Source organism: Sturnira hondurensis, unplaced genomic scaffold, assembly GCF_014824575.4.
Source record: "Sturnira hondurensis isolate 20B ecotype Veracruz unplaced genomic scaffold, ASM1482457v3 Scaffold0024152, whole genome shotgun sequence".
NCBI lineage: Eukaryota > Metazoa > Chordata > Mammalia > Chiroptera > Phyllostomidae > Sturnira > Sturnira hondurensis.
In genome coordinates, this window is record NW_028096783.1 from 5,165,073 (window position 1) to 5,452,459 (window position 287,387).

A 287,387-nucleotide genomic window follows, 5' to 3' on the forward strand; every position below is an offset into this window, starting at 1 on the left:
CGTCTGCAGCCCCCTGATCCGGACACGCCCCGCTCCCCCGCCCTTACAGGGTATTTTTCAGATTCCTTTGGGTACCGCCCTCTTTTTTGGTTCTGTAAAATGGTTTTACAGAATTAAAAAAACAGGATAAAGTTTTCCCGGTCTTGGCTGGGTAACCGAAGGCCCTCCCCCGAATGAGGGGAAGGGTAAATGAGGCAGTTTCCTCCTCTACCGACCCCAGCTCCGGGCGCGCCCCTCTCCAGCCCCGAGCCGGCTTCGCCCTTGCTTCGCCGCGGTACTCGGCGATGTTTTACACGCTTTTGACCTCTGTTCCTTAGGCCTTATTCTTCCCCCTCCTTCCCAAGACTCTAGCCAGATTTAGCTGTCTCCCATGGAGACCAGTGGCGCAAGGACCACGTGTGACCTTAAACCCAGGTTCTCTTTCCTGCTTTATAGGAAAAGATCGTGTTTCTTGGGGGGGTTAAGATCGCTAGCAAGAGAACTGCTTCTCTGTGCCTTTTTGCTCCACCGCATTTCCCCCTTCAACTGGGAACAGGTTCTGCTGCCCCTTTTCACTCCTGGCACACCCTCCCCACGGCTTCGTTTTCTTTCAATACCTGTGTGGTTTATAACCCACCCTCTGAAGAGTCCTTGTTAGTTCCTTTAGGTTAAACCAAATAAAGAAGAGCAGGGTCTCTATCCCAGAAAACAGTAAAAAGGAAGAGACAGTGTCCATAAATTAAATAGTGTGGAGCAATGAGAACACTGGATTTTCCAGCCTTATTGCTGACATGCACAGTTCGTGGTGGTTAAACAGGCTCTGCCCCATTCCCCAAACACAACCCATACCTTTCCAGTATAGCTCTCCCTAGGCCTGCAATGTCCACTCTCCAACCTTTACCTGTAGAAAGCATTTGCATTCTTCCTCAGCTCGGTTGGATGTGTCATCATCACCTCTTGTCTCCCCAGAGTGCTGTTTCCCATTATAGCTCTTCCTTGCTCCCTTAGTTATTTCCACTACTTGTCTTACCACTGGTAAGATTTCAGTAAGTCATATACTACAAGATCCCCTCACAGTGGAGACCTCGGCACGTTTTAGGGACGGGAATCCCCAATTTGGGGTGCAGTGAAAAAGGAAACAGTTTCAGCGCAAAAGAGCTCAATGGTGATACAGCAGGGCTGTGAAAACAGCACCACTGTGAGGCAGCTCTGGGGCCAGGTCGGTCTTGAGCTAGGCAGCTCTGCTCCAGTTCCCTGCTGCTGTGTTCCAAACTGCTCTAGCAGGATGACAGTCTCTAGTGCAAAGGGTAAGTGTGTTCCCAGAGCCACAGGGGAGGTGACTTTGTAGACAGAGGTCCTTACCCCTATTTCCATCCTCATGCAAATGAGGACTCTAAGTCCTTGAGGTTTGACTGGTTCAAAGTCAAGGCACTGTCCTGACTGGTCAGAATAGAGGCACTTTGATTGGTCGAAGCTGCACAGCTTTGGGGGGAAAGCCTCAGTACTATTGGTTGAAATAGGATCCCATCCTTTATAAGGGCTGGCTCAGATGGCAGAAACACAGTGCAGGCAGGCAGTTCAGCACAGAGGCAAGTAGTTTAGTGCAGGATTCTCTGTGCACAATGCAGTTTGTGTGAGAAATCAGGTGTAGAAATGGCTGTTAGGCTCTGTTTTGTTTTTGTTCTTTAAATTCAAGCCCAGTGAAACACCAGGAGCCCTTTAGGTATCTTCTTTCTCAGGTGCTCACACTGACACCAGCTATGCTGGCTGGGTTCTGGTCCTAGTATTGTTGCTCTGAACTTGAGAGTGTCTGTCCCAAAGTTCATGCATGTTGAAGCCCTAACTCCACTGTGATGATGGTGTTTGGAGATAAGGTCTTTGGGAGGTCATTAGAATTAGATACAGTCCTGTGGGTAGGGCCCTCATGATGGCATTGGTGTAAGAAGAGACCAGAGAGCTTGCTTTTTCCTCTCACCCTTCCTGGTACCCTCTTCCACGTGAAGACACTGAGAGAAGATCAGGAAAAGAGCTTTCATCAATGAACCGTGATCTTGGACTTCCCAGTCTGCAGAACTGTGGGAAATAAATTCCTGTGGTTTAAGCCATCCACTCAGTAGTAATTTATTATGGCAACCAGAGCAGACTAGTACAGCTGCATAGCTTTGGGCAAGCCAAGCCCTTCATCATTTGGAATGTCCTCCTCTGTCAAGTACGAATATTAAAAACCTGTCTCACTTCACCCACTTGTGTAATTCCATGAAAAATGAATGTACAATAGTGGAAATCATGAAAATACTAAGGGGTGAAAGAAGGGTGAAGCAACATGCTACCAAGTACAAGTGTTCCTATGAAAGTATGTGTGGAACCCTGACCAGTGTGACTCAGTTGATTGGGTATTGTCCAGCAAAGTGAGAGGTCACCGGTTCAGTTCCCAGTTGGGGCACATGTCTGGGTTGTGAGCTGGTCCAATTGCTGGTTTTCTCCCTCCTTTCCCCTCTCTCTAAGAATAAATAAATAAAATCTTTAAAAAAAAGAAAAGAAAAGTCTTTGTGGAAACAGTATCAAGTGACCACCCATGGCATTGTTCTGTGGAAATATACTCATGTCAGCCTGGGGTGAGTCTTGTAAGTTCCTCTAGGACCTATTTCCCTGCCCACAATATTGAGGACTTGAACTCAGGGATCTCTGAATTCCTATGAATCTAAATGCTGAGAGAAAAAAAGAAAGTGAAATTATCTGAGTTCTGAGCAGTTTCCCAATATATTCATACTTTTGGCCCTGGCTGGCATAGCTCACTGAGAACCAGAGGATCGTGGTTCGATCCCCAGTCAGGGCACATGCCTGGGTTGCAGGCCAGTTCCCAGCAGGGGATGAATGAGAGGCAACCATACATTGATATTTCTCTCCCTTTCTCCTTCCCTTCCCCTCTAAAGGTAAATAAGTAAATAAATCTAAAAAATACATTCAAACTTTCGGCACTGTCTATTCAACACTGAGCTCCAATATTGTGGGATGGGACAAGGAAATATGGAAAATGCTGTAAGGAGGTTTCTATCTAAAATTAGGTCCTAGAAGAAGTTTTATGCATTTTTAGTTTACTAAAGGATCATTAATAAGACTTTATTGCCTGATTTTTTAATGTTCTTGATTTTTAAATGTTACCCTCTTATTATTAAATCACACTGAGAGGCCCGTACCTGGTCTTGCAATTCTCAAACAAAAATTTTTCATGCTAAATATACTCATGTCAGCTACCAAGTCATTTGAAGAGTACTGTGTTTTCATTTCATCACCCTTCGTGCATGAAACTAAAAAGTCCTAAAATAACTTCCTGTTTTTCTCTGTTTTCTTAGAAATCAGACTTTCTCCTAAGAGTTCTCTTCCATGTACACTTAAGATTGTTGGGGGAAAGAGTAAAGTTTATCTCCCTAAATGTGTACTTATATGAGCAGCACTCATTCACTCCTTTTTTTAAAAGATTTTATTTAGATTTTTTTAGCACTCATTCACTCCTTTTTTTTTTTAGATTGTATTTTTAGAGAGGGGAAGGGAGGAAAAAAGAGAGGTAGAGAAACATCAATGTGTGGTTGCCTCTCAAGCCCCACCCCCTGCTCTGGGGACCTGGCCCACAACCCAGGCATGTGCTCTGATTGGGAATTGAACCTGTGACCCTTTGGTTTGCAGGCTGGTGCTCAATCCACTGAGCCACACTAGCCAGAGCTCATTTACTCCTTTGACACTTGGTTATCCAACACCTATTCGGGTGAGGTAAACCATGCTAGAGTGGTTGTTCCCAAATCAGGATGCTTTTCCAAATTAACTGAGAAGTTTTGTAAAACGGCAAACTCCTAAGCTCCTACCTCAAAAATTCCAAATCACTAAGACTAAAGTGATATAAAGGAATCGGGTTTTTTTTTAAGCTCCCCAGGGAATTCCTATTCACTAATACTTTTAAGAGTTTGATTCTTGAATATCATAAACCAGTAAGAACAACAAAGTGTCTTACTCATAGTTGCTAATTTTAAATTAGGCTTTCCAAATGAAATATTAAATTAAGACACAACTGTATATTATCACTATTGTTTCATAAAGAAAGATAACAAAAATTAAGTAAGGTCATGATTTTATTTTTTCGAAAAGATCCTTCTCCAGTAAAGGCCAGTGGGGTTTTTTTGGTTTTTTGGTTTGTTTCTTTGTTTGAAGATTTTATTTATTTATTTTTAGAGAGGGGGAAGAGAGGGAGAGAGAGATCACTCTGTGGTTGTCTCTCTAGAGCCCCCTACCAGGGACCTGACCCACAACCCAGGCATGTGCCCTGACTGGGAATCGAACAGGCAACCCTTTGGTTCGCACTCTGGTGCTCAATCCACTGAGCTGCACCAGCCAGGTAAAGTCATGATTTCAAAACTTAAAAATTGGATACAACATGATTTATTTTGACAACTCACTACATTGCCTTTGTTTTTCTCATTACAAATCAGAATGGTGAACACTTTCTAATGGAACAGTCCTGGTCTAAGACAGGTGTTGAAACATTGCCGTATGGGCAATACACAGAAATGGTTATAGGACTTGGCCAGGACCTACAAGTGGTAGTTTTTAGCTATGCCATACCCAGAATGCATCCTCCCCTCTCCAAACCCGCCGTCCCATCCACAACTGGCTCAGTACTCAAGACTGGGCTCAAGTATCACCTGCTCATGTACGTTTTCTGATCTTTTTCGTCTGTAAGACTGAGCTGGTGTGTCTCTTTGTGATCCCCAAAGCATTCTGTGCTCACCTCTCACACACTATTTGTAAAATAAATATTAGTCATTTCTTTACCGTCTCCCTAATTACACCATGCGTCCCTTGAGGGGAGGAGCCATGGGTTGTTTTGGGTTTTTTTTTCCATTTCTGTCTCTTCAAAGTCTGGTATAGTGGTTGTACTTAATAGGCATTAAAAATATTTACTGAATGAATGCATAACTAAATGAGCTTTACAGTCTGGCAGAGAAGATAAAACTTGTACATGCATAAGTATAGTACTAGGTGGAAAGTCACAAATGGCCTAAGAGGAGAACTGCCGACATTTTTTATTGAATTAGTGGGGTGACATTGGTTAATAAGAACTGCCTACATTTTTAGGAGGGAGTTGGGTACACCTGGCGGAGGACATCAGGCGAGGACGTGAAAGGAGATTGTAGTGGAGGTCTCCCGGGAATGTACACAGGACGTGCACGCACAGCACCAGGAGAGGACAAGAAGCAGGGCGGGAGGATGTCAGCAACGGCACAGCGCTAGAAACACATGAGGCCCAAAGAGAAAAGGTGGGTATTTCACTTAACTGGAGCACAGTTCTATAAATAGCAGAAGGTAGAATGGTAGGTAGTATCGCTGCCTGAAAGGTACTGTGGAGCCATAGAAATCTTTGGACAAAGATATAACTAAAATTACTTTGCAGTGTGACAAAAATTAATTGAATGTGACAGCCATATGAGGAATAAAGTAGAGCCTAGAGGCAAGGAGGCAAACCAGGAGCCTTCTGTGATATTGGGGAAGTAAATATGGGTAGAACTAAGAGAGGTACAGCAGGGACTGGAAAGGAGACACATGCAAAAGGCAAGTCATCCGCCCCAGGAGTCAATGAAAGAGAAGGGGGTGGGGAACAAAAAAGACTTCACGTGCTCAGACACGGTGCCTGGGAGAACGTGATGATGACAGGCCTTTGGCAGAAATGAGAAGACTATGGGGATGGGAGGAGAGCTGAGACAATGAAATGCCAGCAATGTTTCCAGCATGAGAGGCATAGTAATTACTTTGGAAAAAACTCAGAGAGGTTGAAATTCAAACTTGGGGCATTACCTACACAAAAATTATTTGTTAAATCCATGAGATAGCCAATAGGGCAGCAACAAGAGGGCTAGAAAGAAACCGAAGGGTATTTAAGTAATGTTTATCACCATAGCACCAAAAGGCTAGAAAAGACCAAATTGGATGAGGACTGAGGAAGGAGCACTGAACTTGGAGACCATAGAACTTGGTCATTGGTCATGTTTCTTTCTAAGGATAAAAGTTACTTGTAGAAAGTAAAGGCGCGGGGAAGAGCTAACACAAACAGTCCTCTTTTCCAAGAGGTTTCCTGTTGAAAGAACAAACTGGTAGAGTCGCTCTGTGGGGTGTGAGTAGAGAGTTTTGTTGCTGTAGCCGTTTGTCATTGATAAGAAGACCCTGGGGGCAAGGTAGAAACTGAAAAGGTAAGAGACCACTGAGATTTCTAAGATGAGGTTTATCTTCATTTTGCAGATGAGGACACTGAGGCTCAGTCAGGTTAAATAATTTGCCCACAGCCAAAGCCCAGGAACTAGCAGAGAAGGAAATGGAATTGTGGTTTGTGTAACTCAGAGACTTAAGATCTTTCTGCTCACATCATGCTAACCAGCTCCCTACCGGATATCAGAAATATTAACCCAAATAAGCCCTCGGTGGTGGAGACATGGAAAAGGTATCCATGACTGGCCATTTCTATTGCTCTCATTTTAATGTAGCCTTGTGATATTCTTTAAAATCACACTTCCATTAATAAACAGGGAAGCCACTCTATAGAAATGTGACTAAGGAGCTAGAAAGCTACCTGGCTGCCCCACCCTGCCTAGGAGGCTTCTGTTTCCCTATCTGCGATGTTGAATAGCTAAAATCACTTGTCAGAGGGATGGTGTACTTGAAGCAGAACAGGTTTAACCTACTTTTTGATTTATATCTTTACCGCAAGACAAGGCTATTAGAATTTCAATATTTTAATGTATAAAGTCTTTTTTCACCCTCCCACTGGTCTAGATAGACTAAAGCAAGGATCTGGTTTGCAAAAAGTCAAGTAGACAAAAAGATCAACTACTTAAAATCAAGACAGAGCACCCAAATGCAGTAATGCTAGAGCAGGGTCTCGACGTTGGAGCGAAGTGGCCCTAGAGTGTAATATCTTTTGTTTACAAAGATCGTGTTGATTGAACTGATTACAGTCTGGGTTTGTAGCTGTGTCTGAAATACAAGGCTTGAGAAACAACTTTTTTAAAAAAGGATTTTATTTATTTTTAGAGAGAGGGAAAGGGAAGGAGAAAGAAAGAGAGAAAAACATCAATGTGTGGTTGCTTCTCACACGCCCCCCGACTCGGGAGTTGGCCTGCAACCCAGGCATGTGCCCTGACTGGGAATCAAACCAGCGATCCTCTGATTTGCAGGCCCGTGCTCAATCCACCTAGCTACACCAGCCAGGGCTTGAGAAACAATTTTAAACACGCTACGCATATGTTAAGTTTTGTTTTGCTGGTGAACTGGTTACAGGCTTAGAGCAAACAAGGCTTGTAAGGCCTAATATACACTCCTGATGCCCTCGTAAGGTTGTTAGGGTCTCTACCAGCAGCGTTGGAGGGGACTGGGGTGAGAGGGGCCCCAAATCATAATCTTTGTTAGCTCTGAGGAAAGCTGCCCCTAGCTGCAAATCACTTTTGGAGGAGTTGTTATTGCATGGAACCCTGTCTACTTACCTACATTCATGAGTTGTTGTCCCAGAGTCTGTATTTGAAAGAAACCATCCCATCCCTTGTACTTGGTCGGTTCTGCTTCTAGGCTATTTTCTCACCTGCCCAGAATGATGCCACATTTTTTTAGTGCTCTCATTTGGTGTTTCAGATAATTTATTGGTATGGTTTATTTTGCCTTCTCTGTAAAAAAAATACAAAATGATGATTAATAAACCTTTATCATACTGGGTGTAGGTCCCCAGATGGTATGGCTCAGTGGACTGAGTGCCGGACTGGGAAGCAAAAGGTTGCCAGTTCAATTCCCAGTCAGGGCACATGCCTGGGTTGCAGGCTAGATCCCCAGTAGGGAGCACATGAGGGGCAGCCACATACTGATATTTCCCTCCCTCTATTTCTCTCTCCCTTCCCCTCTCTCTAAAAGTAAATAAATAAAACCTTTTTAAAAAAGCTTTAGTGTGGGGAACTCCTTGCATTAAAATATTAGAACATCTTATTGTTGGTGATTTTGTAACCGAAAGCAGGTCTGCGAAAGCCAATACTCAAGAGGCAGGTTCTGACGTAAAGGAAAGTGGTTTATTTTCAGGTTCCAGCCACCTGGAAGATGGGGACTCACATCTCAAAGCCCATCTCCACCTCTAAGTGGGGGCAGAGGTTTTGATGAGGAGGGAGCGGGGAACAAAGAGGTGAAGGGAGAGGGCTGTAAAGTTCTCTACGTGCAGACACGCACAGTGCATTCCGATATGCAAGTGATGGTTCAGTGAGCATCATCCTGGTTTAGTCATCCTGGCTTCGCATCATCCTGGCTTTACGTCAGCCTGGTTTTACATCATCCTGACTCCATGGATGAAGGTCAGCAAATCTCCCTGAGCTGAGATGCCTGAAGGTCAGAGTCAGTATCTTTTGAAGCTAGTTCCTAGGATTTTTACACAAACACGCTGTTTTTCTAGAAGCTACATATGAGTCAGAGTCTGCACTTACAGAAACAAGGTCAAAAGAATGGCAGTATGGATTAGAATTCCCCACTGTTACAAGTTTCCACTGTCATAATTGCACATGGTACTTGCTTTTCAAAAAAGCTGATGTGAAATTACTCAGCTTGAGAAGCCCCAAATCAAAAAGTTTGAAGACATTTGGGTCATCCTTCTACTCTGTGCAGATGTTCTTTCTGTGATAACCCCAATGGAAGGCTGGAGAAACAGCTCCGTGGTTAGAAATTCTGTTCTTTTATTGAGCTGATCTTCACCACGTATTTGCAGATGCCTGTCATATCCCATTCTGCCCCCTCCCCATTCTCAAAGTCTTTTCTTAAATGTAAACACACTCATTTCTGTAATCATTTTTCTCATCCCATTGTTTCTAGATTTTCTATGTGCCTCTGTATACATTTCAATTTATCAGTCAGCCTCTGAAAGTGTGGACTCCAAAACTGAGCACATGACTTCACATGCTGTATGAAGTACATAATGGTCTTTTTCTGGACAGTGTGTGTTTTGTTAATACAACCTAACATTCCCTGATGAGACATCAATGCTGAAGTCACATAATTCATTCAACATAATTCATTCATTCATATTTATTTAGCACCTACAGCATGCCGTGTGTTTTACTTGAGGTATAAAGTGAAATAAGATATGCTTCTTGTTCTCAATTTGCTTAATAAATAAAGGCTCTTTGCTCAACGTTAAAAATGTCATGATAACAGGGAACACTTCCTGAAGGAGCAGATAGTTTATGTGAGTTTGACAATAGAGGGGTCGCATGTGCACAGCAGGTGGCTGTGGTTACCAGGTGTCAGCCCAGCAGAGATATCAGGCTCTGTATGCACAGGACAGCACAAAGTGCCATGAACCCACATGGAAATGACTGAGAAAAGAAAACATGGGAAACAAGAAAAGCATGGGAAACAAGGGTGCTCAGCTACGAGTTTTGAACTTCATCTTGACAGCTATGGGGAAGCACTACATAATGGTCAGGTTTGCATTTTAGGAAGCTCCGCTGTGTTGTCAGGAGGACAGAGCAGGGATGGGCCAGACCAGGAGACTACTGAAACACTAAGTGAGAGCCTGAAATGGGGCAGAGGAAGAAGAGACGCAGAGGAGGGTGACATAGGTAAGGGTTAGAAACTGCCCCACTCAATGACCTGAGGGACACGGAAGAAATAAATGCACACAGGGAGAAGGCAGGGCATGGTAGCAGACAACACAGTGGTTAAAGGGAGGCTTCAACACCAGCCAGTGTGGCTCAGTGGGTTGGGTGTTAGTCCCACAAAGCAAAAGGTTACCAGTTTGATTCCCAACCAGGGAATGTTCCTGGGTCATGCATAAGAGAGGCAAATGATTCATGTTTCTCTTCTTCTCTTTTTCCCTCCCTACCCTCCTTTCTAAAAACAAATAAATAAATTTTCCTTTTAAAAAAAGGCATGGGCCCTGGCTGGTGCAGCTCAGTGGATTGGGCGTGGGCCTGTGAACTAAGGGATTGTGGTTCGATTCCCAGTCAGGGCACATGCCTGGGTTGCAGGCCAGTTCCAGTGGGCAATACACAAGAGGCAATCATACATTGATATTTCTATCCGTCTCTCCTTCCCTTCCCCTCTAAAGATAAATGAATAAAAATATTTTTAAAAAATGGTCCACATTTAAAAAATAAATAAAAATAAAAAATAAAATCTAAAAAGGCATGGATTTCAGATTTTGATGGATTTCAGACTCCGGATACCTGCTCTAAAATTTCTGGTTGTGTGACTTTAAATGATCTAATTTCATCAAACATCAGCATTCTCCTTGCAAAATAAGTTATCTCCTTCTTAGCGAGATCTTATACAGACTAAATGGAACAACAGATAAAACTCTTACATGTTTTGCCCAGTGTGTAGCACCTAAGTACTTGATACAGGGCAGTAGGTAATTGTGGTTGGTTGTTTATGGTACTGGTGAGCATACTGGTGCAATTCAGCAAAAGAGAGAATTCAGGGAGAGAAGCAAGTTTGGGGAAGAGATGATATTACAACAAGAGCTCATAATTGTATAGTGCTTTCCAATTTTCAAATTTCTTTTGTACCTGTCATCTCATTTCACGTCCAGAAGAACCCTATAACTTTCACTCATTTCATTTCTAGGACTCTATTCTAGGAAAATAATCTAAGATGTGAATAAATAATGAAAAATGCCTATGAGATTTGGTAAATTTTTAAAAAGCAAAATGCAAAATTGTTCATATAAAATAACTTGAATTGCACACTAAAAGCAGACTTGGTGGAGAAAGTCAACATATGGATCTTTTTTCTGGATAGTTGGATTATAAATAATTATTTTATTCTTCTAAATATATTTCTGTATTTTTCAAACTTTCTAAAACACATATGTATGACTTTCAAAATGGAGGGAGGAATGGTACACTTCTCTCTCATGTTTTGTCTTATTAACAATGCCTTGTTAAATAGAGAAGTTAGTCATTATTATCTCCATGTTATAATATTCATACTGGCACTTCCATTGATAATTATAACTAACACTTACATAGTACTCACTATGCTTGGTACTACATAAGTGCTATGCATGGTAAGTACTCACTGTGCATGGTAAGTACCAAGCATTGTTTCAAGCATCTTAATAGATACTCAGTTTAGATATGAGTTTAGAATTTATTAAATTGTCTTATTTTTATGTATTTGGCTATAAGTAACAGAAACGTCTACTCAAACTGGCTTAAACGAACGTAGTATTTATCGGGTTCTGTAACGGGAAAAATCTAGAGGTGAAGGGGAAGAGAAGCGGGCCTGGTTCCTGGAGGAGCTGAGCCCAGGGCTCTGGGATTCTCTTTGCCCTGCTCGAGTGGCAGCTGCGTCCACAGGCTGACGATGAGTCATCTGAAACCGGTTTCTGGGCCTGTGCTACATCAGCACAGGAAATTGTCCCAAAGAAAAGACAGCTCCTGTCCCAGCCTTCCAACCAGGAGTCCTGAGATTCTCTGAACAACTTAGGTCACATACACACTGCTGAGTCAACAACTGGGATGTGGTGTGGGAGGAGGGGCAAAAATATGACCTCCTGAGGGCACCGAGGTAGCAGCAGCGCTGGAGGAGGGGTGGTAAGCAAATGAGATCAAATGGGAAGGAAGAATTGGGAAAAGGATAATAGGTAGAAAATAGTCAATATCAACGACTGTATTTCTCAACATTCAGTTTAGTTTGGATCTTGTTGCCAGGTTAGCCACAAATTTCATCTCTCCTCCTTCCCAGATGTCTTTCCTGGGATCCTTATTTTGGTTCTCTGTTAATCATTAGATGTATGTTGATTAGGTAGTCTATGAAACCACTGGGATTGAAGAACCTTTGAGCTGAAGATAAGATGTAGAACAAGTTAATAGGCCATATTCTTCTTCTTTGACTTATATTGACAATGCCATTCATTTGTTTGTTGTTTCAGTTAAGAAATGTCAGAATGGGTGGAGCTGAGTAAGAAGGGCTTCATCCGACCCCAAGGCCTAATTTCTGGTTTTTTGTTTGCTGTTGTTTTGTTCTTGGTTTTTTAAAAAATATAACAGTTTTATTTAGATGTAGTTTGCATACCATACAATTCACTGATTTAAAGTGTACAACTCAACCATTTTTAGCATATTCACAGAGTTGTGCAACTATTATCACAGTCATCTTGAGAACATTTTCATTTCATCAGAAAGATACCCCAACTCCATCAGTAGTCACTCCTCATTACCCCAGCGCCCCTCCCCCAAGCCTTGGGCAACCAGGGCTTACCAAACTTCCGGTAAGCAAACTTTGGTTTGCTTTGGTAAACTTTGGTTTGCTTTTGGTAAACTTTGGTTACCAAACTTACGGTAACCAATCTCAAAAGAGTTTGCCACATAAAACTAAAAGATAACACACCAATTGCCAACTGGTGGGTTACAGATTTCAGGAGACCAGATACTCATTTTAGCTATTTGGGGAACCGTTTTCCATTTCAAGGTATATGAGAAACTAAAAATTATTTCATTTTAATTTAATACTAACAATAACTCTCTGAGGCTTAAAGAGATCAGATTATTTGTTCCATATTACATAGAAATTAGGCGCTAGACTAGATGCATACTGCCTAAGCACCACCAAAAGTTTCACCGTCCATTTGTTGGAAATAAGGATTTCCCATATTTTCCCCCACAACACTATTCCTTCTGCAGGGGACTAATTGAAGTAAATGTATGCTAACTCTCAGAAGCCTTACTCTCAGAAGGTGACCTGGTATATAAATTCTAGAGGCACTTTAATGTGGTTCTCTTTTGATGAGAAGTTGCTCCTGATCACATTTTCTGGCACGCCTCCGGAAAAGCAGTCAGCAGCATTCAAAGAGGCTCCTGGCCGCCTGCCCTACAGGGACGTTTGATGGCGTCTGTACTATTCCGAGATAAAAAGAGCTCTGCGTCCAGCAGTCCAGAAACATATTCTAAATCGGCTTTTAAATCCCCTGCTGCATTTTACATGGGGAAAGCTGCTGAAGACTTGAGTCGTTTCCAGATATGCCGTAGTAAGCCCGGTCCGCTCCTTTTTTGGATGGGCTGCAGATCAGACAAGGAGCTATTCGCTGAGTGGTGACTAACTCCACCGCCAGGCCTTCCGACGTTGCTAATCCTGGTACGACCAGATTTGCTCCAGAGCTTTTCAGAAAACCAGGCTTGTGCCATCTGTGCTTCTCTGGTAGTCACACACTAAATTACATAGCCGTGCTAAAATATAATGGAATGAAGACTCATTTGAGTTTTGTTAAATTCGATAGATGTGACAAGGGTATTGAGGTTAATGTGAGAAATATTTTTCCCTTTGAAATGCATGCTAAAAAGTATCCAGAAACTGAAGAATAAGTGGTTGTCCCTAAATGAAAAACCTGTAGAAAGCAGACAGAATTGAATGCTGTACTTGATACGGGTATCGTTGACCTTTGAACAGCAGAGGGGTTAGGGACACCAATCCCCACGCAGTTCAAAATCTACATGGAAACTTTGACTTCCTAGGAACTTAACTGCTGATAGCTTACTATTGACCAGAAGCCTTGCTGGTAACACAAGCAGTAGATGAACACATATTTTGTGTGCTATATGTATTATATACTGTATTCTCACAATAAAGTATGCTAGACAAAACATTATTAAGAAAATTGTAAGAAAAAGAAAATACATTTATAGTGTTTATTGGAAAAATCCACATCTAAGTGGATGCATGCAGTCCAAAACTGTTTTGCTCAGCGGCCAACTGAGTTTGACCGTGTGTGCTGTCTTTCAGATCTGTGGGTCATGTTTACACTCAAGGGCACACAGCATAGTGAGGATAAATGTATCAACTGACATGTTTGGTGAGGGTATGTGATACTTGAAAACTAGAAAATCAAGTAACATCACCAAATAAAAAGGTCGTAACGGGTTCAAGTTGTAAAGCTGATCTATGAAGCAATAACCGTCCTTGCAAGAAGAGTGCTATTCTTATGGTGATTGTTTTTCATCTTTTGCTCTTGGTTGCTGTCCTAGATAGATTAAGGTTGAAGCTTTCAGGATCTATGAGATTGAATTATCAGCGATAAAGGATGCAGATAAGTCTAAGGAATCATGCCTCAACAATAGGTTTTCTAGCCCTGGCTGGTGTGGCTCAGTGGGTTGGGCGTTATCCTGCACATTGAAAGGTCATTGGTTGGATTCCCGGTCAGGGCACATGCCTACATTGCAGGCCAGATTCCGGGTTGCCATGTGCAAGAGGCAACCATTCAGTGTTTTTCTCCCTCCCTCCCTCCCCATCTCTAAAAATAAATAAATAAAATATTTTTAAAAAATGATGGGTTTTCTATATAATTCTTCATTGTGTCATTTTGCTTAGTTTTTATGAAAAATTTTGGGGTGTTCAGTCTTGAGTTCTGCTTTTTCTATCACTCAGTTATGTCATAAGTCAATTCTGATTTGAGTTCAGAGGTGTCTGATGAAAACCAAGCAAGGTGAGCTCTCAACCATCCACCTCTTGCATGTCATCCAGAACCTCCTAGATCCCCAAACTGCTGACCCCCCTTTTAGCCATTCCCTTGAGGAAATGCAAGGACATTTTTTTTAAAGATTTTATTTATTTATTTATCTTTAGAGGGGAAGGAGAGAGGGGGAGAAACATCAATGTATGGTTGCCTTTTGTGCGACCCCTGCTGGTAGTTAGCCTGCAAGGAACCGGCCTGCAACCCAGGCATGTGCCCTGACTGGGAATCGAACCGTGATCCTCTGGTTCGCAGGCCTGCAAGGACATTTTTTTTAAGTCAATTTATCTCTGCTTGAGAAATTCTGCCAAAAGGAGATTGGAGAGTGAGAAAAGGAAAGAAATGGAAGGTAACATGTAGGGAAAATCATGATGAGACAATTTGTTTTTTGTTTTTGTTTTTGTTTGTTTGTTTTGTTTGTTTGTTTAAGATTTTATTTATTTATTTTTAGAGGGAAAGGGAAGGAGAGAGGGAGAGAGAAATGTCAATGTATGGTTGCTTCTCGTGGGTCCCCTGCTGGGAACTGGCCTACAACCCAGGCATGTGCCCTGACGGGGAATCGAACTACGATCGTGTGGTTTGCAGGCCCACGCTCAACCCACTGAGCTACACCAGCCAGGGCTGACAATTTGTTAAAATAAACTTTTGGAGTTGTCTATGGCTTTCCATTACTTAAGTTCCATTTCTTACCAAAAACTGATGTCATTTTTTAAAATATTTTATTCATTTACTTTTAGAGAGAGGGGAAGAGAGGGAGAAAGAGAGAAAAAGAGACACCACTGTGTGGTTGCCTCTTGGTCTGCAAGCCAGGCGTGTACCCTGACCGGGAATCGAACCAGAGACCCTTTGGTTGGCAGGCAGGCACTCAATCCACTGAGACACACTAGCCAGGGTAAAAAAAAAACTGATGTCATTTTTTTAAGTTAAAAAAAAAAACTGATGTAGTACCATTTGGATTGTGTATGCTTCGTAAATACCTCAAAATTTCCTTCGAGTTAGAAGCTATTTCTGTCTGTCTATTTCTGTATTTCTGTATTTCTTTCTGCTGTCACTTTGAATCATTGAGTATTATTAACATTAAGGGAATCTGGACATTCTCAGGCAATTGCCAACACCTTAAACACAAATGGGCTATAGCTACCAAATTCCTGGGCTAATGGTATTTCATATTTGCATGTTGACTGTATTTTCTGAAGCTAAAATTGAGACATATAATCAGATAATGAGATGAAATATTTTATTCATTTATTTATTTTTAAATTTTCACCCAGGGACACGCTTATGAATTTTACAGAGAGGGGAAGGGAAAGAGAGAAACAGAGGAGGAAATATTCACGTGAGAGAGAAACATCAGTCTGCTCCCCCTACGCACCTCCAAGTAACAAACCCTGACGGGGCACCGAACCCGCAACCTAGTTTTGTACCCTGATCTGGAATTGAACCTGCAAACTTTCAGCTTACAGAATGACTCTCCAACAAACTGAGCCACACCAGCCAGGGCTGAGCCAAAATACTTTGAATCGGAACTTTTAGCCTCCATATGTACTTGACAATTAAAATTTTATTTTCCCATTCTACCCCCTGTTCATACTGCTTCCCTTTCTTGTATGTGCCACCTTGTCTGTAATCAAAGCTTCCCATTAGCACAACAATGCAAACAAAGAAGACATGTTACAGAGGGGAATGTGTGAGAATAAAGAGCAGTAATATAACTGGAAACTATGGCGCTTTGCTATTCCACACTCTTCAGTAATGTTAGGTCATTACTTATTAATAAGTTTTATTTTGTAGAACAGTTGTTAGGCCATTTTTAAAAACTGGTTTACAATTTTGGCAGATCTGATTTGCAAGAACAAAAGAGTGAAAAACAATCCTGTTATATTCAGCACTGGGGAGATTATTTTTAGGTATTGTGGACAATTTTGGTTTCTCTGATTGAAGAGAGTTGTGCATGACTTGGAAATAGTCCCCAAAAAATCAACAAAAACACTCAGAAGCTAGAAAATGAGCCATATGGAATTTATGTTCCAGATATACTCACAAATGGGAAATAATGAATGTGCAAATTTATTCATTACAACATTCTTTATAATGACAAAAGATTGGAATGCACCTAGAAGTTCATTAAGATGATACTGATTCAATGAATAAAAGACAGCTATGCAATGGAATTTACTAAAGCTCTAAAAAAGGTTGAAGAAACTCTTTTTTATGTTAGGTTAGGGAAAGATCTCCAAGATATATTGTTAAGTGCAACAAGTTCAGAGTAGTATATGGAGTATGCTCCCATCATGTTAAAAAGCAGAAGGAATGATAATATATACTTATATCTGCTTGTGTATTCGTAAAAAATCATCTCTGGAAGTACACACAAGAACTCAGTGAGGGTGATTACTTATAAAAAGTAGGTGGGAAATGGGTGATGGAGAAGCAAAGAGACTTTTTATATTATAGCTTTTTATACTTTTTTGATTCTTGCAGATGTGTTACTTATTTAAAACCTGAAATAGATAATTTAATGCAAATAGCAAAAATGAAGATACCTGGCTGGGTAGCTCAGTTGGTTAGAGCATCATCTTGATATGCCAAGGTTGTGAGTTCAATCCCCAGTCAGGGCAAATACAAGAATTAACCAAGGAATTTATAAATAAGTGGAACAACAAAACAATGTTTCCTTCTCTCTCTCTTTCTCTCTCCCTCCCCCACTTCTCTCTCTCTTCTTTCTTGTCTCTCTAAAAAAAATCAGTAAATAAAAAAATTTCAAAAAATGAAAAGAAACAATATGAAGAATCATGAGAGGAATAAGGTATCTACATTTATGAAGAAATGCATCTTATCTAAATGTCTTGATAATCATCGTAAATTGCCACAGTTAATTCTATTGCAAAGACAAACAAGCAATAAATCGATTGAACCATGATATAGTTCAGTCATGGTTCAAAGACATGCTCCTAATTTACAGAAGAGAAGATTGAATTAGTAACTGAGTTTTTCAAAATGACAAAGAGTAGTCAAAGAATAATACAATTCACTATTCTCCAGACCCTGGAATGTTGGTAATGCACTTTCTAGTTTGCAAACTGCTTTTACAGATATCATCTGATTTGATCCATTTTTACAAAAACTTTATGTGGTATATAGGACAGAAACTTCTATTTTCCACTTCCCAAATACAAATGAGAATGAGAAGAAGTGAAGATGAACATGTGCAGATGGTCTCAGCCAGGAGGGATGGACACCGAAAAGGGGAACAAGCTCGGGGAGTGAGGAACACACGAACACTGGGCTTGTTGGCACCGGCCCCTCAGAAGTACTTACGGCTTTCAAATTCATCTACTTCTGCTTTTTGCCCAGTTTTTTTCAATTAATAGTTTTTTCGTTCTGGTTCAGAGATTCGGCTGAATTTCTGACTCATCTTATTCTTCATAATAAAAGGCATGGAAAATCTTGTTATCCGCTATCCATTCCATCTTAAATTTTAGTGTAAGAATCATGAACAAGAACTTGTTAGAATGCAGATTCCTGGCACTCTCTCCAAAGGTTTGAGCCATTTGAGTCTTAGGCAGAGCCTAGGAAAAGGCTTTTCCGTAAGTATGTGGCGATACAGTACACAGGTGGTCTGAGCATTGACTAAATAACACACTGAACAGCAAGTGGGATTACTTAACACTAGTAACTCTGTTGCTGATGAAAACCTCAGATCCTCTTTCCAAGCTCCTTACTGCTACTGCAAAGAGGCAAAGGCAGGGAGTGGGGAAGTGAGGATTAGCCTCCAGGGAGCTGAAGTGAAGGCAGTGGAGACAACGTAACACACAGTGCTCATCCTGGCCTAGCACTCGGGGAAAGACTCACATAATTAAATGAAAACTCATTGGATTCATTTCCTTTGCTTCCGAAAATCCAAAAGTAGGAGGCTGAATTTATCTTAGAGATCCGAACTAACTGCCATTTGTTTCTAAGGGAAATTCTAAGTGTTGACCATGTCTAGTAAAGACCTAAGTGGTTTGAGACTTGGTTGCCCTAGCGACCACCTCCCCACCTGTGCACAGCACTGTGAGACCTGGTAGGTCTTACCGGCCCCAAATCCACCTGGGAAAGGGGGGAATGAAGACAACAGAAGCTCCCTGTGGAGGACACTTGTGTACGTAACTTCCTCCCACTCTGTCTTGGTGAAGCCTCTAGCTTGCCTTCCTTCCGAGTCTGGACCAACATCTATCATTCTTCCGCTGGCCTCTCCAGGAGAGAGAATTTTGTGAAATCTGCTTTAAAATGATTTAAAGTGGCTTGATGCCTACAGTGTGTCATTGGCTGAAGGCTTTTATAGTTTTAAATAACTTCCTGAGTGTTTTTAACTTTATACATGCTCCAGGGTAATTATTGCAAAGGACATACTTTTATTTGTTGAATAATAAATACGCTATAGGCGTTCTAATAAAATCTGGTGATTTGAAGTTCAAATGGTATATTGACTCATTCTAAAATAACCATAGAGCGTACTTCCGTAAAAGCCAAATGGAAAAATGCAGTGGGAGAATAAACCCAGTGAAAAATTAAATAACAGAATATGCAGGGGGAGATTAAGAATGGTATAGGGAATGAAGAAGCCAAAGAACTTAATATGTACAACCCATGGACATGAACTAAAGCGGGGAAAGGCAGGAGGGTGTTGGGAACCCCCCTGCCTGGTTTCAGAAACTGTAACCCCCATGGATAAGGCTAAATAAAGAGACCTTGAGACCATAAGCCACTAAGGAGACAAAGCTTATCTTTCAGGTAGGGGTGCTGCTTCTGCCCCCTTTTACTTCACCCTGCTTGGCCCCTGGCAGATGACTGGTTAGCCAGTGACTGGTGAGATTCCTCAAGGGAGGGACAACCCAAGACAGGCATGGTTGTGATTGGGGCCCTCAGGGAAGGACTATAGAAAAAGGGGATGATGGACCCTCGCCCCTCAGCTTTGACATAGCCTGGGTCCTCATTCCGTCTGCAAGAAGTCTCCTAATCTCTTGGCTGCCTTACTTTCCCTGCCTGATTTAAACCTGAGAGACTATGCCCTAAGCCTGAAACTATGCAGGAGGTGGGTGCAGCCCTGTGCTAGAAAGGGTGGGTTGCCCAGGGCAATCAGGCCTAAGAAAGAATGCATAAAATCCTGTGAAACCTGCTTTGCTAATAACGTCAATTTAAATGATAAGGGTCCACGCATAGGACAAGTTGATTTCCCCAAAGTTTTATGGTCCTTTAGCTAACTGACCCTGACTCAGAATAAGCCCTCATACTTCTTTGAGTATTATCTATTGTTTGATCATTACTGCCTGACAATGACTGATGAGCTTTACCTACATTCGTGTGCAAATTGAACCAAATAAAAGCCCATTGAGGAACAGGCTCCTGGTCCTTCTCCTTTGAGACATCAGTACCTTTTCTCCTCAAGCAGATCATGTCTTGGTAGACTTATTCCCATCCATGGTGGATGGGGGGACTCTGTGGATGGAGCACCCCCACAGGTGGGAGGCAGTATACACGGCAGAAGGAAGTTAAGGGGGGGAGTGGGACAACTGTAATAGTATAATCAATAAAATATATTTTTTAAAAAGAAAAATCAAATAATGGTGCACTAGGTGAGATCACAGAAACACCAGAGAGAATTGTAAGAAAAATCTTGTAAATTTTTGGAAAGACAGACTCATCAGGAATTTGATTTGCTAACTACTTTTCTTTTATTTAAAGATGACCAGGTATTAGCTTATCTTGTCACCCTATCTGCTGGTAGAGCATGTCCTTGGTCTTCTGAGTTATGACCACTTATTGACCTTTTGGAGTCATTGAATGTGCCTTGGTCACTTTCTCCATACTCTGCATCTATTGGTCTGATTTCCAAAAAGAGAATAAATGGATGCAGTGACTAAAAGTTTGTCTAAGAATGAAAGTGGATTGCCTCTTAAATTTGCTTCATATCCTTTTAAACTCTTCCACAAATAAAATAACAAGGAGCCTTGGAGGGGTGAATCTACTTCTGACTCTTTTTTTTTAAGATTTTATTTATTTATCTTTAGAGAGGAAGGGAAGGAGAGAAGGAGAGAAATACCAATGTATGGTTGCCTGTCATGAGTCCCCTGATGGGAACTGGCCTGCAACCCAGGCATGTGCTCTGCCTGGGAATCAAACCACGATCGTGTGGTTCTCAGGCCCGCGCTCAAGCCACTGAGCTACACCAGCCAGGGCTACTTCTGACTCTTGGTTTTTTAAAATACAAAATGTGTTTATTGGGATGGTTCCCCACTCATCTTGATTCAGGGTACTTTTAGTGTTGCTTCCTTCTGAAAGACCATCCTTCTGTAAGCCTTGCTTTTCCTTCTGTAGGCTGACAGAGGACAGTGGAGCGGCCAACACACAAAATCACCATTTGTGCATGGCTAAAGACGGTGGTGATTTTATAGCATCCTGGGCATTGCACATCCATGAAGTAGGAGCTGGGGCTCTGCAGCAGGCATTTCTTCTTGTGTTGCCTCTTCTCCTCTTCTGGAGAGGGATGAAGGAGATCCTTTGTGAGAGGCCTGTTGTCTTGGGGAGGTCGTTGCCGCCAGATGAAAATCTTATAAGAGCCCAAAGATGTAGGCCAGGACAGAAGCCCAAGATGCATAGCAGGAACAGCCGTCTCCAGGGAAGAATGGAGAGGGCTCTCACCAGCTTTGTCTTCCGCACTCACGTATTACTCACAGTTTCCTCATCCAGACTGGTACCTGCAGGAGGTTTTCAAAGTTTGGAAGATGACAGTGGACAATCTGGCAAGTGCAGGGAATGACCATGGCTCCTGCCATGTGACTCCAGACCAGCACTATCGACAGCTCTTTCTGAGATATGGCTGAGTTCTAGATCCGTGCTGTCCCACGCAGGCAGAAGCCATGGGTGACCACCGAGCCCTTGGAAATGTGCCTAGTGGGAGCAAGGAGCCACATTGTAAATTTTGTTTAGTTTAATAAATTTAAACTTCTCCACAGGTAGCTGGTGGCTACTATACTGGACAGTGTGATCTCATTTTATCTTTTATTCTTGTTGAGGACATTTTTTCATTGGTTTTTAGAGGGAGGAAGAAGAGAGAGGGAGGGAGGGAGGGAGAAAGAAAGAGAGAAAGAGAAAGAAATATCAATGTGAGAAAGAATACCAATTGATTGCCTTCTCGTACATGCCCCCACTGAGGATCAAACCAGCAACCTGGGTATGTGCCCTGACTGGGGATGTTGCACACGACCCTACAGACTGGGGCACGGTGCTCCAATCCACCGAGCCACACCAGCCAGAGCTTGGGCTCAGCAATTTTAGACTTTTGGTTGGCTTTTCCAGATACTAGAGGCCAAATCCAGATTTCTTTTTTTTTTAAATATTTTATTTATTTATTTATCTTTAGAGGGGAAGGAGAGAGGAAGAGAAACATCAATGTATGGTTGCCTTTTGTGCGTCCCCTGCTGGGAGTTGGCCTGCAGGGAACTGGACTACAACCCAGGCATGTGCCCTGACTGAGAATCGAACAGCGATCCTCTGGTTCGCAGGCCCGCGCTCAATCCACTGAGCTACACCAGCCAGGGCCAAATCCAGATTTCTTGACTGGTTGAAAATTGAAACCTTAACCTTAACCAACTCCTGAACTTGAACCCAAACTGAAAGTAGTAGGTGGTTGAAAAGTGAAAGACTGGAGAGAAAAAAATATATCCTTATTGATTCAGGTGAGAGAACACATATAAAATTAATTTAAAACCAAGTAGGTAGTTCACAGGAACAAGTATAAAGGACACATGGACAATAACTCAGGTGGGGGATGGAAATGGGAGGGAGGTGGGGAGCACTGGGGGGGGGTCGGCAGGGCTGGGAATATAAGACAGAAAACTGTACTTGAACAATAATTAAATTTAAAAAAAACACCAACTAAGTAGAAAAATTTAGTTAAGCACCTAAACATTTGGTATAACTACAACGCCAAAAAATGATTTTGCTTTCTCCCCGCTAAACTTAATGGAGCAAATGGGCAGATGAATTGGGCATTAGGTCACACAATGAAATATAAATGAAAAACAAACACCAGACAGGCTTGAGTGGATGTGGATTAAATTAAATATTTACACTCTACACAACAGAGCTTTTGTAAAGGGCAATTTTATAAACCAGAAACCTCAATAAGAAAAGAGTGGTGGAAATGGTTTTATTTGTATAAGGCCCACTGTTGACACCTGGGCCCAGAGCAATCCAACCCATCCTCCAGCAGGTGCCTTAGGTTTCACAAAACAAAATGACCCAGCTGTGTTTGCCTGCATTTGTGTCTGTAAGTGCATAAAATAGACGGGCAGAACTTACGCCAATCAGTGTTGATAGTAGTTATTTTAGTTAGGTTTTGTGGTTGTCATTGCCTTTATCCTTTTCTGTTTTCTCCAGATGATAAATATTGAGCTAAAACACGTTTTTAAGAATTTTTTTTCAACTGGGAGAAAATATTCGCCAATGACACATCTGATTAGGAGTTACTATCCAAAATTTGTAAAGAACGCATACAACTTAACACCAAAATAAACAATCCAATTTTAAAATGGGTAAAAGACCCGAATAGACATTTCACCAAAGAGGACGTACAGATGGCCAATAAACATATGAAAAGATGCTCAAAGTCACTAATCATCAGAGATAGGCAAATTAAAACTGCAATGAGATTCGCCTCACACTTGTCAGAATGGAAAACAATAAATCGACACACAAGCGTTGGGGAGGATGCGGAATGGCGAACCCTCGTGCTCTGTAGGTGGGATTGCAATTTGGCGCAGCCACTGTGGAAAATTGTAGGGAGTTTCCTCAAAAAGGTAAAAACAGAATTACCATATGATCCAGCAATTCCACTTCTAGATATTTATACAGAAAAATCAAAACACTAATTTGAAAAGATACATGTGCCACTCTGTTCAATGCAGTATTATTTACAACAGCTAAGATATGGAAGCAGCCTAAGTGCCAAGGGATGGAAAACTGGATAAAGAAGAGGTGGTACATATATACAATGAAATGTTATCTGGTCATAAAAAAGAATGAAATGCAACCATTTGTGACTACATGAAGAGGCCCAGAGGGCACTATGCTAAGCGAAATAAGTCAGACAAAGAAAGAAGGACAAACACCATGTGATATCACTTATACGTAGGATCTAAATAACAAAATAAACAAAACAGAAACAGACTCATAAATATGAGGAAAAAATTGATGGGTGCCAGACGGGAGGGAGCTGCGGGGCTGGGTGGAAACAGTGAAGGGATTGAGACGCACTGATTGGTAGTTACAGAACAGTCACAGGGACGCCAGATACAGTACAGAAAGTATAGTCAGCAATACAGTAATAGAGGCCTGGCTGGTGCGGCTCAGTGGACTGAGCACCAGCCCTGATTCCCAGTCGGGGCACAGGCCTGGGTTGTGGGCCAGGTCCCCAGTGCGGGGGCGCGGGAAGCAACCACACACCAATGTTTCTCTCCCTCTCTTTCTATCTCTCTAAAAATAAATAAATAAATAAACAAAGTCTTTAAAAAATAATATAGTAATAATTAGGTACAGTGCCAGGTGGGTGCTCACAACATCAAGGGGAACATTTTGTAAATTGTATGATTGTCTAAACACTATGCGGTACACCTGAAACTAATATAAAATAATATTGAATGGCAGCTGTCATTGAAAAATTAAAAACGTTAAGAACTAAAAAATTTTAAAAAACAAAAATTTTTTCAAAAGAGAAAAGCATAGAGGATAGCACAGTAAACATTCATGTGCCTACCACCCAGATGGAACAATCATTATAAGTTTTTATATTTGCTTTGAATATTTCTCTCTCTGTCTTCTTTCAAAGAAATGAAACCCTATGACTCCACCAGAAGCGCTCGTGCACCCTTCCTCAGTCCTATGGCCCCCTTTTCCCTGGAGCATCCGGTGGCATGAATTTAATGTACTTTCCCACACATTTGAAGTACTTTTCCTACATGTGTATATATATTCATGAACAACATACAGCATTGTTTCATGTGTTCAAAATTCACAACGTTTTCCAAAGAAGACACACAAAAGGCCAAAAGGTCCATGAAAAGATGCTCAACATCGCTAGTCAACAGGAAAATGCAAATCAAAGCCACACTGAGATGTCACCTCACATCTATTAGAAAGGCTGCTATCAAAAGGACAAAAGATAACAGGTGTCAATGAGGCTGTGGAAAAAAGAGCATCCTTATACACTATTGCTGGGAATACAAATTGGTGCAGCTACTGCGGAAAACAGTATGGAGTTTCCTTAAAGAGTTAAAAATAGAACAATCACAGGATCCAACAATTCCACTTTGGGGTATCTAAGGAAATGAGAGACTTCCGCCAAGATGGAGGCATAGGTGGAAACATTGTGCCTTCTTCCACAACCAAGTTTGAATATAACAAAGGTTTAATAAACCAAGACGCAGCCAAAGAACAGAAAATTGAACTATACGGAAGTCCAAAAACAAGGAACCGTTCAACCGGGACCGGTAAGAGGGGCGGAACCAGCAGCGTAGCAGGGTCGGGCAGGAAGGATCCCCTGACACTGGCACGCAGGCAGCCAGGGTAGGAGCGAGGACCCAGTGAGGGTTCGGAACAGGGTGGCCTTGGTAAACCAGCAGAGGAGTGAGCAGTGAGACGGATTGCGCAGGCCCCAGCGGGTGAACCCAGCGAGTGCTCAAGGTGGCAGGATGACCAAGGTCGCACTTTCGCGCGCAGTGGGACAGACCACGCGGCCCTGGCAGCAGGAGGCGGCAGAGGGGACCACCATTGCTTCCCTTTGACCCCGCCCCCACATACAGTGTCACAACCCAGCAACTGAGTTACCCACCCTGGTGAACACCTAGGGCTCTACTCCTCATACTTAACAGGCACAAACAGTCCACAATATGGCTCAAGAAGAACTCAAAGCCCCAGAGCCGATAACTCTAAGCGAAAAAGAAATAGCCAACCTCTCAGATGCACAGTTCAAAACACTGGTGATCAGGATGCTCACAGAACTGGTTGATTTTAGTCACAAATTAGAGGAACAAATGAAGGCTAAACTAATTGAAATTAAGGGAAATGCACAGGAAACCCATAGTGATGGAAAGGAAACTGGGACTCAAATCAATGGAGTGGACCAGAAAAAAGAACGAAACATCCAACCAGAAAAGAATGAAGAAATAAGAATTCAAAAAATGAGGAGAGGCTTAGGAACCTCCAGGACATCTTTAAACGTTCCAACATCCAAATTATAGGGGTGCCAGAAGGGGAAAAGAAACAGCCATGAGTGGAAAACTTACTTGAACAAATAATAAAGGAGAACTTCCCCAGTCTGGCAAAGGAAATAGACTTTCAGGAAATCCAGGAAGCTCAGAGAGTCCCAAAGAAGTTGCACCCAAGAAGGAACACACCAAGGCACATCATCATTACATTAGCCAAGATTAAAATGAAGGAGAAAATCCTAGAAGCAGCAAGAGATAAGGGGACAGTCACCTACAAAGGAGTTCCCATCAGACTGTCAGCGGATTTCTCAAGAGAGACTTTCCAGGCAAGAAGGGGCTGGAAAGAAGTATTCCAAGTCAGGAAATCCAAAGATCTACAGCCAAGATTGCTTTATCCAGCAAAACTTTCATTTAGAATGGAAGGACAGATAAAGTGCTTCTCAAATAAGATCAAATTCAAGGAGTTCATCATCACCAAGCCCTTATTATATGAAATGTTAAAGGGACTTATCTAAGAAAATGAAGATGAAAAATATGAACAGTGAAAGGACAGCAAACTCACAGTTATTAACAACCACACCTAAAACAAAAGCAAACCAAGAGGACAGCTAGATCGGGAGTGGAACCATAGAAATGAAGAATACATGGAGGGTTAGCAACAGGGGAATGGGAGGAGGAGAAGGGGGGAGAAGGTACAGAAAATAGCATAGACAGTAGGTAGAAAATAGATAGGGGGAGGGCAAGAATAGTAGGGGAAATATAGAATCTAAAGAACTTGAGACACATGGTCATAAACTAAAGGGGGGAATGGCGGGGAGGGGGTGTGCAGGGTGGAGGGGATTGAAGGGGGGGAATGGAACAACTATAATGGTACAATCAATAAAATATAAAAAAATAAAAAATAAATAAATAAATCCCGGGGGGCGGGGGGCGGGAGAAAGAACAACTGTAACAGTATCAATAAAATACAGTTGTAACAACTGTATCAATAAAATGTATATTAAAAAAAAGGAAATGAAATCTCTGTCTCTAAGAGGCACCTTCACTCCCATATTCATTGTAGCATATTCGAAATAGCCAAGATATGGAAGCAACTGAAGTGTCAGATAAATAGATCTAGAAAATGTGATCTATACATAACTATTATTCAGCCACAAAAGAGAAGGAAATCCTGCCTCAAAAGAATGAGTAGAAGATGAGGCACTGTATTAAGTGAAATAAGTCAGACAGATGAGGACAAATACTGATGATCTCACGTGTACGTGGAATCTGGAAAAGCCGACTCAGAAACAGAGGGTAGAGTGGTGGTTTCCGGGGCTGGGCGTGGGGGAAGTGAGACGCCGGTGAAAGAGCACAGACGTCCCGCTCTGAGTCTTGTGTGCCACAGGGTGACTACAGTTAACAACACTGTGTTGTTTTGTACTTGGAAGTTGATAAAAGAGTAGATCATAAATGTTCTCACTACAACAAAGAAATGGTAATTCCAAGGTGACAGAGGTGTTAACTAACCCTACTGTAGAAGTATATATTTCACAAGATATGTGTATCAAATCATCACATTCTGCACCTTAAACTCACACAGTGTTATATGTCCACATTATTTCAATAAAACTGGGAAAATAAAAATCCTCATTGAATTACATTGTGTATGTTTCTAGAAATTATTCTTGTCTTTCAATTTTGCATTTCTGAGAGATGTTGAAGCATACATACATGCCTCAATTGGACAAATGACTTTTTAAAATTTATTTATTTATTTATTTTAAAGATTTTATTTACTTTTTATACCGAGGGGAAGGGAGGGAGAAAGAGAGAGGGAAACATCAATGTGTGGTTGCCTTTTGCACGCCCCCTACTGGGGACCTGGCCTGCAACCCAGGCAGGTGCCCTAATCTGGGAATTGAACCTGCTACCCTTTGGTTCACAGGCCTGCACTCAATCCACTGAGCCACACCAGCAATGGGGACGAATTACTTTTTAAAGGTGCACCTTTAAAAACTGCCACCACGATAATAAAAAGTAACATTTATAGAATTGTATGCTGTGTATTCTCATGTCACCTCATTTGAGCTTCACAACAACCTGAGTGGCAGATATTATAATTCATCCCATTTAACAGATAAAGAAGTATGGTTCAAAAAGTTCAAGGACTTGTCCAAGGCTCCATAGATACCAAGAAGCAGAATCTGAACTCAAACTCTGGCCATTGTGGGCAGGAGTTTCTGTACCCCAACATTTTCCCTCCCATGGTGCCTTGGGAAACTCAAGCCCCGGATCCTCCTTCAGCCCAGTGGCGGGTGGCAGGCGGAGTTCACCCTCGCTGACCAAGGAGAGGCAAGAACGGAGAAATCAGTAAGGGACAAGAAACACAGAGCAGCTGAGAGAAATGGCCCTTTCATGGAGGCATGCAGGTTACTAAATTTTGCCCTGATGCCCATCACTCGGAAGAGACCCGAGTTTGTGGATGGAGACTGAGCGGAGCGGTGACTCAGTTATCATCGTAGCACATGTTGGCAGCGCTGGGGTTGGAGTGTGGGGGTTGAAGGCATCTAACTCTTCACCTCCCAAAACTGTAGGAGGTTCACAGATAATTTAGTTGTTTCCGTATAAGCATTAGTTGAATGGCACAGTGTGAAAGTGAGGTCTTTTTAAGTTGTTTTAATCCTTCTCTACCCAGTATTAAACAGTCTAAATCAAGTGGAGGACAAACATGAAATGTTTACTTATTTCCCTCTCCTACGCTCAATTGAATCTTTTTTCCCATTATTTTGGGAAAGAAGGGAAAGGGAGAAAACATTTCCTTCCAACGGATGGCTGACCTCTCTAGGCCGCGTTGCCTCTGCTCCCTGGCCGCAGGCATCCAAATTCGGTTCTCACAGTGGTGTGAGCCCGAGTCTTTCAGGGCACCCGCTTGGCTGCCTTACCTCCGAGTCCCACGGCTTCCATTCCAGGGATCTCCACTAGGGGCGCACCCGGGCTCCTCCGAGGCCTCTGTCTCCACACCCCAAGCTGGGGCAGCAGCTCTAGGCCTGGAGACGGATGTCAACCTCCGCTGAGGAGGGGAGACCCAACTCCCTCCTCACGGGGGCTGGTCCCTGTGAATGATTCTCTCAGGCCTCTCACTGCCCCAGGCCAAGGCACACTACCTCACACCTGGCCAGGCCTGATGATTTCCCAGCCGCTCTCCAGGCTTCTCCTTTTATGGACTTGCAGGGGCCTAATGATAAAGGAACAGGAGCAGGCTCAGCTGCCTCCTGACAAGCCCTGGGAAGTTATCTGACCTCAACCGTTTTCAACTCCGCATAGACAGTGAGGGCACAAAAACCCTTCTTTGTTCTCAGTCTGGAATCCTAATCTCCGGGTCTGATTCCATCAGAGAGAAATGCTTACGTCATCTCTCTAACATTTTTTAAAAATTGTTTTTGTTGAATTGGGGTAACAGTGATTAATAAAATTGTATAGTTTTCAGATGTACGATTCTTTTTTCTTTCTTTATCCTCACCTGAGGACATGTTTTCATTGCGTTTAGAGAGTAAGGGAGAGAGAGAAGCATCGATCGATTGCCTCCCATACACGTCCAGACCGAGGATCGAACTTACACCCTAGGTATGTACCCTGACGGTGAACCAACCCTTCAATTCTTCAGCCACAGGATGACATTCCAACCAACAGAGCCATACTGGACAGGGCGTGGACAGTCCTGTACTACGTCATCTGTATGTTGTATTGTGACCCCCACCCCAAGCCAAGTCTCCTTGAACCTCTACTCATCCCCCCTTCACCCTCTTTCCTAGCATTTTCAGCGTCCTTTTGCAAGCAGACAGAGTGAGACTGCTTTAGGAAAAACCGTCTGCCCCCAAACTAGGATCGTTTGGCTTTTCTCATGTTTATTTTCACAGTATATTTTATTCATAACAAATGATACTAGTTTTCTATTTACCATAAGGATACAAGGTTTTATATTTACATAAATTATGTACGTTTTTAAAGTAATTTTGTTTAAAGAAAGATTTTCAGTTGATAATTGCGCACATGGTAAGTGGATATGGAAAAAGGTATTTGAAAATGGAAGTTGATGATATTTAGAAATGTGCCTTCGAAATCAGAGTTACGCTGATGCTCTGACCAGTGGGGTTCAGTGGGTCTGGTGTCATTCCTCAGAATGAAGGGTCACCCATTCTATTCCTGGTCAGGGCACATCCCTGGGCGACGAGTTTGGTTCTCATTGGAGCACACCTGAGAGGCAACTATTGGTGTTTCTGCCTCACATCAATGTTTCTCTTTCTCTCTCCTTCCCTTCCCCTCTCTCTAAAAATAAGTAAATAAAATCTTTAAAAAAATGTGAACTTGAGCTAAGACATGTAATGTGACTAAAGTCACTCACCAATAAATGCTAATTAAATGTTGGTGATTCACTGTAGTATTGAGTATCTACTACATGTCTGGTAGGTTTTAAGAAGCAGCTTATTGACTTATAATTTATATACCATAAACTTCTATCAGTTTAAGTTTATAGTCAGTGACTGTTAGTAAGTTTAGAGTTATGCCTCCATAGCCACAATCTAATTTAGAGTATTTCTATCACCCCCAAAAGACCCCTCAGGCCCATTTGAAGTCACTCCCCCTCCCCCCCAGCCTCCCTCAGCCCCAGGCAACTGTAACCGACTTTAAGATTTAGCTTCTGGATTTGCTCTTCTTCATGTAAACTGCCTTACACAATATGTGAGTGTTTTTTTTTAATCTGGCTTCTTTCACTTAGCATAATGTTTTTGTGGTTTGTGCAAGAAGGCTGTTGCTAGGGACATCCACACACAAGTCTTTGTGTGAACATATGTTTTTATTTCTCTTGGGTGTCTGCCTAGGAGTAGAATTGCTGAGCTGTATGGTAAGTTTATGTCTAACTTTTAAAGAAACTGCCAAACCGTTTTCCAAAGAGGCGGCACCATTGGACATTTCCACCAGCAAAAGTGCGAGAGTGGCAGGTGTTACACAGACATTCTTTTGTGTAGATATGTGCGGTCGAGTCATAACCACTATTTCACTGGTGAGAAACCTGCAGCTGAAAGAGGTTAACTGACTTGCAGGTGGTCACACTGCCTTGACAATGGCCCTATTCAACCTTATCTGACTCTGAATCCCATTCTTCCCTATCTGGGCTGGGTGTTCTGTTTCCTTAAGAGAGGTGAGGGAGAGCGCTGCGGTAGCTTTTGTTTGGGCTCCAGGGCCCGAGCTGGAGCCCCACCAGAGCCCAGGTGAGTAATGGAGCCTTGGGCGAGGGAAGGCGGTCTGGTCTTTTTGGCACCTGGCCCCGGATGCCAAGCCCTGGAAATGATTTACCCAGCTCACTGATTCAAGTTTAGTAGGAGACTCCAGTCCTGCCTCAGGATGACACAGCAAATGAGCAAGCTGGGCAGTAGAAAGAGGTTCCCCATCACTGTGGACTCTGACAGTCTTGTAACAGCCAGACTGGCCAGAGAATGGAAAGGGGAGATTTTCGTTTTTTTCTGTCGTTGCTGAGTCAGAGAGTCCTTAGTTACTGAGATCACATCCGCTAACAAGTCCAGGCAACTGCTGACAGCTTTGTTCCTGTTGCCTCGTGTTTTGTACTTGGTCAAAACACAAACAGCTGGGTGTGTAAATCGATTACATAAAGACATGGGAGACAACAGAGTCAAACTGAAAATATCAAGCAAGAATTATTGCTTTCAATAAACAACGAATGTTGGAGAGGGTTTGGGGAAAAGGTGACTCTGGTCCATTGTTGGTGGGATTGCAGACTGGTACAACCATTATGGAAAACAGTATGGAATTTTTCTCAGAAAACTAAAATTGGACTTGCCTTTTGACCCAGCAATTCCACTGCTAAGATTGTATCCTAAGAACCCTAAAACACCAATCCCAAAGAACACATGCACCCCAATGTTCATAGCAGCACAATTTACAATAGCCAAGAGTTGGAAGCAACCTAGGTGCCCGTCAGTAAATGAATGGCTCAAAAAACTATGGTACATATACATAACAGAATTTTATGCTGCAGAAAGAAAGAAGGAGCTCCTACCTTTTGCAGCATCATGGATGGAACTGGAAAGCATTATGCTGAATGAAATAAGCCAGGTGTTGAAGGACAAATACCATATGATCTCACCTTTAACAGGAAGCTAAACAACAAAACAAACAAGCAAGCAAAATATAACCAAAGACACTGAAATAGAGAACAGGCTGACAGTGACCAGAGGGGAGAAGGGAGGGAATTTCAGGGGAAATAGGGGAGGGATTTAGAGGAACCTATATAAAGGATACATGGACAACAACTGAGAAGGGTGGAAATGGGAGGGAGGGGGGAGCACGGGGGTGGGATGGGATGGGAGTAATAGACAGAAAACTGTACTTGAAAAATAATTTTTAAAAAATGGAAAAAAATAAAAAGACAACCCAACTGAAAAATGAAAAATAAGTAAATTAATTAAAAATAAATTACAAAATAATAAAAAAGGGCGACCCAGCTATATGCTACCTATAAGAAACTTGCTTTAAATATAAAAACAAAATAAGTTGAAGGTAAAGGTAAAAGATTGTAAAAGATATATTATTATAAAACTAATAAAAATAAAGCTGAGGTGGCTGTAAAAAAAAAGAATTATTGCTTTCTGTAATTTTGACCTTCGGCAGGATTTTAATGAAAGTCTTTTATTCATACGTTTTTATATCACCATCTCCAGAGGCACCGTGTTAGAGTAAATAAGCATGCAGTCTGACATTTTCATTCATTCATCTTTCATGCAGGGGCCATGTCTTGTTAGGCTCTGTGTTCCCTGCAGTGCTTAGCATGGCGTCTTACAACATTAGACCTTCATCATGTCTCACCTGGATTGTTTGATCAGTCTCCCAGTGGCCACCTCCATCCATATTTCCTCCGTGCAGTCCATTTTCCACACTGTCTCCTGAATCATCTTTCTAAAACACATTTTTTTGCAAAGGGAAAGGACCACATTGTACTATTTAATTAGATTCATGGTATTGCAAATATGGCAAAAGTAGCCCTGTACATACCTGTGCGTTTACAGGTGCCCACTGATTTTTGGCATTGATACAGGGTACAGCCAAGGGTGGGGGGAGGGGGCAAAAAAAAGATTTGGAATGGTGTCCAGAACTCAAAGTGTATAGGAATATGGGAGAGACATAGAAGGTGTCCTCACCTCCCCACCCCAGCCCCCAGGTTCCAGTTAGGGGAAGGGACAAATGGAGCAGGGTCATTGAGAGCTGTTTTGCATAGCAACAGTTTTGCAGCTAACCTCTACAATGGTCATTTAACATATGTATAACCTTTAACTGGTTTCATAGATATGTTAAATAGCTGTGACCAAGTTCTGGGCCAGGGAGAAGTGAGTGGCTGGTACCCAGGCTGGAACTGGGGGGCTGATCCTCTAGGACAGGGCCTGCGAGAGAGCCATGTGGCTTTAGCAGAGTGAGGACACCCTCTTGGCCAGGTGAGGGGGAGAGCCACGCAGTTTCAGCAGAGTTAAGACCCCTCCTCTTCTAGTCATGAAAGAGAGAGCCATGTAGTTTTTGCCAGAGTTAGGACCCCCTCTTTCCCAGACAGAAAAGGGAAAACCATGCAGCTTTGCCAGAATGAAGATCCCTGCGGCCAGGTGAAGAAGAAAGACGCGCTTTTGTTGGAGTGCGGCTTTGGTAGAATAGGCTTACGCGCCTTTGGGGTGCTCCCTTTGGCCAAGTGGCCTGGAAAGCAGGAGAGACTTTGACTGGAACTTGGTACAAAAAACTCTTGCCAGTGGAAGGTGCCACATGACTTTGGATTAGTGGGAGATCCTGCCTAGACAGGCGACACAGCCCACAGTGCCAGCGACCTGAAAAACGGACGTGTACTCTTTTCCTCATTTATGGTACCTGGAGTTGGGATAGTGGGAGAAGGGAGCGCTGTGTGTGTGTGTGTGTGTGTGTGTGTAGGTGTATACCCTTAAAGACTTTGAAGCCATTAGGCCTAAATAGCATTAAATAAACATTTTGTTTCCTTTTCACACATCTCTGGCATTGAGAGATGTCTTTCCAATTGGCGCGGACAGAAGAGCCCAATAGATATTAGTATATCGTTCTTGGGAGGGGCCTCTGTTTTCTGAAGCAGTTTTTGGCATCCCTGGGTGGGCCAAGTATTGCCCCCCCCACCCCCTTGTTCGGTAACAGCATGACCAAAAGAAAACAAATACCTGAAGGTGGCCAATCGCTATGGGAAAAATTCCATAATATTTAGCAGGTTATGAAAGACCATTTTAATCTGGTCCAACAACCTGCATTTTGATTTCTCACTGTTCTCTCCCCTGCTCTGCTCTATCTAAAAAGGCCACCTACTCACTTTCCTTACATTTCCTAGCACCTGTGGCAGGCCTGAACCTCCAGCAGTGTCCAATAAATACCTTTTGGTAGATCGATAGTTGTTTTGACCTGTTAAGAGTTATATTAATTCTATAAGGTTCTAAGGAGACGTCTACTAATTCCCAGGACTTTCTTCGTAACAGAGGATGTATAAGATAAGTAAGTAAAGGACACTATTTTTCTTCTTCTCAGAGTGGAAGCACTGATTCATTCAATCTATGCCTTAAAATTTTTTAAAGGTCAAATTTTTATTTTAAACTTGCGGAAGCATCACCCTGACTGAGCAGTTCCGCTATTGAGAGCGTTGGCCCAGCACACCAAGGTTGCAGGTTCGATCCCCAGTCAGGGCACATGCAAGAAGCAAGCAATTAATGTATACATGAGCGGAACAACAAATCAATGTTAATCTTCCACCTGCCACCCAAACTTCTCTTTCTCTAAAAAAAAAAAAATCGATTAAAATTGTTTTTCAAATTTCAAAAGTGTTCACTCCTCAAAGTAGAAGACATTCATAAACAGTAAAAGTGCTAATTTTCTAACATTAGACAAGTTTAGTGAAATGTAATATGACAGGCTTTAATGGTCATTTAAACTTGAGCTGCTAATTATTTTCTTAGGGGAAACTAAAAATAAATGAATAAATAAGGAAAGAAAACATAAATAAAAGTCTCTGTAGGCTATTAAGGTAGCTTACACTTTACAAACTACATGAAGTCAACATATAACAGTTTTGGAAATGCTATTCCGGGAAATGAATGAGTTAAAACCACTAAAAGAGTTTAAAATTTAACCAGTTTCAGAGTAGCATATACATTTGTAAATTTTATGATATAGTAATGATTTTACCATCAAAATGTCTTACTCTATTCTGCAATAGCCCACCCACATGAACAAGTTCATATTATAATAGATTTAATTATTAAACCTTTTATTTATATACTTATAGGCATTATTTTAAAACTAAATCATGTGTAGCTCAGTGGATTGAGCACAGGCCTGTGAACCAGAGGATCGCGGTTCGATTCCCAGTCAGGGCACATGCCTGGGTTGCAGGCCGGTTCCCTGCAGGCCAACTCCCAGCAGGGGACGCACAAGAGGCAACCATACATTGATGTTTCTCTCCCTCTCCCCTTCCCCTCTAAAGGTAAATAAATAAATACAAAAAAAATAAAATAAAATAAAACTAAATCATGTACCAAAAAAAAAACCCACAAGCAAATCTCAAAAATATGTGTAGCAAACTTGACAACAAATCAATATATAGTTATATAATAAAACTATTAAGATGAGATAAATCTCCCACAGTCTTAATGGGTAAAGGGTTTCAGAATGCATTTTCCCAAAATGTGCCACTTTGGTATATGGACTATTTTGAGCTGAAGGCAATAAAGATGCAGCAGATTCAAGAAAACTTTCACCTCTCCACTAACTACCTAAAAAAATTTAGGTAGAGTGGGGAATGGGGCCTGGTTCAGAGAGAAAACTGTGACCAGAGATAAGTTTTTATCTGAATGACCTACCTGTGTGGCAGGGCAAACATCTACTGAACATCCCCCAAATGTAAGAATATGGTGCTGTGAACTCCCCTCTGCCCCTGGAAGCCTCAGGCCCTACCTCATTCCTTAGTTCCGAGGCCATATAGGCCTCAACTGCTTGACTTCCCCAGGGGGCTCATTTTTATGGGGCCCCATACATACATAAGTAATTAAATTTGTTTTATTCCTGTTAATATGTCTTACATTAATTTGATTATTAGACCAGCCAAAGAAACTAGAAGGGCAAAAGGAGAATTTTTCCACTCCTACATGGTCAAAAGCCATAAAAGACAGATCGTGAAGAAGGTAATATAATTAATAGATAATAAGGAAAATGCTTCGATTTCAACTTCACCAGCCCTGGCTGGTGTGGCTCAGTGGCTTGAGTGTTGGCCTGCAAAATGAAAGGTTGCTGGTTTGATTCCCAGTCAGGGCACATGCCTGGGTTGTGGCCCACATCCCCTGTTGGTAGCGTGCGAGAGGCAACCGATTGAGGGTTCTCTTTTTCTCTTTCTCCCTCCCTCCCCTCTCTCTACAAGGAAATAAAATCTTCAAGTTCAACTTCACCAGAAATCAAAATACCACCTTTTGCTGATCAAGCCTTCCAAAGTTAAGGAAAGAATTAATACTATCATCCATGAATAGCCAGTATATGATAAAACAGGGAGTAATATATTTCTGGTGGCAATATAAAATTGGTATAATCCTTTTGGAAAGCTATATGGCAATATGTATCAAGGATCTTAAAAAATGTTCACGCTTTTTGATAATTTCACTTCTGGGATCTATGTAAGAGAATAATTCTACATGATAAAAAAATAATATGCAGAAAAATATTTGTCAGAACATTATATATACTGTTGCAAAGCACCTAAATACTCAACATTAAAACACAAGAGACATTATTGTATGTTCATTTGATGAAACATCACATAGCAAATATGAATTGACATAAGTGACTCCCAAAAACATAATATTGAGAAGAAAATAAAAGTAAGTTGTAGAATATACACTGTATGATACTAATTATATAGAGTTTGAAAGATGCAAGTAAGACTACATATTTCTTGGTTACATACATATGTGATAGAAATATAGATAAATGCAGACTGAATAGTCACCACACATGGCAGAGAAGGAAGGAGATGCAAACGAGATTACCCAGAAAGAATCAATCGAAATGTTGATGATGTTTTTTTAAACTTCATAAGGATTTATGAGTTTTCACTTCACTATTCCATATATCTTTTTATTTATTTATTTATTTATTTTTTAAAAAGATTTCATTTATTTATCTTAGAGGGGAAGGAAAGGAGAGAGAAAGAGAGAGAAACACCAATGTGTGGTTGCCTCTTGTGCGTCCCCTGCCGGGAACCGGGAACTGGCCTGCAACCCAGGCATGTGCCCTGACCCGGAATTGAACCGCGATCGTGTGGTTCGCAGGCCTGTGCTCAATCCACAGAGCTACACCAGCCAGGGCTCCATATATCTTTTTATATGTCTTAAATATATCATGATAAATTTAAAATATATAACTATCAAAAAGTTACACATAAATCCAATATAATAGCATGGAAAATATTTGTGCTATAATATCAGGTTAAACAAATTGAATATTCAAAATGATTACAACTGTGTAAAAGCCATACAAAAATTGGGAAAGGACTACCCCTCAAACTTAACACCATTCCCCTCATATGGTGGTGTTGCTTCCTTATTCTTTTAAAATATTTTGTCTATTTTCTTTTATGTTTGACATTGTGCTATAATTCAAAAATAATAAACCTATTTTAAAAAACAAATGTGATGTACTTATGAAGCCATTTGTACTATTATATTGCATTTGATTTACAAGCTGATGCTCTGTCTGGCTTAGAATTGAGCCTCCTGTATGAGATGCAGAATGAAGAAAGCAAACTGGAGGGAAGTGAAGTTGATAGGGAGCCAAGCTGGTTGACAAAGGAGTGGGAAACTAGGTGGAACAAGGACTGTGCAATAAATTCACAAAGTTTATGAGGAAGATTATTCCGATGATTATGGATAATTGAGGTTGGCTTCTAGTCAGACTTGAGGTAGCAGCAAGTTTCTGCATATGCAAAGTGCACAATATAAATTAACTCTGTAGAAAGAAAAAATAATGGAAGTGTAAGTTTGTGTCAAATATTGAAATTGAGGCTCTCACTCAAGCTTGGGTATTAGAGTATTTTTGAGAGACTCTTAGAATGCTCACAGTTCTTTTCTGAAGATTTTATTTTTTTACCTTTAGAGAGGGGAAGGGAGACAGAGAGGGAAGAAACATCAATATGTGGTTGCCTCTCATGTGCCCCCTCCTGGGGACCTGGCCTGAAATCCAGGCATATCCCAGGCATGTTGATGCCGAGTGGGAATTGAACCAGTGACCCTTTGGTTCATAAGCCAGCACGCAGTCCACCGAGCCACAGCTGGCCAGGGGCAGTCACAGTTCTTTGAGAGCATCTGCTTTAACTTCCTCGTGTTATCATTGAGCAAACTAAATCTAGCCAGGTAAGCCAAAGCATCAAACATTTTGACTTTTTTCATTGTATTCAATATTAGTTCCTGTGTCAAAACAAGAACAAACAATGCCTTAAAGTTTTCATAGGAAAATATACCACAAATTTTTTGTCCTACTCCTTTGCCCGTCATAGAAAACTCTTGACAACCTGTTTCTGACCTATCTTTCTATCTTATCTTCCACTAATCCTCCAGAAAATCTGTTTCTGTAATACTCTGCTCTCCTACCTCCTGACCTGTGTTGACACCCTTTCCCCCCTCATCCCTTCTCTCTAGAAAATTTTCATGTTTCAAGGTACAACTAAGACACTTGTTGGGACAACTATAACCTGTATGTAGTATACTGAGTGCCTTGATTTGACCAACGGTGTGGAAACCAAGCAGAATGTAAGAAGCTTGTGCTTGAGATGGGGAAGAATGCAGGAGCTGTGGAGAATACTAGTAATAATAATGACAACGATGACCCCTGAAACCGATTGCATGATCACTAGTACTAGATCCTATGTTAATTTACTATCACACTTAATAGTATTCTCAGTACCTCCGCAAAATAGCGTATCAGTTAGGATTGTATTAGATGTAATAGAAGAACCTACTGCAAGAACTTAAAGAAGTCAGGATACTGTTTTCTTCTTCCGCTTAATAAGGAGCCTGGTCTAGTTCTACGTGTAACTCAGTGAGGTCACCAAGATTTCAACTTCATTCTGTCTTCTCACTTCACTGTGGTTAGCAAATAAATGTCTTTCATTTTCATGGTCATAATATGACTGTTAATTCTCGACATTGAATCTTCCAGCAAGAGAGAAAGGACAACAGGTATCTCTTCTCAAGGACTTCCATCAACATATTTTTGGTCAGAATTATGTTTCTTGGTCATATGTTTCTTGGTCATTTGCAAGGGAGGTTGCAAGATCACCAAATAAATTTTTAAAGGTTTTATTTATTTATCTTTAGAGGGGAAGGGAAGGAAAGGGGAAGAGAAATGTCAATGTATGGTTGCCTCTTGCGTCCCCTGCTGGGAACTGGCCTGCAACCCAGGCGTGTGCCCTGACTGGGAATTGAACCGTGATCCTCTGGTTCACAGGCCCACACTCAATCCACTGAGCTACACCAGCCAGGGCATCAAGTAAATTTTTGTCAATAAAGAAGAAGGAGGAGGCCTGAGCAATGTGATTCAGTTGACTGAGCATTGTCCTGCAAAGCAAAATGTTGCCAGTTCAGTGTTTCTCTCTCACACTGATGCTTCTCTCCCTCTATTTTTCCCTCCCTTCCCCTCTCTCTGAAAATAAAGAAATAAAATCTTTAAAAAAAAAGAGAAAGGAGGAATGGATAATTTGGTAGATAACCCTTAAATATTATCCTCATTTTATTTTTATTTTATCATTATTTTTAATATATTTTATTGATTATACCATTACAGTTGTTCTAGTCCCCCCTTCATTCCCCTCCACCCTGCACAGCCCCTTCTCCACCATTCGCCCCCATTAGTTTATGACTACATGTCTCAAGTTCTTTAGATTCTTTATTTTCCCTACTATTCTTGCCCTCCCCCTATCTATTTTTTACCTACCGTCTATGCTACTTATTATCTGTATCTTCTCCCCCCTTCTCCTCCTCCCACTCCCCTGTTGCTAACCCTCCATGTGTTCTTCATTTCTATGGTTCCACTCCTGATCTAGCTGTCCTCTTGGTTTGCTTTTGTTTTAGGTGTGGTTGTTAATAACTGTGAGTTTGCTGTCCTTTCACTGTTCCTATTTTTCATCTTCTTTTCCTTATATAAGTCCCTTCAGCATTTCATATAATAAGGGCTTGGTGAGGATGAACTCCTTGAACTTGACCTTATCTGAGAAGCACTTTATCTGTCCTTCCATTCTAAATGAAAGTTTTGCTGGATAAAGCAATCTTGGCTGTAGGTCTTTGGATTTCATGACTTGGTATACTTCTTTCCAGCCCCTTCTTGCCTGTAAGGTCTCTTTTGAGAAATCCGCTGACAGTCTGATGGGTACTCCTTTGTAGGTGACTGTCCCCTTATCCCTTGCTGCTTCTAGGATTCTCTCCTTCATTTTAATCTTGGCTAATGTAATTATGATGTGCCTTGGTGTGTTCCTTCTTGGGTCCAACTTCTTTGGGACTCTCTGAGCTTCCTGGATTTCCTGGAAGTCTATTTCCTTTGCCAGACTGGGGAAGTTCTCCTTTATTATTTGTTCAAATAAGTTTTCCACTCATGGCTGTTTCTTTTCCCCTTCTGGTACCCTATAATTTGGATGTTGGAACGTTTAAAGATGTCCTGGAGGTTCCTAAGCCTCTCCTCATTTTTTGAATTCTTGTTTCTTCATTCTTTTCTGTTTTGTTGTTTCTTCCTTCCTTCTGGTCCACTCCATCGATATGAGTCCCAGTTTCCTTTCCATCACTGTTGGTTTCCTGTGCATTTCCCTTCATTTCAATTAGTTTAGCCTTCATATGTTCCTCTAATTTGTGACTATAATCAACCAGTTCTGTGAGCATCCTGATCACCAGTGTTTTGAAGTGTGCATCTGAGAGGTTGGCTATTTCTTTTTTGCTTAGAGTTATCGGCTCTGGGGCTTTGAGTTCTTCTTGAGCCATATTTTGGACTGTTTGTGCCTGTTACGTGTGAGGAGTGGAGCCCTAGGTGTTCCCCAGAGTGGGGCAACCCAGTGGCTGGGTTGTGATGCTGTATGTGGGGGTGGGGTCGAAGGAAAGTAATGGTGCCCACCTCTGCCACCTCCCGCTGCCAGGGCCGCGTGGTCCGTCCCAATGTGCGCGAATGTGTGACCTCGGACAGCCTGCCACCTTGCCAACTTACTGGGTTCACCCGCAGGACCTGTGCAGTTCGTCTCACTGCTCATTCCTCTGCTGGTTTATCTGTGCGCGAATGTGTGACCGGGGTCAGCCTGCCCCGCACCCTCACTGGGTCTTCGATGCTACCCCGGCTGCCTGCATGCCTGGGTCGGGGGATCTTTCCTGCTCAACCCGCTCCACTGCTGACTCCACTCCTCTTACCGGTCCATTTGAACGGTTTGTTGTTCTCAGACTTCTGTATAGTTCAATTTTCTGTTCTTTGGCTGCATCTTTGTTTACTAAACCTTTGTTGCATTCAAACTTGGTTGTGGGAGAAGGCACAGTGTTCCCACCTACGCCTCCATCTTGGCAGAAGTCTATTATCCTCATTTTATAGGTGAGGGAAATAAGACAAAAGAATGTTAATGAATAGTACTGGAAGTAAGTCTGACAGCAGAGCCCAGGCTATTAACCATTTACATTATATTGCATTAGTATTTTTAAGTATATTTTATTGATTATGCTGTGACAGTTTTCCCAATTTCTTCCCCTTTAGCTCCTCTCTGCCTTGCACCCCCCCACTCTACAGCATCCCCCCCCCTTAGTTCATGTCCATGGGTTGTACGTATAAGTTCTTTGAGTTCTCTCTTTCCTATACCATTTTTTACCTCTCCCCATCTATTTTATGCCTACTAATTATGCTTCTTCTTCCTTGTACCTTCCTTCCTATTCCTCCCCCTTCCCCCTGAAATGTCTCTATGTGATCTCCATTTGTCTGATTCTGTTCCTGTTCTAGTTTTTTGCTTAGTTTTGTTTTCATTGTTTTCCTTTTTCTTTTTAGGTTCATTTGTTGATAGTTGTGAGTTTGTTGTCATTTTACTGTCCATATTTTTGATCTTCTTTTTCTTAGATAAGTCCTCTTAATATTCATATAATAATGGCTTGGTGATGATGAACTCCTTTAACTTGACTTTATCTGGGAAGCACTTTATTTGCCCTTTCATTCTAAATGAAACCTATGCTGGATAGAGCAATCTTGGATGTAGGTCCTTGCCTTTCATGACTTCAAACACTTTTTTCCAGCCTTTTCTTGCCTGCAAGTTTTCTTTTAAGAAATCAGCTGACAGTCTTATGCTACCTCCTTTGTAGGTAACTCTCTTCTTTCCTCTTGCTGCTTTTAGAATACTCTATCTTTAATCTTGGGTAACTTAATGATGATGAGCCTTAGTGTGTTCCTCTTTGGGTACAACTTCTTTGGGACTCCCTGGGCTTCCTGGAAGTCTATTTCCTTCACCAGATTAGGGAAGTTTTTCTTCATTATTTGTTCAAATAAATTTTCTTTGTGTTATTCTTCTCCTTCTGGCACCCCTATAATTCAGATATTGGAACATTTCAGGTTGTCCCAGAGATTCCTCAGTTTTTCTTCATTTTTTTTTTTGAATTCTTGGTTCTTCATTCTGTTCCAGTTGGATGTTTACTTCTTCCTTTTGTTCCAAATTGTTGCTTTGAGTTCTGGTTTCCTTCCCATCACTGTTGGTTCCCTAAATATTATGCTTTATTCCATTTTGGGTATCTTTCATTTGTTTTTCATTTTTGACCAAGCTCACTCAGTTCTGTGAGAATTTTGATCACTGGGGCTTTAAATTCTCCATCAGATAGGTTAGCTCTCTCCTCATCACTTAGCTCTCTTTCTGAAGCTGTGCTGTTCTTTCATTTGGGCCATAGTTCTTTGTTTCGGTGCACCTGTCTGGCTGTTCTGTTTGGCTGTTTCTTTAATTCCTTGGTTGTTGGATCTCCATGCAGATTGATCTTCTGGTGCGTCTGGGTTTTTACTGATTTTAGATTGGTTGTTATCCTCCTTCTGGTTGTGCAAGGAAGCAAAGAGTTTCTACCTATACCTCCATCTTGTCCAGAACCCAGCATTAGTATTATTATTTTTAATCCTCTCCCAAGAATATGTCTTTATTGATTTTTAGAGATAGGAAGGGAGAGAGAGAGAAACGTCAACATGAAAGAGAAACATCAATCAGTTGCCTCCCATACAGGCTCTGACCAGGGATCACATCTGCGATTTAGGTATGTGTACCGACTGGGAATTGAACTTGAAACCCTTTGGTGCAGGGAACAATGCTCCCACCAACTAAGCCACCTGGCCAAGGCTATATTGGCATTATTTTAAAGTGGCTTTGGTCCTCCTCTCCAGTTAAGAGGGGTTGTGAACAGTACCAGAATACACTTGTACCACCTTTCCCTTCTTCAGTAGCTCCTCTTCCTCTTTGCTTCTATTTTTCCCCTCAGTTTCAGAGGGGAGGCTGCACCATTTGGTTAGGGTTAGGGGGAAGAAAACTGATGTACTTCCATATTCTTTTTCTCATTTTAAATCCTAATCACTATAGGAATCAATAAAGAGCATGATATCATAGAACTTGGAATGATTAAACTTGGAGCTTGACAGAGTCAGGCAAAATCTTAAAGTTTTTATCACAAAGTTGATGAGTCATGGATGATTCATATTAGTAAGTAAGAAGAATTGTTAGTTTAATTTTTGATGTTAAGTTTCAGATATTGGCAAAACTTTTAGGTAGGTACTGATGATTTTGAGTAAATCAATCGTAATAAGCAGATGAGAAGAAAAATAAGGTGAATGAATAAAAAAGAGATGGTTCTGTCCCAATGATGCAGGATGGTGGGAAGCTGCGACAATTCCTTGGCAATTGTAATGAGGAAACTGAGGCAGAGATCTAAACAGGTGGCCAAGCAATTTACAGCCAGCTAATAAACTGTACGTTCTTCCCTAACCAAGGACACGTAGAAGCAAATGGTTTACCCATTCCAGACTATTCTGGGGTAGACACATCTCGTTGCTGGTCCCTCTGCAGTGGTATTGTGTGAAGGTGAAACGGACCAAAGAATGACCCTGACCCCTCTATACACTCATTCTGATGCATCAGCATATTAAAGGACACACTTGGAAAGCTGATGAATACTCCCCTGAGACCCCTCCTAAAAGTCCTATCTCAGAAAACAGATAAAAACCCTTAAGACAAAGGACTCAGTACATGTTCTTCCTTGGGCACACCCACACCTCACCTCCTCTCCTTCCTCAGGTGTGCCTCTGCTTTCTTTCTAAGCTCTAAAGCTTCCCCGGAGACTTGCATCCAGGGAAACTGCAGGCAACGGCAGCTCATTGAGGGCTCTCCTTTTGCCTCCAGAGTCCACATGGCCCAGCGGGCTCACTTCTGCCTCTGACTTTGTCCCTAAAGGGCCAAGCAGCTCTCTGCCTGTGCTCACTCGGGTTGCCATGATCTTGCCTTTTCTATTTTAAGCCCTCCCTTTGTGTCACTGCCAGCTTTAATAAGTATTATCTCAAAATCACCTGGACTTGAATTGTGAAATCCTTCCTGCGCGAAGTCAGGAACCCACACATTCCTGGTCTCTTTCCTGTGACACCCATTGGAATAATAATAGAATGCATTTGTTTTGCCTATTTCTAAACCTGTTTATAACACGATTTATATGCCTGAGGATGAAAAAGAGAGAGCAGCATTTCACAGTCTTGAAGATAATAAAATCATGACTTTTTTTAATGACCAGGAGCATCATCAGTTTATATCACTTAGAGAACAGACAGCATGTTATTAAACTGTTTCTGTGGAACCAATTGGAACCAGTATGGATTGGGGGAAGGGGATGGAAGTGATAAGAAAATCATTCTGAAATGTTCTTTTAAATTACATTGCAGTGGCCAGAGGGAAAAAGAGAACTGTTAGTCTGTTAATGGCTATGAGCCAACTAACAAAAGCCTTCTCACATTCTCGTTCTGCTTGTTGGAATTTCAGATTCATTTCCAGGTGGCTGTTTCCGCGGATTGTTTCAGCACCACTGAGCTCCAGGAGCCTTTGCCTGTGCGCTCGCTAGTGGGCTTTCGAGACTGCTGCCCACAGCCACCTCATAGGAGCAGACATTTCTTTGCGCAGACCCTGCTCTCCCAGAGCTGGCCTTGCCACACCGGCTCCCAACCCTTTCCCTGTAGCTCTTGTAAATGCGTTCAGACTGCCTCTTTCCTCTGCCTTGCCCCTACTTGGTGGATAAAAGTGCTTGCAAAATTCTGGGACAACAGACATACTGGGTTTTTTTCCTACCTGGCCATGCCGCTGGTATTTAGACTTTATGCTCCAAGATCAGTTTTTGGCTAACATTTTGGGCTCAGTGCAACCCTATAGAAAAAGATTTCAGTCATGGAAGTCAAAGATTTTTAAGTTTAACAAAAGAAACACAAAAATAGGAAATTCAATCAGAGAGCTTCCTTGATTTATAAAATCTGCAAAAAATCAGTTTCAGACCTTCTAAATAGTGGGGCATGGTGTAACTTTCCTCTCACAAATATGATCTTTATTCTGTTGAAGAGAAAGCCACAGGCCCAAAATGGCATTACTCATGCTAAAAGCCCATGATACCTAGATTTAATATCTGATCTAATGGTAGTTTCAACCTCTCCTAGAAACACAATCTTTTTTTTTAAGATTTTATTTATTTATCTTTAGAGGGGAAAGGAAGGAGAGAAGGAGGGAAATATGAATGTATGGTTGCCTCTCGTGAGTCCCCCACCGGGAACTGGCCCACACCCCAGGCATGTGCCCTGACTGGGAATCAAACCGCGATCGTGTGGCCCGCAGGCCTGCGCTCAATCCACTGAGCCACACCAGCCAGGGCTAGAAACACAATCTTAATCAACCAGTCTGGAATTTTGTGGTCAAGCACCAGTAAGGAAACTGTCAGAGGAGCCCTCTCTATCCACCATAGAAAGGAAAGGTAAAATCTTCATGATTAAAAAACATTAAAGAAAAAAAACCCTTCTGCTCTATTCTCCCAAAGAAAAGATTTCCTGGTTCCAAATTAATTTGTTCTTTTACTGATAGTCCCTTGATCCACCCTTCCTATAAAAACCCTTCTAGTTGCTAGATGGGATGTTGCCCAATTCATGAATCACTTAATAAAGCCAATTAGGTTCTTCAAGCTTACCTGGTTAACTTTTGTTTTTGTAACAATTCCGATTATGGCAAAAGTAATGCTGCTAAGTGTCTATTCTCTTCTCCTCATTGGACATTGGGGCAAATTGACAAAAACAGTGCAGTGTCAGAATCTTCTGAGTAGGTGACACTTTCTGGACTCTGCATGGGGCTCTCTTCAGGTGTGTTATATCTTTTACTATCACTCAAAGTGCGTCCCATTGACCAACATCAACAGAATCCCCTTGCAATTTGTTAGGAATGCAGAATCTCATTCTGGCTGGTGTGGCCCAGTGGGTTGAGTGCCGGCCTGGAAACCAAGGAGCTGCTGGTCCATTTGATTCCCAGTCTAGGGCTTGCGCCTGGGTTGCAGGCAGGGTCCCGAGTAGGGGGAGTGCAAGAGGCAATCATGCTGCGATATTTCTCTCCCTCTCTTTCTCCCTCCCTTCTCCTCTCTAAAAATAAATAAATAAAATCTTTTTTTAAACAAAGTGCAGAATCTCATACCTTACCCCAGACCTTCTGAATTACAACCCGCATTTTAAACAGGATCCCCATATGATTTGTGTGTGAATTAAAATTCAGGAAGTACTGATGTAGCTAGTTAGAAAGCCTATGGAATTCAATATAAAAATCCCTTGTTTTCAATAATAATACAAGGTAGTGGTTTTAAGTCTTTATGGAATCTTGGGCTCCTTGGAATGTGCTAAGTACCAAAGTTGCTCCCTGGAAGAAATACACCTATGAACCTGAACATGGCATTTTGCATAAAAAGTTTAGAGGAATTCATAGTGTCAAGGTTAAAGCTAGGATTTGAATTTTCTTCTTTAACCTGGGGAAACACTTTTTAACAGTTTGTGTATGAATAGATTGAATGACTAGAATATGAACAGAACCTGAGAGATGTTTGCCTGTGTAGGTTACTTTTGTGTGAAGAAACAAACAAAATAGCTAAAAAGTTCTTTTTTTTCTAGGAACCTAGTCATCAGCAATAATTGCATTTGTAGGTATTGGCAAATAATGTTTCTTCCTTGTGAGGAAAAAAATGTGACTTAAGTATTTTGATTTTTGCTCCGGCTAGTGTGACTCGTTGGTTGGAGTGTCATCCCATATACCAAAAGGTTGTGAGTTGGATACCCAGGCAGGGCACGTACATAATTCACAGTTTGGTCCTGGGAGGGGAGCATCTGGGAGGCAACCAATCAATGTCTCTCTCTTTCTCTCTCTCTTTCCCCCTCCCACCCTCTCTCCCTCTCTATCTAGAATCAATAAATATATTAATTTTTTTTGTCCTGACTAAAATAAAAAGAAATTGGATACCACACTAGAATTTGAAAGGAAGCCTGGAGGGGGATAATTTCTGCTTAATTTTCAAGCTCTCTGTTGTATTTTAACAGGATGAGGAAGAAGAGTTAAGAGAGTATTTACATCCACGACCATAGGAGCAGAGTAAATAAACACTTAAGAAGGCAAAAATGTCCTAGTTGAATTTAAATCTGTGCAATACCCATCTCTTGTCAATGTTCGCTGAGAAGGAGTAAAAGAATCAAGCAACTTAAAATCCAAGTGTGAAGTATCATGGTAGACATTTATGGTACGACTGGAGGTTTCCTCTCATTTCTCAGTCTCCTACTTTTGATCATCAGAGAAATGTGGTCCTCACTAACAGAGCCTTATTTCTCTAACAATGGCCCTTCGTTTCCTCTCAGTTTTTAAAATAATGCATCCATGGCCCTGGTGCCGATATCACTGTGTTTTTCTCTTCTTGATTGCCATATGTGCTGGGAAAATCCATCTAAATTCTTTTCATCTGATTTGCATCAGCAATATCTATTTCTGAGGATTATTCATGGATTACCCATAAATATTCAGAACAATGCTTCTGTGGATTGTAATCTTTGCCATATTTGGCTTAGGATTTTGTTTTCTAAATAATTTTCCATTTCCTTTTTCCCATTTAGCATAAGACTTCTCTGATTTACTGTTTGGTCTGCTATTACATTTGTAATCTCATTTAGATCCAGTGGGGCCACCCGTATGAAAGGCCTGGTCAGCAAGCTGCAGAAATGACACAAATAGAGGGGTTTAAACTCAAAACAGAATTTTCCTGTCATTGATTATTTTTTAATTAAGAGTTTAAAAATAAAATATTTAAAAGAAATTATTTTCCTTCAAAATTGAGATTTTTATTAATTGCTTTGACGATAAGTCCACAGACATTCCATTTTGTACGCAATTCTTAACATATGTACCAAAACCCAGAAAAGTCATGTAGTTATGATTCTTTTCTAAACGGTTATTCCAGTGAATTTCTAATGGGGCAACTCAAGAGCTGAAAAAATTTTAGCTTTAAGTTATGACTAATAAGCTTAGTAGTTAATGTGTCAGGAACCGGGATGTAAGACCAGACCCCACCCGACTCCAGGAGACCCACAAGCAGTTCAACCTTTGTTCCCCAGGAGGACCTCGAGGGATCAGGATGGCATCTGAGCCATTCTGCCCCAGGGAGAAAAATTCCAATGCCCACGACGCAGCTCGAGAATCACGGGTCAGCAGAGGAAAGGATGCTAGAAAAGTTGCTGGACTGTAGCTTTCATCTGATTAACCTTTTTCATGAATTCCAAACCCCTTGCCTACTTTTTTTCCTGGATTCCAAACTCCTTACCTACACTTTTCTTCTCTTTATAAAAAAGGTCAGCTTGAGATAACATGCTGAGACTCTCTCTTAGGGTCCGTAACCTGCCAGCTGCCTTCTCAGGCTGCTGGCCATCTGAATAAAGCTCCCGTAAAGACTCACTCCTCGTCCCTACTTAATGGTTCTGGTAGTGACAGGCAGCTCCAATGCCAACCTTTCCGGTTTCATTTCCAGCTTGAAATGTGGAGGCTAATTGTCCTTAATAGCGTATCAAGTACCAATATCTTCAAATGTTGATATGTTTTTTCATCAAAGTCCTACTAATTCATAATTTGATGTCATATATACTACATAATCAAATTTTCAGTCTTTCACAATGCACTAACAAAATTACTAGGAAAATTGGAGTACCTCACCAAAGATGGTACAGAGTGTGCAAAATTATGACAGGGAGAGAGCCAAGATCAAAGAGTGGTATTCTTTAGGAAACAATTCTACTAAACACAAGAGACTAGAAGCTAATGTAAGCCCTGGGTGGTGTGGCTCTGCGAGTGCAGGCTTGCAAACCAAAAGTTCACCAGTTTGATTCCTGATCAGGACACATGCCTGGGTTGTAGGCCAGTCCGCAGTTGGGCAGGTGTGAGAGGCAAACTAATTAATGTTTCTCTCCCTCTTTCTTCCTTCTCCTCTCTCTAAAAATAAATTAAAAAATATTTTTAAAAACTTTAAAAAGTAATTTTAAATGGTCAAGGCATTAAATGCACAACTTATTCCAGATTGCCATTTAGTGTGTCTTGTATTATGGAATATAAAAACTACCACATCTACAGAGTGTTAAACAGACATTCATAGCAATTAAATCCTCCCATATTCAATATCCCACTATTTTCTGATTGTACAAAAAAAATAAACATCCTGCAAGTGATTTCACCTCTTTAAAAACAAACATTTACATTTTGAAAAAACGGGATAGGGTGGAATTCCCGCCTTCTGGAACTACTAAGTCACTTGCCTTTATGAGAGACAGGGACCACTGCTCAGCCATACCATATGGTAGTCATGAGACTCGGCTTCTTCTTCTCCTGCTTCATCTTCAGTCTCTCCATTTTCTGTGGTGGATCTTTAAGTTCTTGGTGGGCCACTTGGGTCTCTTTCACCTTTGCTCCCCATTTCCCCTTTTGTTTGCACTTCTTTTGTCTGTGGATTTATCCTTTCTTGCCGCTTTGTCTGGCTTCGTTTTCACATCTGCAGAAGAGAGAAACTGATTGATGTTTCTCTTTCACGCTGATACTTCTCTCTCTCCCTTCCCCTCTCTCTCAATTGAGAATAAAATAATAATAATAATCTCTTAAACAAAGAAATAAATGTAAGATGACTCAGTTACTAGGAAAGACTTTCTGAAGTTCCAAGAGTCCTCTGCCTCCTGCATGTGCTCCAACTGGGGATCGAACCCACAACCTAGGCATGTGCCTTGACTGGGAATTGAACCAGTGACCTGTTGGTGTATGGGATGATACTCTAACCAACTGAGGCACACAGGCCAGGGCTCACACGTCTTATTTCTTAAAGGACAAAGCTAAATGCTTAATAGACTTTTCATACTTACACATTTTTCTGTGGTGTTTCCTATTATAATTGTTACTATTTAAGAAAACATTTATTTGTATTTAATTATTTTGTGCCTGGTCCCCATTTCAAACTCTTTACAGACTCAGTCATATTTCAACATATCTTTGGATTTCTGCACATAACAGTGATTTTGTTTTGCCTTTCCAATAATTATTACTTTTGTTTTATATTTTTTCGCATTGCTTCAAATTTCCAGGGCAGTATTAAACAATTACAATAAATGTGGAATAGTTGTTAACTCCGTTTTATAGAAATGCTTCCTCTGATTATAAGCTGGATACTGTAGTGGGTTTCATTGTGTTCTCCTCAAAAATCTGTTAAAATCTTAACCTTTGGCGCTTGTGAATGTGCTCTCATTTGGGAATAGGGTCTTAGCAGATGTAGTCAAGTTAAGGTGAGGTCTTACTGGGTTCGGGTGGGCCTTAAACCCAGTGACCGTTGTCCTTCGAAAGAGAGAGAGACTTGGAGTCACATAAATGCAGAGAGAAAAGATGGCTGTGTGAAGGAAGCTGACGGCCAAAAGTGCAGGGATGACCCAGAAGCCAGGGGAAGCCAAGGGTTTTATGCCGCCACCAGTGTGACCTGAGAACCAGATCAAAATGGTCCCATCCTGTGAAACAAGATCCTAAGCTGTTTTTCAGAGACCACAGACCAAAGTTGCAAGTCATGCATTGAAGCATATGCAAAGGAGAGAACTTTGACCTTTAGGTGCACCTGGAACAAAAGTCACACCCTGCAACCCCCACCACCACCCATGCAACCGAAGGACTGGTGAGCCTGTACCGGGACTCGGGCTGGTGATGAAACAAGACTGGATGGCTGGGAAGGTGAGTTAAGACCAGGTGGCTAAGAGGCATGGAAACCACTGTTCCTCGTGCTCAGTTTCTCAAGGTTTGGCTACTACACAATCTTCCTGGGATAACCGTAAGGAGCAACACGGCCATCTTGTTGTCATGGGCAAGACAGTTGTCAAGCAACCCGAGAAAAGGAGGAAGTAACCCCACCCTGACTGGGAAAATTCCCCTCCCAGAACCCTTCACAAGCCTGCCTTTTTGCATAAGTCGGCTTTGTCTCCAGTTTATGAAAGTATCCAAGCAGGGCCCCTCCCCAAGCCATTCAGAGGATCTTCCTTTCCTCTCTGCTGCCTCCCTTTCGGCTCAACTATAAGCTTAATAAAATGTCTGGAAATTCCTGTAGGGTTTCCTCTCAATTTCTATCTTGTGAAAATCAAGAACCACAAGGCAGGTAACTTTGGGACATCACTGGAACTTCAACCCTGGAAACCTTTCTAAAGTGAAGGGTCTGTTGTTCAGGAAGATTCAGTGCTAATGCCCCTTAGCATTAATAACAAGCTCCAAGGTCCTCCATGTAAACCTTGCCCCACCAACACGTCTGCATGTCTATTCCCTCCTAAACCCTGAAAACCCCACCCAAATCCTGGATTGGGGGGGTCTAGCTTTTGAGCATTAGCTTCTTCTTCTCCTACGGGGGACTGTTCATCATAAAATAGCCAATCTTTCTCCAGTGCAATTCTCTGTGTTTAGTGGTTGGTGGTCCTATCGCCAGGTGGTAATACTACTGGGAGCTGGTAAGAGGAAAGAAAGGACTCTCCCAGAGCCTTCAGAGGGAACATGGCCCTGCCAATACCCTGATTTAGAATATCTAGCCTCCTATCTTTTAAGCTATTTCTAGAAAATGAATGCGTATATTGTTGGTGCTTCAAAAGAGATGTTTAACAAGAACACGTTCATTTTTATTTTATTGTGATTGTTAAAAAACAAAATTCCACTAAGTCAACTTGAAGATCTAATTGGCTTTATTAAGCGATTCATGAATTGGGCATCGTCCCACCTAGCAACTAGAAGGGCGCTCTGAAAGGTTGTACAAAATGGAGGGGTTTTATAGGAAGAAAAGATTGTTGGGGGACTCAGATGTCTTTTCTTGGGGGGAATAGAACCGAATGTTTTTTATCTGCACATTGCCTCTTCTTTTCCTTGGGGGATGGAGAGGGCCCATATTCGAGATCACCTTACCAGTGCTTGACCATGAAATCCCAGACTGGTTGATGAGGCTTATGCTTCTGGGAGGGGCTGAAACTGCAGTTAGATCAGACATTAAACCTTCGTTTGCTACCCGGGCTTCTGGCATGAGTGGCGCCATTGGGGCTTGTGGTTTTCTCTTAACATGATGTTTTTAGAAAATCACAAGCAATGAATACCTTTTTATCCAATGAATACTTGCTAAATATTTAGATTTTAAATATCTTTGTATATTTATATTCACATAAGTAGTTTTAATATAAATCTATAAACATGATAATAGGTATATATCCTGGATTTCATGTTTTTTTATATTGCAGTCTTTTTTTTTCCTTCTTTTTTCGCTTGGCACTGTTCTCCCCTCCTGCTGCTGGTCCATCTCCGTCACCCTGCCCCACACAGCCTGGTAACTGGTTGATGTTTTTCTCTCCTTACTCCCCCACGTGTGCAGCTCATAGGTGCTATACATGTATTTACAAATATAAAGGTAATTGCACAACATATTCACACACACATAAATGTACAGGGATTTTTTCTTCTTTTGTTTTTGAGAAATGAAATATACATGTGATGGTCAGTTGTATGTGCCAATGTGTTTTACCCTATCAAATACTAATACAGGTGTTGTGAGGACATGCTGTACATGTGGTTAAAATCCATAATCAGTAGCTTTATAAGTAATATCCTAGATAATCTAAGAGGGTGTGGCCTTATGTAATCAGTTGAAAGGCTTTAAAAGCAGAACTGGTACTTCAGGAAAAAGAAGAAATTCTGCCTGTGAACTGGAGCTGCAGCCTGAGCCAGAGATTTCAGGGCTGCCCTTCCTGACGGGCGGCCCTACCAAGTATGTGCTGGCCTCGCCAGCCTCCACAATCCCTGAGCCAACTCCCACCGTAAATCTCCTGATACGTGTTCCCACTGATTCTGTTTCTGTAGTTGAGTCCTGACTGATGCAACACACTTTTTTTTTTTTGTCATTTTGCCTGTTTTATACAACAATAGTTCTTGAAAATAGCCCATGGATACAGCTACGGTTCCTTTTCTTTCTTTAATCGCTGCACATCATTCTGTGGTGTGGATGTACCATTATGTTTTAATTTTTGTCAGCTTTATGCCATCCTGAAAAATGCTGCATTAAAGACCTGATATTGGTGTTTTTTTTCCTTTTAGATAGAATCGCAGAAAGGAGACTGCTGAGTTAAACCACTACTTAAGTGTTTCCTAAAATTGAATGCATATGCATCCATGTTTATACATATATATGTATCCATACTTAATTTTAATGGACATTACTACCTTGCCTTCAGAAAAGACTGCAACAATTCATAATGCCACTAGCATTATATGAAAGTGATCTAACAATAGATGTGTTGCATCCACCAACCACAAGAACAAATGTTGGAGACTTTCAGGGTTCCAAAGATGTTACTTTATTGGCCAAGTTTAACCTGCGCAGGGGCGAACTCTCAAAGTGTCCGGAGACAACGGTGCCCACAGGGGCTGCAAATGAGAGTCGCTCCCAGCGCTTACAGCTAAGTCCTTATATAGGGGCAAGCAAGCAAGCGTTGCACAGAAGCAGATGTGGCGGTTAGCTATTGGCTTACAGAGCCCGCACTCGGGAACAGGGTGGGGTCTGAGAGGAAAATTTTGAAACTAAACAGAGGGCAATCAACTTACAGGATGGGGTCTGAGAGGAAAATTTTGAAACTAAACAGAGGGCAATCAACTTACAGGATGTTTGCTAGGGACACAGGCTCCTTGGGGCTGAGACTATTTTTCTTGTTCCCAACAGATGCTACTTTTTAAAAACTTTTTTTCTGATGAATATAAAGTAATATCTAATCATTACTTTAATTTCTGTTTACTTGAAGCTTAAATTTGCAAATCTTTTAATATGGTTTTTAAAACATTTTTAGATTTTATTTACTTATTGTAGAGAGAGGGGAAGAGAGGGAGAAAGAGAAGGGGAGTAACATCAATGTGAGAAAGAAACATTCATCACTTGTGTCTCGTATACACCCTGACTGGGGAACTAACCCACAGCCCAGGCATGTGCCCTGACTGGGAATCGAACTGGTGACCTTTTGTTTTGTGGAGCAACGCCCAAACCACTGAGACACACTTGCTAGGGCTTTGGTGTGCTTTCGGGCATTTGGGTTTGCTCTTCCCTGTCATTTTATTAATGCCCTTTGTCTATTTTACCACTGGGTTGTTTGCTTCTTTTTAAAACTTTATAGGAAATTACTTTTTGTTCTCTGTACAGCAGAAATGTTGATGTATTGTTTATGGACTTTGTTTACAGTCTATATATCTGTAGTTTTTATCGACATGTAATTAAAATATACCTATTGCTTCCATTAGAGCTTCTTGGCTTCAAATCATGGTGAACAAGCTCACCAATGTCTCTAGAAGTGGCAGTACACAGCACATCCTAGATTGTTTTAGAAGATTTTTATTGTCCTATGTTATATTTTAGTCTTTAGTATTTTTGTTTACATTATGTTTATCTAAAAAAACCTAAGAGACTTTGGTAAATCTTTTTTTAAAAGATTTTATTTATTCATTTTTAGAGAGAGGTGAAGAGAAGGAGAATGAGAGGGAGAGGATCATCAATGTGTGGTTGCCTCTCCTGGTCCCTCAACCAGGGACCTGGCCTGCAACCCAGGCATGTGCCCCGACTGGGAATCGAACTGGCGATCTCTTGGTTCGCAGTCCACACTCAATCCACTGAGCTACACCAGCCAGGGTGAGACTTTGGTAAATCTTAATTATATAATAAACAAATCGAGATTAAATTCTCCTTTTCAAATTCTTAACCAATTTTAAAACTTTCTTGACCTAAAATTGTCAGAAGTCCTAAAAACAATATTAACAGCTTCATTGAGGCATAACTGATACCCATTAAACTACACATGTTTAAAGTGGGCAATTTAATGACCTCTGAACTACTTGTATGTGCACGTCCATGAATCTGTCACCACAATCAAAAAGAGGACACAGTCATCATTTTCAAAAGTTTTGTTTTTGACCTTTGTAATTCCTCCCCACACCCACCTACCAGGTAATCATTGATCTGCTTCCTAGTACTACTGATTAGTTTGCATTTCCTAGAATTTTACATAATGGAATCATGAAGTGGGTGCTCTTTTTTTCTTTTGGTCTGGCTTAGTTTACTCAGCATAATTATTTTGAGATTAATTTATGGTGTTGCATGTGCTGATAGTTTATTTCTTTTTATCGCTCCACTGTATGGCTGTAACAGGATGTATTTACCTATTCACCTGTTAATGGACATTCCATTCAGTGTTGGTTCTCATAGATCAGTGTCTGAACACGGAGACTTGGTTTTTCCACACTCTTTGCATTCATGTTTATTACCTGTATGGGTTCTTGGGTGTACAGTAAGCAGCGTGATTGAAGAGAAGGCTTTTCTACCCTTGTATGTTCATAGATTGCCTCTCCTATCTAAATGTTGTAATATTTAATAAGGTATATCTTCTGCCTGGAGATTTTTGCACATTCACTGTATTTATAGGGTATCTCTCAAATATGAATTTCTATTTGCCATCGAATGCTTTCACACCTTCCTTACATGCATAGGGTTTAGTTTCAATATGACTTCCCTGGTGTCTAACAAAGCTTGATGTATGAATAAAAGCTTTCTCATATTTATTACAGTCACAAGATTTCACTCTTGTATGGACTATCTGATAAATAATGAGGGTTTTTCCTTTGGGCTGAAGATTCTCTACATTCATTACATTCCTAGAGTTTCCACTCCCCCACCCCAGTATGAACATTTTTATCTTTAATAAGGTATTGCTTCTATCTAAAGATGCTTTCACATTGATTTCATTCAGGAGTTTCTTTCCATATGAATTTTCTCATGATCTGTGAGATCTGATTTGTTACTGAAGGCCTTCCCATATTCTTTGCATGCACAGGATTTCTCCCCAGCATGTCTTCCATGGTGTCTACTGAGTCTTGACATTTGAATAGAAAGTTTCCCACATTCATAAGTTTTTCTTAGAATGCTGAGTATGAAGTTTTTCTATTATAGCTGAAGGCTTTTTCACATTTAGCACTTTTACATGATTTCTAATCTATATGCATTGTTAAATGTAGAGTGAGGGATGAGATTCAAGAGAACACTGGGCCCTTACCGGTGTGGCTCAGTCGGTTGGGTATCGTTCAGCAAAAGGAAAGGTCACTGGTTTGATTCCTGGTCAGGGCACATGCCTGGGTTGCTGGCCAATCCTGGTTGGGGTGAGTGCTGGAGGAAACTGATCAATCATTCACCCTCCCTTTACCTCACTCTAAAAATAAATAAAACCTTTAAAAATTATATATGTATATAAAAAAGAGACCTGGCTGGTGTAGCTCAGTGGATTGAGCATGGGTTGTGAACAAAAGGGTTGCCGGTTTGATTACCAGTCAGGGCACATGCCTGGGTCCCAGGCCAGGTTCCCAGTGTGGGCCATGTAAGAGGCAACCACACACTGATGTTTCTCTCCCTCTTTCTCCCTCTCTTCCTTTCTCTTAAAAAAAAAAAAAAAAAAAAGCACACTTAGGGAGAGAGAGGGAGAGAGAAAACACTTGACTATATTTATCACTCGCATGAATACACATTTTCCATTATGTATTTTCTCATGATCTCTGACGTATTGCTTCAGGTTAAAGGTTTGTCCACATTCATTATATTCATAAATTTTTCTCCAGTATGATTTCTTTTAACGTTTGAGGAGATGTGATTTGGCTGGAGGCTCTCTAACATCCTTACATGTCATAGTTTCTCTCTTTTATTAATTTGCTGGTATATGTTGACACTGTATTTCTAAGAGAAAACTTCTCACAATGATTACTTTTCTCTTTTATGTATTGACTTTTAGAGAGCGGGGGGAAGGAGAGAAGGAGAGAGAGAGGGACAAACAGACATTGATTTGCTGCTCCACCCCTGTATGCACTCATTGGTTGTTTCTCGCATGTACCCTGCCAGAGATTGAACTGGCAACCTTGGCCCAGAACTTTGGCACATAGGGTTGACACTGTAACCAACTAAGCTACCTGGCCAGCGCACAATGATTACTCTTAAATGAGATTCTACAAATGAGAGGAACCACAATGTACTCATATCCATAATAATCCTTGCTTGCAGAGAAACATTTTTGGTGGCTTCCCATTTGCACCCCAATTGGGGATGGAACCTTCAACCAAAATACGTGCCCTGACCGAGAATAGAACCCACAACGTTTTGGTGTAGGCTTCAACCAACTGAACTACCCTGCCAGGGATTTAAAAAAATTAAAATCCATTTTTTAATTGGATTGCTTGTTTGGTGTTGAGTTGTGTAAGTTCTTTACATATTTTGAATGTTAACCCCTTTTTAGAGCTGTTGTTTGCAAATATCTTCTCCCATTCTGTTGGTTGGCTTTTTGTTCTGTTGACGGTTTCTTTTGCTGAGCAGAAGCTTTTCATTTTGACACACTCCTGCTTATTTATTTTTGTCTTTACTTCTCTTGCCTTTGGGGTCAAATTAATAAAATGTTCTCTGTGACCAAGAAAAAATAATAATTCTTGCTTGCACAGCTTCGCTCATAATGACATTTAAATTATGGTTTAAAATTTCAAACCAAATCATATTCATAAAGATGTTTTCTTTTTTCTTAAATTCTTTTAATTTATTGATTTGAGAAGGATGGAAAAAGGTAGAGAGGGAGGAGAGAGAGACAGACCCATCAATTTTTGTTGTTCCACTTATTTATGCATTCCCTGGTTGATTCTTCTGTGTGTCCCATTGGGGACTGAACTTGCAACCTTGGCATATCAAGATGATGCTCTAACCAACTGAGCTACCCAGCCAGGGCCACAAGGGTGTTTTCTTAAAGTAACCACGTGTGATGGAATATACTTTTCCATTTCATGCATTTTCTTTTTCCTTGACTGTATTTCATGGAGAAACAACTTGATTTAAAGCCCTTATGTGGCTTCTCTCTCTTCTTATGAACTCCCCAGGCTTCTTCTGAATAGCACCTCCTTTACAATCCCTTCTCTGGCATCCATGACTGCAGCTGTTTGAACTGAAAGTCATATGCAGTTTCGTGACTTAAGATCTTTTGGAGTCTGGGCCACAAACAAAAGCAGATACCCCATCATGGCGAATTCTTTTGAAAGCCCCTTATTAGTTTAAAATGCATTTTATTTTCAGACAACCTATATGACATATTTTTCTTGAAAACAATGCCTCTGCTCCAAATAAACGCAGGTTAAAATAAATGAAGCGTTCACGGTAACATCAGTCCCATTTATCCTAACCCTGGTGTGTGGATGAAAAACAGAGGCCAGTTATCATGACAGGTGATAGATCCAAATTGCCCAATTTGTTCACATTGTCCCAGTCCTAAACCATCCTTAAAGAAAATCGATGTGCGGTCACACCGTCCTCTGCTGGTTCAACAGATCAGTCATACCATCTGGATTCACATTTTTTTGCCATGAAGGACCTGCGGGTTTCGAAATTATCGAGGCTGTGCTCGATTTGCTCCACAGCCCCTGTCATCAATGGCTTTACTATTTCTGGACTCTGTTCTTCAGTTTCCCTTTGATTGATCTGAAGTTGTCTTTGATGCACTGCTTATAGGCTTGTGCCCTGACCAGGAACCGAACAGGCAACCTGCCGCTTTGCAGGAGGACACCTAACCAACTGAGCCACACCAGTCAGGGCCATTGATAATTCTTGCCTGAAAAAACATTAAGAGTTGTTACAGTTGCTGCCAAATATTTTTTTTCTTCTGAGAATTTCTTTTATCAGTGTGCTTTCCTCTGTAATGACCAACTTTCTATGTTACTCACTGACTTTTTTAAACCTTTGTAGATTCCTCACTCTGTTACACAATTTTTAAAAAGTCTTTTAAAAATAGCACACACAACATTCTAGTTGTTTCTATTGACCTACCTTATCTGCTACACATTGGCAACACCTGGTATTCTTCACCTCTCACTCTTTCTTTCGGTAACTCCTGAGTTTCCTAACGCTCCCCTGAAGCTGCTTCCACCTCCATTTTTCCAGATCCACAGGTTATCTTTTTTTTTTTAAATTGATGAGAGAGAGAGATTGATTGTTGTCCCACTTATTGATGCATTCATTGGTTGCTTCTTGTACGTGCCCTGACCAGGGATCCAACCTACGGCCTTGGCATATGGAGCCAATGCTCCAGCCAATTGACCTACCTGGCCAGGACACAGGTTATCTGTCTTTATCTTTCTTAACCCTCAGCAACATCAGCTGCAGCTGGCTACTACATTTTCTCCCCTTGGCTTCTAAGACACCATCCTCTTCTCTTCTTCTAGTTTATTGGCCGTCAGTGTCTCTTTTTGGCTCCTTCCTGTGTCTCATCTCTAAATTCAGCTGTTTCCATGAGCTTTGTCCTAGACTTTCTTGTCTACATGCTATCTCCCTCATTTAATCCTCATGATGACCTTAACTAGTTAGACTTCATGTAATCCCATGTAAATACAATTTACTGTCTGATGAGTTCTAAAATTACACTGTAGCCCAGATCTCTCCTTGAGTTCTAATTGCCCTATGTGTCCAGCTGGATTTCTAAAAGATATTTGAAACTTAACACGACTATGACAGAATTCTTACTGATCCAGCCATTTCTCAGTTAAGGCTTCAATAGTTACTTAGTCACTCAAGTCTCAACTTTATCACTCCATTGTCATCACTAGAAATCTACACTCTGTCCCATTAGCTCATCCATTAGAACTAGCTTCACAAGTTCTGTGGCTTTTCTTCCAAAGTATATCTGTTCCTACACTCGTTCCCATTTACACTGTTTTACTCCCCATTTTAGTCAAGATTACGAAAAAGATTATTTCTTGCTTAGAGCATGACGCATTCCTTACTACCCACCTTGTCTTTGTTTTTATCCCCTCCTCAAATATAGAGCAGCCAGAGTTTTTTTTTTTTTAAGTGGCATCATAGCCCTGCTAAAAACCACCAATTACTTTAAATTGCACTTAGAATACAATAACAACTCTAATATTACAGCTTTCAAAGCCTTATAAGATTTGGTCCTTGCCTATTTCCCCAACTTTTCTTTTTCTTTAAAGATTTTATTTATTCATTTTTAGAGAGAGAGGAAGAGAAGGAGAGAGAGGAAGAGAAATATCAATGTATGGTTGCCTCTTATGCACCCCCTGCTGGGAACTGGCCTGCAACCCAGGCATGTGCCCTGACTGGGAATCGAACCGCGGTTGTTTGGTTCGCAGGCCCGCGCTCAATCTACTGAGCTATACCAGCCAGGGCTCCCCAACTTTTCTTGTAGTATGATACTCCTCTTCTTGTGTTCCAGCAAATCTGGCCTTCTTACTATTTTTCAGTGTGTTAGAGCAAAAGATCCTTAAAGGCAGGGATTTTTAATGTGTTGTGTTTTCCCTAAGCACCTATGACAGTGCCTGGCATCATTCAATGGAAGAAGGAATTAATACGTGCATGCGAGGATTTTTTTCCCCTTCATGCCTTTACATGTGCATTCAATCAGACTGGAATGCTCTCCAAGATCTTAACATGGGTGGCTTGTGTGCATCACCCAAGTCTTAGCTCAGATGTTAGTATAATTAAATTAAAAAATATTTAAGAAAAGATAAAATAATAAAAATAATATGTAGTAATGTTTTATATAGTACTTATAGTAAGATAGATGATTCGATGAAAAAGTCCAAGATTTAAAAGAAAAAAAAAGAAAGGACTTCTTTGACATCCTATTCAAATTGCCAGTGTTCCCTTCCTTTTTGCATTTTCTAGCTTTATTTTCTTCATGGCACCAACCATCACTTGGAATTATCTTATTTATTTTCTTCTGTTGCCTCCAGTAGAATGTAAGGTCTAAGAGAGCAGGGACTTTTTGGAGGAAGTGTCCCCATTCTATCCTCATTGTTTAGAACAGTGACTGGACATAGTGCATAGTCAGTGATTACTAGTACACTGAAAGGGGTGAATTTTACTCTGTATAAACTTAAAAATTATTTAAAATTTTTATATAACATGCAGATTCCTGTGTTTTATTTTTTAAGATTTTATTTATTTGTTTTTAGAGGGGAAAGGGAGGAGAGAGAGAGAAATTCAATGTATGGTTGCCTCTGGTGTGTTCCCTGCCAGGAACTGGCCTGCAACCCAGGCATGTGCCCTGACTGGGAATCAAACCGCTATCCTGTGGTTTGCAGGCCTGCACTCAAACCACTGAGCTACACCAGCCAGGGCCAGAGTCCTGTGTTTTAAAACAGACCTTCTGAATAAAATAAATCTCTGGGGTGGGACCTATCTGTAGTATTTGTGCATTCTGAAGTTTTAGACCATTTCCCCAATCCATGAGGGTGAGCCGGTCCTCCAGTCCATATATCCTCATTTCCTTATGGCAAATTTCCCTTCTGGGTTCCTTGGTGTCATTTTTGGTCCAGTTCATCAGAGAGGATGTAATGTCAAATCTCAGGATGGGGGAAGCTCTCTCTAGAGGCTAAGGGGTAGAAGAGTGGACTTGCCAGACCTCTGGCATTATCTACCCCCACACTAAAGGGGAACATTAGAGTGACTCTTAACTGACAGTCTTCCCTAAGGCATCTGACTTTCAGATCCATTTAAGAGCTGGATAATAGTATCTAGCTGGATAAGAGCTGAACAATAATAGCATCTCTTACAATGAATGCTAAGCTCTGGCTTATCAGGCCCCAATTCACACTTCTTTGCAATTAAATTCCCCATGTGTTTACTGATAGTCTTTATTCCACGTCAAGTGCTGCATGCACATGAGTCTGTGGAGGAACAAGATATGGCGTAGTTGCAAAATTGGTTACAAAGTAGTCAACTATCTTGAAGTTTTAAAAACATCACGTTCTCCCATTCTTCCAACTTTGTTTCCAGTTAAAAAAAATAAAACAGGAAAGAGGATATTGTTGAGTGAATTTTATGATCTCCTCCCCCACCCAGATATTTTCTACTTTTTTCTTGGCTAGCCATAATTTAGTAATTTGATGTATTACCGTAATTTAAGTTCTAATGTGCTATTTTACACTGGAATCTCATTTAATCTTCATAATAACGTAGCCACGTAGATGTTACGGACGGGCATGCTTCCTGAAGGTAGAAGTTTCCCGGTCTCTCCAGTTGCCATTCACATTAGGGTAATACAGCTGGGTTTCTTGCTCCAAAGCTTGAGCTTATTTCTATGCACTCGGTGGCCCTTTGAGAAGGCAATATTAAGGGACGGTAGTATATGGAATCCTGAGGTTAATAAAGTAGTTAAATCACTGGTTGGCCAGTGTCGAATAATACTTCACATTTCCGAAAAAATCATTTTCTTTTTCGGAACATATGGGGAAAGATGCAGTGAGGCGCTCCAGGGTTTGGCGGGGACTGAACAGAATCAGCGGGTCAGAGATGAAAGCGTGGAGAGCCCCAGGAGCGCTGGGCCCCCGCGCACACCCCAGCAACCCTAGAGCCCGAGGCTAGGAAGTGGGCTTCCGCGCGGAGCACCAGGACACCGGGCCTCTCGGGTGAGGAGGGCTCGCTTGAAACCCCGACCTGCAGTCCAACCTCTCCAGCCGGAGCCGGGAGGCCGGCCGTTTACCGGTCCCGGAGCCCGCGGGACGCTCAAAGACCGGGCGACTCTGAACCTTAGGAGTCAGCTTTTCTGATTGGCTTAGAGTATGAACGCAGACGAACGCTGCCTGAGACTCGCTCTTTGATTGGGTTTTAAAGGAACAGCAGAGCACGAAATAAAGAGGCCTTCACTCATTGGGCCATTGTGCGAATCTCCTTTTGGTTTCTCTGCCGACTGAATTAGCGTCTCGGGATCTTCGTCACGAGTCTTAAATCTGGGCCTGTCAGTTCGCCCCAGCATTATTCGTCTCTAGGCCAGGCAAGGGGTTTACAGAGTCAGCCAATCACATAACGCCGAGATCAGGTTGCTAGGCAGATTATGGTAATAACGCCCCGCCTTTTATGCTGCTCCCACTCTGCGGCGGGAAGAACCACCTGGAGGTGGCGGGGGGGGATTGATTTCCATCACCCCTAGGGAGAGAGGATCGGGGACCCGCTGATCTTCCAGCTCCCCTCACCCAACCTCGTGTAAGTACCTACAGGATTAAGGGAACCGGATAAGCCGGCGTCCAGAGTACCCCATCGACTGGGAGGGTGTTTCGTCTTTGCTTAGTCCCACCCAAAATGGCGCCAAGCTCTTTCCGCGTCTCAGAGCCCGGCCGGGGCCAACCGACCGCGGACCCGGGTGGGGGGGGATTGATGGTGGTGGTGGTGGGGGGGAGAAATCCCGGCGGCACCGCCCGATGGTACAGTCCAGCCAGGGCTGGGACGCGGCACCTCACTCGGGGTGGGGGGGGTCAAACATCTGCACCTTCTAAGGGGAAAGGGGCAAACCCCCCTAGAGGAGTCCCTCCTGGCGCTGCGTTCCGCGATGGCCTCGGCGCCGCTTCGCCCCTGCCTTCTCCACGCGCAGCCTCCTCCTTGCGACCCTGGAGTGGCTCGCATGCTCCACTGGCCGCGCGCACCTCTCCTCCCCTACCCGCATTGGTTGGGCCGGGACGGCAGTTGGGCGCTCAGCGCGCTCCTGCGGCGGCGGTTGGGCGGGCGCTCGGGGTGCTGCGGGGCGTCTCCCGCGGCCAAGGCCCGGGGACGACGCGTGGGTGGCGGCCCGGCACCGGTCTTCGGGGCTGGTGGGCAGGGAACCCATTCCTTGAAGGGCTCCACGGAAGGGGCTCCCTGCTTTGTCTTATAAGGCCGCGCCGCCACCTGCCATTGATTGCTGGTGTCCCATTCCTTATTTACAATTTTGCGTCACCAAGACCGGGGAGGCCCCGCTTGGAGGAGCTTGGAGGTGGCCCGTTGGGGTCAGGCTCGGGAAACTGTGGCCCGGGGTGGGCTGGGCGGAGCTGAGGTTCACCTGCGCGTCTGTCGAGTGCAAAGGCGGGAGTCATAGGCCTTTGGGGAGCCGCTTAATGTTACAGTTTCCAGCCGATCGCCAACTTTCATTAAGCACTTGTTAGTCCGTAGCCAGGTATTAGGTATTGTGTCTCTTAAGTGAACGCACAGCTGTTGCATTTCATGTGCGTGCGTGTTTAGCCTGGCTTGGATTTGCTGGGTTTCAGTCGATTTTCGGTCGATATTTGTGTACGTTTAAGCACAAGGAGGTTTGGTTGGGGTGCTGTCATCCAGGATTAAATGTATGCTGACTTCCACCCAGCTCAGTCCTGTCTAATTCGCCTGTTCAAATCTTGCTCGGCTGGCTCATCACCCCTCAAAGTTCTTTCAAACTCCACAGCGTTTACCTTTACTAAAAACAAAGTCACTCGGAATTATTTTGTGGCCTCTCTGACCCGTTCCATTATTGCTTTAAACTCATCGAAGTCAGGAAGGTATATTGTATCTTTTTAGTACTCTGCTCTCCACTCCACCCCCGCACCCCCTCTCCCCGAGCACCACCATGGCTTCTATATACCTCGATTAACAATACTTACATGTTGCTGTGAGAAACAAAAACAAGGTTGGTTGGAGCAAAGCCAGGTTTAAAGCAGTATGGATTCAAACTGGTGTATTTGGGAAGTAATTTATAGGTTTACTCTTTTCATAAATTGAGCTGAAGTTGTCGTAAAATGAACTATTTTAAAGTGTAAAATTTAGGAGTAGATTTACATTTTTAAAATTTGGACCAAGACATTTTCTCCACCTCGTGACTCCTATTACACATTTATTCCTTGAGCACCCACCCTTGGCTCTGCTCTGTTTTGCAAGGGTGCTAAACAGCTGTTTTTCTAAATGAGCCATTTTTGGTTTAATGTTCTGTAGCGCGCTCCACTGCATATTAATTTATGCATTGTATACGTATGGTGCATGTGAATGTGATCAAGAATGTATCATAAATAAGGCAAAGTCCGTGTCTTTGAAGGGCCCTACAGGCTTTTTGCTTAGAGATTATGGTGATACAAGGGAGCACAGATCAATCCAACATAATCATAAATTGGTGCTGCTTCAATTTCTACTTGTATAAATTTTTCTGATCATTGTAGAAAACATAGAAAATAGAGAAAAAATTACCTGAAGTACAATTACCAAAGATAATCCCTGCTGGTCCTTTGCTGTGCTTCAAATCTCATGTGTGCATAAAAACATTTTCACAAACTTGTCCTTATGGTACATGGTTTTTGTATCTATTTTTTTTAAAAAAGTAGATAGATACCTTATGACTTCAGTGATAATTTGCCACTTTCAGTAGTTTCCTCCATTAGTTGAAGGGGTATCATGAAGTTCTTTGAATTAAAAGAATTATAATAGTTGATTCCTTTTACCATTTACATGCATAACCCACTGGGATAGGTTTCTGAGCAACAAGCAGAATTGTTCAAAGAGTTGAGAAATGAGCCATAATTTTGATTTCCTTAAAAATTTTACAGTGCAAGTACTGGTAAACTACATAATTTCATTTGGTAAAAATAGTGAACTATTAAACATCTTGTCATTTCAGTGTTTGTTCTGTTTAGTCAGACCTTGTTTTAAAATAGAAGGTTGATGTACTTTGACCTATTATCACTACAATACATGGTTTTCCCCACCCCACCTCCTTTTGAAAATGTGTAGACACACCCTGTCCAGCAATTTGTATGTTTTTTCACAAGCAGAATTTATTAACTACTGTTTAAATCTATTGTAGGTACTTTTATAAATTTCCTTTACATTTATCATAGCAAATGAGAATTTGGTCTGGTGTAGCAACAGTAGTGAGTTGAGGAAAAAAAAACCATATGTTTGGTACAACCACATCTTTGCAGAATGGTTCTGCTCAAATTCTGCTGAAGTACTGGGGTAAGGGCAGGGAGGTGACTTTTTCTGACTTTATTATTTGGGTCACTCTCTGTTGAAGCCTTCGTCTCCCTCTTCTGATGTTATGCTATTTACATGATTTGGTTGAATCATTACTAAAGGATATCTGGACTCTGCCCTTTTATTATCAGTGTGGTAACCCTAGTTCCAGACTTAATGTGTAACATTCTGAACTGGTGCCTTTCCAATTTATTTCCGACAGCTCCTTTGTGACATTGATGCTTCATGGTTAGTGCTGAAACATTATTTCCAATCCTTTTGCAAAATCCTGCAAGAGCTTTCTATTGCCCATACCTGTGTTTCAAGTTTGTTCCGATTGTGGAAAGCACCTGGACGTAGGTGTTTTTTGATGACTTTGAAGTAATTTAGAGAATTGGAAAGGGGAGAGAAAATGGAAAGGGAGGAGGGAGGTTACAGATAATCCTAAATCACAACTATAGCAAGGGCAGTTACAATTTGGTGAAAACAATCATTATAAAGTTAATACTGCTAAAATGATATATTGTTTGTTACTCATTTCTTAGTTGCACCGTTATTTTAACATGAGACTATCAGAGTTAAATACTCCGTTTTTTTTAACCCATGCCCTTGACTTTCAGTGTCTGGTTACCGTCCATAGCCTCTTTCCTGCTGTGATCTTCAGAGTATCTGTTCCGTAGATCTGAGCTGTCCAGTATGGTCTGTGGAGCACTTGAAACATGGCTAGTGCTGTGAATGTGAATTCACATGCCCAATTTGAGATTTAGTGTGAGAAAACTCCAATACTTCTATTTCTAAAATATTGATTGTATGTTGAAATAGTATATTGCATGTATTAAATAAAATATAATATAATGCACTTAGCCATTTTTTAAAAAGATTTTATTTATTTATTTTTAGAGGGGAAGGGAGAGAGAAAAAGAGGGAGAGAAACATCAGTGCATGGTTGCCTCTCGTACACCCTCCACTGGGCACCATGCCTGCAACCCAGGCATGTGCCCTGACCGGGAATGGAACCAGTGACCCCTTGCTTCTCAGGCTGGCACTCTCAATCCACTAAGCCACGCCAGCCACGCCTAATTTAGCCTGTTTTTTACTTTAAAAAAATTTACTGGTACACGTGGCTTGCATGTGTGTTTGTATGTTTCTTTTGAACAGTGTGGCATTGGACAGTCTGGTAGGGGTGAGTGTTCCCAAGTAGCACTGTCATTATACATTTTTTTATGTGTTTTTTTGTATGTGTTTACCTTTTTGTTTCTTTAGTTTCTACTAAAAGGTGTATCTGCTTATTTTAGGGCTTATGTTAGCTCTCACAGAAGCATTATCATTCATTTGAAGAACACCTTAATGTTAAAACTACTTCCAGATAATTGAGTTAACTGTTACTGAATTAATGTATTCAATTCATAATTCATTTGAACTTAAGATAATAAAATGACAACTGTTGAGTGCATAATCTATCAACAAAAAAGTTGAGCTAAGCATAAGCAACTGAATTTTCCCAAATTTGGCCTGTTACTTACTCATTGACTTAAAAGTTTTTTTAAAAATTGATTCGGGAGAGAGAGAGAAGGAGAAACATCCATTTGTTGTTCCTTTTGGTGATGGACTCATTGGTTGGTGCTTACATGCCCCCTGATCAGGGGTCAAACCCACAACCTTGGCTGTCAGGACGATGAGCTAACCTACTGAGCTCCCTGGCCAGGGCCTGATTTTTGTCATCTACCATTTTTCAAAGGTTTGAGATAGGTTTCTGGGAGAAACTTAAAGTTGAGAAAATCAAGCTCATAAGTGTTTCTCCCTGCAATTTAGGAAAAGGCCATAACTGCCCTGGCTGGTGTGGCTCAGTGGATTGGCCTGTGAACCAAGGGGTCACCCATTGAATTTCCAGTCAGGGCACATGCCTGGGTTGCAGGCCAGGTCCCTAGTTGGAGGCACATGAGAGGTAACCATACATTGATATTTCTCTCCCTCTCTTTCTCATTCCCTTCACCTCTCTCTGACAAATAAAATCTTTTTTAAAGAAATTTTTAAATTTATCTTTAGGGGGGAAAGAGAGAGGGAGAGAAATATCAATGTATGGTTGCCTCTCATGCATCCCCTGCTGGGAACTGGCCTACAACCCAGACATGTGTCCTGACTTGGAATCGAACCGCAGTCCTCTGGTTTGCAGGCCCGCGCTCAATCCACTGAGCTACACCAGCCAGGTAAATAAGTAAAATCTTTAAAAAAACCCACCAAACTGTGCTAAAAAAAAAGAGAAAAGGCCATAATAGTTTCATCCTAAGTGTGGAACTCTTGGGACCAGCTTGTAGGATAACTGTCCTTTTTTTAGAAAATTATTATTATATTTTTAATATTTTTATTTTTTAAAAGATTGTATATATTTTTCATTAGAGGGGAAGGGAAGGAGAGAGGGAGAGAAATACCAATGTATGGTTGGTTGCCTCTCGTGTGTCCCCTTTTGGGAACTGGCCTGCAACCCAGGCATGTGCCCTGATAGATCCTTTGATTCACAGGCTTGTGCTCAATCCATTGAGCTACGCCAGCCAGGGCTGGATAACTGTCCTTGTATACGCAGTTAAAGAATCATGGCCTACACCCGCGAACTAGAGGATTGCGGTTCAATTCCCAGTCAGGGCACACGCCTGGGTTGCAGGCTGGTTCCCTGCAGGCCAACTCCTAGCAGGGGATGCACGAAAGGCAACCATACATTGATGTTTCTCTCCCTCTCCTTCCCCTCTAAAGGTAAATAAATAAATAAAATAAAATAAAAAATCTTAAAAAAAAAAGAATCATGGCCTACAGATAAAAATTGTATTCTTTTACACCTGTGTTCGAGAGCACTGAGAGTTTTGCCCTAACTGACCTCTGTAGAGGTTTTCCCTTCCCTTCATGGAGATTTGCTACGCTGCAGCACTAACAGCATGGGGACAAAGGAACCTGTTCATAGCTCGCTCAGCTCAGTGGCCTGGCCGTGGCTTTGGGCCCATTACTTCTATAAGCCTTAGTTTATCAAATCATTCATTAGTTTCCTTATTAATGGGGATAATAATAGTACCAATCTCACAGACTAGCTAGGAGAATTCTTGTTACTATACACCATAACAGTGAAAATGGCTCAGTAACATTTACTGAGTTTTGGACCCTCTGCTTTGGCCAAATTGGTCTTCCCATTGTTGTACAACGGTCACAAGCTCTCCTTCATGTTTGTACTCCTTCACTTCTTGAGTGGATGGAATGTTTATCTTCTCTGCCCGCTCCTTTCTCCTCCCCCAGTTCTGCCCACTAAAATCCTATCCATCCTTCTAGAGCAGGGGTTGGTAAACTTTTTTTTATAAAGAACCAGGGAGTAAATATTTGTGGCCTGTGGTCCCTGTCGCAACTACTGACCTCCACCCCTGCAGGGAGAATGCGCGGCTGTATTCCAATTCAGTGTCACCTTGAAGTAATAGGACTTTCACATGCCACGAAATATTCTTCTTCTGAGGTTTTTCAACTATTTTATTTTATTTATTTTTATTTTTTATTTTTAATATATTTTATTGATTATACCATTACAGTTGTTCTAGTCCCCCCCTCATTCCCCTCCACCCACACACTCCCTCCCCAACCATTCTCCCCACCTTAGTTTATAACTACGTGTCTCAAGTTCTTTAGATTCTATATTTCCCCCACTATTCTTGCCCTCCCCCCTATCTATTTTCTACCTACTGTCTATGCTATTTTCTGTGCCTTCTCCCTCCTTCTCCTCCTCCCACTCCCCTGTTGCTAACCCTCCATGTGTTCTTCATTTCTGTGGCTCCACTCCCAATCTAGCTGTCCTCTTGGTTTGCTTTTGTTTTAGGTGTGGTTGTTAATAACTGTGAGTTTGCTGTCCTTTCACTGTTCATATTTTTCATCTTCTTTTTCTTATATAAGTCCCTTTAGCATTTCATATAATAAGGGCTTGGTGATGATGAACTCCTTGAACTTGACCTTATCTGAGAAGCACTTTATCTGTCCTTCCATTCTAAATGAAAGTTTTGCTGGATAAAGCAATCTTGGCTGTAGGTCTTTGGATTTCATGACTTGGAATACTTCTTTCCAGCCCCTTCTTGCCTGTAAGGTCTCTTTTGAGAAATCCGCTGACAGTCTGATGGGTACTCCTTTGTAGGTGACTGTCCCCTTATCCCTTGCTGCTTCTAGGATTCTCTCCTTCATTTTAGTCTTGGCTAATGTAATTATGATGTGCCTTGGTGTGTTCCTTCTTGGGTCCAACTTCTTTGGCACTCTCTGAGCTTCCTGGATTTCCTGGAAGTCTATTTCCTTTGCCAGACTGGGGAAGTTCTCCTTTATTATTTGTTCAAATAAGTTTTCCACTCGTGGCTGTTTCTTTCCCCCTTCTGGTACCCCTATAATCCGGATGTTGGAACGTTTAAAGATGTCCTGGAGGTTCCTAAGCCTCTCCTCATTTTTTTGAATTCTCATTTCTTCATTCCTTTCTGGTGGGATGTTTTGTTCTTCCTTCTGGTCCATTCCATTGATTTGAGTCCCAGTTTCCTTTCCATCACTATTGGTTTCCTGTGCATCTCCCTTCATTTCAATTAGTTTAGCCTTCATATGTTCCTCTAATTTGTGACTATAATCAACCAGTTCTGTGAGCATCCTGATAAACAGTGTCTTGAACTGTGCTTCTGAGAGGCTGGCAATCTCTTGGTCACTTAGAGTTATTGGCTCTGGGACTTTGAGTTTTTGCGCCATCTTTTGGGCTGTTTGTGCCTGTTACGTAGCAGGATCGGAGCCCTAGGTCTTCACTAGAGCAGGGCAACTCAGTCGCTGTGTTGTGACGTTGTATGTGGGGGCGGGGTCAAAGAGGAACAATGGCGTCCTGTCTCCTGCCTCCTGCCACGGTCCCCACAGGTGCCGCACCTGCCACCGTCACCGGGGCCTGCGAGTTTCATCCCACTGCATGTGAGTGTGCCACCACCATTAGCCCTCCACCACTCCGTTTGCTCCCTGGGGCCTGCGTGGTCCGTCTCACTGTGCGCGAATGTGCGACCTCAGTCAGTCTGCCCCACACCCTGACTGGGTCCGGGCTACTTGCACGCCTAGGTCTGGGGATCTTTCCTGCCCGACCCTGCTCCGCTGCTGGCTCCGCCCCTCTTACCGTCCTGGTAGAACGGTTTGTTGTTGGACTTCCGTATAATTCAATTTTCTGTTCTTTGGCTGTGTCTTTGTTCTTCAAACCTTTGTTGTAGTCAAACTTGGTTGTGGGAGAAGGCACAGTGTTTCCACCTATGCCTCCATCTTGGCGGAAGTCTCAACTATTTTATTTTTAAAAATTGTTTAGTATCTACTTTCTTTTCTTGTATTTTTTTCCATTGCCATTTATTCCCTTTACACCTCCTCTGCCCACAGTCATCACACTGTTGTCTATGTCCAAGAGTGCTTTTTCCTTTTTGCTCTATCCCTCCACCTCCTACCCCTGCCCCCACTCAGCCCAGGGCAGTCAGTCTGCTCTCTATGAGTCTCTCTCTATTTTGCATGTTCAGTTCATTCATTAGATTCCACAGAGAAGTGAAATCATATGGTATTTATCTTTCTCTGACTGGCTTAGTGCACTTAGTTTCGAATAATGTTCTCCAGGTTCATCTATGGTTTTGCCAAATACTACTTGGCCATAAAAGAGAAGAAAATTTTCTATTGTTTTAAAATGTAAAAACCAAGTCTTAGCTCACAGGCCACACCAAAACAGGTGTCCCATGGCCCATGGGCCAGTCCCTGAACTAGAGCTAATTAAAAGCACATATTCTTCCCTGCTGACCATCATACTTGAAAGTGATTTTTGTGGTCTGTAAATGTCCTGCAGCATTTTTGTTCTGCTTTGTTGTAATAATAACATTTTTCGAGTATTTAATTTGTATCTTATGTGCTTACTTCTTGCTTCCTAAACACATTATAAATTCCTCAGAGCTATGGCTGTTTTTTAGCCACCCTCATGTACAATGCCTTTCACTTAAAAGTCTAATAAAAGGTTTGGAGGAATAAAGAAGTGAGTACAATTAACTTAAGACATTCAAAGTGATTACTGAAGCTTTCTTCCTTTTCTTCAAAATTCTCATTTTTGTACGTTTACCCCATCTACCACCCTTTTCCTGGCATTGTTCGAGATTTTGAGGCCAGTCTGGGGGGTTATTTTCAGTCCTGCCACAGACCTTACAATGCATGTTCTGTGGGGTAGTAGGATAGCTGTAAGTATTGCTTCGTGTTGGCCTCACTTTTTGTGTTCTTCCTAAGGCACCTGTTTTTGTTTCCTTCTTCAAGTGTGGCCTTGACAGAGCACGTGTAGTCACTACCTCTTGGATGAGACGAAGGAGACAGAAGTGTAGTGAATCACATGTGGGGTGGAAGCTTCCATAGGGGCAAGGTGTGAGTGTTTCTCGGTCTCGGGAGACGGGCTGTGTGTTGCCAGGATTCCAGTCTCCTGCTCATCCTTTATCCATCTTCTCTTTCATTCTTCTCCTCTTGAATCCGATGACATTACTCTGGATTTTATGTACTTCATGATTTGTTTAGTATAAGGGCCTGCGACTAGTATGTGTTTAGGACATTTGTTGTGTGACGTGTAAGTTTTCTCAGGTATGTTGAACCTGTTGAAATGACATGACATAACCACAAAACAGTAGCCCTAGATTTAAGTTAATTGTGCTTTGATGAACTTTGCTTCATTTAAACATTTTAAGAAAGTACGTATTTATATTTATACATACTTGTTTTATGTATTCATACGCTAGATATTTTGTCAAATATATTTTTATATATTTTAAAAATAATATCTTTTTTCAGATTGATGGATTTTCAACTGTTGCAAGCTGTAAGAGATGTATTTTAAGCTTAGCAAAGTATGTATAAGACCTTCACAGAAAAAATTCTAAAGCTTTTTTGAGTAAGTTTAAACAAAATGAATGAATGGAAAGACATACTGGTCTGAGGATTGGCAGGTCCCATATTACAAGGTGTCAGTTGCTTGGACACTTGACTTACAGATTTACTATTCCAGCAACTTTTCAAAAACTAGACAAGCTGACACTAAAATTTTTGTCAGGGCCCAATAAGTGGAAAGATACTCTTGAACAAGAAAAAGAAATTGGGAAAACTGCTCTGCTAGACATGCAGAAGAGCTCCAGTAATTAAAACAGTGTGGTGTGGGCGTTGGGATGGGCTAACAGGCCGATGGAACACCATGGGGGGTCCAGAAACAACTTCACACACGTTCAGACATTGATCTGTGGCCCAGGAGGCATGGCAGATTAAATGAAAACAATAAACCTTTATTTTTTATTGTTTAGTCTGTTATAGTTGTCCCATTTTTTTCTCACTTTGCCTACTTCCAATCAGCTCGCCCCTCCCTCCCTCCGTCAGTCAAGCCCCGCTCTGTTGTTCATGCCTGTGGGTCATTCATCCGTTTTTGGTTTTTTTTGGAATTTTTTTTTAATTAGAAATTTTATCTTTTTAAAAATTTTTTTAGATTTTTTTATCTTTAGAGGGGAAGGAGAGAGGGAGAGAAACATCAATGTATGGTTGCCTTTTGTGCATCCCCTGCTGGGAGTTGGCCTGCAGGGAACCAGCCTGCAACCCAGGCATGTGCCCTGACTGGGAATAGAACCGCGATCCTCTGGTTCGCAGGCCTGTGCTCAATCCACTGAGCTACGCCAGCCAGGTCTCATCCATATTCTTTGGCTAGTCCCTTTTCTGTTCTTCTGCCATTTCTCCCCTCTTACTGCTGTCTCCATTCCATGTTCCATGTCTCTGGTTCTGTTGTGCTTATAAGTTCATTAGATTTATTTTGTTCATTAGATTCCAGTTATAAGTGTCATCATATGGTGTTTGTCTTTTACCAATTGGCTTATTTTACTTAGCATAATGCTCTCTAATTCCATCCAAGCTGTTGCAAAAGGTAAGAATTCTTTCTTTCTGCTTCATAGTATTCCATTGTGCAAATGTACCACAGTTTTTTAATTCCCTTGTCTACTGATGGGCACTTAGGCTGTTTCCAACACCGGGCTAAAACAAACCATTTAGAAGTTAATATAGGAGAATTTATTCATGACTCAGTGTAGAGAAGGGTTTCTTAAATAAGATGTTACTTGTACTCAGAATACTAGACAAGAATCTCCAACAGCAATTTCAGAAAAGGAGAAATCTGAATGTCCGATAAATACATACAAAGTTGTTCAGTCTCATTAAGGACACAGGAAACGCGACTGCAGGCAGAATGCCAGCCTCCTGCACACCCACCGTAAAGCTGAGGGTACCAGATCCTGAAGTTGCTGAGCGAGAGGAATGTTCATGCTGGGCTGGAACGGAAATGGCTCTGACTCTTTTGGAAAATGATGAGGCATCGCCTAGAAAGTCAAAGATATGAAGACTCTAAAACCCAGCAATTCCACCCGAGAGCAATGCATGCACCGGAGAGAGCCAGAAGAGTATTCAGAGTGACCACTCTGCCTGGAACGAACTGACTTAGTTAACATGTGAGGGCTGCTGTGTTCTGTTTGGTTTGGTTCCCATTTGGTTTTTTCCCCCACAACAGTAAATAAATGTTATTTATATTTTTTCTCTCTGATGAACATTTTAATATTCAATCTGTTTTTCAGTTTCTAAAACTGCTTGGTACAGAATAGGCATTTAATAAATATTGCGTTTTTTAAAAATTACTTGAATTTTTTTAACAACTGGTAGTCAATTTATTAAAAAGATTGACTTAGGCGTCTGCAGTGGTGACTTCAATCTCAACTCCTGGTCCAATACTGATGGAAGGAATCTGCTTAACAGTCTCAGAAGGGCTGTGCAAGTCAAAGAGTCGATTGTGCATCCTCATCTGAAATCGGTGGTCCCAAGTCTTAGAACCCGCCCCGCAGGGAGTTTTTGTGATTCTCGGAGTCTTGGTAGGCATCCGAACTGGTCCTTTCACTTTGAGATTCTCTTCCTTTGAGCCTCTGATCAAATTAGCACACTTGTTCTCCAAAGACTTTGCGTTCGGGCTGGTCAGAGTAATTCTAACTCGGTGCATCGCCACCTCTGGTTCCACGGGTGTCTTTCCGATGTCTTTAAAAGCCATCGCTGCGCGCGGCTTCCTGACCGTCTTGTTCCTCCGCCAGGAGCAGGAGAGGGCTGAGCGGCGGTGAGTTGCAGCTGCAACTGCAACTTCCTAAAAAAGGGGGAAAATTATTTGAATTTTTATAATGGGTAACCTTCACTCTAAGTTTGTAGTTACCTCAACTCTGGCTGTTGACTGATTCAGTCTGTGTGTGGGCTGATAAATTATAACCTCTCCTGGTTCCTTTGAGATCAAGCCTAGCCTAGCGATTGCATCATCTGGTGGGAGACCAGGGGATTAGCAGCAGGTCCGAGCCACGCTCGGGTGTTGGCAGCCTTGCCTGGGAGGAGAGCTGTGCAGCAGAGAAGGGGAAAGACGGTTAAGGTCTGTAATAAAGAGCATTTGGGTTCAAATCACACTTACCAGCGCTCCGACCTTGGACAAATCACAATTTTGGGTCGTTGTAGCGAAACCGGAAGAACAATCCCTGCATTTGTGCCACCTGTCGCACACCGAACCCAATAAGCACAGACAGGGATGAATCGTTATGAGCGTTTTATTCAGATGGCCTGTGGTCTGAGAAGATGGTGCGTTCATACCCCAAGGGACCGTCTTAAATTCCATTTTAAAATGGCCCTTAAAAAAAGATTTTATTTATTTTTAGAGAGAAGGGAAGGGAGGGAGAAAAACAGGGAGAGAATCATCAATGTGTGGTTGCCTCTCATGTGTCCCGTACTGGGAACCTGGCCTGCAACCCAGGCATGTGCCCTGACTGGGAATCCAGCCAATAGCCCTTTGGTTTGCAGGCCCTTGCTCAATCCATTGAGCTACACCAGCCAGGGCTGGCTCTTTTTATAAGGAGAACAAAGTATAGATAAGGTGTTTGGAATTCACAGAATAGTTAATTGAATTAAGAAAACTGGAGCTTTCTCACCCCAGGTGGTGGTGTTTAGCTGTGGCCTGGGTGATGGTCATCCCACCCTTGAGTACAGAGGCTCAGATAACATCTTGAGTTTCTTGCAGTCCTCCTGGGGCACAAAGGTGGAACTGCTTTTGGTCTCCTGGAGTCAGGGTGCGCCATACCTTCAGTTCCTGGAACAGTAGCTTTTTACATGCATTGATTACTAAGCTTATTAGCTATTACTTAAACTAAAATTTTCCAACTCTGAATTCCTCTATCAGTGAGTGTTACTGGACAGGGCCCTGGCCCTGAGTGGATCTGCCCAGGGTCAGCAGTAGTGTGGGGGTTCTTGACTTCCTGTAGGAAAGATTTTACAACAGGAGCCCAGTTGACTGTGAGAATCCATTTATTAAAGCTTGGGACAATGAAACAAGGAAAGGCTTAGCATGAAAGAAGCAACAGGAGAACCTAGGCTGGGCTGCCTTAGCTCACAGGGAAGTCAGAGAAAAGGGGGCCTTGGGGACAGGATGGGGGGGATAGCCCAAGACCAGCTGCCAGCTGCCCATTGTCTTAGAGTTTAGGAGACGCTTGCCTGTGAAGAAAGAAGTAGGGGAAGGAGGGAAAGGGAATGGGTAGGGCCGCTACCCAGAGGGAGAGGGTGGGGCTGGGTCCTTTGTCTTGAGGCTTTTTATCTCGTTCTTTCAGGAGAGAATGTTAGGACTTCAGAGGGTTTCAGCAGAACGTGCCTCAGTTCTGGGCCTGGAGAGCCCTTTTAGGCAGGATGTCTTTAGTCCCTGCAGTTGCTTCTGGCCCACCTGGTTTTGCTGCTTTTCTAGCCTGGAGCTGAAATACCACTGAGGCCTGGATGTTATCTCAGAGGAGGTGACCGTCTGCACCTGGCTGTGAACTACTCAGTCTTTGTGTTCAGCTCACTGTCTCAGTTTCCCTATTCCACTTGCCAAGGAATTCTCCTAGTTTCTCACTGTCCTGTCTCATGAGGGTTACTCAAGACCACTGACTATTTAAATATTTAGAGACATACCGAGTATTCGAATACTCAGGACAACTCACCATGCCAGGTGTGTGATAGGTGCTCAGTAAATGGCAGTAGCGATAATTGTTACTGTTCCACTGGCTTTTTATTTAAGTAACATTGAATTTCCACAGTAAGTGTTTTTAATTAGATGAACTATGATTATGCTGATTTTTAAAAGCAAAGAGCTATACCTATTAGGGGTTTCTAATTTTGTGGTCTCATTTAACTCCACTGGATTTGCAAATGAATCCCGTCAACGTTGTTGTAGTCAACATCTGCATGAAATGGTCCAGAAGTGTTTGCAGAGAGCAGACATGACCGAGACTCCTACGCAGGAGCACGATGCCACTGTTTTGTCTTTCCTTAAGAAGAAAATGCTAATATATAGTTTTAAAATTCTATCAATTTTAAGTTGATGTATACATGTTTTCTAGCCAAATCATTTGAGCGACTGCTTACCTGCAGTTAAGAGATGCTTATTCCCAAATCAATTGCTTAATAATGAAAATGTATTAAAATATATTTTAATTGAAAATTAGACATTTCTGGATAAGATACTTTCATAATTTAATACTTAGCCTGTGGTGATCATCATTTAAATAGTTACTAACATTTGTAATATACTCTAACAGGGATTTTTTCAATTGGTGTGCCACAAGAATTTTTAAACCATGCAACACCTGTCTATTCAGTCAGCAGACCTGTTTTCCCTTAGATTGTCAAAGGAACAAAAATGACAGCCAACACAACCATAGCTGTTCAATGGGAATGAATGAAAATTATACCTATTTTTTGTCAAGCCAGCAAAAAATACAATTTTTTTGGTGTACTGCGGAATTTTAGTAATGAGTTTATGTGTACCATGAGATGAAAAAGGTTGAAAATCCCTGTTCCATCCCATTGCACTCCATCCCACTGTACTGGAACAAACATCTCACCGTTTCTTAACAGTGAGCCTGAGACTTCGGTAACACGGGTGGTATTATTCCCATTGTCAAGACAGAGAACTTCTACTTGCCTTCACATCCAGCATTTCCCCACTACTCTGTACTGAGAAAACATTTTAAGGAATATCTTGGCTTATAGAAGACAACTCTGAATATTAGACCAATGGATGCTAGTCTCCTATTGTAGTTATTAAGATGGAGGAGGTTGAATTTAGATTACAAATCTTTTTTTTAAAGTTTATTTTTTAAAAAAATTTTTTTAGAGAGAGGGTAAAGGAAGAAGAAACAGAGGGAGAGAAACATTGATGTGAGAAAGAAACATTCATTGGTTGCCTCTCACGGGTCCACAGGGTACATATGACAGGCAACTGGCTGGGGACCAACGGGGCACTCACCCCAAAACCCAGGCATGTGCTCTGATCAGGAATTGAACTGGTGACCTTTAGTCTCTGCGGGATGATGCCCAACCGACTGAGCCACAGCGATCAGGGCTAGATTACAAATCTTAATTATGCATCAGTTAGATAAGAGTTTTTATTTTCATTTATTTATTTTTAGAGAGAGAGGAAAGGAAGGAGACAGAGAGGGAGAGACACACCAATGTGTGGTTGCCTCTCACACACCCACTACTGGGGACCTGGCCTGCAGCCCAGGCATGTGCCCTGACTGGGAATCAAACTGGCGACCCTTTGGTTTACAGGCCAGCACTCAATCCACTGAGCCACACCAGCCAGAGTAAATAGAGTTTTTAACGAATGCAATAATAACTGCCTCACTGGGCTCACCATTATGTTAATCAAATGCTTGTTTTTGACACTTCTGTGTTTATATGTTACTTTGCAAACAGAGGACTGAGGTTAAGGAATGAGAATTTGAAAATGAACAGAAGGTGAAGCCCTCATTAACCTGTTTGCAGGTGGAATGAATTGTATATAAAGGGGATTCCTTCAAACCAGTACCAGTTTGCTTAAACCTGGGTCAGTTCAGTCTGTTTGAATAAAAGGCCGTGCATGTTCCAGGAGTTTCAGGTAGAGTGAACGCGTGGTTTCACTGTTTTCACTTGTGATATATACATAGTGTTAAATTATGAAAATTGTGCTCTAGATTGATTTCCTCTAAGCAATTTTAATACTCCTTTTCCCTCCATTAATTTTAAAGCGCTTGACTGTATTGAGGAAACAGCTTATACTTAATTAAGATTATGTGTTACTACATTATCCAGTATTTTATACTAGCGGGTTGTATTTGTGATTGTCAGGAGTCATAGCAACTATCCAGAACCACCTGTAAGAAAGGCTTTCAGGGCCTCAGAAGACCCGCCTGCAAGCCTCCTATTTAGTTACTGCAATTGCTGATTCCGCAGGAGAGCCTGAGATGTGAGGGCCAGTTAGCTTTCTGTGTACAGGGTACCAGGTCCACAGGTTGGACCTGTACCCCTGCCATTTGTCTTGCAAATGAATGCCACTGCCCAAAAAGGAGTTGGAGAGAATTGTACTGAGAGCTATGCAAATGGGTAATTCATAGTAAAAAATATGGATACTCGATATTATTTGGTGAGTCATTTATTTCAGTCTTTCAGTTTTCACATGTTCCTCATGGGTCTGTATTTATATACAAAACTTATTTAAAATATTCCTGGCATGTATATGGAATTATTTCCTCGTTACCATGTGGAGGAGGGAAGCTGGAAAACCAAACACCCGTGAGAATAGCCTGGTTGGCGAGGCCTTTTCAGAATTCTGAGACACAAGTATCATAAACATACTAAAAACTTACAGGGAAGCTGGTAAGTTTTTAAGAAAGGCATAAGGATTCTTGCTAAATTTTTCTTCAGTAGTCTAAAAGTCTTTTTTTAAGGAAAGACTCTGAGTGTTGAAGGTCTGTGTGCGAACATGTATTAACCAAGTTGGAGCAGGAATTCAGAGCTCTGGTCTTTTTGCCCGGTGCTGGCTCAGGGCCATTCTTGGCCTCATTATACTCACTCCCTCAGATGACTTCCAGAATGGTGTTCCAAAAAGTGTTCTTGCTACAATAAAATATTTTTCTTTCCTTATTACATGAGAGTTAGATCTGGTTGACATTAGAATCGCCTGGGGAGTTTTATAAACAAAGACTCCTGCTCTCTCCCCAACCTCTGCAATTGATGGAACAAAGTTTTCAGGAGCGACTGCAGTTTGCCTTTCCTCCCAGGTCCCCAGGTGATTCTGAGGTAAGACTTCAACTTGAAGTCTTTTATATTCTGTTATAGGCCTATCCTGACTACAGTCTGAGGCTTTCTTCTCTCATAGTTACTAGTCCCTGAGCATGTCCTAAATTTCTCTTGCCTCTGAAATTTTCTCAAGCTGTTTTCACCAGAAATGCCTTCATATTTACTGAAGGAGCAAGTAGTATTTTCTCTCTCTTTACACACACACACACACACACACAAACACAAGGTCTGTCCAGAGGTATCCAGCAGGTAATATGAAAAATAAGACATTTATTAAAGGATATATATATATATATATATATATATATATATATATGACATCTGTCTGGGAAAAGTCCAGCCATTGTTAATATACTGAGAACAGTTTGTGCGACATCAGTGTTACCAGGCAGCCAAGGAGAGTGGACTGGAATGCACATGTGTGAACAATGACGACCTCACTGTAGTAGTTAGTGGGGCAGTAGATACCATTGAGTGAGTGTGTGTACTTGACTGAGTGAATAGAGTAATAAATCTGCATCAAATTTTGCACTAATCTTGAACATTCCTCCACGGAAACTATTCTCATGACTCAGAAGGCTACAGCCCTGGGCACCTGGTGATTGGCAGCTTCATTACAATATCCCGGCATCATGTCTGGTACAGAGCTTTTTAGTGAAACATCAGACCACCCAGGTGACTCAGCCAGCCTACAGCCAGACTTGGTGCCCTGTGACTTCTGGTTTTGCCCAAAACTAAAGTCACCTTTGAAAGGGAGGAAATTTCATACCATTGATGAGATTTTGAAAAGTTCCACAGGGCAGCTAATGGCGATTGGGAAAACTGTGTGAGGTCCCAAGGTGCCTTCTTTGAAAAGGACTGAGGCATTGTTGTCCTATGTACACTGTTTCTTGTATCTTGTATATTTTTCAATAAATATCTCTATTTTTCATGTTACATGGCTGGGTACCTTCTGCACAGACCATATATATATTTTTTCTTAATATTTATAACTCCCTAGAAGTTTTGCATCAATTTAAATGCCCATTAAAAAAAACACCAGCTTTATTGAGATATAACTCACATACATTACAGTTCACTCATTGAAAGGGCACAGTTCAGTGGCGTTAGTGTGCTCACAGTTACACCGCTGTCACCACAGCCAGTTTTAGAGTATTTTCATAACCCCAGAGAAACCTCGTACCTCCTTAGCCCTCATCCCTCAATTCCTTATTTTGTATCAACTCCTTGGGCAACCACTAGTTTCTATTTCTGTTGATTTGCCTATTCTGGATATTTTATATAAAAGGAATCATTCAATATGTGGTCCTTTGTGACTAACTCCTCTCACTTAACAAAGTTTTCAAGGTATTTCATTTATTTTTTGTCTGATAATAGTTCATTGTATGAATAATACATTTTACCTATTCATCGGCTGATGGAATTTGGGGTTGTTTCCACTTTGTAGCTATTATGAATAGTGCTGCTGTGAGTATTCATGTACAAGTTTTTATGTGGACGTATGTTTTTAGTTTTCTTGAGCTTATTATACCTTGGTGACAAATCATTGGGTCATTTGTTAACTATGTTTAGCACTTACAGGAATTTCCAGACTGTTTTCCAGTGTCTGCACCACTGTACATTCTAACCAGCAGCATATGAGGGTTCTAGTTTAATGCATCCTAACCAATGCTTGGTATTATCTGTTGCTCTATCAGAATTTTGAATGAAATTGAAAAGATTAAAATACACTACAGCCCTGGTTGGTGTGGCTCAGTGGATTGAGTGCTGGCCTGTGAACTAAGGGGTTGCAGGTTCAATTCCCAGTCAGGGCACATGCCTGGGTTGTGGGCCAGGTCCAGTCAGAGCACATGCCTCGGGGTGCACGAGAGGCAACCACACATTGCTGTTTCTCTTCCTTTCTTTCTCCCTTCCTTCCCCTCTGTCTAAAAATAAATAAATAAAATCTTTTAAAAATTTTGAAAAAAATACAGAACAAAAATGAGCATGATATAAATTAGAATAGCATCAACAAAGGCAATTTTGTATAGTTAGTTAACATGCTGTTAGAAACATTGCCTAGTACTATTTGGAGCCCTGAAATAGTAAAAGATATAGATTAACATTTTGCTGAAGTTCAGCCTACAAAAACTATGTTCAGGTATTATTCTGAAGCTATAGTATCCTGTACACTTTCTTAGCTGGGTAAACCTTTACTTTAGTGGAGAGTTTACAGTATGATTTGAATTCCAAGTATATTCTGCATGCATAATAGCAGGTGAAGAAGCTGAGGTGCCGTCCCTTTTAACCCTAGGAATGAACATGAATGGTTAGGGTGTAGTAATAATTATATTAATAACCAGAACAACCACAACAACGAACATTTTCAAGTCTTTGTACCAGGTATGGGGTTTTATTTCATTTATTTCTTCGATTCACCTTATTTGACAGTCCTGTTTCAGGGGGTAGAACAGTTATTATTGTTCACATTTCATAGATGAAGGAGTTAAAGCTTGTTCCAGTCACATAGCAGGTAGATCATAGCTGACAAGTCTAAACCTGCCTCCTGCCTCTCAGCTGGGTTGCTTCTCATCCAGATTTGTGCAGCAGGACAGAGCCTGCGAGAAGACAAAGTTTGAGCAATGTCGGGCTACTGGTGGCCGTGTTAAGGCATCAGGCACTGCTTAAGGGCTTGCCCTAGGCCTGTACATGCGGGAACACTGTTCTTGTGTTACTTCCAACAGTTCTCATTGTCATTTCGGAACCTCTGGCTGGCCTGTTAAGTAAAGTGTGTTGGAGGCCTCGGGGGAGGAGTGAGGTGTACATTCTAGTCCCAGAACTGCCCTACCACTGAACTTGGCTGTGCCAACTTGAGCCTGCTTTGTGACCACTGTGAGCTCAATTCATCTGTGTATGAGGATGCTGATATCTGAACTACTGTATCTTACCATATATAATGTGCACATTGTACTTGGGATTATTATACCCATGGTATGTAATCATTATACTCATGTATAATGTGTGTCCTTATTTATCCCTCAAAAATTTGGGCAAAAAAGTACATGTTATATATGGCAAAAATACAGTAATTTTTACAGTATTATCATGGCATGACAGAAGGTCATCGATGTGAAAACTTCAGAAACTACATCACACATCAAGACATGCACCTTATCCCTGGCTGGTGTAGCTCAGTAGATTGAGCACGGGCCTGCAAACCAGAGGGTCATGGTTTGATTCCCAGTCAGGGCACATGCCTGGGTTGCAGGCCAGTTCCCGGCAGGGGACACACGATACATTGTGTGTCCTTGGCAGAGGCAACCATACATTGATATTTCTCTCCCTCTCTCCTTCCCTTCCCCTCTAAAGATAAATAAATAAAATCTTAAAAAAAAAAAAGACATGCACCTTGAATTACAGTAATCAGACTTCTTGGAGAATTTCTTCTACCATATTTGACTTATAGCGTATTCTTTGCATTTTTAATGACTGATTTTGATTTTGTGTAACTTGGGAGCAACTGATTCTGTGTACCTTTGCCATTGTGTAGTTGGCCTGAGTTCAAGTTCTCTTAGAGTAGTCTGATTGTTAGTGTACATAATGCCATGTATAAATTGCTCTTCTCCCTCTGTGTGTTCTTTTCTTTCCAGCTCATTCAAGTCCAATTACAAACATTGATGTCAAATATACACCTAGTTCCTTAACTGTGGAAGCAGTTGTGCATCATCATTCTAAATGGTAATACATTTTTAATTTATGAGATTTTACCTCAAGAGTGTTTTTGTTAAATAACAAATTCCCTCCTAAGGCAGGAGAAGCCTGTACCCTACATTCATTCCAGAAACAGTAGTTGGTGGTCCCAGGTGTGAGGCATAGATCTAGATGCCAGGGGTGAGGGCACTCTCCTGCTGCTGTTATTCCAGGGGAAGGGGGCAGGTCAGATAATGCACAAATATTATATATGTATCAATTGATGATAGCTGCTTTGCACAGTATTAGAGCAGAGTATCTGAGGCGGGTGGTGGACAGGAAAGGCCTCCGAGGAGGTACCACTGATTCGGAGATCTGAAATCTAATGGTGGAGGAGGATGTGATAAGTGTCAGGTAGAGCTTCTCCAAAAGCCCTAAAAGCTGGGGTGTGCCCGGAGAAGTGGACGCTCGGGAAGAGAAGGAGAGCAGAGGGGGAGCAGGCAGTGTGGCCTGTAGAGGTTGGGCAGGGGCCTGGGAAGGGGCTGCAGAGATGGGCGGGAACCAGGGAGGTTTCCTGCCAAGTGTAGCAGATGGAGGGTCTGAAGGAGGGTGTGGGTGTTGTGGAGAGGTCAAGTTGGAAGACAACCTCAGAGAGCCTTGACTTTGGCCATGGACATTTAAAAAAGTGTAGCCTCAGGGGAGTGGTTGAGATCAAAGCCCGGGTGGGGGGGTGGGGGGGCAGGGGGATGGGGTCTCAGCAACTTTCAGAGTTTTTATTTGTTGTGTGGGGGAATGAGCGGGAGAGTAAGTAGGTAAGCAGGAGTGTGGGTTTCAGGGGAAGTTTTATGCAATATCTTATTGAAACAACACATCTTATTGAAACATCTTATTTTATAAACATCTTATTGAAACAAAACATGTTTAGACTAATGCGTACTTTTTAATTTTAATCAGTAGATAATAAAATTAAAATACAGATAGGAGATACTGTGCAGATTTGCTGATGTGAATGTTCCACTAGGGAGGTAGGGAGCCACACTGCAGATGGCTAGGGGTAAAGCCTGAGGGGACCAGAAGGCTTCCCAGCAGCCAGGTGGAGAGGGTGGTCTTTGGTAGGAAGAGGGGTGGCCTTCCCTCCATTGTATACAGGGGGGATATGTAATACATACATTTAAGTTCAGAGCTCGGGAATTGCATTTTAATAACGCCATATTTTTGCTTGGAAGACCAAAACTGGAAGGCAGGGTCCCCTGAGGAAGAGGCCCTTTAGGAAACTACTCAAAATCTCTGCGTGACCCCGGAAGGTCAAACCCTGGGGCAGGCCTGGTGTTCGAGTCTTACAGAGACTGAGAACAGCCTGGAGTCCACTCGCTTGGGTGGGATTCCACAGCAGCCAAGTGGGAGTGTGGATAGTGGGGGGAGGGGTGGGTGCCTCTGGGGGAGGGTGCCCTGAGGCTTTCGGGAGCTGGGGGTGTTCTGTTCCTCTGTCCACTTTCCTTTGCTTTGTGAACAGCTTGCCAGTTGGCTGCTGCTGGTTTGCATGCTTTTGCCTGCCATACACTCTGCGTTGTGAGGTTTGTACCTAAAATCTTGTGGATGTAGAATAGGGGACTCCGGGGAGATTTCTCCTTGAAACTGCATCCACATGTTCCCAGCCAACCAGCTACTCTTTGTGAAAAGGGAAAGGCGGACGTCAAGGTTGATCATTCTTTAGAACTCACCCTGAGTGCTGGCTTCTTTTGAACTCTCAAGGACTTTAATGTAGAATTGTCAGGCTAAGACCCCCAATGAGTCTCTTAGCCCCGCTTTTTCTTTTCTTTGAGTGAATGGGGAGAGTTCTTTTCAGTGCCTTGATGGGGTTCTGATGCATTGCTAACAAACCATCAAATGGGGTGGGAGGATCAATCTTCCTTTCTTGGTACATGAAAAGTTCTAATCTGAACTAGAGGGAAAAAAGCTTTCTTGGGTTGACGGGAAGAGAGATTTGCTTGCATGCCTCTTTTGAGGCACAAGAAAGGAGTGCCACGATGCTGAGTAGAAAAAAGAACCTTCTGTCACAGAAGAAAACCTTTCGTTGATAGTCCCTGAAGCGTTTTTTGTATCAAGGAAAAGGAGGAGGCCTCATTGTGTGGTGGGAAGGTTTCTGCATGGGAAGTGGAAGGGCGAAGGGACGCACAGACGAGGAGGAAGAGGAGGCCAGGTTTCTGGTTCAGACCTGTGTGATTGGCTTCGTTTCTTGCCTACATTTGTCACCTGTGTTTTCTAATCAGGTTTTTTCCCTTTTTTAAAATCTTGGTTCAGTTCTCTTCTGGTTACACCGTACTCGATAATGGCCTGAAACAAATTATGCAGATTTCTTTAGGATAAGAAATCTTTAGGATAAGAAATGTTTCTTTAACATTTTACAATAGTTCTTCGAGACAGATAGCTGGGCCTTGTGATGTTAAAGGTGCTGCTTGCGCTGGCCAGGTGGCTCAGTTGGTTGCAGCACTGTCCCTGTACACCAAAAGGGACGGGTTCCATCCCTGGTCAGGGCAGTGTACCTAGGTTTTGGATTTGATTTCCTGTCGATGTTGCTCACATTGATGTTTCTCTCATTCTCTCTTCCTGTCTAAAATCAGTAAACAAATCCTCTGATGAGGATTTAAAAAAAGGCTGCTTGCTCTTAAATTTATCTACAATTGACTGTTTATCTAGTTTCTGAAGGTTTTTCTGGAGCTCTGTTTCCAATGGATACAATTTCATCTGGAGTTTTTCTGCAGTCTGGAGCATTTCATTGTTTGCTTTATTATTAACATTTAAAGCAAATGTTAAATGCAAATGCTGTCAGGTGATATACCTGGAGGACCCCATTATTGTCACTTTTTCATTTTTAATCTTTACTTTTAGACCTCTGTTTACAGGGAAATATTCTGACTCTGTAATGGCCTAGTTAAAAACACCTTTTTTTATTTGGGACCTAGTCAAAGGTTTATTGTTACTAGTTTAAAATTCGCTTTCTCCGCTTATTTTCTTTCCCAGAAACCTTTAGGTCCTTAGGCATATTTCTCCTACAAAAATTGTGTTTATTTTACTTACAAACGGGATTAAAAATATTTAGTCCTATTACTCCACCCCCACCTGTGGGTTTTCCGTCCCTCTTTGGTTGGGGTCAGTGGTAGGATAAGATAACAAAGGGAGAGAGCTTAAGCTGACCAGACCCATGACTGTGGGCTCGTGGCGTCACCCCTCTCCAAAGTCATTCTCTCTTATGTAAAATGTACACCAGCACTGTGCCAGCCCCCCACAGGGCCGAGGTGAAGAGCGAATGCAGCGTTGCGAGCACTTGGACAGCTGTGCCAGGCTTGGTTGAAGTGTTGTTCTTATTAACTACTCATTTCCACTTTTTCTCACTGATAATGATATGCTGTGAACTTTTAAAACTGAGAAACATAATGTGATGAATTACCTGGGCTTCCCCTTCTCAGCCAGGATGAGGAATTCGGGCCGAAATTGGTATAATTTTGACATTGTCCATTGCCACTTCCGCTCAGTTCGTGTTCATTGTTTAGAACTAAGTTGGGTATTTTTTTCTTTTCTGTTTTAGAACTATTTGTTCCAGAAATCAGTTAAGTGTAAACCCTCTCCTTGTTGTGCTTGTTTAGTTCCTGCTCTTTTAGAATCCACCCCTGCCCCACCCCCTTGCCATACTCTGTTCCCTCAGTCCTCTGCCCTCCTTTCCTCCCAGCCTCACTATTTGGTTTTGGAATACTCCATCTCCTTCTGCTTCCTCCTTGCTCTCCTTTCTCTTCATCTTCTTTTCTCTTTTACATTCCCTTCTCCCTTTGCCCTAGTTTCTTGTTGCTCTACCATTTTTAATTTGTGACTCAGAATTGACCCTAATCATCTCTTTCATTTAACATATAAAATGCTTACCATAATCTAAATTCTATTCTAAGTACTTTGAAAATATTAACTCACTTAATCCTCTTTATGACTCTGTGAAGTTTATAGACCCCATTCCTGTCTCTGTATTCGGGTGCTGGCATTGAACGAAAGATCAGTGAGGGACTTTGTACAAGGTCAGCCGATGGTGAGGGCGGGGCCAGGACGGGTCTCCAAGAGTGGCTGCAGCCTCCCGACTGCTCCCCGAGGGAAGTCATGGGGAGGGGGGCAGTGCAAGGGCAGAGGGCCGTTGTAGGTCGTGGGGAAATTAAATATCACAAGTGCTTGTCCATCAAGTTCTGGAATGTTTAGAAGTATTATATCCAGAAGTCTCATTTTATATCTTCACAAGAGGCTTATCTGCCTTTTATCTTATACTATTTAACCTTGTATTTTTTCAGTTACCACAATTTATAGAAAACATTTAACATTAATTATGGAGCTGAAAAGTACTTTAATGAAATTATGAAGAGGCGACCGGTTTGCCTTAATATATTTAATTTTGTTTTCTAGCTATCTTTAAACACTGATAGTGTAACATACGGTTTCTTAAATCTTTATTTTATTACAGCTAAGTTTATTTTATTTCAGTTAAATTGTTAGTAAGTAAACTCTTGTATTGTGAGAACCAACATACAGTGTGTAATGTAACTTTGAAGGGCGTGCACGCTCAAGTTACCGTTACTCAGTGTACCAGCAGCCTTTACTGGACGGTTCTAGCGTGGCGCTTCTTGCCGTGTTGGTCTCCTCAGGTCACTCACCGCGTGTCCTCATTTATTACCAAGTCACTCAACGTAATTCATGGTTTTTCATTTAGAGAGTTGGAACGTTTGCGTAGAACAGTTCATGTACATGTATTGCTGGATCTTTGTCATTTTTCCTCTGTAGGTTGCCTAATCTGAGTCTTCCTGTGATGCTGATTTCCCCCTTCATTGCTCTACACCAAACTTTTCTTCGAAGTGTAGTTTTTATTCTGAGTTTCTTAATAGTCTCACAAGATTTTGTTCTAAAATTCTTAAAGTATTTTGTAATGAGCTAGCTTGTATCTAGAACTTTTGTCTTAGACAAAAGGAAAGGCCTTAGAAAAGTAAAAAACAAAGCAAATTTTTTTAAACAGGGAGGGAGGGCATTTTTATTTAAAAATATCCTTGTCTCTTGCTGAGTGACCACCCTTCAAAGGCTGGACACAATGTTCAGCTCACCCTGTGTAAAGACCCATTAGCTCTTAAGTAGGAGTTACCCATTTTTAAAAAAATATTTATTCTGCCTGCCTGCCTTTACTTTGTTAGACTATTGTGATGGCTGGTAATGCTATTTTTCCTTCATTTGGGCAACAAAGTTCAAGACTGTTTCTGCAACTGGGAAGTCAAGGATAAAAAGCTTCAAGAAATAGAAATGAAATTAAGTTAAAGAGCTATAGGGAAGGTCAGGACTCGGGTTAGGCACCGGTCGGGTCGGCACTCTGGCAGGGGCAGCAGTGTGGTGGGGGGAGCCCTGGCCCTCCCAGGCCCTGACTCCCATTTGCCCTGCCACTCACCCTCCTCGCAGTTTTTGTGTTCATTTTGCAGGCCCTTCAAATCTCCCTTGAACTTCCTCCGGTGTGCATCTGGTGTCAGATTTTAGGGAAGGAACCAGCAGTTCCTGTAGCTGGTTTGTCGTGAGCCAGAGAAGTCTTGAGAGTGGCATACCTCTTTCCATTTAAACAGTGATGCGTCTCGTGTGTGAGGCACCACCCCAGTACAGAGTCTGTATGAATTCTTTATGTTTCCGAGGGTTAATAATATGTCAATAATCAGCATTTTACACTGAGATTGTATTTATAGTTTCGCCTGTGATCCCAGGTACATACCTACTTTTGAAGGCATATTTAGGTCCTCTTCCAGCTCTATGTGCAGGTGAAGAAAAGGGAGCATCTCAACCCCAGTCTTGAGTGGTCCCGGAGTGGTGGCTTCTCTCAGTGCAGAAGGCCCCACGGCCATGGGACTGGGCTGAGCAGCAGGATGGGACTGGTAGCCAGAGGTGTACAGGCTGGGCCCCAGGACACTCCATGGTTTGGTTCAGGGGCTGGCCTTCTTAGTGAGCTGGGAGAGCTGGGAAGTGCTCTGTGTCTCTCACCTGGGTGACCTGGGAAGTGCTCTGAGTCCACACCTGAAAGACCTAGGAAGTTCTCTGTGCCCAGCACCTGGGTGAGCTGGGAAGTGCTATGTGTCCATTTCTCCCATTAGATTGGGAGTCTCATGGGAGTAGGATTTTTGCTTACTTTTTTCTGTTTGATGTTCACAAAGCATGAAAAAAATTGCTACCATTTCTTGAATGTCTGTCATGATGCGACGTGATTCCAAATGTTATGATATTTTAGTAATTGAAAGTAAGATACCCAATCGTTTTATGTATCATTACAAAAGAAAAAGGCCTTGCCAATTAAAATCCGATGCAAGTGCTTTTGCCACTTAGAATTTTTATTATATACTTACTGAAAGAGCTCTTTTAGATTTATTATTTAGACAGATTTTTTACCACATCACTTTTTTGCATACATGAAAGGGAAAATACAAGTGAAATAAATAAATTTATTCTCTAAATTTCATCACTTTCAGAATCACTTTGTGACTTCGAGTAATTGCTGTGTCTCTGTGCCATCAAGGGTATTGGTGACTCAGGTTTCTTAGAAGAGGGCCCTCTGCCATTGCCAGGAATCTTCTCCAAGCAACTGGTACCCATTCTGGGAGTCGTGAGTCTGGTCTTTTCTTTCTCGGTGTGTGGTAGGCCAGTCTTTCCACATTTCTGACTAATAACAGCTTCATCCACTTTGCCATCTTTTATACCCAGGCCCCATAGTTGTGGTTGTTAAGGTCATTTTTCCAGTGGTGGGTATTTGCTTCCCTAATAAAATTTACAGCCAGCTGCTTTTTAGTTTTTATGCTGAACTCTGGCGTCATCTTTCTTTTTTTTTTAAAGACTTTATTTATTTTTAGAGAATGGGGAAGGGAAGGAGAAAAAGAAGAGAAACATCAATGTGTGGTTGCTTCTCCTATGCCCCCTTCTGGGCCTGGCCTGCAACCCAGCCATGTGCCCTTACTGGGCATAGAACTGGCAACCCTTTGCTTTGCAGGCAGGTGTTCAATCCACTGAGCTACATCAGCTAGGGTGGTGCCATCTTTCTGAAGATATTTAAAATGGAGGTTAGGGCGTCCAGTGCTGACAACACACATGACTCGGGGAAGTGAGGCCAGAACTAATGGAGGGCTCTGAGCAAGGTCAAGCAGGAGCCGGCGGTGGCCACCCAGCCTGCTGCCACCTGGGCCTTCTTAGCAGCTGCAGCGTACTGCTGTTGTGAAATAGATCCCTAGTGCAGAAATGTTAAAATGTGAAAAAAAGTGCATTATAGACTTGATGAAATACAGATCTATTTTTACAACTATCAGCCTGGGCAGATCATTTAGACTTTCAAAATAAGGAGACTGAGCATCATTTTGTGGCTTACTGACATCACACCTGTTAAGCACATGGTAGATCAAGAAGTCTAGAACCCTGATTCTGAACACTGTTAGAACACTGTTCAAAAAAAAATAACTAGACTAGAATCTTCAAGAAGGCAAGTATCATTTTATTTTGATACACTGATGTTTGTTAAGGGTGCAGAACAGTACTTGATACATACTAAGTTTTTTTTTTTTAACTCCAGCCCTGTACCCCCTCCATACTAAATTTCACATATTTGTTGAATAAGGTCATTAGAGGGGATAGAAAGGCAAGCATGCCCCTCTCTTCCTGGAAATGAGGTCTGTAACATTTTGTACAATGGGTAAAAGAATGGAATATGGGTGACTTTTCCAGATAAAGTATGGTTTAACTCTCGGGTTCTTCTAGGTCGGTGGAAAAGACAAAGGGGTGAGGGGGGTGGGAGCGAACAGCCCGTCAGCACCTGCCTGGTGGACAGCGCTGAAGCAGTGCCCTGAAGCTTCCTGCCTGGCTCCTGTGCACTGGAACTAGTATAAAATAACACGAATGTCCAGTGTCATTGAGAAATAAAATAATGTAAATTGCAGATGAAAAAATATCAACAGGGCTCAATGAATCATTCAGTTAAAAAGGAAAACAAATGTGACAAGCCTTATTATAAAGGAAGTTCATGCACAGGGCATTTGTTATTTGATAGATTGTTAGGTTTTAAAAATATGAAATATTTTGACAACTCTGAGCCTCTTCTAAGCTCATCTGTAAAATACAGATATTGATATATTTGAGCACTACCATGTGCTAGACCTTGTACCTAGAAGTCTTGTGACCCTCACAAGAACTCTAGGAAGTAACCCCCAACCCTGCTTTACCTGCAGTAATATGAGAGTGTAAGTGATCTGGCCAAGGTTATATCACTGGTGAGCTGTCAAGACACTCAAGCCACGATGCAACTTTGGATTGTATGGACCTTCTACTTTGCTGCTTTCATCTGAACGAAGGCTAGGATGTTCGAAAGCATTTTATGTTCTCATTCTGCTGATGAGGACACTAATGCTAGAGGATTTAAAGTGACTTAGTGTTGAGACATGCTTAGAATTCATTTTTCCTGAACAACTTATTAAACAATAATTATACAATGTCACACTGGTGTTTTAAATAGCTTAGTGGTTACAGAAGCACAACAGGTCTTATAACTATATCTTAAAGAACAAGAGCTACTAACTGGGTATTCTGTTTGGATTCCAGACACTGTTCAAACTGAAGGGTTTTGACCCCCTTCGGCTTCTTTATTTGCTAACAGCAGTCTAAGTGACCGGGAATGGCTACTGTTGGCTGCATGTCACTTCCTCATGGTCACATTCTACTGACAAACTTCTGATGCATGTATTAACTGTCCTGTTGTTCTGCTCCACCTCTGACAGGCAGTTGTTTCCTTTTTCTCTCCTTTATTCTTGCCTGAATTAGTTACTGGACTCCTGTGTCATGTAATGTCTCCTCCTATATTTTGGTAGAGTTAGAACAGAGATATTTCAGTCTCTCCCTTCCTGTTTTTGCTTACTTGCTTCCGTTCATCCTTAAGTTCCATCTTCCCCGAGAAGCCATCCCTGATCGCTGTGGCGGGGATTTGGTGTCCCGCTGCACACGACTTGCTGAGCACCTGTCGCGTGCCAGATCTAGAGTCACTCTTGTGAACAAACACATTCTTTGCCCTGAAAGAAGTTGAGATGGGGAGGCAGGCAGACAGGAAAACGCAACATGACTGGATACCTTTTTTTAAAAAGCTTTTAGGTTGACCATTTATCATGTAGTGGGCATTGTGTTAAGCATTTGACATGTATTATTTCATGTCACTCTCAAAACCTATGGAAGGAGCCATGCCCTCAATAAATTTAATTTTAAAAAGAGAATAATAAAGTAAACATTATATGCACACATTTGGGCAAGCTGAGTGAAGAAATATGGGGATTCTTTGTTATTTTTGTAGCTTTTCTGTCTGAAATTATTTGAAAATAAAATTTTAAAATGCTTTTCATATGGAACATTTTATGATTTGTGATATAGAGTCTTTTATGTCCTTTTGAACAAAAGAAAAACATTTTTATTCAGATAGATCTTTGTTTATTGTTGACACTTATTCCTAGGTTTCTTAATATCTTTGTTCTTTTAAAAAATGTAACAGCTTTGTTGAGGTATCATTAACATACTGTACAACTCACCCTGAATATCTTTTAATATTTGCTTAAATAGCACTATTTATAAGGAGTTTTTTAAAAATAACTTTATTAGGGTGCAATTTATACATGAAAAAATTTACAAATTTTATTTTATTTATTTTTTATTTTTTATTTTTTAACATGTTTTATTGATTATGCCATTACAGTTGTCCTATTCCCCCCTTCATTCCCCTCCACCCTGCACATCCCTCCCCCACCATTCCCCCCTTTAGTTTATGTCCATGTGTCACAAGTTCTTTAGATTCTGTATTTCCCATAGTATTCTTGCCCTCCCCTCTGTCTATTTTCTACCCATCACCTATGCTACTAATTCTCTGTACCTTCTCCCCCATTCTCCTTCTCCCACTCCCCTGTTGCTAACCTTCCATGTGATCTCTATTTCTATGGTTCCGCTCCCGATGTAGCTGTCCTCTTAGTTTGCTTTTGTTTTAGGTGTGGTTGTTAATAACTGTGAGTTTACTGTCCTTTCACTGTTCATATTTTTTATCTTCTTTTTCTTAGATAAGTCCCTTTAACATTTCATATAATAAGGGCTTGGTGATGATGAACTCCTTGAATTTGACCTTATCTGAGAAGCACTTTATCTGCCCTTCCATTCTAAATGAAAGCTTTGCTGGATAGAGCAATCTTGGCTGTAGGTCTTTGGATTTCCTGACTTGGAATACTTCTTTCCAGCCCCTTCTTGCCTGTAAGGTCTCTTTTGAGAAATCCGCTGACAGTCTGATGGGAACTCCTTTGTAGGTGACTGTCCCCTCATCTCTTGCTTCTAGGATTCTCTCCTTCATTTTAATCTTGGCTAATGTAATGATGATGTGCCTTGGTGTGTTCCTTCTTGGGTGCAACTTCTTTGGGACTCTCTGAGCTTCCTGGATTTCCTGAAAGTCTATTTCCTTTGCCAGACTGGGGAAGTTCTTGTGTATTATTTGTTCAAATAAGTTTTCCACTTGTGGCTGTTCCTCTTCCCCTCTGGTACCCCTATAATTCGGATGTTGGAACATTTAAAGATGTCCTGGAGGCTCCTAAGCCTCTCTTCATTTTTTCTGAATTCTTGTTTTGTCATTCTTTTCTGGTTGGATGTTTCGTTCTTTTTTCTGGTCCACTCCCTTGATTTGAGTCCCAGTTTCCTTTCCATCACTATTGGTTTCCTGTGCATTTCCCCTCATTTCACTTAGTTTAGCCTTCATTTGTTCCTCTAATTTGTGACTAAAATCAACCAATTCTGTGAGCATCCTGATCACCAGTGTTTTGAACTGTGCATCTGAGAGGTTGGCTATTTCTTTTTCGCTTAGAATTATTGGCTCTGGGGCTTTGAGCTGTTCTTGAGCCATGTTTTAGTCTGTTTGCACCTGTTATGTATGAGGGATGGAGCTTTAGGTGTTCACCAGGGTGGGGCAACCCAGTCACTGGGTTGTGACGCTGTACGTTGGGGCGGGGTCAGAGAGGGAAAAAAATGGCGCTTTGCTCCGTGCTCTCTCAGATTTCTGTCCCCTCTGCGGCTTCCCACAAGCAAATTGGGCCCCTCTGGTGCTGGTTCCTGGGCGTGGGGGCCCGTGTACCCTCCAGGACCCTGTGGGTCTCTCCAACGGACTCTCTGTGAGCCTGGGAGCCTCTCCCGGCACCTCGACCCCGAAAGTCTTTCCAATTGGTGTTTTCAGCCTCTAATGCCTGTTGCTGGGTCCCTAGCCTGAGCAGTCTGCCTCACTGTTCACTCCTTTGCTTGGTTTATCTGTGCACGAATGTGTGACCACAGTCAGCCAGCCGCCCTGTGTCCTCACTGGGTCCACCTGNTAGGTGTTCACCAGGGTGGGGCAACCCAGTCACTGGGTTGTGACGCTGTACGTTGGGGCGGGGTCAGAGAGGGAAAAAAATGGCGCTTTGCTCCGTGCTCTCTCAGATTTCTGTCCCCTCTGCGGCTTCCCACAAGCAAATTGGGTCCCTCTGGTGCTGGTTCCTGGGTGTAGGGGCCCGTGTACCCTCCAGGACCCTGTGGGTCTCTCCAACGGACTCTCTGTGAGCCTGGGAGCCTCTCCTGGCACCTCGACCCCGAAAGTCTTTCCAATTGGTGTTTTCAGCCTCTAATGCCTGTTGCTGGGTCCCTAGCCTGAACAGTCTGCCTCACTGTTCACTCCTTTGCTTGGTTTATCTGTGCACGAATGTGTGACCACAGTCAGCCAGCTGCCCTGTGTCCTCACTGGGTCCACCTGTTGCCACCCCTGGGATCTGCCAACCACCGCCGCCTATGCTCCTGGGTTGGTCTGATGGAATGATCTTTCCTGCCTGACCCTGCTCTGCTGCTGGCTCCGCCCCTCTTACTGGTCTGGCTGAGTGGTTCGTTGTTGTTGGACTTCCGTACAGTTCAATTTTCTATGTTTTGGCTGCATTTTTGTTACTAAAACTTCATTGTTTTTAAATTTACTTGTGTGAGGAGGTACAGTATTTCCACCTACGCCTCCATCTTGGCTGGAAGTCTCTACATATTTTAATTGAATGGAGTTTTTACTTTTGACACATTATTCCCCATGTACCTAACCATTCTAGTCTGGTACAAGATATAGAATATTTCCGTTTCTTCCAGAAAGATCCCCCTTGTCCCTTGGTTTACAAGTTCACCTCCTGGTGGACATGGCCACTGCTTGTAGGACTCTGGTGGAGGAGGAGCAGGGTGCTTGGAGGAGCAGTGTGTGTGGTGAGTGCGCTGGGGGTGGTGCGGACCCGGTGCTGTCCGGCAGGAGCAGGCTGCTCCGTGGCCAGGGAGAGGCTGCAGTGCAGTCAGACATGGCGGTTCTGTATCTCAGAGTTAGGCCCTGACATCAGGTGTTCCAGCATCTTTCTTTCGTCCTTGGGTGTTGATCTGGTTCGGAGATGGGAGCATGTGTGATCTTAGAACTTCCTCTCAGCTTATTGCTCTCGTGGGAGCTAAAAAACCAACATTTTCCCTCTCACTTTCTAAGTTCTTCTATCTGGGCTAATAAGAGAGACAGATTAACGGGAAGATCAAATTTTTAACACATGTGCACAGGAAATTCACATCAGCATGGATGTTTGAGGACAGGAGTCCCCACTGGGAATACCTGGTATTTCGGACACAGGGGGAGAAGGTGCGGCTGTGAGGATGGGCTGGTTGCAGGGAGTGTGAGGAGCAGCTGCGCGCACACGCGTGGCAGTCAAATTCTAGGGAGCCTCTACTGGAAGCCCTCCCATTTACCGCGCTTATTCAAATTAGGCTGAGGCAGGCATCCGAAGATTCCTCTCCTGGAGTAGGTCTTTCCCTTTCAGTCTCTTAGGCAGGAAGAGAAAGAGGATCAAAAGGTTCTTTCTAAGTCTTCTGTTTCTTAATAGCCGGTTTGAACTCAGTGTTCCAGAAGGCAAGACTTTGGTTGCCTTCACCACTAACAATGGAGAAAAGCCGGGCCTGGCTGGGCTCTGGCCAGTGGCCTTCCTCACCCTCAGTGGAAGGTGCTCCTCGCAGGCTGACCTTTCCTGTCTACACATGCTGCTTTACCGGTTGCTGCCCTGCCGCCCTTTACGGCAGCCATCTCTTGGGACTTTTAGAATGTCAGTATTTTATCATCATCAAAAGGGGAGATTGATTTCTGTTTTGGAAAAGAAGAAGGTTTCACGATGTAGACCGAGTTCCTGTTGCTGTTTGGCAGGGTTTTCAATCTGTTCTGGCTGTAGCCACTCCTGTACTGATGGAATGGGAAGCTTTTGATCTGTTCTGTAGTCACTGCTGTACCGACCGAATGGGAAATAAAGTCTGTCTTTGCATTCGCCGAGTTGGGGCCCAGAGAATTTAGCCTCCTTTGCATGCCGTGTTTTGCGCATTTTATAACTTCCATTCCTCTGCCGTTCACTTCGAATAGGTGGTGTAGGAACTCAGCGCCTAGGCAGGTGTGGAAGAGAGGGGGTGGCCGGGGCTGTGCGGCCCCCAGACTTGGGTGCGGCCCATTGATCACCTGCATTTAGCATTGGACAACCTCATTCTCCCTCTTAGGAGAACTAAGAGGACTACCCTAAGTATTTCTTTTTAAGCTTTTATTTATTTTTAGAGAGAGGGGAAGGGAGAGAGAGAGGGAGAGAATCATCATCAGTTGGCTGCCTCGTGCACCCCCCTGGCTGGGGACCTGGCCCACAACCTAAGCATGTGTCCTGACCAGGAATCAAACCAGCGACCTTCCTTTTGGTTTGCGGGATGATGGCCAAGCCACTGAGCCACACCAGTCAGGGCTACCTGAAGTCGCTGCAGAGAAGAGACTTCTGAAGAGAAGCACATTATATCATGTGTGCCTAGAGCATAGCAAGCATGCTGTACTTGTATTATTACAACAAATAATTTTTCTACTTTTACCTTCTTGCCCAGGTGTGTTAGCTTTTAGGAGGTTTTATTTTTCTCTTTGTGGTTGAAACTATAATTTATTAAAATGTATGCATCTATTTAAAGTCTTGGTCCTTTCTCTCTTTTTTCAGGCACACTGCAGAGGTGTCTTTGTGTCCTTCATGAGCACTCACGGGGCGGACAGATGACTGTCCTCCACCCTGTGCTGCCCTAGGTGCCCCAGGTGTGGAGCTGTCCAGTGGGGAAAGAATGGACTCTAAAGAGGAGAGCGCCCATGTGTGGCCCGCGTCTGCAGAACATGAGGAGAGTGCGGCACAGGTGAAGAGCGGTCTTTCCAGCGTGGTGGTGAGAGCAGTTTGCTGGTTGGGTACAGATTGCTGACAGCTAGATAGCAGTTTCTGTAACATAGTGAGCAGTCGGGAGGGTGCTGACCTGCAGAGCTGGTGGTAGTCAGGAGTGGGCAGCGTGTCCGTGCTCTGAACTCCTGTCAGCGTGTGCTGGGCGGTGCAGGTGGGTGGAGCTACCACCCAGCAGCTTCTCCGCCTTTCCCTTTCTCAGTGTCGTAATCTGTGCCACCGCTCTGTTCTGTTTTGTTATTGGGGCTGAAAGTGTGCTTTCCTCGATGTTACCTAGTAGTGAAGTACGAGGTATGTCTGTGAAGTGAGTGGCTTTTTCTTCTTTTCAAATTAGGAATGTAAACCTCCAATTGAAAATTGTCCCTTTGAGTCAGTAAATCTGGCTGTTAGTCACTTATTGAAATGCTGCTATAATTGTGATCTCTGCCTTCAAACTGCTATCATAACCAGCTACTTGTTCTTTTGACTATTCTTATAGGAAAGGCGAACCTCTGCATTTTTGGTATGCATTTGAGAAGAGTCAGCAGTCATATGGAGCCGTGTTTTATATGTGACCAAAGTATAAAACTTAATTTTTAAGCATTATAATAAACAGTAGTTTTTATTTAATTATTCATCAAATTACCTGATCACAATATTATTATTAAAATGAGGATGTCACTTGAAACATTAAAATATACACATTTTATTTAATTTAAGCAATATAATAAATATTATAGTAAATAAAATTGATTATCTGGTATGATTGAAAAACCTGAGTCTGAATACTTAAAAAAAGCAAAAAGTTCCAAAGGTACTTCTAGCGGGATCATTGAGGATACTGTTTTGTTTTCATGGAAACCTTTTTGACAGCTACTTTCATATAGCTCTATATTTTGATATGTTCTGTTCATAAACAGAAATGTAGTCCATGAAAGGACAGACTAAAAGAGAACGTGGTTCTGGCCGTGTGGCCAGGGTCCCCAGACATGGGCCACCAGACAGGAGCAGAGAGCAGAGCCGCCCACCCATCCCTCGTTCCCCTTCTCATCCTAACTGCCCCTCCTCCCAGCTGGGCCGTCCAGGTTAGCAGAATAGTGAGTGGCAAAGACCAAGTTGAAGAGGAAATGTTTTTTGCCTTTTTAAAGCACTGAAACTCATGCGGGTTTTGATGTTAGTGAACAAATCTGAAGTCTGAATGATCTTGCAGCACTTAAATATGCAGCACACGTGTGTTGTCAGCCTAATTCTTCCAGTATATAAACTCCATGTTCATGGACAAATTAAATTTAGTAGAAGGTGGACTGATTCCTTAGTATGGAAGTGAAAGTTTGTTTTATTTCTGTTGTTGCTTGATGGCATTTGCTCTCGAGTTGTCTTTCTGGGGATTAAATTAGTTTATATCATCTTTTGTTTCTATTGTTCTCCATTGGAGAAAGCAGAAATAAAAAAAAGTTAGGTCCAAAGCCAAGACAGTGTAAGAGTAAGGATTCCAACCTATGAGTGCTCAACTTCAGCATCGGCGCATAAATTATCCCTCTCCCAAATGGGTTCTTGGCCATCTGCTCCTGTATCGTCAGTCTCAGCCTTGGGCTGTATGCCACACTCGAGCCTTCAGGAATTCACACTCCCAAAGCTAACTACTCAGAAAGCATTTCAGAAAATTCAGTGTCTGCTGTAGTTCTTGGTAGATATAAAATTATTTACCCTGTTGACGATTGAAATAGTTGTCCAGAACCCCTTAAAAATACTTCATTAGAATTTTCCTTATCTTTTTTCTAGTTGGCAAAGAATTCTGTTACAGTCATTGATTCAGCAAACATTTACTGATATGCCCCAGGTACAGCCTTGGGGTATGAAAGAACTTGTAAGAATGAAAGTGACCTTATTTTAATGTGTCTGCTGAAAGGCATTATTAGTTACAAAGTAGGATTTTTTATGATGTGTTAAAAGCAGTTGGCTTTTGAGTCTTGACGTATTTTTTCACATTACAGAATAATTTGTATTTTGTATTTTGGAAATGTTAATCAGAAATCTTTGGTCATACTTCCAGGATCAGTTAAGCACCTACTCCTTAATCCCCCAAAGAGATATCTGCATTGGATATTTGAGGCAAAGGGGACTTTAAATCAGCTGCCTAATAGTAAGCAGTATATCAGTGAGTGACAAGGTGCTTGGCTCCTGTCTCCGAGTCAGTAATTCAACATAGATGAGGACGTATCAATCCCCATTCTCCATTAGGGATATTCGAGAAATGCAAATGTGTGCTGTGCCTGGTCTGCTCTGTACCTTTGTGAGAGTGCTTTGTGAGATTGATTTTGTTCTACAGGGATAGTTGCTACATATTTGCCGCCTTTTGCCGCAGGTACACTTTGTTCCAGACGCTGGAGCAGTGGCTCAGATTGTCTACACTGATGACCAGGTTCGCCCGCCCCAGCAGGTGGTGTACACGGCAGATGGTGCCTCCTACACGTCGGTGGACGGTCCTGAGCACACCCTGGTGTACATCCATCCGGTGGAAGCTGCTCAGGCATGTGAATGAGCGTTATGTACAGTTTGTTTATTCGTCAGTTGATTCACTAATTACTTTGGCTTTCTCTCTGCCAGTCACCACCATGGCTGTTGGTACAGGAAATATTCAGATAAGTTTGTGCTTTCAAGGAGCTTATAACCAGCTTGGCAGAGGAAGATATGATTTATTTATTTAAATTAAATGTAATGAGTTCGAGCAGCAATTTTCAACCTTTTTCAGCTCGTGGCACACATAAACTAATTGCCAAAATTCTGTGGCATACCCAAAAATATATTTTTGCTAATCTGACAAAAAGTAGGTATAATCTGATTGATTCACAAAAATAATAATAGTAATTACTTAGACTTTTTGCTCTAAAATGACTTCTTAAGACATCAGGTGCCTTTACTTGTATATCAGGATTTCTAGTACTAAGAATTCACAAATCAGATGCAACCTTATTGTACAACGTGACCAGTAAGATGCAGCTCCATAGAGCTGACTTACGTGCTCATGGTCCAACACAGGGCGCTCACACTGGAGGGCTGTTGTGTTGTCTGTGGTCACTTTTTAATTTGACAGTCTAAGGGAAAAGAGGTCAGTGCCCTGACTGAAAAGGCAGGTACTGCAGGTTTTAAAAATTCTTGTGTCACACTGGTTGAAAATGGCTGAGCTAGAGCACCAGCCTTGTATCAGTTCTTCTCCCCAGTGATCATGGACTAGATTGTCAACTTCTTACTTTTCTAAGTGTCAAGAAGCAGGCCAGTCATGGAAGTTAGTTCTGCATTGCTCAGTCTAAGATGTATCAGTGAAAACATACAGATGATTACAGTTAGATGTATAAGCAAAAGGTCCTACTAGCTTATTATAAACTGCTATTAATGATTAATACCTTACTGGTGTGTAGGACTGCAGGAGAGCAGAGGTAAAAGCTGTACGACTATAGCCATTTTAATTTTTTTGCCAGTGACTTGGTATATTAGTTTCCAAGTGCATAACACAAATATTCCCCAGTATACAGTTAAGTTCCATACTTTTATAATAAGACCCTGGTAATAAAAATTTGCCCTTATACGCAACATTTAATCAAAAGGCTTTAATCATTTCCAAGAAGAAATGGGGCCTACCGAATTGGTGGCTTTCAAGCCGACATCAACCAGGAAGGAGCAGACGCTGAGATGCTGGCTGTGGTTGCCTCCGCCCAGGCGTGGTCCCTCCCTGGGCCCCGCTTTCGGCTTGTTGCTCTGTTACTGAATGCCTGGATTCTGGTCAGTTTTTAGTGTCAAAACTAAGACTCTGACACTGGCTGAAATCCTCTTTTACATTTCTCTGCAGTCAAAACTTAGCTGTAGTTCTTATTCCTAGATGTTTGTTAAAGACTCGGGCAAATTGAAGTCTCTTAAAAGTTTATGGGGAAAGAGTTTTTTTCTAGGTTGGAAATTGTAGTGCCTTGGCAAAAATAATTTTGAAGATTTTCCTGTCATTAGCTTTGCTGCTTCATGACACAAATTGTGTGTTTGTGAGAACTTTATTTTAAATTATGATTTTACTGGCCTTTTCTGAAATAGAATCTATGGAACATTAAGTTAAATTTATTTTTCTTCTATTTCTCGTCTGGTAATGAGTGTGCATTTTATAGTTGAAAGAGCTGTAATGCTTGCCTATATAGTACCCTTCTGCATTTTTGTGTATCTTCATCCATTTTCATTTAATCGCAAGTCTGCTCCTTGTGATACATAGTGTTAAGTGTGAGCGTGTGCGTCCTCGTTTGTGACGTGCCTTTTTAACTAGCCATGACATTCAACCTCAGGAGGGCCTTTTCTTAACAGGAAAGTCGTGAAGTATGTTAGCCAAGTGAGATGGTTAGCTTATATAATCTTTGGGTGCCGCTGAATGAAAGGCTTAGGTTAAATGTAAGATTTCTATCTTTAGGTTTTTTATCAATGAAAGATTATTACTATCTGTATGGGAGTTAACTCTCCTACGAATTGGTGCTTAGCAGTAGGCTAATTTCTGTATAGGTGAGTTTTCTAAAGATCTTTTAAGCTATTGTGTTTTGTTTGTTTGTTTTTTGTCTAGACTCTGTTCACAGACCCAGGCCAGGTAGCTTACGTCCAACAGGATGCTACAGCTCAGCAGGTAATGAGTTACCTTTTCACCTCTTTGTTGTTTGGAGATAATGCCGTGAACATTACTATTCCCTGGAGTGTTCCCCAACCATCTGCGCTGTGTGTTCTCTTGATACTCACTTCTTATATGTTAATTAAACTTGATGGCAACCTTCATCATTCTACCTTCATCATCATTTCTGTTAATTGTATAGTATTATGGGTTGGCCAAAAGTTCATTTAGTTTTTTTCCTATAAGATGGCTTGAGTAGTGCTTAGTTGTCTTTAACTTCATTCAAAACAGTTTTGTTAGATTGTATTACAACAGCTGTCATATCAGCCTGTGTTAAAAAAAAACTTACCAAGATTGGTGAATTTTTGTGTAGACATTTTAATATTGAAGATGGAATAAAATATATAAGATTTTTGGCATATTATGCTTTATTATTTCAAGAAAGGTAAAAATGCAACTGAAACACACAAAAAAAACATTTGTGCAGTGTATGGAAAAGGTGCTGTGACTGATCAAATGTGTCCAAAGTGGTTTGTGAAGTTTCTTGGTACTATGGACATTTTGACCAAATAATTCTTTGCTGTGGGGCTATCTTATGCTTTGGAAGGTGTTTAGCAACACCCCTCTCCTCTGCCCGCTAGAGGCTAATAGCGGGAGATAGCTGCCATATTCAAAATATACAAATCAATAAAGTTATTGGTGAAAATGAAAAACATGTCTTTGATTTTATGGAAAAAACTAAAGACTTTTTGGCCAACCCAATATTATAGGGATGTACTATTTTCTATATGTTGTTTTATATTTATATGTAGGTTATTTCCTATTATTTTTTGCTGCTCTGAAGAACACTGTCATAGATATATAAAATTATTTCCTTAAAATAAGTTCTCCAAGGAGAAATGATAGAGGCTGATGGTATTTGCATTAAAAATTATTTAAGAACCAAGATTTTTTTCTAAAAGTGAGACAAGATACAAATATAAAAATAAAACAAGTTAAATAAAACCCCAGAATCCTGAATTTGAATTGGAATATCAGTATGAACTCATGTACTTTCTCCTATAAGAACAAAACAAAACAAAACATATTTTCCAGTTCTGGCAACTGGGAAGGTTTAGATACATTCATGCATCCAGTAGCAGTGAGCTGACATGGTCTCCAAATACAATTTTTTTAATAAGAGGAATTAAGGCTACCTAGGGAAATAGCAGTGCTGGCTCTGGGGAGGGAAATGTACAAGATGTACCTGAAACATCTTGTCTTATCACAATGCAAGGGAGTAGGAAAATCTTCCGTTCTGGAGTTCCGTGGAAATGACTCATGACTAATTCGTAAGGTCCAAAAATGGGACAGTTTGACCTGTGAAAAAAGGAAACCAGCTGCAATGATTGAAACACATTAAGTATATTTAAAATCCATAAGCTCATACTGATATTAGAAGAAATAACTCATTGGTCACTTTTTGAGGGTGCTGGGGGGCCACCGCAGTTGTTATTCAGAAAACTGGTAAATGACCAGTTTAAAAGGAACTCAGCCTTTCTCCCTGCATGTTCTTGGGTAAACAATTCTTTGATGAGGGAACTTTCTTTGTAGCAGTGTTCCAACTAATGAATTAAAGAGGGTGTGACTGGCCTAGAATATCACTATTCTCATCTTCTAATGAAACATGGATCTAGGCAGTGGTAATCAACAATAGTCGGAACCCATCAGGAAAAAAACTGATGCAGCAGTTTACAATGGGTGGAATCAGCTGAGCCCTGGGAACGTTGTTAATATCCCGAAAAAAGGAGAACCGTTCATTGTTGGTCCCCTGCTATTGTGTACTTTCTATTGTATTCTACCACATGAAATGGGAATATTGTATTCCACATGAAATATTTTGCCCCTAAAGGTGAGCCTGAATCCGATCCACTCTCTAAATCCCACTGCCAGCTTGTAGGAAGCAAGATAGACAGAGTGGAACAAGTTAAAAGACATGCAAAGATACAGTAGGCAAAATCCATGCAGTGGGAAACGGGGGGATAAGTGGCCTTGTTTCTCCCATATATAAATTCCAAAGGAAAGGAAAAGAAAATGAATGAGGATTTACAGATTAAAGGAGACTTTGAATAAGCCAATGGTAAAAAAAAAATTTTTTTTAAAAAGATTACGAGACCACTGGGGAAATCTTAACACTAAGTGGATATTTGATGATGATAAGGAATGATTAATTTTTTTAGGTGTGATAATATATAAAATTAAAAGTCATTTTCTTGTAGAGATATCTACAGAACGATTTACAGATAGAAATGTTTAATGCCTGAGGTTTGTGTCAGAATAATCTAGTGAGGGCGAAAGCCTGTGGGGAAATAATAGAAATAAGGTTAGCCATGAGTTGATCATTGTTGAAGCTGAGTGGTGGGTGTGTGAGGTTTATTATACTATTCTATCTATTTGATACATGTTTAAAAAATTTTTTTTTAAGATTTTATTTATTTATCTTAGAGGGTAGGGAAGGAGAGAGAGAGAGAGAGAAATAACAATGTATGGTTGCCTCTCATTTGTCCCCTGCTGGGTACCGGGAACTGGCCTGCAACCCAGGAATGTGCCCTGACTGGGAATCGAACCTCGATCGTGTGGTTCATAGGCCCACGCTCAATCCATTGAGCTACACCAGCCAGGGCTGTTTAAAATTTTTTTATTTTAAAGATTTTATTTATTTATTTTTAGAGAGAGGGGAAGTGAGGGAAAAAGAGAGAAACATCAGTGTGTGGTTGCCTCTCACATGCCCCCTCCTGGGACCTGGCCTGCAACCCAGGCATGTGCCCTGTCTGGGAATCCAACCGGTGACTCTTTGGTTCACAGGCCAGCACTCAATCCACTGAGCCACACCAGCTGGGGCAATTTGATATATGTTTGAAATTTGTCATTATAAATGGGAAAGTTATTTTGATAAGACTCTAAATTGCTTTTCTGGAGTTGAAAAAATTGACATTCTTACCAACAGTATGTGAGAATACCCATTTCCACACACCCTTGCCGCATTGGGTGTTTGCGTTCTTTAATATTTTGCCAATCTGATAGCAAAATAGTATCCCGTTGTTTTAATATTAAGGCATAGATTTAATTAGAAGTTTCATTGCCATTTGCACCTCAAAGGGCCCTTCATCTTCTCTAGTCTCTAGAAACAATCTGTTTCATGTTCCGTACAAAATCAAAGTCATACTCGGCTCTGCGAACGCCGCATCGCAGGGAAGTATAACTCTTGGCTTGGCATAGAACCAATGCAGGTGGGGTTCGTTTGTTTTTTAAATGTCTATAACACTTCATTGATTGTCAGCTTATTCTGTGACCTGGATGAATTGTGGATAGAAAATTGAAGTGAGGGTTTAACACAGACAATAAATGCTTTTTAAAAATTTTTTTTCGTAGCAAAAAGTTTCCTATTTTCAGTCGTTTTTAGTGGCAGCCAAATCCGTTTGCGGCCTTTTTCGTAGACGCATTCCTCTGCCCTGAGAAGGGCTCCCGTGCTGTCCAGACCGAGCAGCACCGCTCTTGTTTGTTGCGGAAAAAGGACCATGTGCAGCGCCCCACCCGCTGGGAAGGAAGTGTGCTGCGCTGATAATTGGTCTCAGCAGGCACCCCGAAGCATTCTGTCGTGTTTGCTGCTGCCCAGCCTAGCTTCATGTGTCACTTGTCAGATAAGTTGTACCCTGAAATGCAAATGCATCATTGAGTTTCAGAAATAATTACAGAGAGAGTGACATTAGGTGGGAAGGAGAAAGTGTACCATAAGTTGAATAAATTCTTTTTCTCCTGTGTTTTATTGTGCATGACAAAATGCACAGGGTCAAAATATTTTTGTCTTGTATTCTTTTTCTGTAGGTAGAGTTGGCACATATTGCTCCCCACCTCACTGCCTGGCTGTTGTTTCGGGGCAGGTGTGATTACCTGCGGTTCTGGTATTTGGGTGTGTGTGATGCTGTCTCCTCTCCTGCCCTCCTCAAGCAGGCTCACCTCTGCAGGAGCTGTTGTGATGTAGTGAAAGGCAGGGCAGGGCCCGAGTTTGAATTCCTCTCTGCTGCTTTGGAACCGTGTAGTCATGTTTCTCAGCCTTAAAGGAATTTACAATTGTGCCTAGCTCTCAGATGTGCCAGTTGAATTTGAATTATTAATTAAACAAATTCATAATGCATGCCTATTGTGTGTTAAGGTCCATGCTCTCTGGAAACATGCCGATTTTACTTAGAAATGATTGCCATCGACCTTTTCATCCCCTTTCAACAGTAGTTTGCACGATTCTGGTGTGTGTTCAGTCTCCGCTTTAATGTGTTTCCAGATAGTGTTTCAAGCTTCTTCTTTGCCATAGTCTTGTAGGAGAAGGTTGTTGGCACTACTTAATGTCAGCCTTCTCATCAGTGGCGAGGAGCCAGCTGTAATCTTGCCTGACCACAGTCTTTCTAGCAGCATCTTTTGGGAAAAAACACATCACAGCTTCAGTGGGATAACTGAATTGCTGAATTCATCCTTTGAGGTTGGCTCTGCAAAGAGATAAAGAGTTTACGGGGAGCAGAGGTGGATGTATGCTTTAGTTTGTTCAGTGTGCGATAACATTCATCACTAACGTTGGCATAAAATTTAAGTTCTTAGAGTAAAGGGCGATATTGGAACTGTGCTCTGAGATAATAAGTGGGAACCAAGTAGCTTTGTGGCAGAGTCAGGGGAGGGTGCAGGAGGGAGGTGGCAAACCCAGTTTTATTGCCAGAAGTCCCTGCTCCTCTCCTTGTGGAGTCCTCACCTCAGTGTGTATTTTATTCTGTTTTTATTGATGCGGAAGCCGAAGCAGCTTCCAGAATTTTGTCCTCCCACATAAAGCTTCTAAAAGGCCCTGAGCTTCAGAGATGGAAAGTCCTGTGAAAGTCTGGGCTCCTAGGCTAAGCAAACGCATGCTGAAACATGCCAGTCCTCTTGGAGGTGACTGATCGCATCTGCCTTCTGAGCCTGAGGATTTCAAATGCTGGGCAAAGCCTAAATCCTGGGCTGCTGCAGCAGGCAGGCTCTGTAAACACACACCAGACTTCTCATTATGGAGTTTAGGAAGCTGAAGAAAGGGTGTTTCTGTGACTGGAGGCAGAGTTCCATTCGATGCCTAAAGGGATTGGTGTCATCTTTCCAGGGGCCAAATGTATTTTCACAAACTGATCTTCATTGCATACTTGATATTCCAAAGTCTCTTAAGTGTAGAGGGAAGTATGTGATGTTATTTGGATCCTTACAGAATTTATAATTATAATCTATTATTACTATTAAACACTGACTAAAAGCCAGGTGCTTTACTACTAGCCTCATATACATAATTATTTCACTTCGTCTTCACAACAGCCTATTAGGTTTATATTTGTTACTATGTCCATTTTACAGGTGAGGAAACTGAGGTTCAGAGTAGTTTATTAACTTGCTAAGTAGTGGGGCCAGGATTTTAAATCTGTGTGACTCCAAAGGCTGTGCTCTGCTTCCCTGAGGTGCAGTTAGAGAGGCAAGGTGGACTCACATAAAAATGCATACTCATTGAAAAGCGGATGGTGTTTGGCAGTGGATACAAAGTGATGAGGGATTGCTAATATGGAGATGACAGAATCAATTCCAAAAGATCTTGGCAGACTGGAAGAGCAGAAAAAGTGATAAAATGAAATGTACTGGAGATAAATGAAAAGTCCCCTATTTAAGTGAAAATCAGCTGTTTCGGTCCCACGGGGGAGAGACGTGGTCTAGTAGCACTCTGGGAGAGGGACAGAGGGACGCAGGGACTTTTGCCTGCACGTTTGCACTGGACCAGCCGCAGAACAGTAGCTGTTGTCAGTGTGCACACTACATTCACGGGTGTGGGGCCCACTGGGGAATGAGTGAGGACGGCAGGATGATGGGGGCCTGGCAGTTCTCCAGTCTACCCAGCGTGCCCTGGGCTGCCTTGTGCGGGGAGGAAGTGTGGCAGCAGAGGCTGAATGAGGTGGAGCCGAATTCCGTGACTCCAGGTGCCACAGGAGAGCAGAGGCAGGAGGGCGAGAGCAGTCAGGGACGGTTCACGAAGAAACCGAGTGTGATGATGGTGTAGAAGATTGGTGCAGGGAGGGCATCCTGGGTGGGGAAGACAGTGTATGGGGAGGTAAAGAAAAGGGAGTAAACATTTATAAAAAGCTTACCGTAGTACTGGCTGGTGCGGCTCAGTGGATTGAGTGCCGGCCTGCGGGCCGAGAGTTGCTGCCTTGATTCTGGTCAGGGCACATGCCTGGGTTGTGGGCCAGGTCTCTGTCTGGGGGCAAGCGAGAGGCAACTGACCAATGTTTCCCTCGCACATCGATGTCTCTCCCTCTCTTTTTCTCTCCCTTCCCCTTTCTCTGAACAAAAACCAAACAAAAACAGACAAACAAAACCCCTGCTGTATTTACTAAATAGGAAAGGGACTTAGCTTGAGTATGACTTAGGGTGTTAATTGGGTGAGAAATAAGATCGGATAAAAGGAATTTGGGCAGGTCTATAACCCATGACACTTATTTAGGAGGTGAGAAAGCTCTTTGAGGGGCCATTTATTTTCTGCCAGCATATTTGGTAAAGTAGCATTAACCTAATACATGAGCCAGACCTCTTCCTTGTGAAAGACTAACTTCAGCGTGATGAAACAAATAGACATCCTTTCACTCTTATCTTCAAAACCTCAGCCTCTCCGAGGGATAAGAGGAGAGCTGTTAACCACGAAATTTTACCACCTGCGTGTTGCACCACGTGTTTAGTTTTAAACCTGAGCGGTTGGGGATAGATCACATCACCACCTACACTGTGTGGCTGCCCTAAAAGGCAGGAGGGACCCCTGTCTGACACTGGGTTCAGATGTCAAAACCGATGCTAGCACTCATACACCGAGAGGGTGTGGAGAGGTTTGTGACTTCCACATTGAAGTCCCTGGGGAGGCAGGTCAGGCCCCTCAAGCAGGTTTGAATCGTCCTGAGAGAGTAAGGAAAGGAGACTAGCTCAGGGTTTGCTGGGGTGGAAGGGCGGGGGCACGTGGTCAGGTGTGAAACTCTTGCCAGCATCAAAGGGGGGAGCACTGGGGATTTCTCAGCAGCTTGCTCAGATATGGGGCACAAAAAGCAAAAATGAAGGCATACTCCTCTTTCCAGCTGATAGGTGGAAATCACCTCTCCAGGGCCTTGAAGGGAGCTAGGGTGAGGAACACCTGCCACCCCAACCTTGCATTTCGTGTGTGTCCGTGTGCGCCAGCCAACTAAGAGCGAATGTGCCCTAACTCTGTGGTGGCACTTTCTCCAGGCCTCGTTGCCAGTGCACAGCCAGGTGTTGCCCTCGATGGAGAGTGTGGATGGCTCAGACCCTTTGGCTACTCTGCAGAACCCTATGAGTAGACTGGAGGCCAAAGAGGAAGAGGAAGAGGATGAAGATGAGGACACAGAGGAAGATGAAGAGGAAGATGGAGAAGACTCAGACCTGGATGACTGGGAGCCAGATCCACCTCGGCCCTTTGACCCTCACGACTTGTGTGAGTACCAGCTACTGCTTGTAAGTGAGGGCTTCCCGTGTGTGGGCCTGGTTCCCCTGTTCCTTGGGCCTCACCTCCCTCCAGCCTCACAACAGCGTGTGAGGGAGGAAGACACCGTCTCGAGTCCCGATTTCACTGGTGAAAGAGCTGAACTCGAGGAGCTAAGCGGCCTGCTCAGGGTCACGTAGGGTGAGTGGTGGGTCGGGCATCAAACCTACATCTCTCTGGTTCCAGAACTTGGGCTACCAAACCACTGTGGTAAGTTTGCCCTATTCTGGAATATTCAGCAATTTTATTAAAAAATAAAAAAATTTGCCCCAGGGAATACGCTGATTGGTTCCATGGCAGGGAGGGGAGAAAGAGAGAGAGAGGAACATCAGTTAGTTGTTTCCTCTATGCACCCCACCTGGGGACTGAACCCACAACATAGGTATGTGCCCTGCCCGGGAATCAAGCCTGTGTCCTTTCAGTTTATGGGATGATGCTGTGACTAACTGGGCCACACTGGCCAGGGCAACAATTTCAGCTTTAATACATTTTCTTCACTGCTGTACGTCTTTTCACAATAACCTTCTAAAACTGCCTGTTGTATTCCAGGCACCAGCGCTTTACACTCTCGGACTTGGTTCACGTTCCCCCCAGTCTTACGCTCTCCGACTTGGTTCACCTTCCCCCCAGTCTTACGCTCTCCGACTTGGTTCACGTTCCCCCCAGTCTTACGCTCTCCGACTTGGTTCACGTTCCCCCCAGTCTTACGCTCTCCGACTTGGTTCACCTTCCCCACAGTCTTACGCTCTCCGACTTGGTTCACCTTCCCCCCAGTCTTATGCTCTCCGACTTGGTTCACGTTCCCCACAGTCTGAGGAGGTAGGCAGGTTTCCCAGGGTTGTGCTCAGTGGCTGCCAGAGACAGGACTCAAACGCAGGCAGTCTGGCCCCGGGCACCCACGGCCCAGCTCTGCAAGCACAGCCTCTCTGCGCCACCTGCCTGGGGAGGAGGAGGGCGTTCCTGCTTCTATCTACCAGGTCATTGCTACTTTCCATCGGTGTTCATGCTGCTGTCATGAAGTTCTTATCTCATTTGTTTGAGTAAGCCAGGCTGGTATTCAGAGCTTGGTGGTCTCTGCTTATTCCTCCTGGGACCTTCCACGCAATGGTGGGAAAGCCCATTTGCATGGGGCCAGTGTTCTCGTGCACGTCCGATAGAGAACCGCCTCATTTGTTTTCCCTTGACTTCATATATTTTCAAGGCTACTCATTAGTCAAATATGCATAAAGCCACTTTCTCTTACAGACATTAATACAAAGTAGCTCTCCACTACTGGCCAATTATTGAAATTGAAAATACTTATTTCCTAAGCCAGATCATCACATAGCCTGAGTTGGGTAAAATATGATTGGTGAATTAAATTTGCTAAGAGTTATGAGTATGACCTCTAAGAGGTCCAGTGACTTTTCCCTTTCATGGCTCTGTACCTGTACTTCTGACAGTGAGCTGACAGATGGGCACCACAGAGAACGAGGGGGAGAGTGTGGACACTTAGCGCAAACTGAGCACTTGGAGGATGAACTGAAAACACATGTCCTCTGAGGGCCGGGCTGATTGGGTCATCGAGTGAGTGAAAGCCGAGGCGTGAAGCTCATCCATTTCAGCATTGTGTTCACACAAGAAGCACTGAGCTTGCAGACTTCTCGGCACTCTCTCCATTTTTGTTAGACATGCCCAGACAATGAGGCTTCTGTACTTCTTTTGAAAAAACTGATTAAACGGTATTGTCAGGGTTTCTTTTTTTAAACAGCTTTATTGAGATAAAACTCATATATTATAAAATTCACATCTTTCATCTCATCAAATTTTGTAATATTTAGTCTAATAAGCTCTTCTTTTTTTCCTTTTCAGACATGTTATAATTGATTTGTAAATTTAGTGGCCACTATTTGAATTAATATCCGGTAGAGAAATAAGTCAAAGCCATAGTCTGCGTATTATTTTTGGCAGGCATAGCTAATTCTGCCTGATTTTAGAGGAAAAGTACAAGCTTTTATTAGTCTGTGAAAGCTAATATATCACAATTGAATGGGTGCTGTAATTGTAGGAGTTAATTGAATTTCAGCCTGAAAACTTGGGGATTTTTCAGCTTAGAACTTTTTAGTTGAGGTCGAGTCATGTTGAAAGATTTGACTTCCAGGTTCTCTTTCTGTTGCAGGGTGTGAAGAGTGCAACAACGCGCACTCTTCGGTGTGCCCGAAGCATGGCCCCTTGCACCCCATCCCCAACCGCCCCGTGCTCACCAGAGCGAGAGCCAGCCTGCCCCTGGTCCTCTACATCGATCGGTTCCTTGGAGGCGTATTCTCCAAGAGGCGCATCCCTAAGCGCACCCAGTTTGGCCCTGTGGAGGGACCCCTCGTCAGGGAGTCCGAGCTGAAAGACTGTTATATTCATCTGAAGGTAATTTATGCTTTATTCATAGTTCACTCTTGTTCTTATGATTTTTTAAAGGGGCACACATTTTCCTACTGAGTCTCCCTAAACTAAAAAAATTCAGTTTTTTAAAAATTTAATTTAATTTTTAAAAACATTTTTATTTCTTTATTTTTAGAGAGGGAGTAGGGAGGAAGAGAGGGAGAGAACCAGCAATGTGTGGTTGCCTCATGCACGCCCCCTACTGGGGATCTGGCCCGCAACCCAGGCATGTGTCCTGACTGGGAATCCAATTAGTTACCCTTTGGTTCACAGGCCGGTGCTCAATTCACTGGGCCACAACAGCCAGGGCTCCTAATTCAGTTTTGTAGCTGTTGTTTGCTAAGGCATTATGTGACTAACCCTGAAAGGTATGGTTCTTAGGGGCCATATTAGTTGGCTAGAGCTGCCGTAACAAAACAGCACAGCCTGGTGTCTTAAATGACAGACATTTACTTTCTCACAGTTCTGAAGGCTAGAAGGCCAAGATCAAGGTTTTGGTAGGGTTGGTTCCCTCCAAGGCCCCTCTCCTCACCTTGTAGATAGATGGCTGCCCCTTCCTGCCTCAGCATGTGGTCATCCCTCTCTGCAACCTTGACCTGCTGTCTCTCTGTGTTTCCCAATGTCTTCTAAGGGCAGCAGTCAGATTGGGTTAGGACCTACTCTGATGACCTCAGTTAAACTTAATCATCCCCTTAAAAGCCTGAACTACAAATGTAGCTAACCTTCTGAGCTACTGGGGGTTAGGGTTTCAACATATGAAGGTGGTTTTTTTTTTTTTTTTTTGCCTGGGGGACATAATTCAGCCCACAACAGGGGCTCTAACAGCTTTTGTTTTTTTCCAACTGATTAGAACCGAGGATCATGTAGACTCATGTAATCTGCTCAGTACCAATAATGTTTTCAAGAAAAGCACTTTTTAGTTTTTGAAACAGATATTGAATCTTTTGCTAAAGAATAGCTCACTGCATGTTGAAGTATGTTTATACTGATCTCTGTTTCTTACAGTTGATGCTTTTGCTTCTGTTTAACCCCTTGCTGTCTGCCTCTTCAAGAGTCACTTTGGAGAACCAAGAAAGGGCAGTGGGAAGGAAAATATTTGAGATATGTGTTGGAAAACTAGCTGCTGTCATGGGGAGGTATTCTTCGGTAAATGCTGGAGATTTTCAAAAAAGTATTATTTTATAAAAAGAAATACAGGCTACATATTCTAAATGAATGCAGTTGAATCCCAAATGAAAATTTCTGGCCTATTTGTAGCATTTTTTGATGTGTTATTTAATGATGACACATCAGCAGAAGCTCCTCCATCAGGTTGGGTTATTCTCCTAGAGGCGGGTCTTTGGCGAGTACCCTTTCCCTGTGACAGCTGGCAGGACACAGTGCCAGTGTCCATGCAAAGGGGAGACTCAGGATGTATGGGAAACTGAAAGAGCAATATTTTATGTATTATGACATCAAGGCATATCACACTGAAGATTTTTATCTTTCAGTGTGGCTCTTGACTTCCTCTTTGGTTTCAGGTTTCTCTTGATAAAGGGGACAGAAAAGACAGGGATTTGCACGAAGACCTGTGGTTCGAGTTGTCTGACGAGACCCTTTGTAACTGGATGATGTTTGTGCGTCCGGCCCAGAATCATCTGGAGCAGAACCTGGTGGCTTACCAGTACGGCCACCACGTGTACTACACAACAATCAAAAACGTGGAGCCTAAGCAGGAGCTGAAGGTACGGAGCTGGGGTGGTGGGGCCTCTGCTGGGACCTGGGATTATTTACTACATTTCCTACTTTTTCCCCCCTTTAAGTGAGGTTTTTTTAAAAGATTTTATTTATCTATTTATTTGGGGGGTAGGTAGAGAAAAAGAGAGGGACAGAAACATTCATGTGCAAGAGAAACATTGGTTGCCTTCCGTTGCCCACAGCTGAGGACCTGACCCACAACCCAAGCATGTGTCCTGACCAGGGATCGAACTGGCAACCTTTTGGTTTGTGGGACAACGCCCAACCCACTGAGTCATGCTGGCCAGGGCTGAAGTGGGGATCTTACAAAAATGGTTCTTTCCTTGTAATTCATTTACTTAATGAATACATACTCTGTACTATACACCTATAATAATCCCATAAGTAGAAGAGAATGAAAAATGAATGACCTTGGGGCCTATCAAAGGCTATAGAAAGGCATTAGGCCAAGGGTTAAGGACATAGTGATTGGGGAGCAGGCTGGTTTTGTGATGGAGTGATTAAAGATGAGGTCACTTAACATGATTTAGACACGCGAAAGAAGAATTAGTAGGAAACAGGACATCTTATTAAATGAAATTCAGATGCATGGGCAAGATTTCTGTTTTTAACTCAATTTTTACTGCTGACACTGTTACAGATGACCCTCCACCCCTGCCCACCCCGACCCAGGCCCTGCCGTCACCACACTGTTGTCTGTGTCCACGTGTCATACATGTATGTTCTCTGATTGGTCCCTCCTCCTCCTCTGATTTCTTTTCTTTATCCGAATAATTCATTTTGCCCAAGGAATTCTGTGCATGGACTTTGGATTTCAGGAATATGTTTTTTGGGAATAACTATTGGAATTTGTATAAATATTAACTTGATGACATAATGGAAATTCTGGAATGATTCCAAGTAAAAATACCTTTAAAAAATCTATGCTAAGGACTTCTGCCAAGATGGAGGCATAGGTGGAAACACTGTGCCTTCTCCCACAGCCAAGTTTGAATACAACAAAGGTTTGGAGAACAAAGACACACCCAAAGATCAGAAAATTGAATTATATGGAAGTCCGACAACAACGAACTGTTCAGTGGGGACGGTAAGAGGGGCAGAGCCAGCAGCGGAGCAGGGTCGGGCAGGACAGATCCCCCGACCTAGGCGGGCAGGAAGCCTGGAACCAGTTGGGGTGTGGGGCAGCCTGACCGAGGTCGCACATTCGCGCACAGTGAGACGGACCACGCGGGCCCCAGGGGGCAAACCCAGTGGTGGAGGGCTGACAGTGGTGGCACACTCGCATGCAGTGGGACGAAATGCGTGGGCCCCGGTGATGGTGGCAGCTGAGGCACCTGTGGGGGCCATGGCAGGAGACAGGAGACAGGACGCCATTGTTCCTCTTTGACCCTGCCCCCACATATAGTGTCACAACACAGCGACTGAGTTGCCCTGCTCTGGTGAACACCTAGGGCTCCGATCCTGCTATGTAACAGGCATGAACAGCTCAAAATATGGCGCAAGAACTCAAAGTCCCAGAGCCGATAACTCTAAGCGACCAAGAAATTGCCAGCCTCTCAGAAGCACAATTCAAGACACTGTTTATCAGGATGCTCACAGAACTGGTTGATTATAGTCACAAATTAGAGGAACATATGAAGGCTAAACTAATTGAAATGAAGGGAAATGCACAGGAAACCAATAGTGATGGAAAGGAAACTGGGACTCAAATCAATGGAATGGACCAGAAGGAAGAACAAAACATCCAACCAGAAAGGAATGAAGAAATGAGAATTCAAAAAAATGAGGAGAGGCTTAGGAACCTCCAGGACATCTTTAAACGTTCCAACATCCGGATTATAGGGGTACCAGAAGGGGGAAAGAAACAGCTATGAGTGGAAAACTTATTTGAACAGATAATAAAGGAGAATTTCCCCAGTCTGGCAAAGGAAACAGACTTTCAGGACATCCAGGAAGCTCAGAGAGTCCCAAAGAAGTTGGACCCAAGAAGGAACACACCAAGGCACATCATAATTACATTAGCCAAGATGAAAATGAAGGAGAGAATCCTAGAAGCAGCAAGAGATAAGGGGACAGTCACCTACAAAGGAGTTCCCATCAGACTGTCAGCGGATTTCTCAAGAGACCTTCCAGGCAAGAAGGGGCTGGAAAGAAGTATTCCAAGTCAGGAAATCCAAAGACCTACAGCCAAGATTGCTTTATCCAGCAAAGTTTTCATTTAGAATGGAAGGACAGATAAAGTGCTTCTCAGATAAGGTCAAGTTCAAGGAGTTCATCATCACCAAGCCCTTATTATATGAAATGCTAAAGGGACTTATCTAAGAAAAAGAAGATGAAAAATATTAACAGTGAAAGGACAGCAAACTCACAGTTATTAACAACCACACCTAAAACAAAAGCAAACCAAGAGGACAGCTAGATCAGGAGTGGAACCACAGAAATGAAAAACACATGGAGGGTTAGCAACAGGGGAGTGGGAGGAGGAGAAAGGGGGAGAAGGCACAGAAAATAGCATAGACAGTAGGTAGAAAATAGGGGGGAGGGCGAGAATAGTGGGAGAAATATAGAATCTAAAGAACTTGAGACACATGGTTATAAACTAAGGGGGGCAGAATGGTGGGGGAGGGAGTGTGCGGGTGGAGGGGAATGAAGGGGGGGAATAGAACAACTGTAATGTATAATCAATAAAATATATTTTAAAAAATCTATGTTAGAAACATAGCCGAAAGAGGGCATTACAATACTGTATAGCTTCCTGATATAAGTGAAAAAATGGGTGAGGACTGAGTATCAGGAGGAGAACACAGAACTGCACAGTGCCTCACTATGGTCAGAGAGAGACTAGATAACATCTCTAGGAAGAGAGTGAAGACCTACCTAGACTTTGTTCCAGAACCGTACAAAACCTATGTCTTTGAAACCATCAACTAGATAATCCACACACCCCAAAGAAAATATGTAAAAGGAGATTTATATCTCATACCATCTATCCCAAGACATTCTTGACAAGATAAAACTGAACTGTGGAGGGGAGGAGATTATTTTCTCTTTCATGGCAACTATACAGGTAAGACAGAAACAGATAAGAATACAATAGTTCAGTATAATAACCAAAACAACAGATGAGTAGAAAGCTCAGAATGCGGGAAGTATTGGTAATAGACAGTAAAATGATGAAGTGTAGCAACAGAGAGAGTTGTACACCTCTGACCTCACTACGTGCAGGTGGACACATGAACAAATGCCAGAAACAGGCTTTATTTGGAGGAGGAATCAAATTAGTAAGAAATATTTTTAAATGTTTTCAATGTTGATAATTTTAAAACCCATAAGACAACTATGAGTTACTGTTTTTTTTCTTCAATTTAAATTAGCAAAAATAAATGGGTACAGTACAGTGAATGTGAGAATTTTAAGATAACAGGAACATTTATTATAGAATTGCAATATTTTATAGAATATTTCTTGCAGCATATGGTAAAAATATTCTGGACTGAGTGAACCCAATTCCTGAAAAATTGGCCTGAGGAAATAATTATGAACGAAGACAGAGCAAGACACGTTTAGAATTTTTGGATGCTGTATCTTAGTGACTCGCACACTGGTTTTCACATGCACCATGTTCTATGTGCCGTTAAGGGAAAAGGTGCTGGTTACGTTTTGGTACAGTGCTGCTTTATCAGCAAAATGGTTGTTGTATCCAAACTGTATGAGCTGTTTTAGACTTCGTTACTTATAATTTTAAAATCACAACACATGCACATAAAAAGTCACCTATAGGGAAAAGAATTTGGTGATGGCATTAGCTGCTCTGTGTGCAGTCTGACCGTTTCCGCCGAATCACTGCTTTACTCCATCGTGGACGTTTGTGCTTTTCTGTGTCTGTCATCCTCCGTGTCCTCCGTGTTGAGGACAGTGCAGTGCATTTCTCTTCTAATGGTAGTGCTGTGCCATCACCTCTGGGGTATTTTCCCAAGTTACTACCCTCTTGTGCAAGGTTTATATTTTGGAAGAGTGAGGGAAAAGGAGGGAGAAAGAGAGGGAGAGAAACATAGATGTGAGAAACATGGATTGATTGCCTCTCGTGCGCATCCTGATTGGAGATGGAACCTGCGCCCTAGGTATGTACCCTGACTAGGAATTGAACTGGCGACATTTTGCGTTGTGGGACGGTGCCTAACTCACTGAGCCAGGTTTCGCCACGTCCTTGAAAGTGAAGTGGTTTGGGTCCAGCTGCTAGAAAGCTTCTGGCAGTTGGGTGTTTGATACTTTATGAGGGATTCTGCAAGGTGATCACACCAGCCTCCCGTTGCTTTGAGATTCATTTCTTCTTTTTAAAAAAAGACTTTATTTATTTATTTTAGACATAGGGAAGGGAGGGAGAAAGAGAGGGAGAGAAACATCAATGTGTGGTTGCCTCTCCCATTCCCCGCACTGAGGACCTGACCTGGCCCACAACCCAGGCATATGCCCTGACTGGGAATTGAACCTGTGACCCTTTGGTTCACATGCCGGTGCTCAATCAACTGAGCCACACCGGTTAGAGCAAGATTTATTTCTTCTGAGGGAGACAACAGGGACAACATTTTTTGTTTGTCTTTTTGCCCTCATTTGCATTGCTTGGCACGTGTTCACAGCACATGGAGTGGCAGGGCAGCGCGTGACTCCGAGGTGAGAGTAGCACAAAGCTCTGCCGGCTTGGTGGGGGCGGCGAGCGAGAGGTGGCAACGGGCCGCCCTGTGGCCGTGATTGTCCAGCGCTGTGCACGGTGAGTTGCTCACCTATGAGAAAGGCACGTCTTGGAACTGATGGGCCAGGGTAGAATTTATAACAGCGAGGTGACAACCACCTAAAAATGCAACTGTATTGTCATGGTTAAGTGAATATTGGATGCTGTAGAATATTTCCCCCCAGTTAAAAATGAATACTCTCAAAATAAATATTTTCATATTGCTAAAATAATGTTCCATAACAATTATATATGATTAATTCACTCAGGGATTAATATATTGAACTCCTACTAGGTATCAGACACTAGGAAAAGATGGACTGGTTTCTCCATGTTCCAAAAATTTGTATTGTAGAGGGAGGTAAGCAGAAAGATGTCAATAAGAAAATAATATCAAATAGTGGCAAGCGCTAGCAAGGAGACAAATGGTGCAAAAAGAGCAAATAACAGAAAAGGGACCCATTTCGATTGATGGACAGGGAAGACTCTCCTGAAGAGAATGTTTGTTAGGTTGAGAACTATCTGATGAGAAGGGGCTGGCAGTGTAGAAGGCTTAGGGTGGGGGCAGGGGGCGGATCCCCCATTCCTGGTGGTGAGACAGCAAGGGCAAATGAAGGCTGGGGTAGGGAAGAACTTGGCATGTGTGAGGAGCAGACAGCAGGCCTCTTGGTTGAAGGAGAGGGGAAGTGGAATGATGAGAGCCGAGACTGCTTGGCGAGGCAGGGCCAGATCGTGGAGCCCTTAGGAGGCTGTCAGGCATTTTGGGTTTATTGCAAAAGAAGAAGCTGTTGCTGGCTTTTAAGCAGGGCACGAGAGAATGTGGTGATGGTGTTTTAAAAAGACCACTCTAGCTTCTGTGTGGAGGGAGGATGGACTGATGGAGCAGGAGTAGAAAAGAGGAGGCTCATTAGCAGAGCAGGCAGGACCTTGTGTTGGCGTGTGTCTAGGTGGCAGAGACAGGTGGAGAGCATTTGAGCAATCAACAGTTCTTTTTTTAAAAAGATTTATTTATTTATTTATCTTTAGAGGGGAAGGGAAGGAGAGCGGGAGAGAAATATCAATGTATGGTTGCCTCTTGTGAGTCCCCTGCTGGGAATTGGCCTGCAACCCAGGCATGGGTCCTGACTGGGAATGGAACCGCGCTCAGTCCACTGAGCTACACCAGCCAGGGCAACAGTTCTTGCCAAGAGTGCAGAAGAAAGCTGAAAAGTCCAAGATACCTTTAGATTTCAAGTCTGAGCAACTGGGTGGAAGGTAGGGTGTTTATTGAAATGGAAAAAGTAAGCAGGGGAGTAGGGGAGAATCTTAAATTCAGTGTTGGACATGTGAAGTTGGAGCTGTTTGTGAAACATCCAGAATATCAGGTAGGCAGTAGAATGAGTGTGGGGGGAACAGGGGGGATCTGGGATAGAGATACTGAATTGGGAGTCATTAGCAGAGAATTGGTTGGAAATGGAGGTGATCACCTTAGGGGAAATGAAGAAGGTCCTGAACTTGGACTAAGCTAGGAGAAACACCAGTACTTAGAAGTTAGGGAGAGGAAGAAGAGCCAGGCGAGGAGCAGAAGCAGGCAGTGCGGCGGGAAGCAGGAAGAGGCTGAGGCGGGGGTGGTGGCATTTGAAAGTCACGTGAACCCAGTAAATGCCATTTGGTGACTGGTAGGGCTGGAAGCTTCTATGATTACAGCTGTGTGAACAACCTGTGCTTAAATACAGATAAAAAAATCAAGAGAGACTCTTTTATTTAGATGAAGAGTCATTAATATTATCTTTTGTGAAGGTGTTCTAATAACAAAAACAATTTTTTTAATAAAGAAAAAGAAAACACTCTGTGTTTTGGCAAGTGAACTTCCTGACTGCAGGCTGGTGGTAAAAGGGTAGGCCCACAGTGCGATATATTTTTTAAGATTTTATTTATTTTTTTTAGAGAGAAGGGAAGGGAGGGAGAGAGAAACATCTGTTGGTTGCCTCTCAGACATGCCTCACCTGGGGACTGAACCAGCAACTGCAGGCATGTGCCCTGAACCTGCAACCTTTTGCTTTGCAGGACAACGCCCACCCAACTGAGCCACATCGGTCAGGGTCACAGTGTGGTTTTTTTTGTTGTTGTTAGTTTGTTTACCATGGGCTGTGGAAAAGCCTGGCTTGTTTTATACAAGCAGGAGAACAATTTAAAAGTAAAGCAGGCAAAGAACACTTATTGTTGTCCTTTAGTTTTTGATGGTGGTATTCTCGGTTCTTACAGGTGTGGTACGCTGCATCCTATGCTGAATTTGTGAACCAGAAAATTCATGACATTTCTGAGGAAGAAAGGAAAGGTAGTTGTACTTTTTAATATTTTATATATGAATTCCAAGTTATGTATATCTTTATGCAATCCCTAATTTTTCTATTTCAAAATATTTAAGAAGATACTCCAGTAGATTTTTTAGAGCTACAGATGCCTTTCTAATTCTAGGATCAAGTGACAGTGACATATTTACATTTCTTTCCTGGATGCTGGGAAATGGTGTTTAGCCTGATGAAAACCTCCAAGTACTAAGTTTGAGCCTAGACCAGAGGCTGGTCCCTGTCTAGATTCAGTCATTTCTGAGGACATAGCAAGGCAGGCACAGACTTTGTTTTTAACACAAATGTTGGGGCAGTGCAACCTCTATAGATAAAAATGTACAAATTCTAAGTGTGTGGCTGGCTGGATGTTCCTGAAGTGAACGCACTCGTGTCACCTGCACTCAGGTCAGGACACAGCAGGACCTGTGCCCCAGAAGACCTCTTGTGCCTTCTTTGTTGCTCCGTCCATCCTCACTTCCAAGCGTGATGATTGTGCTGACTGCCACCCCACAGGCACGACCAGTTTGTGTCTGACCTTCACATAAGTAGAAGTGTACGATATGCGCACTTTTGGTGCACACCTGTTGCTCACTATTATGTTTGTGAGAGTCATCCGTATTGTTGTGTATTGTAATTTATTCATTCTCATCGCCGTGTGACCTGACTCCAAGTAGTTAGTGTCAGAGTTGTGTTGTACAACGCAAGTTCGCATCTACGGCAAAACAGGTAAGTGAACTGTGGAATGTTTGTACGATAGGATACCAAGTAGGTCCTTAGGCCATGGCACCTCCCTGGGACATTGATGTTGGCTTACCAGCCAGGGCAGCTCACCTGAGCTGCGTGCGCTGACCAGGGTTTCTCTGGAGGTATCATTACGCAGTGTGACTGACTGAGTCATTGTCCCTGTGGTCGAACATACTCTCCAGCCCCTGCCCCACTCCCTGGCTGCCGGCACCTCGCTCGGAGCAGGCTGCAGTCAGGTGGCTGGGCCTCTGGCACAGCCGGCTGCTGACACAGCCGCCTTGTTAGTGTGAATGCAGGGATGGTCAGTGACTATAGTGAGCAGCTGGAACACATATTACTTAAGAAAGACCAGAGATTTAGGGGTCATTTCCCAGGAACCAGGGACAAAGCTGGCTAAATTTGTTATTATGCACCAGGTTGGTTTCCAGTATGGAGATATTACGGAGAATGCCACTGTGAACATTGTTGTATGTCTCTTAGCAAACGTGTGTGTGTTTCTGTTGGCCATACTGCTCGGAGTGAATTACTGGTTCCCAGGGCATGCATATAAGTCGGCTCTGAACAGTTTGCCAGAGTGGTTATACTGGGCATTGGTTTTCAAGTCATTTGTGATAAAATACACCCTCACATTACGAAGCTTGTGTCTGAATCTACTGGGTAATCACTATGATGGATGCGGACTTCCATTGGAGAGTTTTCTGTCTTTCCAGGGTGGTGTGTGTGTGATATTGGGGTGGCTGGGAGATGGCAGTGTAAGGGTGTTTGTTCCTTTGGTGTCTTACATGCGTGTACCAGGAAAGAAGGTCCTACAATCTGCTCTCTGCCCAAATTTAGCCTCTGATTTTCAACAGTGACGCAAAGAGTGGATGCCGCATGTTTATGAACTCCGGGCTGTGGTGTGATGAGGAGGGCGGGGGTACTGGTGTCTTCGAGGTTCACTGGTCTCTACTGATCATCAGCCTTTGTAATCTCTCTTCTGTGACTGCAGTTCTTCGAGAGCAAGAGAAGAACTGGCCCTGCTATGAGTGTAACCGCCGGTTTGTAAGCTCGGAACAGTTGCAACAGCATCTTAATTCTCACGATGAGAAACTGGATGTATTTAGCAGGTATAATGATGGGAAAGGTTTCTGAAACTTAGTTTGTCACGGTCCAGACTCATTTCAGTATTGCCTACCAGCTAATGAGTGTTTATATGTCAGTCTGTGAAGACAGGTAACCAGGTAGCCTGCTGACAGAAATTGCTTATCTTCTTCCACCCCCACCCCCATCCCCACCCCCACCCCACCCCCACCCCCACTCTCACCCCCCATCCCCCCACCCCCCCACTCCATCCCCCCCCACTCCCACCCCCACTCTCACCCCCACCCCCACCCCCACCCTCGGTTACCACTGCTCTCTTTTCCAGCATAACCAGTACCCAGTGGGAGGGGGACCTTAGTTAAACCTCCCCTACCTAAAGATTCTGAACTACAAATTCTGGAGATAGCATACACCTCTGGAAAAATCTGCATCTCTGATTTTCAAACTTCTGTTCCTAGTAAATTCCTTCATTATATGTTTAATTCCACTATATAAAAAGATAGATGAGGGAGAATCATATGGGATGGGGTAGGCCACAGCCAGATGGGATAGGCTTTGCTGGTAATGGGAGGAAATCTGGATTTCATTCTAAGAAGTCCGTAGAGGATTCTGATCTGGGAGTATTGTGATGTCAATTATATTTTAAAACGTCACCCGAGATAAAAATAAAAACATTTTAGCTAATACTGGAGCAAGAGTGAAGACAGGGAGTCAGTTAGGCGCTGAGTCAACAGTTCAGGTGAAGAAGGAGAGTGATTTGGGAGAGTGCCCGTGGGAAGTGTCCATGGGGCAGATGTGGGGTCACCAGCGTTTACAGGGTTTGAAGAGGGAGGAGATGGTGGGGAGTGGCGCTCAGGGAAGCGGGAAAGTAAGTGTTCTAGGGAAGTACAGTACCGTTGCCTGCAATACTAAGAACTCAACTCAAGGTTCATGGTCATGAATTTAAACTACGACCACTAGCATGACTGTGTGTCATTTTGCAGCTTCGTTCGCTGCGGGAATGCCAGTGCAGCGTGGGCAGAGTTGGGTTGCATAGTATTGTGGTTTTGCTACACGAGTACAGCACAGCAAGAGAGTGAGGCAGCACTGGGGACGGAAGTCAAGAGCGTACACGGGGCAGGGCCTACACGGGGCAGGGCATGACCTCGGAGTTTATGTGTGGATGCAGGGAGGGAAAACATCAAGAGGACATAGGACTGCCAACCGGTGGCAGAGGACTGGATTGGAGTTGGTATTGTGGAGGCAGGATCAGTGAGCCCATGTATTAGATGGGCTGAGCTGGGAAGTTAGGAGGTGGTGCCGGGCAGGGTGGGCGATGCACAGGATGGAGATAATGGGGCCTCTGCACTTACTGAGGTTGAGGAAGGGTAAGACCAGGGGAGTATGAGTCTGAGGTGGGCAGAGGACACAGTGAGAGGCAAGTCAAATACATCTGTCAGTTCCTGGCTCTGCTAATTAGCACTTTTATATCATACCATGATTTTGATTTATGTGCCTGGTGCCTTCGCTAGGCCTTGGACAGCGAAACCTGAGGCACGCAACTTGCTATCTTTCGTGCCTAGCAGTGCGTTGACGCACAGTAGATGAAAATGTTGGCTAGCCAACTGGTAAAAGAAACTTGGGACAATTCAGAAAATGTGAACTTTGACTAGATTTAATAATTCTAAGCAAACAGTGTTTTTTTTTAGGTGTGATAGTGGTGTTGTGGATATATATTATATACATTCTTATGTTTTAGAGATCCATACAAAATATTTAGAGATGAAATGATGTATGGGATTTATTTCAAAATAATCGAATGGGTATGTGTGTGGGGAAGTGGTAGGGTTACAGATGGAATAAAACTGGTCCTGAGTTGACAGTATTGAAATTAAGTAATGGGTACTTTGGGTTCATTATGGCAATCTCTACATTTGCCTACATTTAGAATTTTCCATTATAAAAATATTTTTAAAATTTCTGGAAAAACATAATTTTTGTTCAATTGTTAAATAGATGAGTGGAAGAATAAAACAGGATCTGATTAATTTTATGCAATCACACATATGCATCTTTTAAATGAAGTTTTAGGGACTTTCTGAATCCCTTATATTAAGGAGTGTTTGTATGATAGAATGCCATTGAAGGGATAAAGTTCATGTGGTGTTTACTAGCCACATTATGGAATGGTCAGATTAGAAATTTGTTCTGACCTTCCAGAAGCTTAGAGTGAAATAAGAAAGTTCTTTTGACTCTTGGCAAGCCACAGTTCTTGAAAGGAATCTGAGGTGAGACAAGGGGAGGAGAAAACGGAATCTTGTTTCTAGGGTCATACTCTACTAAGGTGTAGTGTGTTCTGTCCTGTCTGCACGTCCCACATCGCTTCAGAGAGGTGTTCCGGCTTTCGGGTTTTTCAGGAACAAAACAGTGTCAGTGCTTTAAATTTTTTTAGTTCCCTCTTTTTTTCTGAATAATTTAAGACATCTCTTTGAGCAGTATAGACAGCAAAGATGAGAAATTTAGAAAGTGTGTACTAGCAAAGATAATGGTTTCAATTAGGAAAAGAATTAGGAAAAATATTGTAATAAAGTGAGAGGAAAATCAAGATTTGGGAAAAATACTTTTTATGGAGTAATATGTAACCATGACTATTTATAACCCCATCTCTTGTCCCCAGAACAAGATGCAGAGGAAGGGGACGAGGCAAGAGGAGATTTGGCCCAGGCCGGCGGCCAGGGCGTCCTCCCAAATTCATCCGCTTGGAAATAACCAGCGAAAACGGGGAAAAGTGTGATGACGGCACACAGGTACTGGGGCGACAGGAGAGGGCCCCTGCGCAGGTGCTCGCGTAGAGGCCTGGCCGACCGTCACTGGATTCCGTGCAAATGGTCCTCGGGGGCTGACAGTGCCCTCGTGCCGCCCTGGGCTGCCTGTCAGTTAAAGTGTGATGAGGGAAAGGCAAAGGAAAATGTGTTTGCAAATGTTCCTTCGAACAAAACCCCTACCTTCTTGTCCTAAGTATTTTATTTTTTTGAGCTGTTATTGAAGGACTCTGTTTAATTGGTTTAAAAATGAAAAGTGTAATACTCCAGGAGAGCCCTGTCACAGTCCTTTCCTCATGAAGCAACATGGAATATATCATAGTTTTTACTTCCTGTGGATATAGTTATCTAATTAACTTTCTCAGAAGAAGAATATTTTTTCTGAGCATTATTACACCAGCCGTTTAAAAAATAAGCAGTAATTCTAAACCTTAGCTGACAGTCCTTCTAGGACTAATCTCTGGTAAGGAAATAATTCCTGGTTATTGCAATTGCAGGATTTGCTACATTTTTCCCCCAAGGAACAGTTTGATGAGGCTGAACCAGCCACTCTGAATGGGCTGGATCAACCAGAGCAGACCGCTCTCCCGATCCCTCAGCTGCCTCAGGAAACCCCGTCTCCCCTGGAGCAGGAGACGGAAGCTCACAGCCTGCACCTGCAGCCGCAGCAGGAGGAGAGCGTGCTGCCCACCCCGAGCACCCTGACAGCCGATGACATGCGCCGGGCCAAACGCATCCGAGTAAGTGGGACGCAGAGCCCCTCCCTCACTAGGCGCTGCCTTTCTCCAGGCAGCCAGCTGGAAAGATGCTATGTTTTTCTAACCTACTTATTCACCATCCACTTTGGACTCTTGCATCTAGCTTATTACACGCTCAATCCCCTTACTTTGGAAGGAAGGGTTAACTGTTTCTCAGTGTCTTTGTGTCCAGTGGCAGGCTGGGTGGCGGGTCCCAGACTTGATCTGTCTAGTGAGGGCACAGAAGCTGGACTTTTGGTAGTTCTGGGTGGGTCTCACTACAGTAGGGTAGCTCTCTGGATCCCTAAACTCACAGGTTGGAAATGGAGAAATAAGTACATCTAATGGTAGTAACTATTTACATTTAAGCCAGGCTAGTCCATGGCTAATCATAGCTCTGAAGTTAATATTAGGTAACTTCATTTCGTTATCTGCATTTTCCAAGGGGAGACTGGCCAGTGTCATTACTCGTCAGGGAAAGTGGACCTGCGTCCAAGTTGATGCGGCAGGTACAATCCCCACACTCAGGACAGCTGGACTTTTGTCTCTAGGCCAGGGAGGAGGTCAGCACCTCACCCATGTGACCTGCACGGTGACTTCAGGCCACATGGCTTCCAGGGCGGATGTGTTTTGTTCTGGTTTCACAGAGGGCAGCGAGGCTGAGTTAGAAGCTGCCGGGGACGTGTGTGGAAAACCGTACGGGTTTGAGGAAAGTGCCTGGGCTGACAGTTTGCATTCAGGAAATAATTACTTAAGCTCCTGTGGTTGTGAGCAGGGTGTGTAGACTTTTATTAGTACTTGATGTGTGGATGGTGGGGCTTTTTCATATAACTTGATAGGGTTTACAGTTTCTTGATGGATCGTGGCTTTAGCTTATGTTTCTCTTGGTCTTCTGACTTGCATATGTGCAGCTTATATTTCTTTTGGCCTTCTTATTTGCCTGTGTGCTAGAAGGGACCTTGAAAAATAGTCTAGTTCCTGCCTTCGTGTAAAAATGCGTCGGAACATCCATAGTGATGTGGTGAAGGGCTCTCTGCCCTCTGAGGCCGGACAGCTTGGGCGAGCACCTGCAGTGGAAATGTACAGCGCTTTCGGCTCCATGTATATCATTTCAAAAGGACAAACAGACCTGTATAAATACAGACCAGAAAGGCAAAAAGCTATGAACCAGTGCCTTCCCATCCCTCAGTCTATAGTGTTTCCCAGTCTGCATTGCACTCTTGCCCAATTACTGTCTTTTCTGCTTTGGCCATTCTGAATTTTCACTAAGTCCATAGAAATGCTTCCTACATGTGATTTTTTTGAGGGGAAAAAACAACTAAAGCCCACCTATATAGTGAAGTTGTAGATACACAGGCATAATCTGGCTACGATTGTACTTGCATTCTTGAATGAGTCGGGTTACTGGTTTTGGTACAAGGTTCCTTGTGTCAAAGCAAAGGCTGTGTGCATGTGGCTTTTGCAGAGGTCAGTCTTAGTTAGGTATTTTTTTTCCTCTCACACGTTCTAAAAAGTAGGGCTATGTATTTTTTTCATCTTTTCTATCCAGGTTGGTAATGACCAACTGAAAGGAAGTCTTCCAATCCAATTGGTAATGTAACTATTTTTCTCTCCTCTAATGCTGCCTGCTCAGCTGGAGCTGCAGGTAGGTTTGTTTCCTGTGTTTTACATAACAGAATGTTATTTAAGTGTTTGCCTTACCTGCTGTTCTTTGCAACCTGTACTTACTAAATCCTGGTAGAAACTACAATTTGGTTGCTACAGTAAATGCAAATTAGTCAATGGAGAATGATGATTTATTTTCCAATAGATCAGTACGTAAATTGAGGGCTGCAGACTCCTTACGTAGCAAACCAAGGGTTGGACTAAGTGATCTCCAAGGCCCCTTCCAGCTGCAGAACAGTGTGCGTGACCTACGGGTGGTGTTGCATTCTGAATGCGCGTTCAGCGCTGTAGCACTGTGCTGGGTACAAAGCAGAGTGTCATGGGGGCCATCCTGTAGAGGACTAATTGCAGTCTAATTGAGGAGATGTTGCTGCCATGGTACCATGACAGGGCTTCCAGTTCAGTGCTATGTTTAAAAATAAGGCCTGTAATTGTTTTAGGAACTAGAAAGAGTGAAAAGCCAAAAAAAAAAAGGGAGAAAAAAGAAAGAAAGAAAAAGATGAAGGAGTCAGGGAATAATTCATAGATGAAGTGAGACTTAAACTGGTCCTTGAAAGAGAGACAGGGAGATGGTCGGCTGTTCTGAAGGAGGGAGGCCATTGGATGGAGGCCCAGACACAGGGACGTGCTTGGTGCGGTTCTAGGGCAGTGCTCATGCTGGCTTGACCCTGGGCTGGGACGCCCGTGAGGGACAGCAGTGAGTGAGATCTACTAGGCAGGGCTTTGAATGCAGGGTCAAAATTACATGAAAATCAGTCAGTAATTTAGGCTTCTTTAGCTATTAACATCGAACTGTGGAAACATATTATGGTCTTCGTAAAGAATCTGTTGTCTCAGACTTCATTTCATTGTAAGTCAAGTCCCTCATCACAGATTTTTGCCACACCATTTGGGCACCCTGAGAGCAGCTGATGTGCCGTCCAGTGTGGTGTGGTTGCCCGGCTGTCACTCGGGAACCAGAAGACCCGTGATGGATCCACCTGGGCTGCCTTCACCATGTTTCGTAATTCCTCCGGGAAAGGTGTGCCGACTGTAGCTCTGAACTATAGAAGACACCCAAGGGTAGAATTGGCCTGTAGGCGGGTTGTGGGGTCGGAGGGGTTTCAGCACTCACTGCCTTGTGGTGTGAGTGTTACATTAGCGTCATTAGATAGGAGAAATGCAATCTGGTTTCTGAGTACTGAGACAATATTCAGGGTTCCGTGAAAATTAAAAATTTGATAAGAATAAGGTTTGTCCATAAACTCGGAAAGCGGAGCCAGGTGGCTGCCCAGTTTAAATCAAGTGTCTGAGGACACTCACACTAATCAGCAGTGACAGAATACTTATTAGCATAATGGATCGAGACAACACTGCCTTCTAGATCTGGCACCCAAGGGCAGACGGCATCCCCCAGTGGGGCCGAGATCAGGTGTCGTGCGCTGCGTCTTCCCCGGAAACTGAGGTGAACTTGGGTGGATGTGGAAGTGATTTCACATGCCACCAGCACCCCAAACCTTGGCAGAGCATTTGTGTATTTGCAGTATTTCCATAATATTTTGAAGGTCGCCAAAATACCGAGAGCTTCTACGTGAAGTAAGGTTCCTTAGAGTGAACAGATTAGGCACCTGCTAAGCAGTGCAGTGAAGTGAAAGAAAGCTCTGTGACTGATTCGAGAAAGGTCTGTTCTGGGAGATCTCTGCAGATGCCACAGAGAAGAATCTTGAAATAGTTCTTTTTGATTTTTGTATAAAATACATTTAATTAATTGTCAAACTTTTACTCAATACTCTGTGAAATAAGGTATTTTCTAAGGGCTCTAGGTGCAAAGGAAAATAAACACTGATGCAGCCTGGCAGCGTCCCCAGTCAGCTTGCGGGGACCAGAATTACTGGCTGTCTACTGAGCACATCCACGGGTCGTGTGTCTGTCCTTGCCCTGGGTGGGGAGCCCTGAGGGGGAGGTTTTCTGTTGTAAAGTAACGAGGTCAGAATTTTCACGAAATCAAAAACTATTATTTTGCTTTTTCCTGAATGGTTACTTTACATCAAATTTAGTTTAGAAATTGCTGCTTGTAAGTAATTTGAAATTAAGTGTGTAAACCTTGTTCATTGTATTTTTTATTGCACAAATAATGCAATAAGAGCTCCACTAATCCTCAGTTAGTATTCCCTTATACAAGCATACCCATTCACCTATATATATTTTTGAGGGATTTTTCATATTTTTGTGAATGAGGCTTCATTATAACATCACTAAAGTATTCTTCTGTATTATCTGCGTGAAAGATGATTCTGTTGCTCTGCTCTCACAGAGCGTGAGTTGTTTTTCCAGTAGTAATGATGAGTTTGCACTGGGTGTTTAAACTCTCCCTTGGATTCTCTGTAACACCTGCATGAATTTACTGGCTGACAGCGTGAGAAGTGCAGCCTGTGACTGAGAAGGGCGAGGGGGCAGAGCCGACGGGTCTGGACGGGGAGCAAGGCGATGAGCCTGACTTGGTTAGCATGGCCTTCTAACCATGGAACTAACTGGCTGCATCGACAGCTTGCCCTCTGTGTTTTCTATGCCAGGTTGATTAGGTGCACATGCGCCGGTGATGATGCGTGCGCATGTACCTTATCTCATGGACACTAATGTTCACGTAAATCTGTACCCTTTGCTTCTCTTTCCATTCTGCTTTCTTAAATTGAGATATAATTCACATACCATAAAAATCACCCTTTATGGTGGTTTTTAGAATATTCCCACAGTTGTGTGATCGTCAGCACCATCTAATTTCAGACCATTTCGTCACTCTCCAAAGAAGCCCTTACCATCGTCTCCCCCAGCCCCTGGCAAGTACTACCCCTCACTTCTCCTCCTTACCACATTTTATTTCACTGAACATTTTAATCAGGCTTCAAATTCTTCTTTTCAAGGACTTGCACAAGTAACATTTGGCTGGTTGCTCCAGCCTCGTTCAGGCATGAGCGACTTATCCCAAGTCATTTCTCCCAAATCTTCAATTTTTAGTCTCTGTCACTTTGGGATTTGTTTTCTCAAAAATCCTCTATTGGAAATACGTTTTTTGAATGTTACTTAAATCCTTTCATCAGAAAACACATATACGTAGTTGCAGAACGAAACACAGAAAATGTTTGTCTTTTCAAGATGAACTTCTTTGAGATGGCTTCGTTTTCAATGTCTCACCAGAGAAGTCTTTTTTTCAACTGTGTGTCCTAAGTTTAATTTCTGTGGGAACTCTGCGCTGGCAGAGATCCTCCCTTTTTCTCTAAGTGTGTGAGCCGCACGTTCCATTTCCTCACAAGTGACCGCACTTGCGTGTGTCTTTCAGAACGCAGCTCTTCAGCATCTGTTTATCCGGAAGTCCTTGCGGCCATTCAAGTGCTCGCATTGCGGGAAGGCCTTCCGGGAAAAGGACAAGCTGGACCAGCACTTGCGCTTCCATGGGCGGGAGGGGAACTGCCCGTTGACCTGTGACCTCTGCAACAAGGGCTTCATCAGCAGTGCGTCCCTGGAGAGCCACATGAAGCTCCACTCAGACCAGAAGACTTACTCTTGCATTTTCTGCCCCGAGTCCTTCGACCGCCTCGATCTGCTAAAAGACCACGTGGCCATTCACATCAACGATGGCTACTTCACCTGCCCCACTTGTAAGAAGCGGTTCCCAGACTTTATCCAGGTGAGTGTCTGCTACTGACTGACATTGCTGCAGGCTTCCTTCTTTTGGTGAAAGAAACTGAGTTTTTGTGAAATTGAGACTGCCTGCCACCTGCATTTTCGTCTCTTTGTCACAGCTTCACAGTTGAGGAATTTTTTTCAATCAAACTGCTTTTTGTTAAACTCAAGGTTATTGTGACCCTTTTAAATAACCTTCTTAATTGCCCAAATAAGACATCGGCACTTAGACATTTAAGTGGTATGACAAGTAATAAACACTCTTACCTGATTATAATGTTTAAAAAGTGGGTACTGGCAAAGATTAAAGACATCTGCTCCCATTTCCTGTCCTGGGGACAGTGTCTTCCTGCCACTGTGCTCCTGTTCTGTTTCACTAAGGTCCTGCATTTCAGAGGAAAACAAAGAGAAAGTTGTTACATAATTTACTTCCATGTCGGGCACTGGTCTCCTTCCCTGTACTGTATTCTGGAACAAAATGGGCAAGGACAAATTCCCGAGTATTTATGATTTCACTTGGATTTCGAGTGACTATATTGTTATATGCTGGTCAGTGAATAATTTAATCTAAATATCTAGTAAAAATGGTCTTTTTTTAAAAAAAATTCCCAAAGCAAAAGTAGTCTATGCTTTAATCACAGTTCTTCTAGTGTTGGAAGTCTTGGTAATTTTATCACTTCACATAAACAAGGAGAAAAGTTGCCTTAAGGCATACTCTACTGGCAAAAGACAATAATGAAGCAAACTGTCTTATAGGAGTGGTTTGCTGTGACTTCCCACCTGGCTCCCACCCACGATGCTTCTTTGGAGATGGGTGTCTGGGAGAGCTCAAGGCCATATGCCTTTGTTTAAATTACAAAAAAAAAAGTACAGGGAGTAAATCCCCGCGAAGAGGACATAACACTGGCGTTGGCTTGCCCTCACAAATGGGTCATGTGTTTATATCATCCAGCTCATGTCTTCACTTCTTCAGAACCTGATTGTATAAAAGGACATGAAAGAACCTATTACTAAAAGGGCTAAATTGTTTCTGTACAAGTTGGAGGTAGGAAAAAATGGGGAAGAATGATTTTTTTTCATCTTCCTGTATGTTTTGTTGTTGTTGTTGTTTGTCTTTTTAGCAAGATTCATTTAAGTCCCTGGGAGCTCTGCTTTTAATCTTTAAAAAAAAAGTGGGTTCCACATAATCAGGGCTTTGTAAAATGCTTTCTTCCTCCTTTTCAAGTCATATGGGAGGTTGAGATTTGTAAGGCTTCTGGCTACTTGTTTTGTCACTTTGTGGACTTTGTGGTGGGGTGAGGGGGGGAGAGAGAGAGAGAGAGAGTGCGAGAGTGAGTGAGTGTGTGTGTGTGGTGTGTGTGGGGGGCCAGCAAGGTCAGTTGTCAATCACAGCGGATTGGGTGACTCTGCCTGGTTGACAAGTCCGCGGTTACAAGTCCATGGCAATGCTTTGCGCGCCCTCTAGTGTTGGTGAGCTGCCTTCTGTCATTTCCTTTGGTGCCTGAGTACCCTTTTTCTGTCTTCACTGCCAGGTGAAAAAACACGTGCGCAGCTTCCACTCAGAAAAGATCTACCAGTGTACCGAGTGTGACAAGGCCTTCTGCCGTCCTGACAAACTGCGACTCCACATGCTGCGGCATTCAGACCGCAAAGATTTCCTGTGCTCTACGTGTGGGAAGCAATTTAAGGTGTGTGAGCGGTGAGCAGCCCGCCCTGGTTCCCTGCACTCATCGCCTACTTTGTTTGCCGGCTTATCACCTACTTTCAAAGAACTCATGTTTGTGTTAGTTACTATGATCAAATTAAGGAAAGAAACTCTCTTTAATTTCCCCCAAATTTTAATTCAAATCCCCACACAAAAAGAGCTATGATGCATCTCCTAAGAGAATCTAAACGTGTGATGAGTAGAACTAAATTGCTGTTGAGGAATTCCTAAGCGAGCAATGCATTTGCTTATCAAATCAAGAGAATTTTGTCAAGTCTGAGAGCCTGATAACCGAGCCTTGAGGGCAGCAGGGGTCCTGACAGAGGTGGCAACTCTGCAGGGTGTGGAGAGGGCTTAGGTTACTCGTGGGAATGTTAACAACTCCAGGGATTAGGATAAAAAATAAATTAAGTGACCTGCCTGGAATTTAGGAGAAGCAAAGGAAAAACCATGGGAGACTCAGAGATATGAATTGAACAAACAGAAGTAAAAACAGTAAAAAATGTTTCATTGGGAAATCAGATGATTCTACAAAGTCATTGAGCGATACTCACTGAATATGTTTGTAGGTCATGTTGTCATGGAAACTGGAAAAAAGTCAGAAGTGGGTTCAGAGGGGAAATAATTTTACAAGGGTCCAGTTGTGTGCAATGTGGCGACATTAAAAAGAGAAGTAATTTTCAAAGCTTCAGCTTTGTGGCACGTGTGTTAGGGAGTATCACTGCATGGCTTTTTATATGTAGTACATGCTTTGGAACTCTGTGAAGGACTAGTGTGAAAGGTGTCCCTGTTTGCGATGGCAACTGGTAGGCTGTCTGTCTTACCCATTTAACAGTTTTTGATTATTTTGTGCCAGATGCCACTTAGCACCTAGGCACATACATATACATACACACACATATATAAAACTTTTCTGCTTCTATTTTACTCCCATCCACTATATTAGACAGCGTTCAGTTAGGGGAGCCGAACCACTTGGAGTGTTATGCACTAAGGGATTTTCCTGTAGGAAGAAGACCTTATTTGTAGGAGAAGATTTGTAGCGTCCGTTTGCGGAAGCCTGCCTGGTCTGGGTGCACAGATGGGAACTCGGGCACCTCTGACCAGAGGCTGGGCCTGAGAAGGAGAGCTGGTGTGTTGCTGCATGTGGTGGTGGCCATGGACTCGGCCAGCAGGCCGGTGGTCAGGAAGAGAGCTGGTGGCTGAGTGAGAGAGAGCAGGGATGCTCTGGAACCTCCGCATCTGACCCGGACATCATGGCTGCACTGTGTTTCCACCTTCCAGGCCGCACCGAAAGATGGAAGGGGCTGGTCTGGCAGAAAGGTTCAGAATCTTCCTAAGGAACAGTTTAATCACGTGCTCAAGAACAGAGCCTCACTGGATACGGGAGATGGCACCTTTTAAATTTTGTTTTTATTCATGGGCTCTGCCTGTTTTTTTTTTCCCCTGTGGATTCACATCAACATGTGTCACTAGATTAGATCCTCAGACTGGACCTGGACCAAACGCTCTGTCCATCGCAAACCGTGGAATTGTTCACTTGAACCTCTAAATCCAAACGATAAGACAGTCTTACTTAAACTCATTTTGGAGTTAGAGGAGTATCCTCATATTTGTTAAACGTGTGGGGGTTGAGTATACACAGGGCTTCGTAAAGCCAGTGTTTCCTACCGTTCATTACCAACCGTCTTACAGTTCTTACTGTGGACTGATCCCGTGTGCCCTTTGATCTTTTCTGCGTAAATGCGGAGCCCTTTTCTTTTCTCAAACACCAGTGTCTTTCCAACTGAAGGCCCAGTGGGAAGCACAAGGTCATTCCTAGTCACTCTGGCTGCATGCCTGTGCATCCCACTGCTGCCGTCCATGGCCCCTCAGGTGCTTCTTGGTAGGTCGTGGTCACTACTAACTTGCATTGAGGTTTTTTTATACCCCTGCAATTAAAAAATTACTATCCCCTCGTCTAACTGCCCTGCCTTTTCAAAAATCTCTCAACAGCGGAAAGACAAACTACGGGAACACATGCAAAGAATGCATAATCCTGAGCGGGAGGCCAAGAAAGCAGACCGCATCAGCCGCTCCAAGACATTCAAGCCTCGTATCACATCCACCGACTATGACAGCTTCACATTCAAGTGCCGCCTGTGCATGATGGGCTTCCGCAGACGAGGCATGCTGGTCAGTGCCCCGTGGCTCTGGGCTCTGCCTGTCGTCCTCTACTCTGTCCATTTCTGCTTCCTGGTGATGGCCTTTGTACCACATTCTGTACGGATTTGTCCATGGGTTTTGTCTGTGGCTAGGGGGAAAACCAGGGGCAGACAGTTCCCGATTTGCAGCTCTGTCTTTCCCAGTCTCTGTTCATCCTCTTTTGCCTACAGTTCATTGGAAGAGGTCTCCAGCTATCGCTTTTTATTACTAGTTTTGTGTTGCTTTACCTTTTTCAGTCTCTGGTCTTACTGTATTTTATTTCCCTCTTCTTGTTTCTGTTCCTGAATGTAACTTTCTCTTGGGGTCTCTGCCTTCTCCTGACTATTTCCTGGATGTCTCTCTTTTCTGGGTGGGAGACAGCGACAGGAGGCAAGTTTTCACGGAAGCAGGGTGGGGCCGGGTTAGCTGAAATGTCAGGGCAGCCAGAGTGAGCGGGTCCTCAAATAGCTAACGTAGTTTTGTTATAATGCTGCTGAGGTGCCAAGAGGAACTTCATTCTTATTCCTGTCCATTAGCCTTTAGTAAAATTGGTTTTGTTGCACGTTTTGTTTTGCTTAAAGTCACAGAACCTACTGACAACATTAAGTGAGGACTTTTTATTTCTACCAGGAGCTGAAGTCGTGGAGCATTATTTAAACTGCAGGTCCTTACTTTTTGTCTCATTCGGGGTCCTCTCTAAGGCTAGGGCATGAAATAGTGAAAGGCGGGTTTGCATCCTGAGAGTTTGCCAACGAAATTCCTGCTTCATAACTTTCCTTTTTCCGACAGCCGTCCTTTCATCAAAGACTGCTAGCAGGCTCCACAGTGACCCAGCTCCTCTTCAGTAACTTGCTGAATTCCCGTTGGCAGTGGCTGTGCATGCCTCGGTGTCTGGCGGGCCTGGCAGTGCTGGCTCTGGCCAGATGCCTTCTTGTTTGGGGCGTCGCGTCGGAGAATGTCAGCTTCCGGCAGTCCCCGTCAGAGGCGTTTCTTTAGCTTCTGTTCCTGATCGGGTCTCTTTCTCTTTTTCTGTTTTTCCCTTTAGGTAAATCACTTATCAAAGAGGCACCCGGACATGAAGATAGAAGAGGTGCCAGAGCTAACCCTGCCCATCATAAAACCCAACCGTGATTACTTTTGTCAGTACTGTGATAAGGTAAACGGAAGCTACCCTCAGCAGGGCGTCTCGGTGGGAGCCCCATCAGCCCATTTGTTGGGCGTGTAGGGCTCCGCTAGGGCCTTGCAGTTACTCTCCACAGATGGTTCCTTATCTCTCGGTATTTTTCCATCCCAACAAGAAAGGGCAAGAGGTATAGCCTTGTTTTAAGCCATCATTTTTTCTGCAGAATTAGTTGACTTGGTTTTACCTGTTGTTCATTCTCTCTGTGATTTTCATGACAAAAGAAGAGTCTTCTTACCAAGAGCTTAGTACATGGATTCATTTAAAATTTCTAAGCACCCAGTTTGTAAAATATGTGATGGAGTGTGGATTTGTAGAAGACTGAGTAGGGAGTGAAAAAGTTTTGTGGTAGAGTACTCTGTTTGTACTGTTCATTCTTTATTTTGGTATAGTTACAAAAATGACAGAGTACAACCTGTTTATTGTTTCCTTGTAATATTGTTTCCTTACACAATGTAGCTGTGTCAGCTTAAAGTAAGAATTTTTTTCAGCGTAGGTTCACCAGGGCAGGTTCTCATTGCTGTTAGACTTTTCATTTTGGAAGGTTCCCTGGCACCTGGTAGTCAACTGTTAACATGTACATCATGTGAGGGCTGCCACAGCCAGGCGGAGGGAGGCCCTGGCCTTGGAAATGGTTCTCTCTCTGTGACCGTGTATCCACCTCTTAAACTCTAGGGTAAAAGCTATTTTTTTTTATTTTTAAAGATTGTATTTATTTTTTAAAAATATATTTTATTGACTATGCCATTACAGTTGTCCTATTTCCCCCCTTCATTTTCCTCCACCCTGCACACCTCCTCCCCACCATTCCTTCCTTTAGTTTATGTCCATGTGTCTCAAATTCTTTAGATTCTGTATTTCCCATACTATTCTTGCCCTTCCCCATGTCTATTTTCTACCTACCATCTATGCTACTTATACCCTGTACCTTCTCCCCCCTTTCTCCTCTTCCCACTCCCCTGTTGCTAACCCTCCATGTGATCTCCATTTCTATGGTTCTGCTCCTGATCTAGCTGTCCTCTTAGTTTGCTTTTGTTTTAGATGTGGTTGTTAATAACTGTGAGTTTGCTGTCCTTTCACTGTTACTATTTTTCATCTTCTTTTTTTAGATGAGTCCCTTTAACATTTCATATAATAAGGGCTTGGTGATGATGAACTCCTTATCTGAGAAGGACTTTATCTGCCCTTCCATTCTAAATGAAAGCTTTGCTGGATAAAGCAATCTTGGCTGTAGGTCTTTGGATTTCATGACTTGGAATACTTCTTTCCAGCCTCTTCTTGCCTGTAAAGTCTCTTGAGAAATCCGCTGACAGTCTGATGGGAACTCCTTTATAGGTGACTGTCCCCTTATCTCTTGCTGCTTCTAGGATTCTCTCCTTCATTTTAATCTTGGCTAGTGTAATTATGATGTGCCTTGGTGTGTTCCTTCTTGGGTCCAACTTCTTTGGGTCTCTCTGAGCTTCCTGGATTTCCTGGAAGTCTATTTCCTTTGCCAGACTGGGGAAGTTCTCCTTTATTATTTGTTCAAATAAGTTTTCCACTTGTTGCTCTTCCTCTTCCCCTTCTTGTACCCCTATAATTCGGATGTTGGAACGTTTAAAGATGTCCTGGAGGTTCCTAAGCCTCTGCTCATTTTTTTTCAATTCTTGTTTCTTCGTACTTTTCTGTTTGGTCATTTTTTCCTTCCTTCTGGTTCACTCCCTTGATTTCAGCCCCAGTTTCCTTTCCATCACTATTGGTTTCCTGTGCATTTCCCTTCATTTCAATTAATTTAGCCTTCATATTTTCCTCTAATTTGTGACTGAAATCAACCAGTTCTGTGAGCATCCCGATCACCAGTGTTTTGAACTGTGCATCTGAAAGGTTGGCTATTTCTTGGTCACTTAGAGTTATTGGCTCTGGGGCTTTGAGTTCTTCTTGAGCCATAATGTTTTGGTCTGTTTGCACCTGTTATGTATGAGGGGCAGAGCCCTAGGTGTTCACCAGGGCGGGGCAACTCAGTCACTGGGTTGTGATGCTGTATGTGGGGGTGGGGTCAGAGAGGGGCAATGGTGGCCCCCTCTGCTGCTTTCTGCCTCCGGGGCCTGTGCGGACTGTCTCACTGCTTGCTCCTTTGCCTGGTTTATTGGTCTGGCTAAACGGTTCGTTGTTGGACTTCCGTATAGTTCAATTTTCTGTGTTTTGGTTGCGTTTTTGTTACTAAAACTTTGTTGTCTTTAAACTTGGTTGTGTGAGGAGGCACAGTGTTTCCACCTATACCTCCATCTTGGCCAGAAGAGTAAAAGCTATTTTTACTACTGCTATCTTAGGGATATTAGTGCAGGGAAGATGCCTGGCATATCTAGATGATGTTCTTATTTTATTCTAATTTGTGTTTCACCCCTATTTCTCTCACTAGATCTGTTTATTTAGAGCTACATGGTATCGAATATTTTATCTTGAGCTACACTCATCTCTCTCTCATTTCCTTGTAAGGAAATTGTTAGATGGTTTGTTTTAAGCAGGAAAGTGGAACCATATACTGCTGTCATAGCAAAGCATTTGAATTTGTAGGTTTATAAAAGTGCCAGCAAGAGGAAAGCCCACATTCTGAAGAACCATCCTGGAGCCGAGCTCCCACCAAGCATTCGGAAACTACGCCCTGCAGGCCCCGGAGAACCAGACCCCATGCTGAGTACCCACACCCAGCTCACGGGCACCATAGCCACCCCTCCCGTCTGCTGCCCTCACTGCTCCAAACAGTACAGCAGCAAGGTAAGGGATGGCGTCTGGCCTATTGGAACCAAGGCCACAGTTTCAGGACTCTTGAGAGATGGGCCTTCTGCTAGATGCTCTGATGGCTCCTGACTTGATGGGGGCTGATGGAGGTGCTAAGGAGCTGTGGCCTGAGGTCAGGCTAGGAAGAGCCTGTGGTGGCCTCTCCCCAGAAGGAGCACCGTGTGGTGGCCTGAGCATGTGACTGGGTTCCTCATTCCTCAGCCCGCCCCCTGAGGGTCTCCTATGGGCACAGTCCACACTCAGGGCTCCTGAGCGCAGGCTTCCAGAATTACTGGATGGGAACTTGAGTGATAGTTCTTGAAAAGGGGGTCATTGTGGCTGGGGGGTCTTGTGATTGACTGCTGCAGGCATTGACAGGACTAGAGGATGCCGGGGGTGGGGCGGGGTGGCGGTATTCCTACTCCAACTGATGGTGTGGGGTCACGTGATTCTTTAATTTCTCTTCAGCCTTGTCTTTTTCCCCCTTTTCATAGCATTGTACCTCTTTAGGAAGGGCAGAGTGAGCATTGCTCTGTTTTTTTTTTTTTTAATGGATAACATAAGAGACTTCAGGAATCTTTGGAGGGTTTGCATGTGAAAAAGACTGAAAATGACTAATTCCAGTAATTATCCTTGGTTTTTGCCATGCTTTTTCAGACCAAGATGGTACAACACATTCGGAAGAAGCACCCAGAGTATGCCCAGCTCCCTAACGCTTTGCACACGCCCCTGACGACAGCTGTGATCAGCGCAACGCCCGCTGTTTTAACCACGGACAGTGCCACGGGAGAGACTGTGGTGGTAAGTGCGGGACTGGTCAGTGCACTGCATTGCCTTCGGTGCTCTGCATGTCTTTTAGTGCCAACGCCAGGTCTGTCTTGTTATTTCACTGGCTGCAAATGTAGCCCCTTGTGCCTATGATGCTTGCGATTGGGTCTCCTCTGTGAAAGGGGTAGCAAGAAATTTTCAGTGCTGAACTTTCAGTCAGGATGGCAGCATAGGCAGAGATGGTTTGCCTGTTCACACAACCACATGAAAATTACAACTAAAATAGAGCAACCACCACTCAGACCATCAGAAATGACACTGAATGGAAGTCTGACAACTATGGAATTAGAAAAACCACGTCCATCCGGACTGGTAGGAGGGGTGAAGATGTGCAAAGGGCTAGTCCCTCACCTGCGTGTGGTGGATAAAAATTCACGAGGCACATCCGGAGTGAGGAGTCCCATCCTAACTCCAGGCCCCCAGCCCAGGGTTCCAGTGCTGGGAAGGTAAGTCTCTACAACTTCTGGCTGCAAGAATCAGTGGAGACTGAGTTGGTGGAAGAGATTGCTGGAGCCCCAAGCAGTTCCTCTTAAAGAACCCATACATGGACTTCTGCCAAGATGGAGGCATAGGTGGAAACACTGTGCCTTCTCCCACAACCAAGTTTGAATAAAACAAAGGTTTGGAGAAACAAAGACACAACCAAAGGACAGAAAATTGAATTATACGGAAGTCCGACTACATCTAACCGTTCAACGGGACGGTAAGAGGGGCGGAGCCAGCAGCGAGCAGGGTCGGGCAGGACAGGGCCCCCGACCCAGGCTCGCAGGCAGACGGGTACCAGTTGGGGTGTGGGGCAGACCGCGGGCGCATATTCGCGCACAGTGAGACAGGCCACGCAGGCCCCAGGGGGCGAGGGCTGACGGCGGTGGCACACTCGCAAGCAGTGGGACGAAACGCATGGGCCAGGTGACGGCAGCAACTGCAGCACCAGTGAGGGCCGTGGCGGCAGGCGGCGGACAGGATGCCATAGTCCCTCTTTGACCCCGCCCCCACATACAGCGTCACAACCCAGCGACTTAGTTGCCCTGTTCTAGTGAACACTTTAGGCCTCTGATCCTGCTATGGAACAGGCACGAACAGCCCGAAAGATGGCGCAAGAAGAACTCAAAGTCCCAGAGCCAATAACTCTAAGCGACCGAGAAATTGCCAGCCTCTCAGAAGCACAATTCAAGACACTATTTATCAGGATGCTCACAGAACTGGTAGATTATAGTCACAAATTAGAGGAACATAGTCACAAATTAGAGGAACATATGAAGGCTAAACTAATTGAAATGAAGGGAGATGCACAGGAAACCAATAGTGATGGAAAGGAAACTGGGACTCAAATCAATGGAATGGACCAGAAGGAAGAACAAAACATCCCACCAGAAAGGAATGAAGAAATGAGAATTCAAAAAAATGAGGAGAGGCTTAGGAACCTCCAGGACATCTTTAAACGTTCCAACATCCGGATTATAGGGGTACCAGAAGGGGGAAAGAAACAGCCACGAGTGGAAAACTTATTTGAACAAATAATAAAGGAGAACTTCCCCAGTCTGGCAAAGGAAATAGACTTCCAGGAAATCCAGGAAGCTCAGAGAGTGCCAAAGAAGTTGGACCCAAGAAGGAACACACCAAGGCACATCATAATTACATTAGCCAAGACTAAAATGAAGGAGAGAATCCTAGAAGCAGCAAGGGATAAGGGGACAGTCACCTACAAAGGAGTACCCATCAGACTGTCAGCGGATTTCTCAAAAGAGACCTTACAGGCAAGAAGGGGCTGGAAAGAAGTATTCCAAGTCATGAAATCCAAAGACCTACAGCCAAGATTGCTTTATCCAGCAAAACTTTCATTTAGAATGGAAGGACAGATAAAGTGCTTCTCAGATAAGGTCAAGTTCAAGGAGTTCATCATCACCAAGCCCTTATTATATGAAATGCTAAAGGGACTTATATAAGAAAAAGAAGATGAAAAATATGAACAGTGAAAGGACAGCAAACACACAGTTATTAACAACCACACCTAAAACAAAAGCAAACCAAGAGGACAGCTAGATCAGGAGTGGAACCATAGAAATGAAGAACACATGGAGGGTTAGAAACAGGGGGGTGGGAGGGGGAGAAGGGGGGAGAAGGCACAGAAAATAGCATAGATGGTAGGTAGAAAATAGATAGGGGGGAGGGCGAGAATAGTGGGCGAAATATAGAATCCAAAGAACTTGAGACATGTGGTTATAAACTAAGGGGGGCAGAATGGTGGGGGAGGGAGGGTGCGGGTGGAAGGGATTGAAGGGGGGGAATAGAACAACTGTAATGGTATAATCAATAAAATATATTTAAAAAAAAAAAAGGACCCATACATGGACTCACCTACTCAGACTCACTCCCTAGCACCAGGGTAGCAGCTTAGAAGGCACCAGTGGTATATCGGGAGGGACTGAAGTGTCTGGCATCAAGGTGAGCAGAGGCCATTGTCCCTTTTCTAAACCCTTCCAGAATGGAGCCAGCAAGCTGGTGCCATATCCGAGATTCCATCAACCTGGCTAACACTTCTTGATGTGCCTTGGAGACCCCAGAGACTCTGCCCCACCCAACTTACAGGCCCACCCAAGCTACTTTTCATATCATATGAATCCTGTGATCATGGCTCATGCTTTTCAATTTCCTAAATCCTCTCAAATAAGCAATAGTTGGCCTCAGCCACAGGCCTGGCCCTAACAGTAGCCAGGCTAGATTCACAGCTTTTCCTGGGAATCTCCAAGCCCAGCACAAGTGGCAGCCATCGCAGATTTCTTTATAGCTCAGGCACAGTGCCCCAGGCAAAATGGTCAGGGCTGACCTTGGCCTGCACTAAGTGGGAAACCCCAGGGCCAGTGCACCCAGTGGACAGCTACAGAACATGTCGGAGCACATCACCGTGACCCTGCACAGCTGACCCTCCATGGAGAGCAGAGGTTGGTGGTAAGTGGTCATAGCAAGTTCTTGCAGCTGACTGGCCTGGGTAAACCCTTCCCATTGAACTGCCAACAGCAGCCAAATCTCAACTACAAGAGGAGGGTGTACTCAACCCTCACAAAGGGCACACCTTGAGTACCCAGCTTGGGTGATAGGAAAGGCTGTGCCACAGGACCCTACAGGACACCTACTACATTTAGGCCACATTACCAAGACATGGAGTCAAAGCAGCTCTACCTAATACCCAGAAACAAACACAGGGAGGCTGCCAAAATGAGGAAATGAAGAAACATGGCCCAAATGAAAGAACAGAACAAAACTCCAGAGAAAGAGTTAAACAAAATGGAGATAAGCTATCTATCAGATGCAGAGTTCAAAACACTGGTTATAAGGATGCTCAAGGAACTTAGTGAGGACCTCAGCAGCATAAAAAAGATCCAGTCAGAAATGAAGGATACACTAATTGAAATAAAGAAAAATTTAGCAGAAGAGGGCAGGAAGCCAAGAATCAAATCAATGATTTGGAACATGGGGAAGCAAAAAGCAACCTATCAGAACAACAAGAAGAAAAAAGAATCCAAAAAAATAAAGATAGTATAAAGCAGCCTCTGGGACAACTTTAAGAGATCCAACATATGCATCATAGAAGTGCCAGAATGAGAAGAGAAAGACCAAGAAATTGGAAATCTATTTGAAAAAATAGTGGAAAAAAAACTTTCCTAATTTGATGAAGGAAATAGACATAAACATCCAGGAAGCACAGAGTCCCAGATAAGATGGATGCAAACAGGCCTACTCCAAGACACATAATTAAAATGCCAAAGGTGACAGATAAAGAGTCTATCTCAAAGCAGCAAGAGAAAAGCAGTTTGTTACCTTCAGGGGAGTTGCCGTAAGACTGTCAGCTGATTTCTCAAAAGAAACTTTGCAGGCAAGAAGGGATTGGCAAGAAATATTCAAAGTCATAAAAAGTAGGGACCTACAGCCAAGATTGCTCTTCCCAGCAAAGCTATCATTTAGAATCGAAGGGCAGATAAAGAACTCCTTAGACGAGAAAATAAAGGAGTTCCTCATCACCAAACCATTATTATATGATATGTTAAAGGGACTTGTTTCAGAAAAAGAAGATAAAAACTGCGAACAATAAAATGGCAAAAAACATAAACCTATCAACAATTAAATCTAAAAAACAAACTAAGCAAACAACTACAGAGACAGAATCATGGATACAGAGAGCATTTTGATGGTTGCCAGATGGGAGGGGAGTTTGGGGGAATGGGTGAAAAGGTGAGGAGATTAAGAAGTGTAAGTAGGTCATTACAGAATGGCCACAGGGATGTAAAGTACAGTACAGGAAATGGAACAGCCAAAGAACTTATATGCATGACCCATGGACATGAACAATGGTGGGGGGATTGCCTGAGAGAGTGGGGAATGCTGGGTGGAGGGGGGGCAAAGGGGTAAAAATTAGGTCATAGCATAATCAATAAAACATAATTAAAAAAAGAAATTTCCAGAGCTGCTCATTGGCTGCAAGATTGCTGGAACCTTGAGGTTGTCTCTGTGGGGCCTCACATGGACAGAGAGATGTGAATATGTAGGAAAGCTTCCAACATCTCCTCATTTGGGGACTTCTTCCATCTGAGCCCAGGGCTGATTTGTGAGTTCCATGATACACATTAAATTTCTGTAGGATTTAAGAGCACTGAAGTACCGTTATCAACTAATGTGTTTTGTGTCAATTTTGTAGACAACAGACCTGCTGACTCAAGCCATGACAGAACTGTCCCAGACCTTAACAACAGATTACCGAACACCGCAAGGGGACTACCAGAGGATCCAGTACATCCCCGTGTCACAGTCCACATCTGGTCTTCAGCAACCTCAGCACATTCAGCTTCAAGTGGTGCAAGTGGCCCCGGTACTGGACTGTGTTTATTTCCCTCTGTCTACACAAATGCCATATTGTCACCAGTGAACAGGGCATTGAGGCTAACCAAAGCAGCCAGCTCTCAGAGCCAGCCTGACACCCTACCTGTCAATGCAGTGGGCTTCTGTGTGTAAATTCTGAGTCTAAGGCATTATACAACTTCTTTGACACAGTCTACAAAGGGCTGTGGACTTAGCAGCGTCAGAGATTTCTGCCTGGAGTAGTCCCAAAAGTTCAGGCTCTAGCACCTGCTGTCAGTGGTGCAGCTGCAGGACCGTCCCCACACAAACCCTTTCTGAGCCTCTTCTGCGTCCTCACCCCTGACCACCCAGGTTCGTTACATGGTGAGGAGCCAGTTTGACAAGCCCTGNTCAAGCCATGACAGAACTGTCCCAGACCTTAACAACAGATTACCGAACACCGCAAGGGGACTACCAGAGGATCCAGTACATCCCCGTGTCACAGTCCACATCTGGTCTTCAGCAACCTCAGCACATTCAGCTTCAAGTGGTGCAAGTGGCCCCGGTACTGGACTGTGTTTATTTCCCTCTGTCTACACAAATGCCATATTGTCACCAGTGAACAGGGCACTGAGGCTAACCAAAGCAGCCAGCTCTCAGAGCCAGCCTGACACCCTACCTGTCAATGCAGTGGGCTTCTGTGTGTAAATTCTGAGTCTAAGGCATTATACAACTTCTTTGACACAGCCTACAAAGGGCTGTGGACTTAGCAGCGTCAGAGATTTCTGCCTGGAGTAGTCCCAAAAGTTCAGGCTCTAGCACCTGCTGTCAGTGGTGCAGCTGCAGGACCATCCCCACACAAACCCTTTCTGAGCCTCTTCTGCGTCCTCACCCCTGACCACCCAGGTTCGTTACATGGTGAGGAGCCAGTTTGACAAGCCCTGACCTAGGCATCAAATGGCTCACATCAGTGGGAGGTTATAAAGAGTCATTTTGATCCATTCTTTAATAATCAGTCAGTACCTTATTACATAGATCAGCGATTTTCAACCAATGTGCCACAAGAATTTTTAAAACATGCAATGCCTGGCTGTTTAGTCAGGGGCACTGACCTCTTTTCCCTGAGATTGTCAAATAAAAAATGGCAGCAGCCAACACAACACTAGCTACCTGATGTGAATGAATCAAAATTATACCCATGTTTTGTCAGATTGGCAAAATAAACATTTTTTGGTGTGCCACAGAATTTTACTATTGAGTTTATGTGTGCCGTGAGATGAAAAAGGTTGAAAATCGCTGGTCTGGGTGTATAACTGTGTTCCTTCTACTAGGCAATCAGTAGCTCGTTCTTGCTGATCAGGGAGCCAGAAGAAAGAGTGCCCAGAACCTGGTTTCATTTAATTATGCTGAGCAGGTGTCCTGCAGGCTCAACTGAAGAGTTGTTGCTTTGAAATAATTTAGTCTCTGAAAACTGGACACTTACATCAGAGCAGGAAACTGGAAGTTGCATGGCCCTGACCTTCATCTCACCTTTCTTACGAGAAGGCTGTTAGTTTTAGGGTTGGGAGGAGCCCATGGCTCCCTGGGCTTGGCTGTGTAACATGACGTGTGCACGTGGTTCTGGGGAAGGGTTTGTGGTTCAGCCCGACTTTCCGGGATGTCTGTGGTACATAAAAGGTTAGGAACCACCGTTCTGGTGGGTTAATAGTGCTGGGCTGTAAGCAAATTCTCTTCTTTGATATCTTTTAACTCATAAAGAGTGGGTCATTAAATTTAATTGAAACTTAAGAGAAAAAGATTTTTGACTCTTGAGAGCTTCTCATGCTGCTTATTATTAAAAGCTATATTTCTTTTGGTTCCTTCTCTTTCAGAATTTAGTAGTATTAGTGGCTTATGTTTTATGAGCTTAATTTAGAAAACTGTCTTTCTCTACAATGTTTGCCAGCTTGGCTTAGGGGTGAGCTGTCTGGGAGGAGGCGCTGGATCTCAGGTTCAATCTCTTCTTGCATTTGTCGGGATACTGGTGTGGCCAGACTTTTTCTCTGGAAAGATTTCCCTTAACCTCCATCGGAACATGTTTGTTTTCTCCCGCCCTCCAGGCCACCTCCCCTCACCAGTCCCAGCAGTCCACCGTGGACGTGGGCCAGCTCCACGACCCTCAGACCTACACCCAGCACGCCATCCAGGTGCAGCACATCCAGGTCACCGAGCCCGCTGCCGCCACTGCGTCGTCCTCCCAGGTATGTGGTTCTGTGAACTGTTCACGGGGGTTCATGTGGCCTCGGGCGAAGAGTTCATGAGTGAAGAGATGTTATCTTCAGACCTAGTCTCCTTGACTATTCAAATGAGGTTGCTGTTTTGGATCTTAATTTTTACGTTGGTATTGTGGACACACATTAAGTGATTGGCTTGTATCCAAACGCAGCCCTATGATACGATGTCCCGGAGATGACACGGTCTTTGCCTCCTATTTCTGATGGCCGGGTAACAGAATGAATTGCTAAGTTGGTTCTATAATTTTGGAACAGTGACTTTGAGGAGTATTATTGTTTGTTATGTTGATTCTATTATCAAGATAGCTTAGCTAGATCCATTAAAAAAACTATTATAAAGTCCTTACTGTTCTCATGAAACTTTCCAAGGTCTTGTCTTCAAGGAGCTTAGAGCCTAGTAGGGAGACAGCACAAGTGTGTAAGTAAGAGGATGTGAAGGGAAGGTGTCGTACCATGGAGATACTGCAGGCCCACCCCGGCAGTCACAGGGTCCAGGCGAGGGTACGGATGACGCCCGCGCACCACATGTTGGTGTGCTTCCAAGTCTTGAATCAAGCTGACCAACCATTGACTAAAATACGTTCTATCTTCCTGCTTGACACATGTACTTTTATGATGACAAAATTGGGAAATACAAGTAAAATAACAGTTGATACTAATTAACATGGTTCATGGATGGTGCCAATTCAAAGTGAATTGTGTTTCCTGCCAAGCACTGTGGATGGCACTAGCAGCTGCCAGTTCTCACAGGAAGAAGCTGGGAGGAAGGCTTTCTTCCTCTTTTGCATCTCTTCGCCCTTCCAGTTGCCATGGAGATGCTGGGGCCACACATGTGCATTCTCTACTTTCCTGTTTATTGGTGGCAGGTGTGACCATGCCACTGGCCACCAGGCTGTCTCGCCACCCTCCTCTCCTAGTGTGAGGTCTCTCACTCTGTCTCCCAATGCAGGCAGCCTCTCTGTCCAGGGGCCCCAGGTTTCCCGCCCCCACTAGTGGCACACTTTTAAGTCTCCCAAAGAAGCCTGAGGCTTGAGGGCCAGGAGGTTCCCCGCAGAGTCCTTGTTGGACTCTGATGGCACAGGGACCACCTCCCCAGGGCTGCTCCCCCTTTCTTCTCACCCAGGCTCTGCCCTGCACCTCCCAGGGCCCCACATACCCACACAGACACCCTGATCCACGTGCCAGCTTTGCACCCCTGCAAATGGCAATCCCGTGGTTGTCTGCACCCCTGCAAATGGTGATCCTGCAGCTGTCCCCTAGGTCTCAGGGACCCAAATGCGTTAGAGGGGTCCACATCCAGAACCCAGGACCCCAGTGGAGTACAGACCCAAAGAAGAGGCTTATAAAGGCCCTGAAGTGGGTGCAAGGCCATTTCTACAGGGAGTGGGGACTGTGGTCCCCAAAGTGAGGCCTGGGAGGGGACATGCATTCCTGGTGGGCATGTTTGTTGGCCTCCTGGCAAGTGGAAGGTCATAGCTGAAGGGCCAACTGAGATCCCCACAAGGATCCTTATTGCCTGGGTCTGAGAGCCCTGTGGACATGTGGTCAAGTCCTGGGAGTTCAGAAAGTTATGGTCAGCAGGGAATCAAGGACATTTTTGTAGAAGTGGTGTTTGAAACAGGCAGGTCTTGAAGGAGAGGTATGATTTTGACGTGGTTGTTGGGGAAGGCATTATGATTTGAACGTGGTCTCATTTGAGTGCAGACCCAGAGATGGGGAATCGTAGTGTATTTACAGAAAGCTGTTGAAATTAGTAACAGGAAATGAGGTTTGGGGGAAAGGTTGGGAAGGTAGGTTGGCACTGGAGCATGGCAGGTGCAAATGGCAGAGGGGAAGCTGGGACTTCATCCTAGTGACAGGGACAGCTTCTGCACAGATGTCCCCACGTGTCCCTGTGTTTCTCTCCACTGACTCTGTGGGGCTGTCGGGACATTCGATGGGAGCTGTGACTTCAGTTTGTGTTACAGATTGGCTTTGCGGCACAGTCAAGTTATTAGCTTCTCAATTATTTTAATTTCATGTAGTATAAATAATTTATATTTACCTTCATTTAGCTTCTAATAAGCTTTCTGAAATTAATTTTTTTGATGCCCTTGGAGATAATCCTTTGAAGACTAAGTAGGGTTTTATTGTTATGATTACTTTTCATTAATTCTGTTTGTATTTAAAATGTTATTATTTTAGCAGTGGTACTTTGAATATTTAACTCAGTTTAGCTTGATTGATTTTCTTCAGTTATTTGTGAGTCTTAACCATATTGGGCATTAATAGTTCTCTGCTCTTGTGTTCTCCTTCTCTCTAGGTAGCCGGGCAGCCTCTGAGCCCCTCGGCCCAGCAGTCTCAGCAGGGCCTCAGCCCCTCCCACATACAGGGCGCGGCATCTGCACAAGGCCAGGCTCTCCAGCAGCAGCAGCAGGGCACCTCTGTGCAGCACACGTACCTGCCCAGCACCTGGAATTCCTTCCGTGGCTACTGTAAGAAATGAGAGGGTAATGCTATAGGTCACGGGTGGGGAGCCTGCAGCTGCAGGTCATCCTTTCATCAGCTTTATGATGGATTTTCTGGATTAAAGTATCAGTGCCCGTTTTCTTAGTATCAGTCTGTAGTACATGTGCTTGAATGGGTTTCCTGACAGAACTCCAAGGCAGCACTCTAGAGCCACCCAGTTCGGAGACATTAGGGGCATTGCTGGAGCAAGTGTAGGCAGGTGGTGTACATGGTAGAACAGATGGGTGTAGGATATGTAGATAGTATTGGCTTGTCTCTTCCACCAATATTTATTGAGTGCCTGTGTATCAGTCAGTGTGCTAGACCCTGGGTGTACAAAAAATTAATAATCACATCACTAACAACACACCATAGCAATGTTAGCCAGCTTTTATTAAGGTCTTACTGTGTGCCAGGGAAGCTTCTAAACCACCTATTTATACATTCAGTATTCACAGCAACCTGTGGGGTAAGTACACTGGTTATTTGTCTCTTACAGATAAGGTATGAGGCACAGAGTAACTTGTCTGGGGAACACAACTTGTGAATGGAGGTTTGGAACCCAAGCGGTCTGGCTCCAGATACACTAACCCACCGTCCTGGGCTGCCTCTCCTGAGGAGGTGGGCCTTGGCCCAGAAAGATTATTAGCTGGGAGAGAGACAGAGAGAGATGCATAGTTGCTTTCAAAGCCCAGAGATTGGTGCTACAGAAGCAGTGAAAGGCTGGCTGCTGAAGGTCACACCAGGTAACAGGCTTGGGGATGAGCTGAGCAGCATGAGACCTTTATGACTGAAGATGCAGGAGGAATAGGAGTAGAGGGGTCAGACCTCAGTGGCAGGAATGAGGAGGAGCAGGGGCTGGGAGAGTAGGAAGGCTGGGCGATCTTCCCCTGTGCTTGTGTGGGGTTGGGGTGGGGGTCTGTCTCTGTCGTGATTAGACTTCGGCTATGTTGTACAGGTTCGGCTTGGAACTGGGCTCCCATGCTTCCATTTAGTTATTGCTCTAGTCTGTTCTCTTAAATATTGGCGGGCCCTGTGAGGGCTGAGTCTAGTCACGGTAAATACCAGTAGAATCCTGCTAAATAGATGGACATTTATACTCAGTTTAATTGCTATGAAAGAAGTATAGGCTGATGTACTGGCATTCTAACTTGGGATAATAGTATGAACTAGCATTCTAATCTGGAGAAAAGATTCTAGAACCGAGATTGTTTATTAGAAAAAATTTTTAGAATATATAAAAATAGAATAGTGTAATGGATGTCCCCAGGCCCATTCATTATTGAGTTTCAACAGTTACCAACTCAAGGCCAAGTGTGTCTCCTCTGAGTCACCCCCATTCTCTCCCAGTTCTCCAACTAGACAATAATCTGTATAATTTCATCAGTAAGTATTTTAGTACGTACCTCTGAAACCAAAGGAATATTTTAAAAAACCACAACTATAGCATTGTGACTGCACCTGAAAATAAATGACAGTAGTTTTTTAATACCACCAAATATCCAGTCAGTGCTCATATTTCTGTGATTGTCTCATAAATTTTTTCAATAGTTGGTTTATTCACACCAGGTTCCAAATAAGGGCCAGACATTGCAATTGATTACGTCTTTTGAGTTGCAATATATGTGCTGAAGGAACTGGGTGGTTGGTACTATAGGGTTTTCCCCATTCCCGCATTTCTCAAAACCCCACGTGGATGCTGCTGTTGGCATCCCTAGCTTATCACTGAAGATGCTTTCTGCCGCCCCTTCCACTTCCTGCAGGCAAGCAGTTCAATTCAGGGGCTCAGCTGGAGCTGGGTTCCGTTTCTCCCTGGCGCTTCCTAGCTGGTGGTGTGTGCTTCCCTCAGGAGGCACACAGTGTCCGGTTGCCTCTTGTTGCCTTTGGTCCACTATTTCTTTAGGGATTGCAAAGTTATTACCACCTGGCTCTACATTTTTATACACTAATTAGCTAGAAAACTCCACTGAAGAACATGACTTTACCTCAATGACCAGGTTACGCTGACATACGGTTTGCACAGGAATGGCAGGATGACTGCTTTAAACGCTTGGCTCCTCTCCTTTCTTCATCAATTTCCGAAATTGTTTTTTTTTCCTGGGATGAGGCTCATGCCCAGTAAGGGCTACATGTGGGTGAGTCTCAGCACCGCCACGTGCTCCTGGCTTCTGATGTGTGTCGGACCACAGCAGTGGTCATCCTTGGTGACGCGCAGGGCGTCCCGTCTTTAGCTAGTGGGAGCAGCTTCAGGTTGGCTCCTGTGTTTTTCCCACGTGACCTCACAGTCTTTTATGGCATTTGGCGTGCTGGTGTGACACCATGTTCTAGGTTCACACTCTGTTTTCTGCCTCAGCTCTGGAATCAGCCATTTTCCCAGGAAGCTCTGGTCCCTTATAGTACAGAAATATGACTTTGAGAATCAACTGGATGCGTTGGTGAACTTGTTTTTCATTTGCCTTAGTAAGTAACTGGTGGTGAAATAAAACTCACGTTAGGTCAATTTGTGATTGCTAGGCAATAGTAGATTCTTTGTGACCACTAATTCTAATGCGAGTATAAAACACAAGAATATTAAACTAACAGGTAAGTTTTTGTATCTTCAAGATTTTAAAACATCGTTGAGTATTTGTCTCTATGGGCCTTCAGAGGCCGAACCTGTGGGAGACGCAGTGATTGTTTTTTATGGTTGGTAACTCTACCAACCTCAGGTGACGAGCTCTTGCCAGAGATGCTTTTATTACGTCAACGGATCGGGTCATCGTGGGCCCCTCCCAGCAAAGAAACCCAGGGCATTGTCTCAGCGGGGACTGTGGTCCCTGGTCTACAACTCGTAGTAAAACCTGAGACCCCTGAAATGGGGATATTTCTTGTTTTTCAGCATCTGAAATTCAAATGATGACACTTCCACCAGGACAGTTTGTGATTACCGATAGTGGTGTGGCCACCCCTGTCACCACTGGCCAAGTGAAGGCTGTCACTCCGGTAAGCCATGCTGCTCTTGAGGGTTTTCCTGCCCACCCCGCCGCATCCGTCTGCCCCTCCCCCGCCTTCTTCCCAGCTGCCGCTGTCTGAGTTAGAAGTGCCTCCTCTGTGGGCCCATAACAACTTGTGGAGCTATAGAATAACCCTTATTGCAGTTTATTTTAATTATTGGTTTACTGCCTATCTTTTCCCCATAGATAATGAATTTCCTGAAAGCTGGGTCATCTTGTCTTTATCTCTTTATTCTCAGTGCTTTGCATAGGAGGCTGGACTATAGTAAATGCTCGATAAATACCCATCCCATGAATAACTATAGTGAACCTCCTGGGTCTGTATACGTATAAATTCATAACTGATCACCTTTTTATGTGCTTCTTGGAATGTATGTATCTCTTCACTACTGTTGGTTATCAACTTGGGTTGGGCAAGAATGGCATAACCAATCTGTTAGGGGCTTCTTGAAACCATTTTAAACAACTCAGCCATCCCAAGGTGAGGAACATTACCATATGTTATTTTATGATATTTAGGTTGGGCAGGTCAATGTTGATTATAACTGCAACCTGTGTTTTCATCTTCACGGTTAATTACGACCTGCCTATAAGTTATTAGGAGACAGAGTATGTGAATTTAAATGAAGAAAACTACTCTTAAGTGGATGGGAATGTTAGGGTGTTCCCAGGGGCAGACTGTTTCCCAAGAGGCCTCACAGAGCACCAGGATTGTCCGGTGGCCTCAAGACCTGATTCCCGTGCCCGCCCCCCGCCCCGGCATACTGAGAGCTCATTTTTAGCATCCAAACTCACATTAACTAGACTTAGGAGCTATGTGTAAATCCAAAATAACACTACTGTCAGTGAAAACAATAACTAATGTTGTAAAATTGTGTGATCAGTGAAGTGTTTGCTGTCTGTGGGACCCACTGTCTACCATTGGTCGGCCAGGAACTCATTTGGGAACCTGGTGATAGCCAAGGATGTTCCCCTCCCCTGCCACAATTCACATACACACAAATTTAATGTACATTTTGGGGGGGGGGGGTTCATAGATTCTTGGAAGCCCAGTTAGGGACCACCTAGGGGTCCAAGTACCCCTAGGTTGAGGACCAGCTCCCTCCTGCTAAAGAAAGATCCACGTGGGGCACCAAGCCATAATCGGAGTTGACTGATGAGCATATGGGCTGAGATAAAATGGGTATTTGCCTATGGCCTTTTTTCTGGACAGTGCTTGGAAAGGCCAATGCTTGAGTTTTCCTTTGTGACTTTTTTTGTTCTCAGTCTAGTGGCTAACCAATCTCCCTCCACCCAACACATTCTGTCTTTAAAACATTAGCATAAGGATATAGCTAATGCAGTCTATGAGACAAATGTCGTGGCCAGAGGAAAAAGGAGCAAATAGAAAGGCAGTGCATATTTTCATAAAGCTAAATTTGTTCAACGTGCGAGGGACTTTATTCTAAGATTGTGTTTTTCCTGTGCTTTTGAGAGTTAAAATATCTCTTATTTGACAGTAGTATTTAAAAAATGACTTTGCTTGGCAGAATAAAATTTGGAACCATTTATCATTACTTTTAATTTTGCTGGTGTTTGAAATTCCGCAGTCTGGGAACAATTGATCTTGACTAGTTGTCTTGAGGGCTGTTCTGCCTCTTTCATGAGACTTTAGATAATAACTCTTCTTTGATCCATTTTATATTACTCTTAAAATTTAATTGACAGATAGCAATCCTATTTTAGGAAGCTAAATTCTGAGGAGTAGCACAATAGCAAATGTTTCTTTTGCCCTGTAGATTACCATCATGATGCAAATTTCTATATGAAGTTCTTCACTATATGTTTCAGTAGAACAACTAAGGTGTTCCCTTAAATTACCTATGTAGTCAATTACTGTGATTGGTCCATTCTCTCTAAAACACTTTGATAAGGCATCTCCCACAGGTGCCTATTTTAGCTTCCCCTTGTAATATTCCTTTACATACTCCCTGTTTCTGCTCTCTAGACTCACTGTCCCCCATTAGGCCTGATTTCTAAAGATCTTTCTTTCTGCTCCAGGGTCATTATGTGTTATCAGAGAGCCAACCAGAACTGGAGGACAAGCAAGCTTCCGCCCTCTCTGGGGGAGTCCAGGCTCAGCCAACTACGCACAGTGACTTGGACCCCCAGACCAGCAGCCCTCAGCAGGCCACGCAGTACATCATCACAACCACCACCAGCGGCAATGGGGGCAGGGAAGTGCACATCACCAAACCTTAATTTCTGTCCTCGAGCTGAAATCAAGCTGTTACATCATGTCTTTTCTCATTCATAAATTGGAAAGCTTCTGACACTTATAACTCTTTTTTAAGATTGATCATTCACTCAAGAGTTTGGAGGTAACGGTTTTGACGCTCATACAACCACTGGGGCTTATTTTATCAAAGTCATCTTCACCAGAAGGACTCTTCAAACTCTAGGAGTTTCTGTCATGGAATGGAGATCTTTCAGTGGAGAGTAGATTTTAAGATGGAGAAACTTCACCTTGCTCTTGAGGGTTTTTTTTTTTTAACACATTGATAAGCCTTACTTTTCCTTTGTGGAACTATGAAGTGGTGTATTGTGTTTGTACCAAAGGTGGAGAAAGGATGTGACAAGTGCACGGCCATTGGACTTTATTCCAAGCTGTGGCGCCAAAGGAGAAGGGGCATTCATTCTGGGGTGTGCGTGAGATCGGAACTGCTTCCCCTTCTGAGTTGGCCGTGATTTAACAAAGGGAACCTCCTGAGTATGAAGAGGACAGTGATGAGACAGGGTTGACAGTGATGCTCTGGAGAAAAACTGCCATCTAAAGTTCTCTTATTGCTGATTTAAAAAAAACAGATTTGCCTTTTTTAACGCAAAAAATCATGTTAGGCTGTCAGTAGCACAGGCGCTGGCCCTCAGCACATCAGGTCAGAATGCTGTGTTCTGACCATATCAGGTCAGAATGCTCTCACTTCACCATCCCACCCGGTGTGCTCCCTGTGCGAGAAAAGGCTGCTTGATGTCGGCCGAAATGAAACTCTTAGGGTAAAGCTTTGCCAACCCTTCTCTGGGGCGGTGGTATAGGAGATATTGGCAATGTCGGTACCAAGTCAAATTACTGGGACAACATGTATATATGAAGTAAAAAGCACTGAAACCTTGCCTGCCTTGCAGGACCCATTCACCAGTCATCGGTAAAAGATGAATTCCTTTCTCTCCCCAGGTGTACGTTCAGTCCTCACTCACAGCGTTCAGTGTCTTCTAGGATTTCTGATGCTTTCTTAAAATGAACATTCTTCAAGATTGGACGTCAAGGTGGTCCTCCTTATTTCTTACCACTTTTACCATAAACATACTACAACTCATGTGGACCTTTTTGTGTGACCAACTTCACACTTAGGGGAAAATAAGAGCGTGGGGACCATTTACAGTATGTTAAGGCAGTGATTTTCAACCTTTTTCATCTCATGGGACATGTAAATTAATTACTAAAATTCTGTGGCACACCAAAAAATAGGTTTTTTGCCAAATTGGCAAAAAATTGGTATAATTTTGATTGACTTTTACCACAAAAAAGTAATTACACTTTTCACTCCAAAGTGACTTTTTAAAAAATCAGGTGCCTATAATTGTATATACGGATTTCTAGTACCAAGAATTAGCCAATCAGATGCAACCTTATTATGCAACATGACCAATAAGCTACAACTCATTATTATATGACCTGTATGTATATTTATGGTTCAAGACGGGGCATTTGCACTGTAACCCCAGAGGGCTACTGTGTGTTGGCTGCTGTCATTTTTCCATTTGACAACCTAAGGGGAAAAAGATCAGTGTCCCAGACTAAATAGTCAGGTATAGCATGTTTTAATACTTCTTGTGGCATACCGGTTGAAAATCGCTGCATTAAGGGATCTGGAGGAAATCCAATCCTTATGAATATTACACTGTTAGTAGGGAAAGGAAAAAATCTGCCTCAGTGATAGTTTTGCTTATATGTATTCCTCTTTGAGAGCTATGAATTCAATGGGGGAAACATTTTCCTCCTTTTTACTGTACATTCCAATTGTTCACATAAAACATTGCAGAGATCAGTGTGTATTTTAACAACTTTTTGTGAATATTAACATGCTTTTAGAATAATTACTGATGGTAGAATTTATCACTTCAGGACAGAAAGACCTAACTTAAATTTCAAATGAAGTCACTAATTTATTTTATTTACATTTCTGGGTAAAAACTGGTTCTATAAATTAAGGATAGTAGCTTCTTTATGGTAAAGATAACCTCTCTGAAAAGTAGACAATTCTATTGAAATAACTTTACTAATATGTAGATTTTGCACTTTATTTCTGAGACCTCATTCATTTAGTTATCCTGAAAATTTGGGCACCAAGAGAAAATGAGAAAGGGAAATGTGTAGAGACTGAAAATGGACTCTGTATCTTCAGTAACAAAGAGGTAATGTCAGTGTTTTTAATAGAAAATACTGGCTCTGAATCACAAAATAGAGACTCTGGGTCAACAAGTCCCATGTTGTAGTGACTGTAAGTTACCTACGGTCCAATCTAGAAAGACTTGCTAGGTGAAAAATACTAGACTTTCACAAAGATCCAGTTTAGCTTTTATTCCTTAAATTTGGCTCTCTTGGGTCCTTTTTGATTTGAATCAGCAAGGTACCCCCCCTCCCCTCAGGAGCAACATTGATTAAAATAGAAAACTGTCACTGAATGGAATGTTCATTTTGTGCCAGTTATTTCAAGTTTTAAAATACACAGAAGGAAATGTGGAAGGACCTCTTTGTCTCCTTCCTGTATGAGTTTTTTCTTTTGTTCTTTCTTTCTTTTTGTCCTATGTGGAAGAAGTAAAGACTCTAAAACCTGTTGGTATGTTATCAACCAGAGATGCACATGGCAATCAAGCCAAATGACACTGCTTTAAGATCAGGTATTCCTCACATGTGTCCAAGGGAATCGATTTTCAGAAGGACTTGGATTTGAAGAGATGGCAGATTATAAGCCACCTGAAGACCCAATCTGGGGGAAAAATGTATGCAGCCAACATTTATATGGTTTCCTTTCTTAAGACACATTGGCACTGTAGACTGCAGTCAGTGCAGTGTGAAAATTTTGGAGTTATGTATAGATTTAACATTTTTATTGTTTGATTTGTGCCCACATAATAGACATTTTATCATGAAAAACTGTTAACTCTAGAGAAAGCTGTTGTTTTGATCTTGAATTGTTTTCTGATTTTCAATTATCCTTTGAAAAACTCTTAGGGCAAAAAGGCACTTCATGAGATGCTAAAGGTAGCTGACCCATGAGTTGAAAATGTTGACCCTATCCTGTTATTTAAATGTGAACATTTAATGTACATTCAGTGAGTTATAGTGTTAATAGTCTTGTGCTACTCAGCAGGTGTAAAAATTAATAAATATTTTTTTAAATAAACTTCTTCCTTGTTAGTATGTGTGAAGCTGCAAGAGCTACTGAGCTTGTTAATTTCTCACTATTGGAACCTACAGTGTTTTGACTGACCCACTCTAGTCTGATCGGAGACTCCAGGTGAGAGAATTTATGGATGATGACTGTGGAATGGTGTTCTTCTGCTCATTTACATGGTGGTTTCTAGTTTCAGAGCCTACCAACTTCTAACAGGAACTAAGAGCAGGCTGGCAGCCAGCAGGGGAGCAGAGACGGGGCTTTATTAAAAAGCCACTATTTCCCAACAAGGGAGGGACATTTGGGGGGCCCTCCAGCTTCTCTGATGTGGGTGCATGCAAATCAAGAACTGAGGAGGATCTCTGCACCACTCGAGCGAGTCGCTGTGCTGTCTGAAGCCGTTCTAAGAGCCAGTGAATACGAAGAAGGGGACGTAGAGGAACGTATTCAGTTTAGTTAAAACTATTTCTTCGTTGAATGCACTTTTTAGAACATTTAGGGCTCGGGGGCCGGAGAGAGAAATGGGGATACACTGGGGTTTAGGCTGGAGTCCGCGTACTCCTCAATGAAACTCGAGAAACCGATGTTTCCTCAACTATAAAATAGGAACTAATAGTGCACAGTGCTAAAAAAATACAGCTGTATTACAAAGGTAGCGGATAGAAAGTGCTTAGCAAGGTGGCTGATGCGGGGTATGTTCTCTGGAAACCTCACCTAATAAAATTGCATTCAGTCACTCGGGTTTTGGAGCCTCAGTTCGCGGCCAAGTAAAAACTAGCGACACCGTCTCTAACCTCCGGAGATTTCTAAACCTGGTGAGACCTTAAGGCCAATTGCAAATTGCATCCCTTAACCCACCCCAGCGAGCTCTAGCCAGTCCATCCTCCGCCCACTCCCCAGGCCCCGCCCTGCGGCCCTGCCCCCGGCACTTCCCATTTATCCTCTGGCCCCGCCCTGCGCCGCGCCACTCCAAGCCCCGCCCAGCGAAGCCCCGCCCCCGGCATTTCCAGGCCCCACCCTTTCCGTCGTCGGAGCCCGGAGCGTGCACGCACAGAGACGCTATGCGGGAGCGAGCGCGTCCAGGAGCCCGCGGGTCGAGGAGCGCAGCGGGCTGCGAGACCCGCGCCTGCGGCAGTGGTGAGGGCGGGCCCTGGCCAGCTAAAGGGTTAAGTTGTTGTCGGGGAGCAGAGGGAGGGAACGCCTAGGTCTCGGAGGATCGCTGGGCCGGTAGGCTCCGGGCAGGAGAGGGCCTGTGGGAGCTGGGTGGCTCGGGTGGGTGGGGGTTAGGTATGGTGTGGGGGAGGGGCCGGGGCGCTGAGGTGCAGTTTGGAGGGGCTGGACTCGGGCCTTGGGTTAGGACGGTGTTGACTAGGGAAGGTTTGGCCGCTGGCGACGGATTTGGAGTAGGGGGTTGCTCCGGAGGGAGCCTAGGGCTTAGCTTTTTTGGGGGGGAGGGTCCTGGAGGAAAGGTTAGCCCAGGTGCAGAGGAAAAGCCATTGGGAGAGGTCTGCTTGGTGTAGAAAAGAGGTCCAGAAGCCACAAGACTTAGAACTTCTTGGCTTCCGGGATTCCAACCTTCTCCCAGCTCCTGCTTTTGGTATTTGGACAGTCTGTTCAGAATAGTAGCAGGACAAAGCTTACCACTTAAATAAGATTAAATTTAGGTGCACATCTCCCAAATTGAAGACACTTGTGAGAGAGCTGTGATGCGGAGGTAGGTGATCTTCTGAAGAGTCGGGTAGAGAGCACTGGCTTTGCGGCCGTGACCCTGTTCTGTCAGTTCTTTTAGGAGGACTTTACTCTGAGCATCAGGTTGCTACTTCATTGTTTTCTGTTTGACACCTGTGTCACGTGCTTTCTCACCTGCTTCAGTTCTTTAGTCACAGGGAATGTCCAGAATATTGTAATTCACCAAGGCTGAAAGGGGTACAGTTGCTTGGGGGCCACTCAACTGACTCCATCAACACTATCTTTTGGATTGTACATAAATCTGAAACTTCAAGATAACTTGAAATAATTTAGTGGAAATATGCTTATTTTAGTAGTGATTTTACAGACTTTAAGTTTGAGAGTTTCAGAATGAGAAGTCATTATATTAACTACTGTTATGTGACCATATTACGCCATATAAACTGTCATCCATCTAGAGATTATTTATTGCAGGAATCCGGGGTTACCAACTACCCTTCATTGACACCTGGTGAGGTAAGATTTGGGTCAAAGTCACTGAGTAGAGGAGTAGTTTGGCGTTTTGACTGTCGCCTGTTAGCCCATTTAGTAGGAAAAGGACGTAGAGACTTAGGGTGATGGAGTTTAAGCTCTTGTTCCTTTTAGGTGTGTGCAAACCTGTGGCCTCAGCTTTAGACTGGTTCTCGCCATCAGCTTTATGAAATGCTCTCTGAAATGTTCTCATATGTACTTTTCTAAAGGTGGCCAGCTGTGTTCAGTTATCACAGAAAAGAGAAAAATAGCATAACATTTATGTGGGTATGAATATGAGATGGACCAGCTGGAGGTGGGTGGTCACTTCTTTACTGGTTGTTGGTGCCTTAGGAGTTTACTTGGACTAACGAAGTCATATTAAGATGCTCCCTTTTCATGGTTTAAATTGGAATTTTATATATGACGTATTGTGTGTATAGTTAGGAAATGGGTTTGCAGTCAGGTAGACCTGAACTTCAGTCCCACCTCTGGGGTTGGGCAAGTTACTTGTCTGCTTTGATCCTTTTAATATCTATAGAATAGATACAATAACCCTGTCTAGCACAGTTGTAAGAGTTAAATGAGATACAAGAAAGTCCCAGCACTTAAAAGGCTTCTATTAAATAACTTATTGTTAGTGGCTGATTTATTAGTCTATGTGGATTTTCAGCAAATTTTCTTCTGTGAAGGAACAAAAAAATTAAATTGTTACATTCTGTTATAGAGGAGAGGTTATTGGCCTGGGAACTCCTAAATTACGGACTCTGCTGATCTGTTTATCGAGCCTCATTTCACTTATGTGTGAAATGAAAGTAGAAGAAATTCTATAAATTTGGGAGTTACTGTAGACGCGTTCTGAGTAACGAGAGGTCTCATCGGGTTTGACAGTCCGGACAAGCGTGTGGTGGTTGGAAGGGAGGGAGAAGAGCTGCTAAGCCGAGGTCAGGGTGTGCGGATCCGGTATGGGGTAGATTTGTGATCGAGTACTTTCTGGGCCAGAGCAGTTTCTGAAGGCGCGTGTCAGTCGGGTCCTGGGACTTCCGCCTTTCCCTGTTAAGGTGCGACTGCGTGTATTTGTCTAGATTACCTGTGGAACGTAAACAATGGATTCCTTGGATCACATGCTGACAGACCCCCTGGAACTGGGTCCATGTGGAGATGGCCACGGCACACGCATCATGGAGGACTGCCTCCTGGGGGACACCAGGGTCAGTCTGCCTGAGGACCTCCTGGAGGATGTAAGTCCCCGTGTCCCCACCAGTGTCTCCTCTCTGTCAGCTTCCCCACAGCCGCCACTACAAACCTTTTCAGTCTTCTGTGCTCCTTCTGTTTCATTTTCTGCATTGCGGCCAGAGGGATCTCGTGTATTGAGTGTGTGTGTAGAATTTGTTCAATAATCTGGTTAAGGAAGAAATTACAAGCTACATTCTGCATGATTAATAATGTGTCAGCATAACTTGGTAATATGTTATAAAGCCCTATTATTAACATGATAATTTTCAGCAATTATCAAGAGGTTTTAGGTTTTAAGAGTAGAATTATTTGTATGTTTGCATTAAAAAGGTTACTCACATTGTGAATCAAGAAACCAAACCCAGCCCTGGCTGGTACAGCTCAGTGGATTGAGCGTGGGCTGTGAACCAAAGGGTTGCCGGTTCGATTCCCAGTCAGGGCACATACCTGGTTGCAGGCCAAGTCCCCCAGTGGGGGCCATGTGAGAGGCAACCACACATTGATGTTTCTCTCCCTTTCTCCCTCCCTTCCTTCCTCTCTCTAAAAGTAGAGAGAGGGTAGCATGTCAACATGCTTTGACCACTTTCACAGGCAGGCTCTAATTGCATTATTATTAAGGTGGCTACCATTTACTAAGTGCTTATTATGTGCAAGGTACTAGGTGTGCTAAAACATCTGTTTATTTACCTTGTTTATTTTGCTGTACTTCAAGCATAAGGTAGGTATAGAGCATCATAAAACATTTCATCTGTGCATCATCCAGTTTTAGGAGATAATTTTTTTACTTGTATTTGGTTCAGATTTTTCTTTCACAGTATGTCGAACATTTTAGATAAAATTAGCCCTGACCCGTGGGGCTCAGTGGGTTGAGCATCGTCCCACAAAGTGAAAGGTCACTGATTGGATTCCCAGTCAGGGTGCGTGCCTGGGTTGTGGGCCAGGTTCCTGGTTGGGCGTGTGCAAGAGGCAGCCAGTTAATGTTTCTCTCCCTTCCCTCTCTCTAAAACTAACTAAATAAAATTCTTTAAAAATTTGAGATAAAATTAAAGCCACTGCTTTGCCCTTACCTTGTTCCCTCTCCCACCTCAAGTAACAGCTACTAAAGTTGGTATGTGTCATCCTGTGTTTACTCTGCATACTCTTTCAAGAAAATCTCCTTATGTCATTCAGTCAGCAAACACTCGTTTTGAAAACCTGACTCTGAGATGTGAGGAATAAATTGGTGCCAAAGTAGGTTTGCAGGGGAAGAGGTTGGACACTGAACCTGAGGCGCTTTGGTGCGCGCACGTGGAGACGCCTAAAAGGTGGTTGGATTTCTGGGTTGTCTCTCGCTTAAACCCTCCAGAGGCTCTCTGTTGTCCTTAGGATAAAGTCACAAGTCCCTAACCTGTTTACAGGGCCTTTGCTCCTCTTTCTATTGTCCGCTGCCTCACCTCTCCTTCCCTGTCCACATGCCAGCCACACATTGCCTGAATTCTTACTCTTCTTGGATTTTTAACCCTCTTGCCTCACCATCCTTTTTTTTTCCCTTGTCCCTTGTTATCTAAAATGTCAATTCCTTGGGTAAGTGTACTCGGAAACCTTAAGTCTGGGATGCGTGCTTCTCTTATGTGCTTATAGGTAAACTACTTAAACTGCGTGGTAATTGGTGTTTAGTTTTTGCACATCCAGATAATACGTATGTAGTACTAGTCTGTCTCAGTGTCTAGCACACAGAAGATACCCAGCATGTAATTGTCGGGTTGAAAGTGAACTCCATCCTGCTGCATCTCACTTAGCAGGTGACCTCAGCGCCTCAGGTTCTCTCCTCCTGTATCAGCTCTTCCCTGCGACTCCTTTTAAGCTGAACTCCGACCTTTGCCATCATGTCCCTTTCTGGCAGAAATGGTTTCCAAGTGGGATTCTCTCTGCTGAGATAATTTTCCAGTGGATTACTGTTTGCTGTTTGGTGTAAGACTTTGGTTTATATGTGGTTTTTACAAATCTCTCAGTTTTGATAATTGAGTTGCTGTCAATAGAATTTTAGTTTGTGTCAAAAACTTAAAACTTGGATGGTGATGTGCATAACAGTGTGACTGTACTTAACGCCACTGAACCGTACAGTTAAAAGTGGATAAAATGGTGAATTTTATGTCATGTCTGTTTTACCACTCATACACAAAAAAAACTGAATTAAAGACCTTTTTTTCCCTCTTATGTGCTTTTTCCTGCTTTTTTCTCATTCTCCTAGCCTGAGATATTCTTTGATGTGGTCAGCCTCTCCACATGGGAAGAAGTATTGAGTGACTCTCAGCGCGAACACCTCCAGCAGTTTCTGCCTCGCTTCCCTGAGGACGACATTGAGCAGCAAAGCCGGCTCATCCTGGCCCTGTTCAGTGGGGAGAACTTCCGCTTTGGAAACCCTCTGCACATCGCCCAGAAGCTCTTCCGCGGTGTGTAGCTCAGCGGTCTGTTTTTTGAGAGGGGTGGAAGGTGGGAGCACGCTCACGTAGGTGAATAAGCCTTCCTTCATTTTATTCTATTTATTCGTATGTACAGGTATTGACTTAGTGGTTTTGTGTGCAACACTGATGCTTAGGCCATTCTTTTATTTTTTAATAAAATTTTTCAGTTACATAGGAAATCTGTAAATCGTAAGTGTATTGCTCAATGATTCATTATAACATGAACTCAGCTGTGTAAAAGTACTATCCAGGTTAAGAAATAAAACGTTACCAACATCTTAGAGGCACCTTCATGACTAGTCTTTGAAAGTTTTTGTTTATTTTTTATTTTTTAAATTTGTTTATTTATCTTTAGAGGGGAAGGAAAGGAGAGGGAGAGAAACATCAGTGCATGGTTGTTTCCCATGCGTCCACCGCCGGGAACTGGCCTGCAACCCAGGCACGTGCCCCTACTGGGAATCAAACTGTGATCCTCTGACTCGCAGGTCCACGCTCAGTCCACTGAGCCACACCAGCCAGGCTGAAAGTTTTTAATAGCTTACTGTTTGCATTCTCACACACACACACGACACACGTGTGTTAGATGCATATATGTGTCTGAATCACATACATTTTGCTGCAGAAAACATGAGACTACAGCCAAGTACTTCAGTGTGCGTGTATCTCTTAACAAGGATGTTCTCCCGCGTGACCGCACTCCTGTTACCACACTGAGACCTTTTACAGGGAGCGAGTAGTATCGTAGAATGTCCCGCGTGCAGATTTTCTCAGTTGTTCCAAATGCCCTGTGTAGTTGCCTCTTAAATCCGAGACCAAGTCAAGGTTCACGCGTTGTGTTTGGATCACACATCTCTAGCTTCCTGGGTCTGGTGCCCTCTACCCGGTTTGCCTGTCTTTCAAAACACTTAACGTTTTTGAAGAGCCTAGGACACTTGAACGTAGAACATCCTGTCTTCTGGGAAATTGTCTTGTTTTCTCATGATTAGGTCGGGGTTAAATGTTTCTGCCAGGAACGCTGTGTGGGAAGTGTTCTTTTCTGCCATCATTTCAGAAGGCACACGAAGTTAGTTTGTCCAGTGTTGGTGATGCCGTGTTTGGTCCCTCGTTTAAGTGAGGTCTGTCACACCTACTGTCTGAGGGTGCCTATTTTTCTTTGTGATTAAGAAGCAGTCTGTGGGGTAATACATTTGGGACCATGTAATACTCTTACTTCCCGAAAGCCTTTGTTTTACTCAGTGATTTTAGCACCTAGTAATGATTCTTTTCCCGAATCAGTCATTGCACTGGGGATTGGAAACGGTTTAGAACCGCTCTTACGTCACGGTTTTCTCTCTGTCCCGTGGAGAGAAGCAGAGGAAGCCTCTTCCCCTCCCCCTTCCTGGGGAGAAGCAGCTTTGGAGGGAGGCCCTGGGAGGACAGTGCGTCTCCTTAAGTTCTGTTAAACTGACAGCTGCAAACGCCATTTAAACCTTACTATCTTACGGTCTCTTTGGTGGATTATTAGTTTAGAGAGGAATTCCCCTCTGTGGTTGGCAAAAGTTTATTTCACGGAAGCCAGGGGTCCAGTTGGGAATAAACCAATTCTTCGAACGGGGCTTCCTTGGTTTTAGAGGAGCCACGTCAGGGACCCTCCATCGTGTTACCTCCATCTAGTTTGCTGTCGTGTCTTTCCCTAGAATGATGTAATAGTCTGGTGAGGGTACAGACAAGGAGTGTCACGGCTGGGATTTCTGCATGTTTCCCCCGTCCAGTGTCCTACTTCAGTTCCATGGTTGCTGAAGACAGTCGCATTACTGTGGTTATTATGGTTATCAGTCTTAACTCAGCTATCAATTGCTGTTTTTTTTAATGAAAAGAAATTGTTTTTAACTACAGTTAACAAAATATTTTCGTAGTTTCAGGTGCGAGCTATCATTTCTTATTGGTATTCTTGTACGTGTGGTTATGTTTCCTGGTTTCCTGGTTCTTTTTGAAACGTTCACCTTTCCCTTAAGTTCTAAATGCTTATCAAACTCCCTTGCCTCCTAGTTTGTAAAGGAAAGGACCCTTCATCATAAACTCCAGCTTCTCACTCCCATCCTCCACCCCAGCTTACTGAATTCGTTTCCATTCTGACCTATTTGACTCTCTCAGAGGGAGGATTTTTTCCCTTCTGCTTAACATTAATGCCTGCTCTTGATCCTTCTGTCTGTCACCTCTTCTGGGACCTCCTTTGCTCAGCTACTTGTCCTCTGGCCTGTGCGTGCTCTTGGCTTGGATATCCACTCCACTCGCTCTTTTCCAGTCCGTAGATGTGTTCAGGGTCTCATGCTCAAAGAAGTCCTTCCCCATCTGTCCCCTTCATCTTCCTCTGTCATTTCCCTTTGTCTCCAGACTCCTGGAAAGGCGTCTGGAGCTGCCCCTTCAGTGTTATGCCCTGAGCCCTGTGGCTGTTCTCTCCTGGCCTGCAGGCCTGTTCTTGCTGCTGCCACCAGGACCTCTTTTTATTTTCCCTTCCGATCTTTAATTTTAAATTTCAGACTCGCAGAAATGTTATGAGAATGTGTAACAGACACCCTTCCTGAGGTTCACCAATTATTAACATTTCGCCACATTTACTCTTATCTTTACTGTATATATCATCACTGTTACAGTCAAGCCTTGGTTTTCAGACGTCTCCCATCTTGAACAGGTTGTTCACAGAAAAGCGTCTCAGTTGTCAGATAAAACTCAGGTTCTTGACTCAACAACCCTTTCCTGCTGAAACCTGTATTTCTAATGGGAAGAAAATGGTTTGGTTTTCGAACAAATCCCTTCTTATTCAGCCTTCTGGAACTAATCAAGTTTGAGAACCGAGGTTTCACTGTGTTATTTAATTTTGTTGTACCATTTGAGAGTATTGCAGACCTAGCACTCCTTAATTTTTCAGTATTAATTTCTGCAAAACAAGAACATTCTCTCACATAGCCACAAATGATCATATAAAAATACAGAAAATAGATAAATTTTTTTGTGTTGGAATATGAAGTTTAACATTGGCACATTGTTACATTGTATCTCACCAGTTGTCCCAACAAGAACCACTTTAATTGTTATTAAATCATTGAAGTTTTTCCCCTGCTCCGTGTCTCTTTAATGAACATGGACTTTCCAAACCAGCAGATGCTTTTTCGTTCCCTTCTTGACGACCTGAGTGTTGGATGCCCCAGCCCCTGTCTCCATCCTGACACTTCTCTCCCCTTTGCAGCAGGGATTCTTGTCCTGCATTTCCTCCTGGGTCTTTGACTCCCCCGCCCTCTTCCTTTGCTAACCCCTCTCCCACTCACGGTTTCTGTCACGGTTGTTTCGGTTCCATCCTTACCTCCACGCTTGCCACCTGCACGCAGCCACCACCCCTTCAGGGTGACTCCCGTTAGGGCTGCAGCAGCAGCCACCCTCACGTGGCTGCCAGAGTGAGCTGCTCAGACCCTTACCTGGGGAGCATCCTCCTCCACGCGGAGTAACTGCAGGGCTCCGTCTCGCTGCGGTCCAGCCAGCAGCGGGCACATGAGCGGGCCACGTGTTCAGTTTCAAATTTCCCAGGAGTCACATGAAGAACAGTGAAAGCAATTAAATCTAATGATCTGTTTTAATCTGTTAACTAATGATTGATTTAATTATTACTAAAATAATAGTTTAAGTATTTAATTCACTGTATCCTAAATGATATATATATTTTTTCTTCAACTAAGAAAGAGATGATTTATTGTACACATTCAGCCACAAATGTTAACAGAACCAGTCCAGAATGTCACAGGTCCAGGGCAAAGGACCAAAAGGGACTGTTGTTGTAAGAGCAGCGTGAGTCTCTCAAAAGGTGGTCGCGGAGATCAGACTGTATGTTCTCCGTCCATCGACAAGTTCTCGATAGCAGGCATGCAGTCGAATGATTTGTACCAGTGTCCCTGGCCTCTGGCTTCCCTTATTTCTGCTCCTTTGGCTTCCATGGGTACACAAACTAGCAGTTTACTTGGACCTCTGCCCCTCATCTTTCTTCTTTTGCGCTTCAGCCTGCGCATTCGCTTCTTCCTCCACTTGGCCCTCATGGCGCAGAGGTTTCTAAGAAGATGGCGTTAAGGCCGAGACCTAAATGATATTTTGACAGAGGTGTGGCATTTATTGACTGTCTGAAAAGCAGGGAAGCTAAAGAGTGAAGTAATATAATTTTGAAGAAGCACAGAGGCAAAGAAGTAGAACGTTAGTCCCATTTCTGTACATCAAACAGCATTAGTCACCTTAAACCCTTGGCCCATTTCTTGAAGGCCAGATTCCCCATTTCCCTACAACAGGCCATGTCGCAGGTGGTGCAGAGCTGGGCTTGGGAGTTCCAGGCTACCTGTGGTCAGACCTGACTTTCCCATTTGCTAGCTGTGTGGCCTTGGCAAGTTATTTAACGTCTCTGTGCCTCAGCTTCCTTATCTGTGAAATGAGGGTTTAGTAGTGCCTTCCTTATGAGAGTGTTAGGAAGATTAAATGAGGTAATACAGGCAAGGCCCTCATGTAGTGGCAGTTAGGTGTCAGGTACTGTTCTGAGTGTGTGTAGCTATTAGTTACCTTGGACACTATTAGGGCACTTGGCGAAAAAGAGGAACACCTTGTGCTTTGAGCCCTTATTGTAGCTTTCAGAGATGAGCTTCGCGGTCTTTCCCTCTCGATTCTCATCGAAGCCTGCCTGCCCAAATCTAATGTGTCCCAAATGGGCCTCTGTTAGACCTCCCCGTTCCGGCAGTGGTGCCCGCAGCTCATGTTCAGTGATCGAGGGACCGTGCTCAGCCGACCTCTCCATTGCTCCCTTTCCTGCCTCAGCATCCAGACTGTCAGCAGGTCTGATCTTTCTCCCTCAGAAATGTATCCCAAGTCTCCCCACTTCCATTCATTTCGCTGTTTACTAATCAGCTCATTTATGCCAGACATTCTTTGGAGTTCTGGAGATAGAGTAGTGACCTTACCTTCTAATAGACAAAAATATGATAAATGAGCAAGTGTTTGTTGGTTTAAGTGCAACAGAGAATAGGGTATTGGGACTAGAGTGCGGGGAAGGAGCTGTTTTGGATACGGTATTTGGGTAGGCTTCTCTGGTGAGGTGCCATCTGAACAGAAACCTCACGAAGGCTGAGAGAGTAATCTGTGAAAATATTGGGTGTTAATAGGAAGCTTTGCAGGCAGAGCGAGCTTTTAGTACAAAGGCCTCAAAAAAGTAGGGCAGGTGGCCAGTTTAGGAGACAGCGTGGAGGCCAGTGGGGATGGAGAAGAGGAAAAGGGAAACTGGTGGAAGATGGGGCCAGGTGGCACGAGGCAGGTCACAAAGGGCCTTGCAGGCCACCTTTGGGGTCTTGGTCTTTACTGGGCGTGGAGGGAAAGCATTGCGCCAAGCCACCGTTGTCTCTCACCCGGACCTCTGCCACAGATTCTCTCTCACTCAGCGGTGTCGTTCTCCTGCTTCAGACCCTTCGATTGTCTTCATTGCACGTAGGGTAAAATCCGCACCATGACCTAAACGTTTCTGTCTGGTTTGCTCTCGGCCCCCCTTCCCAGGTCACTCTGTGCCACTTAGCCATGGCCCACTCTGCTTTTGCCGTCAGACATTTCTTTAAGGTCAGAACATCCTTCGAAGGCCCACTTCTTCCAGGTTTTCATTATGAAAACTTTTAACCATGTAGAAAAGTTGAAAACTAATGCAATGGACATTCATGCAACTTACACCTACATTTATCAGTTGTCGGTATTTTGCAACAGTTGCTTTAATTAGGCTTCATTTTACGCATTACTCTTTCAGGATCCCTTTCCTGATTCAGTTCTCCTTACCCTTGCAGTTCTCTTAATTTCCCTGTAGTACTTAAGAGAGTTGAATATTCTTTATCTGTTTACCTGTTTATTTGCTGTTTCTCCCACTGGACTGCAGGCTCCATGTAAATGGGTGTTACCTCCCCCCCCAATACTATATTCCAGTTTAGTAGAGTTCACCACACTTGAAGCATGGATTAAATGTGTGTTGCCTGGTGTCTATATAGTTGTACCTCTTTTTTTAAGATGGACACTTTAACCCTGAGGTGGTCAAGTATCGGCAGCTGTGCTTCAAGTCGCAGTACAAGCGATACCTCAGCTCGCAGCAGCAGTACTTCCATCGGCTGCTGAAGCAGATCCTGGCGTCCCGGAGTGTAAGTAGTGCTGGAGCCGGCTCTGGGACGTGGGCAGTGAGCTCACAGCTCACGTGGTGCCAAGGAGTGGCTCAGGTACAAAATACGAAAGATACCAGTGAGGACAAACCACTGCCAATTGAGCCGTGACATTAGCCTATCTTGTGATTTTAAGATGGACTCTGATTTCAGAGGTGTTGATACAGTAATAAAAAGGTACCTCTTGAACTTGGTGAAGTCTCGTGGCTTCAGTATTTACCAAGACAAATCAGTGGCTTTCAGAGCTGCCTTGGCTTAGTGAGAGAGGCAGCTGCTCTGGAATCCTCGTGCGAGCGCAGGGGGCCTCCGGGAGACCCGACAGGCAGGCAGTGCTTCAAGCTCTGGCCCTGGGGCCGGACGGGAGTTGTTCCGGCTTTAACTGGTTTAAGCTTTGGGGAGGAAACATGGGTGTCCAGTGTTGAATATAATGAGTATTCATTTTTGGTGGAGTAGGTCAACACTCAGTTTTAGAATTTTCCTACATAGTAGTCAAAATAGGCCCGTTTTGTTTCAGCACACTTGTACCTGCATCTTTTTTGTGGTCTAGAGGGAGAGAGTTGAGCGTGTTAAACAAAGACAGGAAAATGCAGACTTCGGGAACGGACCAGACCAGGCTTTCGGTGATGACAGGTCCCCTCTCTGGTCCCCTCCCAGGACCTCCTGGAGATGGCCCGTCGGAGCGGCCCGGCCCTCTCCTTCCGGCAGAAGCGCCCTTCACCATCCCGCACCCCTGAGGAGCGGGAGTGGCGGACCCAGCAGCGCTACTTGAAGATCTTGAGGGAGGTGAAGGAGGAGTGTGGCGACACGGCCCTGTCTTCCGATGAAGAGGGTGAGTGGCCGCAGGCGTGGGGCACGTGGGGCGGCCCGGGCTTTGGGTTCGCACCCGCAGCTTGTTGCTGGGTTGGAGCCATCTGTCTCCCCAGTCTGCTGTTCCACTCGTGGGGGCGGGCCTTCTGCAAGGTGGGCGTGACTGCGTGCCTAAGAGGCGCTGGAGCGCAGGTGAGAGGACCCCTGCGCGGCAGGCCCTACTGTGCCACTCGAGAGAACCGCTTTCCCCCCACAGGAGAGTAGTAGTGACTGTTGGCCCGCCGCAGTGCGACCCCACCACTCTGTTGAAGTCTCTCCTCCTGGACGAGCCGCTTAAATGGCCTCAGTGTGCTTCCGTTCGCCTGGGGAAGGGTCGGAAAGGAATGTGGAACCCTGGCCTCCATGTTGTTGGCTTGCCCTTGTTGAACCCAAATGGCCACTTACCCAATCTCCCCTGTTGGAGTCCACAGCCACGTTGGATTTACAAGAAAAATTTTCTTTTGAAGATCTCAGCTCGTGGCTTCCGAGCTCTCCGGCGCGTTCTCCTAGCCCCGCGGTGCCCCTGAGGGTGGTGCCCACGCTCTCAACCACGGATATGAAGACTGCAGGTGAGAACTCGCTGGTGCTGTGTGCGTGTTCTGGGGCCTCTGCAGGGAGACTCAAGAGCGCCCCCAGAGGGTGGTGGGGGCTAGGTTTTTACCCGCCAGGAGAATGTGGAGAAGTGTATGTATAATTCCACCTTTCTACAAGTAGGTAGGCCTTTCTTCCTTCCTTTTTTTGCTTTGAAAGTTTTTCTTAGGAGCTGATCAGCTGGTATTTTGGGCTAAAGCAGAATCTTAACACAAAATAGTGATGCTAAGGGACAGCTTAATAATAGAACAGAAGGGGTGACCAGAGCCTGTGAAATTAGGGGATTTTTATTGGGCTAGGAATCAGAGAAGAGTGTAAAACCTTTAGTATGTTTTAGGAGCGGCTGAGTCACTGAGGCCACTGGTACTGACCGACGTGTAGAAACACTGAAGAGTTGACCTGTGGCCAGTTCAGGATGTGGTGCTTGTAGGGCACTAGTCAGAGGGATGCTCAGAAACACCCTTCTTTTGAATCCCAGGTGACCAGAGAGGTTTTACGTTTCAGCGTCATGCGAGTGAATGATCTGGTCTGTGTGGTTTGGTTCATTTTCTCTCAGATAAAATAGAACTGGGGGACAGTGACCTGAAGATAATGTTAAAGAAGCACCACGAGAAGCGGAAACACCAACCAGTAAGATGGGGGGAGGGTGTGTGTGGTCACTAGCGGTTGTCAGTATGAAATCTCTGGGTTGGCTGTTGTAGGGAAGATACAGGTAGTCACCACTTTCTTTCTGCTTCCTTATCACTGTTAGAGGACAGGAGAACTGGCAATGTGAGAAGACACATGCTTTGACTTTATAGGGCCTGCTTAACATAGTGTCTGATTTAATGTGCACTCAAGACCGCTGTGTGAATCGTGTCCATGTTAGCACAGCTCAGAGAGGCAAAGGAGCTTGCCCTTGGCCCTTCGGCTAGTACGTGGCAGAGCTGGGTCAGATCCAGTGCTCTTCCCCCTTTTTACTGTTTCTGTTACTGCCTCAACTCAAGGCAGTTCCAGTGCAGCCCAGCCAGAGAGTGCAGGGGACGAAGAAAGGGCCGTCTGCCTTGGGCAGAGTGGTGATCTGGGGAGGGTCCCATAGCGGAGGTCAGAGCTGACTTCTCTGCCTGTCTTCCGCTTACCCGGTGGTGGTGGGCAGATCCCTTTATTTCTCCGGGTCCCATTTTCAGACTTTAAAGTATGATATTTAACAAGACTGTTTGAAGAACACATAAGATAAGGAATGTGAAAGAGCTTTATAAACTGTAAATGCAGTACAATAGGAAGGTTGAAACTGGGCTCTCCTTTGGCTCATTATGAAGAGCAGTTTTTATCTGTGTATATTTTTAGTTCAACATGATTTCCTTAAGTGCATGTAACATCTAAGTATCTGTTGGGTAAATTGGCAAGACCTCAAGCAGTTTGAGCTTTGTGTTTGGGCTTCCATAACAACTCTTCGACTGTCACTCTAGGACCACCCGGACCTTTTGACGGGAGACCTGACTCTCAATGACATCATGACCCGAGTGAACGCTGGCAGGAAAGGTTCTTTAGCAGGTACGGGACGTCCCCTGTAGGGCGCCACCCTGTAGGGTGGTGGTGAATTTCCTGAGCCTGCCTCCATGTTGAAAATGAATGAAATCACAGCCTTCTTCTTGCAAATAACATTGTTTTGTGTTTGCCTGTGTGGGTTTATGGGTGGATAGTGAATACAAAGTCAGAACAGCAGATCATTATGGGCTCCTTAATAACTGTTTAAGTTAATTTGCAAATCACTCTTTGAGTTCAGTAAACAAAACTGAGCATCTTATTTTTGAGATTTGTCTTTCTTTAACTGGTGGGCCTGAGCAAATAATATGCAGCTGAAACTTCTCACTTCCTGATGTAGAAATGCAGTTCTATGATTTGTGTTGCTTTTTCTTACCAGCTCTGTATGACTTGGCTGTCCTTAAGAAAAAGGTTAAGGAAAAAGAGGAGAAAAAGAAGAAGAAGATAAAAACGATCAAGTCAGAGGCAGAGGATCTGGCTGAGCCCCTGAGCGGTGCCGAGGGGCTGCCGCCTCTCTCGCAGGCCCCGTCTCCACTGGCAGTGCCCGCGATCAAGGAGGAGTGAGTGGGCCGCAGAGCTTTTTGTCTGCAGGTGGCAGATTAACCCTCAGGGTGTGCCCAGTGCTGGTGCTGGTGTGGACTGGTTTGTGTTGAACCCCGAGCCCAGAGTCGGAGGGGTCCTACTAGGGGAACTGTGTGGTGTGGTCCTTCACTGAACTTTTTTATGACTGACAGGAGGCTTGGGAGTCTAAACCAGTCTAGGGATGTGTTCTTGGGTCTTTTGTGTGCTCATGTTTTTCTTCCCTCATTAGGCCTCTTGAGGACCTCAAGCCTTGCCTTGGAATCAATGAAATATCTTCTAGCTTTTTCTCTCTTCTACTGGAGATATTGCTTCTGGAGGGGCAGTCTAGCCTTCCTGTGGTAAGAGTTTTGGGAAAGTCATATGTACATTAGAATTTTCAAACTGTAGAAATTTTCGATGCTCCGTAGCTAGAAAAGGAGCGCTCTGGGTTGCCCCCGAGGTCTACAGCTAACTTGCATTCTGTCCTGGGCAGACTGGACAGGTGGACCCCAGCTTGCTCTGGCACATCCATGGAGTTACTGGTTAGCGCAGGACTCTAACTGGGTCTGCCTGTCCTTTCCTGCAGCTGGAGGAGCGGGTGTTGGATTGGCAGTCATCTCCGGCCAGCTCCCTCAATAGCTGGTTCTCCACAGCCCCCAACTGGGCGGAGTTGGTGTTGCCAGCACTGCAGTATCTTGCTGGCGAAAGCCGAGGTAAGGAGCTTTTTTCTGTAGGTCAGTACCCCCTCCCCCCTTATCTGATTAATTCTCATACTGCACTGCAGCTTTATTGGTTTAAACCCGTGTGGCTTTGCATAATGCTGTGCCTTGGAGGTCTCTGCTCTCCTGATACACCATGAAACATTCAGAAGTTACCTCAGAGCTCAGAGGTGTTCATTATTCTGAGTTTAGCACTCTCTCTGACCTGTGTGGCTTGTTTCTGTCATCCATTTCTTATAGCTGTGCCTTCCAGTTTTTCTCCATTTGTTGAATTTAAAGAGAAAACCCAGCAGTGGAAGTTGCTTGGTAAGTAATTCCTAATTATCTACCCTTAACACTGGGTTTTCATGCTCTCATTTCCTCCCCCATCTTCTTTTGTCTTCCATTCAGTGCCTTAGTCCAGTAGGAGGTTGAAAAGAGCAGTATTAAATAAAAGGCCCCTTCGGTATTTGGGGTCCCAATCTCACCCCTTGCACCCCCCCTAATGGGTTGGGCTCCCTGAAGCTGAGACGGAATAGGCCTTCTATTGTGCACCCTGGTGTGGCTACGTTTAAATATGCAGGGGCATTTTATGGTAGGATCAACATTTATGTTAGTTGTACCTATGGTTTTAGATTAATTCTTGATAACATCATTATTTTTTGCTCCTAAAATGGGCTTTGTTATTGAGGACAGTGTGCACCCAGTGTGCATCTCTTTGGCCCTGGCATCACAGTTCAAAGAAGCCGTGGACAGTATGCAAATAAGACCTGGCTGTGTGGCCATAAAACTTGGTTTACAAAAACAGGTGGCCAGTTAGCTGGCCCTTGACGTGTACCCTGGAGATCTGCAAATGCTCCCAGTCAGGGCTCCCTTTTTTGTGGCCAGTTGAACATTTACCTGTACACACTGGTTAAAGAGATGGTAGACCTTATTAAGCAAAATGTAAAAGCCTTTCAAAGTGAGATCAACAAGAATTTATTTGAGATTAAAAAAAAGAATAGTTATTTGGGAAGCACTGATTCAGGTAGAAGCTCTGATAATGTTGCAGTTAGGAAACACAGGCAATGAGTATTTATGGGAAAGGGGGGCGGCAATCACATCAGTAGAAGGAAGGTGTTTCCTTTGGTTCAGGTAAGCTAACTTAGCAATAGTAACCTGCAGTCCTCAGTCCAGTAGCCGTAACAACTGCTATCTTGTTATCTTTGCAAACCGTTTTTGGGGAGCAAGGTTGCTTAGGCCCAGGCCAGAGGTTATTTTGCTCAGTTGTAACATTCCGAAGTTTGAGGTAGCAGACATGCAAGGCAGTGCTCCGGTGCATCAGCGCCCACTCCGTTCTAAAGGCACGCTGTTTAGTTTTTGTTGACCATCTAAACAACTCTTTTTAGAGGCTTAGCTGGGGAGTGGGGAATAGAACAGGAACTTGTGGCCAGAGAGAAAATTTTGGGTGGGCCTGAGTGTTGATGGAAAGGGTACAGTGGGAAGAAAGGTTGCAGATGGGGGAGAGCAGGGAAAATTGACTATGTACATTCATGAGAAGAGGTGATGGGATTGGCCGGACACAGCATACTTATAATAGGTGGAAATGAGGGGTTCAAACCAGCAGGCTCTGTAGGTTTTATTGTAGGAATCTTGAGGGGGTTGGTCCGGCAGCTGTGCTGATAAGGTGGTAGGTGAGAGAGGTGAGGGTGCGGGTCGAGAGTGAGAAGGGAGCGGATGCGGGGGAGGTAGTCAGCACGGAGCGTGGAGGGGCAGCTGACTAGAGATGACGTCAGATAGCCGGGTGTTGTTGGGGCCAGTGAGACTGCTTGTCGCTCACTGGTAGTGGCGTTCGTTACCTTTTTTGGCAGCCCTCAGCTGTCTCAGCTGGGGCTCGGAGAATGTGGGACGTGTGGATGGGAGCGATGCCGACCGGAGAGCAGAGGCGGTAGGTAGTACTGTGTTGGCGAGAGTATTGTGGAGGTGATGGCCATAGACTGAGCAGGGAGAGCCGTGTGAAGGGAGGCGGCCGATGGGATCGGAGGAGTGGATGAGCAGTTCTGAGTCCAGGTGATACTTCAGTGGGAGGACGTAAGCAAGGATGGAGTCTCGGTGATGGTGGTCGGGAGGCAGAATATGTGAATTAGTATAAAGGATCTCAGCCCTGGCTGTATACTGCAGTCAGGAGGGAACTTCTGAAAAATGCTGCTGCCTAGGCCTTCCTCACGGACCTTCTGAATAATTGTTGGAGTGCGGCACAAGTCTGGGTATTTTACAAGTTCCCGGGTGATTCTTACGTATAGCCAGGGTTGAGGAACACTGGATCAGGCATTTGGAAAATGGAGCACTTTGAGGTAATGACACAGGCCAGCTGGTTGTGGGAATAAGGGGCTGGGCCAGGGTGGAGGGAGGAGGTCTCTGAGATCTCAGAACCAAGGATCAGGGCACTGGGTGGGCCTTCCGTGGGTGGGGGTGTGGCAGTCTCCCAGCAGGCTGGTGGGACGTGGCAGATGGGTGGGTGAGGAGCGAGGTGGGCCAGCACGCCATGGGGAGGAGGGACTGGGAAGTACCTGCGAGGGGCAGGGCATGGGGTGGGTACAGGTGGGTGGTAAGAGCCGTAGGGACGGGCTTTTGTTTTATTTTGATATTTCAGAAGAGTTGGAGAAAAATGGTCTGGAGTCAGTTACGGGGTTGAGAGTGGAGCTCAGCTCTGAGGGGCATGGCTGTGAGGGAGCAAGTAGCCAGCACATTGAGCAGCAGAAAGGTCAGGCAGAACCGGAAGTCACATTGAACAGGGAAGTGGGGGGAGTGTCATGGGAAGAAGGTGTGGCTGTAGGAGAATCTGCTGGTTACGAAGTCTCGTTTCTAGATGGCAGAAGGGGAGTAAGGAGCTGTGCAGGGTGAGAAAGCCCAGAGCTTCCTGGGGCAGTGGGACTGTGCACTGACTAGTAAAAATAGGTAGGAGACCTGGTGAGGTCACCTTGGCAGCCTTGGAGAAGGCTAGGCCCTGACTGGTGCCTTCTTTACGCAGCAGACCTGGGTGAAGCTGGTCCCTGGGGTGGCTGGTCTGGGCAGGAGACATAGGCACCATCATGTGACAGGTGCCACAGCAGGAGTCGGAACAAAGTGATAGCGGAGGAAGACATGAGCCAAGTGCTTGTCTCTTCTAGGCAGGGCAGGGGGAGTCCAGCTTTTCTCCTGCCTTTTGGCGTCCTTGTTGCTGGGCCCTGAGGGTGGTGCCTATGTGCCCTCAATAGCCAGGGGAGCCTTTTCCAGCCACCCCCCCCATCCCCCACCCCCCCACCCCTCCACCCCTCCACCCCTCCACCCCTCCACCCCTCCACCCCTCCAAGGACAGGATAACTAACTTTCCTAGGGTGAGCTTTCATCACATCCTTTGCGATACCTGCCACTTTTAGGTTTTACTTGTTCTGTGCTCTTTCCTCACTTGCCTGTAAACCTCATGAGGGACTGTGACTGAGCATGCACTGGGGCACACAGCGGCTGCTCAGCGAACTGATTCTTATTTTATTTTTATTTATTGTTATTCTGTTACAGTTGTCCCAATTTTTCCTCCTTTGCCCTCCTCTACCCATCCCACCCCCTGCTCCCATAATCAATCCGCACACCGTTGTCCATGTCCGTGGGTCATTCATACATGTTTTTGATTAATTCCTTCCCTTTCTTTCCCGTGTTTCCATGCGCACCCCCGCCCCCGGCCACTGCCAGTCTGTTCCCTGTTTCCATGCCTCTGGTTCTGTTTTGCTTTTTATTTTATTTTCTTCATTAGATTCCTCTTATAAAGTGAGATCATATGGTATTTGTCTTTCACCACCTGGCTCACTTCACTTAGCATAATATTCTCCAGTTCCATCTATGTTGTTATGAAGGGTAGGAGCTCCTTCTTTCTTTCTGTTGCGTAGAATTCCATTGTGTAAATGGACCAGAGTGTTTTGATCCATGCATTTACTGATGGGCACTTAGGCTGCTCCCAGCACTTGGCTCTTGTATGTAGTGCTGCTGTGAACATTGGGGTGCATGAGTTCTTTGGAATTGGTGTTTTGAGATTCCACAGCGGCTGCACTGGTCTGCATTCCTAACCACCTGCACTAGGGTTCCTTTTTCTCCACGTCCTCGCCAGCACTCACTGTCTGCCAGTAAATGCTTACTGAGTGAGTGAGTGATTTAGTCAGGGGCCGCCTGGAAGGGGTGGCCCAGCAGACGCCAATGGAAGCTCCCCACTCGGACAGGCCGAGTGGGTTGTGTGTGCAGGGGCCACGGCCGCTCCCGTGGCAAAAGCACAGCGAGTGATTAGGAGGGGAGTCTGAGTAACACCTCAGTTTGCTTTGTTATTGTCTTTTGTCTTTTAATTCTGATAGGGCAGTCCCAAGATAATGAAAAGGAATTAGCTGCACTCTTCCAGCTGTGGCTAGAAACCAAAGACCAAGTGTTCTGTAAGGTATGGTTTTTAAAGAAAGCAGATTTTTCTTATTGGGTTTCCAGAGCCCTCACGTTAGCCAGAATTCTTTAGTTCATCTGCCTGTCACGTTTTCCTTTTCTCCAGCAGGAACATGAGGACGGCACAGATGCCACAACACCTGTCCCTCGGGTGTGAGTACGATTCTCTGCCAGTGGGGGGTGTCCTGTGAAGCCGTGGTTCATGGTACCGCCATAGGTTTCGACATTTCGCAGTGTGCCAGAGCTGTGGGGGATGTTAGCGATCCTAGGGTGCGCTCCAGGAGGGCAGCGTGCTCCCATTGATAAACGTGGCTCCCTGAGTAAAGGATTCTGAGTTGGGGAGGTTCTGAGGGGCGGTGATCTGCCCTGTGGGGGGACATTTTCCCCTGGCTTCCCCTCCTGCAGTATCCACTTGATAGTGATTCATCCAATCCATCTTCCTTGGTTTACCAGTGAAGAAGTTGAGGCAAGAACTTAGATGACTGGCTGAAGGTTAGGACAGAACCGGGGCGAGAATGGAGGTCTCTTGACCTCTGCTCTGGGCCTGAGCTCTGTGTGTCATGGTGCCTCATGTGACTGTTTTCAGTCTGGGGTAGTCCCCTGTTTTTTCCCCAGTTCCGTTGAGATGCAGTTGATGTATAATATTGTGTTGATTTGATGCATGTACATGTATATATTGTGAAATAGTTGTCGAAGTGAGGTTAGTTAACACGTTCATCACTCACATACTTACTGGTTTTGGGGGTGTGTGGTGGGAATGTGTGTGGTCTCTCAGCAGCTCCCAGCTGTGAAACGGACAGCTTTACTAACTGCGGTCAGTGCACTCTGCACCAGACACCTGGGCCTTACTCGTCTCAGAGCTGCGAGTCTGTGCCCTTTGACCCCCGTCTGCCCAGTCCCCCTGTTTGCCAGCCCTTGGTAAAACTGCTGTTCTCTTCCTTGTTTTTGTGAGTTCAGCTTTTCTTAGATTCCCCCGAACTCTTTGTGTTCCAGAAGAACTGACTATGTGGTGCGGCCCAGTACCGGAGAGGAAAAACGAGTATTTCAGGAGCAGGTAAGAAATAGCTGGGGAGGCCATGCAGGCTGGCTCTTCTCAGGTCCACTTTCTTAGAGGAAATTCACACCTGCAACCTTAGGTATTCTGTTGGTTGGGGTTGTCTGTTGGGGCAGAAATGGTGTAAGGATGAGGGATGAGAAATGTTTTGACAACCTTTTATTTTCTAGCTAGCAAAACACACTTATCTTTGCCTTTTTGTCCCTTGGCTAGTGGCTTGGGCTTTGGGGACCATGCTTCCCCACTGTCAGTGGCTCAGCATTCCTAGTTGGAGTAGCCTGTTCGCTCCATGTGGGATCTCTGCAGGCTGACCCCTTTTGTAGGGAGCCCTAGAGAGAGCCACACTGTTTTGATGTATGAGGCTTGTCCCTTTGCTCTCGACAGGAGCGTTGCAGATACAGCCAGCCCCATAAGGCATTCACCTTCCGCATGCATGGCTTCGAGTCTGTGGTGGGGCCTGTGAAGGGCGTGTTCGACAAGGAGACCTCCCTCAACAAGGCGCGGGAGCACTCCCTGCTGCGCTCCGACCGGCCTGCCTACGTCACCATCCTGTCACTGGGTGCGGTTGCTTTCCTTCTTGGACCAGCTGTGTGTGCTCTCTGCCCCCCGCCCCCACCACACACTTGGGAGAGCTCTGAGGGCCAGGTGCAGCTTTAGGAAGCTTTGGAGTGTGGGGAGGGGCTTCTGCCCCCAGAGCTTTCTACAGAATTAGTGTTTCTTTCCTGAAGTCTGCACTCAGTCTGTTCTCTTACAGGAGTTGTTCACAGGTAGGCAGTTAGCACAAGTGTGGGGACTGGCTTCCTCCAGGCTGTGAGTCCTTTCAGCATGAGGCTCTCAGCCTTTGTGTCATGAGTCTGGTGAAACCTCTGGGCCTCTTCTCAGAATTAGGTCTTTAAATGCACAACATACTATGTGTAGAGTCACAAGAGAAACCAGTCCTATTAAAAGTTATCAAAATATTAAAACCAATTTTTTATGCAGAAATATTGTGTCTTTTTATGACATTAAATGACAAGATCTAGAAGCGAGTCTTACAACTCCTGTAATTCCCAAATAGTGATGTGTGGAAATGGTATTTTGAGATGTCTGCAACAGCTGTCACGTGGCGTGAAAACATCTGGTTTCTCTCACAACATCATGGCACTAACAATATGTGGTTTTGTACTTCTGTTTATAATGGTCCCAAGGGGTCGTGTTTGGTTTCAGCTGAAAGGGTGATGAGTGTATAGGGGTCGCCCCTAGAGGGCAGTGTCTGCCCAGTGCTGGGGCCGGTGAGGCAGAGAGACCTGGGGCACTTCCTTGGTGCAGCAGGACAGGAAGGGTTCCTGGCGCAGCCCTGCTTGACTCACGTGCTCTTCTTTCCCGATGCCACCAGTTCGAGACGCGGCGGCTCGGCTGCCTAATGGCGAAGGCACACGAGCAGAGATCTGTGAATTGCTCAAGGACTCCCAGTTTCTTGCTCCAGATGTCACCAGCACTCAGGTAGGATGGAGAAGAGGTTATTTTTGTTTTGTTCCAGAAAGAAATTCAGAAAAGTTATCAGGAAATAAATAATAACTTAAATTTTTAAAAACTGAAGAGGAAAGAAGGGTGTCTCAAGACAGGTGAAGAGTGATAACCTGAGACCCTGGCTGCCAGTGAAGCACAAATTTGAGGTTTCTTACAGCTTCTAAGGGTCTGAGGTCATTGTTGCCTTCAGGGGTCCGCAGCTCAGTCTTTCAGGAATCTTAGTGTTTCCTGTTTGGGCATGTGATCCCAAGTGAGTTTTTGGCAGTGCTGCCCCACTGCTGAGACATGATCGGCTCAGCAACCGTGACTTACACTCAGAGCTTTTTTCCAGTGTCCGAGTCTGACCTGTCCCTTGTCCCTTGCTTCTGGTCCCTAGGTGAATACAGTAGTGAGTGGCGCACTGGATCGGCTCCATTATGAAAAAGACCCATGTGTGAAATACGACATTGGACGAAAGCTGTGGATCTACCTGCATCGTGACAGGAGCGAGGAAGAGTTCGGTGTGTGAGGCCTCTGGGCAGCGTTCAGCTAGTGTAGGGTTGCTTCTGACTTTTTGCCCCAATTCCAGGATGCTTTTCAGTGGCGTTTAAGCAGGGCTCAGCCCCCAGCGAAGCCTGGGCTCTTAATGAAACCCCCTTCTCACTGTGCTTAAACTACTGCTGAAGCATCTCCCCTTGCTTGCAGAGCGGATTCACCAAGCACAAGCAGCAGCAGCTAAAGCCAGAAAAGCCCTTCAGCAGAAACCTAAGCCATCGTCTAAGGTGGTAAGTGACTCCCTGAGAGCGCCTGGCTTAGCGGTGTCAGGGAAGGTGGCAGTGAGTCCTTCTCGTAGCTCAGCGCATCCGGAGCCATGGGCCATGCCTCCTTTTCACGTACCTGTGTTAAGTCTGCACGTGAATTTCTTTTCATTTTCCATGTACAGAAGTCCAATAGCAAGGAGAGTTCAATGAAGGTCCTCAGCAGTGGCCCTTCTGAGCAGAGCCAGATGAGCCTTAGTGACTCCAGCATGCCACCCACCCCAGTCACACCCGTGACCCCCACCACTCCAGCTTTGCCCGCCACTCCTATCTCCCCTCCGCCAGTTTCAGCGGTCAACAAAAGTGGCCCTGCTCCTGTCTCTGAACCAGCTAAGTCTAGCTCTGGGTAAGCTCCTCTGTTCTTCCTCTAGCCTGCCCCCTCCGGAGTCCTCTTGTGTGCACATCCTGAGTTGGTTGGCCATCATTGCTCCCCGTTTCCTCCTAGTGTTCTTCTGGTGTCTTCACCCACAATGCCACAGCTGGGAACAATGCTCTCCCCGGCGTCCAGTCAGACTCCACCCAGCTCTCAGGCCACGGCCCGGGTTGTGGGCCACTCTGGCTCAGCTGGCCTGCCCCAGGTGCGGGTGGTGGCCCAGCCTAGCCTTCCTGCTGTGACTCAGCAGTCAGCTGGGCCAGCACAGACACTGCCACCGAACCCAGCAGGACCTCAGATTCGTGTTCCAGCCACTGCTACACAGACCAAAGTTGTGCCCCAGGTAAACAGGGACAGCGGACCCTGCCCCATGGGCTGTGAGTGCAATGGGCAGTCTGGGCGAGGACTGAGGGGCCTTATGTCACGTCTGCTGATGAGGGTCTTCATTACACAACTTGTTTAACATTTAGAGCTGGGCGAGAGCTTCCAGGAGTCCTGCTTTTTCCATGTGGCAGATCAGAACTTTTGAGAAGCTTGGTGATTTACCCAGCAGTATAATGTTAGGGCCCTTATGGAGGTGGGGTGAAGTCCAGGCCTGTGCTCCTGAGTCTCAGGCTCTGTCTGATGTGCCTCTAGACTTAGCTGTGCCACTGACTAGTCCTGCGATTTTAGAGAGAAGTCCTCTGCCTCAGCGTCCTGCACTGTAAAAGGGGCACACTGTTTGTCTGCAGTATCTAGGCATGGGGTGTTCTGTGTGGGATCATTCCGAATGTGAAAGGTGTGCTCGGGAACATAGAACTTCACGTGTCCATTTTAGAGACTGGTGCTCGGGAAGCCCAGTTAGATTAGAAGTACCTGCAGAGGCACACCCCGGCAGGGGTGGCATGCCCATCTACCTCCTAGGGTCTGATTAAGCTCTTGGCTTCATGCTCTGAACTAGACAGTAATGGCCACCGTTCCAGTCAAAGCCCAGACGGCAGCGGCCACTGTGCAGCGGCCGGTGCCCGGGCAGACGGGGCTCACGGTGACAAGCCTTCCTGCCACAGCCAGCCCTGCAAGCAAGCCAGCCACGAGTTCTCCTGGGACCTCTGCGCCAAGTGCTCCCACAGCCGCCGTCATTCAGAACGTCAGCGGACAGAGCATTATCAAGCAGGTGGGTGGGGACCGACCCCTTTGTCCTGAGGCAGAGGACAGTGGGGTCTCCAGGGATCTCTAGGAGATCTCAGGAATCTCCGATTTTTAGTGCGCAGGCATTTCAAGAATGCCTTCTTGCCACGGGCAGTGCAAGCTTGCAGCTGCTGAAGAGGCTTCCACTGCTCCTTTCCGTTTACTTCAAGTAGCAGCTGAGTTTGTGAATTGGGAGGAAACCCTCCGTGAATTAAGTTAAAGCCTGTGGTATAACTTTATACGCTCCATTGGCGTTCCAGTTCACTGCTGGTAAAAGACTGTGTTTGTACATTTTTGGTTGTGAACGTGCAAGGCTAGCCACTGGGCCTCAGAGAACCGTCAGGTGGAGCAGCAGCTGGAGCTTGCACTGTGCTGGCTGCGTCCTGGCTGTTAAGTAACTGGGTACTCAGCACACGGAGCAGGCACTTCGAGCGTCCCCGCTTTACAGGTGCAGTGGGCTACGTAATGATAAAGTGACATTCATTAAATATTTATTGAGTACTTTGTGCGTGCCAGGCACTGTCAAAAATATTGGGGATTTAGTGGTATATTGCACAGTCTAAGTCCTTCCTTCGTGGGGTTCCTACTGCCCCAGAGCCAGTGGGCAATGGGTACTCGGGGGCAGGGCGGTCGGGGCTGTGAGCGTCCGTGGGCAGGTGCAGAGTGCAGTGGGCAGTTCAGCTGGGGTGACTGGAGAAGGCCTGTCTGAGGAGTGGCATGTGAGAGCAGGGACTGAGGTTGGAAGGTGTGCCACGTTACAGGGAGCTGGCGGTAATGCATCCCAGGCACTGGAAGAGCGAGTGGAATGCCTTGAGTCAAGGGTTTGGGGGGACAGGAAAGCAGTGGTGCCTGAGGCCTAGTGAGCACGTGTGTGGAAGTGTTGGAGTGTGGGTTCTTGAGAGGTTTCCAGTGGTTAGATCACGTCAGACTTTGACTTTAATTCAAGTGTGGGAGGGAACCATGGAGGGATTGTGCGCCAGAATGACTCGATGTAGTTTGCGTGCCCCTGGCTGCTGTGTAGAATGGACTAGAGGGCACAGGAGTGGGATTGGGAGACCGGGTTGGAGGCGGTTGCCACGGGCCAGGGGTGAGGTCATGCTGGCTTCCTGTGAGTGGTCATCATGGGGGGTGAGAGTGCAGGGGTCAGGTCTGATTTTCTGGTGGTTTGATACGGGGTCTGAGGGAAGGGGGTCCAGATCAACACTGTGGCTTTTGGCTCGAGTGATGACTGGGTCGGTGGTGATAATTCCCTGAGATGGAGAACACTGAGGTGTGGAGACGTATGGCCGGCCAGGAGAGGAAAGGCTGCCCCGTGAGGTCGGCACAGGCAGGCACCAGGTGCGTGAGAGTGGGAGGGATGCAAGGGTCAGGACTGGCCTCTCGCTGGATGTGGGTGCGGAGCGGACCTGACTGGGTCCACTGGATCAATGGCTTTTGGGAATGTGTTCAAAAGAGAATGTAAGGCAAAGAAATGGAGATAGTGAAGGTAGATAATTTTTAGAGTAATTTGGCTCTTTGAAGAGAGCAGAGAACTGGGGCTGGAGTGGAGTGGTGCGGGGGCAGGGGGGATGTGCAGTCCACAGGGGTTTGTCGTGTTGGACGGAACATGTCACGGCGTGTTTGCGTTCCGGTGGCAGTGGTGCAGCAGAGAGGAGCGGATGCCTGTGTGGCAGAGAGTCCCCGAGGCTGGAAGGGTTGCATCCGTTGCGTCCGGGGGCTGGGCCCCACTGCTGCCTTGCTCTCATGGTGGGGTTGGCGCAGCTAGGAACAGAGTTTTTAAGACCACTAGGGAAATGTGAATATATATTACTAGGTAATAGTACGTGACTTTTTTTAAATTCAGAGAGTCTTCTAGGTTAGAGATATGTACAGAAGTATCAGTCAGCAAAATGCTCTATACTAGTTTACTTAAAAATATTTCCATGTCTCCTTTATGCCCCCCTCAGCCCCCCAGACCTCGGGAAGGGTAGACAGAGCAAGACTGACAACGTGATAACCTTTGAAGCTGGGGGACAGGTGCATGGATTTGTCACGCTCTTCTTTTCTTTCTTGAATGTTTATCATTTTTAAAAATAAAAAGTTGGAAAAATACATGAAACACGCATGCCCACACAGTGGAGGCTTGCCTGATTGTGCTCTGCACCCAAGTGCCACTGGGAACCCTTTGGTCAGTGCTGTTTCTCCCCACCCAGGTGGCGGTCACCGGGCAGCTTGGCGTGAAGCCCCAGACGGGCAGCAGCATTCCGCTCGCAGCCACTAACTTTCGTATCCAGGGTAAAGATGTACTGCGTCTGCCTCCCTCTTCCATCACCACAGATGCCAAAGGCCAGACGGTTCTGCGGATCACTCCGGACATGATGGCCACATTGGCCAAGTCCCAGGTCACCACGGTCAAGCTGACCCAGGACCTCTTTGGGGCAGGGAGCGGCACTGCAGGCAAGGGCATCTCTGCTACCTTACATGTCACTTCCAATCCCGTGCATGCCACCGACAGCCCTGCGAAGGCCAGTTCCGCCAGTGCCCCTTCAGCCACACCAACGGGAACCACCGTGGTCAAGGTGACTCCTGACCTCAAGCCAGCAGAAGCCTCGAGCTCCGCCTTTCGCTTGATGCCAGCACTGGGCGTGAGTGTGGCCGACCAGAAGGGGAAGAGCGCAGTGGCCTCTTCAGAAGCGAAGCCGGCTGCCACCATTCGCATCGTGCAGGGCCTGGGAGTGATGCCCCCCAAGGCAGGCCAGACCATCACAGTGGCGGCCCACGCCAAGCAGGGCCCTGCCGTGGCTGGCGGGTCTGGCACTGTCCATACCTCGGCGGTGTCCCTGCCCAGCGTGAATGCTGCTGTGTCCAAGACTGTGGCCGTGGCTTCCGGGGCGGCCAGTACCCCCATCAGCATTGGCACGGCAGCCCCCACTGTGCGGCAGGTCCCTGTCAGCACCACGGTGGTGTCCACGTCGCAGGCTGTGAGTACCGATTGTGGTGAAGAATAGCCGTTCTCCCCAGGGAGCCTCTCTCTTCAGCAGCAGAAATCCTCCGTCACCTCAGTTGACCCAGACAGGCTTATTTACTAATAGACTTTGGTGTTTAATTTTGAAACAGATTTACGAAAGTAGTGCCTGCATACGTTCTTACAGAAATACTGAAACAGTACCTAAGTACCTAGAGTAAAATATAAAATTTCTCTCACAACCCCCTAGTTCTCCCTCCCTGAGGGCTAATGTCTGTGGGTGTCTTGGCATTTATCCATCTAGTCCTTTCCTTCCGGGTGTTTTTATAGACATACACGCGGCTAAAAAAATCCCTGAGAGATCTTTGTCTAGATATCACTCTGCGGTTTGTGTATTTAAAAATACGCCTTGGGGATCATCCCAGATCCCCCACAGGTACTGAGCGTGTTTTCTGGAACGAGACCGAGGTAGTCCAAGGAAGGGATGCGCTTTGTCCAGCCGTTCCCCTGCTGGAGGGCGCTCTGTGCCTGGGAGCGGCGCCACAGCGGACGCGCGCGTGTGCGGCTTCTGGAGCAGAGGTGCCTGCGCTGGGCCACGGGGTAACACCTTGAAGGTTCAGACACGCAGCTGTGCTGCCGAAAAGGCCACAGCAGCTTATAGTCCAATCTGTAAGCCTTTTGCCCTACCCAGTGCTGGGTACCGTGGAGGCTTTAACTTTGCACAGCCGTCGTGGTGGTGAGAGCGTTCTTTCTCTGTTTTCTCAACCTTCAGTGAGGTCGGGCATCCAGTCCTGTGGATGCTGGCCAGTGCTCTCTTGCAGTGAAAACATCTTTGCTGATTTTCTTCTGGGGTGGTTGGCTTTTTCATAGTTTGAGGTGACCCTGTATATCTTCCGGGTGTTAATTCTTTGTGCAGAATATATTTTCTTCACTCTGTCATTTTTTAACCTTGCACAGGGAGCCTTTTGCTCTACGGGTATTTTATCTGATTAGATCTATCTGCATTGCTTTTGTGGTTCGTAAGTTTTATGTCTTTTGCCTTCTTACCCCAGGGTTATAAAGATATTAGCCTGTATTCTCATGAAATATCTTCAGAGTTTTAAGAAAAGTATAACTGATAATCCATTTGAAATGTAACTTTTTGAATAGCATGTGGCGGAGATCTCATTTTGTTTTTCAAATTATTCTAACATCATTGACTAATTTATCCCTTCCCCACTAACTTGAAACACTATACTTACCATGACACAAATCCTTGTGTTAACACGGGTGTGTTTCTGGATGCAGGGGTGTTCATGTGGTTTCTGGATAAGGAGCAGTGTTCTGTGTTTTTATGTGGACAGGCTAAAACGACCGCTCCCTTTCTGAACGAGCTGTGTAATGAAACCTCAGTTGTTGGGGTGGAAGCCAGAGTGGGGGAGGAGGACGTACAGGTTAGTGAAACCAGCCAGCCAGCAAACCCTGATGTGTATGGTGTGGATTAAAAGGAAACAGTTTGGTGCTCGTGTGCCGGAAGCCGGAGTAAGGAAGACCGCTTGTCGGGCCCGCTGGTATTTCCCGGGAGCCCTCCTCACCACACAGAGCTGCTGCCCGTGGCCTCTGCCCTGTGTCTGCTCCGGTACATACCAGAGCGGGGCAGAAGCAGGTTGTGGGTGTTGGTGTGGAAGAGAATACAGGGATTAATAAAGACTAACACAAGAGTAAACTCTGTGTTTTGTGAACTGAAGACTGGAAACCTGCTTCGGCCCCACCCTGTATGAGTGGGGAGCATTCGGTGGGTTAGGAAGCATTGAGGTTTCCCAGTCTGGTCTGCCAGTTAGGCCAGTTCATGCAGGGACGATTCCAGTTGCTGTACTGGTGGCGGGAAATGTTTTTAAGTGACTAAGGCACAGGTGGCACACACAAGGCCCGCGGGCCGAATCCGGCGTTCTGCCTTGTTTTATGCGGCCTGACACCTTGTTTCTACCCAGTGGCAGCTGTCACTTAACTGTTAAGGAGTAGTTACATTTACACAGTCCTAAAGTTACATTTGGCCCTGTGAAGGCAACCTGAGGCTGATGTGGCCCCTGAGTCTGACACCCCTGCGTTGAGGCATTAAGAAAATAAAACAAATAAATCCACCTAGAGGCACCGAGCTGCCGCCTGTCGGCATCTCCTAGTGCTCCCTGGTGGGCTGCCGCTCCGATGTGGCTTTGCACCCGAGCACCTGGCTTCTTCAGAGCCAGCTCGCCCTCAGGAAATGTCTGTGCAGTTTTTTAGCAGTCTATCAAACCACCCCTCTGGAGTAATTTTTTTTCTTTTTAATGTCTAATTGGGGTGACACTGGTTAATGAAATTACACAGGGTTCAAGTGCACAACTCTACTGCATAGCGTTTGCACACTGTTGTGTGTTCACCATCCATCCCCCTTCCCCTCCTCTACCCCTCCTCCACCCCTCCTCCCAAGTTCTCCCCCCTCCCCTGGCAGTCACCACTCTGTTGTGTCCATGAGTTTTGTTTTTTTTTTAAATTTTTGTTCAATCTCTCCACCTCTCCCCTACACTCTGCTCTCTCTCTGTAAATCTTAAATCATTTTTAAATCCTCCCCCAAAGATGTATGTATTGATTGGGGGGGGAGGGGGAGAGAGAAGTCCATGTGACAGAGAAACATTGATTGGTTGCCTCTGATATGTGCCCCGACTGGGGACTGAACCCACAGCCCAGGTATTATATATCTTGAGCAGAGATTAAACCCATAATTTCTGGTGTATGAGATGACGCTGCAGTCAACTGAGCCACCTGACCAGGGCTCGCAGCAGAGATTTTACTGTATATAAATTCTACTACCAACCAAGGGTTAAAAAACCAGGTAATCTAAAAATAGGTGATGCAATTTCCAAATCTTAGCCATCCTGAAATCCCCAAAATGAGGCCTTTTCAACTTTTTGTTCCTTAGGCCTCATTAGCTTTGAGGTTGGACTTTCACCTGGTTGAGTTTATGATTAGTGTCCCCTGACTGACCTCTTCTTATCTCTGGGAAAAACAGAAAGCACCTGGAGAGTGTGGCCCTTGCCGGAGCAGGCAGGCGTGGCCAGAGCAGGCAGGCGTGGCCATCAGTCCAGGGAGCAGCAGGTGTGGGTGTTCTGAGTTAACTCCCGAGTGCCTGTGTGCTGCCCCACCCCCTCGGGCAGCTGTGGAGGGCCGAGTGCAGGGGGCCACTCAGGAGGCCCCAGTGCCCCAGGTGCCCGGATGCTCACTGTGCTGCAGTGAGCCCGCGTCTTCCTTCGGGTCTAGTGACATGGTGACTGTGCTTTAGGTGGCATGAAAGAGAACAGTGACGGATCAGGTGACCCTCAGTGTAGCATAGGAGCCCTTACCTGCAGCCATGAGTGGCAGCTGATTGGCCATGGGAGCCCCTCAGGCCCAGGGACCGGAAGCTGCTGAGTGCTGGCTCTCAGCCCTGGTAGCCCCGGACACAGCCTTCTGGTTCCTCATCTCCTGGTCTCCTCCTCTCTAGGGGAAGCTGCCTACGCGGATCACGGTCCCACTCTCTGTGATCAGCCAGCCGATGAAGGGCAAGAGCGTGGTCACAGCCCCCATCATCAAAGGCAACCTTGGAGCCAAGTGAGTGCTTGTTCAGTGGGGACTGGGCAGGGAGCCCTGGGGGGCTCTCCCTCCACATCTCCTGTTGTGCTCAACAAGATTTTTTAAGCAACTAGTACTGTTTCAGGTGCTGGGGATAGAGCAGTGATTAAAACAGACACAAATCCTCGCTGTCCTCCAGTGAGGAGAGAGAATAAAGGAAAATATGGCGTGGGGTGGTGAGACAGACTATGGAGAAAAGGTCTGAAGGGGTGGGCGGAGCTGCGATGGGGTGGGACTCGGCCGAGGGTGCTAGGGAGGGCCGCCCTCGTACTAGCATCTCGAGGGCTTTACTCTGGAGTCTAGGCTTCCTGTGGCCCTGGTAACAGGGATAAGGGATGTGAGGGCGTCATTCTGATGGTCTCAGGGGAGCTGTTGGGGGTGGGTTTCTGACCAAAAGTGCACACCTCTCTGGGGCTCTATTCATCCCTTACTCCTGCTGAACAAGGTGTGGACATCAGGGTCAAGCTTTGGGCCCGCTCTTTGCTCTCGTCACGGAAGCAGAGAAGCTGGCAGAAAGCTTGGCTTTCTGGAAACCACTGAGATGGTTTCCATTTCAGTCCAGAATGCTGGGATTTCCACTGGGCACCAGACTGCCCTCTTTTCCCTCCACACATGGCCTGGTTCTGGGCGGGAGGTAACACCCTGCCCTGCTTTCCATCCACAGCCTCGGTGGGTTAGGCCGCAACATCATCCTCACCACCATGCCAGCGGGCACTAAGCTCATTGCCGGCAACAAGCCTGTGAGTTTCCTCACTGCCCAGCAATTGCAGCAGCTTCAGCAGCAAGGTCAGGCCACACAGGTGAGGTATGAGGTGATCTGTTGGCCATACATGAGTTTCTCGCTTTCCTTTGCTGTGTGTTCTCAGCCGATGAGCGCATTTGCATCTGCTGATCAGACGCTCTCTCTGCACACAGGTGCGCATCCAGACTGTGCCCGCCTCCCATCTTCAACAGGGAACAGCTGCGAATCCCTCCAAGGCGGTCTCCACTGTTGTTGTGACCACAGCTCCGTCTCCCAAGCAGCCGCCTGAACAGCAGTGACTCTGGGAGAAAGAGGGCTCTCCGAATGTTCGCTTGGGCCTGCTCTGCCCTGCCGCCGAGGGGAGGCCATGCTTCCTCTGGGCCTCCCTGTCCGAGGACGGCCAACAGGAGTGGTAGCAGCAGTGGCTGAGACTCTGCGGCCACACTCCATGTGGGGGCGCTGACAAAGGTTCTCTCCAGGTCTGCTCTGTTCTGATGCAGCAGAAGCTGCTCTTCAAGCTTGTGTGAGGTCACGATTGTCACACAAGCCGAAGTTCTCTTCTGAGAGCAGGGTGCTGAGGGAGGGCTTGCAGCACAGAGCGCAGGTGGTGAATGAGCCTCGTGATGTGTGTGGATCGTATTTTTTAACTGTGCTCTTCTCCGTGACTCATGGTCTGGTTAGGAGTTTTGTGTCCATAAATTTTTATGTAACTTATTTTTTTAACTGGTTATTATTTTGACCAGAATGTGAGAATAGCAGATCCTTCTACGTTGGTGGCTGACTTGGTGACTACACAGTGATGGAGAGGCTCTGAGATGGAAGAGACAGAGGAAGTGGGGATGATGTGCGTCCCTTGAAAGGGGGTTGGTTGGGCACGGCCTCTGTAAGGGGGGCATCAGGGTCCTGACCCGTGCCCTCTCCTGCGGGCCGTCCTTCTCCTCCTCGGGCCCGTTTGCACACAAGTCAAGTGCGCTGTCGGGGGATCCCGTAGGTGAGAGCTGCGGAAGTACTGCTTTTGCAGCACAAACTGTTTCAGTTCAGAGATGATGCATTCTGCTTTGTTCCAGAACAAGAGTCAGCAAACCACAGCCCTTGGACTGGCTACTTGTTTTCGTGAATAAAGTTTTATTGGGACACGGCCCATGCCCATTCATTTATGTATTATCTGTGGGTGATTTCAATTTGAAGGCAGAACTGAATGGATGCCATAGAGACCATATGGCCCTCCATCCTATGATACTTTTTATATGGTTCTTTAAAACGTTGCTGACTTTTATTCCAAAGTAGAGACGGCAGGAAGAGAGCAGGTGTCCTGTTAGGCAGCACGAGCCACAAAAGAAGTCAGTCTCAATACACAAGTTATTTAACCCAGGCTGTTTCGTACTTCTGAGCCTCCATCAAGCTCCTGGTGGAGAGCTTAGAGTGATATTTTGAAGTGTCAAATTGAATTAAAGCACAGTTGGTTAGGAGTATATGCCTGTTTATATTGGGGATGGGGGTGCGTGGGGAAGCTTTTCTGCAGTGATACCTGCGAGAGTTAGGGAAGCCCGAGCTCTCGAAAGTGTCCGGATTATTAAAAATGTTTCTTGCATCTGTGGAAGTCCAGGGATGAGCTTGAAGGGGTCTGGGGGAGGAGGTGGAGGGGAAGAACTGGGGCGGCCTCCTGGGGAGGGGGCTGGTCATCGGGCAAGTTGCAGAGGATCAGGGACTTGTAGAGTGGCTTGTGGGTGACACAGGTGTCAGAGATACCTCATGTAATTCTGAAAGCAGTTCTGAGAAATGTTTATCGTCTCTGTTTTAACTGAGAAAATGAAGGTAAAGAGAACCCAGGTGTTAAATCCAGTCTTCTGGTTCTAAGTCAAGGACCCTCCCAGCTGCCTTCCCGAGAGGAGAAGGGCTGTCAGGTGTCCGATGATGAGGCTCGGGACCGACCTGAGGGTGGTAAGCGTGGATGGATTGCGAGGAGCAGAGGGGAGTCAGCTGAGGTGAGGGGGAGCTTTCTAAGGGGCAGAGAGCTGGTGCCTGCAGGAGAGGCTGCAGGGAAGGGCCAGGCTGGTCTTCGACCTGCGGAAGGAGGCTGCCTCTGTTGTGTGTGCTACCTTGATACTGGCATGTCATCGTTCCCAGAGCCACAGTTCACAGAAGAGTTCAGGGGAGGGTTTCTAAATGGGAAAGAGGTAGACATGTGCGGAATCCTGTCTCAGGTATTTCCTGCTGGTTAAAATAAGCTCCCTCTGAATGTGCTTAATGAACGACTTCAGTTCTCAGAACTACTAAAAGGAGTTCCTACCTTCAGCCCCAGCCTCACCCCACACTTGTGTTTACTGAAGTCGCCCCACTGTCTGCGCGTGGCCACAGACGTTTACACCTGAGGAGGACAGATGGGTGTCAGGACGCCTGTGCAGGTCGGGCTCCCTGGGGAGAGGGACAGGGCACCACTGTGGCAGCCCCTGCTGACTGGTGAAGTGACATCACCAGCACAGGTGCCAAACAGGGTTCCTTGGGTCGCACCTCAGGGGTTGCGCAGAGGAGGGCGGGTGGCTCTGGTGGGTACGCGTCAGGGACAGCTCCAGAGGAACCTGTGGTGGCCATGGGTCTTTGAGCCTCTGGTTGACAGAGGTCGGTGGAATTATTCAGACTGCATGTCTGAGCCTGGGTCTGTCCTTGACTGCCATTGTCTGGGAGTGTTCACACCAGGGCTGGTCAGTCCTGTGAAGGTTTCACATTGCCCCCCACCCCCTCGCCCTCTGGAGAAGCCACTGCATTTCCTCAAAGCTTCTGTCTGCCCCTTTAAATCAAAATGCAAAGCTCCACTGGGGAAGTGAAATCGAGAGCACGATTTTCCTTCCCACCTCCAGGGCCCAAGGAAGGAATGCGGGCCACGTTGATGGCCAGTAGGACATCCTCCAGTCCTTGCTGAGGGAATGTTTGGGTTTCTGCTCGCAAACTGAAGTGGATCCTGAAAGGGTACCTGTGGGTCGCTTCTCCCGATTCAATCGGTGTTTTCAAGTAGCTCCTCCTCAGCCTCTAAGTTGCGACTTGAGACTTCAGCTCTGAAACGCTGGCTTGCCCTGGACGTCACCTTCCACCGAGTACACTGTTTCTTCCAAAGCACACATAGTGCTTCGTGTAGGTGGTTTCTGCCGCATTTGTGGGGGGCGTCAGAGGGGAAGGTGAGACACGCTGGCGTCTGAGTCCCGGGGAGGCTGGTTCTACGACTGAGTAGAACTTGGGCTAGTCAGCTTCCCTAAGAACTGGAGGTACTTATGTCAGAGGTGGTTGTGATGAGAAACCAGCAAGACACACGTTTCAAGTCCCAAAAAGGCCATGTCAGTGGACCGCACTGTTTGGCCTGTAAGGGCCTTCACATCTGGCCCGACCCACTTTTGTCACTTGGTAGAACTTAACGCAGGGGTGTTGGACTCATTTTCAGTGGGCGCCACATCAGCCTCGTGGTTGCTTTCAAAGGGCCAAATGTAGAGATCCTTGCCCCCAGTTAAGGAGTAGTTGCATTTACACAGTCCTAAAATGACATTTGTCCCTTTGAAGGCCGCCGAGGCTGATGTGGCCCCCGGTGAAAATGAGTCTGACACCCCTGCCTTAACAGGTTTCACTCTTCACAAACACTCTAATTGCCTTTGTGCCAGGAAGTGCTTTTCCAATGGGGCAGCTCCCTGCTCGTCCTCCCTCCTCGGTCTCTCATGGCACTTTTACTTACCCCCAGGGCACCAGTCCCCTGTCTGTCACTGCTTGCATCTCTGTCCCACAAGACCGTGAATTCCTTGCTGGACACACACTTCTTAATCTGTACAACATGTCAGTGCTGGTGCAGAGTAGCTGTTCAATAAATACTTGTTGAAGGAGTTAAAAGAGAAGAAAAAGAACCAGAACCAAGACCAGAGTGACAAGACTTGTATTTACTAGTTCAAGCTTCATGTTCTTTGCAGGATTCTTACCCTTTGCGTTTAGCTGTAAAGTCGGGGCCTTCCGTAACCTGCCATTTTTCTCTCTCCCTCATTATACAGGTTTCCTGTCAGCATCCTCTGAAGAGGAGTCAGAACACCTGATCCCAGCTCCCAGCTGGGCCACTAACCAGCTTCCTGATTTAAAAAATAAAAATCACCTTTGGCTTAAACTTTGTCACTTACCAGCAGTGGTATTCTCTGAAATTTATAATCAGGAGATGTTTAACACCCCAAGGCTTGTGAATTATTTGAAAAAATACATGTTAGAATTGCATCTGTGAAATAAAGGCACTGTCGTTCACTTTCTAATACGAAAGTTCCTGTTGCTTGGGAGGAAAAGGGATGCGTTATCAAAAGTGGTGAGTTTTGCTGGGTTTATACCATCCGTGAGGCAGCTTCCTGTCCTGCAGCTTTAGGGTCTCCGATTTCTCTTCGTCGGAGCCACAGAGAAGCTCGCCTCATTTCTCTTTATGGAGGGTACACGCCCACACAGACTTCAGCTAATTCAGTGAGCAGGTGCAGGTGTGGAGAGGCAGGGACGAGCGGTCCCTGGGGACCCTCTCACTGTTTCTGCTCAAACAGATGCGTCCACCCATTTATGACCAATGTCTTCTCAGTCCTCGTCTGAGCCACTCAGGAGGGCTTTCTGGGCAGTGGGGTCAGACTTCAGCTGCTGAATCCCGATGATTTCTCCTTCCTTGTGCCTTTTTAGCCGAGTCAAAAGGCTGTAGGAGAGAACGGGGAGACAAGTGAGCCCCCAAACTCCCTACTTGTTCACCTAAGAATGTGCGGGCATCTGATCATTCTTAAAACATTTCCTTTATGTCTCTATCAAATACGAGATTGCCTATCTGACTTCCCAGCATTCCTTGGTAGATAAAGGCACCATGATTTAATACTTAATAGTTAATGTTGTAACTGAGACTAAGGTCTCCCACGTTTGTTTGTTTTATTTCACTGACTGGGCAGTAGAACTAAAGAGAACTGTGCCCTTGAGTTGCCTCCGTGGAGTCCTCTCTGGGGGAAGTGTGTCTGCCTTAGGCAGGGAAATCAGGAGCTGGGGAAAAAGGTAGGGCAGCCATGACACAGCAGAACTAACACCACTGTGCGCCAAAAGTCACTCTTGCCCTGCGGAGAAAGGCGGGCTGTGCCGTTTACTCATTGGGTGACCTTGACCAAGTTAGTCTCTTGAAGCCTTGGTCTTCCCATCTGTAGAACGTGACCGTGCATACATCATTCATAAAGTGATACAGGTTAAGCTGTGTAATGTGCCAAAGGGGCACACTAAGTGCATAGGAATTACACTATTATCTCTGAAGAGTGCTTTTAGAGAGCACGTGCCACCTGTGTTACCTGATGGTCACAAGGTCTCAGGGACAGGAATCTGTGATAGGCTTGGGGTGAGTGGGGGACAGAGCAGGCATGCAGTCTGGGGCTGATGCCCAGTGTAGAGTGTTTCCTTCACATCTCTGGCCTGCCGTCCATCAGAACTGTCTCTGCAGCCTGGCTCTCCCACAGGTTCCCATACCAGTCAGGGCCTTGACCTTCTGACAGTCTCGCCACCCTCACTTGTAGGTTCGTGGTTCCTTGCACAGAACTTGGCACTTAGTTGGTACCAAAGTGGCAGAAGTTACTACTCAGCTATGAAAGGGGGGGTCCCTGGAAATGACAGTGGTACAGTGTGACACACCTCAGGGGCAGAGGGTTGGTCAGGATGGGGAGACTGGACAAAGGTCATTTTGTGGACATACCAGTAGACAAGAGAGTAGTTGACGGCCACAATGCCAAGGGCAGCCAGGTAGTGCCAGCAGAAGCACATGGTGATGAACATGAGGTTTGAGTGGTCGTTCTGGTCCCATTCATGTGCTCCAAAGGGCGGGAACAGCACAAACCCAATCTGGTGAATTATACAGAGAAGTCAGCCCTTCCCTCCTGAGGTCACCAGACCGGATGTTCCTCAGCACCTCATTTCCCATACCCGCGTTAGCACAGAAAGACCTTCTTGCACAGGAAAATGTTGAGGTTAACTCTGGTTATAGGACAGGTGTACTGCAAACCAAACCTCAGGTGGACAGGTGAGCAGGAGGACCCTGTGGACAGTGTCAGTGCCTCCGGCACTGGGGTGGGCGGGCAGGTAGAGCAATGTGCACCCTGCCGACTGTGTGCTGCACAGATTGGGCTCATTAACGCACCCACAGGGCACTCGTGGAGAAAGTTACACAGGGCCAGGGCAGGCCGGTCACCTGCTTTGGCAGGCAGAAGATGTGCCTTTTTGTGCATGGTGCCCCAGATGTTCACGGGAATGTGGCCTTCTGAGCCCACCCACGGGGTGTCAGTGCTGCATCCTCAGGACTTCCCCGGACACGCTGGGTGGGGCCCCTCAACCCAAATGGCATTAGGACAATTACCTGCCAGAACCAGGAGCCTTGAAGGATAGTGAGGGAGGTCCGGAAAAGTTCCAGCACGATGTTGTCCCGAAGAATCACCTCCATGAAGATACTGAGAGCCCCTCCGAACACGGCGCACAGCAGGAGGGAGTGGATGTACTGGTCCAGGGGCGGCCGGTTGTGGACGTGGTGGTAGAAGAGAAAACCTGCCGCGAAGCCGGTCACAGCCGTCAGAGTTGCCCGTTTCTGTGGCAGAGAGTCCGTTCTGCACTTTCTCTGTTACTAGAACCTTCTCAAAGCCAGGTTTTTCAGGACTTGGAAAGTGAGTTTATGTAACATTACAGGACAACCAATAGGCAGATGAAACTCAGTTTGCGTGTGTAAAGTGGGTGTAAGTAGCAAAGGATATAGTTTTAAATCTCTACAGAAATCTCTGTGGCAGGGTTCAGACAGGATGGGTAGGTGAAACACTGCTGATTTACGACAAATTCTGTGTGTGTTTATTTAAAATTCAGTTTTGCCCTCACTCACCTTTTTTCAACTCTTCCTGAGGTACAGAAGTAAGTGAAGTTGTTGGATTACATAATGCTTTCTGCCCTGGCCAGTGTGGCTGACTGGATTGAGTGCCGGCCTGTGAACTGAAAGGTCGCTGGTTCGATTCCCAGTTAGGGCACATGCCTGGGTTGTGGGTGGGGTTCCCAGTTGGGGGTGTGTGAGAGGCAACCACACACTGATGTTTCTCACATCTATGTGTCTCTCCCTCCCTCCCCCTCTCTCTAAAAATAAATAAATAAAACCTTAAAAAATACGTAACCATGTCTTTTTTTTTTTTTTTTAACACTGTCTAAGTCTGAATAGTGGCTTGTCCCATGGAGGAGAGAGCACCGGAATGGGTTAGACTCTGTTGCTATAGCAAGCTAAATATGTCTTTTTAAAAAAATTCTTTTTTATGACCCATTTAATATGAGTTCTATCAGGAGATCTGTCCTGGCCTCTGGGTGAGTCTTTTATCTGTGATGGGGTCTAGATGGCAGCACTTCGGGGTCGGGGTGGAGTGGGGGGTTTCTCTTCCCAAGCCACAGGGAGTCACACTCCTGCATGGTGGCATTCACCCAGTCTCTGGACAGTTGCGTGTTTCTGTGTAGATGTGCACACAAGAACTCGCAGCGCCTGGGGCGGGGGGGCAGGGAGTTTGTGCACTGTTACCCGGTGACTTTGCCTAAAAGCCTTGTGCTTTCATGTGCTGCTTTATGAAGTATGTTGCCTATACCATCCAGAGCATGGGGCCAAGCCTGCTCAAGGTGAAGGTCAGAGATGTGCATTTTTCAGGGGCAGGTTAGTATATTTGCAATAGTTCGGTCTACTGTGCCCCAAGTCCCCATAATCACAACCTGTCGGCTTCTTCCTTTTTCCCTCCTTACCACTAAATTACCTTCATTGAATGTCGCCACAGCCATGACCAGTCTGTCGAGCCCCAAGGGAACGTGGCTGAAGAGAAAGGTGAGCATGTCGGTGAGTCCCGAGACTGCAAAGAATAGGTACATCGTGCTGTGTTGCCAATTCATCAGCTTTATCCACTGGCTGTCCGAGTACAGGTGGAGATGGGGCCCATCTGGAACAAACTGCTCTGCCAGGATCCCTGCAGGGAAATGAGGATGGAAATCGAGGAGGGAAGAGGCATTCCAAGACAAACACACGACCGTGAAAAATAACCCCGAGTCACGAGTGGATGTGGGTGAAGGTCGCCAGTGGTCCACTGGCCCCACTCTGCTGCTTCGGTGCAAAGGTATTTCCTGAGGAACCTGCGTAGCCTTTGTTGCTGTTGTTCCCTGCACGGGGACCCATGGGGGACGGGGGACAAGCAGCAGAAACGTAGCCACACGGTTTCACAGGACACCTGCCCAGTAGCTAAGATGACAGTAAGGCATTGTCACTGAAGGGAGAGCGTGGCAGATAATTTCATCTCGGAGCTCCCTCCACCCAGTGAGCAGTGAGAGAAGCCCTAGAAGGGAACCATTAGGTTGAAAACGACAGGGTCTGAGCCAACAGACAGCCGGGGTGAGGACCCCTGGGCACACCTGGGGGAGGGAAGCAGCTCCCAGGTGTTCCTGTCGGGGCAGACGTCCCATGAGCACTCTTCCCAGGCACCGCCTGGGCTCTGGGCTTGGCTCTTCCCATAGCTTTGGGTCTTGGTGCCCTAAGCACTTGATCTGGGCATTTTTGACCGCACTGCATCTTAGGAGAGGCCAACTTCAGCAACTGGGACCAGAAGGTGGGCCACAGCGGTGGTCTCAGTTGTCACCCCTTCTCCTGTCACCTGCTTTGGTAGGCAGAAGATGTGCCTTTTTGTGCATGGTGCCCAAAATGTTCACGGGGCCTAAATAAATCCTCCATGTCAGCATTTTGGCCCCTGTTCCCCAAACACTTGCCCTCAGACCCAGCCCCTCTCTGAATCTCTGTGCGAAGGGTCAAGTTGGGGAAAGCAACCAGGGAAGGGAGGCCCCAGTGACACTAGAATGGAACGCCCGTGAGCGCAGAGGCTGTTTAGCTCCCCACTGTAGCCTCAGCCTGCACACCAGGGAGTTCCTGGCACACGGTGGGAATCCAGGGAATGATTGGCGATGAGCATTACTTCCACCACGATGCTGTGCCTCCAGGTCTACTTGGGCTGGGTCGGTCCTGCCTGCACCACTTCTGCCATGTGGTCCCCGTCGCTTCTCAGCTCCAGAGAGACGAGAAAGCCTTTCGGAGGCCCACATGGCTGGCACGTGGGCAAATCCAGCCGGACCGGGCAAACCAAGCTGTGTGCCTTTGCTCATTCCAAGAGAAGCTACTGTTACTGCTTCAGCTCCTCCCAGGGAACGGTAAGCCAGGGATGGTAAGTCACAAATGCATGTACAGAATAAGACCCCCCATTGGTGCTGGTCATTCCTTGAGGACCGAGGGTAGAGGGAACAGATGACAAGTGGAAGTGGGTGGGGTTGTTGGCATGGGGCAGGGTGAAGGACTTCCGCTGTCTCTCTCACTGGCCTTGCAGCATGAACTCCCCTCCCCTCTCCATACTTGCTTGAGATTTTGGAGAGGGAGGATATGCCCATGAGTAGGGTGTTTACTCTTGAGATTCTAGTGGAGAGACAGTTGGGAAAAAAAGGGTGGATTTTCCTAAAACTAAACTTCACTTAGTACTTTCTCATAACTCATGCACACGAGCTTGTATTTTGTTTCCTGTTCTTTCGTCTTTTTCATAAAGTGTGTTTTCTGTCCTACACCCTATACCCACGCCCTTCCAGGGCCGAGACTGCGGTTCGTTCGTTCATCTGGTAGTTTTCCGCAATGAGCTAAGACAGGACGCGCTGTTAATTGTTAACGTTCCTAAGCTCACCACACAACCCCGAATCCTTTTCCTTTCATCTCCGCCAATGGGAACATCCATTTCACAGGGCCCAGAAAATGGGTTGCTGGTTCTGGGTGTGATGGGGAGACCCCCTGGACCAGGCGGCCCCTGTTCTTACCAATGACCGGAAGTAAAGTTCTGATCGCGGCCTCAGCGATCTCGAGACGCTGATAACGACGAGCCGGCTGGCTCCTCTTCCCCTTTTGATGAAAATACTTCAGGGGGTACTTCACCGACCACCACAGCCCGACTATCAGGAAGAGGCTCCCTGGGAGAGCGTGGCCCTTGAAGTTTGCCATCGGGGCCCCAGGATGCCTGGAAAAGAGGAAAGGCTGTTAGGCAGCTGAATGAAGAAGGCGAATGGGTATCGTGGCAGGAAACGCGATGCACGACTGAGGTTCCAGATCAGAAGCCGTCGGAAGAAGGTTGTGCTCGTCCTCGTAAAACATAGAGATGCTGCGTCACTGCAGGCTTCTCTGCAGAGCGCGCCAATGCCAAGTGGATGCCGCTGCCCTGAGGCTTTAAAAACGTGGGCAAATAATAGGGGGGAGGGAAACGGGAGGATCAGTAAATAGTGATGTCAGGGTAGAAGAGCCTTTGTAAACATAAGGGAGCCTTTGTATCCACTGACGCTGGCATTTTCTAGATCAAAAACGACAGAAAGCAAACCAGCAGCGTCAGGATCAATGGGTATTTGTGTTGAGAAGCGAAACTGGTGCCTTGGAATATTAATACACAGCCTATGACCTGGTGAATGAGAAGGGACAAGCAACCCACACACTTAGCATCCAAGCTCCCACCTTGGGGAAGTGAAAAACCACAAGGCCGTTTTGATCCAGGGCACAGTTTCAATACTTTCACACAAGGGCAGTAGCGTCACAGGCTCATTACTTCCGACAGACCCCAGAAACAGGGATGGGGTTGGGGAGGGGCAACGAGCTGGCAAGGGCAGCTTCCCATCCCACATCCCGGGGAGCAGGGGAGAGAGAGCAGGGCCGCAAGCACCTATTACCTTTGAGGTGGTGGGGTGGAGAGCATGAATTTTTGAGGGCCTAACTCTTAAGTGGCTATTTTAAAAGGTGGCCTGGGAAAAGCGAAGCTGGAATTCGGAGCGGGAAGCCTAAACTCAAGGTCTGGTCTAAGTGTCCAGACATGGTGTGAGCAGAGCAGTCATCCCGTGAAATGTGCAGGCAGCAATGTTCTCTTAGCCTTTATAGATTAGTGAGGAAGAAGACCGCCAAAGAACGAGCAAAGACATGAACACAGTGCACAAATAATGTAAACTGATATAAATCTCACAGTGATTAGAGACACGCAAGGGAATGTGCAGTCTCATTTTCACCTAGTTGGAATATATTTTTAAAAGTTCGAGATTTGATGTAGCTCTAGTATAAATGAACATGGCCAATATGATTCAAATTCAGTAAAACTCAAAATGGTTTCTTTTATTCTAATTGCAATAGCAAGGCGATGGGATCCAAATTCTGTGTGTTATCTAGACTTTATTCGGAAGGAAAATGATCACTTTTCCCCCATGGCCTGGATGGGGCTCTGCAGAAATGGAGGGTGGGAGAAAAACAGCAGCTGACAGTGATCTAGAAAACAGCACTTAGGAAGAGGGAGTACCAGCGCTGACCCTGGCCATCGGGGTGTCCTTACCCTCTGGCACCGGCCCCTGTCAGGGCTGTTCTGCGCCCGGTCCATTTACACTTGTGGTAGCTGCCCTTCATCAAGAACTTTCCCAAGCTTTCAAAAAATGCTTATGATTCTTAAAATGTCAAATAGCATTTGAAGGTTTAAATGAGAAGCAGCAGCCCCACGCTCCCTCCCTCCTCATCCCCCAGGGAAATACTTTTACATTCTTTCTGCTGCTTTTTCTGGTAATTACCTTCATAATTCTAGTTCATCTGTGTGCACCCTGCCATCTGTTAATTTACTGTTATCAGGCACTGTCAACTTCCTGGCGCCCTTCACCACCTCTCCGTTCACCGTAGTTACAACATACACATTTACTGAAGTCATTAGTTTCATTATTACTGCTGTATAAGTCCGAAATCCTTCCCAGGGCCCACACGATCCTGTGCTCTCCCCCGGATCTCTCCCACCCGTCTGTCGCTGCGACACAGGCCCCCTTGGTGCCGCAGTCACCGTCCACTCCAGCTTCAGGGCCCAGCACCGTTTGTTCTTCCCAGGACAGTTTTCCTTGGCTTGGGTCTCACCTTAAATGGTTCTTTCTTCTCTGGCTGCTTTACGGAACACAGCAGCCGGGTGCCCTAGAAGTCCTCTGTGCTCTCCCAGTCACCCCTCCCCCACCCTCTCCCCTGGCAACCACCAACCCTTTTATTGTCTCCCTCGTTTGGCCTTTTCCAGAATGTCATACACACTTGAATTCATACGCTAGGCAGACTCTTCAGATTGGTTCACCTCTCAGAAATATGCATTTAAGTTTCCTCTGTGGTCTTTTTTTTTTTTTTTTGATGGCTTGATAGCTTATTTAATTTTAGCACCAACTAATATTCTGTGGCCTGGATATACCACAGTTCATTTGTCCATTCATTTACTGAGGGACATCTTGGTTGCTTCCAAGAATTGGCAATTGTGAATAAAGCTGTTGTTACAGAGATCTGTGTGTAGGTTTTTGTGTGGATGTGAGTTTTTATCTCTGTTGGGTAAACCAAGGAGTGAGGTTGCTGGATCACATGGCAAGAATATGTTTTGTAGAAACTGCCAAATTATCTTCCAAAGTGGCTGTACTGTTTTACATCCCTACCAGTGTGGACGAAAAGGGGCCGCCCATTAATGTGACAAGCTCAGGGGAGGCCTGCGAGGCAGCCTTGCAGACTCAGGGACCTCGAGCAACCACTGCGAAGGACGGGCTGCAATGGAACGTTGTCAACTGAAAGCAGTTCCTGGCAGGCGGTCATGTCGTAGGCTGGTATTTTTCCCTGACAAAGGTCGGTCTTTATCTTAACTGAGCCTATTATCTTTTTGCATGTATGATAACATGTCTTTGGAATGTCAAGGTGAAGTCCCTTTTTCTGAACCCCTTGGGGGTTGGCTACAACCCCTTGGCTACCACCACCTCACCAGAGCTGAGATCACAAACCCCCTCGTTGTCACTGTTATCACGCTAATTGTTGACTGCGAACTATCCTGTACCCACCTTTGTGAAAGAAGAATGTGTCTATGTGATTGTACCCTTTATCCAGCCCCAGACGTCCCCTGCTTTGCTTTCACCGCCTCCCTGACCTACCACCAATGGACTTCACATAACCCCCTTTTGTCTCTTCCTTTGATTGTAATGTATCAAATGAGATGCTAAACTGCCCTTCTCCAGAGCATTATTTCCAGTCATTGAGGTTTTGCTTCCCAGCAACTGTCGTCATTTGGGCTCAAATAAACTCACAAAAATTCTCTACAGGTTCCAATGTCTCTTATGGCGACGGTAGCTGTGTGTCAGACTTCTCGGTGCCCCACATTCTCACCACGGTTCCGAGTTACCAGTGTCCAGGATTTGGGCCTTTCTAATAGGTGTGTAGGGGCATCTCCCTGTTTTAATTTGCATTTCCCTGGTGACATAGGATGTGGAGCATCTCTTCATGCTTACACTTGTATATCTTCTCCGGTAAAGTGTTAAGGTCTTTAGTCCATTTTTAAGTCAGATTATTTTCTTATGAAATTTTAAGAGGTCTTTGTTTATTTTGGATAACAATTTTTTTTATTTATTTAAAGAAAGATTTTATTTATTTATTTTTAGACAGAGGGGAAGGGAGGGAGAAAGATGTTGGGAACAAGAAAAATAGTCTCAGCCCCAAGGAGCCTGTGTCCCTAGCAAACACCCTATAAGTTGATTGCCATCTGTTTAGTTTCAAAATTTTCCTTTCAGTTGAGTCAGACCCCACCCTGTGAGCCAACAGCTAACTGCCACATCTGCTTCTGTGCAATGCTTGCTTGCTTGCCCCTATATAAGGACTTGGCTATAAGCGCTAGGCGTGACTCTCGTTTGCAGTCCTTGCGGGCACTGTGTCTCTTGGCACTTTGAGAGTTCGCCCCTGCGCAGGTTAAACTTGGCCAATAAAGTAACATCTTTGGAACCCTGAAAGTCTCCGGCATTTGTTCTCGAGGTTGGTGGATGCAACATTTGGAGGCCCCAGCGAGATTCTCCCTCGGCGGAGTTTTGGTTCGGAGACCAGATGGGTAGCTCGAGCTAAGGAAGTATTTTGGTGAGAATTCTCTTTAGTGTTTGTACTCCGGAGTAAGAAACCCTGTGGTAGTAGGTGGGACGCTGCCTGTGACCTACCCAGGGACTTTCAGAGGTAGGACGCCACCCTCTGAAATTTGGTTTTGGTAATTTGTGACCGGTCACGTTAGGTTTTCCTTCCCCTGTGGCACGCTGCGCTGCATTTAGTTTCAGTTTGTGTGCCAGGCGCGTCTGATGGTCCCTGTGTTCATGGAACTGTGTTATTTGTTTGGATGTTTGTGTGTTTGTAAGAGTGACTGTGCTTGTAGCTCCACGGGTGAAAAACCTATGGAGCAAGAGTGACACCCCCCCCTTGCTGGAGGGACTGGAGGTGCCGCCATTTTGCCTCTCCAGGAAGCGCCGCCTGCACTGGATGCTCCTCCGCGGGTGCCTCCCCGTCTGGTTTATGTGCCCTTTTCCACCAGTGACTTATGTAATTGGAAACATTGGAGTCCCCCGTTCTCTGAGAAACCCCAAGGGCTAATCTCCCTTCTCTGCCCCTGGTCTGGGATCCTATGCTACCGGGGGAAGGGATGCGCTCCTCCAGTGTCACCAGGTTCTGCTGGGGGGGCTCTGGGCAGCTACGGGAAGGCCTACCAACTTTAGTAAGGTCAGTGAAGTCATCCAAAGCAGAGAAGAATCCCCAGCAGAGTTCCTAGAAAGGCTTATGGAAGCATATAGGGTATATACACCCTTCGATCCCGAGGCAGAGGAACCAAGAGTAAAAAAGAATGATAGATAAATCTAGATAAGTAAAAATATGTATAAAAGACGTGAAAGTTTTAAACCTGGAGTAAAGGAAACCTCAACTACTTGTTTTCTGGTTTCGTGGGAAAAGAGCAAATTTCTCACATGTGATTCTATTTCTGATCAGAAACCTGTATTGTAAGACCTAGGAAAGGTCTCCTGTAGCCAGTTGGGAAAAATGCCTTTGCCACCTGGGACCCAGGAAGGGTCAATTGGGGCTCAAGAGTGCTTCAGCCTGAGGCAAAGCAGTATGTCTCTGCCATGAGACTGGGCCTGAAGGAGCATGTCTCTGTGAGGCACCAGTGGACACAGTGGTGCAAGAGAATGCCTGTGTGTTATTTCGGAACTCTGTGTTTTGGATTTTGTCCTGTATCTGTATCTGAAAAGGAAGGGAAAAAAAGCCCACTGACAGGCAACAAAGACCAGGGTTACAGGCACCTACAGTCCTCAGCCTAGCTGGCTTAGACCCAGACCAGACTGCCACAGTGCTTCAGAAACTCCCACTCCCTTCGGAGAGGCCCTGGCCAGAGATCTAAAATCATTCACTGAGAAGGAGACTGGATAAACCTTGGACAGATTTGCTGTCGCCGACACTGCTTAGAATTAGGAATGCCCCTAAGTCTTCAGGAGACCTCCTCCCATCCTCAGAATAGATAAAGGGGGGAGATGTAGCAAGAGACCTGTTTAGACAAGCCCAGACAAGTCAGAGAGACTGGGTCCATTTGCTGAGCCACTAAGATAAAGAGAAGTAAACAACTAAGTAACTAAGAAGTAAGAACAAAAGAACATTACCCTATCAGCAGCCCTGCTTTCTTGCTTCTGTAAACCTGCTTAGCTGTGTGCTGCTGCTGTGTGGACCCTGCAGCAGTCAAAATTCTCTGTGTAACTGGTTTTGATAAGAATGGCTCTGGTTTTGAAGGTCATGAACTGCGGTCCAAGGCTGACCATCTGATTTATAGGGTGTTTGCAAGGTCTAAGCTTCAAAAAGGTGAAAAAATGTCCCTGCAAGTCTAGGGTCTTTTAGCTGCCAGATACTGAGTTTAAGTACAGTCCTTCTCAGTGTGGGAAAGGAACAGGGATTAAAAGAGAATTATGGATAAATCTGGATAGGTAAAAAGGCTATAGAAGGTTTATAAATATTGTAGAAAGTCTGTGAGAAGTTATAAAAATAAATGGAAATGTGAAAGTTTTGGAAAGAAATTATGTGGTGTTAGTAATAGAAGGTATAAGGCATGGAGATGCATCTTGATGGGTATTAGAAGGAGAAAGATTTTCCTTCAAGCTTTGTGTTTTTCTCCCTACCTGATCCCTCCAGAATTTGGCATTCTGAAGGAATGAATGATGACGTAAGGTTTCTTTGCATAAAACCAAGAAGACCAGTCATTAATAGTGGTTTTGTTAACCAAGACTTTGACTGGAATGTCACACCTGAAGGAGGCATGTATGGGTTCTGGTCATTACCAGAGAGCTCAGAGGAACTGGGATTGACCTGTGAAGCTAGCAAAAGCCCACGAGAAAAGCCTGGTACATTAGTTGGTTGTGAGGTTCGTGCCAGTCTTTCCGGGGAAGAAACGAAGGTTGCCTTCCTGAAAGATGGCTAAAAGGAACCTATAGGCACAATAGAGGCTCAAGGATTTCAGTGAAATGACTGGTACAGGCGAAGCCAGATGGCAGATGTGTGGCTCTGCTTCTGTGCCCTGAGGGGCAGACTGAGAAGTCAATCTGAGGGTTCTCTGTGTGAATTCCAGCAAAGCGGACTTAAAGATCATAAGTGATCCAGCCCTGGCTGGTGTAGCTCAGTGGATTGAGCACAGGCCTGCAAACCAAAGGATCGTGGTTCGATTCCCAGTCAGGGCACATGCCTGGGTTGCAGGCCAGTTCCCTGCAGGCCAACTCCCAGCAGGGGACGCACAAAAGGCAACCATACATTGATGTTTCTCTCCCTCTCCCCTTCCCCTCTAAAGGTAAATAAATAAATAAAAAATCTAAAAAAAAAACATAAGTGATCCAGGCTGCTCTTGGTGTGTTTATGCAAATGAACAGTCAAAATCAAAAGTGGGACCTAAAGTAGTCCCCGTAATAACAGTGAGGGTGATCTTAAGGAGAAAAATTATAGTTCTAGGAAAATCACTATGCTCAGTATTGGATAGCAGAATGGTGCAGCTAGCTGTCTTAAAACTGTCTTATTTTCATTTAAGAGTTGAAACCTGGTTTGTGATGTCACCAAAGATATACAATTTACAGGTGCAAAGGACCTGTCAAATTGCCACTGTTAAATGTCATTTCAGGAAGGACCTTGCAATGGAATGTCATCCCAAAAGACAGTCTCACAGGCACAGCAATTGGTTTGGGAATTATTGTGTGAATTAAGCTGTGTGTTCTTCTGTTTACATAGGCTGTATGCCTATGACCTGCCTAATCTGTCACCTCCAGAATATGACCTGACCAGAAGGCCAACGGTCCAGTAATGCCAGCCTTTGGACACCAAGCCTGCGACTTCCTGGTGACAGCCAACTGACTAGGACCCTGTAAGGTCCTTCCCCTTGCAGGAAGGACTCCCTCTGTGCTGCACCCACCTCCTCCTCTTTCAGGGTATCTCTGACCCAAGGGTAGGTAGGACGACGTCCATGTCCAGCCTGAAGTAGTTATAAGAAGATGAGACCTCCGTCCATTGTCCTTTATATGATTCCAGAAGGAAAGAAACCTCATTAATGCTCTGAATCCAAGAACAGGGGGGACCTGTATATTCCTAGGAGAAGACTGTTGCTATTTTATTAATGAAAGTGGCTTAGTTGAAGAAAACTTACAATGCATAAATAGACTTAAAGAGAGACTGTGGCCCAGGGCCAGGACAGGAGCATCCTCCTAGTGGCAGGACACTCTTCTCTCCTTCCTAGCCCCCCGTCCTAGGACCCCTGATCATCCCAAATGAAGGAGTCAAGGATTTGACATACCCCCAAAGAAAATGGGGGAATGTTGGGAACAAGAAAAATAGTCTCAGCCCCAAGGAGCCTGTGTCCCTAGCAAACATCCTGTAAGTTGATTGCCATCTGTTTAGTTTCAAAATTTTCCTTTCAGTTGAGTCAGACCCCACCCTGTGAGCCAACAGCTAACCGCCACGTCAGCTTCTGTGTAACGCTTGCTTGCTGCCATATAAGGACTTAGCTGTAAGAGCTAGGTGCGACTCTCGTTTGCAGCCTTCTCGCTGGACACTTTGAGAGTTCGCCCCTGCGCAGGTTAAACTTGGCCAATAAAGTAACATCTTTGGAACCCTGAAAGTCTCCGACATTTGTTCTCGTGGTTGGTGGATGCAGCAAAAGACAGTGAGAGAAACATCAATGTGTGGTTGCCTCTTGCACACCCCACACCAGGGAACCTAGCCCACAACCCAGGTATGTGCCCTGACTGGGAATCAAACCGGCAACCCTTTGGTTTGCAAGCCAGCACTCAACCCACTGAGCCACACCAGCCAGGGCGGTCTTCTAATTTTCTTGATTTTTGTCTTTTGCCAAGCAGAAAATTGAATTTTAAGTAAGCCTGGCTTATTTTTCTTTTTTCATGGATCATGTCTTTGGTGTTTTTTTCTAAAAAAGTACATCTGGGTTTTCTATATTATCTTCTAGAAGTTTTACAGTTTTGCATAATACATTTAAATGAATGGTCCATTTTGAGTTAATTTTTGTGGTCAACATAAAAAAAAATTTCCTCTCAAGGTCAGGCCTGTTATACTCCTCTGTTTTTCTGCCTGGAAGTGCAGAAAAACGAGCTTTGCAAACCCTCTGTGCTCTCCCCCATTTTTCTGAGAACTTCCCTAAATACAGACAGCATCCTTATCTGCTTGTAAGTCCACACCTGGTCCCACCCTTCCTTCTTAGCCGATTTGAAATTCACATCTGTAGGGCCTGCTTCATGTCCGTCAGGACTACTTTCAAATTTACCTATGCTGCTTGGAGGCCAAGTACCTTGACCTCATAGGGGAGAGGAGTGAGGGACGGAGATTTCTCCATAACAAATGATTAGCTTAGTTCATTAGATTTGCTACGTTGTACAACATGTGGTAGAGATGTTAGGGTAGGTTACAGGATAGGTCAGTTTTTACGAGGAGGCACAAGGCAATAACTAACCTCAAATGAACAATAAAAATTCAGACTCTGGTTTTGGTTGGGCCACTCAGCTGGTTAGAGAGTTGCCCTGATACACCCAGGTTGTGGGTTCGATCCCTGGTCAGGGCACGTGAAAGCATCAGCCAGTAAATGCACCAATAGGTGAAACAGAAAAATCAGTATTTCTCTCTCTCTAAAAAAAGTAATTAATTAAAATAAATCTAAAAATTTAGACTTCTAATAATTTGGATAACAATATTAAAATAGGCTAAGTCCTTGAGAACTCTAGCTTGAAAAAGTAACTTAAAAGCATGAAGAAAGCAAACACTGAAGGAATGAGCACCCTGGTGTACACAGAATGGGGTGGGCGTTACACTGTAAAAAACATTATTCTGAGGAAAATCCACAGGTAGGAAAACATTAGAAGGCGCCTCCGCAGCCAAATCTCCTTTTAACTTTTAACACATTTACTCCTTTTTGATATCACATGAGACAGAATGCGGGTCTGAAGGGAGGGTTGAGTATTTTGGAGAGGTAGTAGCTTTAAGTTAAAGCTGGCAACCAAGAAGGCTAGTGGTTTGGTCAGATTTTCATGTCTAAAGAGACCTCTAGGAAAGGACCATAATTTGAGTAAGATATTCGGTGTGCTTTTCCTTGTATTCCTTGTTTTCAACCATTTCCCCTACATACATTCTCTCTGTTTCTCACCTGAGGTAAGTGAAAGGGAAGACAAATTAAAGGTGCTGAAAAAGGAGGTAAGAATAAGGAGGGAGTGGGGAACGAGGAAAGGAGAGTCACAAGAGTAGACAGAGGAGCCCTGGCTGGTGTGGCTCAGTGGGCTGGAACCTCATCCAGAAAACTGAAAGGTCACCGGTTCGATCCCCGTTCAGGGCGCCTATGGGAGGCAACTGATCGATGTTTCCTTCACAGGGCGTTTCTCTCTCACCATTCCCCTCCCTCTGAAATCGATAAATATATCCTCAGGTGAGCATTAAAAAAAGTCTTTAAAGAGAAGTAGGGAGAGGAAATGGTGCAGAGGAGAGGAGAAATCATGGTCGATGCCATTTGTCTGGAGTTAAAGATAAAACTTCGTATGGCACCTTTTGTTTTAATAAAGCCCATATTTTCCCTTACTGTGGATGCGGAGACTAGGAATTGGGAAGGAAGGGATGTATCTAGATGAGTGGGAGAATCAAAAAGAAGCAGCCAGAGAAGTGAATTGTTCTTCTGCCCACGCTTGGCAACCTGCACTCTCCAGCCTCAGAACTGAGGACCCGGCTCTCACAGCAGGGCGAGGGCGAGAGCCCGTTTCTCCCAATCTGCGATGACTGCATCCAAAGTATATGGAACCACCGCAACACCCAGACAACCTGGGCTCTACTGAGTCCCCGTCGTGCCTTTGACTTACGGTTTGTCTCCACCACAGAGAATTATGCAGTCCTTAAGGAGAGTGAGTTGGAGCTGTGCCAGCTGTTCTGGAAGGCTTCTGTGGGGAGCGTTGCTGAGACAAGCAAGATGGGAACCACCTCCAACAACAGGACCCCGTTTTGTGCGGCAGCGATGACGTCCTGCTTTTATATATACCTACGAATGTGGGTATCCATCATACGAACCGGGAGGGAAAGCAATATGAAGAGTACTTGGAGAGCACTTTATGCTGTTCATTAAACCTTCCTGGCTCTGTCGTCTAGGCACGTGGTATGACTGCGCTGTGTGGCCCTGGTGATTGGGTGGGGTCTGGTGAGTTGTGAGCAGGAGTGACTTGTTATTTCTGGGCTGAAACACGTAAATGCCCGCCCCCTCCCGAACACGGCTCCCTGTGTCACGTCATTATCAGTGGTCTGTACGGCGGCCCCTCCTGCAGCCTCCGTCCGGGAGTGCTGCGGCGGAGCAGAGCTGCCAGGGGGTCGGGGAGAGCACAGAGCGTGGGAGGAACGAACAGCGGAGTTGAGGGCTTTTCTGTTCAGCACAACCTAACGTGCTCCGAATGAAACAGAAATAAACTCGGTCAACAAGTACCGGCTGGGACACTTGGGCTTCTGTAGTGGGTTTGTTTTTTTAAATAAAGTATTGAAAAGCCTGATTAAATCCAAAGAAGCACTTAGGTGCCTGAAATGGTGGAAATTGTGCCAAAAATGCACCAAAGAAAATTTTGGCAAATCCTATCTGGAACTGCCCCGAGTGCCTGTTTTTCTACTTGACGTCAGGTCCACACATCTTTTTGTTTGAAATGATGCTCAAGTTCTGGCGCTGCCGCCCTCCCGCCCTGTCCGATGGCACAGCCCGATGAAAATTCAGGCAACTGCTCCGTCACATCGCACGGGGCACCTGCAGGTCCACTGCTCTCCAGCAGTTCTCAGCAGGGTCGCGGAAGTCTTTTGGGTTGTCACAGCTGGGGGGGGGGGAGGTGCAGTCACTGGCACCAGGCAGGTCAAGAGCAGGGCGCCGCCCATCATCACGCACAGAACAGTCTCCACAACGGAGAATTCTGCGGGCCCGGTTCTTTATTTATTTAACTTTTTTTATCCTCACCTGAGGCATTTTTTTCATTGCTTTCAGAAAGCGAGGAAGTGAGAGAGAGAGAGAGAGAGAAACACTAATATGAGAGAGAAATACTGGCTGCCTTCTCCTACGCACCCTGTCTGGGGATCAAACCCACAACCTGGGTACATGACCTGACCAGAATCGAACCCGTAAATGCTCCAACCAACTGAGCCACACGGGTCAGGGCTGCAGCCCCAGACCTTGATAATGCTGAGGCTGTGAGACGCTGTTCTACTCCAGACCTGCTTCCTAGCCTCCTTTTTTCCTGAAGGAATCAGAGACCAGGCTGCCTTCCTTTTCTTGTAATTTATTTGTGTCACTGTTTATCCTCGGAGTGTTCTCCCTTCAAAACTGTGTGTGGAGAGTAAGCCCGCTTCCCTACACTTTTCTTCTTTGTTTTCCATATCCTTTAAAAAATAACAGCCTTATTGAGATATAATTCACATATCATACAAGTTCCGTAAAGTGTAAACTTCAGTGTTTTTGAGAATACTTCCTGAGCTGCGCAGCGTCACTGTAGGTCCACGTCAGAACACTCTCATCGCCCACGACAGACAGAGTGCCCCGGCCCGTTAGACGCTTTCCATTTCCCTAGTCCCCTTCCCACCCCCTCAGAGCCCTGGGCAAACACTAATCTACTTCATAGGTCTCTGGAGTTGCCTGTTTGGGACACTGCATGTAAACTGAATCATACAGTATGTGGTTTGTTGTGACCAGCTTCTTTCCCTCAGGGTGTTGTCAAGGTGTTCCTGTGTCATGGTGTGCACCAGCACCCATTCCTTTTCAGGACTGACTCTTCGTTGCAGGGCTGTACCCTGTTTGTTGGTTTGCTAGGGCTGCCGTAATAAAGCGCCCCAGACTGGGTGGCTTAAAAACAGAAGTATTTTGCCCTGGCTGGTGTAGCTCAGTGGATTGAGCACAGGCCTGCAAACCAGAGGATTACGGTTCGATTCCCAGTCAGGGCACATGCCTGGGTTGCAGGCTGGTTCTCTGCAGGCCAGGCCCCAGCAGAGGACGCACAAAATGCAACCATACATTGATGAAGAAAAAAACACCAAAAAACAGAAGTACTTTCTCACAGTCTGGAGGCCAGAGGTCTGAGCAAGGTGTCAGCAGGTTAGGTTTCTTCTGAGGCCCCTCTCCCTGGCTTTTGATGGTTGGCCTCTCCCTGTGTCTTCACAGTCTTCACATCGCTGTTTTTTTGCCTGCATTTGTGACCTCTTGTCACCAGGACACCCGCCCTGTTGGGTTAGAACCCTCCCTAGTGACTGGCCTCATTGTCACTTAATCACCTCTTTGAAGACTTTGTCTTCAAACAATAGAGTCACATCCGAGACATTGAAGGTTAGGGCTTCAACACACAGTCTCGAGGGGAGGGGAACATAATTCAGCCCGGGACACCAGATCGCGTTTATCCAGTCATCAATTACCTGACATTTTCATACACTTTTATTGATTTGACTACTAAGTCACTCCAAAAGACAACTGGCAGGGGTATCAAAAAAGATACTTTAAAGGTTTCAACAGCCTTACTAAGTATAATTTTTGTTCCCAGGACAGTTTTTCCTAATGTGTGTGAAAGGCACACTTGGGTGGTTTTAAATATTTTCACGGAGTGCGCAGAGTGTTACAATAAAAGGGGGGCTGATTCAGCTTGGGGGAAACAGGAGAGAGATTACAGAGAGACGTGTCACTAATGTGTCACTAATTGCTATCCCTTGAAAAACGAGTCAACATGGGCAGCGTGGGTGGAGCTCCAGGCAGGGCAAACAGTAAGTGCAAAACCTAAGATGCAGTTGCAGCCAGTCATGCATGTGGCCAGAGCTGAGCTGGATAATGGCGCTTAGTCCCTGTGCCCTGACATTCCCAGCTTCTTTCCCAAGACGTCATTCTCCCCTGGGCAGACTGCATCAAACCCTGAGGCTGTCTTAAATTGGGAATGAGCAAAACAGCACGCTTAAAACTCGAATCAACCAGACACGGTAGTCCCACCTGCTGGAGAGGGGATTAAACCAACGCACAGATGGGTCCAGGGAAGGTGGATTTAATTGGAAAAGATAAAGTGAAGTTTTACATTAGTTCGGTGCACTCTGCTTCTTAGATTCCCTAAGGGAGACTGGGTTCCTGAAATTTCCTTTGGAGGGAGGTATAATCACTAACAGAGAGAGCGTGACCTAGGGAGTGGCAAACCCCTGCTCCGATCTGGTTTGGCCACTGCTACTGGTAAGGCCTTCCACAAGTTCCCTAACTGCTCTGAATCTCAGCACCCCGCCCAAAACAGGGACAGTCACAGCTGCCTCACAGGGATCTGGTGAGAATCAGCCAAACATGCCTGCGGCTGTCTAGGATGAGTGTTTTAATAAACCCTGGTTTCCTCTCTTTGGTGCTCGTATACCTAGACCCACAGTTCACAGGAGAGAAACCCGGGCTCCTTCCTTAGAAGTGTGCACGTTGGACGGAGGCTGCTATCCTTTGCTTTTAGTAGCTGCCCTCCCCCCCAAAAGCAAGGGGATCACTGTTAAACCTTTACCTTCCTGGACAGTGGGATGTGTGTTTGGTCAGTAGGGAAGGAGGTTATGGGGAGAATGTGGCATCTTATTTTACTGGCTGAATCCGCCCTTGCCAGCAGAAATGCTCAGATGGTTTCTGGCCTGCGTTGACTTTGGAATGCACCCAGCCCTGCCTGACTAGGCTTTCTGTGACTCTGCAAACAGCGAGGGACATCCCTCCACTTCTTCCCCGAGCTGCCTAGTAGCAGAATGCAGAGGACGCACCAGGAACCCTGGTGGAAGTCCTCCATTGGCCACAGGCTGGTGTGACTGCAGCTTAGTCCTGAACTCCTGGCAAGGTGTACCCCTGCTCTACAGGCCTGCAGTATTAACTCCAGTCCAGAGCTGTCTTCAGGACTTGTCAGCTGCTACTGTCAGTGACATTTTCTCTGTAGGCGTAAGACCAGAATAATAGTCTCAACCTTGTTCTGGCACAAGTTCGTGATGCTACTGAACAAAATCGCCACAAATAGAACTCATTTACCTCCTCAGTTTGGTTCCTCAGCAGAAAAAGGTCCCATTCCTGCTTTCTTTCTTTTTTTTTTTCATGTGAGCATATTAAATACATGACTCTATGCTGGGTGCTGAGGAAATAATATAACAAAGAAGGAACAGTCCCTACACTCACCGAGTTTATAACCTAGTAGGAGCTATGTGCTTGTGAAACATTGCATGTCGTGGCCTATACTGATGGCAATCCTTGTGCATGTGGAAAAGTGAATATTTCTCACCAGCGAATCTGAGGGGGCTTCACAGAGGGGCCTGGCATTTGATCTGGGCCTTTCCGGTAGCTTCTTTCATGCTGTCATGAAAATTAGGCCCTCTTACTGGAAACTTGAATTAAAGACTGAAGATAAAAGTCCTGGCTGGTGTGGCTCAGTGGACTGAGTGCTGGCCCGAGAACCAAAGAGTTGCCAGTTCGATTCCCAGGACACATGCCTGGGTTGTGGGCCAGGTCCCCAGTAGGAGGTGCACCAGAGGCAACCACTCATTGATGTTTCTCTCCCTCTCTTTCTCCTTCCCTCCCCCTCTCTCTAAAAATAAATAAATAGAATATTTTAAAAAGAGATTGAAGAAAAAAAATCTTGTCTAAATATAATTAGTTCTCAATAACTAGTAAAGAACACTGGCCTCTGAGTTCGAAGACCTGGGTTCTAGTCCAAGTTCTGCTATGAACTCGCTCTGTGACCTTGAGCAAGATACGTGACCTCACAGATCATAATTTCTTTGTTGAATGGGTCGTTGGGAAAACGTAATCTCCAGGGCATTTCCTAGTTCTAAAATACCTTTCTTTCTTTGCTCCTATCACATTACAAAATGAAATGAAAAATGAAAAGAACTTGGAGTAGGTTCGGGCACAGGGCGGGGGAACGAAATGCAGTGCACGGAATCAGCAGCAAAGCAGCAGTTCCCAGGTACCACTTGGGCACAGGGTGGGCAAAAGGGGCGTCGTTGGACTTGACGGGTCAGCTGACTTTTCAGGCAACAAGGGGAAAAGGTTTAATATGCATTTCCTTCTTTCTCTCCTCTTAGCGAGCTTGTTCAGTACTTGAATCAGCAAACAAGACAGATGCTGGGCCTTCCGCTTCACTCATCAGTGCCTGTCACATGCAAGCTGTCCCATCCATTTCCCATAGACCAGTTTTTGAGAACTCATCACTCCCTTAACCCGAGTTCACTCATCTCTGGGCGAAGCTTTCCTCCCACTCATTAACATAATTGAAACTGTAAGGCATCACTCACCTCAATTTCCTCTTCCTCACCTACAAATTCATACGTATCCACACCCATTCTTCTCTTCAGAGTCACCGTTCCTCTTACAGGCCAATCCTTCCTTCAGCTGGGCCTTTGGTTGCATCCACTGCGCCGGTGCCCTCTGGGCCCCACTTCCATCCATCCTGAATGTCTCCCACCTTTATTGCCTCTTCCCGTCAACTACAACTAAGCCTCAGATTTTGTCACACAAAACGAAAGAAACAAAAATTGACGTTGACCCTGGATCTCCTAAGAGCCACCATGCATCTCTCTTCCTGTGTACTATTTCAAATATAAAATAATATAACTAATGTACATCAAAGGTATAAAGAATAATTTAACAACTGTGTCCCAAAAGGGACCCAGCTTAAGACACAGAACCCTACTAACATCTTGGGAGCTTCCTGTTGACCCTCTTTGATGGCCACCCCCCAAACTTCCCCCTAAGAAGTAACCATCGTCCTGAACTGTGTTCACTGTGTGTTCAGCATCCACTTGGTTCTGTGTTACTCTACATTGCATCTGTTTACTACATCCGTTTACTACATCTCTTTACTACATCTGTGATCTCCAAGCAGCATAACTTTGCAAATTTTGAAACTTTGCATATTTACTCAAACCATGTGGATCTTTGTTTTACCATCTCTCCTAGTCAAGAGTCAAGAAACATCAAAGGTTTATTTATAGATAATGAAAAACAATCTCTCATATTAGAAGCTATTTGAAATGTCATGAAATTTTGAACTCAATTACCATTAAGTGAAGTTTACTTTGGATAGAAAGGAATTTTGGTGATTTTGTGTAATACAACAAAATATTATCAAAGTCAGTTGAGTTTCTTGAAAAAACCTAGAAAGACGATTTCTGTTTTTGTTCAGTCCTCCCTCTCCACTGCCGTACTGAGTTGGCCTGGGTTCTAGTCCAGGTTCTGCTATGAACTTATATTTGTAGATGTCAACAAAAGCCTGCCATATTGTCCCATCCAGTGGGCATCTTTAAAATCTTATCTCAGTAGGCCTCACGTTGCTCATGCTCTTGCCTCCACCTAGTCTGTTCTTGTCAATTTTCTCCCCCTGGCTCGCCTTTACTCGGAAGCCCTCGGGGAACTGCGGGATGGGCCAGGAGCCCCACCTCTGTGCTGCCACAGTGCTTTATATATAGCCTGATTTTATCACTTACCTTGTCATATTACAATTACACATTTGCATGTCTTACTCACTAGATCTTTGGCTCCTCAAAAGTAGACCTTATCTGCTTCATCTCAAACTTCCTATGGCTTAGCTTGTCCTATAATAATAGTTCTTCATCTGACATGACCTGATGCGGCTCAGCCTTAATCCTGAATCATGAGGAAACTGTCTCCTAAATCCAGTCATTAATAAGGCTGTTGCTACCATTGCTTTTTCATATACTTTTTAGAGCTACACGAGTCTTTGAAAGATTGTCTAGCACTATGCTCTTAGACTGGTGTATGGGTAGGCAAAGGAATATCTGAAATCACAAGACCAATATAGAATAGCATCCTAGAGTATCAATCTCAGCTAAAGATTTTGGGGAAAACGACTTTCATATTAAAACAGACCGAGATGTATTTGGGGGCAGCATACATTTTGAAGCCTTGAGAGAGTCCTCAGCTTCCTCCAGGCTGTTCTCCTCCAAGCTTCCACGTCATGGGAGCATGTGAGAAACACTAATCGACAGATCGTTGCTTTGCATTGTAGTTTAATTGTTGTCTAGAGCCTTCCACATAAAAATAAACAGGTCCAGTGAGACCAAAGCATAGAAACAGTCTCAAAAACAGCCAGAAGAGAGTGATTTTTCATCCTGGGCTTGGATTGGGTGTGAAGAGGTGTCTGCCGGATAGGCAGGGCAGGTCTGAAATTAGTGCATCACTGTACTTTGTACACACTGCTCCAGATGTGGGATAAAGGCAGGGGAGAGGAGGCAGGCAAACAATGTCAGATAGAGCAAGGAGAAGGCTTGGATCAAAGTAGGGGCCAGATCAAAGTGAGGAGAAGGCAGTGAAGGGCAGTAGAGAGAGGTGAGGTGTGCAACACGAGGAAAGAAAAGATTCTGGATAGAACTGCAGTTAAAGATGGGACTAGATGCAGGGTGTCTGGTGAAGACCTAAGACATTATTACATCTTTAACAGAATGATATGGGGAGATTTCACTGCTGGCAATTGTACCTGGAGACCTGGTAGTTTGAGAACTTCCTAGTGTGTTTTCTTACAGCTGCTGCTTTGAGAATGAGGTCACCTCATCCCAGAGGAAGTGACATTAAAAGATGGAGAAGAGCCCTGACTGGTGTGGCTCAGTGGGTTGGGCGTTGCTCCAAGGGCCCTAAGGTCGCCGGTTCAATTCCCATCTGGGGCAAATCGATGTTTCACTCCCTCTCTTTATTCCTCCCTTCTCCTCTCTCTAAAAATAAATCAATAAATCTCTAAAAAAAGATAGAGAAGAAACAGAAGAAACAGCAAGGGGACAAGTAGGAATGGCTAGTTTAAAATGGGTAAAGGAGTCTATGTAATTCAAGAAACATTTAACCAGTTTTTATTATGTATCAGACATTGTTCTTAGACGGAGAATCTAGGTGATGGAGGAACAGAGATAACAAGACTGAACCCCAGCCTTCAAGGAGTTTGCAACTCTTCTTAGAAGGTGCCTGAGAAGGAAAAGCCAACAACAGAAAACCCAGTATCTAGTGCGCAGGCTCTTTGATTATGAGGTCTTCGAGAGCTACCCCGGGAATCGTTCCTGTAACTCGTATCACCCGGCGTAGTCATGTGATCTAGGTAACACCCGGCGTAGTCATGTGATCTAGAACTCTCCCAGCAAAAAGGGGTGAGGCAGCCCCATGACTTGATGGTCACAAGTCAGGGTGCATGAGGGGAAAATGATATGGATTTGAGAGTGAACTTTAAGGACAGAAATTCCCTTCCAGAGTCTTTTATTTTTATTTCTGCTGATTCCAGAGAGAGGGGGAGAGAGGGAGAAGGAGAGGGAGAGAAACATCACTCATTTGCCTCTCGCAGGCACCCAGACTGGGGACTGAACCTGGGCATGTGCCCTGACTGGGACTCAAACCAGCAACCTTTGACAACTGGATGACATCCAACCAACTGAGCCATACTGGTCAGGGCTCTCTCTCTGTCTGTCTGTCTGTCTGTCTGTCTGTCTTTAACAGAAAGGAACTCAGTCTTCATGGAAGCCTTGTGATGGCCTCCATGCCACAGACAGAAAAAAAGACACACAAAGGGGCGCAGAGGCACAAGGCGCTTGCAAGTGGGCAGAATGGAGAACAAAATTCTGACTTTGAACCCGAGACTGCCACTTACCTGCCTTAAAACAAGAACCTCTACTAGTAAACAAATTATGTACTAAATAAATCTAAGTTATTAGTGGCCTTTTCTCAAACAGGAATAAATGGCTAGGAATAGGAACTTTCTAAGGAGAAACTGGTCATACCGGAAAGCTGCTGGAGACATAATGGTAAGCCACCAAAACCCTTGCTCTGCGTAGGCAACTTGCAATGGAGCTCGAAACTCTACAAAAAGCCGCCTAGCACACCATTCTTTTTTTAAAAAAAACATGCCATTCTTAAACATGGACATTTGAATAAAGCTCTCAACATGAAAGACAGAAAAAAAATAACAGAAAAAGAGAAGTTGAAAATTAACACGTTGTAGACTGCTGAATCAGACACAAAATATAGAAAAATATGGACTTAATAGTCTCAGAGAACTATGAGAAGGCACTGCATCCATGATATAAACACAGTATGCTATAAGATGAAACATTTGCAAAGCTCCTGCCCAAATAAAAGCTCTTGTGAATTAAATACGTAATGCTAAAAATGTAAGCATTTAATAGAAGGGGTGGAAGATTTATTAGAACTAAAAGACAAGAGTCTTTTTTTAATGGTGCAGAAAAAATAAGAAGCAGGACGGATCTAAGAGATCCAACTTCTGACTAGTTAACCCAAGTTTCAGAAGAACAGGACAGAGAAGATGACCTAACAGAGGAAAACCGCCCAGGGCTGCAGAACGTGAGTTGTAAATGGAAAAGGACCTTAAAGGACCTGGAACAATGACTGAAAACCTCTGTCACCGACTCACAACATCACGAAATATCAGAACCGGAGGAATGAAGAAAACCCTACAAGCTGCCGGAGAGGAAAACCAAATCCACGGCATCAGAACTGAGAAGGGCATCGGCGTCTCAACAGCACTCTGGGAAGGCAGAAGAAAATGAAACAGTGCTTTCAAAAGTCTCAGAGGAAGTTATCTCCAGGTAATAATCTCTAGCCAGCCACACCATCAGGTCTGAATTTTACATAATTTTGGGAGTGCTCTTTAAGGAAAAAAACCCATAAACTTACAAATACAAAATTGGGTGTGAAAGTGAATATTTACTCAGATTGGGAGAAGAGATCACAGTAGTTGGAGCCATGCAGGTTCAGGACTCTTTCTTTTAAAATCCCTTTAGAAAATTTATCCTAAATGTTTCTCGGAGGCAGCCTGGCTTTCCCTCGCCACCCCACAGCTCACAACAGTTTCAGCCCACACAGGAGCCCGCAGTGCTGTGGGTTCTAGGACAAACCTGCCTCTGCCTCCACGTGCCTTTTCTCAGGAAGCTGTGCTCAGCAAAACCAAGGAATGAGAAGGCATAGAACCCCACACAGGAATTCAGTGCATTTCACAGGGTGGTCGCAAGGGGGCTCGGGGCATCTCAAGGGACTCGCAGAACGATAACTAGTCCTAGAGAATGGGGGCCGATCAGGGATGTTTCAAAGAGAGAAAGAAATCAAACTGGCTCTTCCAGTTTTAACTCTACCGAGAGGAGTTTTACCATGCTGACAAAGTTTGAACAAGAGCTAGTAATGAGTACTCAAAAATCTAAGCAACTGAAGAAGATGAAGCAATCAATCACTAATGTCACGGCTCAGAAGAAGGTAGTACGTGAAAGGAAGTGTAAAAATCATGGCTTATCATATGGCACAGTTGTGAATAATATTTGCCAAGTCAAAATAATGTAAACAGCAAATAAACATTGCTATATCAAAAAATAGAATATAACCATATTGGGACCTTGCAAGAAATGGAAGTGAATATGAGATAGAATAATAGGGTATAAAGAAGAGAAATCCTCAGCCTCCAAGGTAAGAAGTTAACAGATATTTCCTAGAGCTGAAAAAAGAAAAAGAAATAGCCGGTATCACGTTGTTTGGAAATATGGTGGAAAATAGAACATAGCCCAAAGCATTACACGTAGTTGCCTCTAGGGGGCAGCTCAGTATAGACTCCATAAAGACTTGAGGACTTAACCACTTCTAAAACGGTGTGTTTGTTAATACTGACCAAAAGAGAAAATGTAAGAAGTAATACCACAAGAAGAGTGATGCAGAAAGTTGTTGGAAATAAAATGAGGAGCCCCTGCTAAAGGACCCCTAAGTCAGTGTTTTTGAAAATTGGGCTCCTGCGATCACTTGTATTTCAATCACCTGGAGCGCTAGTTTATTCCGGACCTAAAGAGTCAGCATTTCTTGGGGGTGGGATTCAGAGTCTATAATTCAAAGACGTTCTAGACCCACTGCATATCATACTTTTCAGTAAACCAAAAAACAGAATAAATAAATAAACAACCCAAAGACCTATGCAGAGACATAAAGTCAATGACTATGAAACGGACCAGGGCAGACTCTGCTAGATGCCCACCCAATCAATATCCACTCACCCTTCTTCCTTATTAACAGAGTCCCGCCCCCCTCTGTTGGGCTGGCAACGCGTCTGACAAAACAGTCAACTTTCGCAGGCTCCTTTACGGTTAGGAGTGGCTATGTGGCGCAGTTCTTCCGTGACTGAGATGTAAGAAGTCGACTGGGTGGGGCATTCAGGAAGTATCGTATTATTATTATAAAAAAGGACAGAGTCAGCCGGGACGTGCCTCCTGAGAAAGGCAGGAGAGGCGCCTGCCTCCCTGTGAGGGCGAAAGTGGTGTGGGGAGGGCGGGGGTGCAGGAGACGGAGGCAGCCGTCCCAGCCCTGGACTCCTCAGCTCCAGACATCTTGTTACTTCAGAAAAACAAACTTCTTACTAAAGTCGCTGGGGCAAGGTTGTCTGTTACTGTGGCTGAATGGAATCATGACATCTCACACTTGTTTGAATGTTTATTTCATAGATTTATCTTTTGAGGAATTTAATGTGCAAAGAATTCCAAACAATAACATGCAACGCCTAGAATTAATAATAGTTAATATTTCTTCATATTGGTTTTTAGATTTAAATTTTTTATTTATTTATGTTTTTAGAGAGGGGGGGAAGGTAGGGAGAAAGAGAGGCAGAGAAATGTCGATATGTAAGAGAAACAATGAACGGTTGCCTCTCGCTGCCCCCAAGCAGGAACCTGGCCCACAGCCCAGGAATGTGCCCTGACCAAGAATCAAACTGGTGACCTTCTGATTCTCCACAGGCCAGTGCCCAAGCCATGGAGCCACACCAGCTAGGGCTGTTTCTAGATTTTTTCATTGAACGAGGTCATTATCATCTATTTATGAATACTCCAGATAGGACCAAAATCACCTTTTCTCAACACCTATATTCCTATTATTCTTCGGACCCCAGAAGCAACTATTGGACAGACATTGAGCACATTTCACCGAGTGGCTACTCCAGGCACCGTGCTGGGCGTAATGCAATGAGTCAGATGAACCAGGAGCTTTCCCCTGTGGGACGTGGAGCACAGTAAGAATAGAAGGGTCTACAGACATTTGAGTGCTGCATTCGGGGGGGCTGTGGTCTGCTGTCACAGACCCCCAAAGCAGTAGAGTCGGTCAAACTAAACTGGTTGGTTTATGTGCCTAGGAAATCCTCAAGGGACCACGCGCCAGAGCGAGCCTCAGCCTGAACGCCAGGAGAGCTAGGTTTTAGCTGTACTTCTTCAGCAAAGCAGATTTGGGGGAAGCAACATCAGGTACTTTCTGAATTTTCCCTGAATCCACTTTTCTTCTTTGGAAAACAAGAAGACTGGACTTGGTAATCTTTTTTTAAGAAATATTTTTATTTATTTATTTTTAGAGAGAGGGGAAGGGAAGGAGAAAGCGTGGGAGAGAAACATCAATGTGTAGTTGCCTCTCATGTGTCCCCCATTGGGGACCTGTCCTGCAACCCAGGCATGTGCCCCAACCAGGAACGGAACTGGTGACCCTTTGCTTTACAGGCCTGCGCTCAGTCCACTGAGTCACACCAGCCAGGGCTGGGCTTGGTAATCTTCAAGGCTATCCTCAGCTCTACAATAATTCTGTGACTACATTGAACAATGGTGGGTGTGAAATACACTAAACAATCACAACTCCTCATCCCCACCCCCAATTAAACAAACAAACAAACAAACAAACAAAACCAGCCTGGAGGGGGCTCTGGTATAATGGAAGAAGTTCTGCTTCAAGTCCTGGCTATCACTTAACAGATGCATATGCCCGGGCCAGGTACTCAATACCTCTAAGATTCAGTTTCCTTATTCATGAGCTTGGCTATTACTCTTCCTTCTGAGTGAGGCTGTGGAAATCACCTGTACTCTGTAAAGCCCCCTTCCAATTTGATACCAATGAGATACCGAAAATGCTTGTAATTTCTAAATCCTGCAAAGGAAATATGTGAGTGCACTTTGATACGTTCAGTTTAATTCTTCATCACATAAAGCTGACAGATCTTTTGAGTTTCCTTCCCCCTTGTGGCCCGTTTTATTTTTACACAAGAGAACGGACAAGAGAAACAGAAACAGCTAAAACTCAAATCATCCCTGTTTGTTTCTAGTCCCAGGAAAGGTTTGGTGGGCAGTTGAAAGGGAACTTGAGTTCAAATAAGTGTGGGGATAGCAGCACTTACATTCACTACTGCACAGTCTTGTGAATAACCCAGGTTTTGTTTTATGACCTGTCTGCAGAAAAAAGTCTCAAAATGGACTGTGTCTACACAGTCATTAGTCGATGACACACAATCATAAAAAGTTTTGCAACAGCAGGAACCTTGGCCCTGGGTGTGGCTCTACAGATGGCAAAACTGCCCCTCTCCCAGGGGCAGTTTTTTTTCCCAGCAGGTGCATTTATGGAGAAGAGATCGACCTTCGATTACAGCCAACCTAGCTAACACCCCTACTTCGACCAACTAAGCACAGCAGCCAAGGTGAACTTGAAGGTGGTGGGGAGAAAAGAAAGACGTCTTTCTTCCTCTTTACCGATCTTCTCTCCAACCCTTAAGACACTGTGAGTATCTCCGAGTCCTATTGGCTGAGATTCAGGAAGAGACACAACCAAGGACGTTTTGGGGAAAAGGCCAAGTGGAGTAACTTTTGCTAAAGAGGATATTCAGTGGCATCAGCTACTCTGCCAGATGGGTGAGGGAGGAACCCGCAGAATATAAGGAAAAATGTATCTGAGAGAGAAGTAACCGGTGGTACTGTTTCCACCTCCCATGGAAGAAGTGAGAGGAAATCAAAGCTCCTTAAAAAAGGAAATTGCACACCTGGCTCCCAAAATACCGGAACAAATAACACGTGACCAGAAATCACTCCTCACTGATACCTCAGGCACTACCCCCTGTGAAACCCCAGGGCCGACTTCGATAAGGCCGTCCTATCAACTCCATATCTGTTCCAGAAACACCAGGCACAGAGGGCAAGCGCGTCATTGTTAAGTCACAAAGGCTCGGCCACAGAGAACTCAGAGGGAGGCGCGCTGGCCTGTATTCACAGTGCAGCACGATCCTGCCGCCCCCCCCCCGCCCCCCCCTACGGCGTTGCACATCTGTTTCTTACGAGCACTAAGCCATACCACCCACTGAAAATGGATGTAAAAATACAGGTAAATTTCTTAAGCCACTTGGCCAGTCAGGCAGAGTGTAGGGTGGGGCAGGGGACAAAGGATCAGGGGAGAGGAGGGCAGTCAGTGGTGGAAACGGAGGGACAGAGTGGGAGGGAATGTGAAGGAAATGGTCATTCTGTGGCTTTGAGAAGAGATGCCCGGCTAAATTTAAAACTGATCTCTTCCATAAAGACACAGGGTTCCTTCACTGAAACACACATGTTTCCTACAACTACCGCTGGGTCACATCCCCTCCAGACCCAGGCAGGGTCACCTGACCTTACTCTTAGGTCCCACGCACACCTCTCCAACCGCCGCTAATCTCACCTCCGCTCTCCTGGGGTCCGCACCCACCAGCCTATTAGCGGAAGCGGAATAGGGAGCTCGGGAGACCATCAATCCATCACCTTAGTAGGTTCCAGGCTTCCTGGCCGCAGGACGGTGACTTTGTGGATGGGAGCTAACAAGGACAGGCAGCGGAGGTGTTAGGACCACTGTCCCGCGCGGCCCACCGACAGCAGCTTTGGGCCGCCGGGCGGGACACAGCTATGGCCGCCCCGGGGTTCTCTGCTCCTCGGGGTTGGACGGACGGCATGGGCTTCACACTTCTAAACTCCTCTCACGCGGCAGCACGGGCAGGCCGACCAGCCCGGGATGCAACACATTCATTCCAGGGCCTCGGGCAATCCGAAAGAAGAGGTTCGAGGCGGGAGCTTCCCCAGCGGGGAGCCTTCCAGCTCTTCCCGCCTGTGCCTGGTCTGAGCCTCCCACCCTCGCATCTTGGCCCCCTCCGCGTCCTTGCTCCTCCCCACCGCCCGAGCCCCCTGCCCATTGCGCGCATCTCACCTGTGCTGAGCGCCTCCAAGCAATCCGCTGGCTGCGCGTCCTGTGGGCTGGCGCCGAGGAGCAGGTGCGAGCGCCCCACCCTCCTGGGCCAGGCCACTAGCCCGCCCTCCCCTCCCCTTCGCGGTTGCTGTGCCTTCCTTCTCAAAGCCTTCACTCTTCTCCACGCTCCTGCCCTCCAGCTGACGTGTTCCCTGGCCACTCCTTAAGGTGTGCGCTCCAGCAAGGCACTCTGGGCAGACTGCGACCAATAGTGACCTCTTAAAATGCGGAGCAATTACCGAGCCTGGGAGGCGTGGCAAGGACTCGGGGCAGAGGCTGTCCTAAGGAAGATTGATTGTGTCACATCCTGGACCAGAACCCAGTGTTGTAGTTTTAGCTTGGTGCCACATGGGTTTGCTGGTTCGTTCGTTCGTTCGTTCGTTCATGCATGCATGCATTCATTCCACACCTCTGCCACAGCTCCGAAGGCAGGCACAGTTCTAGGTGCGGGAAAGAGCTGCGAAGGACGGGAAGTCCCTGCCTGAAAGGAGCTGCTTCCTGCTAAGAAATGCAGGAATTTCTTCATAGCATCATGTGGTCTCAACGCTCTCATCTGTAAATTAAGGGTTGGCCTAGCTGAATCGCTTCCCACCCTGTAGCTCACAACCCCCTGTGGAAGTGGAAGAACGAGCTCGAGAGCTAAGGCTGCAGTGCGGACCCGCTGATCAGAATCTGGGAGGAGCGGGCAGACGTGCTTCTTATCGGCTCCTTAGTGAACACAGGAGGTCAGGGTTGAGAACCTCCTTCCAGTTCTCCGAGATGCCTTCCCACTTATCTGTCGTTGAGGGCGCTGGACACCAAGAGAGCCTTCGTGGAAGAGACGCTGTACGTAGGTTTTTAAAAAAGGCCTAGGATATGCATTAGCAGGGTGAGAGGGAGGGGATTCCAAGTCCAGCTTAGTTAGATCGAATAGCTTTTCTTCCCCACAAAGTCAAAGGAAGGGGTTTGGGAGGATAAGGCATAAACTCTAGCAAATCTCCTCTATAAAAGAGTGAATGAAGCCTGGCGGAAGGAGATAACGGTAGAGAGGCACCGATACCAGTTGAAAAGCTAATGGAGCCACACCTTTGAGATGGAAGATGTGTCAGAGCCAGAGCCCAGAGCGCCTCTCCAAATTCCCATCACCTTGGGAACTCATTTGCCCACCAGCCCGCATCCTGGCACTTGCTCACACCCATTGGTCTTTTTTAATTTTTTTAATACATTTTATTGATTATACCATTACAGTTGTTCTATTCCCCCCCTTCATTCCCCTCCACCCGCACACTCCCTCCCCCACCATTCTTCCTCCCCTTAGTTTATAACCACGTGTCTCAAGTTCTTTAGATTCTATATTTCCCCTACTATTCTTGCCCTCCCCCTATCTATTTTCTACCTACTGTCTCTGCTATTTTCTGTGCCTTCTCCCCCCTTCTCCTCCTCCCACTCCCCTGTTGCTAACCCTCCATGTGTTCTTCATTTCTATGGTTCCACTCTTGATCTAGCTATCCTCTTAGTTTGCTTTTGTTCTTGGTGTGGTTGTTAATAACTGTGAGTTTGCTGTCCTTTCACTGTTAACATTTTTCATCTTCTTTTTCTTATATAAGTCCCTTTAGCATTTCATATAATAAGGGCTTGGTGATGATGAACTCCTTGAACTTGCCCTTATCTGAGAAGCACTTTATCTGTCCTTCCATTCTAAATGAAAGCTTTGCTGGATAAAGCAATCTTGGCTGTAGGTCTTTGGATTTCATGACTTGGAATACTTCTTTCCAGCCCCTTCTTGCCTGTAAGGTCTCTTTTGAGAAATCCGCTGACAGTCTGATGGGTACTCCTTTGTAGGTGACTGTCCCCTTATCCCTTGCTGCTTCTAGGATTCTCTCCTTCATTTTAGTCTTGGCTAATGTAATTATGATGTGCCTTGGTGTGTTCCTTCTTGGGTCCAACTTCTTTGGGACTCTCTGAGCTTCCTGGATTTCCTGGAAGTCTATTTCCTTTGCCAGACTGGGGAAGTTCTCCTTTATTATTTGTTCAAATAAGTTTTCCACTCGTGGCTGTTTCTTTCCCCCTTCTGGTACCCCTATAATCCGGATGTTGGAACGTTTAAAGATGTCCTGGAGGTTCCTAAGCCTCTCCTCATTTTTTTGAATTCTCATTTCTTCATTCCTTTCTGGTGGGATGTTTTGTTCTTCCTTCTGGTCCATTCCATTGATTTGAGTCCCAGTTTCCTTTCCATCACTATTGGTTTCCTGGACATCTCCCTTCATTTCAATTAGTTTAGCCTTCATATGTTCCTCTAATTTATGACTATAATCAACCAGTTCTGTGAGCATCCTGATAAACAGTGTCTTGAACTGTACTTCTAAGAGGATGGCAATCTCTCGGTTGCTGAGAGTTATAGGCTCTGGGACTTTGAGTTCTTCTTGCACCATCTTTTGGACTATTCGTGCCTGTTACATATGAGGAGCGGAGCCCTAGGTGTTCACCAGAGCAGGGCAACTCAGTCGCTGGGTTGTGACGCTGTATGTGGGGGCGGGGTCAAAGAGGAGCAATGGCATCCCGTCTGCTGGGGCCCCCACAGGTGCCGCAGCTGCCACCGTCACCGGGGCCTGCGCGTTTCATCCCACTGCACCCGAGTGTGCCACCGGCCATCAGCCCTCGCCCCCTGGGGCCTGCATGGTCCGTCTCACTGTGCGTGAATGTGCGACCTCAGTCAGTCTGCCCCACACCCTGACTGGGTCCGGGCTACCTGTGCGCCTAGGTCGGGGGATCTTTCTTGCCCAACCCAGCTCCGCTACTGGCTCCGCCCCTCTTACCATCCCAGTTGAACGGGTCGTTGTTGTTGGACTTCCGTATAATTCAATTTTCTATTCTTTTGCTGTGTCTTTGTTCTCCAAACCTTTGTTGTATTCAAACTTGGTTGTGGGAGAAGGCACAGTGTTTCCACCTATGCCTCCATCTTGGCGGAAGTCCCATCAGTCTTTAAATGGACAAGAAGGTGGAGTCCCAGATGCCTGGGAAATCCTGTTCCTTGTTGCAAGATTGCTGCTATAGTCAGGCTTTCCCTTTAATAAGGTTTTCTTTTCCAATAAAGCGATGATGACGAAACAAATGTGTGACCTCTTGGTTGTAGTTCCTGATGGGTAGAGATGCTTCTTAACATTGAAACTTGGAATGGAGAAAACGTTCTCTGCCTCAAATTACAAGATCCAAGTGCCAGAACAAACTAGTTCTTACAAAATAAGTTTCACTGTATTTAACCTGACCTGTAAAAACAATGTAAATCAGATAGCTTAAACCAGTTAACAAAAGATAAATCACTAATATATCAACAACTATAGGTTAATACAATAAGAACAGTTAACAATTATTGTAAAGCTATTTTAATATAACAGATTTGCATCTAAAAACAGATCTAATTATATGTGGGCCTTAATAAACACAAGAACTGCATTTTATTTTATTTTTAGTTTTAATTTTTTTAAAGGTACAGCTTTTAAAGATTTTATTTATTTAATTTTAGAGAGAGGGGATAAGAGGGAGAAAGAGAGAGAGAAACATAGATATGTGAGAGATACATCGATTGGTTGCTTCTTGCACACCCCCAACTGGGGGTCTGGCCCACAGCCCAGGCACATGCCCCGACTAGGGATCGAACCAGCAACCTTTCAGTTTGTAGGCCAACACTCAGTCCAGTGAGCCACAGCAGCCAGGGCAAGGATGGTGTTTTAATCAAATGGAAAATGGTTTGTTTTACAAACATTGCTGACATGGTTGACTATTCTTTTGGAAGATCTTATCACAGAGCTGCTCATTATCCAATCTCCTTTGGCCATCCTGGTACTAACTGGGCACATGGCTGCCCAGAATGGCTGTGATTTCCCAGTTGCCCTTCTGGCTGGGCTGGGTTGTGCGACTCAGTTCAGGACAACAGGCTATGAGTAGAAGTGGTAGGTAGAGTCCTGAAAGGCAGTGGGTGTGCCCATCTTCTCACTTCTCTCCTGCTGTGGAGTGGAATGTGGACGTGGCGGTGAGCCATCGTGGGCCATGAAAATGGACGGTGAAATAAGAGAATAAAAAGAGGCTGGATTCTTGCATTGTCTCATGCAGTCATTTCCTCACCAGTCCTGGAAGGCCCATAAAATTATATCCTGTGTAAGTCACAGCTACTTGAGATTTTTGTTATTTGCAGCCAAATCTATAATCTAAATATTGAAGGACATGTACCCTTCTGTTTTATATCATGAAGCAAAAAAATGAAAATTGGCTTAAAGAAAGATCTAAGTATCTATTCACTTTGCCCAGTAATCACTGTTTGGAGACTTTAATATATCGTAAGAACCTTAAAGATTCTGACTGCAGCATCATTTATAACAACAAATGTTTGTCTATGTGGGAGCAGTTAAATATAGCATAGCATGCCCTTTCTATGGTATATTGTGTAGTTTTAAAACAGGATCAATTAGATTCATATTTATTGACCAGGAAAATAATCACGATGTATTGTTACAAAGTTTGCAGAGCAGTGAGGGATTCTTTTGTGTGTGGTAAAATATGTATAACATAGAAATGACCATTTTCATCATTTTAAGTTGTATACTACAGTGGCATTCAGTACATTCACATTATTGTGCAACCATCACCACTATCTCCAGAACTTTTTCATCATCCTACGTTGAAACTGTATACCTTCAAATAATAACTGACCATGTCTCACTTTCCCAGCCCCTGCTAACCACTGTTTTACATTTTATGTCTATACACTTGACTACTCAAGGCGTTTCATATGAGTGGAGTCATACAGTATTTGTCCTTTTGTGTCTGACTTAACTCAGTTAGCGTGTCTTCAAATTTCAGCCATGTTATAGCATGTATCAGAATTTTACTCCTTTTGGAGGCTGAATAGGACTCCAATGTACATATATACTACATTTTATGTATCCCTTCATCTGTTCATAAACATTTAGGTTGCTTCCACCTTTGGTTTTTGTAAATGGTGCTTCTATGACCCTTTGTCTAAAAATACCTGCTCGAGTTTCTGCTTGCAAGTGTTCGGTGTATACACTCAGGAGTGGAACTGCAGGATTGATTCTATGTTTAAAATTTTGAGGACCTGCTGTACTGTTTTCCACAGCAGCTCCACGCTTTTATGTTCCTGCCAGCGTTGCACAGAGATTCCCACTTCTCTGCATCCACGCTAACACTAGTTTCCTGCTTTTTAATAATAGCCATCCTAGCGGGTGTGGTTTTGATTGGCATTTCCATGATCAGCGCTGTTGCTCTTTTCATCTACTTCTTGGCCATTTGTGTACCTCTTTTGAGACGTGCCTTTGCCCATATCTGAGGCGGACATACTGGGTTTTATTGTTGCTGCTGCTGCTGAGTTTTCAGAATTTTTTACATATTCTAGATATTAATCTCTTTTCAGATATGTGACTTGTAAACATTTTCTCCCACTTTATGGGTTGCCTTTTTACTCTGTTGATAGAATCCTTTGATGCAAAAAAAGTTTAACTTTTGATAAAGTACAATTTACTACTTTTGCTTTTGTTGGTGGTGCTCTGGATGTCATATCCAAGCAATCAATGCCAAATCCAATGTCATTATGTTTCCTTTTACTGGTTTTATAGTTTCAGCTCTTATGTTAGCTATATATCCGTTTTGAGTTAGTTTTTATATATGGCATTAAGCAAGGATCCAACTTCATTCTTTTGTGTGTGGACATCCAGTTTTCCCAGCGCCATTTATTTGAAGAGACTGTCTTTTCCCCATCAAATGGCCTTGGCATCTTTGTCAAAAATCACTTGACTATAGCCCTGGCTGGTGTAGCTCAGTGGATTGAGTGCGGGCCTGCGAACCACATGATCCCGGTTTGATTCCCAGTCAGGGCACATGCCTGGGTTGCAGGCCGGTTCCCGGCAGGGGACTCAGGAGAAGCAACCATACATTGATACTTCTCTCCTTCCCTTCCCCTCTAAAGATAAATAAATAAAATATTTAAAAAAAATCACTTGACTATATATGCAAGGTTTTATTCCTGGGATCTGTGTTTTATTACACTGGTCTGTATGTCTGTCTTTATGCCAGTGGGACACTGTTTTGATTATTTTAGTTTTATAGTAAATTTTGAAATTAGGAAGTATGAGTCTAATAAACTTGTTTTTAATTTTAAAATTATTTTGGCTATTTGGAGTCCTTTGAAAGTCCATATAATTTTAGGATAAATTTTCTGTTTCCTTAAAAAACATCTTTGGGAATTTGATAGGAAATGCTTTGACTGTGTCGGTTGCTTTGAATACTATTACATCTTAAAGTTGCCTCCCATTTATTCATGTCTTCTTTAATTTCTTTTAGCAATGTTTTATAGTTTTCAGTGTACAAGTGTTTCATCTTCTTGGTTATTCCTATATATTTTATTCTTTTTGATGCTATTGTAAATGAAATTGTTTTCCTAATTGCTTTTTTCAGATTTTGTTGTTAGCGTGTAAAAATGCAACTGACTTTTGAGTGTTGCTACTTCGCTGAATCGTTTATTACTTCTAACAGTTTCTGTGTGAAATAGTTAGGATTTTCTATATATGAGATCATGTAATTTGTAAGTAGAGATCATTTTATTTCTTCATTTCTAACTTCGATGTCATTTCTTTTCTTGCCTAATTACTTAGGTTGGAACCAATATTATGTTGAACAGAAGTAAAAAATAAGCAAACCTCCTTGTCTTGTTTGCTTATCCTAATCTTAGAGGAGAAGTTCTCTGTCTTTCACCACTGAGTGCCATGGTAGCTGTGGATTTTTCACATAAAGCCTTTATTATGTTGGTGCAGTTTTTTTATTCCTAGTTTGCTATGTGCAATTTTCTTGAGAGGGTGCTGGATTTTGTCAAATGTTTCTTCCTGCATTGATTGTGATTATATTACTGGTATTTTTCTCTTTTTATTCTGTTAATGTGGTATGTTATATTGACCGATTTTCATATGTTTAGCTATACTTGCATTCTAGGAATAAATTTCATTTGATAATGGCATATAATTCTTTTGATATGCTGTTGAAATGTATTTGCTAGGATTTTATTAAAAATTTTTGCATCAATGTTCATAAGGGATATTGGCCTGTATTTTTCTTTTTGGGGGTGTTTTTAATCTGGCTTTGATATCAGGCAATGCAGGTCTCATCAATGAAAAAGTGTTTCTTTCTATACAGCTTTTTTGGAAGCATTTGAGAAGAATTGGTGCTAGTTGTTTTTTTTTTTTAAAGATTTTATTTATTTATTTATCTTTAGAGGGGAAGGAGAGAGGGAGAGAAACATCAATGTATGGTTGTCTTTCGTGCGTCCCCTGCTGGGAGTTGACCTGCAGGGAACCGGCCTGCAACCCAGACATGTGCCCTGACTGGGAATTGAACCGCAATCCTCTGGTTCGCAGGCCCGTGCTCAATCCACTGAGCTACACCAGCCAGGGCTTAGTTGTTCTTTATCTGTTTGGTGACATTAACCAGTGAAGCCATTAGATCCAGGGCTTTCCTTTGTTGGGAGATTCTGATTACTAACTCAATCTTTTAAAAATTAATTAATTAATTAATTATTTAAAATATATATTTTATTTCTTATTTTATTTTATTTTTTTAGAAAGAGGGGAAGAGAAGGAGAGAGAGAAGGAGAGAAACATCAATGTGTGGTTGCCTCTCATATGCTCCCTACTGGGGACCTGGCCCGTAACCCAGGCATGTGCCCTGACTGGGAATTGAACTGCAACCTTTGTTTGGTTCACAGCCTGTGCTCAATCCACTGAGCTACACCAGCCAGGGCTCAATCTTCTTTTTAAAAAAATTTAAATTATAGTTTACATTCAGTGTTATTCTGATTGAACCTTCGTACTAGTTATAGGTCAGTTCAGATTTTCTACTTCTTCATGATTCAGTCTTAGTAAGTCATGTGTCTTTAAGAATTTGTTCATTTCACTAAGGTTATCTGATATGTTGGCATATATCAGATATGATATTCATATCACATAATATTCTTATATAAAAATATCATGTATATAATATTCATATAATATCAACATCATATGATATTCAATATGAATTGTACTGTATTCACAGTACAATTGTTCTCTTATAATCCTTTTCATTTCTATACAATTTGGTAGTAATGCCCCCGTTTATATTTCAGATTTTAGTAACTTTAGTAACTTCCTCTCCAGCAGTGGAGAATAGTAGCCAATCCATGTGTGCCCCACTCTTGCAAAAGTATCAGTCAGGAAAAAAGTCCCAGGAGCCAACTTGTCCCTTCCTGGTGACACTCTCCACATCTTTCACTCCTGCTCTCTGGAAGCAACTGGGCGTATACACTACTGCATACAAACTTTTTCCTCAGCTCTGACTTGAGGAAACCTAAGTAAATGCAGAAGCCTTGTCAAAAGGACACAGAAGCCAGCTTAAAGGAACACTCGAAAGAGGGACCAATTGGAAAACCCAATAGAATGCCAGCAATTTTTAAAAACATGGAATATTTAAAAATTATTAATTCATAATAATATTTCAGAAAGATAAATAAACTGTCCAGTGCAACGTGGCGCATTGGCTCTCAGTTCCAGGGGAGGGCTCCAGCTTTTGCTGGAGAACAGCAAAGCTTGCCGCAGTGCTGGACACTGGGAGGGAGCAGGAGTCCAAAAGCACCTTGGTATCAGAGTCAGCAGGGAAAACACCGCAGAGCACTGGACGGGATGATGCTGTGCTTGCCTAGAGAAGAGACAGGCATGATCAGCTCCAACAGCGTGCGTTGGTCCCGCTTGGCCAGCAGGGCCCCCCTGCACTCTGGCAGCTGTGGCAGGACATATGGCTTACACGTGCCCTTCTTGTGCTGGAATAGAAGGACCCTGACTCCTGCCCCCAGGGGTCTGAAGTACCGAGTGCTTCAGGTGTGCCTGAGTGCCTTCGTTGAAGCAGAACAGAGGCGGTGCTGAGTCTGAGACAGGGAAAGGTCTTCACAGATGAGGGTATGAGCCCCCACAGCTGTGTGGGCTCTCTCTCCCGTGGTCAGGAAATGGCCCAGGCCCGAGGCCTGAGCTTCTGTGTCCCAGGGGGAGTTGAAAGACTGCGCATGGCATTGCCTCTTTCAATAGCCCACCCACCCACCTTCCCTGGCTGCTGAAACAGCAGATGCAGCGTGTCAAATTCAGCAGGACCATTGCCCACCTTGAATTTGGAGGTGAAGACAGTGTCCATGGGCGCCCATAAGCAACTTGTGCAGTTGAAGTTTGCTGGCAGAACCTCCACATCATTTCGAGACAACCCTGTACTAGGGTTGTTGAGAGACCAGGCCCCAGAGATGGCCCAGCCCCCCTGGAGGGTGGTCTCCAACCAGGAGCTTCAAGGGCTGGCGTTACTCCCACAAAAAGAGTCAAAGAATGGGCCAGGGGCAACTGCGGTGGTACAGCTGATAACCATACCACCTGAACGTGGGTTTTCTGTAGCTCTTCCCCGAGCTACTGAGGTATACACAACAAGAGGTGCTGGCAATAACACGAATGCCACCTTGTTCTGCCGCCAATAATTGACTCCACCACCACTGTGCCAGGGAGTTCAGTGAGAACATGCCGGCCGTGATGTTAGATCTCTCCACCACAGTCAACGACAAGTTGCACGCCATTCTCCCCACCCCCCGGCATATGTGCCTATGTCAGATGTGAGGTCAAGAATAGCTTGGAACTGGTTGTGTGTTTGTTTTCCTGGCGGGGTGTCTTTGGCAACACTGTAATGTGTAAGAAGAGTGGGGCCCTTCTGGTTCTGGGTGTCATTTTGTACAAATGACCGACGACATTGAGATTCCCAAACAGTGGGCCCCACCTGAGCACCCTGAGCACCCAGCACCGGGACTCGGCGGCCCAGTATCCCTGCCCCTCAGACAGGTGCTCGACCCAGCGGAGCCCATATCGTGCTGGTCAGGGAACAGGTGTAAGAGTTTCTAGTCCGAGGACACAAAGCCCATGTGTGGTTTAGCTATGGGTTAAGTAGCAAGGTCAAGTTCACAATGTAAGACTGTCCCATACCAGTGGGGACATGTAAACTCTGCCTCTCATTTTCTCTCTATGTTCAAGGTAAGCTTCATGTGTGGGCATTAGTATCCTATGGATCTGAACCTGGACTGAGAATGTCACTTTGATAAAAGCACTGATGGCTGTTGGGATCCCTGTCAGATTAGCAATAGGCGACACGTGACGTCTGGGGAGGAAATACCTTGAATATGTGGGTGACATCCAGCAACGCTTCACACCTCCCCTGCTGCTGCCTCTGTGCTAGTCTTCCCCAATGTGTTGTCAACCCCTGGCACCACTGGCCATTCTAAAGGGACCAAATGGGGAGGGATAATTTTCTCCCTACCCCCGACCAACTTCCTGGCCTTCCAGTGGTCAGAGGTGTTCCTCTCTGTTACTTGGGGAGCTGGCTATCCTGGTACTCCAACCCAGGCTGTCTGTCCCAGTTTCGAGGCTACAACCTTCACAGACACCTTTGTTCTTGTTGCTTGACCCAGACCTTTTAGCCTTGGTCACCCAGTCCAGCGGGGGAGGTCATGCTCTGCCCATGAGCAAGCTTGGCATGTCCGATAATGTTATCCTTTTGAGTGGGAGGGTCAGAGGTTCTTGGTGCCACAACAGAGGCTATTGCCTGCAGACACCAGATTAGAGCCAGGGGCCCTGTTCAGGGTACTATGGTAATTTAAATGGGCTCCAGGGCAGGGGAAGAGAATGGTTGTGTGCAATGAGATTGGGATTTCACTGGCACAAGCTAATTAGGTGGCTTCATGATCTGCCTCCATTCTCTCCAAGCTCAATGTTTCCCAACATGCATTGCAGTGGCGTGATTCTTTTGCACTGGGGAGCAGTGGTTAGGCCCATCCTGCCCTAGTCAGGCAGGGGCACCATCACGCCCATCTCCACCAGTGCCCCACTGAGGGCGGGAGCTGCTCTTCAAAGAGTGTACCTGGTGGCTGCCTCAGGTGAATTATGGGTCCAGTATCCAGGAGTGGGTCAAGCCGAGGGGCAGCTTTTTGTGGCCACACAGCAGCCTGAGGGGGTTGTCTGCACCTGTGGCTCCACTGTGCACGTTGGTTCTGAAGGCTCCAAGGGCCATGGCTGGGTCATGGCTTATTGGACCGCTTGAGACATGTTGTCCAAAAGGGTCCCGTTCAAAACCAGTGCCTGTGGGTCATCTTAACCAGTGGAAGCAAAAGGACCCCAAGTGGTGCAGGCTGTCTCCAGTACCCAAAGGGGCCTTCCACATGTTGGGCCTCTTTTTTATTGTTAGTGGATGCAGCCAGGGTCCGCTGTTTTCTGCTTTACTGAATCTGAGATGTTTCATTGGCTTCCCGCCCACGTGGCCCTGAAGGAACTGCACCTGCTGTGCTGGGCCCTGGACTCTATCTGCGTCCAGAGCCCAACTGTCACTTGTCACTGGGACTAATTGCAGCAGGACCTCCACCGGTTTTTCAGTGGGCCCTGCTATCAGGATGGCATTGATACAATGGATGACCAGTTCTCCTGTGGTGACCTGGGCTTGTTGAAGGTCAGGCCCTGCCCAGCGGTGGCACATTGCCAGGCAGTCGAGGTGTGCCCATGGAAACGTGTTGAAAGTACATTGTGGGTTGTTCCATGTAAATGCAAAGTGGCCCCCCCCTACGCCCCGCCCCGCGTGTGGAGTGAGAAGCAAGCATCAGCCAAATCAGTAACAGATACACCAGTCCCACGTGTGGGCTGTCACCGCGTCAGGATGATGATGACGCCTAGCATGGCAGGGGCCACCGGCCTGTGGTAGTTCACTGTCAGCCTCTGTGCCCCGGAGGCCTCATCCACTGGCCGGACCGGGCTGCCCAACTGTGACGTCCTGGTGTCCAATAACGGGAGCCCTGCAGCTCCGTTCCTCTGTTTGTCCAAGCTGTTCTCACCCTTTTGGCGTTTCCATATTTACTTTAAAACAGCTTGTTTTTCACGGACACACACAAAATCTGCCAGTGGCCGACTGAGACTGCATTGAATCTATAGGTCAGTTTGGAGAGGATTAAATGATTCTATACTGTCTTTCAACACATGAACACAGTACATTCCTCTTTTACAAAGATCTTCTTTAAATTCTCCCAACATTGTTTTATAGGTTTCAGTATAGGAGTCTTGGATATATTTGGTAAAAGGTGAAAAATTTATACGATCTGAAGAGAAACCAGAGTAGCTCTTGGATATATTTTGTTAAATTTATTTATTAATGATCATTATCTGAATCAGTTATTTTATTAGAGATTGCTGAATAGTGGTTTTCTATCATTCATTATGTACTTATTTAGCTAGAATATTTCTACACACACACAACTTTCTGACCCAAGATTATCCCATTTCCCTCATAGAATTCAGGCCAAAAAGGCAGGATAAATGTTTAATTCTTTTCCATTACTTACTTATTTTTAAACTACTGAGTTGGTGCACCAGCAAGACCCCGAACTATCCAGTTGTATTTTTGTTGGAGAAGCCAGTCTCTGTACAGTCTTTCAATCCCACCGCCCAGAACATTTCTTCTCCCCAAATTAATTATAAAACTGGACTAAGTTGTCAAAGACAGCCATTCCGCGACTCTGGAAACTGACCAAAGGGGCAGACGGCCAGTTGGGAAGTGGTTATTAATGAAACACTGAGCTTTGGGTAAAAGCAGGAGGTTCTGTGGTGACCTTCCTGGGGCTGTTCCCATTTCTTCCAGCCGGCAGCCAACTTTGTGGGGGTCCTACCTCGGTGTTAGTCCACAGCTTCATTGCTCGAGGGGTCTCCCTTGATTCTGAATGAGCTGGAAAAACCCACACCCAGCAGTACTGTAAGCAATAGTTGTGATTTCAGTGACAAATAGGTAAAACCAGTGGCCCAGCTAGCAGTCCTGGCTGGGACAAGCAATGAACTAGGGGACTGCCCAAAAATTTAACAAGAAAATCTGGAATGTGAGACAGCCAAGAGGTCTGGATAAGTTTCCACATGTCTGCACCAGACAGGCCAGAGAGAACCCAAGCCATTCATATCAACAGCATGGCTGAGGAAAGAAAAATCTGGTAGATTGGTCACCATCAACATTAAAAGCTCAAAAGACACCACCGAGAAAACGAAAAGTCAAGCCAAAGACTAGGAGAAAGTATTTCCAAGTTATACCTATCTGCTAAAGATCTTGTGTCTAGAGTTACAATGAAGTCTTCTAACTTAATTAATAAGGAAGCCCAATTTAAAAAGGGCAAAATATTTGGCTAGATAGTTCACTAACAAAATATATGGATATTTAAAAAGCACGGGAAAAGATGGTTAACTCAATTGGTATTAGAAAAATGCAAATTAAACCATAATGGGATACCAGTGCACCCACTAGCATTAATACAATACAATATACAGAAAATAATAAGGACTGGGGAGGATGTGGATCAAATGGAACCTTTATGTATTGCTAATGGAAATGTAAACTGGTATAGGCACTCTGGATTACAATTTGGCAGTTTCTTAAAAAGTTAGACAAACTTATTATTATATGATCCAGCAATTTCATGCCTAGGTATTCCAAGAGAAATGAAAACGTGCCCACACAAAGACGTTCGTGCCAAAGTTCATAGTAACATTATACATAATATTAAAAACAGGAAACAATTCAAATATCCCTGAACTGGTGAGTACACAATCAGAGTGTGCTATAGCTCTAAAATGGAGTAGAATTTAACAATAGAAGTCAATGAGCTGCTAATATAGTCACGCACCATGTGATGATGTCGACATTTCAGTCAACAACGGACCACATGGAAACAACCAGTCCATCAGATAATAATGTAGCTAAAAATCCCTACCACCCAGGGACATCGTAGCCATTCTAACAGCAGAGCGCAACACCTACTTGTGTTGGCAGTGGTGGTGGTGTAGACAAACCTACAGAACTGCTAGTTGTATAAAGTAGAGCACATGGAATTATGGACAGTATATAATTATCGATAATGATAATAAAAAGCTATGTGACTGGTTTAGGCGTTTACTATGACTGTTTTGCGGTATATACTCTTTCTACTTATATAGTGTGCTGTAAAACAGTTATAAAAGCAGCCACCTCAAACACCTTGTGTTGACCTTGTCTCTTGATCACATCATTTCTTTCATGCTTTCTTAAATGTCATGTTGTTTTATGTATTGTGTATAACCTAAGCATAGAGTGTTTATAAAGTCGACAGTATTTTTTAAATTTTTATCGGAGTTTATTTGAGCCAAAACTGAAGACAATGGCTGGGGAGCAAGGTCTTAAATGTTCTGAGCAGTAACAATTTTACAGCTTCTTTTACGCCTTTGAAATGAAGAAGGGAGAACTCCAAGGGGATGGCAGACTAGGTGGATGCTACGTTCACCTCCTCCCAGGGCCAGATGGGAATTACAACGGCAGGGCAGAACAATCAGCCCGAATGACTGACTGAAGAGGAGCTGAATAGAGGTCATAATCAAGGGCTTACAGAAGAAGCCACGCTGAGACCGGTAGGAAGCACAGAGACACGAAAAAGGCTGGCCCTGCTCCCACGGGTGGTGGATGAGGTCCTGGAGAGATGTCTCAGTGGCAAGGGCTCCCCCTGAGGAGACTGGGGTTTCAATCCCACACCAGACTCCCCAGCCCAGAGCACCAGAGCTGGGAAGAGGTGCCCACATAACGTCTGACTGAAGATCAGTGGGAATTCTGTCTGCCAGGGAGAAACAGGAGTCTGCTTGAAACTCAGACACCCTCTTAAAGGGCCAAGCTCCAGTGGAGGGAGTGTGGAGCAGTCTGGAGTTGCGTGAAGACAAACAAACAAACAAACAAACAAACAAACGGGTTTGTGGCTCTGAGGAGACAGCAGAGGGGACGGCCACCAGGACCCCTGTGCTGAGTCCCTCTCCTGCCCCACAGACACCATCTGTCTTGGGTGGAGCTTGCCCTTCTGACGGAATCAGCCTGGGCAAATCAATAATAGCCCTGCCTTCTGGACTTCTTGCAGCCCCACCCTGTGGAGACCACATCCTGCTGAGCCGTCCGCTGCCTGGGCTGGGGTGCTCTGGGCAGACTCAGGTGTGTCAGTGACTGAGGGATGTGGCTTGTTGGCAAGGGCCATTCCCCTGCTTCCCACCAACATAAACCGTGCCTGCCCCTCATGGGAGATCCTCTAACTCCACCCTTTTGACTTCTGGTGGCTCTGCCGTGCGGAGGTCTGCGTAGAATCCAGGACAGGCTGAGCGTGTGGCTCCAGGGTGGGGGCCCACTCTTCCCATCTTCCCCCAAGCCTCACCTGCACCTCCCTTCAGGGTGGGAAATCCACTAGGCCCACCCTCCCAACTCCCAGTGGCCCCACCCTGTTGAGCTAGGGCTTGTGGCAAAATCTTGGACAAACTAAGTGGTGTGGTTTAGGACTAGGGCCACTTTCCCCTCGCATGGCTGACTGGTGCAAAGCTCTTCATTTACATGGCTTACCTCTTACCATTTACATGGCCAAATCTTGGTCTGTTAGGGCCTGAGAAACTCCGCTGGCCTCACCCTGATGACTCCCTGAGAGCCCACCCTACCCCAAAGGCACCTGGAGGTGAGAGCGAGACTTGGTATACCCTGAGACATTGAGAGAGTTGTCTCGGATTCACACAGTGGCCAGCTTCAGACAACATCAGAGCAGCATCTAATTAGCTTCACACGTGGCATATCCAAAGTGAGAGTTTGGCAGGTGCCAGATCCTGCGGAGGCAAATTCCACTTCCAGTGGTCAGCACTTGCACAGCAGCTCCTACACCATGGTCAGGGACAGTCTCCACAATTCGTTAGCCTAAGGGTCGGCCCTGCAAGTGAAAGGGCCAACGGCAACAAAGACTCAATTAGCACAAGAGGGCCCACACAGCCCACACAAGAGGCTTTCCTGGAGCACTTGGATCAGTGACCAATGAGACTCTGACACTGGGTCCCACAGGATGCCTACAATATAAGGCCACCCTACCAAGACTGGGACTTGTAGGAGATCTACCTAATATATAGAAACAAATACAAAGAGGCAGCCAAAATGGGGAAACAAAAACCATGCCACAAATAAAATAACAGGAGAAATCCCTAGGGAAAAAAAGAGCTAAATGAAATAGAGGTAAGCAGTTTATCAGAGATAGAGTTCAAAAAAATGGTTATCATGATGCTCAAGGGACTTAGTGAGAACTTCAAAAAAGAGATAGCAAACACCAAGAAAGACATAGAAATAATAAAAAAGAACCAGTCACTTCCGGCCAAGATGGAGGCATAGGTGGAAACACTGTGCCTCCTTGCACAACCAAATTTATGAACAACAAAGATTTAGAAACCAGAATGCAACAAAATAGAAAATTGAACTGTACCGAAGTCTGACAACACGAACCATTCACTCAGACTGGTAAGAGGGGCGGAGTCGGTGGCTGGCGGAGAGGGATCAGGCAGGAAAAAGCAGCCCGAATGACCAAGGAGCACAGGCAGTGGTTGGCAGATCCCAGGCATAGGGTGGCAACAGGTGGACCCAGTGGGGGCGGAAGGCAGCTGGCTGACTGGGGTCACACATTTGCACACAGATAAATCAGGCAAAGGAGCGAGCAGTGAGACAGACAGCACAAACAAGGGCCCCAGTGCCAGGAAATAAAGCCTAAAAGCACTGACTAGAAAAACTTTCAGAGGTCAACGTGCTGGGAGAGGCTCCCAGGCTCACAGAGAGTTCTTTGGAGAGACCCACAGGGTCCTGGAGGGTGCATAAGCCCACACACCCGGGAACCAGCACCAGAAGGGCCTGATTTGATTGATGTTGGGAAGCGGCAGAGGGGACCAAAATCTGAGAGAGAGCATTTGTTCATGCCATTGCCCTTCTCTGACGCCGCCTCCACATACAGTGTCACAACCCAGCAACCTGGGTTTCCCTGCCCTGGTGAACACCTAAGGCTTCGCACCTCACACATAACAGGCACAAACACACCAAAATATTATGGCTCAAGGAGAAGAACAGCTCAAAGCCCCAGAGGCAATACTTCTAAGTGACCAAGAGATAGCTAACCTACTGGATGCACAGTTCAAAATACTGGTGATCAGGATGCTCACAGAACTGCTTGATTTTAGTCACAAATTAGATGAAAAAATGAAGGCTACACTAAGTGAGATGAAGCAAAATGCACAGGGAACCGATAGTGATGGAAAGGAAACTGGGACTCAAATCAATCGAGTGGACAAGAAGGAAGAAAAAAATGACCAACAGAAAAGAAGGAAGAAACAAGAAGTCAAAAAAATGAGGAGAGGCTTAGGAACCTCCAGGACATCTTTAAATGTTCCAACATCCAAATTATTGGGGTACCAGAAGAGGAAGAGGAACAACCATAGTGGAAAACTTATTTGAACAAATAATAAAGAACTTCCCCAGTCTGGCAAAGGCAATAGACTTCCAGGAAATCCAGGAAGCTCAGAGAGTGCCAAAGAAGTTGGACCCAAGAAGAAACACACCAAGGCACATCATCATTACATTAGCCAAGATTAAAATGAAGGAGAGAATCCTAGAAGCAGCAAGGGATAAGGGGACGGACAGTCACCTACAAAGGAGTACCCATCAGACTGTCAGCTGATTTCTCAAAAGAGACCTTACAGGCAAGAAGGGGCTGGAAAGAAGTATTCCAAGTCATGAAATCCAAAGACCTACAACCAAGATTGCTCTATCCAGCAAAGCTTTCATTTACAATGGAAGGACAGATAAAGTGCTTCTCACATAAGGTCAAGTTCAAGGAGTTCATCATCATCAAGCCCTTATTATATGAAATGTTAAAGGGACTTATATAAGAAAAAGAAGTTAAAAAATATGAACAGTGAAAGGACAGCAAACTCACAGTTATTAACAACCATACCTAAAACAAAAGCAAACTAAGCAGATAGCTGGATCAGGAGCAGAACCATAGAAATGGAGATCACATGGAGGGTTAGCAACAGGGGAGTGGGAGGAGGAGAAGGTACAGAGAATAAATAGCATAGATGGTAGGTAGAATATAGGCAGGGGGAGGGCAAAAATAGTATGGGAAATATGAATTCTAAAGAACTTGTGACACATGGACATGAACTAAATCGGGGGAATGGTGGGGAGGGTGTGTGCAGGGTGGAGGGGAATGAAGGGGGGGGAATCGGACAACTGTAATGGCATAATCAATAAAACATTTTAAAAAAGAACCAGTTAAAAATGAAGATTACATATCTGAAATGAAGAATACACTAGAATAAATAAATGGTTGGTTGGATGAAGCAGAGGATCGAATCAGTGATTTGCAAGAAAAGGTAAAAAAACCCCCACCCAATCATAGCAGTAAAATAAAAAAAGAATTAGAAAAAGGAGGATCATTTAAGGGACATTTGGGACAACATGAAGTGAACCAACATACACCTCACAGAGGTACCAGAAAGAGAAGAGAGAAAGCAAAAGATTGAGAACCTATTTGAAGATATAATGACTGAAAACTTCCCTAACTTGGTGAAGGAAATAGACATACAAGTCCAGGAAGTGCAGAGTCCCAAACAAAGGTGAATCTGAAAAGGCTCTCACCAATATACATCATAATTAAAATGGCAAAGGTTAAAGACAAAGACAGAACCTTAAAAGCAGTAAGAGAGACAGTTACCTACAAGGGAGCTCCCGTAAGACTGTCAACAGAAAGAATTGGCATGAAATATTCAAAGTGATGAAAAGCGAGGACCTACAACCAAGACCAATCTACCCAGAAAGGCTAGTATATAAAATTGAAGGAGAAATAAAGAGTTTCTCAGACAAGAAAAAGCTAAAGGAGTTCATTATAACTAAATCAGTATTACGGGAAGTGTTAAAAGGTCTACTTTAGGAAGAAGGAGAAGGGAAGTAGGAGGAGCAGCAGGAAGAAGAAGAAGGAGAAGAAGAAGAAGGAAAAGAAGAAGAAACAGAAACAGAAGAACATGATTAAAATAATAAAATGGCAATAAATATTTTTTCTCTCAACTTTTTAAAATGTAAGTGGCTTAAGTACTTCAATCAAAAGACATAGAACAGCTGAATAGATAAGAAAACAAGACCCTTTTATATTCTGTCTGCAAGAGACTCACTTCAGATCAAAAGGCACATACAGACTAAATGTAAAGGGGTAGAAAAAGATATTCTATGTAAATGAGAATGAAAAAAAAGTTGGGGTAGCAATACCTAAAACTGACAAACTAGACTTTAAAACCAAGACTACATTAATTAACAAAGAAGGACACTACCTAATGATAAAGGAAGCAATCCAACAAGAGGACATAATCCTTGTAAACATGTCTGCGCCCAACACAGGAGCACCTAAATGTGTACAGAAAATCTTGATGGACATAAAGGGAGAGATCAACAGCACCACAGTCAAATTAGGAGCTTTAACACCCCATTGACATCAATGGATAGATCTTCCAGACAGAAAATCAACAAGGGGACAGTGGTCTTAAATGACACACTAGATCAAGTGGATTTAATTGATTCCCTCAGGGCATTTCATCCCAAAGCAGAAGAACATACAACACACATCAGCACCACCATCAGTCTGGGTTTTACAAAAAAATATGGACATTCAAAAATACATACAAAGCCCATTAGGCTGGTTAGCTGTGGGGGTGGAAACACGGGGATGGGGCACAAAGGTACCCACAAGTTCATTTACAAAAACAATCAGAGGGGGTCCGTGTGGACCTGTGGAGGTTGATTGTGTGCTGAAACCTGGGTAGTGTGATTTACTCAGACGTCTTCACCTGAGACCCACAGGTGAGGGGAGGGGAGGGGAAATCATGTATGAGAGCTCTCTGTATCTTCAGATTAGTGGTTACTTTGGGGACTGGAGGGAGGAAAAGAATGGGAGCAAGCTGCTTCTGTCTCACCTGTGTGGTTTTATTTTTTAAAACCAGATAGTCTATTCTATATATAGCCTGTGAGTTAGTTCGAGGCAGTAGCGTACAGAAGTTCAAATCATTGACTCTGGAGGCACATAATCTGAGTTCAAACCCAACCCTGCCCGTTACAAACTGTGCGACTCCAGTGCAGGCTTGAGAACTCTCCATGCCTCAGTTTCTCCACCTGTAATATGGAACTGAGGATGGTACCTGCCAGATAGGGCTGCTGTCATAACCCAAATATACATGTTTTTTATATGAGAATATAGGCATACCACCCGGCACTTACTGTGCTGGGCACAGAGCAGTACATTGTGAAGCTTCCTGTCCTTAGAGACCTAACACACAGCGACCGCACAGAGACAGCTCTTTCACAGAGGGCGTGCATACGCTAGTCACAGGTATATTTTTTGAACTTTTGTTTTTGAAGTCTTTTTTAATAAAATGTTTTTATTAACAATAAAACAGGCATTTGTTTACCGAAGAGTAGGAATGAAAAGCAGAAAAGAGCCCAAAGTGAACCAGGGCTTTAAATTGTGAAGATTAGAGAATTCTGAGGAAACAACCTACCAGCCAAGCTTTTGCTTTCTTTTCTTCTTAATAACTTTTTGGATTATTAGCACGAAAAATCGGGGAAAGAAACTCTGCTGATTCCCTACCGTTTGAGTCAGCGCCTGCTGCTGAAAGCTGGGCATGCAAAAGCCCCGGGGTGGATTCTCCGGCAGGGCGGATGCCTGGGTCCTGGGCCAGACCCCGGTGGGGGTGGTGAGGGACAGCCAACTGACGTTTCTCTTGCACATCGGTGTCTCTCTCTCTTCCTCCCCCTCTCTCTGGAAATAAATAAAGAAAATCTTTTTTTAAAAAAGCTGTGATGTGTGATGGGAACATGTGAGAGCTTGGCTAAAACACACTTAATTGTGGTTCTGTGCTCTCTGGAATTGCTGTTTTGATCAACAGATTGAGTCTTTTCTTGGTTATAGGTCGCGTTCCTGCTTATTTGCATGCCTGGTAACATTTGATTGGATGCCAGACGTTGGGCAGTTTACGTTATCGGGTGCTGGATGTTTTGAATTCCTTTACCTTTTTATGGGCTTGGTTTAGTTACCTGGAGTCAGTTTCATTCTTTTGAGGCTTGATTTTAAGCTGTGATAAGCCAGGTCTAACAGAGATTTTCATCAAGGCCCGACTTGGCCCCGCTGAAGCGACATGCTCCTGAGAACTGGGCTCGGTGTCCCAGGTACTCGGCCGTCTGTCCGCCCCGGCTGGTGGGAGCACTATTTCGGGCTCCGCGTGAGCTCCGAGGGTTGACCTTGTCTCCTGGGTCCCGGCGGTCCCGGCGTTCTTCCCCAGCCTTGGAGGTTTCCTCCCACGTGCAGGGCGAAGTTTCTGCCCCAGACTGGAGGGCCCTGCCTGCAGATCTGTGCAGCACCCCCCGCCCCAACGTCCGTTACTGTGCCTCGCAAATTTTCATCCCCTTGCCCCGCGAGAGCTCTGGTCCTTGTCCCCTTAACCCAGTGAGAACGCTGACCTCTGCTTTGGTTTGCTCCGTCTGCGCGGGCCTGAAACTTCTCCAGGGGGTGAGCTGGGGCACTTCGGCGTGCACCTCGCTTGTCCTCCTCTCGGGGACGGCCGTCCTGCACAGCCTGTTCAGTGGCTGAGACCTCCTCTGGCTCGTGCATTCGGTCCAGCTCCTCGCTGTTTAAGGAGGCGAACGGAATCGGTCTCCGCTATTCGATGTAATTGAAAGCAGAAGTCTCATGTTGATTTCTGGTAAACAGTTTTCATCATATATAAGTATTTTTTATATTCCTATTTTAATTGGTGTTTTTGTGCGTAGTGCTATTAAATCTCAGGAAAACATCTCTTTTTGAATTAATTCATAGAATAGTGTGGGTTTTCTCTTTCGGGGTGTGAAAATGCGATGATTTATGTCGGTAGAGGCCTCCTGCTGTGGAACAACTTTTGCGTTCCTGAAGTGGCCTCTTTTTGGTCATATATTATTTTTATATTATTAAAAAAGCAACACAGTCACAAAGGAGGGGAGTGGAGTGATGGTAAGACCTGGGATGGCGGCTGCGTCAGCCTGAGAGGGGACCGTTGAGAGGTTACACCACATGGACTTCTGTGTTGGGCTCTTGGGCACGGAGAGAAAGCTTTCTTCTCCAACGACGTGAGAGCACATTCCAAGGGGCTCTCCGGCTTCCAGGGCCTCGACCCCTTTCCACGTCGAAGCCTTCCCGGCGGCGGGCTGCTCGAGGTTGTCCCCCAGTCCCGGGCGCGCTTCTCATCTGTTTGGTGTGATTTCTCTGTGTTTTATCTAGGATGGTTTACGCTGCTATGTCTCCAGGTCACGAATCTTTCCTTTTCAGTGTCGAATGTGCTGTTAATCTCATGCATAATCTCATGCTGTTAATCTCTTTTATATGAAATATCCATGGGGAAATAAATTTTTGCCTCAGATATTGTAGTTTCATTCTTGGAAGTTCAACTTGGGCATTTTGAAAATACTTTCCACGTGTCTACTGTCAGGGCCAGCCTCTCCTCAACTCCTCCAACATACAGGATACAGTCATAGTAACTGTTTTAATGTCCTCGTCCACTAATTCTAGTCTGTGTCCTTTCTGGGTTGGTTTAAGGTTTGCCCTTTCTCCTCGTTATGGATGGTATTTTCTTCTGGTGTTTTCTCTCTTTTTCCTTGCACGCCTGGTGATTTTTTTGCCTGTAAGATATAAGTTTTACCTGATTGGGTGCTGCACCGCCGCAGAGAGCGGAGGTGGAACTGTCTGGGTGGCCCTCGGTCTGGCTGGAGAAGCTGGCAGGAGGCTCCCTCTTGTGGCTGCTGGTTCTCTGGACCAGCAGCCTCCGGTCTCCACACTGGTGTGAGGTCACCATGCTCAGGCCGTGGCTTCGCAGAGGGTCTGTGGCTCAGGTTAGACGCAGGGATGGTGACTGGAAAGGAGCCCTATGAGAAAGGTAGTGGTCCCAGCTTCAGGGCACAGTGGACCCCAAGTAGCAGGGAGGGGAGAGATTTTAGTATCAGTAAAGTGAGCCATGGAGAGAAAAGCCTCTTTATTAGCAAACAGAAGAAGGATAAGCTGGCCAGAGGAGGGGGCTGCTTGCAAGGAAGGTTGTTGTTGGTGTCTGGTGGCCACAAGGGTCATTCTCCAGCCCCCCCCCCCAAGGGACCTTGGGAAGAACAGGCAAGAGGAGAGGAAACTGGAGTTCTGTAGTCTTCACTAGGGTGAGCTCGAGACAGAGGATGCGCTATCTTTTAATGTATTGTCAACCATATTCTTTGATGTTAACCCTCTAAATTTAATGAACTTAAAGGATATCTCTTACAGATGAAATAAAATTCTAAGATGTTTATATGTACTATATTAATATGCTAATGTGTAACAACCAAGGCTTGAGGAAGATAGCTTGGAAACTTCATAATGCTAGAGAGCTTACTCCCTGTGCCTGAAAGTTCCTTGGACACACAGGAGGTCCTCTCTGGTTATTTTAGTATGTGTTTACTTTTTTTAAAAAAATTTTTTAAATTATATTTTATTGATTATACCATTACAGTTGTTCTATTCCCCCCCTTCATTCCCCTCCACCCGCACACTCCCTCCCCCACCATTCTTCCCCCCTTAGTTTATAACCACGTGTCTCAAGTTCTTTAGATTCTATATTTCCCCCACTATTCTCGCCCTCCCCCCTATTTTCTACCTACTCTTTATGCTATGCTATTTTCTGTACCTTCTCCCCCCTTCTCCTCCTCCCACTCCCCTGTTGCTAACCCTCCATGTGTTCTTCATTTCTATGGTTCCACTCCTGATCTAGCTGTCCTCTTAGTTTGCTTTTGTTCTTGGTGTGGTTGTTAATAACTGTGAGTTTGCTGTCCTTTCACTGTTAATATTTTTCATCTTCTTTTTCTTATATAAGTCCCTTTAGCATTTCATATAATAAGGGCTTGGTGATGATGAACTCCTTGAACTTGACCTTATCTGAGAAGCACTTTATCTGTCCTTCCATTCTAAATGAAAGTTTTGCTGGATAAAGCAATCTTGGCTGTAGGTCTTTGGATTTCATGACTTGGAATACTTCTTTCCAGCCCCTTCTTGCCTGTAAGGTCTCTTTTGAGAAATCCGCTGACAGTCTGATGGGTACTCCTTTGTAGGTGACTGTCCCCTTATCCCTTGCTGCTTCTAGGATTCTCTCCTTCATTTTAGTCTTGGCTAATGTAATTATGATGTGCCTTGGTGTGTTCCTTCTTGGGTCCAACTTCTTTGGGACTCTCTGAGCTTCCTGGATTTCCTGGAAGTCTATTTCCTTTGCCAGACTGGGGAAGTTCTCCTTTATTATTTGTTCAAATACGTTTTCCACTCGTGGCTGTTTCTTTCCCCTTCTGGTACCCCTATAATCTGGATGTTGGAACATTTAAAGATGTCCTGGAGGTTCCTAAGCCTCTCCTCATTTTTTTGAATTCTCACTTCTTCATTCCTTTCTGGTGGGATGTTTTGTTCTTCCTTCTGGTCCATTCCATTGATTTGAGTCCCCATTTCCTTTCCATCACTATTGGTTTCCTGTGCATCTCCCTTCATTTCAATTAGTTTAGCCTTCATATGTTCCTCTAATTTGTGACTATAATCTACCAATTCTGTGAGCATCCTGATAAATAGTGTCTTGAATTGTGCTTCTGAGAGGCTGGCAATTTCTTGGTCACTTAGAGTTATCGGCTCTGGAACTTTGAGTTCTTCTTGCGCCATCTTTTGGACTGTTCATGCTGGTTCCGTAGCAGGATTGGAGCCCTACGGTGTTCACTAGAGCAGGGCAACTATGTTGCTGGGTTGTGACGTTGTATGTGGGGGCGGGGTCAAGGAGGAACAATGGTGTCCCTCTGCAGCTTGCGTCGCAGCCGCCACCGTCACCGGCCCACGCGTTTCATCCCACTGCACGAGAGTGTGCCACCGCTGTCAGCCCTCGTCCCCTGGGGCCTGCGTGGTCTGTCTCACTGTTTGAGAATGTGCGACCTCGGTCAGGCTGCCCCACACCCCGACTGGTTCCGGGCTTCCTGCTCCCCTAGGTCGGGGAATCTGTGCTGCCCAACCCTGCTCTGCTGCTGGCTCCGCCCCTCTTACCAGTCCTGATTGAAGGGTTCATTGTTGTCGGACTTCCGTATAGTTCAATTTTCTGGTCTTTGGGTGTGTCTTTGTTCTCCAAACCTTTGTTGAATTCAAACTTGGCTGTGGGAGAAGGCGCAGTGTTTCCACCTATGCCTCCATCTTGGCGGAAGTTGTGTATGAGCTTACTTTTGACTGAGATGAAAGGAGTCTTACTGCAAATTCTGAAAGGTCACAGTCAGAGTGACACAGCTTTGATGTTGGTCGATGTACATGGAATGTCTATGGGGAAAGTTTCTATTTCTTTATCCAGCCTTTTCTGTGCTCCATCCATATGTCTGCCTCCCCTATGAGCATGTCAGCTCTTCCAGGGACTGGGCTTGGTAGTTGCCATGTGTGGGGTGACAACTAGGTCGACAAGTGCTTTATATGCCTTATGTTGCTCAACTTCTATTCACCTCTGAGAAACTGTATCCATTTCTTACTTTTATGTCCATTTTCAGGTTTAGGAAACTGGGGCACAGTGAGATGAAATAAATTGCGTGAAGCAATTTATTTCATATGGTGATGGAAACCTGAACCCTAAAACTGTCTACTCACCTCGGTGTGCCTGCACCTTACGTATTAATGAGACACAGTATGCAATACTGAGTGAATAATGCTTGATAAGACTCTGCATTTAAAAAGTAGCTGCCTCACTGTGAACACAAGATGGCGCTGTAGGCTCAGCCAAGCTGCCTTGCTGGGGTGGAAGGTAGAGCGGTATGGTTCACAGGTCGGGTCCTTCAGTTACTGGGACAACTTCCAAGATGGTTGACTAAAACTGAAATTAGAAAGTGCAGATTTCCTTGGGACTTCATTTTTCTAATTTAAAAATGGGAAGATTAGTTTTGTCACTTTCAAAAAGAATGGAAATGACATAAAATGGTTTGTAAATATTTTGCATGTAACCCTAGCTGGCGTGGCTCAGTTGGTTGGGCATCATCCCATTAACCAAAAGGTCATTAGCTTGATTCCTGGTCAGGGCACATACCTGGGTTGCAGGTTTAACCCCAGCTGGGGTGCATACTGGAGGCAACCAACCGATGTTTCTCTCTCACATCAATGTTTCTCTCTCTCTTTCCCCTTCCCCTCCCTGTAAAATCAATGAGTATATCCTCAGTTTTTGGTAAACTGTGTACATTTACCAAAAATCACGTTCCAGAATGTTCACAGCACTTCCCTTACGAATGCCACCAGAATGGAAATCACCCAAATGCCCCGAAGCAGGGTGGATGAATGAACCGTGGTACATTTAGTCAATGAAATGCTGTGCAGTAGTGAGAATGAGCTGACTACAGCTACAAACAGAAAGGGGGAATCTCACAAACTTATGTCAGTGGCAAAAAAGCTAGTCATGAGGTTTACACAGTCTTTGGTTTACTGCAGAAGTTCCAATAACGGGACAGCTAATATACCACGGTGGACGTCAGGACAGTGGCCGCCCAGGGATGGGTGTGGGGTAGGGACTGCACACGGCGCTGGGGGTGCGTTTGGGGTTTTGTAACTTTCTGTTTCCTCATCTGGGTGCTGGTTTCACAGAGGTGTTCCCTTGGTGGGAAATCAGCAAGGGGTGAGCGGAATGCCTGGTGTGTGTTTCCGGATGTATGTTTAATAAAACTTACAAAAGTAGAGAATAAATGTATCGGTGTTGTTGACTGAAAAAATAACATTGACTAGGTGTTTCCTCACCAAAAAGGATTTATTTGGGGAAAAAAGAAAGGGTTGCAACCTGTGCAGATGAGGCAAACCATGTGCACTCCCTGGCCTACGTGCCCAGGTGTCGAGTGTTTACAAGTGGGAAAACAGATGTTAAGGGAAAGGGGAGTTAGAACCGTAGAGCTTTCTTACAAACATAGAATTCTTTGGGTAGGGTTCTCGAGATCACACAGCCAGCGTGTGAGAAACTTCACAAGCCCTGGCTCCTCCTGCAGAGGCCCCCCCCCCCCGCCCCCACTGATTACGTTTGCTTCAAGTGCCAGTTTGTCTTGATCGCCATGTGCAATTGGACTCCCATCTGGACTATTTTATTTTATTTAAAAAAATAAGACCTGGCTGGTGTAGCTCAGTGGATTGAGCGCGGGCCTGCGAACCAGATGATCGCAGTTCGATTCCCAGTCAGGGCACATGCTTGGGTTGCAGGCCAGTTTCCGGCAGGGGCCAGTTCCCTGCAGGGGATGCACGAAAAGCAACCATACATTGATGTGTCTTTCCTCTCTCCTTCCCTTGCCCTCTAAAAAGATAAATAAATAAAATTTAAAAAATAAATAAATAAAAATCTTCACCTGAGGACCCGCCCCCCCACGCTTTTAGAGAGAGAAAGAAACATCAATGTGACAGAGAAACGCTGATTGGTTGGCCCCATTCACGCCCCGCTGGTAACGAATCTGTTCACTGGGCAAGGCTCCAACCCACTGAACCCACCGAGCCACACCAGCCAGGGCCACTCAAAGCTGTTTTAGAAACTGCAACTTGTGAAGTGCTGTTACTTCAAATAGGCCCTGGATTCGCCTTTTGTAATTCAGGGGCTGGATTCTACTCACCCTGTGAGAGTAACAAAGGCCGTTTTAAAGGAAGTTACTTCCAGGCCTTTGCTTTCTGTGTGTATTTAGGGATGGGAAGCAGTTGGGATCTGGCTGTGGTTTTATTTTTAGGCTCCTCCGTTCCCTGGTCCTGCTTCGGGAAAAATACAGTCTTTGGGACTCACCTGGGCACAGCAGGGGCCCCGCCTCCCACGGTGCCCACCCATTGTCTTCCCGGTGTTGTTCTTAGTCTTGGCCACCCACGGCACCTTCCAAAATAACTGTGCAGTTGTCGCCCTTGTTCGGGAGACTATTTTGGATCACTGGCTTAGCCTGGAGATGTGAGGGGACCCAGGGAGGACCCAGCTGTCAGGAGGCCCTGAGGTCTGGGACCTGGGGGCAGACGGGAAGTCAGCGGTGGGGCTGTCTGAGGCTCCCAGTGCCCAGAGGTAACGGTTCTGACAAGTGCTCCGAGTTGGGTGGGGAATGGGGAGGAAGGAGGAGGAAGGATGGGTGTTGCGTGTAGGTTGGAGGAGGGGTAGGGAAGGGCGGACGGCTGTCGAGGGGCACTAATGGTGTTTTGACGTATTACCTAAAGAGTAATTTCTACAACCTGGACCTTTGGGACAGCTGTTAGGGGCCTTCGATGGGATGACAGAAAAGTAAGCGGGAGCCGCGTGTGCTGATTAGCAGACAGCCTCCTGTTGAGTCAGAGGAGCTCCTACCGTCTTAACAACTTGGAGGCGGCCAGACTGCCAGTCGTGTGCAAAAGGCAAACACCGATGGTGAGGGTGTCGTGATGGAGCCGAGGGGCCGATGAGTTCCATGGGCACGAAGGTGAAATTCCCCTTTCTGCTTAAAATTTCTTGACTTCACAGACTTGTAGAAACAGTATATGGTGAGTTAAAAACTCCAGTTTCACTGGTTCTTGTTCCACCATATCTCACAAGGCCACTAGAACCCCTTCGAAGTCTGCACCAAGTGTCTGGGGGCTTGTGATATTGGGGTTTATGACAAGAAATGCGTATTTAGTTCAGGTCTCCAGTTCCGGCACAGAGCTCCTCAAACCCTTGGAATTTTCTGAGATGAAGGCAGTAAAGGTGCCTTTTTTATGTTAATGAGGTGACTTTTGGAAGCACCTAAGGGTGAGAGGGTGGTCACCTCTGGGAAGGGAAGGGGCTGGAGAGTGATTTCGTCCACCGTGCTCCAAGATGAAGCTTCTGTCCAATCTAAAGGGCGGGGTTGGGAGAGCTCGGGGCTGGTGAACCCTTGGAGGTGCTGGGCACATCCTGGTCTCAGCGCCCGCCCCCCACCGCCCCCGGCTGTTCTGAGTTACAGCCTTTTATAGTAAATTGGTAATCTAGTAAGTAACATGTTTCTTTGAGTTCTGGGAGCCACGCTAGCAAATTCATTGAACCTAAGGTGGGTTTCTGGGAACCTCTGATTTACAGCCAGCTGGTCAGAGCACAGACCACAACCTGGACTTGCCGTTGGTGTCGGCAATGGGGGTGGGGGGCCGGTCTGCAGGACTGAACCCTAGCCAGTGGGTTCTGATCCTATCTCTGGGAAAATTGGGTCAGAAAATGGGTTGCACTGTAGTATTGCTTGATAGTATGAGATGTCCCACCCACTCATGTCCTTCATTGGAATTGGAATTGGCAACCAGAATCATCGGTCCCCATGGAACATTTCTGTGCTTGTGTACACAATGGCTGCCCCGGATGGCGCTGCCTCTCCCCACTGGGCTACCCTGCCCGAGCTGGGGTTTCGCTGGGCTGGGCACTGCTGCCCGCATGTTATGCTGGCCCGTGCTGAGCCTCTCCCTGCCCGGAGTTGTGGTTTAAGAGAGGGCTTCCCAAGAAGGGATGCTCGCATCCCAGAATTTCACAGACTTTAAGTGAAAAAAATTTTTCCTGTTATGTTCAGAATGCTCTAAGGCAGGGGTGTCCAACCTTTTGGCATCTCTGGGCCACACAGGAAGAAGAGTTGTCTTGAGCCACACATTAAATACACAAACACTAACAGAAACTGATGAAAAAAAAAGGTCTGTGCTGGTTTTTATGAGATCCATCTCCACAGAGAAGCAAAAAGTCCTCACATAGTAACACAATTACGCAGCGGCCCTTCCGATAATCTTTTAAAATCGTCGATCAGGTCTCAAGTTTGTGATCACGAATGTAGAAGATGTACATATCTAAATAATAAAACTTAGTATAAAACTTAGTAATAAAACTAAGTAATGTTTTCAGTAAATTTATGATTTTGCCTTGGGCCACATGCACAGTGTTCCTGGGCCTCGGGCAGCTGGTGGGCTGCAGGGTGGACACCGCTGACCCAAGGCTTGTTCCCCATTAAGCGTGCAGTGCCTGGCCTCCTTTTTTCCTTCTAGTGACTTCTGGCCCAGAAGACTTCTCAGCAGCCCCCTGCCCACACACCTTACAAAGGCTCCCGCTGGGCACCCCGCCGTATGCCAGACTCACTCGGAACCCCATGCTGGATCCAGCTGGACCCAGCCTCGATGTGAGCTCAGATTCCTGGTTCATTGAAAAGCCCGGCCTCGTTGAGGACAGGCTGAGTTGTCTCTAGACCTCATCTGTTCTCCGGCTTTCCTGCTGCCGGCTGTCCGGACCTCTTTTCTGACTTAGCATCTGAATCCCTGCTCCTTACCGCCTCGCGAATGAGAAAGCTCTGCTCTTATAAACCATCTAACCTCATAATAACATCTGAGGGCTACACCACCCTTTCTTTACCTTGGGCTCCCCTGGACTTGCTGTCCCCAACCCAGGCCAGACAACTCCTGTTCGTGGTCGACACAGCTGTACACGCGGGAAACCCAAAGAGTCTGAAAAATTTCCTAGAACCAGGGAGTGAGTTTAGTGGGGCTCCAGGATGTAAAGTCAACACACCCAGAAGCAGTCAAAAATCTTTAAAAAATAAAGAAAAAAAAACTTTTCCCAGACAGCCCATCAGAAGCAGCTCACTGAACAGAGATACAGTTGACATAAATGAGGCAGGAAAGAGAACACGAAGAGAAGGAGCCGGACGAGACTGAAAACAGGAAGAAATGAAGGACAGGGAAGCCGTGGCGTATTTACTTGCTCAGTAGCTGTGACTGTTGCCCATCGAGACCTCGCCTAGTTTTTCTTCAGGCAATGAATGAGTGTGTCTGTTGAAATAAAAAACAAAGTCAATTCTAAAAAAAAAAAAAGAAGAAAAGAAATTGACTCATGCTATTGTGTGATGGACAAGCCTAAAATCCTCAGGACAGGCCAGCAGCCTGGAGACCCAGGGAAGCGCTGATGTTGCAGCTCAGTCTGAAGGGCATCTGGAGGCAGAAGTCCTTTCCCCCAGAGAACCGGGCTTTTCTCCTAAGGCCTTCGACTGATAGGGTGAGGCCCACCTGCACTGTGGAGGGTGACCTGCTTTACTCAAAGATGACCGATTAAATGCTAATCACATCTAAAACACACCTTCACAGCAACATCTGGTTGGAGGTGTGGCCCCAATTAGGTCCCACGGCCTAGCCAAGTTGGCAGAAAATCTACTATCACAGCCAGAAATCTGTGAATAGAAGGCTAAATCTAAAAAATAACATCACTTAAAAAGCCCCCCCAAACCCCAAAAGGCTGTGGCCAGAATCTCACTGAAAACTAAACATGCCAATGACAGAACTCCAAGAAGACTTAAATAAATAGCACACTGTGTTCAGGAACTGGAAGGCTTAATGTTAAAAGCTGTCAATTCTGCCAAAATAGATCTACAGATTTAACATGATTCCAGTCCAGTTCTCACCAGGACATTTTGCTGGCGCAGGTAAGTTGGTTCTAAAGTTTACACAGAAAGGCAAAGGGTCAGAGGAGCTGACCCAGTTTTGACAAGCGGGAGTAACGTTGCTGGAACCCCGTCCTCAGCTGGGGGACGCTCCGAAGCTGCTGCAGCCAGGCCAGGCAGCCCTGCGCAGCGTCCACACCCACCGGCGGGACCGACGGGGGCTCGGAAACGGAGCCACGCACACGGCCATGTAATTTCTGGCAAAGGTGCAGAAGCAGTTTAGGAGAGAAAGGATCATCTTTCCTCTTTTAAAAAAAATTATAAATTATAGTGGACATACAATATCAAATTGGCTTCAGTGGTACAACAATGATTAGATATTTATGTAACTTATGAAATGGTTGCCCCAATAAATGAGGCACCCACCTGACACCCACCTCATTTCTGCAGTGTCACCAACTGGACCCCCTATGCTGTACCTTGCGTCCCTGTGACTGTTTCTATAACCGGCAATTTGGACTTCGTAATTCCTTTACCTTTTTTCGCTCATCCTATCAATGCCTCACCTGGTGATGGTCAGTTTGTATTCTGTCTGTGAGTTTTTTCTGTTTTGTTTGTCCATTTATTTTGTGTTTCAGATTTCGTATATAAGTGAAATCGTATTTGTCTTTCTTTGTCTGACTTACTTCACTCAGCAAAATACCCTCTGGGTCCATCCATATTTTTGCAAGTGGCAACATTTAATTTTTACGGCTGAATAATATTTCATTGTATATATGTACCACTTTTTTATCCATTCATTTGTCTATTGATGGACACTTAGGTTGCTTCTGTATTTTGGCCATTATAAATAATGCTGCAGTGAACATAAGGGTGCATTTATCTTTTCAAATTCGTGTTTTGGGTTTCTTCAGATAAATACCCAGATGTGGAATTGCTGAGTCATATGGTGGTTTTATTTTTAAGTTTCTGAGGAACGTCCATACAAAACCACAACAAGGTACCACCTCCTACCTGTCAGAATGGCTGTCATCACCAAATCAACAAACAAATCAAAAACGCCACGCTTTCCCACTGCGACGTGCTGCCTCAGCATGTGCACACCTCGTACAGGTGGCCTGCAAGTGGTATCGGAATGATTATTGCCCATTTCTCTTGGGTTCCCGTTGTTCCAGTAATCAAACCACTTTTACTTTTACCTTTTTCTTTCACAAGTTCACTTCCAAAAGCCCAATCCTGCCTAATGTAAGTGGGCAAATGGAAAGCACCTACGGAGGTTTGGTTGGCAAACCAGTAAGCTCTAGCTCAGCAGGTGGCACTGTTTCCATGACATCGCAATGACATTACACCCACTCGGTCACCAGGGGGGGCTGTGTTGCTCCTGGAGAAGTATTACTGCTAAGAGACTCCCTCTGATTTTTATTCCTTGAGTTGGCACCATAGCCAATGAATCAATTTCAGTGTATTCTTTTCCTCCAGCGTGGGACCATCTCCCTGTATCTCCATCCAGCCACTGGGCTTCTGGGCCAAGTGTTATCCATAAAACCGGTTGATGCTCAGCTCTCAGGGAAAAGCACAAACCGTGCAGTGCACCCAACAGCAGCCACCGGGCAAAGTCCATTACCTCCCTTTCTCTTGTCTTGCAAGATACATCTGTGATCCCCCACACCCCAGGCCCAAAGCAGTTTTGCAGCAGTGTCCTCTCCTGGCTTCTCAGGTTCTTATCACTCTGAAAGGAGAGGGGACACCAGGCTTTGAAATCCAGAAGGCAGGAAGGAAGGGTCTTCTGAACAAGCCAGATATAATGACAGCGGTGTCCTGGGCCCACCGCAGCATGTCTGCCCACTGAAGCCTGCCACTGAGACACAGAACTGGACTCTAGTCACATGCTGTCACTTAACAAATAGGAATGTCTTTGGGAAGGGTTTCTTTTTAAAAAAATCTTTTTGAAAAAATGGTAACTTATTTAATTTTAGAGATAGGGGAAGGGAAGGAGAAAGAGAGGGAGGAAAATACTGGTGTGAGAGAGAAACATCAATCAGCTGCCCTCTGCACACACCCCAGTCAGGGACTGAGCCCCCAAGCCAGGCACGTGCCCCCTCTGGGAATCAAACCAGCAACCTTTTGGTTTGCAGGACAATGTCTAACCCACTGAGCCACACCATCAGGACTGTAAGTGTTTCTTATCAAGGGCAAAAGAAGCACAGCTCCTTTCCCCCGTTCTTGCCAAGTTAACACTCAGGAGGTTTCACTGGCCAGAGGTAGAGACATGCAACCAGGGAGGCTGCGAGAGCTCAGCAAGACCCAAGCCTGGTTAGCCTGTCCAAAGCTGGCTTCTCCAGCGCCCCCTGGAATCAGGGAGGAGAATGCAACAGGCTCGGAAGCACCTTTCCTCCTGCAGTGACTCAGTAGTTTCATGGAGTCCAAGAGGTTTTTTATTTATAAACATCCATAGGTTTTTGACTTCTAGGAAAGTTCATCTCTCTCAGGTAGGGGCTGGAGGGAAGAGGGAAAATTCAATACTGAAAGTGAAGGGATGTGAATCTGGTGGGGATTGGGCCAGCCTGAGCGTCAGAGGGGTGAATGAATTTTTGGATGGAGAGGAGCCTCAGATAACGGCGTCTCCCCTGAGCCTGGGCCCCATTTCTGGGGTGTGCCAGGGGATGAAGAAGGGTGGGAAGGAGATGAACGCAGAATTACCCGAGCTCACTCCTTAGGCGTTCAAAAGCTTCTGTGCCTTGTGTGAGGCCCGGGCCAGTTCTGCACGTAGGCAGTGGAGTGGGAAGAACCCCATCAAGTGGGCCTGAGTGTGACTCTCTAACCTGCCACTTTGGTTCATTCGCCTACAGACTGAGGTTAGTTTTTTCATTTGTGAAGTACGGGCAGCAATTCTACATTATAAGTTTGTTGTGAGTATTGAATGAGATAAATATACAGGAGCCCCCTCTTATCCTCAGGGGATATGTTCCAAGACCCTCAGTGGATGCCTGGATGGTAGTGACCTCTGGATGCAGAGCGCACCTCAGAAACACGGCAGGCTGGGTTGCAGCCCACCTCAATAAAGTGAACACCAAAATAAAGTGAGTCACATGAAGAGTTTCATTTCCCAGTGCATATGAAAGTTGTGTTTACACTACACTGTAGTCTATTAAGTGTATAATATCATTATGTCTAAAAAAAGAACATACCTTAATTAAAAATATTTTATTGCTAAAACGTGCCAACCATCACCGAGCTTGTCGGGAAGATGGTGCCAATAGACTTGTTTGAAGCAGGGTTGCCACAAACCTTCAACTTTCAAAAAACATTGTATCTGTGAAGCACAATGGAACAAAGTGTGTCTGTATGATTTTTTTTCTATACATACATATACAGTGATAAAGTTTAATGATCAATTAGGTCCAGTAAGAGATTAAATAACAGTAACTAACAATAAAATAGAACAATTGTAACAACATACAGTGATAGGAGTTATATGAATATGGACTCTGTTGAAATACGTTACTGTTCTGTACTCACCTATGTGAGGACGTGAGGAGGATGTGAAAGCAAGTCTGCAGCAGGGGCCAGAAGGTGGGTGAGGGGTTGTTTTAATTTGGGGGGTGCTTTTCTAGCACTGAGACTTCTCTTGCCAGTTGTGGCTTGTTGCAGCCTGGTTTCAGCAGGCAACTCCAGAGGTGCCAGCTGGGCCACTCTCCGGTGACACGGGAGGCTGTCCTGGCCCTCCCCTCCTCCACTCCCTGCAGTGAAGGAAGGATCTCTGGGGGGTGGGGCAGGTGGGTGGGGGGAGGGTTGCAGAGGGCAGCTGCAGTCTGTGGCTAAGGTAAAAGCTGAGGCAGACTTGGAAGCAGAGCTGAGGCACTGGGTTAAGGTCACGGCCCTTTTGCTGCTGGTCACTGCAAACTGAGTGGCGGTAAAGACTCTGGGGTCCAGTTTCTTTTTTTCTGGGAAGCATACAGGTCCTCCATTCCTCTGACCTCATCTACTTTTCCCATGCCCACAGGGACAGCTCTCCTTCTGTAGTGTTAGGGCGTGTGTACGACCAGGGGCTCAGGAACTGCTCTCCCTGGGTCCAAATCCGGCCTTTGCTTCTTAGCAGCTGTGTGACCCTGGGCAATTCCCATAACTGCTCTGTAACAGATCATCCCCTTTGTAATGTGTGTTCATCTCAGTAGCTGTTTGTCTACATGTTAAATGCTTACAAGAAGACTGTAACCAGTCTTCTGTACTGGTTACAGTATAGAAGTAAAGATATAACCAGTACTCAGTAAAGATATTATTACTACTTTCTTTTCCCAACACTCTCCCTTTGACGTGGCTCCCTGCTTAGTGGCTATCCACCGGTGCTCAGGGACAGCCACTGAGACAGACACTGAGGGAGGTACTGAGGTGGTGAGAGGTGGCCTTGGTGCTTAAGGAGCTTATAATGTGGGGACCTGGGGTTGAAAGTAGAATGCTAAGAATAAAGAATATGTTCGCACTAAAACACATGCCACTGATATATAAGAGGGGACACCCTGAAAAACCAGAATTGTCTTCTGGAGTGCAGTCCCCTTGCAGTGCAGGCTTCCCCTGCTAGGTTAGTGTTCTAGGAACCCATCTGTATCGGCGTACCAGCTGGTGTTGTTGTGAGAGGCTGTGTTCAGCTTCAGTGAAAAAATTTTTTGAAGACTCTTTCAATGTGTTTGCCCATTTCATGATGGGTGATTTCTGAATGCACCTGCCCACACCATGCTGAGTGTTCAGCAGTTTTTGACCCAAACCAGCATGACCTCGTACCCCACCTACCCTGGTCACATTGCCCTGAGCCATATTTTTTTGTTTCCCGGGATGAAAAAGTCCTCAGAGGAATGCATTTTGCCTGAGTGTAAAAGCTGAAACAAAAAACAGCAGAAGCACTAAAAGGCATCAAGATAGAGTTCAAAAACTCTTGAGCAGTGGAAAAAACATCTCAATAGGTGTACTGCATCAAATGGAGAGTAGTTTGAAGGTGACCAGAATTTAAACATGTAAAAATAAATACCCACTTTTTAATGAAAAATCCATTTTGGGGTGTTTTTTCTTGTATATGTGTTAGGAATTCAAAAGAGAGAGAGAGAGAGGTATGAGTTCGAGGGGCTTCGTGGAAGAAGCAGAAGTTGACTTGCATCTAAAAGAACTGAATATGGAGAACTGATTCACGGGCTTTACACCTTGTCATTCATAGCTCTCAGAGTGGCTCCTGCCTGCTTCTATAAGGTCAGTCGGAAGGTATCCAGCCATGACCTGTGAAAAATGGAGACGTTTACCGAAGAAGATACAAGATAAAAGAAACAATGTACATAGGACAATGACGCCTCAGTCCCCTTCAAAGTAGGCACCTTGGGACCTCATACAGTTCTCCCAATCACCATTCAGAATGTCATATTTTCCTGAATCTCATCACTGTTCTGAAATCTCTTCCCTTTCAAAGGTGATTTTAGTTTGGGAAAAGCCAGATGTCAGAAGGCACCATATCTCAGCTGTAGGGGGACTGGGTGATTTGATGTTTCACAAAAAAACTTGGCACGAGACCTGACGCACAAATGGGTGCATTGTCATGATGAAGCTGCCAATCACCAGTTGCCCATAGCTGCAGCTTTCTGAATCATCTGGATAATTTCTGTGGAGGAACGTTCAATCCAATTGCAAAATTCGATGCAGATTCATTGCTCTCCTTGCACAGTCATTTTGAATGCGATGGTCACATAGTACACATGCTCACTCAATGGCATCTACTGCCCCCACTGACCAGTACAGTGAAGTCATTGTTCACACATGCACATTCCAGTCCACTCTCCTTAGCTACCAGGTTACATCGATGTCATGCAAACTGTTTTCATTATACTAACAGTGGCTGGACTTTTTCTGGACAGATCTCTTATATCAATGTGGCAAAAACCGTTGGCTCCACTCAGCTCAAGGAAAGTCCCTTGGTACCAGTTTTCCAGGTAGAATAAATGCAGACTTAGTCTATGCTCATCTTTTTAACTGTGGGGAAAGGCAAATGGTCCAGGAGCTCACCTGTTTCACTGAGCACACAGTCCACGCTGGGGTTGAGCCTCTCCCCTGGGTCTCCCCACACCACGGTGAAGACAATCGACTTCCAGGTTGGGAAGCTTCACTCCTATGGGCTGCCCTGGTTCCCCTCCAGAAGTCTGCAAAGCATTAGGCGTGATATGTAAAGGAAAATGCCTGCTACTCTGCGTCCAGACCAGAGAAAGAGGACACCCAGTTATTGTCCCCTAGGACCATGGACACACAGCCCTGGACTCTTCGTCTCCTGGCCCCATCGTCGGCCTTGGGGTAGCCTCGAGCAAAGCTGGTTGATTTGGGAGACTTGGGTTGTTGAGGCCCAGCGGGCCAGAGTGCACAGAGCTCTCCATAGCAGAGCCCTGCAGTGGACCCCAAACTCAGGGGCACGTGGGAACTCTGTGAGAAGCTCCTTGAAGGCGCAGAGATGAGACTCTGAGCCACTGGTGCCCAGGGACTGCCTCTGCAACCAGCAAACCTGGTCATTCTGAGGAGGGGGCATCATGGCCCACACTGACGGGAAGCAGGTGGAAACTGCAGCCAGGGGGGATTTTGTCAAAGGAGGGGGAGGAAGTGAAGTAGCCACAAAAGGAACCTGAGCAGAGGGCGTCCTGTGAGCCCTTAGCTGAAGGGAGAGGTGGCAGCCTGCGGAGGACTCTGCAGCAGCGTGGAGGGTCAAACCCTAAAGGAGAGCATGTCTCATAGCCACTGCCAGACGGGCCCCGTCTGTCGACAGCTGCCAGCCATTTATTAGTGGGACTGCAGAAGCCAAGGGAAGGTGGAGGGAGCGGAGGCAAAGGGAGAAAATAAAGTTGGGTTAATTACCAGTCCATTTCCACGACGCACAGGTGACCCAGTCTGTCACCTCCTACCCCGTGGCTGGGCTTTGGCGGGGGTCTGACGTTCTCGGCGAGTGCTCCCGGCGGGGCATCTGTTGCCCCGGTTGCCGTGGAGACAGCAGCTGCTGCGACGTCTCCTTTGAGAATGCACCGCCCCAGATTTCAGGAACCATTTTGGAAGCATTTGTCCCGACAGTCCCTGCTAATCTCCCTTTCATTTGTAATTATTTTATCGCCTTGGTTCTCTGCTTTGGCATCGTTCCCAACGCTAACTCCGCTCCCCGACATCGGGGTCCGTGGGGAGGTGTCAGCCGCCTCGGCCCGTCTGGGTGGAGATGAAAAGGGAGTGGAGGGGAAAGACTGACTGGGGGCGCTGCGATCTTCAAACGGGCCCTGTCTCCTGTAGGCAGCCCTGGGAGGGCTGTGGCTGATTGAAGTAGCCCGAATTCTAAAGCCCAAAGCCTTTGAGGCAAGCCGCCCCATCGAGGCCAAGAATAATTGAACAAATAGTTTATCTGGCTAACCAACAGCTGTAGAGCCTAGGCGATTTGGGCAGGATTAGGGGAGAGCAGTGAAAAGATACTCCCACAGGGTCCTTCAAATCCTCATCCCGAATTCTACCAGCGAAGAACACATGTTGAAACCCGGGAGTGGCTTTTTAAGTCTGTTTTTCTCTCTTTCCAAGTGACTCCGTTCAGTGCTTCCAAGAATTTTAAGTGGCTGAGGCAACCGATGTCGGGGTCCCTGCTGTTGGGTTCCTTTCAGTTGCCTCCTTCAGTCCCCGAACCTGTCTCGTTACAGACAGCTCAAATTCACGTGGCAATTCTGCTCGCTCTGGGAGGTGCCATGGGGTCGCTGCCTTTTCCCGAAGTCTACATTGCTGGCAGCTGCTGTCATGTCTCAGTCAAGTGCAGGGCCAAGTCCAGGTTAGATTGAAAGGGGAATTGTGGGGGGATGGCTGGATGGCAAGGGGACACAAGGAGTTAGTTCCCTTCCCCATGTGAGGAAAAGTTGAAGAAGAAAAAAAATTCAAATGGACTAAAGACTGAAATATTTCTAAAAAATCCACATAATAATAGAAGAAAATTGGGGAAAATTTCTCTTTTAAAAATATTTGTAGTAAGTTATTTTGGGGAAGGGGAGGGAGAAAGAGCAAGAGAGAAACATCAATGTGTGACTGCCTCTTGTGTGCCCACACTGGGAACCTGGCCTGCAACCAGACCTGTGCCCTGACTGGGAATTGAACCAGTGACCCTTTGATTCACAGGCTGGAGCTCAATACGCTGAGACACACTAGCCAGGGTAGGGGAGAATTCCTTTGTTAAAATCTTTATAACCTTAAGGTCAGTAAAGTGTTTCTAACTATAATTCAAAATCCAAAAATCACAAAAGGCATTGAGGATTGATAAGTTAAATGCGGTAAAAAATTCTGCATGGCAAATGTGGTAAAATTGGAAAATATTTGCAATTTACATCATTGAAAAGGGTTAGTCTTCCTAATAGATAAGGAACTCATACACCAATTAGCAAAAGACCAAAAACTCAAGAGAAAAATGGCTGAAAGGTGGGAACAGACAGCTCATAGGAATGAAAACAGAAATGGCCCCTAAATACATAAACATAATGTTCAGCCTCAGTCACAATATGCAATGCAAATTAAAACTACTCTAAGATACTGTTTTTTACATACTAGATTGGAAAAAGTCAAAAAAATTGACAACACATTGTGTTGGTGTATCTGTGAGTAAATAGAACTCTCTTACGTTAGAGTTAGCCAGTAAAATAGAGAATAATTTGGAAATATCTATCAAAATTACAAATGCATGTAACCTTTGATCCAGTAATAATACTCTTAGAGATCTTGATAGAATATTGTACACTTGCATAATAATGTGCAAAATTTGCCCTGGCTGGTGTGGCTCAGTGGATTGAGCTTTGGCCTGCAAACCAAACAGTTGCTGGTTTGATTCCCAGTCTGGGGCATATGCCTGGGTTGCAAGCCAGGTCCCCAGTAGTGGGTGCATGAGAGGCAGTCACACATTGATGTTTCTATCCCTTTCCTTCTCCTTTCCCTCCTCTCTCTAAAAATTAATAAATAAAATCTTTTAAAAATAATGTGCAAGATTTATTAATTGCCAGTGGTTTTTAATAGCAAATCACTGAAATCAATCCCTCTATCCATCAAGAGAGGAATGGTATTATGGTAATTCCCCACAAAGGAATATTATATGGCTGTAAAAAGAAGCAGGAAGCTATCTAGAAATGGCTTTCTAAGGTATATTAAGTGAAACAATGCTACCCTTCCTACAAGTAAGAGAGAAAATAAGAAAACACATGTATTTGTATCACCTTAAAGACACTCTGGGAAAGAACACATGAGATGCTAGTGGATTAGCTGTGGGAGGGGAAGAGGTAGTGATTGGCATGGGAGTGAGATTTCACTGTGACCTTTGAGTGTGAATTGATTTTGGACCAATGTAATACCTATTCTGAAATGAAACATAATGAAAACATGACCCCAAACCCAGTGATAGAGTCACTGTTCTGATGAGTTTGGGCAAGAGCTCGGCGTGGGCTCTGAGGGGCCAGGGCCAGAGGGCAGTGTGGCTCCCCAGCTCTCAGTCTCTCCACAGCCTCGAATCCCCATCTGCCTGGGAAGGGAACTGGGACTGGTGAACTCAGGCCTGCGGAATTCGACTTGGGTAATTTGTGCTTCCAAGTATTCTTTTTTTAAAAAAAATTTAACTCTTGTTCAAGTACAGTTTTCTTTCTTGTATTCCCAGCCATGCCCCCCCCCAGTGCTCCTCACCTCCCTCCCATCTCCGCCCCCCACCTTAATTATTGTCCATGTGTCCTTTATACTTGTTCATATGAGTCCTTCCCCTTTCCCCTGTGATTCTCTCCCCTCTACCCTCTGGACCCTGTCAGCACGTTCTGTATTTCAGTGTCTTTGGTTACATTTTGCTTGCTTGTTTGTTTTGTTGTTTAGATTCCTGCTAAAGGTGATATCATATGGTATTTGTCTTTCACCGCCTGGCTTGTTTCGCTCAGCATAATGTTCTCTAGTTCCATCCATGATGTTGCAAAAGGTAGGAGCTCCTTCTTCCTTTCTGCAGCATAGAATTCCATTGTGTAAATGTACCATAGCTTTTTGATCCAGTCATTTACTGATGGGCATCTAGGTTGCCTCCAACTCTTGGCTATCATGAATTGTTCTGCTATGAACATCGGGGTGCATAGGTTCTTTTGGATTGGTGTTTCAGGGTTCTTAGGATATACTCCTAAGAGTGGAATTGCTGGGTCAAAAGGCACGTTCATTTTTAGTTTTCTTAGAAAATTCCATACTGTTTTCCATAGTGGTTGTACCAGTCTGCAATCCCACCAACAGTGAACTAGGGTCCCCTTTTCCCCACAACCTCTCCAGCACTTGTTGTTTGTTTCTTTGTTTATGATTGCCATTCTGACTGGTGTAAAGTGGTATCTCATTGTGGTTTTAATTTGCATCTCTCTGATAGCTAGCGATATCGAGCATCTTTTCATGTGTCTCTGGATCCTCTGCATGTCCTCCTTGGAGAAATGTCTGTTCAAGTCCTTTGCCCATTCTTTAATTGGGTTGCTCGTCTTCTTTGAGTGGAGTCGAGTGAGTTCTTTGTATATTTTGGAAATTAAACCTTTGTCTGAAGCATCATTGGCAAATATGTTTTCCCAAACTGTTGCTTCTCTTTTAATCTTGATACTGTTTTCCTTAGCCATGCAGAAGCTTTTAATTTTGATGAGATCCCATGTGTTTATTCTTTCCTTTATGTCCCCTGCTCTACGGGATGTATCAGTAAAAATCTTGCTGCGTGGAATATCTGAGATTTTCCTGCCAATGTTCCCCTCTAGGGCTTTAATGTTTTCACGGCTTATATTTAAGTCTTTTATCCACCTTGAATTAATTTTGGTGTATGGTGTAAGTTGGTGCTCGAGTTTCATTTTTTTACATGTAGCTGTCCAGTTCTCCCAACACCATTTGTTGAAGAGGCTGTCTTTACTCCATTTTATGTTATTGCCCCCTTTGTCGAATATTAATTGACTGTAGAGAGTTGGGTTTATTTCTGGGCTCTCTGTTCTATTCCACTGGTCTATGTGCCTGTTTTTATGCCAGTACCAGGCTGTTTTGATTACAGTGGCCTTGTAATACAGTTTGATATCAGGTATTGTGATCCCTCCTACTTTGTTCTTCTTTCTCAAAATTGCAGCTGCTTTTCGGGGTCTTTTCTGGTTCCATATAAATTTTTGAAGTGTTTGTTCTATGTCTGTGAAATATGCCATTGGCACTTTAATAGGTATTGCATTGAATCTATAAATTGGTTTGGGTAGTATGGACATTTTGATGATGTTAATTCTTCCAATCTATGAGCATGGTATATGTTTCCATTTGTTCATATCTTCCTTGATTTCTTTCTTCAGCATTGTATAGTTTTCTGCGTACAGGTTTTTTACCTCCTTGGTTAGGTTTATTCCCAGATATTTTATTTTTGTTTTTGCTATATCGAATGGGATTTTTTTCCTGATTTCTGCTTCTTCTGTTTCATTGTTGGTATACAAAAATTCCTTTGATTTCTGGATATTGACTTTGTATCCCGCTGTTTTGCCAAATTCATTTATTAGTTGGAGCAGTTTTTGGGTAGAGGCTATAGGGTTTTCCATGTACACTATCATGTCATCTGCAAACAATGCCAGTCTTGTTTCCTCCTTTCTGATTTGGATGCCTTTTATTTCCTTTGCTTGTCTGATTGCTGTGGCTAGAACTTCTAATACTATATTGAATAGAAGTGGTGATAGTGGGCAACCTTGTCTTGTTCCTGGTCTTAGTGGAAAAGCTTTTAGTTTTTGCCCATTGAGTATGATGTTGGCTGTAGGTCTTTCATATATGGCCTTTATTATATTGAGGAATGTTCCCTCTATTCCCATTTTTCTGAGTACCTTTATCATAAATGGGTGTTGTACCTTATCAAAAGCTTTTCCCACATCTATTGATATGATCATGTGGTTTTTGTCTTTGCTTTTGTTTATGTGGTGTATTACATTTACTGATTTACGAATATTGAACCATCCTTGCATCCCTGGGATGAATCCCACTTGGTCGTGGTGTATGATCTTTTTGATGTATTGTTGGATGTGATTTGCCAATATTTTATTGAGGATTTTAGCATCTATGTTCATCAGCGATATTGGCCTGAAGTTTTCTTTCTTTGTTGTGTCTCTATCTGGCTTTGGAATTAGGATGATGCTGACTTCATAAAAAGAGTTGGAGAGTTGTCCTTCCTTTTGGATTTTTTGGAATAGTCTGTGAAGAATAGGGGCTAGCTCTTCCTTAAAAGCTTTGTAGAATTCTCCCGTGAAACCATCTGGTCTGGGGCTTTTGTGTGATGGGAGTTTTTTGATTACTTCTTCAATTTCATCTGCTGTTATTGGCCTGTTCAGGTTTTCTGTTTCTTTTTCATTGAGTTTTGGAAGATTATATTTTTCTAGAAATTTGTCCATTTCACCTAGGTTTTCAAATTTCTTCGCATACACTTCTTCATAGTAATTTCTTACAATCTCTTCTATTTCTGTGGTATCAGTTGTAATCTCTCCTCTTTCATTTCTGATTGTATTTATTTGGGTCCTCTCTCTTCTTTTCTTGATGAGCCTACTTAAAGGTTTGTCTATTTTGTTTATCCTTTCAAAAAACCAAGTCCTAAATTCATTGATCCTTAGAATTGTGCTTTTAGTCTCTATGTCATTTAGTTCTGCTCTGATCTTGGTTATTTCCTTCCTTCTACTTGCTCTGGGCTGCCTTTGTTGTTGTTCCTCGAGTTCTTGCAGGTGTTGGGTTAGGTTGTTTGTTTGAAATGTTTCTATCTTCTTTAGGTGAGCCTGTATTGCTATAAACTTCCCTCTCAGGACTGTCTTCACTGTGTCCCATAAGTTTTGGGTTCTTGTGAGTTCATTTTCATTAGTTTCGAGAAGTTTTTGATTTCTTCCCTAATTTCAATCTTGACCCATTCATTGTTTAATAGCATACCATTCAATCTCCATGCTTTTGGGTGTTTTGGGTTTTTTCCCGTGGGGTTGGTTTCCAATTTCAGCCCCTTGTGATCAGAGAAGATGCTTGGTATGATTTCTATTTTCCTGAAGTTGTTGAGACTTATTTTGTGTCCTATCATGTGATCTATCTTTGAAAATGTTCCATGTGCACTTGAAAAAAATGTGTATTTAGCTTCTTTGGGATGGAGGGCTCTATATATATCAATTAGGTCCATTTCTTCTAGAGTGTCATTTAATGCTGCTATATCTTTGTTGATATTTTGTTTGGAAGATCTGTCCATTTTTGACAGTGGGGTGTTAAAATCCCCTACTATAATTGTGTTGCTGTCAATATCTTTCTTGAGGTCCTCTAGGATTTTCTTTATATATTTGGGTGCTCCTGTGTTGGGTGCATATATATTTATGATGTTAATGTCTTCTTGGTGGATTCTTCCCTTGAGTATTATGAAGTGACCTTCTGGGTCTCTCTTTATGGCCCTTTTTTTGAAGTCTATTTTGTCTGATATGAGAATTGCTACCCCGGCTTTTTTTTCTTGTCCATTTGCTTGGAAAATTTGTTTCCATCCTTTCACTTTTAGTCTGTGATGGTCTTTTGACCTGAGGTGGGTCTCTTGTAGGCAGCATATGTGTGGGTCATGCTTTCTTATCCATTCAGCTATTCTATGTCTTTTAATTGGTGCATTTAATCCATTTACATTTAAGGTTATTATTGAAAGGTACTTATTCATTGCCATTTATGTACCTGTGTTCCTCTCTGTCTCTCTCTTTTCCTTCCTTTCCTTAAAGCAGCCCTTTTAGTAATTCTTGTAGAGCTGGTTTGGTGGAGGCGTATTCTTTTAGACTTCTTTTGTCTTGGAAGCTCTTTATTTGGCCTTCTATCTTGATTGAGAGCCTTGCTGGGTACAGTAGCCTCGGTTGTAGGCCTCTGTTTCTCATTACTTGGAATATTTCCTGCCATTCTCTTCTTGCTTGGAATGTTTCCGTTGAGAAGTCAGTAGCCAACCTTATTGGGACCCCCTTGTATGTTACTTCCTTTTTCTCCCTTGCTGCCTTTAGGATTTTCTCTTTGTCTTGGAGGTTTGCCATTTTAATGATGATGTGTCTTGCAGTAGGCCTCTTTGGGTTCCACCTGCTTGGGACTCTCTGTGATTCCTGGATCCGTGTGACTTTATCTCTCCTCAACTTAGGAAAATTTTCCGTTATTACTCTTTCAAGTAGGTTTTCTATCCCTTGTTCTTCTTCCTCTCCTTCTGGTATTCCTATTATTCGGATATTATTACGTTTCATGTTGTCTTGCATTTCTCTTAAATTCTCCTCATTTTTTCTGATTCTCTTTTCCCTTACTTGGTCCGTCTGGGAGATTCTTTCTATCCTGTCTTCAATCTCACTTATGCGATCTTCCGCCATATCGATTCTATTCTTCATACCTTCTACTGTGTTCTTCAGTTCAGAAATTGTATTCTTCATTTCCTCTTGGCCTTTGCTGATGGTTTCTATTTCCTTTTTCATGTTGGTATAGTTTGCAGAGAGTTCATTGTAGCTCCCCTGTAGTTTCTGGTAGCTCGTTGTAAGCTCTTTGAATTTCCTGATAACCAGTGCTTTGAATTCAATATCTGATAGTTGGCTTGCCTCTATTTCATCTAACATTCTTTCTGAGACTTCCTCCTTTTCTTTCATTTGGGGATTGTTTCTTTGTCTTCCCATTGTTTGTGATGCTCTTCTTGTTGGCCTCAGCTTCTTAGATTGATCTGTACTGGTACCCTGAGTTTATGGTGTAAACTTCTGTGGTAGGATACCTGTGAAATTCAGTGGTGCAGTCTCCTGTAGGTATCTTGGTGTTCTCTGCTCCCACTACTCCTCTGGTTGGTGTCCAGCCAGTCAAACCTTTTCTTCTGATCTCACTAGCTGCAGCAGCCTGAGGGGCTGTTAGTGTGGCTTTTCTAGAGCCTCGGTATGCTCAACTGGTCTTGCCAGTACCCCCCCAAGATCCAGACTGGTGCCGCTCTCCCGCGCCCTACTGAGAGAGGATTTTCTCCCAGGCTTTCCAGCCCTGGTCTGGCGTGATGGCACACTCTCCCAGCCAGGCTTTCCTGTTCTCGTAGGCTTGGGTGTGGGCCTTTCCCTGTGTTGTGGCTGAACACACAGGGCAACTCACAATTCTCCCAAACCAACAGACACAGCCTGACTCCCTGTGTTTCCCTGTCTGCGCCGGCTGAGTAGGGATGAAGCTGGCAACTGGCTCTCTTCCAGGGGCCCAGCCAGCAGCCTGAGACTCCCCGAGACTGTTTGAGAGCTGGTGCAGGTCCCGCGCCAAAGGGATCGCCCAGGTGACTCTCAATTCCCCAAGCAGAGAGTCGGCGCAGACCCTGTGCCACCGGGAAAGCACGGGTGACTTGCGGTTCCCCAAGTCGAGGGTCTGCGCAGGCCCTGCGAGGCCAGGAAGGCGCGGGCGACCGGCGGTTGTTCAGGCTGAGGGCCGGCGTGGGCCCGCCGGCCCGGAGGCACGAGCGACCCTCATCCACCCAAGCCGAAGGCCACGACTTGACTCCCGGTGTCTCCCAGTCTGCACCCGCTGAGCAGGGATGGAGCTGGTTTGCGCCGGGTGAGTAGGGATGGAGCTCGCAACTGACTCACTTCTAGAGGTCCTGCCAGCAGCCCGAGACTCCCCGAGACTGTTCGAGACTGTTCGAGGGTCAGCATAGGCCCCGCGAAGCAGGGAATGCTCGGGCAACTCTCAGTTCTCCCAAGCCGGCAACCTGACTCCACGGGTCATCAGAGCTTTCTGGTTTGCTTCCGAATGCTCACTCCTCTCTGCCACTACTGGCAGACCGATCTCTTATGCTGTTTTCCAATCTGCGCCCTGCCAGATGGTGGGGGGTGCCGGTGACCAGTTCTCTCCCAGAGTTGGTGTTGCCCACCCTCGGCTCTCAGAGACCGGGGCAGCCGGCAAGGGCCCTGGTGTGGCCTGGCAGGGGGCCCGCCACCGCCTCTGCGCTGCTCCCTCGTACCTTGTTGATCCGTGGTCGTCTCCTCTCCTCAACCTCTGGTCATTCAGTGTCCGCTACACTCTCTGGAGTCCTGCCTTCTTATATGCTGGGTCCCCGTTGGGCATCTGCTGTGCTCTTCCGCAGATCAGCCAGGTCCTTCTCCGGTGCGTGGAGAGAAGCGAAATCCTTTGTCCTACTCCACCGCCATCTTCCTCTGAATCTCCCAAGTATTCTTGTGTGGCTTCTTCAGAGCTCCCCACATTTTCTTTCCTTTGCAGGAACCTCACAAGTCCTTAAAACCAAGGCTCTGCCCCCAACGAGTCCCATGCCCAAGGCATTTGCAAACTCACCTGGCTCCCCAAGGAGGCCATCTGTGAGACCCAGAACTGGAAGGAGTGCCCTGGATCTCCTCACAGTGGGCTCTGGGACTCGTGTATCTCTACCTTAGAAAACATTTATATGGAGCCTGGTCTAGGTGCTTTACAAATATTAGCTCCTTTGCTCCTTATCACGGCTCTGAGAGGCAAGATTTCCGGCATGCCCAACTCCAAGATCAGGAAACCAAGGCCCAGAGAGCTGGAACAGCATGCCCAGTGCCACACAGCCGGCACATGGCACAGGCAGGGCCCCAAACTGGGCAGCCAGTGCTTAACCAACACGCAACGCTGACTCTAGTTTTAAAACTGAGGTAAATCACTTGAAATATCTTATTCCACCATTTTTCCACTTCTAGGAATTTATCTGAAGAAACCCGAAACCCAAATTCAAAATAATATATGCATCCCTATGTTCATTGCAGCATTATTTACCATAGCCACGATCTGGAAACAGCCTGAGTGTCCATCAGTAGATAAGTAGATAAACAACTGCAGTACATTTACACAAGGGAATACTGCTCGTCTGTAAAAAGAGAAGAATATTTTACCCTTTGCGACAGTGTGGATGGACCTGGGGTGACATGAGGATGCTAAGTGAAATAAGCCAGTCAGAGAAAGACAAACTCCATATGATTTCACTTATATGTGGACTGTAATGAGCAAAATAAACTAACAAGGAACATAGAGAGAGACTCATGGATGGAGAGCAGGCTGACAGCTGAGGGGCAGGGTGGGGGTGGAGGGGTGGAACAAAAAAGGAATAAAAGACTCAGGGACACAAACAACCATTTGTGGGGGAGGGGAGTGGGGGGAGGTGAAAGAGGGTATAAGGGGGATAAATAATAATGAAAAAATACACTAAAAATAAACTATTAAGATATAAAATTGAGGTAACATTCACGTAACACAAAATTAACCATTTAAAAAATGTGTAGCTCTGTGGCATTCAGTACATTCACAACATCATACAACCATCACCTCTGTCTAGTTCCAAAACATTTCATCCCCCAAAGGGGGGACATCCCCTGGTCCCCTCTCCCCTCTCCTCTGGCCCTGGCCACCTCTCACCTACTTTCTGACTCTGAGGGTTTGCCTCTTCTAGATAGCGTATATAAATGGAGTCAGACAAGACGTGCGTTGTTTCCCTTAGCGCATTTCTCCCAGGTGCTTCCGCGTGGGTAGCGCGTGTCAGGATTTCATTCTTTCTGTGGCTGAGAAACATTCCGCTGTGCAGGCCTGCCAGTTTGCCGTTCACCGGCGATGGCCAGACTGAGGAGCACCATGACGGACGTTTGTGTGCCGCCCCTTCTAGAACACCTGTTTTTGATTCTGTGGGGTGCTACCTGCCTTTTCTGGAAGGAAGCAGCAGATGCCCCTCCCTTCCGGAGTCTGTGCCCCTGGAGCTGTCACTCCCCCGTACTCCTTGCCCTGTCTCTGGAAGAAAGAAGACAAGGAGCAAAAGCTGTCAGATCACTGGGTGGGGAAGGCCTGCTCTGTGGGAGAGAAGTAAGAAGGGAAAATTGATGGTAGAGACCACACAAGCCAAGCTCTTTTTCAGCTGCCTTTCAACCTCTTTTTGCCAGAGGGGACCGAGGGGCCAGATGCCTCCCTGTCCAGCCCCAGCACGATGGAAGATGGAATGATGAGCTTGCTGAGGCGGGATTCCAATGCCAGGGCCTCCCGGGGTCCCTCTCAGCAGCTCTCATGTGCCTGTGGCTGCAAATAGATGCCTGGTCCCTCGTCCCAGATGGAACGACACAGCACAGTCTCCCAGGCAGTGCTGTGTCAGGAGCAGTGGAAGGCTTCCAGATGAGAGGACAGGCCCTCCCCATCCACTGCCCCCAGAATCTTGAGAATCAGGACATTTCCTTCCATGTTCTTTAGAGTTTCATGGCTACTCTCTCTACACATCCAGCTTTGTGAAGTTTGTCAGTGAGTGACTTTGCACCTTTCCCTCGCCCCTGCTTTGGGGTGACCAGTTCAAGTCCCCTCGACTGGTCCTAGGCCCCATTTTCTAACCCCATGTTCTGCACATCCCTTTTCCACCAGGTGGCCCAGAAAGGGCCTGATTGGGGTTTGATGGGAGGGAAAGTAGTCAGAGACGATGGCTTTGTCCCAGAGACCAGGGCCCCTCTGCCTTCTGAAATTCTGAATCTTTGCCAAAAGCTTGTTTCTCCCTTTAATCTTTGCCCTTTGCCCCAACTCCCAGCATGGTTTTTGACTTCTTTTTCTTTCCCTCTGAACTTTTAGGACAAGTTGCAAACTTGTGACTTTAAGGTTGAATCTGTCCTATAAATAGATTTTTAAACATGTTTTTAAAAAGTGATTTTAGGACTCTTTGAGTTTCCTGGACTTCCTGGAAGTCTGTTTCCTTTGCCAGATTGGGGAAGTTCTCCCTTATTATTTGTTCAAATACATTTTCCACTTGTCGCTCTTCCCCTCCCCCCTCTGGTACCCCTATAATTTGGATGTTGGAACATTTAAAGATGTCCTGGAGGTTCCTAAGCCTCTCCTCTTTTTTTGAATTCTTGTTTCTTCATTCTTTTCTGTTTGGTCATTTTTTCCTTTCTTCTGGTCCACTTGATTGATTTGAGTTCCAGTTTCCTTCCCATCACTATTGGTTCCCTGTGCATTTCCCTTCATTTCAATTAGTTTAGCCTTCATTTTTTCATCTAATTTGTGACTAAAATCATCCAGTTCTGTGAGCATCCTGATCACTAGTAATGTGAACAGTGAAAGGACAGCAAACTCACAGTTATTAACAGCCACACTTAAAACAAAAGCAAACCAAGAGGACAGCTAGATCAGGAGTGGAACCATAGAAATGGAGATCACATGGAGGGTTAGCAACAGGGGAGTGGGAGGAGGAGAAGGGGGGAGAAGAGAATAAGTAGCATAGATGGTAGGTAGAAAATAGACAGAGGGGAGGGCAAGAATAGTATGGGAAATATAGAATCTAAAGAACTTGAGACACATGGACATAAACTAAAGGTGGGGGAATGGTGGGGGAGGGGGTGTGCAGGGTGGAGGGGAATGAAGGGGGGGAATGGGACAACTGTAATGGCATAATCAATAAAATATTTTTTTAAAAATGATTTTAAAGACTGTGAGTCACAATTGAAATATTTGGGAATTTTGCATAAAAATTCGGTTATCTAGCTTCTCTTAGAACACGGGGAGACCTGGCTGGGCAGGGTTGGTGTTTCATGTGGTGCGATCAGCTGACCCTGAGTGGTGGCAGGTCACAGAGACCCATGACTCACACCATGTCGCCTGCCCATCTCTGCTGCCCCAGAGTCCCTGGCCCCTTGTCCAGTTACAGGCAGAACCGAATCAAATTACTGTGGAGGTTTTGGTGAAGAACTGCATATTGTGGACAAATGCCCTTACTTTTTGGTGACTTCCTAAACCCAGCCATCGATCACTGACAACTTGTGTCAGCAAGTTGCTGTGGAGGCCTCTCCCATGCAAGGATGGCGGAACCTCATGAAAAAACTGGGTGGCATCTCAGTTACTTCTACTGTAATTTTGTATCTTCTGTCAATTTTGAAAGACACTCAGTGACAAGTTAGGTTGGTATGTAAATGCTTTATAAAACCCAGCCCATTATGATTGCTTTGGGAGGGAAGACACCTTTTGGTGGCCACAGGGTTGCTTCACTGAAATGCTGAGAGGAGAGAAGGCAAAATGTTGCCTGGGTGTCTTGTGAGCTTGAGGGCTGAAACAGCCCAGGAATTAATGTATCTCATGAGTGTGGTAGGCACTGACGGAAGGGAATGGCAGCATTTTAAAATAAATTTTAAAAAGAAAAATGTGGGTGCATGTTTGTGTGGTTGAGTGTATGCTTACGTATCTTAGTCAACAAGTGAGTGTGAATGTGCACAGATGAGAAATCAAGGCGTGTGAGTGTGTACATGACAAAGGGAGATTATATGCTCGTGGGTCATGGAAGGGTTCTCTTGAGTTGACTTTTGAAGATGTTTACAGAAGGCAGAGCGCTCTATGAGGCACTTCTACCACTGTTAGCGACTAACTTTTGATTCTTGACTGATGTGTCTGGCCAGAGTCCTCTCACTCACTCAATTCTTCACCTTTCTTCCCTTCCATGGTCTCTATTGGCACAGGAAGGATGCAGTGATTCAAAAGCATTTACTGCGATCTTATGTCTTGCTTGAAATTATTCTACGTATTGGAGATATAAGGATGAAAAAGACACATGAGGCGAAGGCTCTCCTGAGGCCACCCTTTCCGGTGGCCCAGAAAGGGCCTGATTGGGGTTTGATGGGAGGGAAAGTAGCCAGAGATGATGGCTTTGTCCCCAGAGACCAGGGCCTCTCTGCCTTCTGAAATTCTGAATCTTTGCCAAAAGCTTGTTTCTCCCTTTAATCTTTGCCCTTTGCCCCAACTTCCAGCATGGGTTTTGACTTCTTTTTCTTTCCCTCTGAACTTCTAGAACAAGTTGCAAACTCGCTGGTGTGAGGAGACAGACACTAAACTTGGACATGAAAACAGAAATAAGGAAGGTGATTGCAGGTAGTTGAATGCCACAGGTAAATGCTGCCTTGGAGGGGCTAGTGGAGGGTCCTAAGGCAGGGGTGCTGGTCTGTATGATGACCAGGCTGCCATGCAAGGACATGGAGAGAAAGTAGGCACAGAGGACCCACGTGAGAGCAATTCCATTGTTCTGAGATAGAAAGCCAGGGCTGTGCCAGAGCTGGGGCGGGGAGCACCAGACGAGGGCAGAGGGCGGCTGCGGGTGTGTCTGCAGAAAAGGGCTGGGTCTCATTCTACTTGCAGTGGGAATCCACTGGAAATTTTACGTCAAGAAATACCACAGCTCAGCCCTGGCTGGTGTAGCTCAGTGGATTGAGCACAGGCCTGCGAACCAGAGATTCGCAGTTCGATTCCCAGTCAGGGCACATGCCTGGGTTGCAGGTCGGTTCCCTGCAGGACAACTCCCAACAGGGGATGCATGAAAGGCAACCATACATTGATGTTTCTCTTCCTCTCTCCTTCCCCTCTAAAGATAAATAAATAAATAAAATCTTAAAAAAAAAAAAGAAATACCACAGCTCAATTTATATTATAGCTTCCTATGGCGGAGACATGCTCTACACAGAGAGAGTTTATTCTAACTCACATATATTAGAGATTGAAACTGGGAAAATTTTAAAAGGTGTCAGTCAAAAATAAAATTAATAAATGCATGTCAACATATGTAACATAATTTTTGTAAAAAACCTTCATTTTATAGCCCTGGCTGGTGTAGCTCAGTGGGTTGAGCATGAGCCTGTGAGGCAGGGGGTCACTGGTTCAATTCCCAGTCAGGGCACATGCCTGGGTTGCAGGCCAGGTCTCCAGTAGCAGATACATGGGAGGCAGCCACACATTGATGTTTCTCTCCCACTCTTTCTCCTTCCCTTCCTCCCTCTCTCTAAAAACAAAACCAAAGAAAACAAAAAAACCCCCAAACCTTTATTTTACAAAGCAAAAAAATGTCAAGGAGGAGAATGGCATTGTTTTAGTTGTTTCCCAATCTTTTTAAGTTTGGCTTAAGAGAAGACAGTTCAATTCTCCTATTTCTTTCTGAAAAACAATGTGTTTGTTTGTTTGAGTTGAAATATGTGGAGAAAATCAGGCATAACACAGATATATAGTTCCAAAGAGAAGAAGCATTTATTAGATAATAAATGATAATTTTTACCCAAGAAATTGGTGAGTAGTGCGTTCTTAAAGAGTGGTGGCGAGGTGGCATCTAAAGCCACATCGAGGAATTTCACACTCTCCCCATAAAGTCCATTGGTTAATGATGCACTTGAACGGGTTTTCATCCGCTCATGACTTTGTAACATCGTAGGCATTGGTCATTTGGAAAACAATGGCTCACTGAATCACACAGACCTTCCAAATGTTGGACAATTCCATTACACAAGATTTTAAAAAGTCACATTTGTTAATGACACAACTGACTTCACAGAAATGTCTTTAAAGGATCTGGAAGCCATCAAGTTTACAGTGGGGGATATGAGCTTCCCAATATGAGCTGCCATTTTTTTGAAAGGTCGAATTTTATTACTGGCAACAAATACTGTCAATTGCTTTCACTGGAGTGACAGATTCTATTTATTTTTTGCAAAAATGTCTCTAAACATTCATGTCTGAGTATGCATAGTTTACCAGTCATTCTCTCAAGTAAAAGTAGAGTTACTTCTATGAAAGAAGCAGCAAGTTCAGCATGCAATTCAAATAATCCACAACTGCTTATTCTCTAGACAGGATTATGCTTCAGTGTGAGGCCCAAGGGCTCAATGTGTCCTGTGTGACATTTCACAAATGTGTGTACTCAAGGACTGAGATTTAATAAAATAAATATTTTTTGCTATTTCATCAAGAACATTCATGAGTGAAACTGGCATTTTTTTATTCCCGGACTTCCGGCCAAGATGGAGGCGTAGGTGGAAACACTGTGCCTCCTCACACAACCAAGTTTAAAGACAACAAAGATTTAGTAACAAAAATGCAGCCAAAACACAGAAAATTGAACTGTACAGAAGTCCAACAACAATGAACTGTTCAGCTAGACAGGTAAGAGGGGCGGAGTCAGCAGTGGAGTGGGGTCAGGTGGGAAAGAGCACAAGCAGTGGCTGGAGGATCCCAGGGGTGGCAATGGGCAGACCCAGTGAGGGCGTAAGGCAGCTGGTTGACCTCGGTCACACATTCGTGTGCAGATAAACCAAGCGAAGGAGCAAGCAGTGACACAGACCGCTCAGGTTAGGGCCCCAGTGACGGGACTTAGAGCCCCAAAGCACCAATTGGAAAGACTTTCGGGTCGAGGTGCCGGGAGAAGTTCCCAGGCTCACAGAGAGTTCATTGGAGAGACCCACAGGGTCCTGGACGGTACACAAGCCCACACACCTGAGAACCAGCACCAGAAGGGCTCAATTTGCTCTTTGGAAGTGGCAGAGAAGACAGAAATCTGAGAGAGAGTGGAACAAACACCATTGCCCCTCTCTGACCCTGCCTCCACATACAGGGTCAAAACCCAGTGACCTGGGTTTCCCCACCCTGGTGAACACCTAAGGCTCTGCCCCTCATACATAACAGGCATGAACATACCAAAACCTTATGGGCTCAAGAACAGCTCAAAACCCCAGAGCCAATAAATCTAAGCGACTAAGAGATAACTAACCTTTCAGATGCACATTTCAAAATACTGGTGATCAGGATGTTCACAGAACTGGCTGATTTTAGTCACAAACTAGAGGAACAAATGAAGGCTAAACTAAGTGAAATAAAGGGAAATGCACAGGAAACCAATAGTGATGGGAAGGAAACTGGAACTCAAATCAAGGGAGTGGACAAGAAGGAAGAAAAAAAGATCAAACAGAAAAGAATGAAGAAACAAGAATTCAAAAAAAAGAGGAGAGGCTTAGGAACCTCCAGGACATCATTAAATGTTCCAACATCCAAATTATAGGGGTACCAGAAAAGGAGGAGGAACAGCCATAAGTGGAAAACTTATTTGAACAAATAATAAGGAACTTCCCCAATCCGGCAAAGGCAATAGACTTCCAGGAAATCCAGGAAGCTCAGAGAGTCCCAAAGAAGTTGGACCCAAGAAGGAACACACCAAGGCACATCAGAATTACATTAGCCAAGATTAAAATGAAGGAGAGAATCCTAGAAGCAGCAAGAGATAAGGGGACAGTCACCTACAAAGGAGTTCCCATCAGACTGTCAGCGGATTTCTCAAAAGAGACCTTACAGGCAAGAAGGGGCTGGAAAGAAGTATTCCAAGTCATGAAATCCAAAGACCTACAGCCAAGATTGCTTTATCCAGCAAAACTTTCATTTAGAATGGAAGGACAGATAAAGTGCTTCTCAGATAAGGTCAAGTTCAAGGAGTTCATCATCACCAAGCCCTTATTATATGAAATGCTAAAGGGACTTATATAAGAAAAAGAAGATGAAAAATATGAACAGTGAAAGGACAGCAAACTCACAGTTATTAACAACCACACCTAAAACAAAAGCAAACCAAGAGGACAGCTAGATCAGGAGTGGAACCATAGAAATGAAGAACACATGGAGGGTTAGCAACAGGGGAGTGGGAGGAGGAGAAGTGGGGAGAAGGTACAGAAAATAAGTAGCATAGACGGTAGGTAGAAAATAGGGAGGAGGGCAAGAATAGTATGGGAAATATAGAAACTAAAGACCTTGTGACACATGGACATAAACGAAAGGGAGGAACTGGTGGAGGGATGTGCAGGGTGGAGGGGAATGAAGGGAGGGATAGGACAACTGTAATGGCATAATCAATAAAATATATTTAAAAAACTGGCATTTTTTTCCCTGTGAGTGCATGGCAAGGCAGAATGCAATGCCTGCTAGGAAAGCTGGGTGTTACCACGTGGTTCTTGCTATCAATGCAGCCGATGGACACTGTAAAAAAGGAAAATGCCAACTTAGTATTATTTTCAAAATAGTCTGCCCCCCCCCCGAATTGTCTTAGAGGCAGACCTCTTAGTGGTCTGTAGATCATACTTTGAGAAGCACTGATATAGGTTACTGAATATTCAAAATATATAAACATTTGCCCTGGCTGGTGTGGCTCAGTGGACTGAGAACTGGCCTGTGAACCAAAGGGTTACAGGTTTGATTCCCAGTCAGGGAACATGCATGTGTTGTGGGCAAGGTCACCAGTAGGGGGTGCACTAGAGGTAACTACACAGTGATGTTTCTCTCCCTCTCCTTCGCCTTCCTTTCCACTCTCTCTAAAAATAAATGAAATCTTTAAAACAAAACAAAACAAAACTTACAAACATTTAATGCCTTGACTCAGAGTTGCAGGGTGGTAGAAAAAGGAACCTGCTAAATTTGGCACATGCCACACGGTAAGGAGAAAGCGTCTTTACGGGAAAGCCTGCTGCCCACTAATGCCAGCGTCTCCTCTTCTCACGGTCCAGTTTCACTGTGCTGGGCAGTCACATGTTTTGACTTCACAGTACCGCTCAAGCTCCTCCTCTCACGGTCCAGTTTCACTGTGCCGGGCAGTCACATGTTTTGACTTCACAGTACCACTCAAGCTTCTCAAGTTCAGAGGCATCCATTCACCTCATTCAGACTCAGCAGCAGTGAGGGAGAGCTGCATCTGACCTACAGAGTAACTTCACATACCACTCGTTTTTTTATGTAGGTACCGTAAAATGTCTACAAGCAAACATTTCCCATTTCATATGGTTCCTAATTTGATCCGAGTGCTCCAGGTGTCTTATTGCATGGGGGATGGAGATCTGTTGGAAATGAGGTTTTGCAATGTTATTCCTTCTTGCGTAATTCTGGGAGAGAGATTGAGGAACAGAGTTCTTGGATGTTCCCCCAGAAAAGGGTCTTGGCTCTCATTTTGTACTTCAGACCTTTGTTTCCTTGACTAAAACAAACTCTCATTATCAGCGATTGTGATTCTTCACCCGGTCAGAGAGGAGGGGACGCAGGCCTGGGTCCACCTGCAGCAGGTTTGGGTTGCCCGGCTCCCTCAGTTTACAGCCGGTGGGTTTAGAATGGCAGGGGTGCCGGGAGGGACAGGGAGGGGTAGCAGACAGATATTTTCCCCAGCTCTCCTCTTCAAGATCTTACAGGTCTAGAGGACTCCTAACAGTCCTTCCAGATTCACACCTAGTGATTCTGGGGGGATTCTGGAGATTGCTTACCAGGATCCAGGAGGTCAGATGATTTTTACGGGAGTACTTACTCATTGTCACCTCTAGGGGGAGCGCCAGCCCTCCCTACAGCCTTGAAAAGGTAAGTAGCCAATTTCTCAACGTTTCTCAATGGTTCTGGGGACTTCTGAGTTTCTTGGTGAGATGGAATTTACTGTCTAGGGAAAGAGAGTGAATCAGTGAGAGAATAAGAAAAAGTGCCGACAGCAGATATTTCATAGGGAAGTAGAACAGGTAAATTGGCCTGGTGTGATTAAATAAGAGAAAGATCCCAGACAAGAAATGAACCTAGAACTAAAGGCCGATATTGGACAAGGGTTCTAGCGAGGGATCAGAGAGACAGATTCCTATCTGTTCTTAAAATGGGTTAATGCTTTTCTCTAGCTCACATGTATTGGTCCAGGAATGTGCAGGGCATTGGTAAAGCAGTGGTGAGCGATCGAGCGAGGCCAGGGTTGGCTCTCCGTCCTGTGGGATTCATGGGAAAGCATCAATGGGGCTAAGGTAGGCTAAGCTTACACAAATAGTAATAGACAGCAGGGTGTGCACTCTGGTCAGTGGATCAGAGAGGGTCTGAAGACAGCAGACTGGAAGGACAAACAGGAGTTAGTAAGTGAAGAGGCGGGTTGGGAGCAGCGGGGAGGGAGGGAGGCCAGTGGTGGGGGAGTGTGGCTGCAGAGGAACTAGCGTCCTGGTGGACTCGGAAGGGGCAGAGGCGTGGTGTCCGGGAGAAAACAGAAAGGACTGGCTGTGGCTGTTCTGTTGAGTAAGAGGTGGAGCCGTGGGAAAGAACGAGGCTGGGTTGGCTGGGACGAGTCAGGTGAGGTTAAGGAGGCTCAGTGGAAACCATTGGCAGGTTTTAGGGAAGGAAGTCAGGGGAGATCTTTCCAACTGGAGGGACTTGTGGACAAAAGGGAGCAAGACTGCAGGTGGAGCACAGAGCCCCTGTTAACAGGTGAGAGGTGAGGTGGGCTGGTGTTTTCTGGAGAGACGTGGGGGGAACTGAGACGTATTTAGAAAGTAGTCACACTGAGTTTTAGCTGAAGAACCAATGGAGGTTCTCTGCACCCCCCCCCCCCAGCAAACTTATGGCTTCATCGACAAACAAGCAAAATCAATAATGTTCTGTTTCCCTCAGGCAACACAGAAGATGTGGAGAGACATTTCTTCCAGGGGCGCTGCCTCCCCGAGTCACACTGCTGGCCCCGTGTGGATGTGTCATTGGAGAGACCTGCCACTTTTCCTGTGGGGCCCTACTGGCTTCATGGCTGCAATATTTGGCCACTTGTAGCCTTGTTAAAGAATGAGATGAAACTCCAGTTGGCCAGTAACCAGAGAACTGCATTACAGAGTATCAGAGAATGAGGGCAAAAGGCTATCAACTCCCTTTAAAAAGCACCTTCTCCTGTGACCTGTCCACTCTTTGCAGCCCAGCTGTTTTGAGCAGAGGTAGAGTGTGCCACTCGGAGCCTGGACTTGGGACGAGGAGAATGTGTTCCTCTCCCCGGGGGCAGACCCAGCCAGGAAGTGTGGGACCTCCGCAGTGGATCCGAGGCCCTCAGAGGACCAGGGACCAAGAGCTGGGCCATGTCCCAGGGCCAGTGGCAGGGACCCTCTGGAAGGGTTTCCGGCAGGTGCTGAGCATGCTGCTCCCTGCTCTCCCACGGGCAGTATTAGCTGGCCTGGCAGACTTGAGCTCATGTGAGATGCGGTCCTCGGCTCTCAGAGCATGTGAGTGCATGTCCCGTAACTCCCGAACCACCCGATCCTGGTACAGGGATACACTCAGCTCTGCGGATGTCTAGTCCTATCTCCTCACGGGCACTGGCAAGTTCACAGAACCTCATGGCCTTGGACTGTTGACAGGCAGCTCTGTCTCTCCCTCCCCTCCTTCCTCCCCACAGTTCCTGCCCAGACAGGTGTTCAGCGACGCAGACGGGAGCTAGCAGTGCTGCTGTGCTTGGGTGCTGCTCTGAAGCCTGTAGAACTTCCACAGTGTACTCCTGAAATTACGGCCCTGACTTCACTGAGTTATTTAGCAAAGTAGGTGTCGATGCTGCTGAGTGCCAGGCACTGGTCTAGGCTCATGGGCTACATCCCTCAACCAAACAAACCTCCTCTGTGGTGCTCTCATCACGGCAGGGGACACCAGGTGATAAACACCACAGAGAGTACTTCAGCCTTTTTGGAGGGCTTGCACTCCAAATCGGGTTTCACCCATTCAGGAGGGTGTGTCTTTGTCCCTTGACACCCGGAGTGGCGAGGGCCTAGTGCCTGCCAGGCCCCTGTGCTTGGGAAGGGCCCCACACCCCTGGTAGACACTCCATGCTGCCTGGGAGTGAAGAAGGACTGTCTGGTTTGTGGCCTGGGGTGGCAGAGGGCAGACCCAACGGGTAGATCAGTGATCTGTGTGAGATGTGAGAAGGGGAGAGAGGTGGCAAAAGAGGGAAAAACAGAGCAGCTTCAGTAGAAGTTGGATGCAGTCCCCGTGGAAATCTGGTCTAGGTAGTTGGGGCCCCATGCCACGGAGCTGGAGCTC

At 44.9% G+C, this 287,387-nt stretch overlaps 5 protein-coding genes and 1 non-coding gene across 15 annotated transcripts; 2 read left to right on the forward strand and 4 right to left on the reverse strand.

Moving 5' to 3' along the window:
• Positions 1–20,741: 20,741 nt before the first annotated feature.
• Positions 20,742–21,420, reverse strand: LOC118981425 (40S ribosomal protein S27-like). The gene has a single exon (XM_037038191.1). The coding sequence runs from the start codon at positions 21,132–21,134 to the stop codon at positions 20,796–20,798; it is 339 nt and encodes a 112-aa protein (XP_036894086.1). The 5' UTR covers positions 21,135–21,420; the 3' UTR covers positions 20,742–20,795.
• Positions 21,421–63,187: 41,767 nt separating this feature from the next.
• PRDM10 (PR/SET domain 10) lies at positions 63,188–158,408 on the forward strand. The gene is made up of 22 exons (XM_037038174.1): positions 63,188–63,434; positions 98,108–98,294; positions 100,677–100,841; positions 102,903–102,962; positions 110,247–110,472; positions 112,679–112,920; positions 114,456–114,659; positions 121,646–121,718; positions 123,464–123,581; positions 126,212–126,341; positions 126,854–127,096; positions 132,075–132,422; positions 133,951–134,106; positions 136,119–136,298; positions 137,353–137,463; positions 140,041–140,241; positions 140,902–141,045; positions 145,766–145,936; positions 148,005–148,145; positions 150,481–150,652; positions 153,544–153,647; positions 155,699–158,408. The coding sequence occupies exons 2-22, from the start codon at positions 98,226–98,228 to the stop codon at positions 155,897–155,899; spliced, it is 3,459 nt and encodes a 1,152-aa protein (XP_036894069.1). The 5' UTR covers positions 63,188–63,434; positions 98,108–98,225; the 3' UTR covers positions 155,900–158,408.
• On the reverse strand, positions 74,923–75,307 carry LOC118981414 (40S ribosomal protein S20-like). Its single transcript, XM_037038173.1, has one exon. It carries the CDS (start codon positions 75,277–75,279, stop codon positions 74,923–74,925), a length of 357 nt encoding a protein of 118 aa, XP_036894068.1. The 5' UTR covers positions 75,280–75,307.
• Positions 158,409–160,129: 1,721 nt separating the features above from the next.
• Positions 160,130–193,617, forward strand: NFRKB (nuclear factor related to kappaB binding protein). 9 transcript variants are annotated; one of them, XM_037038141.1, is made up of 27 exons: positions 160,130–160,230; positions 161,257–161,298; positions 162,378–162,533; positions 164,759–164,960; positions 171,021–171,148; positions 171,821–171,995; positions 172,444–172,581; positions 173,160–173,233; positions 174,052–174,136; positions 174,507–174,687; positions 174,939–175,047; positions 175,275–175,401; positions 175,648–175,713; positions 179,745–179,824; positions 179,930–179,976; positions 180,817–180,877; positions 181,262–181,436; positions 182,253–182,359; positions 182,763–182,886; positions 183,071–183,150; positions 183,309–183,529; positions 183,629–183,899; positions 184,497–184,709; positions 186,916–187,683; positions 191,164–191,270; positions 191,956–192,091; positions 192,207–193,617. In XM_037038141.1, exons 3-27 carry the CDS (start codon positions 162,399–162,401, stop codon positions 192,330–192,332), a joined length of 3,936 nt encoding a protein of 1,311 aa, XP_036894036.1. In that variant the 5' UTR covers positions 160,130–160,230; positions 161,257–161,298; positions 162,378–162,398; the 3' UTR covers positions 192,333–193,617. The 9 variants fall into 9 exon arrangements, with proteins under 9 accessions (XP_036894036.1, XP_036894041.1, XP_036894040.1 ...); XM_037038146.1 differs by having other exon boundaries at positions 180,820–180,877; XM_037038145.1 differs by having other exon boundaries at positions 179,933–179,976.
• Positions 193,618–195,931: 2,314 nt separating this feature from the next.
• On the reverse strand, positions 195,932–227,557 carry TMEM45B (transmembrane protein 45B). Of its 2 annotated transcripts, none has more exons than XM_037038223.1 (6): positions 227,424–227,557; positions 201,898–202,094; positions 199,818–200,024; positions 198,407–198,591; positions 197,750–197,895; positions 195,932–196,723 (listed from the first exon to the last, which is right to left on the reverse strand). In XM_037038223.1, exons 2-6 carry the CDS (start codon positions 202,076–202,078, stop codon positions 196,612–196,614), a joined length of 831 nt encoding a protein of 276 aa, XP_036894118.1. In that variant the 5' UTR covers positions 202,079–202,094; positions 227,424–227,557; the 3' UTR covers positions 195,932–196,611. The 2 variants fall into 2 exon arrangements, with proteins under 2 accessions (XP_036894118.1, XP_036894119.1); XM_037038224.1 differs by lacking the exon at positions 227,424–227,557 and adding an exon at positions 203,928–204,043.
• On the reverse strand, positions 199,225–199,355 carry LOC118981527 (small nucleolar RNA SNORA28). The gene has a single exon (XR_005065360.1). It is a non-coding gene; the product is annotated as a small nucleolar RNA SNORA28 (small nucleolar RNA).
• Positions 227,558–287,387: the final 59,830 nt, after the last annotated feature.

Bases quoted from the DNA above. Each gene is read 5' to 3' on its own strand.
- LOC118981425 (XM_037038191.1), bottom strand. From the start codon at position 21,134: ATGCATCTTGGGCTTCTGTCCTGGCCTACATCTTTGGGCTCTTATAAG.
- LOC118981414 (XM_037038173.1), bottom strand. From the start codon at position 75,279: ATGGCTTTTAAAGACATCGGAAAGACACCCGTGGAACCAGAGGTGGCG.
- PRDM10 (XM_037038174.1), top strand. From the start codon at position 98,226: ATGGACTCTAAAGAGGAGAGCGCCCATGTGTGGCCCGCGTCTGCAGAA. The intron at 114,660-121,645 runs GTACGGAGCTGG...CGGTTCTTACAG, and splicing joins AGCCTAAGCAGGAGCTGAAG to GTGTGGTACGCTGCATCCTA. The intron at 148,146-150,480 runs GTATGTGGTTCT...CCTTCTCTCTAG, and splicing joins CCACTGCGTCGTCCTCCCAG to GTAGCCGGGCAGCCTCTGAG.
- NFRKB (XM_037038141.1), top strand. From the start codon at position 162,399: ATGGATTCCTTGGATCACATGCTGACAGACCCCCTGGAACTGGGTCCA. The intron at 182,360-182,762 runs GTAGGATGGAGA...TCTGGTCCCTAG, and splicing joins CAGATGTCACCAGCACTCAG to GTGAATACAGTAGTGAGTGG. The intron at 184,710-186,915 runs GTGGGTGGGGAC...CTCCCCACCCAG, and splicing joins GACAGAGCATTATCAAGCAG to GTGGCGGTCACCGGGCAGCT.
- TMEM45B (XM_037038223.1), bottom strand. From the start codon at position 202,078: ATGGCAAACTTCAAGGGCCACGCTCTCCCAGGGAGCCTCTTCCTGATA. The intron at 197,896-198,406 runs GTAATTGTCCTA...ATAATTCACCAG, and splicing joins AAGGCTCCTGGTTCTGGCAG to ATTGGGTTTGTGCTGTTCCC. The intron at 196,724-197,749 runs GTATGTCCACAA...TCTCTCCTACAG, and splicing joins AACTACTCTCTTGTCTACTG to CCTTTTGACTCGGCTAAAAA.